The 243,793-nt window shown below is 37.4% G+C and overlaps 23 protein-coding genes and 1 long non-coding RNA gene across 44 annotated transcripts; 13 read left to right on the forward strand and 11 right to left on the reverse strand.

Annotated features, from left to right (window-relative positions):
* The first annotated feature begins 11,348 nt into the window (after positions 1–11,348).
* LOC134201392 (uncharacterized) lies at positions 11,349–17,266 on the forward strand. Its single transcript, XR_009976666.1, has 2 exons — positions 11,349–15,672; positions 15,979–17,266. It is a non-coding gene; the product is annotated as an uncharacterized LOC134201392 (long non-coding RNA).
* A 20,147-nt stretch (positions 17,267–37,413) lies between these two features.
* Positions 37,414–63,150, forward strand: LOC101747204 (transmembrane protein 245). 3 transcript variants are annotated; one of them, XM_062676071.1, is made up of 14 exons: positions 37,414–38,031; positions 38,966–39,112; positions 40,349–40,577; positions 40,797–41,370; positions 41,898–42,069; positions 42,485–42,652; positions 42,925–43,117; positions 44,617–44,801; positions 46,133–46,267; positions 48,263–48,359; positions 54,602–54,773; positions 55,449–55,628; positions 57,412–57,440; positions 59,570–63,150. In XM_062676071.1, exons 1-13 carry the CDS (start codon positions 37,669–37,671, stop codon positions 57,431–57,433), a joined length of 2,637 nt encoding a protein of 878 aa, XP_062532055.1. In that variant the 5' UTR covers positions 37,414–37,668; the 3' UTR covers positions 57,434–57,440; positions 59,570–63,150. The 3 variants fall into 3 exon arrangements, with proteins under 3 accessions (XP_062532055.1, XP_062532054.1, XP_021202593.1); XM_062676070.1 differs by lacking the exon at positions 57,412–57,440; XM_021346918.3 differs by lacking the exon at positions 59,570–63,150 and having other exon boundaries at positions 57,412–57,571.
* On the forward strand, positions 50,008–53,516 carry LOC101746938 (uncharacterized). The gene is made up of 2 exons (XM_004924543.5): positions 50,008–51,339; positions 52,025–53,516. Exons 1-2 carry the CDS (start codon positions 51,193–51,195, stop codon positions 53,477–53,479), a joined length of 1,602 nt encoding a protein of 533 aa, XP_004924600.1. The 5' UTR covers positions 50,008–51,192; the 3' UTR covers positions 53,480–53,516.
* A 1,081-nt stretch (positions 63,151–64,231) lies between the features above and the next one.
* On the reverse strand, positions 64,232–72,957 carry LOC101741798 (beta-mannosidase). Its single transcript, XM_004924512.5, has 12 exons — positions 72,728–72,957; positions 71,860–72,006; positions 71,164–71,312; positions 70,039–70,232; positions 68,717–68,975; positions 68,457–68,619; positions 68,085–68,210; positions 67,455–67,629; positions 66,065–66,638; positions 65,436–65,565; positions 64,944–65,332; positions 64,232–64,518 (listed from the first exon to the last, which is right to left on the reverse strand). Exons 1-12 carry the CDS (start codon positions 72,846–72,848, stop codon positions 64,279–64,281), a joined length of 2,667 nt encoding a protein of 888 aa, XP_004924569.1. The 5' UTR covers positions 72,849–72,957; the 3' UTR covers positions 64,232–64,278.
* Positions 72,958–75,280: 2,323 nt separating this feature from the next.
* LOC110385013 (uncharacterized) lies at positions 75,281–85,318 on the forward strand. 2 transcript variants are annotated; one of them, XM_038020369.2, is made up of 7 exons: positions 75,281–75,489; positions 76,255–76,431; positions 77,193–77,340; positions 78,351–78,494; positions 79,671–79,774; positions 82,649–82,758; positions 84,126–85,318. In XM_038020369.2, the coding sequence occupies exons 1-7, from the start codon at positions 75,414–75,416 to the stop codon at positions 84,975–84,977; spliced, it is 1,611 nt and encodes a 536-aa protein (XP_037876297.1). In that variant the 5' UTR covers positions 75,281–75,413; the 3' UTR covers positions 84,978–85,318. The 2 variants fall into 2 exon arrangements, with proteins under 2 accessions (XP_037876297.1, XP_062532057.1); XM_062676073.1 differs by having other exon boundaries at positions 75,282–75,367.
* LOC105841382 (kinesin-related protein 10) lies at positions 84,998–113,073 on the reverse strand. Its single transcript, XM_038020368.2, has 10 exons — positions 112,957–113,073; positions 112,761–112,839; positions 112,189–112,302; positions 109,050–109,237; positions 92,561–92,706; positions 91,884–92,058; positions 91,115–91,215; positions 89,469–89,576; positions 89,107–89,288; positions 84,998–87,728 (listed from the first exon to the last, which is right to left on the reverse strand). The coding sequence occupies exons 1-10, from the start codon at positions 113,001–113,003 to the stop codon at positions 85,515–85,517; spliced, it is 3,354 nt and encodes a 1,117-aa protein (XP_037876296.1). The 5' UTR covers positions 113,004–113,073; the 3' UTR covers positions 84,998–85,514.
* A 3,760-nt stretch (positions 113,074–116,833) lies between these two features.
* On the forward strand, positions 116,834–122,824 carry Ippi (isopentenyl-diphosphate delta isomerase). Of its 2 annotated transcripts, none has more exons than XM_012688928.3 (7): positions 116,834–117,016; positions 117,914–118,033; positions 118,813–118,998; positions 119,234–119,362; positions 119,863–120,038; positions 120,807–120,952; positions 122,754–122,824. In XM_012688928.3, exons 2-6 carry the CDS (start codon positions 117,914–117,916, stop codon positions 120,949–120,951), a joined length of 756 nt encoding a protein of 251 aa, XP_012544382.1. In that variant the 5' UTR covers positions 116,834–117,016; the 3' UTR covers position 120,952; positions 122,754–122,824.
* On the reverse strand, positions 122,816–127,961 carry LOC105841385 (rod outer segment membrane protein 1). Of its 6 annotated transcripts, XM_021346913.3 has the most exons (7): positions 127,641–127,961; positions 126,847–127,003; positions 125,582–125,756; positions 125,341–125,461; positions 124,892–124,999; positions 124,463–124,513; positions 122,816–123,910 (listed from the first exon to the last, which is right to left on the reverse strand). In XM_021346913.3, exons 1-6 carry the CDS (start codon positions 127,848–127,850, stop codon positions 124,466–124,468), a joined length of 819 nt encoding a protein of 272 aa, XP_021202588.1. In that variant the 5' UTR covers positions 127,851–127,961; the 3' UTR covers positions 122,816–123,910; positions 124,463–124,465. The 6 variants fall into 6 exon arrangements, with proteins under 6 accessions (XP_021202588.1, XP_062532063.1, XP_012544397.2 ...); XM_062676079.1 differs by lacking the exon at positions 124,463–124,513 and having other exon boundaries at positions 124,919–124,999; XM_012688943.4 differs by lacking the exon at positions 124,463–124,513.
* A 390-nt stretch (positions 127,962–128,351) lies between these two features.
* Positions 128,352–138,189, forward strand: LOC110384950 (uncharacterized). Of its 2 annotated transcripts, XM_038020353.2 has the most exons (11): positions 128,356–129,258; positions 129,453–129,631; positions 129,813–129,920; positions 130,034–130,167; positions 130,649–131,138; positions 131,724–131,891; positions 132,676–132,822; positions 133,301–133,459; positions 134,036–134,198; positions 137,395–137,534; positions 137,995–138,189. In XM_038020353.2, exons 2-11 carry the CDS (start codon positions 129,547–129,549, stop codon positions 138,132–138,134), a joined length of 1,734 nt encoding a protein of 577 aa, XP_037876281.1. In that variant the 5' UTR covers positions 128,356–129,258; positions 129,453–129,546; the 3' UTR covers positions 138,135–138,189. The 2 variants fall into 2 exon arrangements, with proteins under 2 accessions (XP_037876280.1, XP_037876281.1); XM_038020352.2 differs by having other exon boundaries at positions 128,352–129,631.
* A 5,214-nt stretch (positions 138,190–143,403) lies between these two features.
* On the reverse strand, positions 143,404–144,297 carry LOC134201453 (uncharacterized). Its single transcript, XM_062676221.1, has one exon. The coding sequence runs from the start codon at positions 144,295–144,297 to the stop codon at positions 143,404–143,406; it is 894 nt and encodes a 297-aa protein (XP_062532205.1).
* A 938-nt stretch (positions 144,298–145,235) lies between these two features.
* LOC101744012 (L-threonine ammonia-lyase) lies at positions 145,236–153,774 on the reverse strand. Its single transcript, XM_038020356.2, has 10 exons — positions 153,655–153,774; positions 153,444–153,554; positions 153,054–153,124; positions 152,661–152,948; positions 151,563–151,725; positions 151,132–151,287; positions 150,755–150,891; positions 149,311–149,410; positions 147,315–147,440; positions 145,236–146,055 (listed from the first exon to the last, which is right to left on the reverse strand). The coding sequence occupies exons 1-10, from the start codon at positions 153,667–153,669 to the stop codon at positions 145,906–145,908; spliced, it is 1,317 nt and encodes a 438-aa protein (XP_037876284.1). The 5' UTR covers positions 153,670–153,774; the 3' UTR covers positions 145,236–145,905.
* LOC101741242 (L-threonine ammonia-lyase) lies at positions 153,696–220,684 on the forward strand. 2 transcript variants are annotated; one of them, XM_062676077.1, is made up of 11 exons: positions 153,696–153,750; positions 207,964–208,032; positions 208,133–208,243; positions 211,268–211,338; positions 211,443–211,730; positions 212,625–212,787; positions 213,066–213,221; positions 213,473–213,609; positions 218,416–218,515; positions 219,059–219,184; positions 220,110–220,684. In XM_062676077.1, the coding sequence occupies exons 2-11, from the start codon at positions 208,018–208,020 to the stop codon at positions 220,257–220,259; spliced, it is 1,317 nt and encodes a 438-aa protein (XP_062532061.1). In that variant the 5' UTR covers positions 153,696–153,750; positions 207,964–208,017; the 3' UTR covers positions 220,260–220,684. The 2 variants fall into 2 exon arrangements, with proteins under 2 accessions (XP_062532061.1, XP_012544436.1); XM_012688982.3 differs by lacking the exon at positions 153,696–153,750 and adding an exon at positions 153,753–153,777 and having other exon boundaries at positions 207,913–208,032.
* LOC119630553 (uncharacterized) lies at positions 153,874–154,805 on the forward strand. The gene is made up of 2 exons (XM_038020357.2): positions 153,874–154,150; positions 154,611–154,805. The coding sequence occupies exons 1-2, from the start codon at positions 153,970–153,972 to the stop codon at positions 154,748–154,750; spliced, it is 321 nt and encodes a 106-aa protein (XP_037876285.1). The 5' UTR covers positions 153,874–153,969; the 3' UTR covers positions 154,751–154,805.
* On the forward strand, positions 157,569–160,291 carry RpS25 (ribosomal protein S25). Of its 2 annotated transcripts, XM_062675985.1 has the most exons (5): positions 157,569–157,596; positions 157,961–158,023; positions 158,235–158,327; positions 158,632–158,815; positions 160,171–160,291. In XM_062675985.1, the coding sequence occupies exons 2-5, from the start codon at positions 158,021–158,023 to the stop codon at positions 160,248–160,250; spliced, it is 360 nt and encodes a 119-aa protein (XP_062531969.1). In that variant the 5' UTR covers positions 157,569–157,596; positions 157,961–158,020; the 3' UTR covers positions 160,251–160,291.
* LOC101746658 (L-threonine ammonia-lyase) lies at positions 160,287–170,407 on the reverse strand. Its single transcript, XM_038020358.2, has 10 exons — positions 170,203–170,407; positions 170,015–170,119; positions 169,741–169,811; positions 166,906–167,038; positions 165,263–165,414; positions 163,834–163,996; positions 163,054–163,209; positions 162,174–162,310; positions 161,187–161,412; positions 160,287–160,554 (listed from the first exon to the last, which is right to left on the reverse strand). Exons 1-10 carry the CDS (start codon positions 170,203–170,205, stop codon positions 160,423–160,425), a joined length of 1,278 nt encoding a protein of 425 aa, XP_037876286.1. The 5' UTR covers positions 170,206–170,407; the 3' UTR covers positions 160,287–160,422.
* Positions 172,137–173,106, reverse strand: LOC732923 (DNA-directed RNA polymerase II polypeptide). Its single transcript, NM_001046923.1, is given in 1 exon segment — positions 172,137–173,106. A coding segment is annotated over 1 exon segment (828 nt). The 5' UTR covers positions 172,996–173,106; the 3' UTR covers positions 172,137–172,167.
* Positions 173,936–181,328, forward strand: LOC101741659 (L-threonine ammonia-lyase). Of its 2 annotated transcripts, XM_062676076.1 has the most exons (10): positions 174,253–174,434; positions 174,580–174,613; positions 174,845–174,958; positions 175,407–175,477; positions 175,929–176,216; positions 177,134–177,296; positions 178,055–178,210; positions 179,177–179,313; positions 180,333–180,558; positions 181,066–181,328. In XM_062676076.1, exons 2-10 carry the CDS (start codon positions 174,587–174,589, stop codon positions 181,213–181,215), a joined length of 1,332 nt encoding a protein of 443 aa, XP_062532060.1. In that variant the 5' UTR covers positions 174,253–174,434; positions 174,580–174,586; the 3' UTR covers positions 181,216–181,328. The 2 variants fall into 2 exon arrangements, with proteins under 2 accessions (XP_004924568.2, XP_062532060.1); XM_004924511.5 differs by having other exon boundaries at positions 173,936–174,613.
* Positions 183,448–198,003, forward strand: LOC101740961 (L-threonine ammonia-lyase). Its single transcript, XM_012688986.4, has 9 exons — positions 183,448–183,605; positions 184,703–184,816; positions 185,510–185,580; positions 186,147–186,434; positions 191,965–192,127; positions 193,028–193,183; positions 193,865–194,001; positions 194,656–194,881; positions 197,753–198,003. The coding sequence occupies exons 1-9, from the start codon at positions 183,597–183,599 to the stop codon at positions 197,927–197,929; spliced, it is 1,341 nt and encodes a 446-aa protein (XP_012544440.1). The 5' UTR covers positions 183,448–183,596; the 3' UTR covers positions 197,930–198,003.
* LOC101741102 (L-threonine ammonia-lyase) lies at positions 200,607–206,749 on the forward strand. 2 transcript variants are annotated; one of them, XM_004924507.4, is made up of 11 exons: positions 200,607–200,950; positions 201,958–202,077; positions 202,161–202,231; positions 203,053–203,149; positions 203,584–203,777; positions 203,868–204,030; positions 204,168–204,323; positions 204,400–204,542; positions 205,477–205,576; positions 205,649–205,780; positions 206,575–206,749. In XM_004924507.4, exons 1-11 carry the CDS (start codon positions 200,879–200,881, stop codon positions 206,722–206,724), a joined length of 1,398 nt encoding a protein of 465 aa, XP_004924564.2. In that variant the 5' UTR covers positions 200,607–200,878; the 3' UTR covers positions 206,725–206,749. The 2 variants fall into 2 exon arrangements, with proteins under 2 accessions (XP_004924564.2, XP_062532058.1); XM_062676074.1 differs by lacking the exon at positions 201,958–202,077.
* Positions 220,538–225,619, reverse strand: LOC101741518 (probable pterin-4-alpha-carbinolamine dehydratase). 2 transcript variants are annotated; one of them, XM_062676086.1, is made up of 4 exons: positions 225,484–225,619; positions 223,773–223,979; positions 223,436–223,645; positions 220,538–220,743 (listed from the first exon to the last, which is right to left on the reverse strand). In XM_062676086.1, exons 2-4 carry the CDS (start codon positions 223,947–223,949, stop codon positions 220,660–220,662), a joined length of 471 nt encoding a protein of 156 aa, XP_062532070.1. In that variant the 5' UTR covers positions 223,950–223,979; positions 225,484–225,619; the 3' UTR covers positions 220,538–220,659. The 2 variants fall into 2 exon arrangements, with proteins under 2 accessions (XP_062532070.1, XP_004924567.1); XM_004924510.3 differs by having other exon boundaries at positions 225,374–225,552.
* LOC101741381 (DNA repair protein XRCC3) lies at positions 224,330–224,863 on the reverse strand. The gene has a single exon (XM_004924509.5). It carries the CDS (start codon positions 224,861–224,863, stop codon positions 224,330–224,332), a length of 534 nt encoding a protein of 177 aa, XP_004924566.2.
* Positions 225,620–225,626: 7 nt separating the features above from the next.
* LOC101746517 (abscission/NoCut checkpoint regulator) lies at positions 225,627–232,317 on the forward strand. Of its 5 annotated transcripts, XM_062676084.1 has the most exons (9): positions 225,627–225,767; positions 226,485–226,541; positions 227,486–227,948; positions 228,621–228,854; positions 229,881–229,967; positions 230,369–230,436; positions 230,892–231,147; positions 231,499–231,750; positions 232,054–232,317. In XM_062676084.1, the coding sequence occupies exons 4-9, from the start codon at positions 228,795–228,797 to the stop codon at positions 232,255–232,257; spliced, it is 927 nt and encodes a 308-aa protein (XP_062532068.1). In that variant the 5' UTR covers positions 225,627–225,767; positions 226,485–226,541; positions 227,486–227,948; positions 228,621–228,794; the 3' UTR covers positions 232,258–232,317. The 5 variants fall into 5 exon arrangements, with proteins under 5 accessions (XP_062532068.1, XP_037876232.1, XP_037876233.1 ...); XM_038020304.2 differs by having other exon boundaries at positions 227,486–229,797; XM_038020305.2 differs by having other exon boundaries at positions 227,486–229,797; positions 230,895–231,147.
* On the reverse strand, positions 232,018–235,453 carry LOC101746380 (CCA tRNA nucleotidyltransferase 1, mitochondrial). 2 transcript variants are annotated; one of them, XM_038020301.2, is made up of 6 exons: positions 235,247–235,453; positions 234,899–235,098; positions 234,426–234,709; positions 233,278–233,598; positions 232,928–233,144; positions 232,018–232,629 (listed from the first exon to the last, which is right to left on the reverse strand). In XM_038020301.2, exons 1-6 carry the CDS (start codon positions 235,370–235,372, stop codon positions 232,311–232,313), a joined length of 1,467 nt encoding a protein of 488 aa, XP_037876229.1. In that variant the 5' UTR covers positions 235,373–235,453; the 3' UTR covers positions 232,018–232,310. The 2 variants fall into 2 exon arrangements, with proteins under 2 accessions (XP_037876229.1, XP_037876230.1); XM_038020302.2 differs by having other exon boundaries at positions 233,278–233,623; positions 234,544–234,709; positions 235,247–235,430.
* Positions 235,454–238,630: 3,177 nt separating this feature from the next.
* Positions 238,631–242,422, reverse strand: Srp54 (signal recognition particle 54 kDa protein-like). Its single transcript, NM_001098306.1, is given in 7 exon segments — positions 238,631–239,160; positions 239,237–239,498; positions 239,660–239,808; positions 240,431–240,581; positions 241,001–241,230; positions 241,787–241,963; positions 242,140–242,422. Coding segments are annotated over 7 exon segments (1,506 nt in total). The 5' UTR covers positions 242,218–242,422; the 3' UTR covers positions 238,631–238,701.
* Positions 242,423–243,793: the final 1,371 nt, after the last annotated feature.

Below are 243,793 nucleotides of genomic sequence, written 5' to 3' on the forward strand. Positions count from 1 at the left end.
AATGCGTTTCAGTTTGAAGGGTGAGGCAGCCGTTGTAACTATACTGAGACCTTCGAGGTGGGTGGCGGCATTTACGTAGTAGATATCTATAAGCTCCAGTAACCACTTAACACCAAGTGGGCTGTGAGCTCGTCCACACATGTAAGCAATAAAAAAATAAAAATTTACAAATATCGTGTTCTTTAACTTTTCGTATCTGGAGCAATTGATTCAAAAACAGCAGCATACCAGATGATTAACAATAAAAAAAAATAAAAAAACATAACGATGCCAAATTTATCTTAGCTACTTAGTTCGAGTGTTGCATAGATAATGAATTCGGATTAAGATTTAAATCCAAATGAACCAATTTTTGTGAGTAAATATTTATTTAATTCTTAAGGGCTCACGAATGCAAATAATAACAAAGTATTATATATAGCACAAAAACATCGTGTAATAATTGCTGTTGCCTCTTTGATGCCTCTTTCTAAAAAGCAACTTTACTTATGTTTTTATTTCGCACAAAATACCTACCAATTACAATTACATGTTGATTTCTAAATACTATTCGTCAATAAATATAATTATGTCACTAATCGTAAATACAATTACTGCATTCTAAAGAAAAAAAAACAATGTCTCGTATAGTTGAAATCAAAATTGAATCATTACTGGAATTTGCGAAGATTTAACTGTGACGCATCAAGTCTGATACAACCTTCTTTAATGACGAGCACAACGGGAAATTGAGGACACGCGAAGCAATAAACCAGTCAGCTAATGTCCGTAAATACCCGAAGGATGCTACTTTGTCTGAATATTCGAGCACATTTATCTAGATTGTTTTATACAACAGGCTGTGCTAAGTTTAGACAAAAACTTTTATTTACGACTAGCTGCTGACCCGGCAGACTTCGTAGTGCCTCAATCGATAAATAAAAGACCTAAACTTTTGTATAAAATAAACACAAAACAATCAAAAGGAATCCGTCCGACGGGGGGGACATTAAAAGGAAAAACAAAGTTGTTATTTTTATTTAATTCAGAGCATTTTCATATTTATCTACCTTATAAACCTTCTCTGGACTTCCACAAATAATTCAAGACTAAAATTAGCCAAATCGGTCCAGCCGTTCTCGAGTTTTAGCGAGACTAACGAACAGCAATTCATTTTTAGGGAGACAGATAGGCAGCGGTTTGGCTCCAGTAAACACTCACCATCAACTGGGCAATACTATTTATCTATCTACAAACGCAATAAAGGAAAAAAAATGTGAATAAATAAGTGAATGGTAGAACCTCACGTTCCACTTTAGATATCAGATTTGACTTGAGACGTGACGTTTCAATTTATATTGTAAAATAGCCGCCTCCCTCTTCGAACTGGAACGCACAACTGCTTCTCGACAGGTATAGGCAGGATGGTGGTTACTACCAGTGCGGGCTTACAAGCACTGCCCTCGACGGTGCGGACGAGCTCACAGCCCACCTGTTGGTGTAGGTGTTAAGTGGTTACTGGAGCTCATAGACATCCACAACGTAAATGCGCAAAAAAAATAAATGGTCTAATTTCGACCACTAGGCGACTACTAGTATTTGTTAAATATATGTTTCCTAAGAAAAACAAATTAATACGACTAATACACATATATACATACTAGTACCACGAGTATTATTTATTAGAGATCAAAATGTAACTCCTTCTCTATCTACTGATGATTGGGAAGTAAAAATACACCCACTACTTCCCAATCATCCATTCATTAAAGTACCTGTGCCTCACTTTAGTAAATAATTTAAAATAATTCTTTGTGGATATATATTACTATGGTTTCATTCATTCAATTGATTGAGTTATTAGGCTTTTTGAATTACTATATTAATTAATTTTCAATCGAGTCTAATTCATTCGAATATCAGTATCTCGTCGCAAAACATACACAATTACATCGAAACGCTACCTAGAATGAAAATAAATTATAAATGCCTTTTATTTTTTGTAACCACACGAAACGAGCGCTTCGAGTACTAATAAATTCTGAATTGTTGTAAATTAATAATAATTAGAGGTACCGCATTAGTCGAAATTCGACTATAATTAATTGGAATTGTATAATAAGTTTGTACACTATTATGATTGTATTTTATACTTCTATAATCAAAAATTTCGCCAAGGCTACACTATAAAAAATATATTAATAAAGACAAACAATATTTAATCTATTCTCAATTTGACCACAGACGTCAAGAACAAAAGTTTGACAATAAATAATAGTATGCATGCGTGTGTGCGTCAAATACATGGTATGTAGTGTGTGTAATGTTTTCTTTATTGATTTAATGTATCTTTAATGCATTATTTAAAAAAAATATTAGCATTGTGCACTTCTTCTCTATATTCTCTATAAGTGTAGAAAATTTCATACTCCTACGTCCGCGCAATTTTCGTAAAAAGGGATACAAAGTTTTTGCTTCACGTATTAATATATAGATAATTGAACTAAAAAACCGGATTCACCAAAACGAGGTCTTGATAGATTAATATATCGCTCAATTACAAATACATACATTTAAAACCTGTTTGTCAAGTGTCATTAATTGTCATCTTATTTAAATTACACAATAAATATTATTGTTAGTGTAAGGGGCATCCTTGGAGATGCATTTTTGATTTTCCTACAATACAATATTGTCTAGGGCAATAACAATCGTGTGACACTTTAATTGTTTCATGACTGCTTCGTTATAGAAATAGAAATGATCGTGTTAAACGCACGTGCGATCTCAGAAAACTCCATACCGCTATTAAAAAAACATATTCACATCCCACGGTATTGAATTACAATATAAGGATAACATTATTATGTAAGCGAGGAATTACCGTTCTAATGACGGGTCCAAGTTTGAATATGCATTATGTGCACAAACAACAAAACAGGAAAATCGTTTGTGTGAGCACAAATTAGCACATGCAAACGTACAGAATCCGTAATGCATCTTAAGGAAACATCTAGTTACACAAAACGATTCAAGACCAAATGAATAGTAATTTGGAAGACCTTATTAGGAACTTGCTAAAATTCGTCCAATTTTTCTTGTTATTTGGTGTCTGTCTCGTTTATACCTATAGTAGTAATAGTTTTTTTTTTATGATTGATGAATTACTGGTGGCCCGGAGGCCTTTCCAGTTTCACCAGGATTGGTGGGCGAGCAAAGGCTCAGCCAGGAGGGGTGGGATTTGCTAACAGCTACCCGAGCGCCTCCGAAGGAGACCTAACAGCTCAAGAGAACCTGCTTCGCGAATGAATCTACTACCGGATCGGAATCGCGACCCGCTGAGAAGATCCGGCGAGAAACTCAGCGAGCTGATTCATGGGTTAGGTTGCACGGCGAACTCTTTGTCGAGTTCGACGAGTACGGTTACCGGGGTCCCTAAGCCTGCTCCTAGTGTTAGAGCTGAGGGCGTCTAATGCAAAAATTATTGGATCTGATGGATCCGTAAGGACGTGTCTAGGGCGTCGACGGTGACAGTGGTTTATGTTAATGCAAATACAGCCCGCCTCATCATTAGCTCCTACCGACGTTCATTCAATAACAAATTAGCAATTTAATTAGCGAAGACTTCATTTGTGACGTACTATCACTTTTTTTTATAAATTAAACTTTACAGATGAATAGATATTAAAAGCTCAAGCGCTGCTCAAATAAACAGTCCCCTTTATTTTATTTTAAAAAGATATGTAATGCAGGTAAGAGCAGGTTGACGTGATAACGCCATCCAGCTCTTGTAAAAAAGTTACACACTCATATCCAAATTCAAAATGAGATCACTGCAAATATAATCATATATTATCTCATAATACAAAAATTCCCATCAAAATAATTGATTGATGTTAAGATGAAAAAAAAGGCGTTATGTTAATCTGAGTTTGAAAAAAATAATAGGATCGGTATTAACAGAGATTTTACAATACCCATACAAAAAATAAGAATTTAAATAATACTATAGTATGTTAATGAACTTCAATAGGATAAGCTGTTAAGTTTTCCCAATGTTACTAAACTAAACCTGTTCTGAGCGTATTAGGAAGTTTTGTGATGTAAGAGCAGCGCGCCGGAAAAAACGTATCATTTGATTCGCGATGAAATTAAAATTGACCAATGTTTATTTTTTAAACCAACGCCGATGTAAAAACAAGGTCACAGTCACGCATTTTTGCCGCGACGCTATCATGAATTTCCATTGCACCAAATATAATTAAAACTAGATAAATAAGTGAACTGAATGAATTATCATAGTAATAACACACAGTAGGCATACATAAAAATGTTGTAAAGCTTTGAGTCATTGAAGATATAAAGAATATTACCGATGACATTTCTGTTTGAAAAAAGCTCTACTTCAAGTGTGTTATTAATCTTTAATGTCGGTTTTGCTTACCTGTACGCTGGTAGTCTAAGAGGCGATTCCAGCTACGCCCAAGCGGGGAGGTGAGCTCACGGACTCAACCTGGGAGAATTTGCCAACACTAGCCCTAGCAAGAGCAGTGCTTCGCAGAATCTACCACTGGCGAGAAACTCAGTGTGCTGTGTCTATGAATAAGTGCCCTCATCGAACTCTTGTTAGGATAAGGATTTAATGGCGTGTCTTTAACATTAGGTATATTTTGTGTTGACTGGTGAAAAAGTTCGCGTTTGTAATGTTTAGTACCTACCGGAAAGCGTAGATATGACATCGTGAATCACGCTACCCACCTTGAGATGTGATGTCGAAATCTCGGTTGAACACTATAGCGACTTTCCCACATCTCATTACTGTTTCTCGTCAGAAATAGGAAGTGTACCCGCGGGGAATGGTAGCCACACTCACATACAATTCTCTCCTTTTTTTCGGGCAGAAGACCGAATCTCATAGGTGTCCGCGCCTAAGGGGGTACGCGGGGTATGTGAGACTGCCCGCCCAGGCGATGCCGCTGGTATTCCGGGATACCCTAGCCAGCAATTCGGGAAAAATGACGAATTAAAAAACGAATTCGAAATCAAGTTTTTATTATTATTGCTTAGATGGATGGACGAGCTCACAGTCCACCTGGTGTTAAGTGGTTACTGGAGCCTATAGACATCTACAACGTAAATGCACCATCCAGTATGAGATATAAGTTCTAAGATCTCAAGTATAGTAACAACGGCTGCCCCACCCTTCAAACCGAAACGCATTAATGCTTCACGGCAGAAATAGGCAAGGTGGTGGTACCTACCCGTGCGGACTCCCAAGAGGTCCTACCACCAGTGATTACGCAAATTATAATTTTGCGGGTTTGATTTGACATAAAATGATAGTATAAGAATGCGATTGAAAAACTCATATCCAACAAGAAAAGGACTAAGAGTATAGTGAACGAGCAAAGTAGTGTCTACATTCAAATGACTTCCATCCCGAGCCCTCAATTGTTTATGTATATTTGTAAACCAAGTGACACCAATACATAAAACTTGTAAATAAAATTTAAATGAAATGTTTTAATATTTGCATACGAAAGCATCACACGTGCCATTTGACGCAGGAATATAAATGAATAATTAATTCTCTGATATTCTAGAAAAACCCCCGCAAAGTTCACCTCAAGCAAGAAACATTATATAAACGGCCAATGACATTGTATTAATATCATTTGTCTTGTTACATTTTAACGAACAACATGTCGCCAATCAGTGTTTCTTTTGTTGCCATTTGCTTGGTACTCGTATCGGCAGTGGAGGGTCACAGTTTGAGAACTGGTTGGGCATCCAATAAAACATCAAACGACACCATTGTCCTCGAAAGAACTTCAACGGCGACAACTAAGGCACCCGTTTCAGTGGAATTGGAGGATCGGTTTCTGACATTGTCCGGCAATTGTCCCTCGGGACATGTTAGACGAGGAGGCTTCTGTTTCCCTGACGTGGACTACTAAATGTGAACCGACTGATTTGTTGTAAGATGTGTACTATGTGCTGTGGTTTAATTTAGATATTTTCTTTTAAATTTGTTTCCGTATTTGATATTGCGAAGAACGAGCAAAAGATATACATATAAATATCAATCAGTTTTTTGTAAATATATGAAGTTTATAAAGATAAGAAATTGAAGCTTTTAATTAATGTATATGAATATTTTTTTTATTGTGACATTTTTAAGATTTTTTTTTTTATTGTGGATATTTATATTTTTACTTATTGTATTACCTGTACAAAGTTTTTATTAATAATAATAATAAAACGTTGAAAACACAAATAGTTTAATTTTAATTTTTACCTTCACGCAGAACACATTTAACCATCTCCATAATGTTCAATATACATCGGTATTTCTTAACGTATTTTGTCTGTTTCAAAAGTTTGTAAAGAGTGAACATAATATTGACTGAATATTGTTACTTTTACTTACATTTAACTTACATTTCATTCAACAGTGAAATTTTTTACTATTATATTTTTGTCTAAAATAGACTGGGCACCATTGAACATTAAGTTGAAAATGGAAACCATGCACGCTTTGAGGCACACATAGGCGGATGGTCATAAATACCCATATGGGCTCAAATTACGATCTGCTATTTATTAGAGAAATGTTTACAATATCTTCTATCTATCTATCTATATATATAAAAATGAATTGCTGTTCGTTAGTCTCGCTAAAACTCGAGAACGGCTGGACCGATTTGGCTAATTTTCGTCTCGAATTATTTGTGGAAGTCCAGAGAAGGTTTAAAAGGTAGATAAATATGAAAATGCTCGGAATTAAATAAAAATAACAATTTTGTTTTCCCTTTGATGTGTCCTCCGTCGGACGGATTCCTTTTGTTTGTTTTAAGTTTACTTTATACAAAAGCTTAGGTCTTTTATTTATCGATTGAGGCGTTACGAAGTCTGCCGGGTCAGCTAGTAATCCAATATTTTTTTAACTTCAATGCTATATCGCGCGAATACAATGCCAATGTCATTAGGATCAACTTACTGTAAATTACGCGTAGTTTTACATAATGAAATATTTTAAGGGTTTCTGCTCTTTGCCGTTCGCTCATGAAGCCCTGAATACGATCTTAATTTAATAGCTAAGCTTACATAAATGTGAACTTCGTTATTTGATCAGTGTATATTATTAAGAGCCTAAATAAAAAAGATAATTTATGAAAGTGAATTGCTTCAATTAATTACCTATCATATAAAAGAACATTGACGGCGCTGTCACATTTATATAGCATTTAAAAGGCACTGAAAAAGAGCGTAGGTATTTCCGCCATGAGTAAATATATTTTGGAGGTTAAACACTTAAACTGCTCACGCTTTTGCGAGTTCTAGACTTGAATTCAAATAGTATTCAAACGATTAAAGCTTGCGTTTATTTTGTAATACATTTGACAATTTCATATGTACTACTTTCGCACTGGTATCTAGCATAGAATAATTTCAAGTTCACTGGTAGTAAGACATCTTGTGAGCTTGATAGATACCACCACTCTACCTATTTCTACTTCGAAGAGTAATGCGTTTCTGCTAACTGCGGGTTTGAATTTACGTTGTTGATAACTTACTTATACTATTACAACTTACTTATACTATTGGTTCCGATAACCCCCTAACAACAGGTGGGCCGTGTGCTCTTTCACCTATTTAAGCAATAACTAGATGACGACCGAGCGTTGCTCTGTTTTTTTTTTTTGATATCGCCATCTTGTTGCGTCTTTAAAGCAGTTAGTTGCCCTCAATTAAGAAAAATAGTATTATTATTCGCCAATAGATGTCGGAAAGATTTGATTATTGAAAACACGAATAAAACAACATTTTCTGAAAATAAATCGTACCTAGATCGATTTATCGCCCCCGAAATCCCTGTATACTAAGTTTTATGAAAATCGTTGGAGCCGTTTCCGAGATTCAGATTATATATTATATACAAGAATAGCTCGCTTAAAGGTATAAGATAAGATAAGATAAACAAGAATACGAGACTCCGAAAAAATCTATTCATTGCGGCAACGACAATATCAAGTTAAGCTTGTCTATGTCTAGCTTTCGATCAACACTCATTTATCTGGTTGGTCTCCTGAGCCCGTGCTTACCCACCTGTCCTGGTGAAAGTGGAAAGGCCTCCAGGTCACCAGCAATCCTACCTTCAAAATAAAAATGCCGGTCTACCATACGAAGACAAACATTTGATGGAAGATTTCCTCTTCAAAGCCATGTCTGTATATTGATAGCCCAACGCAATTTGAGCATGGTCGATTCATGAAAATAAGTGATTTCCTAATATTTCGCCAATGTTAAAACTTGTTGTAATGTTAAAATAGTCAGTGGTCGAGTTTTGTAAAATAATATCTTTCATCAACATTCTTTGATAATTCATTCACCACCCAGGCGGTTCGATTGTGGAATGCTCTGCCGGATACAGTGAGAAGTGCTCCAACTTTAAGCTGCTTTAAAAAAATGGCGAAGGAACATTACTTATCTGCTTAGTGTTGTTTGTTTGTACATATATGCTTTATCATTTCCATACTGTTGATTTATTATGTGTATGTAAGTATATTAGTTGGTAAGTATTTATATTGGTATATAAATCAAATAGCTATTTCATATTATATGTAAACGGTACATATCTATTTATTGTATGTATATATTTTCTTTAATAATGTATTGCCAATAGTGCACCGCAACGTACCTGCTATATCTTTATCTTTTCCAGAATTTCTGTGAATTAAACGGTCTGGAAAAGATCGCTTTTAGCAACAAGACCGTCTATTGTACAAATGTACCTGCTTGTTGACGGTTTTTTAATGTTAATTGTGTTCTGGTGTGCAAAAAAGTGTATTCTCTGTCTCTCTCTATCTTTACTCAAACGTCAAATGTTAAACATAGTGGTACACCCATCTATTTTTAATTAACGGTATTGCGATTTTATACTACATACACATATATGGCAATTTTTTAAGGTCCGGGACAGCCTGAATTTCTTGTAATACTTGAAGGCATAGTGTTTTGTAACGCTATGATTCACTGTCGAACGAAATAAATAACATACATATATATATAAAAGGCCGTCGCGTGGTTTCAAATATTACTCGTAGTATTTACCGTCAGTGGCACACGCGTCTTCCCTATACTAAAAAGATGGCTTCGTTTTACACCGGTGTATTAGTTCTGTGTGTCCTGTCTGTCATCGCAGAAAGCAGAGTTATTAGAACGAAGGAGTTCCCGTTACCACCTGAAGGGCTCTCTGTCGAGATCTCTGTTAGCAGTAAGTCAGCGAGTCATCCGTTCTCATCAGTGAAAATTGACATCGACCAGCAGTCCAAGAGAGTGATCGTGTCCGACGTTCGTAATCATTTGAAAAGACACAAAGGGCGGAAACACAAAACTACAACGGAAACAAGCATTTTAGAAAATCGTGGCGGCTTCCCGCAAGGCAATTGTCCAGATATGTGGGAGTGGAAGTCTGATATGTGTCTACCTATAGCCGACTACGACTAGCTGTTATTTAAGGGCCAGTGTTGATTAATTGTGAGACAGAACAGTATTATTAAGAAAATATGGTTTTATTTATTTACACTAAATTAAATTATGTCACGTTTGATAAATATTAAATTTGGTTTTATTTTTTTCTTACAAAACAATATTACATAATACTAAAATACCCGCCATTTTTGACAAGATTTTAAAATTTCTGCATGTCGAATGTGTCATATCTGCAATCCAGGCATAAAAATACACTAAGTAATTTAGATTAGCACGAAAGTAAAAAAAATGCGGAACTTTTTAATACTTATTTTTATTTAATTTTTATTTATACTACTTCACCAATAAAATTGTATGTTACTGTCACGCAATATTACATGAAATATTCGTAATCCCTCAATGTGACAAAACATTTACTTGCATTCCAACAGCAGTTAAATTTAAGATCCACCTAATAAAGAAATTGAGTTGGAATCCAACCTTTCCCCCGTGAAACAGTCAACGCCGAATATCTGGTGGCGATTAATCAGCCGGACCCAAAAAAGGCTTCAGCGGCCTCGAAAAACTAAATCTCTTCCAAAAGCACTGCTGTGGAAGGACTCGGTACCCCACCATGTGTATTTTCCCAAGAAAGCCTCATGAGGCCACGATTCTCAGCATTGAGGATTATCGATGCAAGGAAGAATAAAGACTCACACTCACATACAGTCACTGATGGCAGTGGGTACTACGTGCCTATAGTACGATCAGCGTGGCTATTGTTAATTTATACATTAAGAAACTATAAATATATATATTTATTTACGAAAACAGTTGAAAACCTCCATGTTAAGCAAACATCAGTCTTAAAGAACATCAAAATTCAAAACAATAATATATATGAATGTGACCACATAAAATAAAATGACGAATTCTGTGAAGATTTAAACATTATAAATCGGACCAGTCATGCGTTCCAGTTTGAAGTGTGAGGCAGCCATTGTACAATACTATATTATGTAGTTATGCAAATTGAGACTCAAACCCGTATCTCAAAGCATGCATTTTCCCCTCGAACATACGACAAGGAAGGCCTAGAGATAATTCTCTTGCTTTATTGTACAATAGTGAACAATCCCACGAGCCATCTGGTGTAAGTGGTGGGATTCATCCAGCGTGAGCCCCTCCACCCATTTAAATGGTCTGTCTCAATTTTACGACAATCACAGCTTTCAAACCAGAAAGCATTACTACTTTTACTGGTTGTAGGTCGTTTTGGGACCTGTCCTCATAGGTGCGACCACCCTACCAATTTTTCAAGTGAAGCATTTAGCAAATTTTGGAGTCGTCGTGGCCTAAAGGATAAGACGTCCGGTGCCTTCGTATCGAGCGATGCACCGGTGTTCGAATCCCGCAGGCGGATACCAATTTTTCTAATGAAATATGTACTTAACAAATGTTCACGATTGACTTCCACGGTGAAGGAATAACATCGTGCAATAAAAATCAAACCCGCAAAATTATAATTTGCGTAATTACTGGTGGTAGGACCTCTTGTGAGTCCGCACGGGTAGGTACCACCGCCCCGCCTATTTCTACCGTGAAGCAGTAATGCGTTTCGGTTTTAAGGGTGGGGCAGCCGCTGTGACTATACTGAGACCTTAGAGCTTATGTCTCAAGGTGGGTGGGCGGCATTTACGTCGTTGATGTCTAGAAGGTCTGGTAACCACTCAAGTGGGACGTGAATTTGTCCACACGTCTAACCAATAAAAAATAAATCGCTGTGTAAATAGTGAGAGAGCTATCTATCCATGCAAACTAATATTACCTGCCATCAGTATGTAATGAAAAATATAGTAAACATATATAAGGAAAATTAAAGGAAGAAGTTTCTCTAAATAAGTTTTGCTGTAATTAAAATAATTTATATAAAAGAATGAAAAAGCTTCTGGAAATGAAAATCAAACAGTTCGTTTTTTCATTTTTTATTACAAAAATAAAAATATTCATTTACATGTAAAAAACATTGAAATGAGAGTAATACAGAACTTCAAATAAATCAGGATTTAATTAATGTATAAATTAAAAATTAAATCTTCAATTTAAATAATTCTTAACAAAAACTCAAGAAATAGTCTGCTATTTTTTTACTCTTGATTGAATTTTACACTATTATATTAAAATTACAAATAAAATAATGGATTAAAACTTCATGTATTTCTATCACAGCACAAAATAACATCTTACAACAGCACAACGTAAATTATTTTAACCAATCAGTCAGTTCACATTTAGTAGTCCACGTCAGGAAAACAGAAGCCTCCTCGTCTAACATGTCCCGAGGGACAATTGCCGGACAATGTCAGAAACCGATTCTCCAATACCACTGAAACGGGTGCTTTAGTTGTCGCCGTTGAAGTTCTTTTGAAGGCCGTGGACGTTCTTTCGAAGAAGATGGCGTCGTTTGATATTTTATTGGATTCAAAATCAGTTCTCAAACTGCGACCCTCCACTGCCGATACCAGTACCAAGCAAATGGCAACAAAAGAAACACTGATCGGCGACATGTTGTTCGTTAAAATGCAACAACACAAGTGATATCATTAAAACCGTCTCCTACTTATATAATGTGTGTTACTCTAGATGAGCCGGTGTTGACCATTTGCGGGGTTTTTGTCTAGAGTAGCGAAGGGATCGCCGCGTAACAAATTATCCTGTAAGGATTATTCATTCATAATGTTATTACGTCAAATGGTACGTAGAACGGTTGATGTTCTCGTATGCGGAATTCCGAACATTTAATATTATTTCAATAAAATTTACAAGCTGTAGTTACACCGATACAATTATATCTTGTAAATTTCAGTATATTAAAAATTACGAATCAAAACTGATTACGCTCCAATGTACATATTGTGACTGAATTAATAATTAACAAATATTGTTTTATATGAAACTGCTAATTACGACTATGATTATTTTTATAAAATTTTTAACGTGATCTACATTGTTGATACTGTGGCCACGTACAGCTTAAGCATTACGGGACACCCTGTATAAGTATAAAAGCCGAATGGACTCACAAAAAAAGAGGAGAGAAGCGGCCGCCCCTGAAGAACGAAGAGAAGAAGGAAGACAGAAGAAGAAGAGATCAAGAGAGAAGAAAGAAACGAAGAAAGAAGTCGGTAACAACCAAAGAAAAATCAAGCCTGCCACTCACCAACCTGCAGCGCATCACCCCTGCCTCAATAGGCAGGGAATCACGAGGCCAGGCAGAGGGGCTTCCCCGAGGCCCATCCAGTGCCCCCATAAGGGGACGCGACGACCCGATAATAACACGCTATGTCATCAAGTAAATATGAAGCTTTAGTGCTAGTAGAGGAAGAACTATGTAGTTATTCACTAGTAGTTGAAAGAGGCTTAGATTACGTGGCCTTTATCTTCTAGTTATAAACGCAATTATCATTGGAGATCTTTTATCCTAAAAATCCCCATGAAATTGAGAATACTTCCTCATATCTTAAGATGAAGTGTTCTCTAAGCTCTAAGGAATTGCTTGAGGTGATCCCATCATCTCATTTTTACCATCACACCGCCCGCCACCGGAGTAGAGTTCATTCATACATCTGGAGCCACTGCGTTCATTCACAGTACGTTTCCAGAGATCTTTTTTGCCACGTACCATTCGGCTTTGGAATGAGCTGTCCTCTACGGTTTTTCCCGAGCGCTATGACATGTCTTTCTTCAAACGAGGCTTATGAGCAGTTCTTAATAGTAGGCAGCGGCTTGGCTCTGCCCCTGGCATTGCTGAAGTCCATGGGCGACGGTAACCGTTCACCCTCAGGTGGGCCGTATGCTCGTCTGCCTACAATGGCAATAAAAAAAGTGGATTAAACTAATGGTTTTTACAAGTTTCATTAACCATTTAATACTTTCTGACCTTGTCTCCACCATAAAGAATAAAATAAATAAGCGCTGCTTCAATTTTAATTTAATTCAACATTTAAAAATTGATTTTTTTCCAGCGTATTTTTTGTACTTACATAACAAATGTCCTTAATGTTCAAAAAACAAGTTTGAACATGACGGTATGAATCGTACCGGAAAATCTTAAAACTTAATAGGATTTTGGTATGACGTTTCAAATATATTTAAATTACGTATTTTTTCGCTGCTTTAATGGGTGGACGAGCTCACGGCCCACCTGGTGTTAAGTGGCTACTGGAGCCCATAGATATTAACAACTTAATTGTCGTGCAAAGACAACACGTGTTGTAATATCTTTGGGTTTCGGTAATCACATGAACCCAAATGAACCAGTGATCCGCAATCTACCTAATCCACGAAATAAAAAAAAGCACACTCTAAAATACTAAACGGAATTTCTTATACCATAATTAGACTAGAGGCTGAATCGGAAACAAGTTAGTAAAACGGGGTTGGTTGTTTGTGCTAGAATTATCTGAAAAATGCGACATCTTCTAAGTATTCCAAATCAACTGACTTTTAGCTCAATGAATCAAAGTAATTTGCGGACTTCACAATCTAATAAGCTATGAACCGTACGCTGCTAAAATAATAGATGTATATTTACTTCGATTATTTCAATGTTTTTGAATCTAATGAAATTTATGAACCCATTCACTCCTCTTGTTAACAATACTGAATCGACTATTTCCTTAATTATTTCTCAAAATACATTTTCCTTCCTTAACAACTTATCATCTCAAAAAAAAACACATCTGAGCAGCTTACGCATCTAATACATTAATTTTCATCGTAGCGCTATTTTGTTGTAATAACTAAAATGAATTTGCAATTTACATACTTCTTAAGGTAAATGAGATAGCTCCAATAAAATAGCAGTTTTTTTTGTCAAACGCATTTAAGCAGTGACGAGAGCCGCGCCGTTCGGAATTTCTACTTTAAGTTAGGATTTTGTAAGACTGTGATTCATTTGCCTAGAGAAACATATAAAGGTCGACGCGCTTAAGTTGCAAACACCATTCGTCGCGTTGCTTTGCCGTAACACACACGTCTTCGTAATAATCCAAAATGTCTTCGTTTAGCGTGTGTGTATTAGTTTTGTGTGTCTTGTGCGTCATCGCTGAAAGCAAAGTCATTAAAACCAAAGAGTTCTCGTTACCACCAGAAGGACTTACTGTTGAGATATCAATCAGAACTAAGTCGGCCAGCCACCCGATCTCAACTGTCAAAGTCGACATTGACGAGCAGTCTAAGAAAGTGACAGTGTCAAAAGTTCATCATCGATTGAAAGGACGCAAGGTGCGGAAACATAAAGCCAAAACGGAAGCAACAATATTAGAAAACCGGGGTGGTTTCCCGCAAGGCAATTGTCCAGATATGTGGGAGTGGAATTCGGGCATGTGTATACCCATAGCCGACTACGAATAACTGTGATTATATTGGAAGTATTGTGTAGAATTTGAGCCAGAACAGTATTATTTTAAGCAGTTATGTTATTTATTTATACTTAAATTAAACTTTGTTACGTTTGAAAAATATTTTTATTTTTATTTATTAAAAAACACATTCCTTTGCCAATCCACAGTGCAATTTTTATTAGAAATGCGAAGTCAAGTCTGCGTTTATGTCAGGCTGTCTGATACCTTTTCAAGACCAAGCGGCCTGATAAAAATTTAAATACAATAAAGTATCTTAAAAAACTATACGTTAATACGCTACATTTATGGGCGAAAAAAAATTGTTTTTCATTACCCGAAATTATTATGAATTACTACAAAAAAAGTTCTTTTAATTATTTCTACGACTTGCAAATCCGAAGAACATACTAAATTATATTATATTATTGTGCATATTTTCATTGTCATGAGCCGATCCAGGCGTACACACACATTTTGATGTCTATGGACTCTCATAAGCACTTTAGACCGGTCGAGCTCATTCACCAACTACGTAATAAAAAAATATATATATATGTATGTATGTATAAATATATACAGGATTCCTTAAACACTCTACATAAATGTCGCTACGTTCCCACCATCCATAGAACTCGGGCGTTGCCAATTAGAGAGCTATTTTATCCTACGTAAAGGTTGACATAATGTCACAACGAAAAAATGAAAGCAAAAGCCGCAAAAAGTAATAAAACATAATAGAATCTGGAAAATTATTTTGTTAATTGCTATCAAGGATCGTTGATGTTTGGAGTACTCTTACTCTTTTAAGAGTAATGTAAGTTACCAGTATTACTAGATACAAGAGATCTTTCAAACACTATTACTTTCCAAGCACTATTACTACTATTATTGACCTTATTTAAACGAATTTTGAACATAATTCCTAGGGGCAATCAGCGGTTTAGGCATATCTAGCCTGTTGTCAATGAGCTTATGCCAACAACAACTTTTTTTTCTTTCCTACCTAAGTTAAGAGCCTTGAGAGGCTATTTCAACGTAGCCTTAACTAGTAGCTGAGCTCACGGGGCTCTAACCTGACGACATCGCTAACAAGATCCCTAGCAAGAGCCGTGCTTCGCAGATTCTACCACCGGATCGGAAACGCGACCCACTGAGAAGATCCGGCGAGAAACTCAGCGGGCTGTGTCTGAGAGTTCTAACTAACATTCACGCAAACACATTATCAGATGAGGGGCAAGCACGTCTGCCTAGGAAGCACCCAAAATAAGCTAAGCTATGATCTTATAATTAAGATACCCCAATATGAATTTGATGTATTGGTGTTAGTATAATCAGTAGTTTAATAACAGTAATAAAATTCATTGATGAAGTTTTTTTTTTTATTAAATTGTTTCGATTTAAGCACTTATGCTTTTAAGTTTCATAATAACATTTAAACTAAGTTTCGGTAATTCAATTACTTCTCACTAATAATTTGTCGTCTTGTGACGCTCATATGAAAAATAAATTAACTAAAATAATCACCTTAAAAACTATATTTACAATTAAATAAAATAAAAATCACTTCACAATAATACTGCTTTGGCACACGATTTACGGTTTCAATTGAGCTATGATGAAATCAAACGAATGCTAATATTCGTCGTCTATAGGCACACACATGCCCATCGTGTCACTCCACTGGTAGCCATCTGGACAATTGCCTTGTGGAAACCCGTTCCGATCCTCCAGCTCGTATATCTCCGTCGGCGATGAAACTTCAACGCTCAGATCAGGTTGTCGCGTCTGGCGTTCTTTCTCGCTGTCCTGGACACTAGCCTCCATCACTTTCCTGCACAGCTTATCCGCGTCAATTTCCACCGCTAAGATCGGGTAATTGGGTGACTTAGTGCTGGCTGAACTCCCGATAGGCGGTTCTTTAGACGGTAACGGAACCTCCTTGGTTCTAATGACACTGCTTTTTGCGATGACGCACAAGATACATGAAAGTATAACACACGCGCTAGACGAAGACATATTTGACGGAAGATAAAAACGAAATATAATTATTTTGTAAGTGGAAACGTGTGTGCTACTGGCGATTTATCTGACGAATGATGCTATGGTGTCGGACGCAATGACCTTTATATGCTTCATCATCATACAGGTATAAGATTCGTAACATTGATGATTCACCCAATAATATTCAATGTCCTATGCCGCGTTAAAGCATCGACATTCCAACTTTTACTGGTTTTGTAATTCCCAGTTTAATAAAATTTTCTATTGCATAACATTGCAAACATCTTTTTAAGAAATTGTGTCATTTTTATATTTAAATGGTGTGATGTAATGTAATCAAATAACAAACTCTTCACAAATTAAAATGCTGTTAATAATGTCAGAAATAAATAAAACACTAAAATTAATTAACAGTCTTCTCGGACTATAAATAAGTAAGAAAATTTCTGTCTGTTTCTTTGACTCTATAGTGAATTGAAATTTGTGAATCATTCAGCACGTGTCGGGTTTTGTCCCGAAAAAGGCCCTTCGGAAATTAACGTCGTAGCTTTGTGCGGTTTGCCGCTTACACTGAGATAGATACCACTACTGCTTGTCATTGCAGTTTTTTTCCCCGTCAAGAAAGTAACAAATTTTGACAAATTGTTTTTATTTATTTATTACCCCTGTAGGCAGACGAGCACACGGCCCACCTGATGGTGAGTGGTTACCGTCGCCCACGGACTTCAGCAATGCCAGGGGCAGAGCCAAGCCGCTGCCTTTTCATATTATCATATAATATTCATTATAACATTATCATATTATAATTATTATTTTTTATTGCCATTGTAGACGGACGAGTATACGGCCCAACTGATTGTAAGTCTTTACCGTCGCCCATGAACTTCAGCAATGCCATGGGCCGAACCAAGCCGCTGCCTATCGTTAAGTACTCTCCGCAAGCCTCGTTTGAAGAAAGACATGTCATAGCGCTCGGGAAACACCGTGGAGGGAAGCTCATTCCAAAGCTGAATGGTACGTGGCAAAAAAGTTCTCTGGAAACGCACTGTGTATGAACGCAGTGGCTCTAGGTAGTATGGATGAGCTCTACTCCGGTGGCGCTTAGTGCGATGGTAAAAACGGAATGATGGAATAATCTCAAACAATTCCTTAGAGCACTCCCCATGGAACATACGGTACAAAATACACAGAGAAGCGAAGTCAACGGTTCCAACCGATCCGTGACGGCCCTCTTCTGTATTGAGTCAAATAGAATTTACCAAAAATTAACGGAATATTTGATCATATTCCTCAATTTTCCACTGATGTAAGCTGAATAATATTTATGCGTTTCGAATTAAAGAGTCGCACGGCTATGACAAATGATGAAGAAGTTTGAAACTAGAGTACCTACGTAGGTACATATAACTGGAGTATTAAAAAAACCGCTACGTCTGGACGTAATCAACCGTCAACGTCACTTCATGAATCGTCATCCGACTCTATGACTGAGCAATGAATCGTCGCATTTGTTTCGCTATGATACGATGACGGTCGCTTATAAACATACGGTTCAAGTAAAATGCTTTTTCAGCGTGCCCTTTTTGAATCAGGAATAAATCGCCGGATACCCGCTAAACCTACTGAAGACGCCTATTGCTCAACAACTCCCGACTTCCACAATAAAGGAATAAGTTTATGTAATTACTGGTAGGTCGTATAGTCACCCGCTCTGATAGGTACCAACAACTATTCTATTTCTACCCCCAAATGGTCAAGGGTTCCGCTTACAAGGGACATCCATTATCCAACACAATGAGCCTTCTAGTTCGTAGACCTTGTAGACCACCTAGTTACTAGGTGTAGCGTAAAATGGTCTTCCCATGTAAAACAATTTAAATTATCCACAACTTCACTCGGCTTTCTATGAGCTGTACGGTAATTAGTACTAACTTGCTTGTTGAATCAAATTATTATTAATAATATGCTTAATACGAGAACGGACTGACTAAAACAGAGCGCGTTGAAAACTGTGTCTAAATTATTGCTACCGCTGAGGTGACGCATGTCGTCGGCAAAATCAGGAGATTGGGCCTCGACGTGGCGCTCAGTAAATCCGAGGCCATGTGGTTCCACAGGCCACGGAGAGTACCACTTGTCGATGCCCATATCGTGGTTGGAGGCGTCCGTATCGGGGTCGGGGTGCAGTTGAAGTACCTCGGCCTCATTCTGGACAGTCGTTGGACCTTCCGTGCTCACTTTCAGAACCTGGTCCCTCGATTGTTGGGGGTGGCCGGCGCGTTAAGCCGGCTTCTGCCCAACGTCGGGGGCCTGACCAGGTGACGGGCCCTCTCTATACGGACCCCCGTGCCACCACCCGGTGCGATCAATGGCCCTGTACGGGTCGCCTGTGTAGGTCCAGTCCCTGGCCGCGGGGGTGGCGAAGCTGCTGCAACGGCCGCAACGCGCCATCGCGGTCAGGGTCATCCGTGGTTATCGCACCATCTCCTTTGAGGCGGCGTGTGTACTGGGTGGGACGCCGCCTTGGGTTCTGGAGGCGGAGGCATTCGCCGCTGACTATCAGTGGCGGGCTGACCTTCGCGCCCGGGGCGTGGCGCGTCCCAGCCCTAGTGCGGTCAGAGCGCGGAGGGCTCAATCTCGGCGGACCGTGCTGGAGTCATGGTCCAGACGGCTGGCTGATCCTTCGGCTGGTCGTAGGACCGTCCAATGCTCGGCGACGACGAGTCGTGGAAGGCGATGCTCGAAGGAGGCGGCGGAGCGCGTGAGAGACGCACAATCCCGCCGCCGTCGAGCGGGGGCCAGGGAGGCGGATCTCGCCCAAGCCCTGGCCCTCTAAGTGTTTCGGGTCACCCTCACATGTCGGTCTGGGGACCAGCGCGGTGGGCCTAAGAAGATGACGTGCAAGCTACTCTGCACGCGTTTTACGCAAGAGCATCCGGGAGATGGAAGGCCGGCTATCCTCGACCCACGCTGGTTCTGGTCCAGCGGGGTATTCCGTAGGATAGCTCACTCTAGGTTTTAGTCAGTTTGACTCTGACATGCTCCGCCCTCCATCCCCAGTGGAGGGCGGAAGTCCGGGTATTTCAGCCAGACCAAAAAAAAAAAAAAATTCATTCGTCATAAATGTCATGTCTGAATAATAGACTAGCCATGATTTCGTTTAAAAAATACCTTTACTAATTATTATATTAATTTAATAATAACTATAACTAATAATATTAATTATAGCTAAATATTAATTTAATCCTTATCAGGAATCCTACTGTTCGGGCTCAGGATAAAACATCTGTCGAACCCTGGCTTCAAGTTTCGATTGTTTAGAAACATTTTCAGAAAATAGGAATGTTAGATAATTGATGTAAGGCCAGAGCTGGGTCTTCCGATTAGATTGTTATGAAAACTCCAATCAAAAAATAGATTAATGGTCTATTAGTAATTAAAACTATAGCAAACATAACGAGTTCAAAAATGTCTCATTGACAATATTATTATCCTGCCCTTCTCCCAGTCACCTGGAGTCGGCGCAACATGTTTTCTCTTTCCACACTCTTCTATCATATACCATTTTTTCGCTCACTCCCTTCTTACCCATATGTGTTTCACACAATCCATCCATTTCCTGTTAGGTCTACCTCTTCCTCTATATCCTTCCACATTCACAGTTAACACTCTCTTACCAACCTCATTTTCATTTCGTCTCATCACATGCCCATACCATCCCAAACGCGCACTCCTCAGCTTCTCTGTCACAGGGGCCACTTTCAGACTTCCTCTAACATATTCATTCCGCATTCTATCCATTCTCGTTACTCCACAGATTCATCGCAACATTCGCATCTCTGCTGCATGCAATCGCCTTTCATCCGCCACTTTATACGCCACGACAATAATGGTCCTTTAATATTCAAATTGTTATTTGGAACATTCTTGTCAAAATATTGTTAATTGTTACGCCATCAACATTATATTTGAAAAAAGAAACTGAGACACAGACTTCCTTCACACTAATGATAATAATAACTTGCGTTAATTGCGTAAATACTATTTTGCATAAATAATTAATTATAGATTTTCCTTATTATTATTTTATTGAATATTGTAAGGTATTCCTTAAAATATTACAAAAACATTTCAAATCACAATAAAAGCAATTTATCTTCCATGATTAGTGACAATGCTACGATGAATCTTAATAATAGCGTTCAGTTGGCTGTGGGAGAGCAACCCCGCATCGCCAGATAGATAGATCATGAACTAACCCACTGAGCTTCTCACTGGATCTTCTCAGTGGGTCGCAATTGCGATTCGGTAGTAATTTTAGCGAAGTACTGCTCTTACTAGGGCTAGTGTTAGCAATTTTCTCAGATTGAGCCCGTAAGCTCAATCTCACTGGTCCGCGTGAAGTTGGAATAGCCTCTTAGGCAACCAACGTTTAGAAAGGAAAAAAAAACATGAACTCCACCCATGTACACTTAAATGAGGTTCATAGTACTGTGTGTATAAATAATTTCTGAAAACAAAGACAGGAACCATTACCGATGTCGCTGTCTTTGGCCAGTATCTTTGATTCAAACATCATTTAGAAATATCCAGGATGCGTTCGAAGGTGAACACCAATATACTGAAATGTTTTTGTGGTCAGGGTTTTAGTATTCAAAAATATATTTTTTAATTATTTCTCGGATAATTCTATAGATTTCAAATGCTATTTTTTTAGTAAGGACCAAGCAGTATAGTAGTTGTATAGGTCGAACATACCCGATCCTGCGGACCCAATGGTAAACAGTCGCCGTCACCCCAAACACGTTATTTCGGATCCTCCTGATCCACTATCAGACACAGCCCACTGAGTTTCTCGCCGGATCTTCTCAGTGGGTCTCGTTCCTGATCCAGTGTTAAATTCTACGAAGCACTGCTCTTGCTAGGGTCAGTGTTAGCAACACTTCCGGTTTGAGCCCTGTGCCCCTACTTGTTCAGTGAATCTAGTATGATCCCTCAAGGTCTACTAGAATATTAGGATAGGAGAAAAATTTATCCTTTATTTTTAAGTTTGTCAACTGAGATTATAATTATTGTTGTTTGCAATTTTAATTATTTTGATTGACACGTTCATATAGCGTCTAATACAAAAAAAAGCAAGCAGACATATTATGTTTATTAAACTTACTCTTAACAATATAAAATAGAAAATAAACGCTTTTTTACAATAAAATCATTTTTTTTTATTGCCCTTGTAGGCAGACGACAAAGGCAATAAAAAAAAAAAAAAAAAAAAAAACGAGCATACGGCCCACCTGATGGTGAGTGGTTACCGTCGCCCATGGACTTCAGCAATGCCAGGGGCAGAGCCAAGCCGCTGCCTACCGTTACATTTTCATTCATCAATCATTTTTTCTTACAATATTTTTAATTCAAATTTATAAAAAATATTTTCTATTTTTTAGTTAGATTTTCTATAAAAGCGTATTTTGTTAGTTTTTTTAAACTATTATATATTTTTAATTTTTTCGTTGAATTTCAATTTTTTCTTTTTTCTTTTTCTTTTTTTTTTAAATATTGAATTGTCATCGGTCCTTAATAAGTATACCAAATTTCGTCTGAAGCTAATAAAAGCGTATTAAAAATCAATTAAATCATTACCACGTGGCGGGCAAACAAAAAATCCATAAAGTTGTCCCGCAATAAAAAATAAATCCTATGCTACACATTATGAATAAAACTAATTTATACCTACAAGATATAACGATTCTCGGAAACCTACTTTTGCAAAACTCTGCGATGTTTACCTTAATATTATCGACAGCTTCGTATCCGACACAGTACATGTATAAATAGCCGATCACAATTAATTCTCGACGTCATTTGTCTTGCTGTGCTACGACAAACAACATGTCTCCGATCAGTGTCTGTTGTTTTGCTATGTGTTTGTTACTGGTTTCGGTAGTGGAGAGTCGCAGTTTGTTAGCTGGCTCTAAATCGTCAACAACCTCAAACAGGGCCGTATTGTTCGGGAAAAATTCGACAACACGACGCCCAAATGCTTCGACGAAGGTGCCCGGTGCAATTGCAAACCGATTTCTATTAAGTGCAGGCAATTGTCCCGAGGGACTCGTGAAGGTTGGAGATTTGTGCTTTCCGGACTATTAAGGGTGAATTTAATTTTGTGAATTTTTGACCTATTGTTAACGTGGATGGACTTCTTGGATGCTATTGATATTCGAAAAATCGTAAACAAAATTTTGTTATTTTATGTATTTCAATCAGAATTATTTGAGAATCGATTAAATGAAGCCGCAGTTCTGTTACTTTTTATTTATTTTAACTTGATTATTTGTTGAAATTGTTACAAAAATTATTTGTAAACCTTTTAGACAATATTTAAGCATATCTTTGACCTTTAAATTTATTTTATTGGAACTTTAATGTTGACATTAATTATTTTGTGGTGTATTTTGTAATAAACTGTAAATAAATATTGAAACACAAAACAGTTAAGTATCATTTTCTCTTCTGTTTGTCAGCTGATTTCCTTTTTTTTATTTACTACCTTTTGAAAATATTTGGAAGGGCCGATGTTATATTTGAAATACTAAAAATATGAATCTAAATCAAAATTATTCGAACATAATTGTTAGTTTGTTAAATTTGTAACACAGTAATAAATTATTAACAGTTTTAAGCGACCCACGCTTGGCATTACCTGCGTTCTAACTTATTTTGTCCTCGTTTGTATATGCATATAAACGCGTGCTACCGTTGTAGCCAGTCATGACAACCGGTTTGAGCCCCGTGAGCTCACCTACACGTCAAGGAGAAGCTGATATAGCCTTTCAAGGCTATCAGCATAGGTAGGAAAAAGAAAAAAGTAGCCTGTCAGGTACCTCAAGCACCGGTCACCGTCCTCGCCGAAACCGTCGCTTGCGACAAAGGGCTCGATGAGTAAATTAACCCATAGACACAGCCCACTGAGTTTCTCGCCGGATCTTTTCAGTGGGTCGCGTTTCCGATCCGGTGGTAGATTCTGTGAAGCAGTGTCTTGCTAGGGCCAGTGTTAGCAACACTCCCGGTTTGAGCCCCGTTAGCTCACCTACTAGCTCGGTGAATCTAGAATAACCCCTTGAGGTTACTAGAATAGGCAGGAAAAAAAGTCATTCTGAAGCCGCGCTAAATAGTTGCAGTAAAAGCTGAGTCCACGCTTATTTAAATAGCTGTATCTGGATGTTAGTCATTCAAGTTATTTATTAGTGACCGATTTATGATATCGGTAAGTACTTAATTTTTTCTGTGTCCAATCTCTATAGATTCTTGTAATTTATTAATTTATGGATAAATAATTCATTACAGCATTCCAATAGTCCCGTCAATCGTGACTTTGTTTTTTTGGTTGAAATACGCTCCGTGGATATCGTGGATATAACGTCCCGGAAACACTCTGTACCGTTTATTTGACAGCCTATGCCAAGAATCTGGAATATCCTCGTTGGATCCCAGGACTCTGCTTCAGAATCACCATTGTTTAAAGATACGTATAAGTATTTGATCATGGTGGTGGTACCTACCCCCGCGGACTCACAAGAGGTCCTACCACCAGTAATTACGCAAATTATAATTTTGCGGATTTGATTTTTATTACACGATGTTATTCCTTCACCGTGGAAGTCAATCGTGAACATTTGTTGAGTACGTATTTCATTAGATAAATTGGTGCCCGCCTGGGATTCGAACACCGGTGCATCGCTCAACACGAATGCATCGGACTTCTTATTCTTTAGGCCACGACGACTTTCTGGATTGAGAACCGGTAGAGGAAGCCAAGAAGATGACATGTACCTACGTTGCTCTACATGCGTCTGGTGCAAGCCAATCGGGTGACAGGTGAGCGCAATCGCGGACCCGTGATTCATGTTGATTCTATCCAGCGGGGTATCCACGATGTATGGGCTGGCGACGCCGTTTGGACGAGCAAGAGGTCGAACCGCCATACAGTAGGAGCAATGTTAGTTCCTGTTAGTAATGGTGCTACGACAGAAACTTTGCCTGGAATTCTAGCAACAACTGTACTGAATTACATTACAATCGGATAAATGGTATAGGAACGCATAGAGGATAACTGTACGTGCAAATATTTCATTTTATAGAACTGATTCTTCCTATTTGAATTGAGAATCGAGGCCTGTGAATGAGCAATGCCGCGACATACTTAAATATAACGGAAATTATTTAACATTGAATGTTGTTGTAACGTGATTTTTCTGCTACTTATATATTTTTTTTATTGCTTATATGGGTGGACGAGCTCACAGCCCGCCTGGTGTTAAGTGGTTACTGGATCCCATGAACATCTACAACGTAAGTGCGCCATCCACCTTGAGATATAAGTTCTAAGATCTCAGTATAGTTACAACGGCTGCCCCACCCGTCAAACCGAAATGCATTACTGCTTCACGGCAGAGATAGGCAGGGCGGTGGTACCTACCCGCGCGGACTCACAAGAGGTCCTACCACCAGTATCACAAGAGGTCCTATCAACAGTTAATTTAACTTTTTTTTATAAAAACCTTAGATATTGCGCTACTAAAATAACGACAAAATGTTGTTATTGTTGTTGCAGTAGCCATAGGGTACCCCACTGGTACACTTCTGGTGCTTTTAATCTCCACTGTCGTACACTTCTAACGTGATAATTAATGGCCATGGATCCATGATAAGGTGGTAATTTTTGCGTAACGTATCCGTCTACGTCTCCGACCGTCTCCCTCTATTCAATCGTCTATTTTTAGTTCTGTATAGGAAAACAGGAAATATTAAGCATCTCATTACTTGTACATTGGTGTTTTTAGATAGCATGATGAGAATTTCCATGCATTTTAAGTGCTTCTTAGCCAATACATGCCTGTCTTTGTGATTGTAGATAGATATTATATTAAGTTTGGACAACTTCGTATTTCACGTGAATCATGCCGATTGTTTGTTTTACGATATACCACTAATTAGGTTTTATTGCGGTTTATAGTGAGGCCAAAATCGGGACCGAAATTTATATCAGACTAGTCAAACTTGGCCCGCTTTACTGGCCGATCTTTGACTTTATATCGCTATCAAACTTCATAAGATCGATCACCCGCTAGACCAATCTGAAGATTACGTTTAACATTTCATGAAGTACTTAGTGAACACACACACAAACAGCTATTCCAAATTACTGGGATCTGTACACAATCTATCTACCATAAATGCATTATTTCAATTTCTACACGGTTGATTTTTTTTTGCTTTCAATCTGTTTCGATTAAGATGAATCATTCATAATAAAATATGATGTCATGAAACCGCATCAGTTTCGGTGGGCACTGTAATAAAATTTGATTTAGTAACTCGATTCCGCACAATTAATAATGACTGTTATCATTACACACGCCGTCTTCTGATTCTCTACTATGGCAGTCTATAAGATTTAGCCACGAATTGGCACCAAATCTAAAACCCGGATCGTACCAAAATCTACTTTCTATGAGTGGAGCATTTTTAACATCTCATAAGTTGAATTTTGGACTGACTCACAAGTTGTGAATCACAAAATCAATCTAATTTACGAGTCGTATCTTCACTGGTTCCACATCCGCCCGTGAATAGCACAACATACTCTAAGGAATAAGTTTAAAATATTAATTTTATTGTATGACGGCTTTTCTGGAACTTATGACTGCTTAGTGCCAAGCCGTGTAGACAGATCACACCACGCCCGTGTGAAATGAATTCAATATGATTTTTGCGCTGTCTTACAATATTAACTACCACTATTTACTGTTACTGGTGGTAGGCAATATTTACTTTACGTTACGTAATGTGTTTCCCTTTGGAAGGGGAGCAGCCGTTGTACTCCAAAAACTAAGAGCTCATGTCACAAGGTGGCAGAATTATGGTGGTTGATGTCTGTGGGCTTAAAGGGAGAAAGTTCTTGAAGCGGTAAACGGCGCGCGTAGATCCAGTAGCTTTCCTACACAATTAAGTGAAGAATTCATACACCGTCCAGGGTTTTTAACTGATGGGCTCAGAGGAATAATTGTTTTTTTTTTTATTGCTTAGATGGGTGGACGAGCTCACAGCCCACCTGGTGCGAAGTGGTTAATGGAGCCCATAGACATCTACAACGTAAATGCGCCGCCCACCTTGAGATATAAGTTGTAAGGTATCAGTATAGTTACAACGGCTGCCCCACCCTTCAAACCGAAACGCATTACTGCTTCACGGCAGAAACAAGCAGGGCGGTGGTACCTACCCGCGCGGACTCACAAGAGGTCCTACCACCAGTGATTACGCAAATTATAATTTGCGGGTTTGATTTTTATTACACGATGTTATTCCTTCACCGTGGAAGTCAATCGTGAACATTTGTTAAGTACATATTTCATTAGAAAAATTGGTACCCGCCTGCGAGATTCGAACACCGGTGCATCGCTCAACACGAATGCACCGGACGTCTTATCCTTTAGGCCACGACGACTTCAAATACTCCGTTATAGGTGACGGATGGGAGTGAGCTAAAATCTATTCGTCCCAACGAACGGGAACTAGAAGAGCGAAGGCGAAGTGAGAAGGCGGCACGACATGAGAACCCTCTTGTCGTAGCCGCTGGAAACTACATACCCGATCCTGTAGACCGAATGGTAAACAGTCGACGTCGCCCAAAACACGTCATTACGGATCCATTAACGGTGCTTTTAGGTACCACAAGCACCGGTCACCGTTCTCGTCAAACCCGTCGCTTGCGACCAAGGGCTCGACGAGCGAATTAACCCATAGCCCACTGAGTTTCTCGCCGGATCTTCACAGTGGGTCGCGTTTCCGATCCGGTGGTAGATTCTTACAAGCACTGCTCTTGCTAGGGTCACTGTTAGCATCACTCCGATTTAAGCCCCATGAGCTCACCTACTAGTTAAGGTTACGCTGAAATAGTCTCTCAAGGCTATCCGCTTAAGTAGGATAAAAAAACAAACAAAAAAAGAACTACCAATAATAATCGCCCGACATTATGTAGGCTTCATTGTCAAACCAAACATACTAGATTAAGCGCCTATAGCCTCTAAATTGCAATTTACTCTGCGAACCGCTTCGGACACACAGTCCACAGTAGCCAGCGAGTACAGCTGTAGGTCATCAGCGTAGGGGTGATCGGGTATGTATGAGCTAGGCAGTTACTGTTTGGTTCCTACTAAAAAAATAACATTTGAAATCTATGTAACTATCCAAGAAACTCAGTGGGTTAGTAAATGATCTATTTATCTGGCGATGAATGGCTACTGCCTGCTATTCCACTACCAATTGAACGCTATTTCTAAGACGCATCGTAGCATTGCCAATAATCAAAGATGGATGGAAGGTAATGGAGGTTATAGAAGGTATATTGCTTGTGTTCAGGCCAGTGCCTTCAATTCTTTTATAGCAATGTCAAAGATGCTAGCCTTCTAAGGCGCTAAGCATCACAGTATGTCTTTCATTCTGGTCGTTCCCTTAATGTTGAGGATCGTGACTGTATGTCAATATTCTCCACTCGGTCCGGTTCTGCGCCATACACAGTATGTACCTAAAAGAACTGAATGTACTTCGCTATCATTCAATCATTCACTACCCGCTCTTCAAGCACGCTGTACATCTCTCAATTTAAATAATATAAGAATAATATCAAGTGCTGGAGTTTTATTACCACAAGAAACTCCCTTATGTATCTCAAGCCGGTACAGCTTGTATTGTGATTTGAAAACTTATAACAATTTATGCAAAATACTATGTACTTAATCGATAAAAAATATTTATATATATTATTTAATACATTTGAGAGTACGAGCTAAAAAATTAGACCATCTGGCATCTCGGACTTCGGCGATGCGAGACTTTACGTCGCGTACGAGGCGTTCTTGGCTCTACGGAGCTCCCTAACATCGTCGGGCAATTTGAAGCGTGAAGGAAGTCCTCCGCTACAACTTGCTTTGATGACCTATCTAATTCCGTGGTGTCCTAGCGCTTTCCGTGATGTCCTAGCCCTATAAGGCTTTTTAAGGAAATAGAAAAAAGGTTAGTCGACATCACAGGAGCCGAAAGAGCTGGCAGCTACCTCAGACAAAATAATAGTCTAGCTATTCAAAGAGGGAAATATATTATATATTTTTATGTATACCTTTAGCAATAAATGTCTAGGTGATGTGTGACGTTACAATGTCTATGGCTTCAGCGGTATCCTCAGGGGACGGAGTAGAGTCCAGGCGGAATGGGAGCGATGGTGGATCAGATTCACCTAGGCTGACGCTCAGCGTGTGCCAATTCACCACAGTTCTCATGACGGGAACGGAATCGAGAGCGCGACCGAGCTTCATAACGACGAGACAGTAGTCTGAGTCTAATTCTGAAACTACCTACTTCGATCGAACGTAAGCGCGGAGTTGCGTTTTTTTTTTTTTTTTGTAATGCGATAATGCGAATGTAATGGGCCGGATAACAGACGGAGTTGCATTCGTGTTCGTGTACGGTAGCGGTTTAGCCCAGGCTGAGACCCTGAGCACCGGCGCCGGCGGCAGTTTTGGCGGGCGACGCGGCGATTTCTTTTTGGGGCTCAGAGGCATCCACGATAATTTGCGGGGTGACCCTGTGTAGGGCACAGGACGCAGCTAGGTAGTTCGGTTTTTTGATTTTTCGATCGCGAATACAAAAAGTCGTGGAGTGATCGTCCAAGCACTTGACGCATCGAGAACGCGCGTGACAATTACGGGAAGAGTGACCGTACAGCCGCCAATTGTGGCACTACCTCGAACTGCCTTTTTGTGGGGGGTTTCCACGGTGATTCCGGAAAGCCTATAGAACGTTTGGACGTTAAAAATTTGCTTACCCTCTGGGGTAAACTGGAGGGCGACGAGAACCATATTTTATGGCTCCTTCCCGCGTCCTGTGTGTATGCGTTGCACGGAGTTTACGGGTAAGCCTTATTCGAGTAGGTCGGTCTTGACGAATTAGGGATCTAACGCCTTGAGGATGCCATGTATGACTGCACGGAGCTATACGCTCCTTTCGAAGGTAGCTTGAGAAGGCCCTATGGTCGTCAAAAAAGTTATTCTTAATTACTGTCATTATGGAAGGCAATGATAATGATGAAGAGAAAAGCGTCGCACTGTAATTACGCAAATTATAATTTTGCGGGTTTCGTTTTTATTACACGATGTTATTCCTTGAACGTGGAAGTCAATCGTGAATATTTGCCGAGTACGTATTTCATTAGAAAAATTGGTTCCCGCCTGAGATTCGAACACCGGTGCATCGGTCCACTCGAATGCACCGGACGTCTTATCCGTTAGGCCACGACGTCTTCAGTTTTGATGCTGTTGAAAGTTCAATTTAATATAACTAACTGTAATCTTATTACGAATACAACTGTCATTAACACATTACAATGGATCTACGCCCTCAATTATTAATAAGTAAATGTTGTAAAAAACTGGAAAACTTAAGTATTATGGGAGTCTTATGATAACCAGGTCATAGGTTATATTACGAGTATACTTACTTAGTCTGGACATAAATACTGTTACAAAGGAAAACAAAAAAAATTCTATGGCAAATAACTTTTATTACTTTTACAGTGTGTTAGTTTAATACATATATAAAATAATTTAAAGTATAATAAGCTTATTCGAAGTGGCATGGTGGGTGGAATGACCAGTACGTCTCTTATAGGCTGCAAGCCCTAAGTCATCTTTTAAAATACGCGACATGGTTCTAGGTGCTATCTTCATCTCCCGAGATAAAATCTTTTGCTTTCGGACAGGATTTCTTCGAATTCTTTCCCTTACTGCTTTGACCACCTTTTTCGTACGAACACTTCGTGGACGGCCAGATCTTTTTCTGTTACAAACAGATGAGGTCTCATTGCACCTATTAATATCCCGGTACACAAACATTTTACTAATACCAAGCGTATGGAGAGTTTTAAAAATTGCATTTGGCTCAATACCTACTTTGTGTAATGCAATCACAGCGATTCGGTTCCCTTTATCACCCCACTCCATTTTAATATCGCAAAGTATTGTACAATGTATTGGCGCCAAAATGAGAAAACTCAATGAGCAATTATATAAAAATGACAGATTCCAAATTCAAATGTAATATATTTTGTTTATTTTTAATTGTAACAGTATTTATGGCCAGACTAAGTATATACCGTATAATAGTTATTTATAATTTAAATAAGTTGTACATGTTATAAATAATGCTCTTTCAACTACTTACTTTTCTTAAATTGTGGTTGAGCTTCAACCTTCTTTCCAAGTACGAATTCAAATGTTGTTTTAAGAATTCAAATCCAAGAATTCAAATGTTGTTTTAAGAATACATAATATTTAAATTTTAATATTTTAAACTTCAAAACGTGTATTATTTTTGTTGCAACATTATGCCTTTTCCAGATTATTTTTTTAATTTCCCTTTCACTTATCTTGTGAGTTTTCTTATTTGTGAGTCAAAGATCAAACTCAACCTAAAGAAAGACAAACGAACTTGGACGGAAGCTATAGCACAGAGAGCAGAGTTGGCGGCATATTCTGGAAACATGTCAGAGTTACATAAATCAGCAAAGCTGCAAAAGCAAAAAGCAATCAGCAAAAGAAATGCGCCTAAATACCACTGATTCGGCTCCTATGTTGATCAAAGGGAGGCACATCGAGCAGGTAGGAAGCTTTTGTTACCACGGCAGCATTGTGGACGATAGGCACCGAGGCAGACATGAAAGTCGTCGTGGCCTAAAGGATAAGACGTCCGGTGCAAAAAAAACTTCAAGTGTTTGTGAATAAGTCCCTGCGTCAGATTTTGAAAATCTTTTGGCCTGAGACGATCACTAACAAAGAGCTGTGGAGGATCACCAAGCAGACACCAATGGAGAAGGAGATCCTTACGTGGAAGTGGCATTGGGTTGGTCACATATTGAGAAAGCCCGACACCCATCTATCAAAGAGAGCACTGACCTGAAAAGTGTCTGGCAAAAGGTAGAGAGGCCGCTCCAGAACAACTTGGCGTAGCTCGGTGGAGCAGGAGCTAGATGTCTTGGGCATGACGTGAGAGGAGCTAGAACAGACTGCCCAAGACCGATGTAAATGGAAGGATTTGATTCAAACCCTACACCCCAGCAGTGGGTAATAGGAAAGAATGATGATGATCTCACTTATCTACAAAATTTTGTGAAAAAAAATACGAGCTCATGATCATTCACGAATTCAACTAAGAAGCCGATCAACTGAGCTATCAGCACATACTGTGATAAGGATAAAATATCGATCATATTATAATTTAATTTACCGGGCATTAAGCTAGCCATAATCGTAATTGTAGATTCAATTTTAATTATTTTAATCGCCACGTTATGCGTCTAATACCAAAAAAAAAGTATGACTCAAGAGAAAATTGTAGGGTCGATTATTCCGTGAAATATATTCTTTAAGCTAACCCGTATATAAATAAAAAGTAATTAAATCATTACCGCGTTACGGAAAAACAAAAAATCCTTAAAGTGGTCCCGGAATAAAAAATTAATCCTGTGCTACTAATTATGAATAAAATCTATATCTATACTAATCTATACTAATATTATAAAGAGGAAAGATTTGTTTGTTTGTTTGTTTCGAATAGGCTCCGAAACTACTGGACCGATTTGAAAAATTTTTTTTCCATTAGAAGCCGACATTGTCCCTGATGAACATAGGCTACTTTTTTTTTTTTTTGTTTCATGTGTATTTTAATGTTTCCGAAGCAAAGCGAGGGCGGGTCGCTAGTTAATTTATAAGATAAAATGATTCTCGGAATCCTACTTACGCAAAACTCTTCAATATCAACACTTTATCTTAATATTATCGACAGCTTCGTATCCTACACGGTACATGTATAAAAAACACATCACAATTCTCGGCGTCATTTATCTTGCTGTGATTTGCGACAAACAACATGTTCCCGATCAATGTATTTCGTTTTGCTATGATGTGCTTGTTACTGGTGTCGGTAGAGGAGAGTCGCAGTTTAATAGCTGGCTCTAAATCGTCAATAATCTCAAACACAGCTGCATTTTTCGGGAATAGTTCGACAGGGCGAGTCGAATATGTTCTAAGTTCAGGCAATTGCCCCGAGGGATCAATTATGGTTGGAGGTATGTGCATCCCAAAATACTAAAGGTAAATTTGTTGATGACTGACCTATTGTTAACGTAGATCAACTTCTTGGACTCTATTGATATTAAAAGAATCGTAAACTATATTTTGTTTGTTTTTGTATTTTAATCAGAATGATGTGGAAATCGATTACATATTTATGTATATGAAACCATAACTAATGTTCTGTTACTTTTTATTTATTTTTATATTATATGTTGGAATAGTTACAAATTTTATTTGTAAACCTTGTAAGGCAATAATTAAACGTATCTTTTTTATTTACATTTATTTAAGTGGACCTTTAAAGTTGACATAAATTATTGTATGATCTTTGTAATAAACTGTAAATAAATACTTAAACAGAAGACGGTTAAGTATCATTTTCTCCTCTGTTTGTCAACCGATTTCCTTTTTTTTATTCAGTACCTTTTGAAGATATTTGGAGGTGACAGAATTATATTTGAAATATTCGACAAAAAAACGTTGGCAGGTTTTATAGTACAACGGCTGTTGCACCCTTGAAAGGGAAACGCATTAGGTACTGCTTCACCGTAAAAGTTGATCGTGAATATTTGTTATGTAAAGAAAATTAAAAAAAAATATATCTGCCTCCGGGATTCGAACATGGACAATGTCGCACCGTTCAATATGAACGCACCGGATGACTTACCTTTTAGGCCATGCCGACTTAAAAAACACATAAACAGTAATATTTAACTGTAATGTGACGAAATCTGGCCACAAAAATAAACAACTTACTTCAATGACACAAATGTTCCTGGTTACCGGAATTAATCAAGCTAGCGTAGTTTAAAACAAGTTTTGACAGCAGTCAAAAACAGAAAGCGCACTCACTGAATGAGTAACTGACTCTGGTCATAACGACAGGGACCTATGCTGGTTTTTTTAGATCCATATAATATCTTCTACCTTCACAGATTTACATGACAATGTGTATAAATAAAAAAAAACGATTTATGCGATTTCTTTTAGTGGACTGTATTGACAGTCCGCATGGTACCACAATCCGGTCTATTTCAGCCTATGAAGTCTTTTTTTTGGGCTGGAACAATTGCATGTGTCACAGAGACCTTTCCTGCTTCACCACGACTTGTGGGAGAGCTCCACCGCTTAGAAGAGTGGGAGATGAGGAGATTTCCTATAACTGTCCGAGCGTCTCCCAAAACCTTGGAGCTTAAGGGCAGCTGCTTCGCATCTATTCGGATTACAACGTTAGGCATGCGTATGCTGTACATATTTAAATTTAAATCAATAATAAAAATGAGCTAGATGCCATAGGTGGATTTATTACATGGTACATGAACGGTAGGTAGCAACCGGCCTTAAATTTAATCGAGTTTTTAAATTCGATTGTGATATCATAGTAAATAATAGCTGATCTAACAACACAAGCCGATCCAAATAAAATAGTACCACTATTATTATTTAAGCGCAATTTGCAGCCCACACATTGTTGTCACCCCGCAAATATCGGAATATTTTAAGTATATTATTCGGAACTGTATAAACTGAACAACAATTATTATTTAATAGTTCCATTTACAAAATTAATTATGAAATTAATTTTATTATACCATTATAATGTCCTTTAGTCGTATTTCATTACATAATGCTGTTGAGATTTGACTAGTCACTCCCGTGATGAAATTTTTTTTAGCTCGATCTCCGAGTAAGCCATGGAAACTGCAAATCATTCCTCAAGAGAGGATATATTGGTGAAACGATAGGCGTCTGCGTGCCTTAAAAAAATGTAAAAATCATTCATTTAGGTATTTAATGTTTTTGCATGGTGAGGGTGGCCGTGCACAAGGGTTAATAAAAAGGAAGAATAATACATTATTTAAACACGTCAAACATTCATTAACTCAAGATGTTTATCATATAAGCCCGAACGAATCTCTCACTCAAAAGACTCGTGATTCGAATGTGACGCAAGCCCGTAACAGATTTTTGAATGTGAAAAATGACGAATGCGTTGAAGAGTAATAAAAATTTTTTTTTATATCTTTTTATTGCTAGATTGGTGGACGAGCTCACAGCCCACCTGGTGTTAAGTGGTTACTAGAGCCCATAGACATCTACGACGTAAATGCGCCACCCACCTTGAGATATAAGTTCTAAGATCTCAAGTATACCTAGTTACAACGGCTGCCCCATCCTTCAAACCGAAACGCATTACTGCTTCACGGTAGAAATAGGCAGGGCGGTGGTACCTACCTACCCGCACGGACTCACAAGAAGTCCTACCACCAGTAATTACGCAAATTATAATTTTGTGGTTTTCATTTTTATTACACGATGCTATTCCTTCACCGTGGAAGTCAATCGTGAACATTTGTTGAGTACGTATTTCATTAGAAAAATTGGTACCCGCCTGAGATTCGAACACCGGTGCATCGCTCAACACGAATGCACCGGACGTCTTATCCCTTAGGCGACGACGACTTCAACGGCTCTACTACGACGTTTTATAGCAGATCAACTTTGATCGGAATTTCAACTGTCCTGCTATTTTGTACCACGGACGCGATAAAAATCTCTTAATTTCGTTTTTTTTTTCTACCTATTCTACCTACGTCGAGGGGTTATACTAATTCACAGAGTAGATGAGTTCACGGGGCTCTAACCTGACGAAGGTAGGTACTTATTAACTCCATGCCTGACGACAATGTTCGTGCTAATCTATAGTCTAACGAAAACTTGGAGGGCTGTTTTTAATTTATCATATAAAGAAAAAAAATACAATTTATTGCATATCTTGCAAATGTCAAACACATTTCTTTTAAAATAACAACACCCTTTACTTTGGCTAATAGTCACCAGTATCAGTGACCAGCGATTAACAGCAATGTCGCATGATTAGCCGTCTCTGAAGTTTTTGTTACTGTAAACAACATACAAATGTCCGCCTTCTAACCTCTACGCATGTACTTGTATGGTCTTTCTAAGCATAACATTAAAAATTAAATATCAACAGTTTGAAAATGAACATGGAAAAAAAGCGTAATATACGTTTTTCTAAAACAATGTGTAATGAGTATGAAAAAAACTGTACTTCGAAATTTACAAGCCGGGGCTCAAGATAAATAAAACCTCTTCACCGAATTACTTATTAATCTATCTATCTTTCAGCCCACAGACATCCGCTTTTGGAAAATACCTCCCACGCCTCGCCATAACGCTCTGCACTGCCTGCATCCAGCGGATTCCCGTAATTTTGAAGAAGACGCCGGTCCACCTTGCGGGAAGCCTACCCACACTTCCTGTCCACCTTTACCTCATTAAAACTCAATTTATTTATTTCGTCAATCAAGGGTAGACTTCACTATTTTAATTTACTTTTTGGCTTTCTTGTGGTGATCCGTCCGTCGCTTCACTACGAAAATAGCTTTCTTCATGTCGTCTATGTCACGTAGGTATACTCGTTTCGACTATGTTTATAATGTTCCAGAACATTCAAGTGTTGTTCCAGTTGCTTCGATGTTTTTTTTTTATATTTTTCAGGTGACGTTACTCTTATCGGCATAACAATACAATAGCAGACTTTTGGCAAAAGCTTGAACCGCGACTCTTATAAATAGATGCAAGTTCCGAACAACAAAATTTGGACTGTGAGACTTCGAATAAATCGGTAGAAAATCTATATCATTTCCCGCCAAAACTTAGATTAAATCTTTTTCAGTTTAATTTATTAGACCATGGTGTTTAGATTCGATATTTGAAATCAGTTGATGTCTCAGTATCTCAGTGTCACATTTTGTATATGAGAGAGAGAGAGAGGAGGGCGCGGAGTAGAAAAAAATCTCTACTGCAGCTGCACGCGCTAATTGGAATTTGCTATTTTTACTATTCCTACTTGCGGTTAATGACAGATTGTAAATTCGGTTCCGTTATTCTTAAATTATTTCCTTCAAAAAGCTTAAATAATAAAACGGGCTTGAAAATGTTAACCTGATAAATCCTAAGAAAAATAAAAATCGAAATGACATAAAAAATAGATGATGCCATAAGCAAAATTATGTCTATGGGTACATTAACATAAAGTATAATAGTAAGTCTTTAATACTAGTAGAATAATAATAATAGTTATAGAAATTATCTAGTAATTATAATCTAATTATCAATCGTTGACTCATAATCGAAAAAGAATGACGACACATAATACATTACAATGACATTAAATTAAAACCCCTTTGCACCTCATTTTAGGAAGAAAACGATTAAGTTTCAATGATTCTATCTTTTTATGTCCCTTGTATAAGGATCAAAATCAAATAGCAAAAAAAATCGACAGAATAAATGAAACTGGTGTGTAGATCTAGCTGAAAGAAATGACAGAATGAAACTACTCATAACAATCGCTTTCGTCACTGTTACTCTTATGCATTTACTTATACAGCTATCCTGCTGTCAAGCTGTAAAACAGTACCACTATCTAGTTATTCGGGGCTCGGCGTACAATATACATCGCCAAAAATAAAATAAATGATCTCACTTATCCTCGGACTATGTACACCTTCGAAAACAATAATTTACCAACCTATGGCTTTCTTGTGATTTAATAATAGTAGTTTTCTACGGAATCTGCTGAGAGTAATAATACAGCCATGCAGCAGTCACCTTTTGAAAATATTTTCAATATCCTGGGTGGTATAACTGAAGGCAATGAAAAGCCTATGAAGCATGGGTTTTATAATGCTTTTGCCCTTTTCATACTCACAATATGTTGCGCCGCGGTATACGTTCTATTCCTAATACTAGAACCATTCTTCAAACCATTATTTTGGGCTCTATTAGTCGGTTCAATACTGCACCCTTTCAAATATAAAATTTCGAAGAAACTCAAGTCGTGGTTCGAAGATCTGGAGAAGTCTGACACGTCAGTGATAGTCGGTTTGATGGTGATCCCAATAAATGTTGTTAACTTCGCTTCAGACACAATTGGACAACAATTTAGAGAGCACTACAAGGTAAACTTAATGGGTTTTTTTTTAACTTAATTATGGCAATACCTGTTCTTGTTATCACATGATGTTCTATTTTATTTCTTTAGAATAATTGTCAGATAAGAAACTACATATAATTGACTCTTTAGGCATGAAAAAGATTTGTTCATTTTTGGTGGGCTGGGTACAAATAAGTGTAGTGAATTAAGTGAATCAGTGTAACTGAGCTTAATTGACTGAGGACTGGTTTCTACAACTCAAAGACCTTGTGCCTCTTCCTGTCTTGGTGGCAAATCCAGTCCTGGGACTGCAACTCCTCTAAGAAGTCAATGAATCCTCTAATGTGGTCAACAAACTTGGTTTACGAACTCATACTGCACTGGTATGCGGCCAACAATATTATCTGTCAGCATGTTGCTCAGCATTGAAGACTACCAATAATGCCAATAGCTTATAGATGGTTGTTAGAAGGACCGTGATCAGTTAGGACATCAACCACCATCCATTGCTATGCCCTTGTTTAAGATTTAAAAAATATCTTTCAGTGTACAGTAGAGTTGTACTACTGTTAATACTGAATATTAGATTATTGTTCAGTGATCTCTGAATTTCGGATTTAAAATTATAAAAAACTAGCTATACCCGTCTGCTTCGCTGGGCATTTAAAATTAACATTATTATTTCTCACCCCCACAAAGATTCTCATCATTAACGCCCCCGCAACTGGTGTCGGGAGTCCAACGCTGGTATAAATATTAGCCTATCCATTAAGTACTTGCATTTTCTACGTGGATACCAAGTCAATCGGATGCATGGTTCAGTAGTTATAACGGAACGCCGTAAAAACCACTGTAGATTTATATATTAGTATAGACTTAATATTATAAATTCTTTTGTTGTTATCAAAAAAATTAAATCATGTGACTAGTGAATTAAAAGCTATATTTTTCATTTTCAGACTGTAATTACGCTACTCTCTGCAATATTTGTGTTGCCATGGTTGTATGATTCTATACCACGAGGTTTATCCTGTCTATTCTGGCAGTTGATCAGTTTCATTAGCTTTTCCACCAAAATGCTAATAAGCATCTGCACCTCATATATTGTAAGTACAATCCCTAATAATGTAAAAAACTAAATGTCGCCTAACATAAACTGACTTTGACTCCTTTAACTGTAAGCAAAGACATCTGTTTTCATATTGTTGCTTGAGGGTAGGGCCTATTGTGAACACATTCTAATCTGCCACAAAGCAATAAAGCATTTATGCTTAATGAGTAGGACAATTAAATATTAGGATTGGGACATCAATTGAGGATATTGTGTGATTAAATTTGTGATGCTGATGAGCTCCTGTAACCACTTAACAACAGGAGAGCTATGAATTAATAAACACATAGTAGAAAAAACTTTTCTACTCACCTTTTCACTATCTGTATACAATTGTGAATATAAAATGAAGATTTTAAATGAATTGCAAATACATAAAAAAAATTGATGTTTGATTGTTTGTCCTCTGTGTATTCCTAAAACCATTCATTAGGAGGTAATTTTATTTTTGGGATGAAGAGATTACTGGTGGCCTAAGTTTTTACTATAGTAGAGTTATTTTGTCCGTGCAGTTTGGGCCATAAAAAATCGGAGCGAAGCGAGTATTTCGCTCTTTCTTCCACTCACGAGCCTTATGGACGGGAATAGTGATGCGCATTATTGTTGTCGATAAGCGTTATCGATAGTGTATTTAGTTTTGTCATTTTGTGGGTTAGTGATAAAAATTAAAGAAAGAATCACTAATCGAACACTTACGCCACATATCGCGGCAGCAAGTTAACGAGAACGGCAGAAATGAACACTTTGTAACTTTTCGGGATTTATTCTTATTTCAGTGAAAATTTTTAACACATTGTTGATAACAACACGTGCAAATATTATTTTGAATAAATTCTGCCGTTTTGATACAAAACAAAGGAGTAGCCATTGTGTCACTAAAGAAATTCAGAGAACGAATGCATAAAAACACATTACTCTTCGACATAATGTACTATAATTTCCAGGTAAGTACAAATGACTCTTAACATAACAATGTCTCACCACCCTTCGTATACCACCCCGCGCCGCCGTGTACCTGTCTTCGATGACTAATTTTTTTATAGATAATGGCGTTGCGCCCGCACAACATGCTCACCGCCCTAGCCGGGCTATGTTTTATGACCCAAACTGCATGGACAAAATAATTCTACTATAGTTAATCTAACTAGTAAATTATAAAAAATTAAATACACTGACTATTAATTAGTAACTGATATTTCCCAGTACAAATATAATACAATTATTTTCTCAGACTCTAACCATAGTTTTGGCCTACATTATCAGCGTTTACACATTATGGACACCACAAAGGGAGAACATGTTCCGAGTGACGTCACAACTACTTTGGCTCGTAATTACGAGCTTTATGGCTAGTTTAACGGGTTCCATCCAAGTGTACACATTCATTTTTCTCCAAATTATATGTATAACTGGCTTTATAATGGAAATTCTGGATGTTCACAAGAAAATCCTGTTAAAGGGTGAGCTATTACAAAACATACTGTGTATTCATGAACGTCTTCCATTAAAAAAATATTTAGTGCAACCAGTGGTACCAGTGGTACCAGTTAGTAATTACCCCAATTAAGTCAGCTGAGACTTACTACCAGCATTTGTTCTTCGTTCATTATGCGTGACTTTAACCTGATGTTTCAAGGTGAGCATTAAATGCATTTAAAATCATTGAATAAACATTCCAGATCCTGAAGCATCGATCATAATATCGATACACAGAGTTATAACAAACAGTCACAGAGAGAAAGAAACTAACACAGAAGACAGTAAATCTGATAGTGCGCAAATCTCTGCTAGCGAAACTGAAGGGACCCCGGATAAGGAGACCCCTTCTCCCGGTACACCAGAAACGTTACCCAAAAGCGGAAGCTGGACCAGCAATGAACCCAGCCAATGTCCTCCAAGACCACCGAAAATATTGTATAAAACGCGAACATTGTCCGCATTGCCACTGTCGGGTACAGGCAAAGTTAAACAAGAATATCGCTTCCTGCCATCAATTAAACACAAATCGCTCGATGATTATTACATGAAGAATAACTTCGACAATGACGAAGAAACAGCGTTGTATTTCAAATTGCTTTTCTTCGGTTTCCTCTGTATGTTGGTCTGGAAGAACATATGGTTACTGCCATTAGTTTTGGTGTTTTTAGTTATACACTTCATGAAGATTGGTTTGGATTATTTCGGAGTCTGGTTGTTCTTTGAAAACCAGTACAACAATGTGGCTTTGAAGATAAAAGCTTGGTGGAATAATAGGTAAATGCAACACATTTAATATAAATTTTCATGTTTAATTTTACGATATCCAAAATAGAACTATTTTGGAGGATATCTAACATATTTATATGAAACTGTGATGAGTAGTGTGCTTAGTGCGAGTTTTTTAAAGTTCTCGATAGCATAAAAGTTAACTTAAAGTTGTATGCAGTTGGAACAGCGCCCCTAGCGGCAAACTTTGGCAAACGTTCCAACTTCATACAAATCTGAGTTAACTTTTACGCTATCGATAACGTTAAAAAACTCGCACTAAACACACTGATCTATTACCATATTCCATATTATCATATTCATCAGATCTTCTACCACAATTACGTTATGAGACTAAGATAGCGAGATACTCTTCCTATGTCCTCGCCTTATATAGTTCCATAAACTATTCCTTGCAACTTGTCATTTGAGATCACTCATGGCCACCTGCCTACCAATATATTTTGACCAAAATCTGTAGACGCACAAAAATATATTTATATCCATTGATATCACAGAATGTTTTTTTTTTGTAGGGAGACTGCTCTAATACCAGCACATATACGTGGAGTCGGTAAAATGATGTCAATATGCAATACAAGCCTCAGAGATATGGCATATAGCTCTGTAGATACTGTGTCCAGTTGCATTGTAATCATTGGCTTGATACTATTTCTTACAGTAGCAACCATTTTTATTTGTATACAGGTAATTTATATTTTATAGATTGCTTTGTTGAAAATATGTTTTAGTAGTCAACAAAATTGTTTAAAATTTTTGGAGTCACTAATTAATGTTACTTAAGTACAATATAATTTGAAATAAGGAAAAACTAATTATACCGTATATCAAATAATATAAAAATAAGTTCATTTTACTGGTAGTAGGATTTATTGTACCCCCATGCGGGTAGGTACGAACATCCTGTCTATTTATGCCACTAAGTAGACATGCATGCCGTTTTGAAGGGTAAATAGCCGTTAAACAATACAATTAGGTCTCCGACCTCATCTCTCAAGGTGGGAAGCGAAATTCTCTTTGTGATATCTATAGGTTTGGGTAAAGACTATGCACGTGTGAGCAATAAAAAAATCAATTCATAATCTAATTTTTTCTATTGTAGATATACTCGGAAGCCATAGTTGTGGTACAACTAAGCGGTAGTCTTCTTAACAGTACGTATGTTCAGAATAGTGTATTGCATAACTATCTGCCCGAGGGATGGGAGGAGAAACTCGACTCTCTTATCGATGACGCGTATACGTACGGAAGGGAAGGAATATCGACAACCGTTAGTATTTTTTCGTAGATAATTGTAATCATTATATATTTTAGTTTTGTAAATCGATAATTTTTGCTATTAGTAGACTTACGATATTGCTTATAGAATGTTTTATTGATTTATTTATTTCCGAACCCTAATGATTAGTTTAATGCAAAATTATTGTATTATCTTTATCATTTGCTTCCGATTGGACAGATACAGAGACACGTAAGTTCAAACAAATATTTATAGTGTTGTATTTTTTTTAATTCGTATTGTCGATGTCGATAATTTTCCAGGTTAAAAACATCTTGAAGGAAGGCGATCCAGAGAAAGTATCACGCGTCGAACAACAAGTTTTGGAGATTTGGGATAGAGTTTATCAGAGTTGGGCGTCGGGACATTTCGCCACGGCGGTCGGGCCCCAAGTCGATAGTACCGCCATACAGGACTCGTGGGATAACTTCGTCAACAACGTATCCGACTCATCGAGTAAGTGTTTATATACCAGCTGTGTCACTAGAGCTGCTGGCGCCAGTAGCCGCACGCTCCTCCATAACAGTTTAATATTAATCTAAGCAATAAAAAAAAATCGTTTTTTTTTTTCTACATATTTATCAAACATAATACTAAATTAACACGTTGAACGCCAAATGAAAAATCGATTATATTCATTCAGGCCACGATGCTCACCGGTGAGCCTTATCTTACTGAACCGTTCGGGCGATGAGGGTCACCCGTGAGCCGCGTGAGGGTTCCAACGTAAACTCTTCCTACAAGCCACAGATTGCAGCTATCAAACAAAACGCGTATGATCTTCCGTGCAAAATATCGCATTTTATAAATTTTAGAATGAGAATCTCAAGTTGATAAAAATTACTGATTACCTGATTTTGGGTTGGCTCGAATGGTATACTATGGTACGCTAAGTCCACCGTTGGGTCGCAAAGCGTTCAAAGTGTTAAACTTTTTTTTATATATTGGATGAGAAATTGTCATAGTTACAAATCTCCAAACTTCCTCCTTCTTTGGAAACCCCTTACTTTGTGAACAAATACCCTTCAAATTGAACTGGGTAGAAAAAGACAAAAGCCCTTCCAAACCAGTATTAGATTTAGATTTACTAGGCGTAGCATGAATGCTATCCGTTTTATTAAATTAATATTTCGTAAACTCGCAACGTAATGCAAAATGAATTGACCATGTCCTCTAGTGACCATTAAAGATTTGAAAAGAACGTTTGAACAAGAAAACGAGTGAAAAACTATATTTTAGTAAATATAAGTGAAGTATGTATATATGAGTACTATACCTAAAAATGCTCTGTGAAAATAATTAATTCTTAACTAACACAATTCTAAATAACCCAAACTCGTAGTAAGTAATTCAGTGGCGTCAATATCCACCTTCCAGCACATCAGACCAGCTCAATCCTTTCAAATTATCAAAATAAACACAATTGTAAAAACGCCCATAGATTCATAATATAATAGAACAAGAGTGGTTTATTGATAGAAACACGTGTATAAAGCTCAAATTAATGTAAGTCCTAAGAAACTGCTGCGACCTTTGAATTTGAGGCACCCGTCATTAAAATTAAAATAATAGTTTAAAAAAACTAACATGGTAAACTAGCATGGCACCCCACGCTTTTTTTGCAATAGAATCATTTTTCTTACACTATTATTAATTCAAATTTATTAAAATTTATTTTCTATTTTTTAGTTGAATTTTCTATAAAAGCGTATTTTGTTAGTTTTTTTAAACTATTATTTATTTTTCATTTTTTAGTTGAATTTCAATTTTTTTTTTTTCAAATTTTTTTAATATTGAATTGTCATCGGTCCTTAATAAGTATACCACATTTCGAGTTAATCCGACGTTTTGAAGGGGGTCAAAATCATGTTCAAATATTCCGTTACAAAAATACATACATATACGTCTGAAGCTAATAAAAGCGTATTAAAAACCAATTTAATCTCGTTATTCAGGTTTGTTCGACTACTCCGGTGTAGTTTCGTGGTTACAAGCTAACGTGGGTACTCTGAGCGCTATAGCCAGTAGCATATGGGCGCCGCTGGCCAGCAATGTTTCGTTACTGGCCGGATCTTTGGGGGCATTTACGTCATTACTCCTCGGAGGAGGCAGCGCGATTATCAACATGTTCATAAATATGGTAAGTAAATAATTATGTGGATCGGATTTCAACGATTACACACAATAAGCACAATTTTTGAAAGGAAGGAAGGATATGAAGAGGTAGATCTAAGAAGAAATGGATGGATTGCGTGAAAGACGATATGTGTAAGAAATGGTATATGATAGAGGAGTACGGAAGGAGAAAACATTTTTTTTTGCTTTGATGGGTGGACGAGCTCACAGCCCACCTGGTGTTAAGTGGTTACTGGAGCCCATAGACATCTACAACGTAAATGCGCCACCCACCTTGAGATAAGATTTCTAAGGTCTCAGTAGAGTTACAACGGCTACGGGTTACAACGGGGCACAACGGGGCCCTTCAAATCGAAACGCATTACTGCCTCACGGCAAAAATAGGCGGGGTGGTGGTACCTACCCGTGCGGACTCATGCGTGGTCCTACCACCAGTAATGTTACGCCAACCCCAGGTGACTGGGGAAAGGGCAGGAGAATGAAACAGAAGTACAATTTTTATTCGACATTTAAATTAAAACAAAATAATGCAAAACAAATATAACGGCTTTGAACACCAATCATATCATTTGACGTCATATGTGGTTACCGTTTCGGAAGTCAGCATCATCATTATTATGTAATTTTCTTGACGCTTTTTTTTACCTCGAATGACGTCAGGTGCGTCACATAGAGTTTGCGCGGCCATTTTAAAAAAGAAGAATAATCAACGTCTCTGATATCACTAAAGACTTGAAAGTTCGTTCCTGATACTCAGTTCAGCAGATGACAGATGATGAGCTGGCTGGTAAAAGAATATTCAATTTTGTGATTTCATTAATTTGCAAAAAATTATATCTAATAAGTAAACAGTGATTAGAAGACATTATTCTTTTCCGCACAACGAATTTCCTTAATGATCAATCTTTTTTGTTATTATTCAATGGACAAATGAATTAACGATAAGGCCGCGCGCACACACACACACACGCACGCATATACGCATGCACGCATACACGTATACACACACTCATGCACGTACACACACACTTGTTACACACTTTTAAGCCTTGACTGTTGTTTACTTATATTTTATTTATATGTAATATTTTAATAAACACATTTTCTATTTTGATTTCCGAGTAATGAAATCATTTGCATTTCGTCTCAGGTGACGCTCAATAAAAAGCCAACATCCATAAGCTTAAGTTGATTCCAAGTGGTCATTGACTACGCCATTTAAATAAATTTTATAAATCGCCAACCCACAGTTAATGACAAAAAAAATCGACTACCGTAATTTTATCGTTATAACTATACTCGAAAAAGTCATAGTAAAGCTTTCTTATATTCCAGATAGTATTCTTCACGACACTGTTCTATCTGCTAGCGTCCAGTAACGCGCTCTACAAGCCAGTGGAAGTGATCACTCAGGTGCAGCCGAATTTCGGACCCCGTCTTGGCATTGCACTTTCTGTTGCTATCAACCAGGTAAACATTATTCCTAACGCTAGTCCAGAGACAGTCAGTCAGCGTGGTTGTCGGAGTGAATACCAGAGATATTGGTTCCGATAAGCACTTAATGCCGGGTGGGCCTTTTTTTTTCCTACCTAAGGTGATTGCCTCGAGAGGCTATTTCAGCGTAACCTTAACTAGTAGGTGAGGTCACGGGGCTCAAACCTGACGACTTTGCTAACACGAACGCTAGCAAGAGCCGTGCTTCGCAGAATCTGCCATCGGAAACGCGACCCACTGAGAAGATCCGGCGAGAAACTCAGTGGGCTGTGTCTGAGGGTTAATTCGCTCGTCGAGCCCTTCGTCGCAAGCGACGGGTTCGACGAGAACGATGACCGGTGCATAAGGTATCTAAAAGCACCGTTAATGGATCGGGAGGATCCGAAATGACGTGTTTTGGGCGACGTCGACTAGGATCGGGTATGTAGTTACCGGCGGCCATGATGAAAGATTTCTCGTGTCGTGCCGCTTTGTCAAAGTGGCATGGGTGGGCCGTAAGCTCACTAACCCATTTGTGATGTCGAAGTATTTTTGTTTGAATAACCTGCTCCACACTAATTACCATACCACTACAACTTATAGCTTCATAATATTCTCATAAACGGTAAGAATTCGTGTTCAAGAATTACGTAGTTAAAAGAAAGATTAGTATTTTGCTTTTTTTTGTTAATTGATAAAACTCGGGTCATGGGAGTTCAGTATTATCTCGCAAATAACACAAATAACGACTAAGTAAAAGTTATCTATTCACTGTAATCTCTCGGTATATAGAGTTCCATGAAAAAAAAACAAAAAAACGGTATCCACATAAGTAGACAACAATACAACCAAAACAAACATTATATTGATAACTAGCCATTGTTAAATAATTGTTAAATAGGATATCCTTCACACATCTGACAAATCCTCTGAGTCTAGATTCAAAAATATCAAGGTCACCTTGACATTTAGCCAAATCATTATACTGCCCGACCATTCTTACGATTGGATTACAGTATGATATATTATAATATTTGATTATATATATATTTATTATTTTATATATTTTATTATGATAATTAAATATGCATAATTAAGGATTATTCAAAAACTACCGGTCAGATCATGATAACGTTTAAATTGGCCCAATAATTATGCATAAAAAATACAGTTGAATTGAGTAACGCCTATCCATATATTAACACGTGAAGCAAAAACTTTGTACCCCTTTTTTACGAAAATTGCGCGGACGAAGGAGTATGTAATTTCCCACACTCATAGAGAATATAAAGAAGGAGTGCACAATGTTAATATTTTTTTAAAATAATGCATAAAAGATACAGATTAAATCAATAAAGAAAACATTACACACACTGCCATCTATTTGACACACACACACATATGTATATATGTGTATCTCTTTGATTATTGTCAAACTTTACTTAATGCTTAAAGTCTGTGGTCAAATTGAAAATAGGTTAATATTGTTTATCTTTAATATTATTTGTCTATATTGTAGTCTTTGCGAAATCTGTGATTATAGAAGTATAATAGTCTTTGACAAGTATAATAATGTTCAAACTTATAATTTTAATTAATTATAGTCGAATTTCGACTACTACGGGACTTATTTAAAGTATCGGTTAAAAATAAATAATTTTGACGAAATTTTGACTTCCAATCCCCCTTTTGCCCATAATTGAGAGACTATTTAACTTATTACACTCCTACTTTGGAAGTTGTGATGAAATAATGCTGTAGAAAATTTATTGTTTTTTTTTTTCACAACACCAATCAAAGAGTCAGCAGTTTTATGTTGTTTTAAAGTCGTAATTCGACTTGTCCTTCCAGTATCCAAAACACAGACAAAATCCTACTGCAGGACCCATTGAATTATCATATTTTAATAATACCAGTACGTTGCTTTAACCGAATCACATTCTCTGCTAGTAAACTATTATCTTTCTTTCCTATGGTAACCTTTAATTTCAGGTATTCAGGGCATCGTTCAAAATGGCGTTGTTCTATGGATTATGGACTTGGCTAGTGCACAATCTCTTCGGGGCTAAAGTGGTATATTTACCTTCAGGTGAGTGTCACAATAATAACCTTAAATAATTTGTTAAAAAAAGTTTAGAAGTCGTCGTGGCCTAAAGGATAAGACGTCCGGTGCATTCGTATCTAGCGATGCACCGGTGTTCGAATCCCGCAGGCGGGTACCAATTTTTCTAATGAAATACGTACTCAACAAATGTTTACGATTGACTTCCACGGTGAAGGAATAACATCGTGTAATAAAAATCAAACCCGCAAAATTATAATTTGCGTAATTACTGGTGGTAGGACCTCTTGTGAGTCCGGAGGGGTAGGTACCACCGCCCTGCCTATTTCTGCCGTGAAGCAGTAATGCGTTTCGGTTTGAAGGGTGGGGCAGCCGTTGTTACTATACTGAGACCTTAGAACTTATATCTCAAGGTTGGTGGTGCATTTATTTTGTAGATGTCTATGGGCTCCAGTAACCACACTTAACATCAGGTGGGCTGTGAGCTCGTCCACCCATAAAAAAAAAGATATATATTAATTTTACTCCGTCCTTTAAGACGGGCTAATCTTATAGTCAGACGAAGAATTCGTAATATTTAATTGAGAAAAACAATGGACTTAATTATGCGAGTCGTTGCAGCCATTCTGTGTAATTATAATTCATTAGTAACGATAAATGTTAGTGAATTCAATTTAAAAACTAAATTGTTATTATTTTTCTCCACCGATTCGTTCTTCCAGAACGCAAAGCAGTTTCGGTAACGGCTCGAATCAATTTATTGCCGACAAAATTACGTAAAATTTTAAACCGTATTCCAAACAAATAAGGTTCCGATGTCTAGACATAAGCGTTATCACGAATATTCAGCATATATGTACATATATACACATATGTGGTCTATAATTAAAATTTAGGTGGGCGCTTCGCTATCAGCCGTCATGACCTTTACGATGTAAATTGTACGCGATAGCAACGAGACTAATGTATTTATTCTGCAAATATTTGTCGAAGATTAAATACCTAATAATGTTTTGAAAGTTTCGACTGTTTGTAAATGCGCTAATCTCATGAATTTACTGATGGTAAGACGTACTGTGAGCCTGTATGGTTAGGTGCTGCCTATTTCTGTCGCGAAGCAATCATATATTCTGATTTGAAGGATTTTTCAGTCCTATACAATTAAAACTTATGTCTTGTAGTGTCTATGTCGATCTATACTAAAATTATTAATTTTATTACTACCATCATAAAATAGTTCACAGTAAAGTAAAGAAATATTTTTTTTATTGCTTAGATGTGTGGTCATCCATAGCTCACCTGGTGTTAAGTGGTTATTGGAGCCCATAGACATCTACAACGTAAATGCGCCACCCACCTTGAGATATAAGTTCTAAGGTCTCAAGTATAGTTACAACAGCTGCCCCGCCCTTCAAACCGAAACGCATTACTGCTTCACGGCAGAAATAGGCAGGGTGGTGGTACCTACCCGCGCGGACTCACAAGAGGTCCTATCACCAGTAAACCCATTCTTCCCATAGCTGAAGTGGCAACACTACACTATTTCAACATAAACGAAAATCGAAATTCATTTGCCAAACTAAGCAAGCATCCAATACACAACGTTTTAAAAAGTTATTTTAGTAAGCTAGCAATCTAAAGCAAAAACGACTCCTAGTCGGAATGCAAGATCGAACAACGCGTGTCAATCGACTTTTAACTGTTTGATATAGCATAAAAAATTCCAAAAATATATTTCATCGCTTAGGAATCACTAGTACGGCCTCCTTTTTTTTTAGTTGTCAAAAGTTTAGGCTAGATTTTAAATAACTGATGTCGTTGTCTACGACTATTATCATAAGTGACCGCCCAACAATCTAAATTCGGGCATATCCACTGTAATCTCAGGTTTTTAATTTATTACAAGATTATCATATTATTATTTTTTGGAAAAAAGTCTGTCCTTATTTGTATTGAAAAAACTTGGGTATTTCTATTATGTTGACTATTAACTTTTAACTGGCTCAAAGGTATCATTAGGAGGCCATAAAAATTTTCAAAAACAATTAACATTACCTCGTTAATAGTAGCCAAACACAAGAAATCAAGATATTTGACGAACGGAAGAAAAAACGGTACCTTTTTGTCTTAGCCTATTGATGTTATTGATATATAGACTAGCATGGCCGGTTATATTTTGCTATGATTGTCATATTGTTTCTCTATTTAAATCGGATTTTGTTCACAAGTTTTAATTGATTTGTGCTGAACCCCAATTATTTTCCCCAAATAGAATTCTGCTAAATCGACTCTGTCATTTCACAGATTAACGGAAAAAAAAAATTTTTATTTTTATTTTTGAGTCCTTTTTGTAAGCAGTGTAAAAAATATTCATTTAGTAAAAATATTTTTTTTTGACATCGCATACAAACCTTTTTTGTATTATATTTATTTGTATAGATTAATTTGGTATATCTTTATTGTTTCGTATTTGTATTTTAGTATCCATAACATAATCTACTAAAATATATATCATAAAATCCTAGTCTCTGGCTATATAACGAGTTTTATTTAACTTCGACATAAAAAAAACGTAACGCGACTTAGTATTGTAATAAAAATATTATAATACTAGATGCGCTTTCTAGTCAAATATATCTACTTAAGGTATGTGCCGATGGTCAACCAAAACGGTTGACAAAAAAAATCCATTTTTTCGACAGATGTAAAAATAAAAATAAAGTGATATTTATTCGAGCGTCCATTGCTTTTCTGTTCCGTACATCGACGCCTTATCTCGGTCATGATTTTTCGTTGTTATATTAAACTGCACGTGCTTCATTGCGAGCAACAATGAGACGTCGCAGTGCGCTCATATATAATGACGAACCTTAACATATTGTTAATGTACGCTCTCCTGATAAGTTCCGAAGGTGTTAGAATAAACTTCACGAGTTGCCAAAACGCTGGCTGGTCTTGTTTCGCAACAAAGGACATTGTTTACAGTTGTGCTAATGTCAAAAGTAATGTAAGTATTTTTGATTGTTCTTTTTTTTTTGTTATAATTGAATATACGTTTCGGGTGAAGTCAAATTGTAGACATTAATTAAACTAAACTTGTTTTAATGTGGATATTGATTACTTTCATTCTATATTTATTTCTAAAGCTAAGCTAGAAATGAGCGATTTAGAAATCATTACCGAGACTCATAGACATTTGCTTAAACTTTTCCAACCTTGTTTCGATAACTACATGCTATACCGTTATATTGTAATTCTCGAAATACTAAGGAATTAATAAGCGAGCATTATTTAATGCATTTAAAATACATACATCTGGACACCAATTTCCGCTCCTATGACGACCGGAATCATCTCGAACATCTCCTTAGGGGTCTATTTGTGGAAGATGCTATATAAAACACAAGTTAATACTAGGTTGTCGGTATGCAGCGACTTGGCTGTACCGTCATTGCTGTCATCCATAAATGACGATAACCACTCACCATCAGCTATGGGGTTGTAGGCTCGTCTACAAAGGTAATTTAAAAAAAAATTATTTTTAGTCTATCTAGCGATCCCAAATGATCCATCAAACGCTGAACCGTATAGAACCTGCTCTGTATACATAAATAATATATGTAAATAAACATTTAATTTGTTTTAAAGTCAATGAAGAAGATACTATTTTATAAACATACTATTTGTTCTAGGACTTCATAATACATCTAAAGGACTTTTACACGGATGATATAAAAAGTTTAACCGTGCAGAATTGTAAGGACGTCAAAGTGGTCCTCGACTGCCCTATATTACAGAAGGCATCTTCGCTTCAAAAGTTCAAAGTAAAAGACTGCGACAAACTCCAATTCATCTCCCTATCGAACAACTCCCCGGTTCAGACGCCGCCGGAAGTTACCATAGAGAACGTGAAGGAAGTGGTGTCTTTACCAAGGAAGTTCTTCAGATCACCGACCACTGCTAACGAAGTGAAATGCTCCGGTACCGCCTCCCTGAAAAGTATAAGTGTCGTCGATAGCTATATAAAATCAATAAACACAAGGGCCATTTACAACGTAACCGGAGTCAGTAGCGTTGAGTTCGTGAATGTGACTATCGGTGAGATTCAGAATCAAGGTATAGAGGCCATATTAGGGAACGAGGACACGTTGTTTTCGTTCGCCAACAACAAAATAGAAAGCTTGAGATATAAAGGCGTAGCTGTACAATGTACAAGTGCGTTCTTCACGGAGAACACATTTCGGGACGTCCTTAGTAATTCGTTGAATGTCACCGCGGACAATCTGAGTGTCGTTGGTAACAAATTCAAACAGGTCAACGGTCTGATACTGAAAGCTTCGAGCATAGAAATATCGAAAAACGAGTTCGGCACGCTCAAGAGCAACGCTTTCACGAACGTTAAGTGTTTAAGAAGAAATACCGGTAGAAGAGGTTTCACGTTCGCTCTGAATACTGTAGAAAACGTTGAACCACATTCGCTGGTCTTCGATTACGCTAGTTGCAAGACAGCCGGCGCCTCTGTTACGTATGAAAACAACAAAATCGATTGCAGATGCCGCGACATAGACTTCTTGGATGCTCCAACTGAACTCAACAGCTTAATTCTGGACTTGTCGTTTAACAACACGTGCTTATCGGCACCCTGTCTGCTTCCCGTCGAGATTGTCAAGCTGTTGTTGGAGAGGGGAATGTGCGATATAAATCTCGATCCTCAAATAATGTGCTTGTTGTACGGCGATAGGCATCTCGCGAACAACGAGTTGACGACAGACGAGGACGTCACCGAGCCCACGTCCACATTTTACATAATACGCCAGGCAGATCCCCTTGACGGCGGCGCTAGTTCGTTAACGGCTATAAACAAGGACGAACTCCTTAGGGACAGCCATTTCAACATAACGAATAGAACGTCTATTAGAGTCGTTTTCGATTCATCTAGAGACTTCGTTGAGACCTTGCGAGGCACGGATTCGTCTCGTAAAAAAACCACAGACAAAGTCAACGAGGAATACACGAACAGATGTGTCGGTCCTCAGTGCAGGAACAACGCGGTGCAGGACAAACAGAAGGCGCTTGATTTTTACAAATTCATTTATAGTCAGCTACGCCAGCCGAGGGCAAACGATAAGAAGAAGAAAAAGAGGTGATTGTATTTTGTTTTGCAATAAAAGAACATCGTAATCCTATCTTGTTTCATTTGACCTTTGACAAATTCCTTGTCGGATTGAAATATTCTACATCTAAAAACTGAAATTAATGTAAAATTAAACTAAATTTATGGTATTTATAGTTAGTCGAAACTTACCAGCTAGCACCGTGACTATATTCTTTACATGGTAATGCTTGATTGATTCACCGCAGACATAAGAAAAGTTATGTCATTAATCCGAGCGCATTTAGAACAGGCGCCTATTACTCGAAATAGAGATTAGGATGGCGGGTTGATAGGAAATTAAGGTCAGGGTTCTAGTGCCACAATTGGATGCCGGTTAGTATAAAGTTGAAAACTATACATTGATTTATCATCTATACTAATAATATAAAAAGGAAATATTTGTTTGTTTGTATTGAATAAGCTCCGAAACTACTGAACCGATAAGAAAAATTCTTTAACTGTTTCGAATCTACACTATTCCCGAGTGACATATGCTATATTAATAATCTTTTTTGAAAAAATTAGGGATCCTTACTAAAACGTAACTGCGAAAACTATTGATGATTGAATAAAATAATGTACTACGACTTTGTAGAAAACATTATTATTTACAAAAAGTGTCGCGACTGCATATTTCTAACTATTATAGTTGTGCCGCAATAAGTGTTCTTTTATTTTAAAAAATAACACAACGTCAAATATCGTTGAAACTTTTGTTAAAGACCCGAGCGGAGCCGGAGCGGGCCGCTAGTACACTAATATGTTGCAACAACTCAAGAAGAATTTATTTCAACGAATGGCTCTATGTCCCATGTCATAAGGCAATATACTTAGGGCGTGTAATACGAACTTAATAATGTATATAAATTATATATATTACAAATAAAGTTCTTGAGTGGCGACCGCGTACTGGAAGACGTAGCGTGGGTAGGCCTCCCACAAGATGGGCCGATGATCTATTGAGGTTCGCGGGGATCCGCTGGATGCAGGCAGCGCAGGCCCGGTCTTTGTGGCGAGGCTTGGGGGAGGCCTATGTCCAGCCGTGGACGTCCATGGGCTGATATGAAGAAGAAGAAGAAGATGTATATTACACAGTACATAATTGATATTTCAGTTCTAGCTGCAGTGCTAGGAGCTGCGCCGTTCCTAGGGCCATATTTGGCGGGTTTACCGGCAGCTCTTGATGTGTGGCTTCAGGGCAGACCCTTGGCGGCTGTGATGCTGCCCCTTGTTCAAGCCGCACCCATCGCATTTTTAGATGCGGCTGTTTACGCTGAGATTAAAGAGTGAGTTTTTTTTTAAATTCAATTTTTGATTGCGGCTTACACCTTTACAATGCATTTAATGTAAAGTCTCGTGATATTTTTTTATATTTTTTTTTGTTGCTTAGATGGGTGGACGAGCTCACAGCCCACCTGGTATTAAGTGGTTACTGGAGCCCATAGACATTAACAACGTAAATGCGCCATCCACCTTGAGATGTAAGTTCTAAGGTCTCAGTATAGTTACAACGGCTGCCCCACCCTTCAAACCGAAACGCATTACTGCTTCACGGCAGAAATAGGCAGGGCGGTGGTACCTACCCGTGCGGACTCATAAGAGGTCCTACCACCAGTAAGAATGAACATGAACCGGTGACCTACGCGGGCACTGAAGTAATTGTATGTCGATTTCTATTAGTAAACGCTTGGATTGCCTAACTTTGCTATCTTTTGTTTGTTAATCTATGTTTAGTCTTTTAGGTATCTCAGAAATACATTCATTCGCAGTATCTTCGGATTCGTCTTTCCTAGAGTATATTAGATATTCCAGCGCCTTAGCAAAAAGATCGGAGAGAAAAATCGACACAATTACTTCAGTGCGCCACTTAGGGCACCGATGACCTAAATGACAGTCAACATGGCTATACCTGTGGCTACCATTAAACTACAATATACTATGGCTTACCATTGAATTTCCAGTGGTGGACATCCCTACGTGACAGGTCTAGCTATAGCGGGCGGTATCTTCTATCTCGGTCCCGAAGGAGCTATACTAGGTCCCTTGTTACTATGCTGTCTTATGGTGGTCCTGAATTTATCGTCAGCATTCCTCCGAGACACGCCAACGGACGAGAGGGCCGCCTTACATTCTCGTGTCAGGTAAATCGGGTGTCAGTAAAGTCTAATCCAGACAGGAATAGACCTCCCCTAATCGGATGACGTAATACGTTTTACGTAACAGTTACAAGAACGTCAAAAGAATAATGTGCACTAGACGCTTAAATATATAATAACTTGTAAATATAAAATTTTGAAAGCATTTTTTTTTTAATTAGAATGCCGGACATTCACTATCTGGTTCATTATGATGTTAAAATATATTTCTATATACTTGGATGTCGAAGCCAACAAAGTTCTATCCTAATAGCGCGATTTGTGACACATTTTCGAAACATAATACTTAGATCTTTATAACCTTGAAAAAATGTTTTCAAAATTGGAATTATTATTTTCAAATTTCCCGCCAGAACACTCGGAATTGTCTTCACCGATATGACGTCACGATTGATGCAATTCTCGCATTCTCATAATCTCATTAAAACAAATACATACAATTATTGTTGTTAAAGTATAATAAGATTTGGATAAAAGTATTTTTTTGATTCAATTAATAAATTTAGAACAATCTGATAAACTTCAATGGTTGTTACCTTTGCTATTATTGCACTTTTTTATAAAGGCCATCAACGCGGAATTAGGTAATGTCTGGATCAGATTTTACGATAGATATTCAGTTTGGAAGTGATTGTTCGAATAATTTGTTATCATTTTTTTACCACATCAAAATAAACACTGCTATTATTAAGTATTAAGTTATTACCTAAGTCAAATATGTCTATAACATGTTTTTTTTCAAACCACGCCAAGCTTTTATTTAAGTATGTTTTTGAAACATCTTTAATTTATCAAACAGGCAAAGGCCTAACTCTCATACCTGTCTCTAATAATGTTATAAAATTATTTCGCCTTTAATTTTGCATTTCTTAATTATTTTGGCTTAGAATAGAATTCATTAGCATAGCAACATTTCAGATCATTATTGTTGATGAAACATTTTATTTAAGTAATGAATGAATCACAAAATCTAATTTAAGTAACAGTCAAAATGTATGTTAAGTTTTATGTTGAAATATATTAAATTGTGTATAGTAATTGTGATTTGAAAATCAAAAAGAACATTTTTTTAATGGATTTCACGTTTTCAAAATTAGCAGGCCTTCACGATATAAATAGTGAAATACACTTTGCAAAACGTATTAACTCAAAATTATTTCATGACAATTCGAGCATCTCCGTACATTACTGGTACTATAAATTACTATAAAACCGCTAAAGTACCAACAATAAGTACAAAGTTTCAATCAGATAAACTAGAGGTGAAAATAAGTCAAATATTATAATTCCCAGATTTCTCCTTTCAGATAAACCTTCCAGAACTTGTCAAAGATTAAACTATGCAACACGATCTTCCGCCTTAATCACAGAGTTGGTTAACTGGTGGTAGGACCTCGCGTGTGTCCGCACCGGTAGGTACCACCACCTATTTCTGCCGTGAAGCAGTAATGCGTTTCGGTTTGAAGGGTGGGACAGCCGTTGTGACTATACTGAAAACTTAGAACTCATATCTTAAGGTGAGTGGCGGCATTTACGTTGTAGATGTCTATGGGCTCCAGTAACCACTTAATACCAGGTGGGCTGTGAGCTCGTCCACCTATCTAAGCAATAAAATAAAAAGTTGAAATCCATTAAAATATGTTTTATCATTCATTCTTGTAGTTCTGCTAGTTTTTTTTTTATATATATAATTGCACAGAAAAATAAATGTAACCCTAGAATTGTGTTAACCTCTTTGATTTATTAACTAATGTCCTTTGTCATTTAGGTCATTATTCGGACGCTCTTAATCCTGAGGTGGGTATTTGATAATATTTTTCTGCACTGAATTTATGTTTTTATTGTTCTTAAACAGTACCTATTATAATATACAAATGCACTTTTTTTCTCTCTTAAAAATCAATTAAAAGGATATGATAAAAAATAAAGGTATTTTAACTTTTAATTCAATCTCTAGTTCTCCTAGATATTTAAAAGTTCAAGACATATGTCTGAAGTGTATTCAACGAGTAAACATTTATTCAATTAGCTTTTCATCTCTAGATTATTCTAGCATGCGGAAAATAAACCACCAGATATAAAATGGAAATTATTTTAGTTCGTTCAAGAAAAAAAAAATCACATGTACATAATTTAGAATATACGAGAATCGGTATAGAAAATTCAATGGCAGAGAAGCAGCTTAAAATGCCTTTGTAGAATTAGTTGGCTGCCGTACGCGGGCCTTATTCAAGAAGGCAATTTAAAAATTACCACTACTCTAGCAGATATGCATTGATAGCATGGTCGCATATTTCGATTGATAGAAAAAAAACTTTAACTTTCTATATATTAAATGGCAATTCACCATAGTTAAATACCTAATACTATCACGTTAATAACAAACGACTAACTCCGATGGTCATTTCGCGTGAAAATACATAGCACCACGCATGAAACCTTCCACTAAGCACTAATGCATCTTTTTTTCCAATTTGTGGCTCCCAAGCATCCGTAGTTGAAGTAAAAGTTAATTTATTAAATAGACAGCTAATGGAAATACTTGTTAAGTTGAGAAGAGATGTATTAAATCGGTTTAAAGGAAGGTTTGATTATTTCCTTATTTTATCTGTGCTTTAACTCAGACGCTTTTTCTAAATGTTATGTCGGCAAATTATTTATTCGAATTCGGGATTCAGCGCATCTCAAATGTTTAATTTATGTGTTTATATGTATGAATTTAACGTAATCCCACAAAACTCTCTTTGTCATTTAGGTTGTACCACAAACGTTCCTGCCAAAAGATCTAACTCTAATAATCCTATAACAATGCATTGATTTTTACTTGTAAATTTGGATTTGAATTGGATAACTCCACTCTACACTTTCTCTTGAAATTTTTGTAAATTAAAAACAAGATTAAGTTTTTCTCTTCCTTACTTGTAGGTACCCCCATTTTACACAATATTGAAATTAAATTCATAATTGAGAAAATTATCGTGACATCCGAAACTGTGACATAAAACTTAGTAATGCTACAAGTGCGTTGCAGTTATAGAGCCTTAATAAGTGAAACTGCTTCGCCCTTTTTTACGTAATTAAAGCTTCAAACTTATGTAACGCCACAGTCTAAAAAAAATACTCGATTATATACCAGTTAATTCACTGTTAAAGACTAGATAACAGTGAGAAATATAATTTAGTTAAAACATTGCTTTCTGCTTGTCATGTCATGTCATGTAAATTGACTGTCGTGTAGGTCACCGAAGCCCTACCTAGCATACTGAAGTAATTATATCGATTTCTGTCACTTAATTAACTAACCTAACTTTGCCTTCTTTTTGGTTTGTAATGTATGTGTTAGTCTTCTAGGACTTCGAAATAGACTCTTTCTCAGTATCCTCTAATTCCTCTTTCCCAGACTTCACTAGATACTCCGGGGCCTTAGTAACAGAAATCGACATAATGACGGTTACCTACATCATCCTACATGGCAGTCAAAGGGTTAAGCAAAAACGACCCAATGTAGGGAAGTATGTACTTGTGTGTTATGATTTGCTTTTCTCTCATTCTTTTTTTTTTTTTTTTATAACATCTAAGAGGCAAACGAGCAAGACGGGTCACCTGATGGTAAGTGATTCACCGCCGCCCACGGTCACCAGCGTTTACGCCAGTGCGTTGCCTACCCTTCAGATAAGAATATGCTCTTTTCTAGAATAACCCAATGTCAATTCCCTTCAAAACTAAGACAATTTTATGACGATTCAATGTTTACTCGAATCATGCTTGTTATTTTTGCATAAAAGTTGTGTTGGATTTTATTACTAAATTATAAATGTGATTTTATTACAAATTTATTGATTGGGTCTTTTTCGCATAATCCGCTTTTATTTATATTCATCGTATAGTTATTGTCATTAAAAAGAAATGGATGTGTCTCTTTCCAGATATGGTGCCTATATGTATTGAATTGCATGGGACAACTAACCAAAGGTCAATTGAAAACATTTTATTTTTAATTAAATTTAAATTATAAATTATTATTTAACATGAAAACATTTAGTAGACTTATATCGATTACTTACTAACGCCGCATGAAGCTATCCGTGAAATTAAATTGATATCTAAGTAAACAACCAACAGGTTTCGAATAAAGCTAGATACATTTTATTGAAAAATAAAATAAATTTATAAATTCACTTTATTAATTGATAACATAAAAGTAATTTGAAATCGAGATAGGAAATCAAGGTAGGTAAAAATCAAAAATCGATTTTTGCAGAAATTAAATACAATCCCAGTGGACCGCACTAGTATGCGCATCTAATGAATACATACATATTAAAATTTCAGTAAAATAGTTCTAAATTTAATAGAATGAACGAAACCAAATGTAGTCTGTTCTAGTTTTATTAAGAAGGAAATAAAGTATTATATTATCTGCTCTCTAAAAGTTCAAAGCATATTGCGCTTTAAAAAAACACAACAAAATAGTTGATTGCCTTTAAGATTTATCGTTAATGAGTTGAGATTTAAAGTAAAAAGTATCTTATATAGACATTTAAAACGATCCTTAACACCGATGCGAAGAAGTGTTCATATATTTTTTTAATAAATTCATCTTGTTTGCGGCACATTGTCCCAGTGGTTAACTGCGTGTCATTTTTCAGTTAGTCTTATGAATTAGTGAACACAAGCAAGTAGTGGCTCTGCTGAGTGAGCCCTAGCATTGCTGATGTCCATGGACGTCGGAGTTCACGCCGTATTGGTTTTCTGTGTCTGACATGGAAAACTCAATACATTTGCCACGCAAGAAAAAATAACGCTAAATTATGTATTCCATTAAAATTTGGTCGCTCGCGTCACAAGCCTTGGGCTTCGCTAATTATCTGCTCTATAATGTTAAATTGCATAAAGTGCACAAAAATATTAGCAAACTATTCTCTCGTCGAACAAATAGTGATAATTCAAAAACATTGAAGATCCAGTGTGTATACAGTATATTTTACTTAAAAAAAGAAACAATTCAATGCTTTAATTAATCCCTTAAACAAAAACTATAGCAGTAGAAGGTTTATTGATTTGTGAACAACGAACTTAATAGGTAGCTTAACAAGATAGGTAATTATTCACATTTTCAAAAGCACGGCGTCGTCTGATCCCGCCCCCTGCTAGCATCCCCCTCTAAGGCCCACGAGGGTTAACGATAGGGATGTGCGCGTTATCAATCCTATTTACCATAAAAAAAATATTTTAAACTAACACATTTTATCGATGAAATCGCCAACGTCTTCATTTACTGGACCGATTATTTTGCACTCAGCACAAATCCGACATACACTTTAACATGCACTTTAAGATTCTTTGGCGAATTTATTTTATTCAAATATTAATGATAACAAAATGTATTTACACGTAATAAACCTCCCAGATGATCGTTAGAAGACTGAATTTTGACTTGAAACTAAGTAATAAATATCTTCTATTCAATCAGTCAGCTGTGTCAGTCTATGCCTATATTCTCACTATACATTTCAGTATAAACAGTTTTGTAGTGTTTTATGTTTTAACTTCGCTGTCGTATCTAATAGATTTATTACCTTCATATATAATTTGAAAGACTAATCTTGTAAACAATTTTACATTGTTAGCAATGATTAAAGAGGTATTGTTCAGTTTTTGCCAGTGGTAGATATAATTGACACTACTTTTACGCTTCAATATAATTTCAATCTGAATATAGTTTGAATCATATACTTGAGGGAGTCCATATAGAGTCCCTTCTTTATTTCGCCGTAAAGTCGTGTTTTATGTAATTAATACCACAGTTGAGACAATAGAAATTTTAAAACAATTTTAAGTTATTATATTATAATAGTTATTAAATACATTACAAATTATTTTTTCGTTTTTAAATTTTCGGCGGTAAAAAAAAAGGTCCCGTCTCACAGACTATCTTCTTTTTTTTTCATCTCTCGTGCGTTCCGGCTTACGCATCATAAAAACGTGCGTTCTTAAACGCCAGATACTAAATCACATTTTGATATATTATTATAGAAGTTTTATAGGCCAGCCTAATGTGATGAGTAATATATAAATGGTGCTTTATTAATGTTTTTAAGTGTACGTTTTTAAATAATGATATTAAATATTTCAATTTGAAATTTATTCATTAATTTATGTTAATGATATTATTATCTGTTAATACTTTTTGATAAACGGTTGTTCGACGTTTTAAACGGAATCGCATATTCTTCCTACGCATAATGACCTCTCCGGTTTGGAATATCATCATAGAATTGTTCACTAAGGTAAGAAAGTTGTCGAATACTCAAAATCTTATATATTACGATGTTGATAAAAATAAGTATTTTACTCGAAAATTACATTCTTAAAACATAATTTTAAAGTTTTCCACAAAAAATCTAGAAGACATGCTATACTTCTGCTATTCATAACAAAAGCAATACCAAATAATAAAAATGTATCGATATTATAAAATAAAAAATCGTTTTTCTTTATATTTTTTATGTTGCATCTCTATGGAAATGAAGTGAGCATAGGTAAAACCGAAGTCTAAAAGGCAAAACAGTGCTTCCAATCCCTTACTACTTGGCATTAACACTTTATTAGTGGAATGTAAATTACTTAATAAACAACATGTCATTAAAATGACCTTTAAACGTAAATTTTGAATAAATCTGTATTTTGCACTTTAACGTTATTATTATGTCATTGTGAACGAATTATGAATTATCATTAAATTTTAAAATTTAGAAAACAGTTGACAATTGAAAATTAAACCTGTTTGAAAATTGAAAATGTAGAATCGCAAAAAACGATAGCTTATAAACAAAAAGAAAACAGAGAAGCTTATAATTTAATTTTGAACCCTACGCCATCGTTGAATACAAGTTTTTTTTAGAACCACGATTTGACAAATTATAACTTAATACAGTATTCTTTCTTTATTAAATTTTCTTGATCATCATTTGAAAATGATTCTTATAGCTATTGAAATAATAGCTTATATTAAAAAAAACTCGGTGTATGTAAGATGTGCTCCATTTTGGAAGGACATAAATTTAGATAAGTACTAAAGAAGTGATATATGATTCAAACAGTTGAGTCGAATTTTACTAAGAAATCCAAACTCTGTTCTCACCCAATATCTAATTGTCTCCAGCTTTGTGTGCTTGTCCGCGCAAACTATTTCATACTCTATCGTATTTTATGTAAGTAACTTTGGCCAAATACTTACCTACTGTTTTAATAAATACCTAACTTAGGAAATATGACTATTATATTACGCAAGATTTTTTTTCTTGTATTTTAAAATAAACAGCCCTTAGCAGTTGCTAAAGAATCGTCCAGATTTATTTAAGTTGTATAATTTGTATAAAAAGTATTATATTATAATTTATAATGTAATTATATTTATAATTAGTTTATTGCATTGCGAAACGCTAATATTATGTATTAACTGCATACCTAGTGTTGCTTTCTAATAAAAGTATTAATTTGCAAATTGTGTGTTTGATTGTGAAACCATTAGTTTAAATTATTGGCCACCCTGAATAAAAGCCCAGTCTCGAAATTAACTAACTAAATATAAGTTAAAGACCCCTTTTAGATGCCAATTACAGAAAAAACGAAGAAATCTAAAAGTAGTGGCGTTTTCCCAGCCCTCTGATTCAAGCCCACCAGATCAAAAGCACGACTCACTGACAAGATTCGGCGAGAAAATCAGTGTGTTGTATCTATGGACTAATTGGCACGTAGTAATCGACGATTTTGGCGAAAACGGTGCTTGAAGAGCCTAAAAGCACCGAGAGCGGATCCAGGGGATCCGACAAGAGAGTTGGGCGACGGAGAGTTTGTATTGCCCTGTCGCTCTGGTCGGATATGTAATTAGTGGCGGCTATGAAAAGAGGGTTATCGTGTCGCGCCGTTTCAGAGTATTCTTCTGATGAAATACATATTTAACACATGTATATAAAGTCGTCGTGGACAAAGGATAAGGCGTCCGGTGCATTCGTATCGAACGATGCGACCACGCCGATCTTCGAATCCCGCTGCTGGTTACCAATTTTACCATACCGAAATTCGTACTTAACAAATGTTCACAGAAGACGTCCACGATGAATGAATAAAATCGTTTAATAAGAATCAAACCGACAAAAATAGTAAAGTTCGTATTTATTAAACAATTGAAGAGTCTCGAGTCTCAACGTAAAGCAATCAGGTTTTTATGTCTATGGGCTCCGGTAATTATTTCACACCAGTTCGACCGTGTGAGCTCGTTCAGTCGTCTATGCGACAAATAAAAATTCAGCCCACGACAATTGCGGTGTAGATTGCAACTAATACACTGCGATTCTGTCATGCTCATCCACCTTACGACACATGAACCATACACTGTACAATCAATCGTACAATACGTCAATCAATCTCTGTGTAATCTGTGAAAATGATCCGTAAACGAAAGTAGTATGGTTCACGCATATCTTCATAAAAAAGTTTTTAAGCTATATTTTGATAATTGTTTTTTTTTATATAAAATTCAATTAAAATGTTTTTTTTAATTTTAATATCGAACACATAACAACTTTTCTTTACGCAAAACATTTAATTAACTTTTATAAGATTCATTTTGTCAATTCACGTAATATTGAAAAGTGATCGACTTTTCTAATTTCTGCGGTTTCATATTCGATTTACTTGTATACTTGACACGGATATAAGGCTGCGCTAATATAAAACCGTTGTCTTCAAAATGGCCGTCTACTGAAGCCGCTTCTAACCAGAGAAACAATACCACCGTATCAACCCTTATATCCACGTTGTACTCTGTTAGATTATCGACTCTTCTTTGTTTAACCTTTGTCACATGTATCTAAAAAAAATTGCAATAGAAATGTATGCACAGTTTAAAAAAAAAATGCATTAAAATCAATGTTAATGTTTTTTTTTTTCTAATTATATTTTTATCTCTGGGCCCACAAATATAGGTACCTATAACACATCGATAATATTACTGTCCACTTTAAGTTTCGTTGCTTAATACAACAGCTGCTGTATTCTTCAAACTGAACGTATAATTATTAATAACAAACAAACACAAACTAAAAGGCAAAGTAAATGTAGCCATTAAAAAAAATCAAAAGTGATTGGGTTTGCTTGTTATCGGCTATGAGCACCGCTGACCACAACATTAAATATTTATCCGGTTACAAAAATATTTCTATCGCGACAAGCGGCATTAAGTTCAACAATTCTTAAATAAAAGATGCTGGTATTTTAAAACGAATTTATACAAACCTGAATTCGAGGAACATTTAAACCTTTGACCGATTTCAGTGGCTTTGGAAAGATGTAATTATATGGGCTTGAGGCTACGCCATCCGACTTCAAGGAAAACCTCAAGAATATTTCATCAAGATTAGGTTCGTCCCAAAGATCGATCTCAATGTTTTGCTTCTTGGAACTCAGAGCTTCCGCTGCTGCATCGTAAGACTCGGTTTTGATAGGTACCAAACTAGACCAATTGAAGAACTCCACTGTAATTTTTGAGTCGAAAATCGGTACGAATCTGTCGTTTAAAAGATAAACATCAACATCCCCTGATAACAAAAGACGAGGGGATACTAAAACAGGCGCGAAAAACGTATTTGCGAAGTAATGCAGCATTTTCCATCGACCGCCGTGCTCTGGAACAAGAGAGAATAATTATTTGATAGATCAAGTATAGAATTATAATATAGTTTGAGTCCGAGTACACTTTTCCAGGGGACAATTTAAATGCATACAAACCAATGCCAGACCAAGACGGTGCCTGCCATACATCATTGAGTTGCCAATACAACGCGCCCATCGTGTACCAATCAGCCTGGCTTTGTCGATAATATTCTGTCTGAACTTTCAATGACATCGCTTGCGAAATCTAAAAAATAAAATTTCAGAAAATTACGGACTTCTTTAATTTATATTAATATTATAAAGCTGAAGTTTGTTTGTTTGAACGCGCTAATCTCAGGAACTAATGGTCCGATTTGAAAAATTCTTTCAGTGTTGGATAACCCATTTATTTAAGAAGGCTATATAACATGACGGTAAGGCTAATACAAGCAGAGCACCAATAAAGAATTTTTCAAAATAAGTATTTGTATAGCTCCTTAATATTCTATAATTCAAAAATATCTTCACTTTCTATGTAAATGAAGTGGGGGGTTAAATTTAGCGTTATGACAAAGTATCTATTCCACGCGGACAGAGTCGCGGGCAAAAGCTACTTACTTATAACATTGCAGATATTACTTTACTCATTCAAAAAAGATTTATAGTTACATAGGTCCGTTTATCATTAATGTAGCTATCTTAAATCGAGCCGTTATGGATATTCATGACTTAAATATGTTTACTTGCAATCCAAACAAAGTTACCTGACTATAAAACAAGAACTTTTCAAAATACTTTGTATCGTTTTTTTCCAACATCAAGCGCTTGTCCATTTGCTGCTCAATATACACATAACCGTTCGGATGGTGCTGCCTGTGTTTCAAGAATTCACTGTCCAGACTGAGGTCTTTGTGGTCTTTCGTGGCAGTCTTCAAAACAGCCAATGACGGCATCGATTGAAAACCATATTCTGAAGCAAATCTTGTAGCCGGATACACATTGTAATCCCAATTATCGATGATGTAGTTATAGTAGTGTGTGTCACCGTAATGGGGATCATACGGGTTTGTCGCTATATAACCTTCTTTCTCAGATTCTAAGCCGTTCGTGGGACTCGAAATCAGATATCGCCTATTGGGATCCAAAGCCTCGACAATCGGTTTAATCGTGTCAACGTATAACTTTATATAGTCCTGTTTGTATTTATTAAATTCTGAGGGCTTCGAGTACCAGTTTCCTCGCAGAGCAGCTTCGTTCTCGTTATTCCCGGACCATAACGCAATGGAAGGATGGTGCTGAAGATTTGTAACTGTTTGTTCTATTTCCGTTTTCACATTACTAAAAATTATTAAATGTTATATCGTCTCGGCCTTAAAGATAAGGCTATGCCGGTGCCCAAATCCCGCAGGCATGCGGAAATACGTACTTAAATCATGATCAAGACTTCATCATGAAGGAATAACAAATATTTATATAAATATGCTTCACTACTGGTGGTATATCGTATTGTAGGTCCGCACGAGTAGGTTTTTTTCTTATTGCCCTTGTAGGTAGACGAGCATACGGAACACCTGATGGTGAGTGGTTACCGTCGCCCATGGACTTCAGCAATGCCTGGGGCAGAGCCAAGCCGCTGTGGTCCTACCACCCAGCCTATTTCTGCCGCAACCTATCATGCGTTCCAGTTTGAAGGGTGGAACAAACAACACAATTGAGACTCTATTTCATATTTAGGTATATAACGGAAGGTTCGATGTCTAACCACCCAACATCAGGTGGGCGGCAAGGTCGTTCACCACTCTGTGTAATAAAAATTACACCTGAGATTTCATCTCCGATATCTCAAAAACTTGGTTATATCGGTGTTGATAGATATAGAAAATCCTTATAAAAAAAAAGAAAACATATACAAAGACAGCAACGACAAGAGGTGTCTTAAAAAAAAAAGTGAAAGAATGTCTGTTGGTTCGTGAAGTAAAAACAAAATAACAAAGCTGTGATTTCGATAAAAAAATCTAAAACACTCACGTAACTAATTCTAATTTATAAAAGTGTGTTAGTATATTATTTAGTAACTGCCTGCAGTCTGCGATTTAAAGATTGGACTCTGCTACCAAGAACTTTAAATTATATCAGGTTATTCAGTAATTTTACCTTAAAAATTCCGCATCGACAGGGTACATGGCGCAAGCAAACATGAAATCTTGCCACACCAATATACCGAGCTGGTCACATCTTGTATAGAAATAGTCCGATTCATAGATCCCTCCGCCCCACACGCGTAGCATCGCCGTGTGGATATCTCGAGCAGAAGTCAGCAAACTATCAACTGGAAGTTATCAACGCAATCTATTTAAGACAACTGCAAAATTTATGAAATATACTTTAAATATGTGTGAACATATACATATATCTATTTTGTTTTTCGATATTTCTTGCCGATTTCAAATAATATGAGAATATGTCATCGATGTAGTCGAAAGTAATTAGATGAGGGTTATCAAGGACAACCCAGAAACTACTGGTCAAATCTTGATAATATTCAAAAGGGACAACATAAGAAGCACCAACTTTCAAATAAAAATCTGTTCATCTAGAAAAAATATCTGAATTTAATAACTATAAAAACTACAGGCGAATTGATAAACTCCTCCTTTCTTTGAAGACGATTCAAAATCATACGCACAATATTTAAAAAAGTTTCGAAAAATTTATCATCGACACTAATACCTACTATTTTTCAAGTTTTTCCGCCGTTAATTCTTAAAAAATAAATTTTGTTACTTATTCGTTCATCGGAGCCCAATTCCGGTAATATGTTGGCTGGAATCCAGTTCGATCCTTTCATGAATAACGGATATCCGTTTACTTTAAAATAGAATGTCAATCCCTTTGCTGACGTGGAATTTCCTAAAAACATGTAAGAAATATTTATAATGTTTTTTTTTTAATAATAAGTACAAATAATATTTTCTTCGGTTTCCCTGAGTCGTAGACATAATTAAAACTACTTTTAAAGCTTAATTTAGTAGTTTCCGTGGCTATGGAGGAATGTGAACTACTCGAAACATCTAAAATAATATAAAGACAATAAAAAATGCGAAATTAAACCGTAAAAGTAATTATAAAATAAACATTGTAACTACTTTTCGTTACCTAGTTTTATTGAAGCATCTTCTTCAATCAACTCAATTGTCCTAAAGCCGATTAGTAGCTTTTTGTGTGAAATTTCCACGTCATGAGAGTTTGAGAGATACACGTTCAACTCGTACAGAGGTTGATCACCATAACCGTTTGGCCACCACATCCGGACTACGTTCTAAAATATTAGTTATAGTTTTATTATTTAAAAACACGCTTCCACCTACAGTAAAATACCACACCCTTCCTAATTTAATACAAATATATTTCATTACCTCACTTATTGTAATATTAAGCTCAACTTCAGCTGTTTTGTCTTCTTTCGTATTAATATCAACGTCTCCACCAAACACTAAGGTTTGCCCTCCTTCGACTTGTAGAGACGCACTAAAATACGCTTGGAGAATCTCATTACTCTTGGTAGATTCCAAATATGCCAACAATCTCAACTGCCAGTGGCTGTCAACCTTTTTTATGTGTGTAGTAACCGTTCGTAAGATTAAACTGTTATAAAACTCGATATACGCTGGTTTCCTGAAATGTAAGCAAATAAGGATGTTTTTTATTCATATTACTGTTATGGAACGAAGTTCCTTATGGGACGATGCGGAGGGGTACCCTAACCGGGAAAAACGTCCGTAACGTAAGATTTTTATTAGTAATGCACACAGTGTACGACTTAACTTTGTAATAACGTGCAAAAAATACCATATTTTTTATCATTCATTCACAACGATCTCAGAGCGTTCATTTGCGCAATAAACCAACTCTTATGCAAACAACAGTGAATGAAGTGTACCACAATAAGTTCGCACGTTACCGAATGACCGTGGGTTGTTGCGTTAAAATTAATATTTTTTTAATAAGGAACTTCGTTCCTATCCGGTGTCCCACGGCACGACACATCCTTTTTTCTCCACTTAATCTAATTCAACCGAAACATTGTAGCTAACAATGTTTTGTATATAAAGATTATTATTTTTTATGGCGTATGCGCATGATGATATAATTTTAATTGGCGAATGAAGCTGTTCGGGCCGTTTTTCGTGGTAAATACAACATTTAATTGATTTGTAAGTCATACTTTGCCCATTTTGAGATATGAGATCAAATTTTCAATGGTATCGATTTAATGGCGACTTTACCCTTAGAATACATATTATGAAATAGATTAAACTAGAGGTCCCGCAGTAGTGGAAATTCGACTATAATTAATTGGAATTGTAAGTTTGTACACTATTATGATTGTATTTTATACTTCTATAATCACAAATTTCGCCAAGACTACACTATAAAAAATGTTAACAAAGACAAACAATATTTAATCTCAATTTGACAACAGACGTCAAGAACAAAAGTTTGACAATAAATAGTATGCATGCGTGTGTGCGTCAAATACATGGTACGTAGTGTGTGTAATGTTTTCTTTATCGATTTAATGTATCTTTTATGCATTATTTAAAAAAAATATTAGTATTATGCACTTCTCTATATTCTCTATAAGTGTGGAAAATTTCATACTTCTCCGTCCGCGCAATTTTCGTAAAAAGGGATACAAAGTTATAAAGATACTAGTACGAGCTTGCAGTTCAATTACCAAATTCCAACGGACGGTAGAGCAGGTCCCCAGTCCCAAGAAAACGAAGCCTGCATCTTCCTCAGCTGATTAACGTGACATTCTCCATTATATACATCAGGGACACAGGCTGGTGCTGCGAAATGTTTCTGCGATCTGATATTTGCAGCTTCAATTGGCGACACAAAAGTAATTTTCAAAACATTTTCGCCTATCTAAAAAACGTTGTTGAGATTACATGACTTACTATGTCGTTTTGTAAATGTTACATATCTGGACATCACTGACAAGCCTTATCTAGTGACAAGATGTGAATTGATTCGTGGTCCGAATAACAAACGTGGCCTTTTGCACAACAAAACAGATAATGCGTGGCACTCAAGGAATTGTAAAAGAAAATCGTTTTTTATTTATTAATAGAGTATTAAAGATCCTAAAGACATTACACAGTAAATACCGCCTCATACACATGAAGCAATTCCTTGTTAAAGCTTCATAATTTCAGGAAAACTAAAACTGCATCCCCATTCAAAGAGGAATGCAAATTGGAAAAGCTATCTGTTTTTTATAGAATCTAAAAAAGACTGTCCACAAAACGCAATAACCATCGTCAAAAATAAAATCAGTCAAAAGAGATATTGTTATTTTAATAAGCGGTATTTTGCAAAACATGACGGCAGGCTCTATATGCAATTTCCATACGGCTCCAGGATCAATTAAATAGGTATGCCCCTTCAACGCCTCAAAAACGTATGCAGCTTTTAAAAAAGTGAGTGCAGCTGAGCCGCTACCCACTACTGAAGAGAGCTTTCAAAGCCTAAGCCTTAAAAAATCCGGCGATTCAGAATGCTCCGTAGAGACCACAACCTCCGTGCATTAAGAACCTGAGCATGCTATAACTAATCTGTTTTCATATCCAACATAAAAATCAAAATTTTAGCATTTAATATAAAAATGTTCTAAATCATAATGTTATGACGAATTTTGTAGCTATATACGTATCAGTGGCTTTCGCGGGTTTTATAAAGATTTTCCAACTTCTCATTTTAATGGATTATATCGCCAGATTTCGGTGGACAATTAAATTTATCTACCTTGTTGTGGAGGCCTCTACGCAATTTACAATAACTGGCTCTTAATAAATACCTGCATTTGTTCCTTGACATTAAACACGTATCTCACGAACATACTGCTCGTGCTACCAACTGGGGTATTGTTTATTTCCACGAACGCCACTGTATCAATACCATCGAACACCAAGTTAACTGCCTCCGTGCTCAAGTCTGCTGCGCTGACTGGAAAAACAGTCCTCTTGGATTATAATTAATTGTAATTACGTAAGTAATAAACGTATTTATAATTTTTGTAATCATCACAGCAGAATTTTAAAAATACCTTTTTAGTGATGGTACTATAGATTATGAGCCCGCACGGCTCCGTATCACGATTTGGCTAATTTCTGCCACAAAACAGTCATCGGTCCCGGTTTTAAAACGCGGTTAAGACGATTATACATTTCAGACTTAGACCTGTGTGTTTAGTGCGAGTTTTTAACTTTCTCGATATCGTAAAAGTTAACTTATATTTGTATGGAGTTGGAACGTTTACCTACTTTTGCCGCTAGGGGCGTTGTTCCAACTGCATACAAATTTGAGTTAACTTTTACGCTATCGAGAACGTTAAAATCTCGCACTAAGTGCACTGGTGGCTTGGCAAATTCGATAAGTTATCAGAGAGTATAAAACTAGGATTGGTAACAAAAGATATAGTAATCCTGAAAGATCAGTAAGTATTCTAAATTGCATGTGTTCTTTGATCCATGGCTTAACGATTTGATCCTACCGTTAAACTTCCCAGTATACGTCCATGTATCGTATGCCACCCATCTGCTGAGCACGTCATTGAAGCCATACAAGACATCTCCAATGATACCCGCTTTGTTGAGATCGGTATATACCCCACCCGGCACAGAGCCGCGGACTGCAATCGCTATAAATAAATAACAGATATATATGTACATATTTTAGTAAAACCTGGTATCTAAACTAAATGTAATTGTGACCGTAAATATGAAGATATACGTATAAATATTTTTAATACAACTTAAAATCAGCCGAATGTTCTTTTATCTTTTATGTTATTAGTTTATGGCTGACAAGAAAATTTCTATCATTCAATAATCAAGAGTTATCCTACTGACTAGCTGCTGAGTTTGACATTCGAAGATACAGCCGTAAATAATGGCTTTTTTTTTTTCAAAGTTCAATAATGTGTTTATTTCATTTTTTATTTAATATATTTTGTACACACAGCTGGTAGAAGAAACACGACAATAAGGATACAGAGTACAAGGGCACTACTTATTTCACTGTATATTTGCTGATTTTAAATCAGTTTTCATTGATATATTTTACTCGTGTATGGGTTTCAAAATAAAGAGAAAGAGAGAGAGAGAGAGAGGGAAGCAGAAGATATAAGATCAAATGTGTAATGTGTAAGTAACGTAAGTTTTAATCTCATCGGATGAATTGTTTTGGACAACTGTTTTAACCTTTGACCATTGCTATCAACAAATATCGATTCAATAAAAACATTTTAGATCTAGTTTAAATTACTGTTTGTGAAATATATACGCTGGAACTATTAAAATCTATGGCAAAGAAATAGGAAACAAAACACAACATACAAAAAAATATTCTTTAGGACTTACATCCATTCTTGTTGGTCAATTTCCAATGAGCAGCACTTAAATCTAACCGCACCGATGTAACATTATTGACGTAGAACAAAAAGACAAAAGCTTGCAACAAAACACACGTGTTCATTTTCATTTGTTCTCGGGACTACTGAATGTTGTATACCAACAATCAATGATCAGCATACAAAGCATCGTAGGAACACGATATCGGTCATACCACTTGAGGCAGATAATGTGACTTAAATGAGTAGTGCTGTATGTATCGATATCGTGGTAAACTATCGATTTTATTTTTACGAATACCTTTTTGTTAGCTAACTGATGTAAATGTGTATTTTAAATATACCTAATATAAGTATCAATATGTAGTTAACAGCAGTGCAGCTAAAATTTAATATTCAGGTATATGTAGGCTTCTTTCGGAATCTTATCAGATTCTAGGTTTTTTTTTATTTATTTTTTTATTGCTTAGATGTGTGGACGAGCTCACAGCCCACCTGGTGTTAAGTGGTTACTGGAGCCCATAGACATCTACAACGTAAATGCGCCACACACCTTGAGATATAGTTCTAAGGTCTCAATATAGTCACAACGGCTGCCCCACCCTTCAATCCGAAACGCATTACTACTTCACGGCAGAAATAGGCGGGGCGGTGGTACCTACCCGTGCGGACTCACAAGAGGTCCTACCACCAGTAAAAGAAGAAAAAGAAACATAGTAGTGCAGTCCAAAATACGAGACTACGTGACGCACTACTCTGTGCCACTGACCAACATAAGTAGCTACAGAGTACCAGAAAATGTCTTAGGCAGGCGCATCACAATGCCCATCAATGAGCGACTGATTAGCAAAAAGACGAGGCAGTCTCGAACCTTTAATTTTTTATATTCACACCTCCCGTTTTGTGGCTCCGTTTGACAAATAGGCTGTGAAATCGTTTTTCTATCTACAGTTTTGAAGAAATATACATATTTGTTGAGTATATTAGGAGGAATATTTTTGGATGATGATGACCTCTGTATTTATGTGAATTCAAAAAAGCAAGTTTTGCACTCATATTGCTCATGTTCATAAAATACTTTTAGGTAAACATTTTTATTGTTGGGGGCAAAAATATTCAGTAATAAAATACAGCCTTATTAAATTTAGAAAACAATGTTTTATCGATAGTTTTGTACAACACTATTCGTTTCCAGCTAATGGTCATTTAATTAGTACTGACCGTGAGACGTTGGTGAAAAACTGATGTCTTCTTGAGTTTCAATCTACCAAATTCTGTAATCTCCTTTACTTCTAGATATTTAGTCATTTCGTAATCTGAAAACAACACCCCCCGATTACTCTCTTTAGACAACCCATACCCTGGGCCAGGAAGGTCAAGTACCTGAGCGTTACCCTGGATGCATCGATGACATTCCGCATATAAAATCAGTCCGTGACCGTGCCGCGTTTATTCTCGGTAGACTCTACCCCATGATCTGTAAGCGGAGTAAAATGTCCCTTCGGAACAAAGTGACACTTTACAAAACTTGCATAAGGCCCGTCATGACTTACGCGAGTGTGGTGTTCGCTCACGCGGCCCGCACACACATAGACACCCTCCAATCTCTACAATCCCGCTTTTGCAGGTTAGCCGTCGGAGCTCCGTGGTTCGTGAGGAACGTTGACCTACACGACGACCTGGGCCTCGAATCTATCCAGAAATACATGAAGTCAGCGTCGGAACGGTATTTCGATAAGACTATGCGTCTTGATAATCGCCTTATCGTTGCCGCCGCTGACTACTCCCCGAATCCTGATCGCGCAGGAGCCAGTCACCGTCGACGCCCTAGACACGTCCTTACGGATCCATCAGATCCAATAACCTTTGCATTAGATGCCTTCAGCTCTAACACTAGGAGCAGGCTTAGGGACCTCGGTAGCCGTACTCGTCGAACTCGACAAAGAGTTCGCCGTGCAACCTAATCCATGAATCAGCTCGCTGAGTTTCTCGCCGGATCTTCTCAGCGGGTCGCGATTCCGATCCGGTAGTAGATTCATTCGCGAAGCAGCTACTCTTGAGCTGTTAGGTCTCCTTCGGAGGCGCTCGGGTAGCTGTTAGCAAATCCCACCCCTCCTGGCTGAGCCTTTGCTCGCCCACCTGTCCTGGTGAAACTGGAAAGGCCTCCGGGCCACCAGTAATCCTTCAATCATAAAAAAAAAAAAAACTGAAAACAGTATCACTGCAATAAGCTATAGCACTTTAATTAAAAATAAATACTAAAAATTGCTATTTAAAACTTTATTAAACGTTCGAGATTCGACTTTGTAAACTAGGGTTTGCTCTTGTAAATTGTAAAGCTAGAAACGAACCTAGCAACATTAATTGATCGTAAATTATTCGTTAATCATCAAGCATCTTACATTATAAATTTACAATGTATTCACCGGAACAAATCAGAACAATAAATGTAGGACAAACCGATCAGTGTATCTAAAAACAAATTATTTTGAAAGTAGGTCTTACAAAACTTTTTGTGATTCATACATGATTTTTTTTACTTGTCCACTGTCCAATACCTTTTGTCAATGCATGTCAAATTATATCGTGCCCGTATATATTCCCGCGAAAACTTTTGTTATTAATAATGAATTGCGTAAGGTCTGCGAAGGTAATTTATACATATTCGTTAATCTTAATCTAGTGTTCAGACAAACATGGAAAGAATAATACTATACGAAGAACTGAGGTTAATAGAGAGAAATGAATCTGAAATCAACGTAGTATGGAAAGGTTAAATTTTTATTTCGATTTTTAAATTTATTTTTATAACAACGAAACTATAGATTGAAATCGGAGTTTAACGCCAAATCATATTTTAAATGGTATTGTAATCAATTAGCGGCGAGATCTGTTTCTCGTGCTCCGGTTGACGCTTCTTCTTCTTCTTCTTTGTCGTTTCCTCATTACTGAGGGTCTTTTTTTTTATTGCTCAGATGGGTAGACGAGCTCACAGCCCACCAGGTGTTAATAAGTGGTTACCGGAGCCCATTGACATCTACAACGTAAATGCGCCACCCACCTTAGACCTTAGAACTTATATCTCAAAGTTCTAAGGTCTAAGTACGGCTACCCCACCCTTCAAACCGAAACGCATTACTGCTTCACGGCAGAAATAGGGGGGATGGTGGTACCTACCCGTGCGGACTCACAAGAGGTCCTACCACCGGTGGTCGTAACCACCTTGGTCCAGTTTTTGCACCAGCTTCCTCCAATGCTGCCTGCATTCGTCCTGCTTAATGGCGCCCGGGACGCTAGTGTTTGTGGCCTCCTTGACAATGTCCGTTCACCTGGTTGGCGATCTTCCTCGACTTCTCTTTCCTTCCACGTGACCTACATCTATTAATGTTTCCAAGTTTTCAGGAATTTGGCGGGCCACGTGTCCGAAGTACTTGAGGAGACGCTGCATACAGATTGTAGATAGTTGACGCTACCTACTTAAAATAAAGCCAACCCGATACCAGTTTAACATTTCATTGGTACAATTTTATTTTTTAGGTGCACAGATACTTTTATTTTTCTTGGCGTTCGTCTTCGGCTCGTTCTGTACATTCTGTTTCCACATGTTGATGTACTTGTTCGACGACAAATGCGTTCTCTTCCCTAAGCTGTTGTCTCTGTCATCAGTGCGTTATAGCTTAATTTCTGAATTTACACCAGCCGACATAGATGAACGTAAGTGTTAAAAAAAAAGTGTGGTGTCGTGGGACACCGGATAGGAACGAAGTTCTTTATTATTATAAATATTAATTTTAAGTTCTATTCGAGGTATAAAGAAAATAATTATTCGGGTATACATTTTTATGACGATATTTTTTTTTGTACGTTATTACAAAGTTAAGTCGTACACTGTGTGCATTACTAATAAAAATCTTACGTTACGGACGTTTTTTCCCGGTTAGGGTACCCCTCCGCATCGTCCCATAAGGAACTTCGTTCCAAAAAATTAATTAATTAAATTGTCTAAGCTGCGCGACCATGTGCATTACGTGCTTTTTTATTAGTAATCATGATTCCTAAATTAGATTGTACCAAAAAAACACGTTAGTATAAACCTCCATGCATTACAAGTAATTTAATACAAAAATCAGGTGGCGCGTGGAAAAAAAATCACAAAGAAAACCTTTAGACGCGTGTTAGGTAGGTTTGCATTGCGGAATCATTTAATTTAAACCTTTCAAAACAGCAAGTAATTATCATTAGTTACGTAAGTTGATATTATTTTCCCTTTAGATTAGCTGAGTTTTATTACAATAATTAAGAGACAAACATAATTGTGTAAGAAATCGCACTGTGCATTACGGGTCTGTCGAGTCAGTGAACCCTCAGTTCGCATAAAATCTCTTCATTTTCTAATCATCAAACCTAAACAATATTATAAAACAACTACTTTACGTACATACATATATCTATATACTTATAATTATTTTTAATAGATTTACCAGTGGATTTTGTAAGCACGCAATGGGTAGAGAAAAGTGCTTGCCATTTACCCACATATGTTCCGCTAGTTTCCGGAATATTCGGCTTAGTTTGGACCACCATGTTTTTGATGTGTTCTACTGGCAGCCGAACTCTGACTGGGTTAATACATTTTAATAAAATTTGTGATGTTAATACAAATACGTTTACTAATATGCAACCAACAACCAAATACAACATACAGTAAAAACATTAAGCAATAAAAGATCAGTGTGCTTAGTGCGAGTTTTTTAACGTTCTCTATAGCGTAAAAGTTAGCTCATATTTGTATGGAATGGGATCGTTTGCCTACGTTTGCCGCTAGGGGCGCTGTTCCAACTGCATACAAAATTGGGCTAACTTTTACGCTATCGAGAACGTTAAAAAACTCTCACTAAGCACACAGGTTTGAAGAGTGGGGCCGCCGTTTTGAAATATTCAAGATGAATGGTGTCATTGATATTATGATGTCTTGATTATTAGTAGATTCTTGAGTATTATGATCTTCTGTAACTATTCTACACCACATGGGCCATGACCTCGTTTACCGTAAAAAATGAAAATGGTTTATATATTTACTATCGCATAATAATCAAACCCTACAGACAGTTTAACGACTGTTTGTTATGATACATGCATAATTCCCTACCTATTTGCCCGTACGGGTATTTTAAATAATATTATATGTCTAGCAATCTAGCATAGTATGTAGCATTTAAAATGTCGATAGTTTTAGAGCACAAATTCCTGATATTGAAATTACCGACATACATATTTGACGAAAGTATTTTTATTTTTATTGGTTAGATGGGTGGACGAGCTCACAGCCCACCTGGTGTTAAGTGGTTACTGGAGCCCATAGACATCCACACGTAAATGCGCCACCCACCTTGAGATATAAGTTCTAAGGTCTCAAGTAAGTTACAACGGCTGCCCCACCCTTCAAACCGAAACGCATTACTGCTTCACGGCAGAAATAGGCAGGGTGGTGGTACCCACCCGCGCGGACTCACAAGAGGTCCTACCACCAGTAAAAAAAAATCTCTTGGTTTAAAATACACGAGTCATTAGCGAAAGCTGCTATTGTATTTTTATAGTTCAACCTTATACTCGTATAATAATATATTCAACAGTCTCCAGCGACCGTGGCGTGTTTTACTACCGGTGATTTTATTCTCATTGTCCATGGGAGGACTCTGCACTTACACATCGATTGTCACTCATTCGGGCCTAAAGGAACTTTGTGTCAAACTCGGCGAAATAACCGGCAGTCCCACGTATGTTATAACCCAATCATATTTATTACACTTTTTTTTTGTTTTTATCGCTAAGATGGATGGACGAGCTCACAGCCCACCTGGTGTTAAGTGGTTACTGGAGCCCAAAGACATCTACAACGTTAATGCGCCACCCACCTCGAGATATAAGTTCTAAGGTCTCAGCATAGTTACAACGGCTACCCCACCCTTCGAACCGAAACGCATTACTGCTTCACGGCGGAAATAGGCGGGGTGGTGGTACCCACCCGTGCGGACTCCCAAGAGGTCCTACCACCAGTGATAAAATATTTTATTACACTTTATTGTATTTTCATAATCGGGCTAATGGTTTTTGATTTGTAGGTCGGATGTACATCCAAGCAAATCACGCCATTGATAGTTTAATGATAATCTTACAATAACGACAACTTGAGAAAACCTGATAGACTGAAATATTATTTCAAGTACCTTTTTGGTCTTAAGAACGGAGAGCGTTCATATCACTGTGCCATAATTAAAAGGTGGATGTCACAATTGTATCGTAGAATTCTTGCCCCGCCCTTTAATCCGGAACACATGTTGGCTTCAGGGCAAAACTAAACCGAATATTGACACACAGGGTGTGTAAAATTTACCATTTTTAAAAGTAGCTGATGAAACCCAGTCTTTCTGCCTTGTGACTATCACCAATTGTATGAAAAACATCTAGCTCTATAAACTATTCGCGCGCTACCTTTCCTACTTTCATGATACTATGACAGAACTTGGCGTTGCTCGGTGAAGCAGGAGCTAGGGTTCATGGGCATGACGTGGGAGGAACTAGAACAGACTGCCCAAGACCGATGTAAATGGAAAAATTTGATTCGAGCCCTACACCCCAGCAGAGGGTAATAGGAAAGATTGATGATGATGATGATGACAGAAACATTCCGTGAAATGCCCACAACTGAGGCAAACATACAAACGTTCCTTATGATCATAATAATATGGAATTTTATAAGATTGAGGATATTTAGACTTTTTTTATTGCCCTTGTAGGCAGACGAGCATACGGCCCACCTGATGGTGAGTGGTTACCGTCGCCCATGGACTTCAACAATGCCAGGGATAGAGCCAAGCCGCTGCCTACCGCTTAATACACTCTACAAGCTTCGTTTGAAGAAGGGAACGTTCAATTCGTTTTGTTCTAAAAAGGTGTACTTATACAATAAACGTGGCGACATTAGCGTATGAACGTCGGATCCGTGGCGTGTATCAAGCAACGCAACTCACCATCGCTACAGCCTGGATGCATACAGGTAAATAGCCATCCATAGATACAGAGTTGGAGGAAAAACTTTTAAGGTTTTACTAGTGGTAGGAACTCTTGTGAGTCCGTACGGGTAGGTTCCACCACCCCGCCTATTTCTGCCGTGAAGCAGTAATGCGTTTCGGTTTGAAGGGTGGGGCAGCCGTTGTAACTATACTGAGACCTTAGAACTTATATCTCAAGGTGGGTGGCGCATTTACTTTGTAGATGTCTATGGGCTCGAGTAACCACTTAACACCAGGTGAGCTGTGAGCTCGTCCACCCATCTAAGCAATAAAAAAAATAAAAAAATGGTTCACATCAGTATATTACCCTAGTAGCCGGGTGCATTGGTAGCCCACACGGACCAGTATTACAATTATGTCTATGCCTGCCACGACGGAGCAGTTCGGCTTCCGGGAGGGCCGTTCGACCGTGGATGCAATACTTCGCGTGCGGGCCCTCTCGGACGAGGCTGTCTCACAGGGTGGGGTGGCGCTGGCGGTGTCTCTTGACATCGCCAACGCATTTAACACCCTGCCCTGGTCTGTGATAGGAGGGGCACTGGAGAGGCATGGGGTGCCCCTCTACCTCCGCCGGCTGGTTGGCTCCTATTTGAAGGCCAGGTCGGTCGAATGTACCGGGTACGGTGGGACCCTTCACCGTTTTCCGGTCGTGCGTGGTGTTCCGCAGGGGTCGGTTCTCGGACCCCTCTTGTGGAACATCGGGTACGACTGGGTGCTGAGGGGTGCCCTCCTCCCGGGTCTCCGCGTTATTTGTTACGCGGACGACACGTTGGTCGTGGCCCGGGGGGATGATTATAGAGAGTCTGCCCGTCTCGCCACAGCCGGAGTGGCCCTCGTCGTCGGGAGGATCAAGAGACTGGGCCTCGACGTGGCGCTCAGTAAATCCGAGGCCTTGTGGTTTCACGGGCCGCGGAGAGCGCCACCTGTCGACGCCCACATCGTGGTTGGGGGCGTCCGGATAGGGGTCGGGGTGCAGTTAAAGTACCTCGGCCTCGTGTTGGACGGCCGGTGGGCTTTTCGTGCTCACTTTGCGGAGCTGGTCCCTCGATTAATGAGGACAGCCGGTTCTTTGAACCGACTGCTCCCGAATATCGGGGGGCCGGATCAGGTTGTACGCCGCCTCTACGCTGGGGTGGTGCGATCGATGGCCCTGTACGGTGCGCCTGTATGGGCTGAGCCGCGCAATCGGGCTACTATGGCTCGGTTCCTGCGCCGGCCGCAGCGCACCGTTGCTATCAGGGTCATCCGTGGATATCGCACCGTCTCATTCGAGGCGGCGTGTGTGTTGGCGGGGACGCCGCCATGAGAGCTGGAGGCGGAGTCGCTCGCTATCGGTGGCGCAGTGAGCTTCGTGCTCTGGGCGTGGCGCGTCCCTCCAAAAGTGAGCTGCGGGCGCGGAAGGCCCATTCTCGGCGGTCCGTGCTCGAATCGTGGTCGAGGCGGTTGGCCAACCCCACGTGGGGTCTACGGACCGTCGAGGCGGTTTACCCGGTCTTTTATGACTGGGTGAATCGTGGCCGAGGACGCCTCACCTTCCGTCTGGTGCAGGTGCTGACTGGGCACGGATGCTTCGGAAAGTACCTGCACCGGATAGGAGCTGAGCCGACGACGAGGTGCCACCATTGTGGACACGACCTGGACACGGCGGAGCATACGCTCGCTGTCTGCCCCGCTTGGGAGGTGCAGCGCCGTGTCCTTGTCGCAAAGATAGGGCCAGACTTGTCGCTGCCTGGCGTCGTGGCGTCGGTGCTTGGCGGCGACGAGTCTTGGAAGGCTATGCTCGACTTCTGCGAGTGCACCATCTCGCAGAAGGAGGCGGCGGGGCGAGTGAGTCAAAGCTCTCCTCACTACGCAGAAACCCGCCGCCGCCGAGCAGGGGGTCGGGACCGGGGTCCCGTCCGTAACCCGGGCCCCTAAGAGCTTCGGGCTCCACCCGCTTTGTGCGGGGAGGAGCTTAGGCGTGGGGCAGCGTGGTAGGTCGCGTTCCCCCGACCGCTCCGGGGGAAGGTGTAGCGCGGCGCTATCAATCGGGCTCTTGGCCCGTCGACCGAGGGAACCGGCGGTCATGTTGCTGGCGGCCGCCGGTCCGGCGTCTGGGGGACGGCGGGATGGATGTAATGTGCTCTGCGTAAACCCTGTCCCGCCGTCTCAATAACTCCGACTGGGTTCCCACCCGGTCCGGGGTAGGGCGCCGGCTGTGAGCGGCAGGAGTTTTTAGTGAGGTTCGACTCCCACCACCTGCCGTGCGGGTGGGGATCCGGCGATTTTCTCCTGTGGAAAAAAAAAAAAAAAATGCCTGCCACGAAATGATCATATGTTCAGTTTTCAAGGGTGTAATATTTTTTATTTATTTATTTCCCTTGTGGCCAGACGAGCATACGGCCCACCTGATAGTGAGTGGTTACCATCGCCTATAGACTTCAGCAATGTCAGGGGCAGAGCCAAGCCGCTGCCATGAAGTGATCATATGTTCAGTTTTTAAGGGTGTGACATATTTTATTTATTTATTGCCCTTGTAGGCAGACGAGCATAAGGCCCACCTGATGGGCAGTGGTTACCGTCGCCTATGAACTTCAGCATTGCCAGAGGCAGAGCCAAGCCGCTGCCTACCTGTATTCAATTGGGACTTTGACTTCAAATACACAGCCTAGTAGCAGAAATAAGTGGTACTCAGATTTAACAGTAACTATAGGTCCGTGGTCAAATGTCTCAATTTTTTATCACTGACTCAGTCAAACTATTTTCATTGTAGGGTCATCTGTTCTGGTCTCGAAAGTACTCCCAAAATATATAATATTGAAAAACCCTCGCTTGAATATTTCGCATTAGCATTTGTTATTTTCTTAATATTCCTACAGCATGCTGGCTTCTATCTGCTTTTTTGGCCCTGACAAGAGTGCTCTTGGCCGTCGACTTCCAACTTGTGCGTGTCAAAGCAGAGCTCATTGGAAATATTGATAAGATGATGGTTAGATTCGTTTTTAACGTACTGTTAATCTCAATGACAGTCGACAAGCTAAAACGGAGTCACGATCCTCAGCAATGAGGGAGCGATGGAGAAGAAGAAGAATCTCAATGGTACTTTACATCTAGTCAAAGACTTATATCGAGGGGCGAAGGCTATTTGATTTAAACGAACATACGTGTAATACGCAACATTTATCTTTATAGTTCAAAATGCGTTTTGCGTAGTGCCTCAATCGATAAATAAAAAACCTAAACTTTTGTATAAAAAAACTTAAAACAAACAAAATGAATCGGTCGGACAGAGGACACATCAAAGGAAAACAAAATTGTTATATTTATTTAATTCCGAGCGTTTTCATATTTATCTAGCTTTTAAACCTTCTCTGGACTTCCACAAATAATTCAAGACCAAAATTAGCCAAATCGGTTCAGCCGTTCTCGAGTTTTAGCGAGACTAACGAACAGCAATTCATTTATATATATAGAGATTAGCGTCAATAGTTCAATGTTTTTAATTGATCTTCAATTAAGTTTACTTCATTCAATTTTTTTTTTATTGCTTAGATTGGTGGACGAGCAAACAGCCCACCTGGTGTAAAGTGGTTACCGGAGCCCATAGATATCTACAACGTAAATGCGCCACCCACCTTGAGATATAAGTTCTAAGGTCTCAGTATAGTTACAACGGCTACCCCACCCTTCAAACTTAAACGCATTACTGCTTTACGACAAAAATAGGCGGGGTGGTGGATAGCTCAAGAAGTTATTTTATTTTGATATTCTTTCCAAATTTTAAACTTTAAATGGCACTCCTGTAAAGTTGCAAAAATGTCCCTTAAACCAAGTAGCCTTTTACAGCTCGATATTATGCTCAGATTTGATCTCGCGTGAAGTACCTACTACTTACGTCTCTTGGACAGGCCAATAACGAAATACATCAATTTGTCTTGACATAGTAGAGTTCTGTTTGGATTGTCTATAATTCTAGTCTAATGCTTTGTTTGAAAGTATGAATCTACTGAGAAATTATGGTCCGATTTTTTATAAATACCCGCAATCAGAGAAGAGTTCATTCCTATTACTTGGAACCACAGCAACTATCCATAAAACAATCAAAGATAATTGTTTTCTTCTAACTCTGGAATTAACTTTCTTCCTCAGAACAGCATATGTATTTTTCAAACGAGGCTTGCATAGAGTTAGCTTAAAATTAGTTAGCTGTGATTAGCGACCTGGCTGTGCCTAAATAGCACTAACTATCAGGGCTGCCGTATTTATTAATATTAATATAATATTAAAATAATATTTTAAATACATAAAATACGCAGTCTGTCAGTCTGTCAGTATATGAGTCTTAATTTGTTTTAGGAAATGAATGAGAAACATGTTCGTACGGTATCTCCGGATTGTTGGGCCAACGATAAAAGCGAATACGATGCCTCCGAACGTCATATTTCTAGAAGCAGCACTAAAATCCATTTCAAAAACAATGACTTCAAGGTCGATGAAGATTCAATTCCTGACAGCACTAATGATTCTACAAACACAGAAAGGGATGTTATATACTTCGCGGCTCCCTACGATGTACTCACGTCGGAAATGTCCTTGGTACCGGCCGAAAAGAATAGGCTAGCCCTCCGTTCTGCGTATAAGACGGTCGCGAAAGACAAAAAATTCATTGTTAAAATTGTTTACGATCTCTTGGAGTCAATTGAATACCCTGAAATTATGTCCGGAGAAAGTGAAAGTACTTCTAGTCGTACTCCTGAAACGTACACCAAATCTGAAGATGACAGTGAACTAATAATACCAAGGCAATATGGACAGGAGAAGATAAACTTTGAAGCCTCTAAAAAACTCATCAAAGAAAAACGCGAACTGACAGAAATCGAACTATTCGAAGCCGAAAAAATTGCAAATGAAATCAAACAGAAGTTACAAGAGAAATTGAATCAGGGCATCATTAGTTTGCATACGTCCGAAAATACTTCTAAAGAAAAAGTCAGTCAAACTCTCTCAGAAACTCCGTCAAAAAATGACAAACCCTTAAAGTCAAGTCTTAAAAACGTTTGTCAACAAACTTGCAGGTCGACAAGAAAGAAAAAAACAAAAGTCCAAATATTTGATTCTGCATCTACAGAAAGTGACTCGACTCAGTCCTCTGATGTTCAGGAAGTTGATAAATCAACACAAACACACCCAAAAGAAAAACAAGATTAATGGGTAATTACCCATTAATCTTGTTTTTCTTTTGGGTGTGACATCTAATTAGAATTTCTACACAAAAATATGTAATAGTTATATATAATTATATTCATTAGACAAGTATATATTTGTATTTACAATTAATTATCTCGCTGGACAGACATCCTCTGCTGTGAAGAAAATATCGTGGAATCTCAGCACCCCCTACGGGCTCTAAACTGCTGATATCTATAACGCCAAAATCTAAGAAATAATATTATTTGTTCGTCCAATGATGTACACTAGACTATAATCACTGACACCTCACTGTTTTGTGACTTTTTTAAATAAATAAAACTTAATATTTTTAGAAAAAATTTAATCATATCACTAAAGTTCGTCAATAGCTGCTTAACAAAATAAATCAAAAGACAAACAGAAGAATATTATATTTAGCTATTTATTTTTTGTATAATTACGGAAGAGTTTATAACACCGAAATATTAACGGATGTCACATTTCGGATAAATTAAAATTGAAATAAATCAGTAGTAAGTAGTCTTCAATTTATAACTATTTGTGGGATACCAAAGAGCTGTCTGTATCTTCACTTTCGGATTTTATTACACTTTTTCTTATTTGTATTAAACGTTGCAAATATTCTGTTGGCGTCCCCAAAGAACTCTTCTTGAGACTATTCTCTTTCACCTTTTCAATATTAGATACGTAATCGTCATACTTGTTCGCGATACGTTCAAGCTTTTCGCATGACGCAAGAATGTTCTTTTCAATAGTTGGAAAGTCATATTTGCGACGTGAATTCAATTTGTGTTCAAGCATTTCATTCGTGTTTTCGAAAATCTTATAATCGTGGTAATTGTTTTTCAGCGAATGATAATCTTCAGTGCTGCGTTCTAATGCATTACCGATATATACTGGAGTCAGTTCGTTTTCAAGACACTTTTCTAAACGTGAAAGATCTTTATTATATAGAGATTTAGTAGTATTACATTTTGAAGGTCTATAAACAGGAACGTAATGACCTCTTGAACATCCCAGAGTTTTATTACTTTTCCATATGAATGAATCCGTTTCCATTTTGCTTGACCCTGTAGAATCTGATAGAGAAGTATCCTCGCGATGAACTGTATTATCAAAATCTGGATAACAACCCTCTCCTGAAGTGTAATTACTTTTATCCTCTACGTGTTCATGATCCAATTGATTCGCTTTAGTCGCCATTTTCATTGCATGATCTATATCGAAATCTTTGAATGAAACCGTTCTTTTGCAAGAATCCTTGACTTTTTCTGGAGATAGCATTATATTGTAAGGAAACATATTTTTGTTTCGTCCTAAAATTAAGTCTTTTATGTCGGACTTGTTTTGACACAAAGAACCGACTTTTACTCTTGGTAATGCGTGTTCGTCCGAATCTGAAAATTCATGTTCACAATATTGTGTTTCGGAGACATCTGAGGCTTCTAATGAAAGTGAATACGGGAAACTCGGTTGTCTACTATCGGTACCATCGACGCTTAAATGATTTTCAACGGCATCCATAGCGTCTGCAGTGTGATTCGTTAACAAATCAGGAGTTGATGCTTTGGGACTTACTTTACAATTGTCTGTTGCAGTGTTCGAATTTTCATCAGAGCTTTGCGAGTCTGAATCAACTGGATATGTTTGGGATATATTAATGCTTATAACTGGAGACACAGTAGCTTCTTCTGAAACGTTCCAAGTATTACTATTATTGACGTTTTTGGGACAACGTTTCTTACGTCTCGGAGGTGGTAAAACTTGAGTCTGTGTGCTGTTATCACATTTACCACAGATATCAGTCATCGTATAAGAATTTTTCGAGCTGTTTTTTTGAATTTCCGTTGACGTTGAGAAGTCACGGAATCGCATTGACCCAAACGCAGGCCCCACAGATTGCTCTTTACATCTAGGGGTCATGGCTATAGTTTCAGTAGCGACGTCACGATATAGCGAATAAGACTTCGATCTATCGACAATATATGAATCCAGATCAGCTTGAACATCGACTGCTTTATCCTTGACTCGTATCACAGAGACTCTAGTCTGTGTTGAAACAGGTATTCCAATCTTTCTTTTATTTCTGATAGCTTTTTGACTCAATTCTATTAAGCGTTGACGAGCATTTGTGCAAATTCTTAATTCACTCAAGGGCTCTACAATTTTTTTGTCAACTATAGATTCCATTTTATGTATAGCAGGTATCTCTTTCTTTTTAAGCTTAGAGTACAATCTCTCCGTTACTGCTGCGACAATTTCAGATCTTTGATTTTCATGAATAATGGAAGCATGCGGGACTTTGATTAGGTTGGTTTGTTCTTTGTTTGTATTTATTTGTATATCACTATGGCTGTTGACGATTTGAGCTATATTTTGTTCTTGATTACGATCAATTGTCTCATTTATAGGTAAAACTTCTTGAGAGCGATATTCTCTTCGTTTATGTCGTAGAGGTGGAACTACTTTCAAATCACATCCACTACTCGTTCGTTCTAAAGACGTCCCTAAGATTTTATCGACCTCTTTGTTAATTTCATTTGTGATCTTGTTCTTATCCTCTGCACCGATGAAATCCGAACTATCACTCAGAGCCAATGATGATGAGGACTCTTCATTGCGAGAATCGGATTTCCGATGCATGATATCCAAAAAAGCGCCTATTTTGTTCTCTGAACTCACCACTATTCTGTTCTTTTGTAATGTCCAGTGAATATCATCATAGCTTATCTTTCCAGTCTCTGGTACCTAAAACAGTAGATTCAGATTTATTTCACTCTTTTATGGTGTACATGCATGAATGTTTTTTCGCGGTTCGTTTAATTTACAATAGTTATCGTAGCCCATAGACATCACCAATTGAATACTGCAACCCACCTTGAGACATGAGGTCGAAGTATCAATTGTATTGTATAACGGCAGTCCCATCTTTCAAGCCAGCACCTGTGACCGATTGCGGCAAAAATAGGCAGTTTGGTGATACCTACTCATGCGGGCTTGTAATACGCCCTGTCACCAGTATAGGTCGATTGGCGATAGGTGTACACTGATATAATGCTCCGAGAACGCTGCTGCCCGTTCTCTAATGAATCCCCTAATCCCCTAAACATTAATCAGAATTCCCTAATCAGTTACCTTTTACGATACCCATGGGAATATGACGGGGCTATTAAAGGCACAACACAACGAAAACTAAGCTAATTTTCTTGAAAACTATTTTTTTTTTTTAGTAAAATAGTTTTTTCATAACTTCAGGCTCAGTGCGCAACAAAAATCCCAATATAAATGATGCTATCTCGAAATATGAGATCACCATCTCATTGTGAATAAGAATATTAACTTATAGAGGAATGGCGACGTCTAGTGAAGTGCACTACCACCCAAATGATGACCACGACCACTCTGCTAAGAGTGGAAACGACTGAGAAGAAATCTTATTGCATTTGAACGAGAGTTTCAAATCCTATGACTATAGTTACAGGTATTTAGTAAGACAGTCGTAATTGTTTCAAACGCGCAACTTGACAAACTGCTAGAAAAATCAATATCAAGGAACTTAACGTATTGACAAATGCTTGAGTCTCGCTACAACACCTCGTCACAACTCGTCAGTCTACCGAGCTATCTAATCCACTCGATGGAAGATCTGCCCTTTGTCGTTTCCCCCAAACATAAATAGGCAAGCTTGAACATTATCAATCGAAAAAAAAACAACAAATATATACTTGATCGCTCACATAACGTTTTTTTTTATGATTAAAAAATTACTGGTGGCCCGAAGGCCTTTCCAGTTTCACCAGGACAGGTGGGCGATCAAAGGCTCAGCCAGGAGGGGTGGGATTTGCTAACAAGTGCCCGAGCGCCTCCGAAGGAGACCAAACAAATCAAGAGCAATTGCTCGCGAAAGAATCCGCTACCGGATCGGAACCGCGACCCGCTGAGAAGATCCGACGAGAAACTCAGCGGGCTGGTGCATGGGTTAGGTTGCACGTCGACCTCTTTGTCGAGTTCGACGAGTTCGGTTACCGGGGTCCCTAAGCCTGTTCCTAGAGCTAAAGGCATCTAATGCAAAGGTTATTGCATCTGATGGATCCGTAAGGACGTGTCTAGGGCGTCGACGGCTTACATAACGTATATAGTCGTTGGCCAATTCAGCGATTAGTAGATTTAATTGCGCTTGTAGATCTGCTTTGGATGCAACAATGGTTCCGCTGAGTTGAGGGCTCGTTGACGGGAGCTGACGAGCTCGGGCCGCCCAACGGAGTGTAGAAGCCGACTCTCCGTAGCACGCTACACTCGGAGACACAGCTGAAACAAATACCACTTATGTGACGTCTATTTCATCAGAGAACTTGAAAGAAATTGTTAATTCAGTGAAGTTTTATTTGCTATGATTTTTTAATGTACATATCTGTAATAAATATATGGAATGTACTTATTGACTTATTATTGTAAAGCTAGTTAGTAATAAATTCTTTATTATCTTACTGGCTATAATAAAACTGCTGGCTCCACCCGTAAAACAGTCTTTCAACAGCCAAGTCAGCGCGGAGTCGCGATAGGGAACGAATTTTATTTTACCGAAACCGTTGGTAACTGAAATAGAAAAATTAGCCATTAATTAGACATTAAGCACTATCTTAATAGTTTATCGAAATTTGTCGTAAAAATCAACCCGGTTAAAGAACACATTTTCTTTCTCATCACTACCAAAAACCACATGCGAGGTAAATTGATAATGTATCAATATTTCCAAAAAATACATACAGACATAATTGATCTAGCAATGCACCGGTGCTCGAATCCCGCAGGCGGGTACTAATTTTTTTTATGAAATACGTACTTAACAAATGTTCACGATTGACTTCCACGGTGAAGGAATAACATCGTGTAATAAAAATCAAACCCGTAAAATTATAATTTGCGTAATTACTGGTGGTAGGATCTCTTGTGAGTCCGCGCGGGTAGGTACCACTGCCCTGCCTATTTCTGCCATGAAGCAGTAATGCGTTTCGGTTTGAAGGGCCGGGCAGCCGTTGTAACTATACTGAGACCTTAGAACTTATATCTCAAGGTGGGTGACGGATTTATGTTGTAGTTGTCTATGGGCTCCAGTAACCACTTAACACCAGATGGGTTTTAGCTCGTCCACCCATCCAGGCTATATCCAGGTTATAAAAAAAATTAAGATGTTTATTTCAGAAAAAATACTTTCCTTTTTCGAATGGCGTCTTGTCTCATATAACATAACACGGTTTCGCAAAACACGGGATTTCATTGGAATATATCTACCGTGTTATAGGAGGGTTACCTGGACTCACAATACAACGCATACTATAAGAAGGGAAATGCATACATATATTTCTTATGTGAAATAAGTCTCACATTAAATGAATGTTTCAGTTTTAAAGAAAGAAACATAAAACTTATATAAAAAACAAATTAGGTTCGAACTTGCGTATTTTCCAATAAACCAGAATCAAATTTAGTCAAAAGTTTAATGCTGTATTTACAGCGTGATAATATTCCTATTTATATTAGTTTAGCATTGTTTATTCTTTTAAATAGTTTCGTTGTGGCTAATAGGAGTTCACCAGTAGTTTTGTGACACCTGGAAAACCATTAATCTATGATTCTCATGCGATTATACGATCAACAGTCACGTGATACTGTTAACGTATTGTATGCCTTTGTGTAGAATATAATCAATATCTAATTAATCTTGCCGAACAAATTTTCTCAATCAGGTCGTCATCTTGCTGAAATGTAATAACAAAAATTACTTCTATTTCTGTAAAATATAGTTTCTTAATCGACTTCAACGGTAGGCCGCTGCCTATGTATTATGCTGGTATTACGCGGTAAGCAGCGCGGCAGCGGCTTGGCTCTGTCCCTGGCATTGCTGACGTCCATGGGCGACGGTAACCGCTACCATAAGGTGGGCCGTATGCTCGTCTGCCTACAACAGGCTATTAATATAAATGAAATACGAGGAGGTTTTTGATTGAGGCCGTACATTTTTAGTAGTTTTTTTTTTTGTTATGGCTAAAATCTACGCTGTCCAATCCAGTTGCGTCTTACTAGCATCAAAAACTACAATTGAGGCAAAAAATACTTGTGCATAGTTTCCTTACCTAACGCAGATATGACATTACTGAGCGCTACCAGAGACTTGTTTATATTGGCACCTTCCTTCTGTCTGCCACCACCGCACCCTTCCCAGCTCGCTTTCTCACTGTTTCGAAATAAAAACACCCTTCATTTGTTTCAGATTCGCCAAAAAACGTCGTTTTCATTTGATAATTTAAACGATTTCATCTTATAGACATTATGTGGCGCCATTTTGCTTCTATTACTAAGCACGGTTTACACAATCGCAGTCGAGGAGTTTTTTAACCTCAAACGCAGTAGAGACAGTAGTATCCCACTTACAGATGGTAGAGGTAAGGAGAACCGTCTTACATGGAAGGCAGTTTGAAAAAATAAAAAACTCATCAATATAGCACCAGCGTAGCAAGCAGCGTAGCTATGATAGGGATGTAGTAATTGTAAAAGGGGTGAAGTATGCTGAGCCACAAAAATTTAATATACTTTTTGCCCACCTATGCTAGTAACCTCGAGGGGCTAATAAATATCACCCTTAACACTAATTGGTCGCTTTTTGACCGACACGTTTTCATTTAGAGTATGCGCCTTACCTCTAACCTCCATGATACTCAAATTCTACAATTAACATGAAAAATATTTTCTCATCATTAAAAATTGTTAACAATCACTGTAGTTAATATTTAAATTTTGAAGCTTTTACTGTAAATTGTAAGTGAGTAAATGTTTATTAAAGATTTTCAAATTATTTCTAATCGATTTGCAACAAAGTATACTTTATTATTTTTTTAAGCTCACCTTCCAGCTAGATCAGCGAGATGCAAGGTGGCTCGTGACGTGGATAACGCCAACAACGCGTGGGACCGGGATGATGTAGGATTGCGTCTGGTCGCTGCTGTGTGTCTCCGGCGGCTTCCCTCGCGCACCAACGACAGAAGATCCTCTACATTTTTTACTGCTACTCGACGCAAATCTACCGTGGATAATAATAATACTACTCTTTATTACTGGTGGTAGGACCTCTTGTGAGTCCGCACGGGTAGATACCACCACCCTGCCTATTTCTGCCGTGAAGCAGTAATGCGTTTCGGTTTGAAGGGTGGGGCAGTCGTTGTAACTATACTGAGACCTTAGAACTCATATCTCAAGATTAGTGGCGGTATTTACGTTGTAGATGTCTATGGGCTCCGGTAACCACTTAACACCAGGTGGGCTGTGAGCTCGTCCAACCATTTAAGCAATAAATAAAAATCAAATTGTTATAGTTGAATGTATGTCATTTTGACACATAATACGAAAATAACAAAACAGCTTATGAAATCAAAATCAAACTTTGCAATTTATCACATTTTTATTAGCTTGTTAGGGTTGTCAACAAAAAGGACAGAAATTATTTATTTTAATTGTTCGTGTAAAAAAGAAAAAAAACTGTGTTAATTTGTTCGTTATGTTATTTACTTTGAAAATTTGATTACTTTGTACATAAGGTCCTTTAGTAGGATGTTCGCGAACACGTAGATCCTTGCGTGCGTTCCCTCTTCGCCTAGGCAGGGAGTGGCATACGGGTAATGCTTCCCCGACCAATAAATCGTGAACACGCTCGTTGTAAATCTCCAAGAAACTGCGGATAAATATTTAATTAACAAATTATTATTAGATTTTTTTTAAAGGCTACGGCGATGGAAAGTCTTGCAAATGGATTTTGACAGTGGGATTAGTCAAATCGGGTTCCCTACGAGCTCAAAAGACCCGATAGCAATTGCTCCGCATAGACTGAAAACCAATTAAATCCGTTTGGATTTCCGGTGACATAGTCAAGGTATATTTAAATAGAATAGTAGTCGTTTAAGTGGTTTAGTTGTGATTCTTAAAGCACCTATTCCGAAATCAAACTATATATGGTATCATCGGAAAACATGTTGGAATTCTACAGATTCTCCTCGACTATATTTTCTTGAAGAAAAATACCCCGTTGTTAATACGGGAACTGATGAACTACTAAAAATCATCAAAGCTATCAATTACTACCTACAATTTTTAATACTAATTCTATTAAAATTGCCACTGACAAAGACAGGCGTTAGTGTCGATGACTCCTATTACGAGTACAATACGGTTTGATCACGATCGTAAAATGATATCTCACTAATGTATTCTGCACTGCACGCAATGCATTAACACAATATCGGGGCGGTTCCACCGTCTCATGTGAGGCTGGACATAAACCAGTTTCAGACAACATCATCACATAATACGTAAATACTAAAATGATAATTACCTTAGCATTAATTAATCTTATACCTTTAAACGAGCAATTCTTGTATATATATATATGTATATAATCTAAATCTCATAAACGGCTTCAACGATTTTCATAAAATTTAGTATACTGGGGATTTCGGGGGCGATAATCGATCTAGCTACGATTTATTTTCAGAAAATGTTGTTTTATTCGTATTTTCAATAATCAACTTTATCGATAATCAACTTTATGACTCTTCCCGACATCTATTGGCGAATAATAATACAATTTTTACTGTTTTAAAGACACAACAAAATGGCGTTATAAAAAAAAACGATCAAATCTCGGTCATCATCTAGTAATAATAATTAATTATAACACAAGGTGAGTTGTGAGCTCGTCCACCCATCTAAGCAATAAAAAAAAGTAAATAAATACTGTTTTTCGTATATGTTAAGGTCATAAGTATATTATGTTGGGAATTTCGCATTGGGTACCAACACCATACACGACATACGTGGTCGATTCTTAAACTACTAGGTCTATCAGTGTGGTGGATGTATGAATTTACCAATATTAATTGCAAAAACGATTAATAATAATAATACAGTCATTTGACATAAATAAAAAGCACAAAGCATATGTAAAGGTATTTATTACTTTCGATAGAACATGAGTTAATTTTGCTTTTTAACCTTAGCATTGCCAGGGGAATAATCAAACATCTGCCTATCAAGAAAAACAAAAATAAACATGAGTTATCCTTCTTCAAACAAGTCTTGTGGAGAGTACTTAACAGTAGGCAGTGGCTTGGCTCTGCCCCTGGCATTGCTGAAGTCTATGGGCGATGTTAGCCACTCACCATCAGGTGGGCGGGCCGTATGCTCGTCTGCCTACAAGGGCAATTAAAAAAAGAAAAAAAAAAGCGTTACCTAGGTTATAGCGGTCTGATAATACCGAAAATTCTGGTGGTAGGACCTCTTGTGAGTCCGCGCGGGTAGGTACCACCCTGCCTATTTCTGCCGTGAAGCAGTAATGCGTTTCAGTTTGAAGGGCGGGGCAGCCGCTGTAACTATACTGAGACCTTAGAACTGATATCTCAAGGTGGGTGGCGCATTAACGTCGTAGACGTCTATGGGCTCCAGTAACAACTTAACACCGGGTGGTATGTGAGCTCGTCCACCCAACTAAGCAATAAATAAAAATAATTTTTTTTTTAACGCAGATGGGTTAGTACGTGACTAAATATATGATCATGGATGAGTATTCATGGTGATGATTGTAGATGAGCGTATTTCTGATCTACGGTGCGTGTTTAAACATCATCTTTTTGGAGTACAAGGGCTTCAAGTAGTAGAGATAAGTAGTGCTCCGATGTTGGAAAGGGCAGTGATATAAAATTGAGATTACGGGAATGAGCAAGTTCTGAACCCCCAAAATCCCCATACCCAATACCCGTGAATCGCAAACATTCAATTTATTTGACACACGAATTTCCACAGATAATGGATTCAGTAAATGTTTTCCAAATTCATGTGTTTATTGTATTCATGGGCTATTACGTTGTTGCGATTTCGACGCCCCAGCACGATATGTTCGGGTTGCAGTAAAAAAAAAACAAAAAAAGAAGATAACCTGAGACCAAGACTTTTATAAAACTTTCGCGATATATTTATTTATTTTAGGGTTCATTGTACTTTTGACACGATAGGTATCACTTAGATTGTCAGTCAACGTGACTTTTTGTCGTATCATATGTCAAATAAGACTATGCTGCTACTAAAATCACGTATCCACATTAGCAATTTCACTAATTTAATATTAAAACATCTCCGAGAATGACAACCACTATGAAGAAAAATCGTGTAATAAAAATTAAACCCGCGCAAAATGTAATTTTCGTGATAAATGCTGGTGGAGCGTATTATAAGCCAGTACGGATAAATAGCCCCTATTTATTTCTACCGCGAAAAAGTCGTCTGTTCTGAAACGGTTGAGACAGAGTTTATACTATTTATACAATTACGATTTAGACCTCATGTCTTATGTTGCGTGACGGCATTCACAATGTGTTGTCTATGAGCTCGTCAAAACGTCTATGCAATATAAATAATTATAACACAAACAATAAAAAGCAGGATGAATCATGTTTAAAGACAAAACAATAATTAAAGTTGTGTAAATTTCACGATTTCACGCGATAACATCCGTATAAAATTTCGAATGGAAACCATGGCGGTACCTGATTAACTTTCTGAATGTAACGATTCAAAATGTTGTTGAAAATAAATAAATTTTGAAAGTAACCGTATCGAGGGATTAGTCAATTGCGTCGGTTACCTGTTTCAAACTTTACAATGCTAGATAGTATTTTTTTTAGACTCGGTATTCGCGAGTCGCAGAAGTAATTAAAACTGCAGAGGTAGGCAGCGGCTTGGTTCTGCCCCTGACATTGCTGAAGTCCATGAGCGACGGTAACCACTCACCATCAGGTGGGCCGTATGCTCGTCTGCCTACAAGGGCAATATAAATATAAAAATAAAAACTGCTTTTACGATTTCATCGGACCGCCTAACCGTCGTTCGTGACCATGAATACTACAATATATTCCGTACTACCGCCCTGCCTATTTCTGCTGTGAAGCAGTAGTGCCTTTGTTTCACTTTGAAGGGTGGGGCAGCCGTTGTACCTATACTAAGACCTTGGAATGTATATCTCAAGGTGAGTGGCGCATTTACGTAGTAGATCTCTATATGGCTCCAGTAACCACTTAACACCAAGTGGGCTGTGAGCTCGTCCACCCATATAAGAAATAAATAAAAAAACGTCATAAATGCAATAAAACAAAGATAGTAAAGAACGCTAGATCGTACCATAAAAGTAGTTTTAATTAGCCCCAATGAGTTCTTTTTTTCTGAATTTTATCTCAAAGATGAAAGAAACAAGCTATCGAGCAAAACTATTGACTAACAAACGTAAAAAACAATAAACCGGAAAAAAGACAGTAAATTAATTATCTTTGGTTCTGATCCTTCAATAGGCAAGTATTCCGCGAGTTGAGAGGCAAGACAGTTCCGCGCAAGTCATATCCCATAAGTTTTATATTAAACTAGCCGTACTCACCCGCTTCGCTGGGCATTTAATGTTAACATTATTATTTATTGTCATTATTATTAGGGAGTCCAACACTCATAAATATTATTAGCCTATCCATTAAGTTATAACGGAACATCCGTAAAAACCACTGTAGATTTATATATTAGTATAGACGTATAAACACAGCAAGCCAACGATTTATAGATAAAATAATACATTTAATTTTGTATTTTTTTCAGTTTTTAATATATGTTTATTTTTTTGCTTAGATGGATGCTCAAGCTCACAGACCTCCTGATGTTAAGTGATTACCGGAGCCCGGCACGGCAGAAATAGGCAGGTTGGTGGTATTTGTTTAGTCCCAGTACCTATATACTTTTATACTATAAACATTAATTTTTTGAAACTACTAGTGCGCCATATTATTATTACTATGTCAGAAACCTGGAATGTTTATTACGTATTGAACTTCTCATGAATAAAATTGATAATTGCAAAAATTACAATAAATCCGTCAAACACAAAAGAAAAAGAAAAAAATACAATTTACATCATTAATATCAAAGTTAATATTAATATTAAATATTAGCTCACCGTTCTGGAATGTTCCAAAAAAAATCAATCAGACTTCTTCGATTAAAATGTCAACTACTACTTTTTCAACAACATAAGCATTTATGGACGGGAAACTACTGTCAACGGTCTCGCGAAACAAACTGACACAGAACGAAACCTTACAAATATACACCCGCTGATCGCACGCGACACCTCTATACATTATAAATCTGTTTACATAGGCTTTACTTAGTGAAACGTCCGTGGCATAATACTACTTTTCTTTACTCCTACTTACACTAGTAACCTTTTTTTTAAAAAAGCACTATCTATATTTATATTTTTTAAACGAGGGGATTGAGGGAAGAGGGATGAGAGGAGGAAGGAGAAAAGGGCAAACAAGTGTAAACAGCATCACTATTATTTTTTCTTCTTTCCTTTTTTTCTTTTTTCTTTTCTTCTTTATAATTTCTTCTTCATACTTGAAACGTGTATGTAACCTATTATTTGCATGAAATAAAAGGCTTATTATTATTATTTATACTAGTAACCTCGAGGGGTTATACTAGTTTCAGTGTGCTTAGTGCGAGTTTTTTAACGTTCTCGATAGCGTAAAAGTTAGCTCATATTTGTATGGAATGGGATCGTTTGCGTACGTCTGCCTTTAGGGGCGTTGTTCCAACTGCATACTAAATTGGCTTAACTTTTACGCTATCGAGAACGTTAAGAAACTCGCACTAAGTACAGGCGAGCTCACGGGCTCAACCTGGCGATTTTTCTAACACTAGCCTTACATGGGCAGTGCTTCGCTGAATCAACCAGTCGGTCGGAATAGCGACCGGACTAAGAAGATCTGAGAAACTCTGTGGGATGCATAATACTACATAAGCTACTTTGAAGTATACTCAGTTAAAATAAAACCATAAACAACAAATCAAATAGAAATATTATCAATGTAGTCGAAGTCAATCAAGCATTATTATAGATAACTCAAAAATTACCATCAGATCTTGTAAAAATTACCTACATGAGACCACAGGTTTAATACGGGTTTTCAAATAAAAAATCATGCTAAATTAATTCACCTGGAACATAATTCTGAGGCAGCAACACACATTAAAAAAACTCACTAGAATTGAGTGCCGCTTCTTTTTTTGACATCGGTTAACAAGTCTTTCTGACGATATAAATAGTAAGTAACATGTTTTTTTACACGTTCGCTACAATATTATCTACTATGTTTGCAATTACAATTTGCCTCTAATCTTAAGAACTATGAATGAGAACTAAGAAAATACTACTTAAAAGTTCCTTTGCTTCTGATTGGTTCCACTTGGTTTTTGTAATACTTCTGAATAAGAAAAAACTAAGAAAACATTCAAAAGTTTTTCATTCATGAAACGGTGTTAAAAACGGAACTTTAAACAAATTATTTCATTTGGGATTCCGCGCTTTGTATATCTATCGTCCGCTCGTCTCCCTCCCAATAGGAAAATCCCATTTTACCCTTTAATCTATGTATTTAGTTAATTCTTCTTTTAAAATCAAACCACAAATAGACCAAATGAGGTTAATGCACCTGAGCGCGAAACGTTATAAAACAATTTACTTCTTTTTCTTTCTGCTCTTTTCCTATATTATATGCGGTCGGCGTAGATTGTCCTCTTGTCATTCTGTATAGGTATTTGTCATGAATCCTACGACGAGCCACCTGTGTGACGTCAACCCTCTTTGGGCTATATCGCCAGTATTATGCCAGAAGCGTGCCATAAGGAGAGACTTGCCTGTTTTTTCTATTAGTGCGTCTTTGACTTAATCGATTTTTGATTCGATGATTTGCATTTCATTATTATAATTATTTACACTAAAATTTTGAGATTTAGATTTCATTTTTCTGTATTTCCAAAATACATGTCAAAAGTAAATTAATATAACATATACAATATTGAATATACATACATTTTTTTTTTTTTTTTTTTTTTTTTTTTTTATGATTGAAAGTTTACTGGTGGCCCGAAGGCCTTTCCAGTTTCACCAGGACAGGTGGGCGAGCAAAGGCTCAGCCAAGAGGGGTGGGATTTGCTAACAACCGCCCGAGCGCCTCCGAAGGAGACCTAACAACTCAAGAGCAATTGTTTCGCGAATGAATCTACTACCGGATCGGAATCGCGACCCGCTGAGAAGATCCGGCGAGAAACTCAGCGGGCTGATGCATGGGTTAGGTTGCACGTCGACCTCTTTGTCGAGTTCGACGAGTACGGTTACCGGGGTCCCTAAGCCTGCCCCTAGTATTAGAGCTGAAGGCATCTAATGCAAAGGTTATTGGATCTGATGGATCCGTAAGGACGTGTCTAGGGCGTCGACGGTGACTGGCTCCTGCATGATCAGGATTCGGGGAGTAGTCAGCGGCGGCAACGATAAGGCGATTATCATGACGCATAGCCTTATCGAAGTATCGTTCCGACGCTGACTTCATGTATTTCCGAATTGATTCGAGGCCCAGGTCGTCGTGTAGGTCAACGTTCCTCACGAACCACGGAGCCCCGACAGCTAACCTGCAAAAGCGGGATTGTAGGGATTGGAGGGTGTCTATGTGTGTGCGGGCCGCGTGAGCGAACACCACACTCGCGTAAGTCATGACGGGCCTTATGCAAGTTTTGTAAAGTGTCACCTTGTTCCGAAGGGACATTTTACTCCGCTTACAGATCATGGGGTAGAGTCTACCGAGAATAAACGCGGCACGGTCACGGACTGATTTTATATGCGGGCGGAATGTCATCGATGCATCCAGGGTAACGCCCAGGTACTTGACCTTCCTGGCCCAGGGTATGGGTTGTCTAAAGAGAGTCAAATCAAATCAAATCAAATCAAAAAATTTTTATTCAACATAAATGAAATTACATACTTGTTGAACGTCAAAAGAACTACCGCCAATTCACAAGAACTAGCCTCCGTCCTGAGAAGAATTGGCAAGAAACTCAGCGGGCATGTCTTTTTTTTTACATATAAAATTATTATTTATTTATTTTTTAATATTATTATTTTTTTAAATATGAATTTTTTACACTGAGTATTATAACGTAACAATTACTACAATATTGAAATGCCTGGAGCGAGCAACTCATTCCCACTTTGTGCAATCTTCTAGATAATCATTGACTTTATAGTAAGCTTTATTGCACAGATGTTCTTTAATAGTTTTCTTAAACCTATGTATATGTAGGTTCTGAACATCATGTGGGATTTTGTTGTACAGGCGCACAGACAAACACCCGAATGAATTTCGTATCTTATGTAACCTACTCATCGGCACAACAAGCTTGTGTTTGTTCCTAGTATTTCTATTATGTATGTCCGACTGTTTAGGAAACTCCTCAATATGTTTACGAACATACATCAAATTTTCAAAAATGTACTGGGATGGCATAGTGAGAACTTTAATTTCTTTAAATTTCTCCCTCAGGGATTCCCTTGAGTGCATGTTATAAATAGCACGTATAGCTCTTTTCTGCAGAATAAATATCATTTCTACATCGGCCGCATTGCCCCATAGCAAAATGCCATAGGACATGACACTGTGGAAGTAACTAAAGTAAACTAAACGAGCCGTGTCCGCGTTTGTTAACATTCTAATTTTTTTTACTGCGTATGCTGCAGAGCTGAGCTTACTCGCCAATTTATGAATATGAGGTCCCCACTGCAGTTTGGAGTCCACTGTTATACCAAGAAATACGGTTGACTCAACAAGCTCCAATGATTCCTCAGAAACAATTACATCACTATCCACTTGTCTCACATTTAAAGATGGTTTAATACATTTTAAAGTAAATTTAATACATTTAGTTTTCTTACTATTCAATAATAGGTTATTGATACGGAACCAATGAACCACACACGAAATCGCATCATTCACTTCGTCATAGACTTGTAGTTGTCGTTTAATTTTAAATAATAAAGATGTATCATCTGCGAATAATACGACCTCGTGTCGGGACTCAATAAAACTAGGTAAATCGTTTATATATATTAGAAATAAAAAAGGACCCAAAATGGAACCCTGAGGTACACCCATTTTCAACAAGGTGCCTGAAGATCTATTACCTTTCACATCTACTGTTTGTATCCGTCCTGATAAATAGGAAGTAATAAGTTCCAATGCACCATCCCTAATACCATAGTGATGTAGTTTCCTCACCAATGTTTCATGTTCAACACAGTCAAATGCTTTGGATAAGTCACAGAAAATTCCAAGACAATCATGCGATTCCTCCCAAGATTTAAAAATATTTTTGACTAGATAAGCACCTGCATCAGTTGTAGAGCGACCCCTGGTAAACCCGAATTGTTTATTATGAAGCAGGTTATTTGAATTAAAATGTTCTAAAAGTTGGGTCAAAATAATTTTTTCAAAAATTTTACTCAACGTAGGGAGTACTGAAATAGGTCTATAGTTAGAGGGGTCATCAGTACTACCAGATTTAAAAAGAGGAATCACATTACTATGTTTCATTAAGTCAGGAAATACACCACACCTAATACAGTCATTAAAAATACTAACAAGATGAGGAGCAATAATGTCTATTACAGACTTCAAAATCTTTACTGATATTCCCCACAAGTCAGCTGTATTTTTTACATTAAGGCTATTAAAACTTTTTATTATACTGCTTGAATTAATTTCCTTAAATTTAAAAATTTCATTACATTTGTTGGCATGTTTATGCAATAATATTTCAGCTGCTGTGGGGGATGAATTTAGAGAAGTGGTAGTTGAAACTGGAATGTCAGAGAAAAACTTTTCAAAAGCATTAGCCACATCTTCATGACTAGTTACCAATTTATCATCTATTTTTAATGAGAATTCTTGGTGGCTATTTCTGACTTTTCCACTTTCTCTACCAATGATGTTCCAAGTCATCTTTATCTTGTCAGGGGCATTTTTTATTAAATCACTTAAATGTAAAGATTTTGCCGCTAAACAAACTTTTCTAAATAGTTTTGAATAGTTCCTGACATATTGATGAAATGTTTCATCATTATTATAAGCTTTTTCAGAGTACAGATCATATAACTTTTTTCTACTCTTGTACACTCCGGTGGTGGCCCACTCGCTGAACACTGTTTTGTTTTTTAATGTTACAGTTTTAGGAATAAATATATCAGTAAAGACCAAATTAATTCTCTGAAACATATTCTGGTATGACAAATTTGGGTTTTTGTTATAAATAATTTCTGAATGTTCTTGCTTAATATTATTTCTAAACTTCTCAATTCGTTTTTTATTAATAGGAACAATCACAAGAGTATTTTTATCTTTAGGATTCATATTAGATTCAAAAGACAGAAATTGTCCACTATGGTCTGATGTTAACTGATTAATAATTTTTTTGTTAGTCGGTGTTACATTTGTAAATATGTTATCTAAACATGTTGCCGATGTGGTCGTTGTCCTAGTAGGCTCTAAAAATAAGTTTGGGAGGTTATATGACTTTAACAGTGTTCTGAATCTAATAGTGGTATTTGTGTTTTCTAAAAGATTAATATTAAAATCACCACATACCAAAATTTGTTTATTAGAGACAGAAAGCTTTAGCAATACATTTTCCAAAATATTTTCAAAAGAATCATATAACGCATCAGGAGGTCTGTAGACGCAGACAACGATGAGGTGCTCAAGCTCAACACAGGAAATTTCAATAATTCTCTCAACAGAGAGGGCCACTACATCCTTTCGTTCCTTACATTTCAAACATTTACTAACGAGAATCAGTGAGCCACCGCGAATAGCGTTCTCTCTGCAGAAGGAACTTGACAACTGGTGATCATTAAAATTAAACAATAATTCATAGTTTCTAAACCAGTGCTCAGTGACACAGAATACATTAATATTATGCATATTTAAAAACATTTCAATTTCTAGCTCTTTACCCATCATCCCTTGTAAATTTTGATGCACCAAATTGAATATGTTAATAATTGAAACGTTAACGTCTTTTGATGGGTATAATCTAGTTGGTGTATTAATTGATTTGTAATTGCAAGAGTGTGACTCCTTTGTCTTACTAATTAATTTAAATTGGAAGCAGATTCCAAAGTCTTATAACATGTCATATCTTTTTCCTGCTCAATAGAAGCAGGTATTTTTTTAGCTAAATTTATAGCTAGGAAATTGTGTATAAAATAGTGTAGCGATGTTGCTACTTGTCTAAAATTTTTATTCGTTAATTTAAATATTTCATTTTTTGATGTCCTTAAATATCTAAATTTTATTAAATTATTTAAGTCTATTAATTTAAATGCATATTTTTTGGATGTCAAGATGCAGTTATTATTGTCAAAAGCATTATAAATTGCATTATTAATATTAAATCTAATTTTATTTTCTGTCGGCAAGTCCTGCAAGTAAGGAAAGGTGAACATAATAATTTTTTTAATATTTAACATATTAACTTGTTCAACATAATGCAAAATTTGTTTTTGGTTAACGTTTTCTCTCCTCCCTAACATAATTATTATGACTGTGTTTAGACAATGTGTGGTATTTAAAATCTTATCAAATATTTGTGCTGGATTAGCACCTGGCATACAGTAATTAATCACATGTTGTCCAAAACAAAGGTCATGTAATGCCACACCCATTTGTTTCCCCAGCTCATCACTAAAAATTTTTATTTTAATTTTGTCTTCTCTAGAAACTTGTGAAGATGCAGTAGTAGGTAGACAGATAGGTGCTGCCCTCATAATATCATTGCTTTGAGACTCTAGCACTGAAAGAATAGACACATTATGTTTTTGAATTTCAACATGTGGTAGCTCCTGACAACCCGATGCAGAGCATTTACATTCAGCGTACTGCATTGTCAAAGAGTCAAAACGCTGTTGATTATAATTACAAGTATCAATTAAATTGTCCATTGCCAACACATGCTCACTAATGTCCCTCTGTGCTAGTTCATAGTTTAATGTAATGTTCTCTAAACTTGACTTTAAATTGTTTATTTGTGTAGATAAACATTCTATTTCTTCCATGTGTTTGTGATGAATTTGTTGACTCTGTTCAGTCAATACAGCTACCTGGTGTGAAAGTGAAGTTCTCTGCTTGCAAATGAACTTGATGTATTCCTGAGACTTGTAATTCCTCAATTTCCGTTGAGTCTTATATATTAATTTATTAATTTTAACATATTTCCTAAGTTTATTTTTACTTAAAACTAACTGGGAGCGCTCTGAGGTCTCTGCATCACTACCAGTCAGATCAATAGTAGTTATGTCAAAATTCAAGGCAGTATCTACAGCAACCAAAGAGGGTTCGCTCTGAACCAGTTCCGAATATAAGCTCTGAGGCTGCTGTTCCTTAAGTTTACATAACTCTGACCGCAAGTCAGAAATACAATCATCAGCCTCAGCCAATTTATGTCTCAACTCTGCAGTGATTTTCAATGAATCACAAAATTCATCACTGCATTGAGAAAAGGTGTTAATCGTATCCTGCAACTTCTGATTGATCTCAAGAGCTTCACTGTGTTCAATGAAGAGCTGAGACAATTGTTTTTTAAGGTCAGTATTCTTAGAGATGACTGACAGCATCTCTTCTTCATTTTGTTCACTTTCTTGTAAAAGTATATCATATTTTTCGCGAATATTTTTTAATTGTTCTAAAGCAATACGAAGCTGTTCATCAACCTGACGAGATTTGATGCTGCGAGTCATCATTTTAAAATAAATTACAATAAAATATGTAAAGAAAATTTACGAAGTTGCCGGTCAGATTACCCTCAAATTACAAAATATTACACACTCACCAAGCAAAATTACAATTAAATAACGTTTTAAAGCACTATTTATAATTTTACTTATTTATACACCTTTAACACTACTTTGATATGTTTTAATGATATTATGAAGTGTTAGTTTATTTTTAATTAATTTATTTACGGGAGCAGAGAAATCGAACCGAACACAACCGAACCTACCGACCAAAAAAATTTGCCTTTCCAGTTGGAAAAATACAACAACTACTACTACTGACATTTGACAAGTACTTCGAATACAAGTACTTCGAGTCAAGTAATCGGGGGTGTGAGATTCCTCCTCCTAATCCGGGAGGAAATCCGTGTGGAGCTTCCCCTCTGAAATAGCACCGCAGTACTTTTCGCTGGGTTGATGTCTATGCGCCATTTTCGGAACCACTGTCCTAGGGCTAGGGCTGCGCTCTGAAGCTTCTTCGCGATTAGGGACTTATTTCTACTAGAATAGTAAACAGTCGTGTCGTCGGCGAATAAAGCTAAATGGGTCGGCGGCGACCGGGGAATATCGTTGACGAATAAGCTAAATAGGAGGGGTGAGAGGACAGAGCCTTGCGGGACTCCAGCTGTGAGAGGTCGTGGGGAGGAGCGGGTTCCCTCGACTCGATATCGAAAAGAGCGGTTCGACAAGAAGTCCCGTATGATGAGCACGAGACTATCCGGCACGCCCATGTTGAATAGTTTGAAAATCAAACCATTGTGCCAGACTTTGTCGAACGCTTTTGCGACGTCGAAGAAGAGAGCTCCCGTGTATAACGGTTTTGGTCGATTAAGCCCCACAAGAATGTGCTCCGTGAGGCGGTGCACCTGTTGAACGCATGAGTGATTTGTACGGAATCCGAATTGTTCATCGATAAGAATGCCCTTGGATGAGACGAAGTTTCTGAGGCGTTTGTAGAGCAGACGCTCATACAGTTTGCCTAGAGACATGAGGAGGCTAATCGGGCGGTAGCTCGTCGGATGATTTTTTGGTTTACCGGGTTTATGTATGCCGATAACGTCCGCTTCTTTCCACACCGCGGGAAAGATACAGTTCGCCATAGCGGCATTGAAAATAGATGCCAACATCACGATGAGTTGGACGGGTAGAAGTTTAATAACGCGGTTGGATATACCGTCGGAACCGGGAGCCTTGCGAGGACGTAGGTCTTTGATCAAGTCTTTAACTTCCATCGGGGTGACGGGTGGTAACGCATCAGAGGGTGGCAAGGAGGCTCTGCGTTCTACCTCACTGTCTACTAATTCTACATGAACAGGGTCCACGGATTGAGTGCTGGGCGTGCACTGGGTTTGCAATGTATCGGCCAGCAGCTCTGCTTTTTCGTCATCATCGAACGCCGCGAGTCGGCCTGAGGGGCCTACGAGGGGGGGCATAGTTACTACCGTATCCGATTTGAGAGTACGAGCTAAGCGGTAGTAAGACCTTTGAGAGGGCGCGAGTCCTTCTAAGAAATCAGACCATCTGGCATCTCGGACTTCGGTGATGCGAGACTTTACGTCGCGTTGTAGGGCACGCATTCGAATACGATTTTCCGCGGTAGGATACCTATCGTACGCACGGATCGAGGCGTTCTTAGCTCTAAGGAGTTCCCTAATATCGTCGGGCAATTTGAAGCGGTGAAGGAAGTCCTCCGCTACAACTTGCTTCGATGACCTATCTAATGTCGAGGTGATGTGTGACGTTACGATGTCTATGGCTTCAGCGGTATCCTGAGGAGACGGGATAGAGTCCGGACTAAACGGAAGCGATGGTGGATCAGATTCAGCCAGGCTGATGCCCAGCGTGTGCCAATCCACCACAGTCCTCGTGACGGGAACGGAATCGGGAGCGCGACCGAGCTTCATAACGACGGGACGGTGGTCTGAATCTAACTCTGAAACTACTTCGATCGAGTGTAAGCGCAGAGTTACGTTTTTTAATAACGCTATGTCGAGTATATCCGGGCGATGCGCGATATTTAGCGGGTAGTGAGTCGGGGTTAGCGGAGCGACGATATCGAAGGCGAGATCATCGACTAACGCGTCAAGCCGCCTGCCATTCGGGGTTGTGGTGTGTGAGTTCCACCTGATGTGTTTACAATTTAGGTCGCCCGCCAGAATGACAGAGCTCCCCATACCGAGCAGCGCCTCGATATCACTGCTTAGAACGATCTTATCCGGTGGAAGATAAACGGACGCGATAACGATCGGCGCGTGTCCCGTCAGTGAGATTCGGCACACTGATGCTTCGATATTAGCGAGCGCGGGAGGATCGAGCGGGACGCAATGCAGGGCTCTTCTATAGTAAATGACGGTACCACCACCACGGGCAGAGAGCCTGTCGTTCCTGACCATGTTATAGTTCGCGATTTTAGGGTCACGGCGCGCGGGCTTAAGTAAGGTCTCCTGCACTAAAAAGATATCAATTTGGTGGTCACGCAAAAAGTCAGAAACCTGATCACGTTGATTTGCGAGACCGTAAGCGTTAAAAAATCCTATCGTTACGGATAGGGGCTTTATTCTACTTATATACGCCATTGATTACCGGCGGAGTGAGGGGAGGACGTACGTATTTAATGACGCGTATACGTCGGCGTATTCCTGCACAACGGCGATAAAGTGTTGTGCAGTGGAGGCAGCGCGAATGGCGTCGCCCAAAGCGTTAACGCGCTCAAAGTTGATCGACTGAAAGAAGTCGATCGCTAAAGCGAGATTGTCGGACGCGGTCGGAGGGCAAGTCGCGGGAGAGGGACGAGTCGCGGGGGCGGGACGAATCGCGGAGGAGGGAGTTGTAGCCGTGTTCGTGTACGGCAGCGGTTTTGCCCAGGCCGAGACACTGGGCACCGCCGCCGGAACGAACGCTGGCTTAGCCTGCGACGCAGAGGGTGCCGAGGCTTTGATGTCTGGGCCGGAAGCTCGGAGGCGGTTTTGGCGGGCGACGCGGCGATTTATTTTAGGGGCTCGGGGGCAACCACGGTAATTCGCGGGGTGACCCTGTGTTCGACACAGGACGCAGCTAGGCGGTTCCGTCGCGGTTTTTTGGTCGCGAGCGCAGAGGGCCGTGGCGTGATCGCCCAAACACTTAACACATCGGGGGCGCGCGTGACAGTTACGGGAAGAGTGCCCGTACAATTGACAGTTATGGCACTGGCTAGGAGTGCCTTTTTTATGGGGGGCTTCGACAGCGATACCAGAGAGCCTACAGACGGTCTGTGTGTTAAAGATTTTCTTACCCTCGGGGGTAGGCTGGAGAGCGACTAGAACCATATTATATGGCTCCCTACCGCGACCGGTGTGCATACGGTGCACAGAATTCACTGGTAGGCCTTGTTCTAACAGGTCGGCTTTTACGAGCTCTACATCTAAATATACATACATATATGTATTTAATAACTAGTTACAATAAAGTTAATACATTCAAGAATTAAATCAGTCAGAAAACGTTTTCTAAATATTGATTTAACGTCATCCGAACATAGCATTAAACGCAGTACCCTTTTATTATCAAACATTAACCTTTCATATAGGAGTTTCCAATGCAATCGATGTTAGATAAAGCTGAATTCACAAGCAATGTGTTTAACACCCCAGGGTTCGCGTGTCACTACAACCTTGAGGTTACTCTTTACAAGCATTCAAACTTAATCGAATACAACCCCTAATATATTATCAGACAGTGGAAATAACGGGAAAAAGTTTGAAATAGAAATAAGTCCCTCGAAATGTGGTACGTGGATTTCTATATGACGGAATCCGTGGAAATAATTGACAAAATACTAACCTTTTTTTTTTTGTTTAACCTATTCCCTCACAGCTCATCTATGTTTGTGAATGTCGCCAATCTCCTTGAGGCCTGAGGTCGAAATTTTAGATCGCATTCTGTACCAGCTCTATCAGTAGTTACGGCGAAAATGGCCAAGACTGTACGTCACATTTCGCTTACTACAAGTAATAACATTTGCTTAGCGGGTTTTATTTGTATGACAACTAGGTCAGTTTTGTCATAGAAAGTTTTTACTGGTAGTAAGTAGTAGAGCATCGTATGAGTCCGCGCGGGTAGGTACCACCGCCCTGCCTATTTCTGCCGTGAAGCAGTAATGCGTTTCGGTTTGAAGGGTGGGGCAGCCGTTGCAACTATACTGAGACCTTAGAACTTATATCTCAAGGTGGGTGGCGCATTTACGCTGTAGATGTCTACGGGCTCTATAACCGCTTAACACCAGGTGGGCTGTGAGTTCGTCCGCATATCTAAGCAATAAAAAAATTATAAAAAATAAAACTAGGTACCTGACTGTAATATCAAACGGTACTCTGTTGGCCAATGCTCTGCAAATCCTCGGCACCAGTCCCGGCTGAGCTTCGGTTCCCATCATGGTGTGGGTTTTGCCGGTGGCACTCTGACCGTACGCGAGCACGCATGCCGAATATCCTCGATAGACACTGTTCAGTACTTCACAACCGATTGTTTCGAATACCTGATATTATAAGAAATCGTAAATTATGATAAGAATATGTAGGGCTTTGCATTCGCATCGAGAACATTCGAAGGCGTGATTTGACTATAACTATACTAACTATATATGATTATACCGGTGGTAGGACCTCTTGTGAGTCCGCGCGGGTAGGTACAACCACCCTGCCTATTTCTTCCGTGAAGCAGTAACGCGTTTCAGTTTGAAAGGTGAGGCAGCCGTTGTAACTATACTTGAAACCTTAGAACTTATGTAGGCAGCGGCTTGGCTCTGCCCTTGGCATTGCTGAAGTCCATGAGCGACGGTAACCACTCATCATCAGGTGGGCCGTATGCTCGTCTGCCTACAAAGGCAATAAAAAAAAAAAAAAAGAAAAAAAAAAAAAAAAAGAAGAAGCTTATATCTCAAATTGGGTGGCGTATTTACGTTGTGGATGTCTATGGGCTCCAGTAAGCACTTAACACCAGGTGGGCTTTGAGCTCGTCCACCCATCTAAGCAATAAAAAAAATAAAGTGAATGATAAAATCGTTGCTGATATAAAACGCATTTTTTCCCCCTACCTAATCGTTGGTAGCCTAAGGGGCTATTCCAACCTTGCGCGGACCGGTAAGTGAGCTCACGGGCTCAACCTAAGAGAATTGCTAACACTAGCCCTAGCAAGAGCAGTGCTTCGCTGAATCTACTACTGGATCGGAATCGCGACACACTGAGAAGATCCGGCGAGAAACTCAGTGAGTTTAAAACGCATATAAACTATTTTTCTAAAAATTAAAACATTAACTAAATTGATTTACTGAGCTTAAATACTTGTGATTTTCGTGAGATCATAATTCGTGAGCCCGCAATAAAATGCGAAGCTAGCTAACAACACTCTCCCGCATTCACCCGAGGCCATTGACCTCGCGAGTTAGTTTATTTTAAAATGCGTTACTGGAAAAAATAGGTAAGCTTTTAAATATGTGGACGAACTCACAAGCCAGGTTAAACACCAGGTTTAAATGGTGAATGCCCCCATCTTGAAACATGAGGTCCAAGTCTCAAATACAGTATTGTGCCGTGGCTGTCTTACCCTTCAAACCGAAGCATATGGCAGCTTGGCGCTAGAAATAGGCAAGATTGTGGTACTCACTGGTGTAAATGGTGAATTCCCCCATCTTGAAACATGAGGTCCAAGTCTCAAATACAGTATTGTGCCGTGGCTGTCTTACCCTTCAAACCGGAGCATATGACAGCTTGGCGCTAGAAACGAACAAGAGTGTGGTACCCACTGGTGCGGAATCACATTACGCTTTACACTAGCAGATGACAGTTTGCGATCACAATATCAGAGAAAGCCAAACGTTTGCTTTTTCTGTACGGGTTGAAATCGAGATACTTGGTGTAAATGGATGCTCGAAGGGCTCGACGAGTAAATTAGCCCATAGACACAGCCCACTGAGTGTCTTGCCGGATCTTTTTTTTTTTTTATTGCCCTTGTAGGCAGACGAGCATACGGCCCACCTGATGGTGAGTGGTTACCGTCGCCCATGGACTTCAGCAATGCCAGGGGCAGAGCCAAGCCGCTGCCTACCGTTTAATACTCTCCACAAGCCTCGTTTGAAGAAGGACATGTCATAGCGCTCGGGAAACATCGTGGAGGGGAGCTCATTCCATAGCCGGATGGTACGTGGCAAAAAAGACCTCTGGAAACGCACTGTGGATGACCGCAGTGGCTCCAGGTAGTATGGATGAACTCTACTCCGGTGGCGGGCGGTGCGATGGTAAAAACGAGATGCCGGTATCATCTCGAACAATTCCTCAGAGCACTCCCCATGGAACATACGGTCTTCTCAGTGGGTCGCGTTTCCGATCCGGTAGTAGATTCTGCGAAGCACTGCTCTTGTTAGGGCCAGTGCTAGCAAAACTTACGGTTTGAGCACCGTGAGGTCACCTACTAGTTAAGGTTAACGCTGAAATAGCCTCTCAAGGCTAACAGCATAGGTAGGAAAAAAAGTAAGATCCTGTGGCGGGTAGCCATCATACAACGTAAGATAATTGACAGATGCCTGAATCTCGCTTACGACATTTTCAAGATAAGCTTGCATATATACAAGTTCCGAACAACAACATTCGGACCGTCGGTCTACCGAGTGGGCGATATTGCTACGTTGTATGATGGCTACCCGCCACAATCCTAATAAGAGCTTACGAGACTCAAGAAATCCTAACACTTGAAATTTGAATAGTAAGATTTACACGAAAGCATTTTTAATATAGACAGGCTCTGGTGAAATAATTACAAAATAACTAAGTACCTAGACAGTAAACAAATTCGGACTTTGAATGTGAAAGCGTTGAGTCTGAGGAGAGTGTGCCGGAAGAAGATGAAAACGTAAAAAATGACAATATAAAAAAATAAATTTTCATTTACTAAGCAAAGCATTGAGGAGGGCGTATGAAGGAACAAAAATCCAGACACAAATAACTATTCTATTATTAATATTTTATATCGTTACTCGGAGTCCATATTTCGTGAATCTCCGTCGTAGAATGTAAAATGTTGGTCCGTTGACGGGTCAATATATTTTTACACCTATTTTTAGCCCATTATTACGTCCTTTCATAATTACATCTAACACCATAATATACGAATATAGTTAGTTAAACTATCAATTGTTGCGATTTGATAAAAAAAATTAAAGGCTTAACGTTTTGCGATTAAAAAATTACATTATGAAATTAGTAAACATGCTCTTAGAATGCGGTATTCGTTATTTAGATCACAAATCTCGTGAGCAATGGTCTTCTGAGAGAACTAGTGCATGGTCATCCGAATTAAATACCTATCTATACCTGCAAAGGTTAAAATCGATACGTCAAGCTTATACAATTTCTAGCAAAATTCCAGCTCCTTCCCTGTTCAGTTTCATATATCGATTAACGTAATTATAATTCGGATAATAACTATTCTCACCTTGTCCTGCGAGGCGTATGTTAATTGATTTGGCGAGCAGGCGCTATCGAATGTGTAATCAGCTTGGTATCTGCGCACCCGCTCACGACTGTCGCCAGCTCCTGATACGCTCACCTTTAAAAATGAGTGTTTATTATCTGTTAAACGAATGCTGAAGCTAACCAGCTATTGTGTTGTCTATTACCCCATAGTGTTGCAAGTAACAACCAGTAGGATTGAAATCGTGTCTTGTTACCTCATATTATGGTGTTTAGTCTTATTCTCACGGACTTAGAAACTCTGGGTCTTCGGAAGAACTTTGTGTTGCGCATAGTAAGTTTCATGGTAATGCATTACCTTCGCATCAGTAACGCCCCACAGAAACAAGGAACCACTTTATTCATCCACAATACTTTTTAAGCGAACATGTTTCCGGTGTACGCAAAAATAGCTATAAAGGGTAAATAGCAGATTGATTGTGTTCCTGGCGCTGTTAAACTCCGTGAGCCACATTGACCAACCACAATTAAATGATCCCTAAGCTTACGAAGGTAAATAAAAGTTAACAACAATGCACGACAGAGTAAACATACCTTCAAATTAGTAATGGTTACCGTTTTACTGTCCAACACATTCACAACACGTACACGCTCCTTTTCTGATTTCAATTCCCTAAAACGAATCACAAAAATAACTACCAATTTTTTTTTATTTTCGTCTCACTCACAATAAATGCTTATATCAAACTTCGACAAAGTCGACCGACTTTCGATAACTAAATCAACTCACTTATCGGTAAAAGGTCTAACTCTTATAGCTAAACGAACGTTTGACATCTCTACCGCATTTATTATTAATTTAAAAATCAGACTTGAAAGCTCACGCTAGACAAGTAAATACGTGAATGAACTCCAAATTTCGTTCACTGGAAAAAGCTATTTTCGTCTTTCAAAATACTTCCTGCAGTTAATGCATACGAAATAGTATAAATAGAATATACAGGAGATATGGGACACTGAGATGGCTCAACTTCGTCGTTTAAAATTAAATATTCGACTAACTCTTTCTGAGCAGTTAAACTAATTTTACAAGTAACAGCTGAGGACTACGACGAGTTAATATTTCGATTAAATATAAATGTCTACTAAGTACATTTTTTTTTATTGCTCTTGTAGGCAGACGAGCATACGGCCCACCTGATGGTGAGTGGTTACCGTCGCCAATGGACTTCAGCAATGCCAGGGGCAGAGCCAAGCCGCTGCCTACCGCGAACATGACATTTTAAACATGACACAGAATGAGAAAACGGAAAAAATAGACAGAAACGAGTTTCTTTATTTGTTATATACATATTAGGTCTTTACAAACTAAAATGCCGCTTAGTATACAGAAAGATAAAGAATTTTTTTAGAAATATTTTTAATTTCTATTAATCAAAATATGCCCCCATAGTATAAACGCATCGCAGCCGTAATTTTTCAATGCCCTTCTTGAAGAAGACAGGTGTGCGGAAGCCAACAAACTCTTCAAAGGCATTTTGTGCTGCCTCCCGGGTATTGAACTTTTCCCTGCCAAGAAGCTGTCCAAACTTTGAAAAGAGCAGAAGTCTGTCGTGTAAGGTCTGGTGCGTACAATGGATGACAGAAAACACCCTATCATAGCTCTTGTAGCTTGGAAAGAGTCTGTTGTGCCGTATAAGGTTGAAGGCTGTCGTTGTAGGAGCAATGGGTGCCCAAGCAGGAGTAGTGATTACCCAAGGTTAACTAGATATTCGTACTAAATCGTTCGATTTGTAGTGAAAAATTGATATTCGTTTTTTTTTTCATTTAACATATTTATTGAATCAAAATATTTACCATTATTATCTATACATTGCTGCCATCTAAGGGGAAGGTCATTTATGCCTTTGCGATAGAACTCTGGTGATCTAGATTCTACAAACTGTGTGAAAGCAATTTGCACTGCCTTCTGGGCAGAAAACTTTTTATCACGGAGAAAATTGTTCAAATCACGAAAAAAGTGTTAGTCCGTTGGAGCAAGGTGTGGCGTATAAGGAGGGCGACGAATGGTTTATAATTGCAGTTCCTGTAGAGCTAAAACGGTTTCCCATGCTGTATGACGACTCGCGTTAATTTTTTTTTTATTGCTTTGATGTGTGGACGAGCTCACAGCCCACCTGGTGTTAAGTGGTTACTGGAGCCCATAGACATCTACAACGTAAATGCGCCACACACCTTGAGATATAGTTCTAAGGTCTCAGTATAGTCACAACGGCTGCCCCATCCTTCAAACCGAAACGCATTACTGCTTCACGGCAGAAATAGGCGGGACGGTGGTACCTACCCGTGCGGAGTCCGCAAGAGGTCCTACCACCAGTAATTACGCAAATTATAATTTTGCGGGTTTGATTTTTATTGCACGATGTTATTCCTTCACCGTGGAAGTTAATCGTGAACATTTGTTGAGTACGTATTTCATTAGAAAAATTGGTACCCGCCAGCGAGATTCGAACACCAGTGCATCGCTCGATACGAATGCACCGGACGTCTTATCCTTTAGGCCACGACGACTTCGACTTCATGTAGCAATAATGGTGAAGGTCGATTCATGAGTCATTTTTGCTATCATTGTTCGGAGTTCGGCACAGTAGACATCTGCCTTATTGCTTGACCAGGTCGGAAAAAGCTATAGTGATTATCACCATGCTGAGACCACCAAGCAGTTACCATTACCTTTTTATTGGTAAGTTTTGCTTTAGGACACTATTGGGGCGTTTAATCTGGGGTCAGCCATTGCATTTTTCGCTTACGGCTATCGTAAAGAATCCACTTTTCATCACATGTCACAATTCGATCCAATATTCCTTCATTTCTGTATCGATTCAACGAGGCAACACAAGTTTCAACACGCGTTTCTTTATGCTGATCATGATTTGGATGAGGCACCCACCCATTTTTCATATATTTTTATTTTATTGATTTAACGCAAATGAGTCAATATTGTTGGTAAGGTAACGTTAAACCATACCGCTAATTTCTGGGTAGTTTGGCTCAGATCGGCTTCCACCATCTCTTTCAATTCATTGTTATTCACATGTGTACGCGGTTTTCCACGTGGTTCGTTCTTCAAACCGAAATTTCCATCACGAAATCGTTTAAACTAAAATCGCACGGTGCGTTCATTAGCACTACTCTTTCCAAACGCAACATTGATATTGCGAGCTGTTTCTGCAGCATTAGTTCAGCGTCGGAACTCATATTAAAAAATCATATGCATTTTCGAAGTAGGTATCCATCTTTCTTGTTTATGCTGAATAAAAAACACGTGTGGCACTCGGGGACTGCCGCGGTAAAGCTATTGTATAGTATGTATCAACTCATGCAATTATAATTAGACAATAATAATTTAATATAAATCAAAAATAAAATAAGATCACGATAAATTTATATAAAATTAACTGTCCCCTTCACACTCATAAGCTAGACCGCGCGAGAGAGAGATGGACAGACTTTTCATGATGCGCATGCAGTGCGACGTCACGCCGCGCGCTTATTCACAAACACTACACAAACGCAACGTGAGAATGTATTAAACGCGAGCTACATGGTAGGTGGAGTGAGGGGTGTTAGGCTCTAATTTCGTTACGGAATTTCTTGATTCGGTCGCCACGCTCAAAGCCCGTAATAAAAGCTAAGCAATAGCTTAAAAACAACTGAATGTCTTTAATCGAATTTTGCACATTTTTTAAAAGAAGAACCTCATAGCCATTTGAAAAAAGTTTCACTTAAAAATCTCAAACCATGAAGGTCTATATCAATTCGAACTAATATACCTATTACAATAGAACAGCAATTTCATAATTTAGCCCTATTATATATATGTATGTATATATATAAGACCGAGCTGTATCGTATGACACTTGAGTCGACTATTATCAAAGGCGGCAATCTGACTTTTGGACAATGATTGGTAAATCAGAAAAACGAATTATTGACTTTGTATTCCATTGGCAGTCACAAAACTCTTCGGAACGACATCTTAGATAAATAACAGGTTAACTATTAACCTTTATTTAATGCAGGTTTTGAACCATATTCTTTGAAGGAGACGATTATATTCAAATAAATCTGTATTGACATATCAATAAAAAAAATTTGTCCAAATGTACAGATTGCCACCTTTGATAATAGACGACTCACTTCTATCTTTCCAGTTGGAAAAATAAAAATACTACTACTGTGTAATAAGCTGTAAGCTGTGTAAGAATTTTTGGCGGGAACGCGAGGAGTAAAGTTGTGTGATTTGTTTTATTTTGTCTATTTAGTGTTTCTTTAAGTTTAAATGCATAATAGCGGTGGTTTATTAACTGTTTAATATCTGTGAAAGTGCACAAACGTGGAAAAATACAACAAAGCTGTTAAACATAACTTCTCGGGATCCTCCAAAAAGTCCACTGAAAAAATCTCAGTAAATTACCACGATTTTACTGAGATTATAATATTTCAGCCTATATCATCTCATATCATCTCATTTTATTTCATTTCATTTCCATATTTCATATTAATCAGTTCATTTCACTTCATATTATCAGTTTTCAATTAAATGATTTATATATACAGGATAAGGCGGTATGGTACAACACTTTTGCCTTTCTAGTTGGAAAATTAGAACTACTACTACTATAAGCTGTCATAGCTGTCAAACGTCACTGATTATACTAAAAAAACATCGAAACTTTTCATTATCTAAAAAGTGAAACTCTTAACTGAACGAAGATCTCGGGATACATTGTTATTTATATTATATTGTAATGTAAAAGTGTAATTCAGTAAAATTCATACATACGAAAGTAAGTACATTTGTGCAAAATCAGGCAATGATCATTCTATGCATTGCTAGAAACATTTGTGACCCGGTTTATCGTCGCGTCGTGTAAATTAATCTCAATATCTTCATCTCCAATTTTGTACTCAATAATTAAATATATGTTTGTAATTTCATTTTGATTGTGAACATCAAGACGAATAAAATGGAAATGTAAAAATGTTGATAAATTTGAAACTATTAAAAGCTCTTAAGGTAAATTAAAAATACAGCTAAACCATTAGTAAGTTTGTAGTCTCAAGTATAAATTAGTTTTAGTATGAATAAATCATCACTTTCATCTATTTGATGTATGTAATATTCAGAATGATTTTAAGTAGTTGATGGAACTCATGTGTTATCTTGAGACATGAGGTATTAAAAAAAATTAAGTATTATAATGGCTGTCTCTACCCTTCAAAGTGGAACAAATGATTGCTTAAGAGCTGTTAATGCCAAGGTGGTCGTACCCACCGATATGAGCTTACATTACGTCCTACTAGTTAACAAGATCAGATTAAATCAGAAATATCAACGTTGCACAAAACCTACTTCTAATCTTACAATATTTTAATACTTTTCTTTGTTTATAACAAACTAATACTAAATTTATCTTAATTTGCATTGTAACTTCTACTTGCATTAAATTAATCTTCAACTTGGCATGTTGTCAACTATTCTACATGTTCCTGTGATAATTATACACAATTCGAGATTAGCTTTATTTAAATTCATGTGTCAAAGGTTCACAAGTGATACTCACAATGGGATCTTGTTTTGAATTCAAATGCAAATCTGATTCTACTTTCAAAAATATAATACATTATATGAACAAATTTACGTCAACAAACTTGTAACATTTTAAATTCTCACTCTATTCAAGATGTTGGTCAGAAAGCTAACAAGATCACTGTGGAGCACCCTAAGAGTCGAGAAAAGATTTTTGGCTTCAGAACCTGTGAAACCTGCTACTCTAGATAAGGATGGTCTGGAATTAGCCCAGGTGAGATAACTGCATGTCTAATTAATGTTGATAATAATAATAAAAAAAACAATTAATTATTAATTAAACAAGTTCTAATAAATCAGTACTAAAACTTAGTAAATACTTACTACTGCTACTACGTACTAGTTAACTATGCCTTAATGCATCAATTAACTTAATGATTAAAGTAATTACGAAGTATAGTAAAAAAAATTGTATTCCGTTTTTATTTCAAACATACATATTTAAAAGTCAGGATATGACCAGATAATAGAACAAGCTGTTTTTATTAATATTTCAAGACATTTATGTTTTGTAGCCTGTACATTATTTGCATATCTACGCTTGAAAGGCAAACGTGACTAAGCGACAATGCGTGAACATTACAGTAGATTAATTTAAAGTTGAAATACCTGAAAACAAAATTTATTTTAACGAATCTAGCTGTAGTAGAATCTAGCTCGTAGCTGTAGGATTGAAATAATTTTAATAGATTTAGAAATTATTATTTTTTGCGCATTGCATATGGTTATTGCCTATCATTTATGTACAAAGCAGTTATTGTCGCTTAGTCACGTTTGCCTTTCAAGCGTCGATATGAATTTAGCTACATATTTTGCACTTGGTAATGAATGGTCACAGCTGCTCATGGACATTAACAATGCCAACATCTTTCACCTACAGCTGATAATGTCGTAAAACAGCATTTAAAGATAATATCTCATTACGCTTAACACTGAAGAGAAAATAGTTCCTCAATCAAACAACAAGGAAATACAGTATTATTATCCTTTCAGGCAGAAGCTTTAGATAAAGATATTTGCCTGCTAGTTGATGAAAAGGACAACTTCATAGGAACGGCTACAAAGAGAGAATGTCATAAAGTAGGACCTGATGGTGATGTGCTACTCCATAGAGCATTCAGTGTTTTCCTCTTCAACAAGAGAGGTGATATGTTCCTTCAGAGGAGATCAAGCCAAAAAGTAAATTGTTGCAGTATTATGTAGAACTTTACTAATGACAATAAATAACTATGTTATCATATTTTATAACTCGAGATCTCCACTAATTATATGTGTATTATTGAATATATTTAAAATATCTTTTCCCACATTAAAAGTAATTCAATGTGAATCCATTCTATCCATTTCATAATGTTCAACTTTAAAATATTCTTAAATACAATTAATTCCATTCTCAATCAACAAAATGAATCAGGTAACATATCCCGATTACTACACAAATGCTTGCTGCAGCCATCCACTGTACATAGATGAGAAGCCCGAGGAAATCATAACGGCAGCCAGACGTAGGATGAACCATGAACTGGGAATCCCACTAGATCAGGTAATTAATCATAAAGTATTCTAAGAAGAGATGTCTGGAAAATTCACAAACCATTTTAATAGATAATCCAGAAGTACAAACATAAATGAATATTCCTATTCCAAGCCCTGAGCGCTCATTAATAAAGTAACCAAATTATTGTTGGTAACTAGGTAAGCCTGCCTGAGTAGCTACTCTATCAAAATACGATTGAAACCTCATGTCTTAAGACGTCCACTTCGTAATTACTGTGAACTACAGTAACCCTAATAAAAAAAGGAAAGTCAGTTTGTGAATTTTCTTTTAACAGTTAGTTAAAATTGAAGTTGACACTTAATAATCAAGGATAGAATTTATCGCATTTTCAATTCATTAGTCTACTTTCAGGCAATTGAGCAGAACAATTGCCCTACACTTCGGCACTTAGAATCTTTTGTGTCATTTATGACAGTTGACACTGTCAATCCTGCTTTGAGAAATTATAAGTACCTATTACGTAACCTTTTAATTTCATTTCCAAGTTGGACCCGGAACTGTTTACGTTCATGACCCGCGTGCACTATCACGACCCGGGTGATGGAGTGTGGGGCGAACACGAGATCGACCACATACTGTTCTTCCAAAGCGACGTTAAGGTCAAGCCGAACTCGGACGAGATCTCGGAGTATTGTTTCGTGCCCAAAGCAGAGTTTAATTCGTGAGTATAACGTTTCGTACACTTTAATTAGTAACTTCTTAATTCCCCAAAATTAAGACTACCTGCCTATATGAAACACATTAATGTTTTTTTTATATCTGTAATGCTATTTGAAAGATATATATAATACTTTTAGTTTAATCCTGTAAAATATAGCCTTGAATAGCGTCGACTAATAAAATGAAAAGAAATTCTAAAGTTATAAACGGTTTTTTTGCATTTAATGCCAAGTACAGTGTGCTTAGTGCGAGTTTTTTAACGTTCTCGATAGCGTAAAAGTTAACTCAATTTTATATGCAGTTGAAAAAGCGCCCCTAGCGGCAAACGTCGATAAATGTTCCAACTTCATACAAATCTGAGTTAGCTTTTAAGCTATCGTGAACGTTAAAAAACGCGCACTAAGCACACAGATCTCATGATACTCGTCACGCCAAGCCTTTAATCATACAAATTCACGTATTAAACAATAACCGATTTTTTTTTCCGTCTACCTTCTTTCTTTTTATAAAAATCGCTACATAGTATAAAACGCTTTCTCTGTCCCTATATCCCTATGTATGCTTAAATCTTTAAAACTGCGCAACGGATTTTGATGCGGTTTTTTTTAATAGATAGAGTGATTGAAGAGGACGGTTTATATGTATAATAAAATCCATTAAATAGTGGAGAAATCAATAATAAATTACAGTTTCCGAAGCGAAGCGAGGGCGGGTCGCTAGTTTATAAATAAATTGACTTGTCTAGATTGTAAGCTGATGTTAATTACAGGTTCCTTCCAACCTTGGAGGGTCCGATAACGCCGTGGTTCAACATGATCCGCCGCCACCGATTGAAACTCTGGTGGGACAACTTGCACCGCATCAAAGAGCTCGCCGAACCGGAGAAAATACAAAAATTTGTTGATAAAAAATAACGTAAGTCTAAAGTAAAAATTATGAGTGTAACAATGGTAGGTAAGTCGGACACGTGGGTGCCGAGGAATATGAAAAATAGGTTTTCAACTGAACACATGAATTTAGTGTTTTATAAAGTCTTTGTTTCCTCCTTCGAAACTGGACTTTTTTCTCAATAATACTTAAACCCTTTGACTGCCATATAGATCACCGGTGCCCTCCGCAGAGAGCTGAAGTAACTATGTCGATTTCTGTTACTAATGCTCCTGGATTGCCTAAATTTGCCTTCTTTTGTTTTTAATGTATGTTTTTGTCTTTTAGGTCTCTTAGATTAATTCTCAGTATCTTCGTATTAGTCTTTCCCAGAACTACTAGATACTCCGATGCCTTAGTAACAGAAATCGACATAAATACCTTAGTGCGCCACGTAGGGAACTAGTGACTTACACAGCAGTCAAAGCGTTAAGAACCTAACAAATGTGTTTTCTGAATGTCTGACAACGGAAAAAATATGTGTGGTTTTTGTATATTCAGAAAGTTCTGGAATACTTTTCAAAAATGTCAAACAGACTTCATTACGTGTTCTAGTATCGGTCTATAGGGAAATGAGTTGATTTCAATAATTATATTATGTTTGGAAGGAAAACGACACGTCGACACCCGCGTTTCCTACTAAGAGTAATAAGTAATATAGATTTTGTATCAGTGTTTTAGCAAGTGTACCCTTTTAAAACAAAATCTAATTTAACACCAATGTACGGGTCCATTCTATATGAGTAGACAAGGTATGTCATGTGACCGGGAGGAAAAAGGTTTATGAAATGAAAAAAAAACGATATTTTCGGCAGGCAGCGGTTTGGCTCTGCCCTTGGCATTGCTGAAGTCCATGGGCTTTTTTTTTCATTATTACCGTAGATTGGAGGTAATCGGGACCCTTTCCAAATCCAATACAAAATTTTAAATGTTTTTCTTAGGGTAATACCAATAAAATTGAATTTAAAATGGTTCCGAAGACTTAATTTTTGATATACGATGCGTTATTATACATAGTTCATTACAAAATATACACAAAAAATGAAAAAACTAGCTTGACCCGATTCACCTTGGCTTTGGGGTGAATTAGGTTACGTATGGGGACAATAGAGTTTTTCGATAGGGCTGGCACTATTTAGTTGTTAGTTGTTGTACCTAACTTTACGTAATTAACTTTTTTAGTTGTACTTGTCGTAATTAAATTTAATATCTTTAATAAATTACGAAACTTTGATGACTAAATTAATCTATTACTAAATAAAACTAATTTCCAGTTCAACAAAGTTAGATCTAACAACTCAACAAAAGTATTGTGACATCCCAGATTTGTCCCTATTCTAACTCTAGTCTCTATTCCCCCCGATCTACGGTACTTCTAGTTATGTTACACCACTATTTAGGTATAATACATTGTCACATGTATACATAAATAGTATGTTAGAAAAAGAAATGCTGTGGTTGGATCATATAATATAGTTGTTTTTTCAACCGTGAGGACTGCATCCTTGATATTTGCAAACACTGACACAAAACCTCGTTTGGGATGGATAGTCTGCAGCTGCCCAGAGGCCTTTCCGGTTTCACCAACCTGTCTCGTTTTCTATTAATTATTTATCTTATATATAGTCTTGTAAACTCTGCATTTATTTACTTTGAATATTATATTATAGCGAATATTGACTATGTGTTTCTGAGTTTTGTTATATTCAATACAAAATAATTCATGTAAACTATTTATAAATAAATTGTTATTCATTGTAATGCTAAATTATTTCCTATTATTTTATAGGTGAAGACCATCCACATTAACGACTAAGTTATTGAGAGTCTGGGTGCTTAATAAAACTAATATTTAACGCAGTTTTTTTTTAAATTATATTATATATAATAATTAGTATTTATTTCCAAAACAACTGGTACATATCGAGGGGTGGAAGGCTGTTTGGTTTAAGCGACACTTTTGAAACTTTACAAGAGAACCATTTCAAGGTTTTTTTTAATTTGGAGAGAAAATACCATAACAAAAAAAAAACTTAATAGAAGTTCAATTAAAAACATCGAATTGTTGATGCTAATACCAAATAGAACGGACCTTTAATTACAAAGATAAATTAAATTTATGTAATTAAATAAATGTAATTAAAATTAACCAAACAGCCTTTTACCCCTCGATTCTATCACTTTTTTTCGAAATCGTTACCCATGCCATTATAACTAGGGCATTGTAGGGATTGACGAGCGAACGTTCTTGAAAATAATTGTTGATACGAATTGGACACGGTTCGGCAAAGTTCGTTTTTTTTTTTTCAGTTAAAATATTAGAATACAATTATCGGTTAACACAATTTTTTTTTTATTGCTTATGCTGGTGTACGAGCTCACGGCCCAAGTGTTAAGTGGTTACCGGAGCCCATAAACATCTACAACTCATATGCCGCTTTTTTTTTATGCCAACATATAACTAACTATACTTGAGACCTTAGAACCTATATCTCAAGGTGGGTGGCGCATTTACGTTGCAGATGTCTATGGGCTCCAGTAACCACTTAACACCAGGTGGGCTGTGAGCTCGTCCACCGATCTAAGTCTTAAAAATTAAAAAAATATACCTAACTTCATATATAAGTTCTAAGGTCTCAGTATAGTAAATATTTCGAAATACGACACACATTATTCACATATAGGCTTCAGCATTTCATCGGAGCTGTTCTCAGATTTTGAGGACTGTATCAGTTTCCTCGTAGTGCTATACGACGTGATCCACTGCAAAGTACGCGCTTGCCGAGGCTTCCTCTTACGGAACAACTTTCTTTTGACCGATAACTTAGGCAGCTTAGTGTCAGTGGTCGAACGGAGCAAGTAAGCTTGGCACGTGATTTTGTTACCGACGTGCAATCCGTTTCTGTACGCGGTGTGAAGATAACGAACCGCTATCACTTGTAAAATCTGAATGATAGTTAAAAAAGAATTTATCCAGTTCAATTTACCATCAATATATAATATAATAATTGTTTTGAAAACAGTTATTCGGTAAGAATGTAAAACAAGTAAAAAGTTTAGAGGATCTTCTATACTAATATTATAAAGAGGAAAGATTTGTTTGTTTGTTTGTTTCGAATAGGCTCCGAAACTACTGGACCGATTTGAAAAATTATTTTTCCATTAGAAGCCGACATTGTCCCTAATGAACATAGGCTACTTTTTTTAATTTTTTTTTTATTTTTTTTTTTTTGTTTCATCTGTGTTTTAATGTTTCCGAAGCGAAGCGAGGGCGGGTCGCTAGTATTTAATAACAATATTCCCGACAACTTCTTTAATAGTTTAGTACTAACGTAGTCACTCCCGATCTTCTGTCTGATCGACATTGAAAAAACAGCTGTCTCGTCCTTATTTTTTTGACAAATTTAGACAGGACGATAATACCGAACCATGCGAGCACGCTACATGTCTTACCCGTTTTAATTTACTGGTGATAAGGTATAATTTACTAAAACGTACTAATTACTCGCACTCTCTCTGCAGTTCCTCTTTCTGCAGCGATGCATTCAACTGTGAATTATTAACATATAGCCTCAATCTTCCCAAAAAATATATATATTATGTACTTAACAAAAACTTACAAATTCTATTTAATGTTTTTTTTTATTGCTTACATGGGTGGACGAGCTCACAGCCCACCTGGTGTTAAGTGGTTACTGGAGCCCATAGACATCTACAACGTAAATGCGTCACCCATCTTGTGATATAAGTTCTAAGGTCTCAAGTATGGTTACAACGGCTGCCCTACCCTTCAAACCGAAACGCATTACTGCTCCACGGCAGGAATAGACATAGCACGTCCATTACAAACGAAAAAATACGTAGCAAATAATTCAACTTCAAACTAATATAATGTGTTAAAATATAAATCTCGACTACATAAATTACCATTGCCATAATTATAAGTGACATTACGGCGTTGAATCTCCAGGACACGGACATCATTTCGCTAATTAATTTTTCTTCACAACCAGCTTGCCATATAGTTAGTTGTTTCTAGAAAATAGATCCAGATTATGTTAAAATCAATTTACACACTATGTGGGCTAAATTTTGTACCTACATTCTTTTCAAAATAGACTGAAAAGTAGATACACGATATTCGTTTGCCGCTAGGGGCGCTGTTCCAACTTTATACTGAATTAACTTTTACGCGATTGAGAAGTTAAAAAACTCACATTAGGCACACTCAATGCATTTCATTACTCGTAAAATGCGTAACCACCACATAATAATATGTGGATACTGCATCCGTAATATCTGATCAAAGCTAGCAGTGCCAACTCAAGATAAACGCTAAAAGAAGAAAATTTCAATAATAAGAAATACCTACGTACTTTGGGATTATATTTATAAATGGTACCCTCTTGCATCACCCCATGATGAATACAAGGATACAATTCATCCGTCGAACAACAACTATACGGTACGTTATCCGCAATAAATTTATGATTAATGCTGAAATATGTATAAAAATTACAATCACAAGAAAATCATGCAACAACATATTATTTTAACAGAGTACCCTTTTCTTTAAAATTGAATTTTAGATTTTGTAATGAAAATACATTCGCTAACATTTTATTTCGTTCCGTGTTTTCCTCATTCATAAACCAAGGGATATAAAACCATTCTTGATAGTTTACACGGCCGCAGCAATGGAAGCGAGTTTGTAGACGATCAATGGCGACTTTGGAAGGTAGATGACTTGAATACCTAAACATTGCTTTCGTTATCCCTCCCTTGATTTTAGCTGTAATTATTTATGAAATAAATTATCATTTACTTACACAAAAAGCAATGGTCTTATACACTAACGCTAGTTTAATTAATAAAATAATCCCCGTCCGATTTCCTTTAGCTGCAGAGGAAAAAAACAAGTGTGAGTGAATGTTGTGATGATAATTAATAACATGTTCCTTATATGACCCATCTGTTGGATTTGATGTAGCTGGATTTAATCAGGGCTTCCAACAGAGAAGCCTGATCAGTTACCCGCCGACAGCCGATCCTGTGTGCTTAGTGCGAGTTCCTTAACGTTCTCGATAGCGTAAAAGTTAAGCCAATTTTGTATGCAGTTGGAACAGCGCCCCTAGCGGCAAACGTACGCACAGGATCCCATTCCATACAAATATGAGCTAACTTTTACGCTATCGAGAACGTTAAAAAACTCGCACTAAGCACACTCGTTCTCGACGGGGTATGGTAGCGAGGAAAGGAGCGTCTCACCTCGGCCACGCGTACTTCTATGAAGTTGTCTCATGTCTCGAAATTCGGGCACGGGTGCTGAGCTACAGGGGTTTTAGTCAGGTCGATTCCAAATACAACGGTTCACGACCTCATATAAATTAAAAATAAAAAGTTCGACTACCTAAAAAACATAAATAAAACAGCTTTTACGGTTTATTCCTGTATTTTTAATGGGTTTATATTATTTCAGACTGTCCGAAATCTTTGGTTTTCTTGGTCTCACAGACGACAACGCGACGGTCGTAAAATAATCAAACAACATCAAAAAAGACCAGTTTAAACCGTAAAAGTAGTTTTAAATATAAGAAAGCCTGTTTTACGTAATTTTATTACTAATAAACTTGAAGAATTTATTTTAAATAAATAAAAATGAAATTAAATAAACTTATTAGGTAAATTGTGTTTCCATCGGTCCTTGACAAGTGTGCCATAATACCTATAATTTAATCCGGCATTTTAAAGTGGATGTTAATCACGTTCAAACATTCCGTTACATGCATTCGTACACGTGTTTATACATACATACAAAGTGAATCAAAAAGAATAACAGAAATTCTATCATGTTACTTAAGTGTTTTAATTTGATTAATTACCTCTGATTATGGTTGATTGTAGACCAGAGTAAAAAATGATAGCAAGAAATAAAATAACCATGATAATAAGCGCCCAAACATAATAAAACAATCCGTTTACGACATTGTATTCTTTTTTCGATAGTCCAGCTTTGAACAGCTGATATAAGCCATACAACTGCAGCAAGATTGCTTAAGTTATAATGTGAAATACAAGAAGTTAAGCTTAGTATATGATACTTTGGATAGCCGGATATCTTATTGAACGAAATAGTTTTATTTTTCGATAAATAGTATTAGTGTTTTATAAGGAAATGAAGAATCATGCAAATGAATCTTTATTAAAAATGTTTTTATTTTATTGCTTAGATACATACATCTACAACGTAAATGCCGCCACCCACATTGAGATATGAGTTCTGAGGTCTCGATTGTAACAGTACAACGCCTGTCCCGCCTTTCAAACCGGAACGCATTACTGCTTCACAGCAGAAAAAGGCAGGGAGGTGGTACCTACCCGTGAGGACTCGCAAGACGTCCTACCACCACTAATTAAGCAAATTATAATTTAGCGGGTTTGATTTTTATTTCACAATGCTATTCCTTCACCTTGGAAATCAGTCGTAACCATTTGTTAAGTAAGTACATATTCCATGAGAAAAATTTATACCCACCTGCTGCTCTAACTTCTAAATGTAAAAGCTCTAAGTTCATTTATCACACTGGTTTTAATGACAAGAGATTCTTGAATTTTCTATGCAGAAATTTCAAACCAAAATTATAGTAGTAAATTTTTACATCCTTAATTACTATACCTCTATAACGACAGCCATTATAGATCCGCATCCTATAATAACTGGAATGGCATTACCATCTGGCCAACAAATAAGGTCTAATAAAGTACCTTCTTCGCTTCTAATGCTTTCTGAAGTATTGACAAGCCAAATTAGGTAAAATATTACTATAGGCATACAAGCCATGAGGAACAATCTTAGATTATTAAATGATGACCATGTTAAATACATTTTCGATGTGAATTATAAAAATTTACTTCTAGCGTAATGTTCGTCTTTTTGATTAATGTTATTATGACTTGATTCAAATCTTTTAAGACTATTTTATGGTCTCCAAGCCGTTGACAGTTACATTGACAAAGCGAATGAATGAAGTCCACAAACTGTTCGCAGAGATCTGTGAATTTATAACTAAATTAAAGCAAACCAAGAGTATTGTTCAATTAAGTTTAGTCCCATTTTTATTAAGTTTCAAATTGTTTATTTTCCTTTGCCACTTCTTTTGTTTGCTTTTTAATATTAAACACTAAATCTTCCATCGACAAATAAAATGTCTACTTCCCTAAGTAGGAAGTAGCTTTTCAACATTCCAAATTATTAAAAAACTTCATCGAATGTTAAACCTTGACGAAACTTATTCAAAATAAAATGTATGATTTAATTCTTGTGCATTTCAAGTTCGAAAACGAAAACCTAATATTTTGACATTTGACAGGTGATAAACTACAAGTTCACACTTCACAGTTCACAACAATACCTACCGTACTGATATGAAGAATTCCATTGTGTTAAAATATTTTTATAATTAAACGAAAAAATGTGTATCACAACATTGTAATCAATTCAAATTTGTAGTTGTTATATTTTTTTTCTTTGTTCATTTAAAGATTAATTTATTCGTAATATGATAAATAAACTGCAATTCAAACTATGGGTGCTGAGGTTCTGTTTGAAAATAGTGTATCCAAAGTTCAATTTCTACACATTCCTCGTATTCCTAACAATAAAACATAGAATTTGGTATGAAAGAAGATTACGTGGTGCTAAAATAATGGATCACTTTACTATTAAAAGCGTACCAGCGCACATCGTGCAATCACTTGTGAAAAATAATTTGGATAATAATCCAGCTGTCGTTTTAAACAAATGCATTGTTATCTCTAAAGAACAGTATATACAGTTGGCTAGTGAGAACTTGTTTTACGTAGACAGAGGTGTTCTTTGGCTTTCTTTAAAATTGAGCACAAACTATAAAAACAAGCACAAACGTAAAAAACAGCACAACACCAAAGAACATTTACATAAATTTGCTTTTATGACTTCTGAAATACACAAAAAGTTATGGGCCGATAGAACAGCAGATGATATTGAGAACATTAGAATAGTCCCTGTTGTTGGATCTAAATTGCTCAAACCTGACATTGGTTTTGTGACAGAAAATGAATTACACAACATGTCCTCATGTTTTGGATTGAATGATTTTAATGATATTGAAATAACTTTTCACCCTGTACCTTCATTATTATGCTCACCAAAAATTGCCATTACTGCTGAAGTTAGCTTACTTTTGAATGATTATGATTTAGACAATGATTTCACCAAGGAGGTTCTAACTAACCATTTTGAAATTCCAAGACTGGTCAGTATTAATGATGTGTTTAGCATTGAACTAACACCAACAATGACAACCAAATATCATTGTAAATATTTAGATCTGGTAGAGTCTACTGGAAAACTTTATTTTAAATGTACAAAGCTAACAAGTGATTTAGAAATAGATGGAAACCCCACAACCAGTAATAACAAAGTAATTAAACCATATTTTATTGTCAGACGTGTGACCCAACTAACTTTAGGAGAGAATATTCATGCAACAAAGCCACAAGATAAATATTTCAAGCCACAAGGATTTGATGATAATTTACACATGCTAGAACTCTGCCCAACTGGCTTAAAGCATATTTTTAATCAAATTCAAGAAACCATTTCACCATTTTTAAATGAAGATTTAAGTACGTAATTTTAATACTATTACCCAACTTATAAACCTAACTAATATCTTGCTATCAATTAAAAATGTATAGTACTTATTTAAAGAATAATGTTAAAAAGAATTTGTTTTGTTTTTATGTGCTTTATGGTTCTGCCTTAGAAAGAAAAAGATTAATTGTGACAGTTTCTATTTCTTTTCAGGTGACCTCTCATTGTTTTTATCGAGTCCGATTATACCAATGTTAGCCTTAACCGGCTGCTTGGGGTCTGGAAGACACTTAGCTGTAAAAACATTAGCAAAATTTAATGGTTTGTGTTTGAATACAATACTGGAAGCTACAAGACTAAAGTGATGTGTTCTATGTTACGTTTTTATACTGTTTTAAATGTAATAGAAAATAAAAAAAATGTCGACATTTCAGGAATTAATTGCCTCTCTATTGATTGCAATGCATTACAAAGCTCAACAGCTAAGCAGACTGAAAGTAAAATTAATGCAACCATACAAAAGGCAAAGGCTGCGGCACCTGTCATTGTGTTACTAGATAATTTTGAGGTACTAAATAACAATACATTTAGTATAATTTTACGTAAACTATTATCTGAAATAACTGAACTGTGAACAATATTTTAAGTCAGTCTCTTAAATAATCTAGTAATTAATTTGTTTACAGTCTTACCTATTTTGTGTGGTCAAACACAATAGATTGATTATTCAACTTCTGCATTTGCAAGAAAGCTAACATTGTTCCCTAGACGTAAAACTTTGATGGAAAACTGTAATATCTAGTAAATATTGAAATAATGTAAAAAGATGTTCGAGAAATTTTCATTTAACAATTAGTCTTAACAAGCCTATTTTTGTGTGTTAAGTATTCTTAAGTAAAATTCTATATTTCAATGTATGTCAAAACTTTTTAAGAATACGCATTTTGTAGAATATTCTGAAAAAAGGCTGATTAACTTCCTAAAATAATCAGGTAATGGATATTATGTTGAACTATTACTAAAGTGTTAATATGTATTGTAATTTCTAGGTATTTGCAATAGATGCAGAAAACAATGAGGACTGTAGAGTGATTGAATACTTTATGAACACAATCACTGATTTATATCAGAACTACACAAAGCACCCTATCATATTCATTGCTGTGACGAAAGATATAGAATTTAAACCGAACATAAGTAGGCTGTTTCTAGAAAAGTTTCACATACCGAAATTGAATCTTAGACAGAGATATGAGATGCTAGACTGGTTTTCCAACGTAATGAGACTAAATATAGATGGTGCAGAGCATGTGAAAGCAAATGAGTTATTAGTAAAACAAACACCAGTGAATGTAAATAGTCAGAATGTTTTACAAAGGGTGGCAGCGAAGACTGAAACGTTTTTGTATGGCGATTTGGACACATTAGTGCACTTCGCGACTAGAGAGTCGTATTTGAGGCAGCACAATAATTATAATCAACTACCGCCCGATCCTGACTTGCGGTTAATAAAGGAAGAAGATTTTAACTCGGCTTTAGGTAAGCTGCGAAGTGCAGGGTTCGCAGGTTTTAATAAAATGCACATCTTAGTTGCACAATGCTATATTTCAGACTGACTTACTAATAACTTACACACTACAAAGCAATACAAGAGGTTTCGTGTTATATGTTAATGTTACTAATCGTTAAGCTTTGGAATGAGCTCCCCTCCATGGTGTTTCCCGACACTATGACATGTTCTTTTTCAAAAGAGGCCTGTGGAGAGTACTGTACGATTGACAGCGGCTTGGCTCTGCCCCTGGCATTGCTGAGGTCCGTGGACGACGGTAACAATTCACCATAAGGTGACCGTATGCTAGTCCGCCTACAAGGCCAATGAAAAAAAAGCTTGCTTGTGAAAACATTTTAAAATGATTTTAGAATTACAAACCTCACTAACAATTGACTAAATCAGAACATACAAACCCTTAATCCATCAAATATTTGTATGAAGTGCCAACCCTAATTCATATTTTTACGAATGTAAAAAATGAGAAAAATTAATAAGATTTCGGTTCGACATCCTGAAAAACATTTAGATAATATTACTTACTTAGATGAATAAATTTTTTTGGATGTTTTCAGAATCAATAAGAAAGCTACAAAGTCAACATTTGGACGCGCCGAAAATACCCAAAGTGTACTGGGATGATATCGGAGGGTTGGAGAAACTAAAAAAGGAATTACTTAAGACAATACAGCTTCCTATTAAATACCCACACTTGTTCAAAAACGCGAGCCTCAAAAGATCAGGTAATGCTTAAGATCGTCGTTACTTTTATGTAATCGGCAAATCTCACATTGGTACCTCTAGGAAAGGATTATGCATAAAAACATTAGATTTATTTATTAGGATACAGAAATAATTAATAAATATATTGATGTAAATAAAATAATACATTTATATATATTTCAAAAGCTGTTATGAGCAATCTCAATGAAATCCTTAATCTTATAACACGAAAGAAGAAAACTAAATCTAATGATTCTAACATTTTGTCAGGAACAACTTCTGCACACCTATCACAACCCATGATACATCGATGTAAAGTGATATCTGTGCATTCGTGTTCGATTTAAGACCCTAAATGACGTCACACGTAATGAAAGTAAATATTTTTTATGACGACAATTATTAGTGAAGTATTAATTTTAAAAAAATATGAGTGCAAGTACCTAACTAAATTTGCATGGGGCATCCCAGATGACGTCACATTTTTCGAAAGTGCACCCTGTGTGCTTAGTGCGAATTTTGTAACGTTCTCGCGTGTAACAGCGCCCTAGCGGCAAACATAGGCAAACGTTCCAACTCGATACAAATTTGAGTTAACTTTTACGCTATCGAGAACGTTCCAAAACTCGCACTAAGCACACCGTTTAACATAAAAAATTATCTACGTACATATTAAGTATAAATACGTATAATAATAGAAATGACATTTTGGTTATCTTCAGTAATTTAAAATGTTTTTGTAAGATTTCCCTCTCAGCTTATTTAGAAATTTGATACTAGCGGTGTATACGTATCTCTTTATAGGCATACTGTTGTACGGGCCTCCAGGTTGTGGGAAAACGTTAGTAGCTAAAGCAGTAAGCACGGAGTTGAATGTGAGCTTTCTCAGTGTCAAAGGTCCCGAGCTACTAAATATGTACATCGGTCAGTCCGAAGAGAATGTTAGAAAAGGTTTGTAACCTCTTTAGTACACTTCATCTATGTAAATAGCTTGCTCTTTCTATTGACGGTTTTTATTACCTTAACATGTATCTATCTATACTAGCGGTCTCGCAGTAGTCGAAATTCGACTATAATTAATTGAAATTATAAGTTTGAACCATATTATAGTTGTCAAGGACAATAGTATGTACTATAGTATTATACTTCTTTTTTACTTTTTTTCTGGTGGTAGGACCTCTTGTGAGTCCGCCCGGGTAGGTACCACCACCCTGCCTATTTCTGCCGTGAAGCAGTAATGCGTTTCGGTTTGAAGGGTGGGTCAGCCGTTGTAACTATACTTGAGACCTTAGAACTTATATCTCAAGGTGAGTGGCGCATTTACTTTGTGGATTACGTCTATGGGCTCCAGTAACCACTTAACACCAGGTGGGCTGTGAACTCGTCCCATCCCATCTAAGCAATAAAAAAAAACTATCTCCTTGAACAGTCTTCGAGTCTGCACGCGCATCGTCTCCGTGCATAATATTCGTGGACGAGCTGGACGCGCTGGCGCCGCGCCGCGGGGCCGCCGGGGACTCCGCCGGCGCCAGCGACCGCGTCGTCAGCCAACTGCTCGCTGAACTCGACGGGGTCAATACCTCGGGAGGTACGCTGCATGTCTTTTCTTTTGGCCCATGAAAATCGCCAGATCTGTAAAATCCCTTTATGGTTTTAAAATCCTTCACTGGTAATATTCTGCGCAATCTGAAGGCTAGGATTGCTCTATTAAAAACCTACTTATACATACATGTCCTACGATATAAACCGAGAGCTCGCCAGTTTAAATAATGGCTTTAAAAAAAATGAAAGCGGACCCAACGCAACCAAGACAAGGGGAGACAGGGGTCGCACTGTGATGCGCTAAACATAAAATAAAAATTTTAGTAGCCACCAAAAAGGTTTGAATGTACCTTTTTTAATGCACCCAATGATTTAAACATGCTCACTCAGTTGTCATTCCGATCACCATCCAACCTGAGACGAAGTGTCATTTCAATTTCAATCTCATTTGTATAATGGCTGTCCCGCCGTTCGAATCGGAATGCATTCTGCTTAGTCACCGGAATTGAAAGAGTTGTACCTATCCCTGCTGGCCTAAAATAAGCTCTTACGCCAGTGTACTCACGGCTTAGTTTCCTGTGGAAACGTAATGCTCTCACTTATAATTGGAATTCCGTTCTAGATGAAGACACGTCCAGCTTCGTGTTCATAATGGGCGCAACGAACCGGCCCGATTTACTCGAACAATCTCTGCTGCGGCCCGGTAGACTCGATAAGCTCGTCTACGTGGGGCCCTACTGTGGGACGCGAGAGAAGACATCAGTGCTCGAAGCGCTTTGTCGGAAGTGAGATATATTCACTAACAATTAATCGTACTTAAACACCACATGACCATGAGCCCAGATGAATTTTAATTAACTAGTGGCCCCCTAGTACTTAGTCGAAATTCGACTATAATTAATTGAAATTATAACTTTGTACACTATTATGATTCTATTTTCAAAAACTATTCATTATACTTCCATAGTCACAAATTTCGTCAAGACTACACTATAGAAAAATATTAATAAAGGCAAACAATATTTAATCTATTCTCAATTTGACAACAGACGTCAAGAACAAAAGTTTGACAGTAAATAAATAGTATGCATGCGTGTGTGCGTCAAATACATTATAGTGTGTGTAATGTTTTTTTTATACATTTAATGTATTTTTTAGCCATAATTTAAAAAAATATTAGCATTGTGCACTCCTTCTCTATATTCTTTATAAGTGTGGGAAATTTCATAATCCTCCGTCCGCGCAATTTTCGTAAAAAGGGATACAAAGTTTTTCCTTCGCGTATTAATATATAGATTCTATTAGTTTTCGAATCAAATAATAACCCGTACATTCATTCGCTTTGAGCTTATATGTGCGCAAACCCGATCTCTTCAACCGACTGCTAATATGCAGGGCCGCGTTACCCTTGTGTGCGAAGTGCACATAAGCCCCAAGGCAATAAGGGCACCGCCTCCGAAATTATTTATGTTACACTTTCACAACCAAATATTCTTTGTAGTGGAGTATCGTTATGTAAACAGTTACAAAACATATAAGTTTCCCAAAATTTACGTCAACACAATAAGTCAAAATTAACAAATAATAATAAAAAATACATTGAAACATGAAGATTCGTAAAAATATGGGGCGCTTCTTGGGTTTCACACACAGGCGCTGCGAGGGTCTACGTGAGCCTGCTACATAGGCGGCACTGACAATTTCGGGAATTAACGAAGTGACACAACATTACTATTTAAAAATGTATTTATTGCTTTTCGAAGTATTCTCCGCGAAATTTGACACATTTTTCCATACGATGGAACCAATCATTGAAGCAACCATTCCATTCGGAAGTTGGGGTCTCCAAAATGGCCGTTTTGTAGGCGTCCACAGCTTCTTCAGGTGATGAAAATCTCTGTCCACGCAATTTATTCTTTATTTTAGGAAAAGTATAGAAATCATTAGGGCTTAGGTCGGGGCTGTACGGCGGATGGTCTAATAATTCTATGTTTTCTTGCTCTAAAAACTCTTTTGTTCTGTGCGCGGTGTGAGAACTCGCATTGTCGTGATGGAGGATGATGCGGCGGTTGCAGTTCTCTTTACGGAGTTCAGAAACGACCTGTGGCAAACAAATGCTAGCATACCATTCTGCATTAACCGTTCTTTGTCCCTCAAGAGGAATAGTCGTAACATGACCGGTTTTGGAGACAAACGTGGCCACCATTTTTTTTGCAACACTTCGTGAACGAACAATTTTTGTTGGCTTTAACTCATTTTCGAACACCCAAACTCGTGACTGGTTTTTTGTTTCGGGTTCGTACGCGTATATCCAGGATTCGTCACCTGATACAATGTTGTATACAGCATTTGAGGATCCTGCGTGGAATCTTTCGAGAGTTCTGACGCACCAAGTAACGCGAGCCGCTTTTTGCTCTTCACAGAGCGAATGCGGTATCCATCGGGAAAACAACTTTTTTACACCTAATTGTTCATGCAAGATTATTTATATTTGAGTCGTCTATTATCAAAGGTGGCAATCTGTACATTTGGACAAAAAATTTTTATTGATATGTCAATACAGATTTATTTGAATATAATCGTCTCCTTCAAAGAATACGGTTCAAAACCTGCATTAAATAAAGGTTAATAGTTAACCTGTTATTTATCTAAGATGTCGTTCCGAAGAGTTTTGTGACTGCCAATGGAATACAAAGTCAATAATTCGTTTTTCTGATTTACCAGTCATTGTCCAAAAGTCAGATTGCCGCCTTTGATAATAGTCGACTCATTTGACTCATGCCAATGTCTAAAGTTGCCTGAATTTCGCGATATGTCACATGTCGATCTTCCTCAATCAGCTTACGCACAGCATCAACGTTTTCTTGGGTGACTGCAGTTTTTGGACGACCTTGACGGGGATCATCACTGAGCTTGACACGTCCACGTTGAAACTCAGCAAACCAGCGATAAATTGTGGTTTGGATGGGGCTTCATCACCAAATGCAGAAATCATCCGGTCAACACACTGTTTTTGTGTTAAACCACTTCGAAAGTCATAATAAATCATCGCTCTTGAATTTTCTAGAGTCAATTCCATTTTCTCAACGACTAAACAAGTTTGACAAAACCTTGTGACAAGACCGAGAATCTTTTTTTAAATAAATAAATGGTATTCGATTTTTAAAACCAAGGAGTTTTCAATTAAAAAGATTTTAATATGACAGGAACAGTGGAAATATTCCATTCCCGATACTTTTAGTGCAGCCCTCGTAATATGTACTATGTCGCAAAATGGCGGACATCTTTTGACATAGTGGGCGTCTAGTGGGTAGTCGTGCAATGAGATTGCGTAGCACAAAACGGTATGACAGTTCGAGACGTCTTCACTCTTCCTAAGTCAGGCGACGAATGTGCTGCGATTCAACACGAACGATGACACGTTTTTTGTTGGGTTTTTTTTATTGCATTGAGCTCAAGGCCCACCACAACGTAAATGCCGCCATCCACCTTGAGATATGAGTTCTAAGATCTCAGTATATTTACAACGGCTACCTCACCCTTAAAACCGAAACGCATTACTGCTTCACGACAGAAATCTTCCCGTGCGGACCCACAAGAGATCCTACCACCAGTAATACAATTCGTATGTCAATCGAGATACGAATGGTCGAGTTAATCAACTAGTCAAAATTAAGAGACAAATCATTCGCAAAATATTTAACAAGAATAGTTTTTTTTTATTTTCTACTGTTGACGTTTTTAATTTTCAAGACAGTTTGTAAAGACCTTGTTTTAAAATTTATTTGTTTATTGACTTTATGGGGTAGGCCACTTTTCGTTCCTAACCACGTCGATTTTTCGAAGACAAACACTTCATATATCGAGGTTCCCTTCTACTCTTCATTGGACATAACCGGCAATACAATATTAATTAACAAAAGACTCATTAGGAACCACAAATTATTATGCACATACGTACAAGGCTCACTCTACTTTCAGGTACAAACTAAGACCTGAAGTAAATTTGGAAGCCGTCGCAGAGGCACTACCCGACAAGTGCACCGGCGCTGACTTACTGCAGGTTGTCTCTACTGCACGGTCAGCGGCCGTGAGAGCACTCGTTGCTAAGCTACACAATGGTACGAACTAAATAAGTATTAATTTTTTTATTCAAAAGAAAATTCAAGAATTAACTAATTAAATTATTTTTTAACAAAAGTATGACATCTATTCCACCAATAATCATAACCCAAACTAAGACTTATTAAATGACACTAACAGTATTTTATGTTAAAAGAGTATCAGAAACTCGAATCAAAAGAATAGGTAACATTAATATCATAAAATTTCAATTTTATTTCTCACTCATTATGGTAGAGGTGTCATGATTGAAAAGGTTAGATTTAGTGTATTTAGGCGATACTCTATTTTTAAAGATAGAGACTCACTATAAATTGTATAATTGTACAATAAATTAAAACTTAAACCATTTAAAACCGTTCTACCTTCTTAAATGATTTTAACAATATAGCCAATACCTACAATACCTAAATATATAATATGAATTCATAAATAATGTATATTATTAATTATTTTCAGGAACGTTAAAGGAAAGCGAACTGAGTCCCGACTCCATCGTTATAGGGGTAACTGAACTATGGGAGGGCGTTGTATCATTCCGGCCCTCGGTCACAGACGATGAACTGTCGCATTACGAAGCGATGGAGTCACAAATGTAAAATAAACAGTTTTCTAGTCTACTGGTCTTGTTATTAATATATGTATTTTGTTTTATTTTTGCGTTTTTGTTCTCTTATTGGGCGTTATCTTTATTGCGTGTGGTGGGCGCCTAAGAATACCCCCAACCCAAACTTAGCTCATGGGTGTCGTAGAAGGCGACTAAGAGCCAAAGCCAGACCAAAGCATGATGCAAGCAATATGGGCACAAATCAAAGGACACGCCACTCGAAACAGTACCCGTCCTCCTTTTACGGCAAACAAGATGTTAGATATAGTGAAATATACATGTGCCGAAGTAAGCGTAGAACACTGGGAAAAAATTGTGAGAAGAACCAAAAACATTATAGCGTTGGATTGGGAAATTCATGCGGCATTCGATAATATAGAAGTACAGAAACTTATAATAAATTTTGGGGAGAGCTCATCGAATGATAGTGACGATTTATCAGATTTTGATTAAAATAAATAATATAATTACTATAATTAATTATATAATCAACATAATATAATTACATCTTATAATGAAAAGTAATATCTAATATATAAAATTCTCGTGTCACAGTTTTCGATGCCATACTCCTCCGAAATGGCTTGACCGATTTTGATGAATTTTTTTGTGCTTATCCGGTATCTATGAGAATCGGCCAACATCTATTTTTCATACCCCTAAATGTTAGGGGTAGTCCACCCCTAAATTTTTTTTTTTATTTTTTAGACAAAATTTTTAATTTCTATTTTTTTATGATACAGCATACAAAAATACATACAACCCTAAATTTTCATCCCTCTACGATCAACCCTTATTTTTTATTTGCTAATTAAAAACTAAATTTTTTTGCAAGAATTTTGTTTTTATTTTGTCATGACTTAGTATAAAAAAATCCATATTACTCTGAAATTTTCACCCCTCCACGATCAACCCCTATATTTTATTTGTTAATTATAAATTTTAAATTTTTTGGCAAGATTTTATTTTTTATTTTGTCATGACTTAAAATTAAAAAAATATATATTACTCTCAATTTTCACTCTTATACGATCAACCCCTATTTTTCCATCCCGATTTTTATTTTTTATTTTCTATGCACAGATCCGCAATAAGGTTGCAAGATGGCAATCAAATATTATAATTGTAGTATGATAAATTCTTATTCAGAGTTTATAATTTCAAGTTCCTTTAATTATGATTTTTTTTTAATTCAATTTGATTTCCTGCCCTCGCCGGTCGACTACTGATCAACTATCAAATGATCAGTTATCCCCGCCAGGTGTCACCACTCATCCAGCAAACATCACGTAGTAGGGATGAGGACGAAGCCGGTCTCCTGTCTTACTCAGTATACATTTTTTCAGCCATGTTTCTTTGGTTTTATTTGTGTATCAATAGTATGTTCAGTAGGTCTGAGAATCGGCTACTATCTATATTTCATACCCCTAAGTGATAAGGGTTGTTCACCCCAAACATTTTTTTTTTATAATTTTTTTTTTGGTTATAATGAGGTATAGTCCCCAGCACGTAACTTGGCAAGAGTCGCTAGATGCGCAGAAGTCATTTTTTAGGTCTCTTTGGTTGTCAAGCGGGACGCGGGGAAAGACGTAGCACCGTTCCGAGCGCACGATTGGTGAGTCAGTCGACTCTCCCCTCCCGCACCGCGTCCACGTTCCGTTCGCTCCCGGTTACACATGTGCCTACTAAAGTTGTAGGAAGTTTGTTTATATTGAGTTTTTGTTACGAGTTGTTACTATTATTTTAAATTTAGTTTTTGTTACGAGTGTTATTGTTTTAAATTTGTTTGCAATGCCAGGACCAAATACCAATGACCATAATTATAGTCGATTCGGTCACTGAGCATTTTATTATTTACGCCAGTGACGACAGCGACTCTTCGTTATGTCGACGATGAGGAGCCAACTCCTTCCACCAGCTCAGGTCCTACCATAAATTTAATCCAAGGGGTAGCACTATTAGAAAATGATAGTGACGACGGCGACATATTTTTTAATATTAAGTATATTTTGTTAAATAAACTTTTTAACTTTTAATTGTATTTTATTTATAACACCTAATACACTTCACGAATTCCTCTCTTTTCTTTAACTTTCTTCTAAACACACAGGCTTAAAAATAAATTATGGCAAATAAAAAATTTAATAAAATAACATTAACATAATAATATATTATATGCGGGCAATAAAAGTGACCATTTTTTGTTGCAATGTACACTATGCGCGACATTACCCCCACTGCACCAAAACCTTGCCAACTTACGTGCCGCTTACTATATTATGTGGTTGAATGAGGTTTTTGAGAATTTTATATATTAGACTAGAATTTCCCTAGAAATCTTATTTAAGGCAACACAACGTTTGCCGGGTCAGCTAGTTAGTTAATAAATTTGTACAAAACTATCCGCCAATAGTTTAGTTTCTTACACTTTGAAAAAAAAAATAGCGGGTCTATTATCGTGTGTTACGTTTATCAATAGCTCCATGCCTATCCATTTGTCCGACTCTCCTGTGACCTTATACGTGCGTAAGCGTCATATTTTTATTAATTTACTGTTAAAAACGTTCGTTCAAGTTTCCACAGGAGCTGTCATCGAGAAGATAAAGAAATGGAAATAGTATAGTCACTCTTAAGGCCGTGCACAAGTCTTCATAGGATAAATCTTTTCTAAATTTTTCTTTAATACTTATTATCTAATTTTATAATTGTGATTTTAAATTACGGTAATACTCTTAAATACTTTTACTGGTGGTAGGACCTCTTGTGAGTCCGCACGAGTAGGTACCACCGCCCTGCCTATTTCCGCCGTGAAGCAGTAATGCGTTTCTGTTTGAAGGGTGGGGCAGCCGTTGTAACTATACTGAGACCTTAGAACTTGTGTCTCAAGTTGTGTGCTGCATTTACGTTGTAGATGTCTATGGGCTCCAGTAACCAATTAACACCAGGTGGGCTGAGGTCGCCCACTCATCATAACATAAAAAAAATCTTCAATAACCGGTCATCGTTCTCGTCGAACCCGTCGCTTGCGACGAAGGGCTCGACGAGTAAATTAACCCTCAGACACAGCCCACTGAGTTTCTCGCCGGATCTTCTCAGTGGGTCGCGTTTTCGATCCGGTGGTAGATTCTGCGAAGCACGGCTCTTGCTAGGGTTCGTGTTAGCAACGTCATCAGACTTGAACCCCGTGAGCTCACCTACTAGTTAAGGCGACGCTGATATAGCCTCTCAAGTCTATCAGCTTAGGTAGGAATAAAAAAATAAAAAAAACTTCAATAAAAGTAATAGAACAAGTTTTTTTTTTGTTCTTACTCAATAATTCAATAATAACTCACTCATTAATAGTATAAAACCTAACCAAACAAGCTTCTACATCAAATCACATAAATAGAAAGTGAACAAAGGAAAAGAAGAAAGATTTATAAATTTAAGTTTACAAGCAAAACATACATATATGTAACCACCTATGTATATGTCAGCGTTAAGCCAGGATTTACACACATAAGTTCTTTTACAATGAAAATACAATACAATTCTATAAAACTTTAACATTACTATTGTTTACAACAAAAAGCCACGCCTGAGTTATTCAGTGGTTTTTACACAATTAGCCATTTTGTGTTGGTTATAGCAACTACAACTTCTTTTATACAAACAAATGTAATTACTGCGAAACAATTCACAAAACATAGCTTAATATTCAAAATACATATTTTAGTGATTTTACATGACTCACATTTAATTTATTTTACATGAATTACTTTTAAGTAATATTAACTAACATTGTTATTATCCAGCCTAATAATAGATGGCGCCAACAACATCATTGCATAACAATTACAATACTTAATTAAATTATTAGTACTGTTAATTATAATATAAATTATTATTAATATTTATGCTTTATTCATATTTAATCATTTATACAGTCATTTGTGTTTTTAAACAATAATATAAACATTAAACATCTTCTGAACATTTTCACATCAAAACAGTGTCTGCTAATTATTAAATATGGTAGAATAACAGTTTTGTTGCTAATAATAAATAATCTGGTTGGAAAATTCAAAGCAACAGAGACGCCATAGAAAAGGAATTTCAGTTCAAAAATTTTAATGAAGCTTTTGGATTCATGACCAGGGTCGCGCTGCTAGCTGAGAAAATGGATCATCATCCTGAGTGGTTCAATGTATACAACAAGTTGCAAGTACGTTCGAAATGTTTAACTAAATCGTTATTTCCACGTACTCTTGGTACATACTAGGCTTATTTTTATATTTCGAAGCGAGTGTTAATCATCTCAAAAAATAAAAACTGATACTAATAACCTAGGAAAGGGGAATAAAATGCAAATAATACTCAAAACATGGATGAACTTAATCAAAGCATACCTAGTTGCACTTCATATACACTATATTACTGTGAATAAACTATACACCATTTTAAAATAATAACGAGCATGTATTCTGCTTCCGGTTCCTAATCATACATACTTGACTAAAAACCCAACGTGAAGTGTTAACGTGAATTATTTAAGCCTAAAAACAAGAAAAATCCGTTTAAGTTTAATAATGACAATCTCTAACAGAAAATCAACATAAAATATTATCATCTAAATGGAAAAATCCCAATTTGTAATTATAGTTTTGTTGAAAAATAAACATACCTAGTAAATTGATATTATCTATTAAGGACGAGAAAAATCTGATTATTTTATAAGTCTGCTAAAGTTTACGAAAAACCGTTCTATATTGAGATTTATCAGATTTTATGTTGCACATACCTAACTGCTATCGTAAACTTCAGATAGAAAATATTTTTGGCTGACTCAGTGATGGTGTAGTTAGCACCTCGGACTGTTGCGCCGGGAGTCGTGGATTGGATTCCCCCACCGGGCAAACATTCGTGTGATGAACAAGTTTGTTTGCCCTTTGTCTGGGTCATTATTATTGTTTTGTGTATATATAAAGGTTTTTCAACAAGGACGGGTCGATGTTGAAATTAAATAAAACAAGCTGTATGTGAGATATTAAAGAATTTATTTATTTATTTGAATGGCCCAATTATGCCATTATTTATGAGATATGACATCGGCTAAATGTCCACTGCGGCTTAGAACGGTGGCACGAATCCGAGAGGTCAAATTTTTTATTACTCTACTGCATAGATCCGGCTGAATTTTAGCGATGGCTTGCGTTATGTTTTCTTTTAAGGGCATCGGTTGATTGCGGATTATTGGCATAGACCTGCGACTTGAGAAAACCTCACAAGAAAAGGTCTAGCGGGGTCAAATCGCATGATCTCGGTGGCCAATTCACGTCACCTCTGCGAGAGATAATCCTACTCTCGAACCGTTCATGCAGAATAGCCACTGTGTCGCTCGCTGTGTGGCACGCAGCGCCGTCTTGTTGGAACCACGTGTTATCCACATCCATATTGTTCAATTCAGGCCAAAAGAAACTGTTAATCATTGATCTGCAGCGCTCGCCGTTGACAGTAATGCCCTCGCCATCATCGTTTTCGAAGAAGTACGGACCGATGACGCCGCTGGCCCAAAATTCGCACCAAACAGTAACTTTTTGTGGATGTATTACCACCTGGTGAACCTCATGTGGGTTGTGGTCCTCCCATATACGGCAATTTTGCTTATTAACAAAACCATTCATCCAAAAGTGCGCTTCGTCGCTAAAGATGATTTTTCGGCCAAAATCGGGGTCCTCTTCCAAACGTTCTGTAGCCCAGTCAGCGAACAAACGGCGTTGTCTATGGTCATTCACTTTAAGCTCCTGGGTCAGTTGGGTCTTGTACGGGTGTAGGCTTAAGTCCTGATGCAAAATTCGCCAACTTAAAGTCTGCGAAAGGCCGAGTTCTTGTGCACGGCGAGAAATCGACTGCCTCGGAGTCTCCTGCATACTCTCACGGACAGCAGCGATATTCTCGGCCGATCTGGCGTTCCTTTGACGTAAGAGTGTTGGTTGGTTGTTTACCGAACCAGTCGTCTCGAATTTGGTCACCAAACGTTGGAGAGTCGACTTTGAAGGGCCACCGCGTCTGCCGTAAAATAGACGTAATGCGCGCAACGTTTGTACTAATGAACACTCATTTTGATAATAAAATTTTATCATCTGGACGTGCTGCTCAATCGTGTAACTTGCCATGGTGATTTGGCATCAGTAACAGAAGAATTAACAGCGCATCTGACAGATGCCACCAAAACAACATGGCCGCCACAAACTGTCAACATCGACCTGCCCTATTTGAAAGACCCTTTATATTTAAACGTGTATACGTATGCATGTCGGTCTTCGGTAACACAAAGAATCCCAGAAAATCCGTGACCGTGCGCGATTAGTTCCCAGTTATTGTTATTATTAATTCTGAATTGATTTGGGGGAAAATGGTCGTTCCATTCCGTGCGGGCCTATAATTTAACTTACCTATTACTTGGGTTAGAAATTAGAGATCCGTGTAGGAAAATAAAATGGTGTACAGCTACTACGGTGTAAAATAAGGAAACTTCTCAATTCCTTAGTGGTGCCAAGGGCGGATCCAGGGGGTGGGTCATGGGGGTCATGACCCCCCCCTGAGCTGGTTCCAGGACCTAGGTGGACCACATATTGAACATAATGATTTTAGGACCACGGTTATGGAATTAAATAATCTGCCTCATTCCGGGCGTGATAGTGCTTCTCTGGATGTCTTCAAGAGAAGATGACAATATGTACGTGTTTATGTACAAGTTATTATGTGTTAAGTTTTTCAAGTGTACAATAAAGAATAAATATTTTTAAGTGCAGTATTTACGTACATTAATAAAATACCTATTTTTAACTTGTATCTATTGTTATCAAAATTAAATTATAAGTTCTTGACTTGACCATGACTATGTGACCCCCTCCTGGCACCAAAGTTGGATCCGCCCTTGAGTGGTGCTAGGACCTCTTGTGAGTCCGCGCGGGTGGGTACCACCACCCTGCCTGTTTCTGCCGTGAAGCAGTAATGCGTTTCGGTTTGAAGGGTGGGGCAGCCGTTTTAATTATACTTGAGACCTTAGAACTTATATCTCAAGGTGGGTGGCGCATTTACGTTGTGGGTGTTTATGGGCTCCAGTAACCACTTGGGTTACTGGAGTAACCACCAGTAAACACCAGTTGGGCTGTGAGCTCATTCACCAATCAAAGCAAGAAAAAAAAGCAACGTGCTCTACAAGTGATGTAAATACTATGTATGTACATTTGTTGTGTTATTAAAATGCCTGTAATGCATGTCTTGTTTTAGGTGACACTTTCTTCACATGACGTAAATGGATTGAGCAAAAGGGATATCAAAATGGCCAGTTTTATGGATAAAAATTATAATTAAAACATTTTTTTTTTGTATTATACAGTGGTGTGATAATATTTATTAAAGAGTTAAAATGTAATTTGGATAAAAGCGTTGTTGTAATGTTTAAAAAAATTAATAAAAATGTTTTCTTTATGCAGATTACATTTAATTTTACTTCATTAAAATAGTCCCATGGAGAAACGTGATATACATAAATTATGTCCAAGTTTAATGTATTTGTTAAGGCTAATCGTTACATAATGTATAATTTACACAAATGAAACTAAAATATCAAAATTACCGTTAACCTTTGTTGTTATCAGATGAATATTGAATTTATTACATCCGAAATGAAAACAATGCGATAATAAAAATATGAGTAATTGTTAAAAGAAAAAGATAGTTATTGAAAATAATAAAATTTGTTTAGAATCTCAGCTTTACGTAGCGACTCGACCGTAGCACGGGCACATTCTTTTGTCATTAAAAGGTTCAGTCTCGAACTCGGAGGAGTAAGGATACGCCCTCTCTATTATCCTTTTCAGTTCTAAGGCATGTTCTAGATTTCTAGTTTCACAAACTAATTTGATCTGTAAATGTGAATGAAATAAAACATATATTCCAATAAACCTTCAGCGACCTCAAGCTTAAATCATCTCTTGTGTTTGTAAGTCGTCCTGGAAATATGAGTGGAAATCGTACGGTCATTTGGCCCCATACTAAGACACCCTGTACTGTGGGAACGGGAGATTGGTACCTATACATATTTATTATAATAATATACGTTTAAATATATGTTTATTGCATAACGTAAATGGCGCCACCGAGACACTTAAGACACGAATCAACTTGAGATACGAGGAAACGAACTGCTAATTTGCTAAAAAAATATTGCTCAGATAAAACTACATTATGGCTGGCTATCCCAACTTTCAAACAGGAATGCAAGACTGATTTGCAGTAGAAAAGGACAGGGCAGTGCTTAAAATGGGATTAACGCATTTGCGCAATTACTGGTGATAGGACCTCTTTTGAGTGTGACCTATTTGTGCCGTGAAGCAGTAATGCGTTTCGATTTGAAGGGTGGGGCAGCCGTTGTAACTATACTTGAGACCTTAGAACTTATATCTCAGGGTGCGTGGCGCATTTACGTTGTGGATGTCTATGGGCTCCAGTAACCACTTAACACCAGGTGGGCTGTGAGCTCGTCCAACCATAGGATTAAAAAAAAATTATGTGGCGGGTTTCAGTGTTTTTTTTTTTTTTTTTTTTATTGCTTAGATGGATGGACGAGCTCACAGCCCACCTGATGTTAAGTGGTTACTGGAGCCCATAGACATCTACAACGTAAATGCGCCACCCACCTCGAGATATAAGTTCTAAGGTCTCAGTATAGTTACAACGGCTACCCCACCCTTCGAACCGAAACGCATTACTGCTTCACGGCGGAAATAGGCGGGGTGGTGGTACCTACCCGTGCAGACTCCCAAGAGGTCCTACCACCAGTAAAGGCCAGTAAGTGTTAGGCATCATTGACATAGAAATTTACTCTCAAGCGCTAGATGAATATACGTGCATCTTAAATCCAGGTTTTACATTTAGTGTAAATGTTTAGAGGGCTGATAGAGAGATAGAGATACATTTTATTTATTGTTTGATTCTAAATACCATTGTTCAAAAATTTGTTTATGTAACTTTAAGAGTTCTACAATCTCGATATATACCTAAATTTTCCACCTAAATTTATATATAACCTTATTGCCAATAGTTTCTGCGTAAAATTATCGGACACATGGAAGATAAAAGGGTTACTTCATTAATTTGGATACGGAACCCTAAATATAAATACCTCGATGGTATAGTCGCTGCCTTCCACCCAAATTCGATCTTGGAACTGATGAACCACGTTATACCCTCCGTTGGCTATTAGCGATAGCAATTGACTGTAAGCTTTTGGATCATCTTTAACGCCAACCTGTGACAGCAAGACATCTGACAGAAATGACAATGCAAAACTACTTTTTTAAAAGTTATTGATGGTATCAAATATCTCAAAATTATACAAAATAATAATTTATTTCATAGCTGATGGCTTTCCGTTTAAGCCTTCAATAATGCTTAGTACCTGTCGCAATGGTGACACAAGGTCATAAGCACAAACCAGTATATAATAATAATAATAATAATAAGCCTTTATTGCTGTTAAAAAATTTACAATGCTTATATCTAAATATTATATATATATATTTTAATGCTAGGAAACAGCTTGTCTCTCGACATAGGCCTCCTCTAATGTTTTCCACAAGGTCCTGTCCTTTGACTTTCTCAGCCACTCTCCGCCAGCTATTCTTTTGAAATCATCTTCCCATCTTTGATTTTTTCTGCCTTTACTTCTATGGCCATCTCTTGGGTACCATTCCGTTACATTCTTTGTCCACTTTTCTTGTGTCTCTCTTAACATATGTCCTGCCCATCTCCACTTTTGCATTTTATGTACCTTTTCGACGCTTTTTAATTTTGTTATATTTTTTACGTATGTTAGTCTAATTTTATCTTTTCTCTTAATTCCAGTGATACTTCTTTCTATATTGTTCTGACATATGTTTATTTTATTTAATTGTTTTTTTGTCAATGCCCATGTCTGGCATCCATAGATCAGGCATGGTAGAATGCACGTATTGTATACTTTTCGTTTGTCTTTCATAGGCATATCTTTATTTTTCATTATTTCACTGAGGGACCAGTATCTCTTCCAAGTATTGGCTATTCTCCGATCGATCTCTTTTTGCATAGTGTCACTTGGCGATATTAACTGCCCCAGGTAAACATACTCTTCTACATATTCGATTTTTTCATTGTTAACGGTGATATTATAGGTCTTCGTAGAATTGATCATAATTTTGGTCTTAGCGGTATTCATCGATAGCCCTGCTTTTGCACTTTGATCTGACAGTTCTTGTAGCATATGCTGCAGTTTTTCCGGGCATTCAGAAAAGAGGACCAGATCGTCCGCAAATCTTAAATGGTTGAGATTTTCACCGTTTATGTTAATGCCATTTTTTTCCCAATTTATATGCCGGAATATGTTCTCCAAAACAGCTGTAAATAGCTTAGGCGATATAGGGTCTCCTTGACGAACCCCTCGTTCTATTGGGAATTGTCTACCAGTTTTTTCAAGCCGCACTTGTGCTACACTTCCACAATATATGTTTTGAAGAATTTTTATGAATTTGGCCTCCACTCCTTGACTCTGTAGTGCTTGCCAAATAAATGAATGTTCTAGAGAATCGAAGGCTTTATTAAAATCAACGAATCCTATATAAAAGGATTTATTGTATTCTTTGTATTTTTGTATGATTTGTCTTACAACGTGTATGTGATCTATCGTTGAAAATTTGCTTCTAAAGCCGGCTTGTTCCTTTGGTTGGTTTTCATCAAGTGTAGTTGTAATTCGCGAGAGTATAATTTTAGAAAATACTTTATACACAAACCAGTATAACCATATTATATTTGGGCGTCCAAGTTGAAAACCAATTGGAACAATTGACGTTTTTTAAAACTGTGTCAATTAATTCTAGTTTTGTAAGTCTGTTTAAGCTATCGATGCTACGTTAGCGACGTGTTTTTGTTCATGATCTCTGTCTAGTACTCTAAGTAACAATAGTTAATTGATCGAAGTTTAAAGCCTATGTTTGAGACAGAGTGTAATAATTTTTGACACCTTTAATGCCTAGATTCGCTTCATATTCATTTAATATTTAAAATTTTATACCATTCAATATGTAACTCTACAGAAGAAGACATGAATTTTTATAGGAACTGCTATAGTAAATTTTAAGTCTTACGCTAAATCTGACTAGCCTTCCAATTACAGATAGTCCTCTTTGTAAGGACCGTATCAGAGAAGTGTAATCAATATTGCCCCCGCTGAGAATGGCGACCACACTGAAAATATTGAAAAAAGTGTACGATTATCTTGTATTTCCTTTTAAAATTAGCATTAACACATTGGCCATGATAAATCACTTATTTAGTAATTATTAAAATAATTTCCATATGAGATTTTCTTTGGATTCTGCGAGTCGTTGATAGAATTAAAACTGTTTTAAAGAATATAATCTCTATAATATATAATTCGACGCTTGAAAGGCAAACGTGACTAAGCGACAATAACTGCTTTGTACCTACATAAATGATAGGCAATAACAATATTCGATGCGCAAAAATATATATATTTCTAGGTCTATTAAAATCATTTCAATCTTACAGCTAGATTCGTTAAAATATTTTATAATTTTTTTCAGGTATTTCAACTTTAAATTAATCTACTGTCGTTTCACGTTTGCCTTTCAAGCGTCGATATACTCGTAAAGAATTTAATCTTGCGTTTTTTATTGTCATTATTTTATCTCGGACGTTTCGAATAATTTCCAGTTTTTGAGGTCACGTATGACCCTGTATTACTGTAATAGATCCGAGGTTAAATCGTCAAAAGTAATTTGAAAATTTCCATTTTGGTTCCTTTTTCGATAATTTTGCGAATATAAAATCGAAAAATAGTTCGTATAGGTAGGTCAAGGGCGGATCCAGCTTTGGCACCAGGAGGGGGTCACATAGTCAAATTTAGATGCGTTCGTTCTCAAACGTATGCCATTATACAAAGTAATTATATTATATTAAATTAATTAAATATTAAAGGTATGTAGTTACATAAAATCTGTATGGTGACAAAATATATAAATAAAATCATTATATTCAATTAGTGGTCCACCTAAGTCCTGGAACCAGCTCAGGGGGTGGTCATGACCCCCATGACCCCCCCCCTGGATCCGCCATTGAGGTAGGTATAATGTTATTCGTGGCTTTGTTTGTTCACGTTTTGTTAGTTCGAACGTATGCGATTACGTTGTAACTTCGCTAATATATTTTGTAATTTGTGGTTCTCAAACATCCTAAACGAGCTTGTGTATGTCATCAGCTATACATTGTCAGAATTTCTATATATATAAAAATGAATTGCTGTTCGTTAGTCTCGCTAAAACTCGAGAACGGCTGAACAGATTCGGCTAATTTTGGTCTTGAATTATTTGTGGAAGTCCAGAGAAGGTTTAAAAGGTAGATAAATATGAAAATGCTCGGTATTAAATAAAAATAACAATTTTGTATTTCCTTTGATGTGTCCCTCGTCGGACGGATTTATTTTGAGGAACTACGAAGTCTGCCGGGTCAGTTAGTTTATTAATATAATATACAATTTAACCAATCGATTAGATATAAGTAGGTACTAACTACTTTGTTTTGAGCTCAGGAACGAGATTCCCAAGAATCGCAGCGAGCGGACAAGCTCCTGCTCCTTCTATTACAAATCTTTCTTTCTCAATTAAATGCAGAATTGATCGAGCTATCCAGTCCTGGTTTACCAATAGCTTAAATGCAAAAAAAAAAAACGTTATTAAAACAGCGTTTTGATAGACGAGGTCAGTGCACTTGATGTTCAGCCCTAGGTCATCGCACATAGGATACCATAAGCTAATAACAAAAATAATAATAGTGATCTTACCGTATGAGCTCATAAACCTCAACACAGTTATATTTTGCAAGAATTTTACTGATCAGGCATATAGTTTTTTTTTAAGTTAACACAATTCTGAACCTTATTGACCTACCATTTTGTCTACCAGAGTTTTTGCAGTATGGAATGCATTGACACCGACATTTGGCACAGATATTGCATCTGCCATATTATCTTGCATTGGCACTTGTATCGGCTTGTCCATTTCCAAAGATTTAAAGAAAGCCGGTATGTTTTCTGATTGCACTCCCTACGGATTTTATTGTGTTAATCATTTATAAGCAATAACTCAAATGTCATCATAAAAGACTTGGTTATAATAGTCATTTCAAAGTTAAAGTGAATTTTATACACACTATTATTTAACGGGCTCTTACGATTATTTTTATAGTTCACGATTTCTCGATATTTTGATGTCCTAGAAATGTGACAATTGTGGTAAGGCCCCATTAAACCACAGCGTGCCAAAGCCACAAAAGCTTAAAAGAATCATGTGAATTTGTAAATAACTGAGAATTAACTAACATAAACTAGGCAATTTGGTTTAATATGTTTGATAACGGCGGCAACTGCCGCGATCAGACCACCGCTGCCGACTGGAACAATAACTGCTTCAACAAGCGGAATTTGTTCCAAAATTTCCAGTGCTAATGTACCGTAACCCATAAGGATGTGAGGATGGTCGCGTCTATGAAATAATAAACAAATAATACAATTAATTGTACAGAGAATATAAATGTATAGTTAATTAATATTATAAAGCTGAAGAGTATGTTTGTTTGAATGCGCTAATCTCAGGAACTATTGGTCAGATTTAAAAAAAAATTCAGTGTTAGTTACTCCATTCATTGAGGAAGGCTATAACATCACGGTAAGACCAATACAAGTGGAGCACCAATGAAGAATGTTTCAAAATAGGGGTTTAAATGGCTCCTTAATACTGTATAATACAAAAATATTTTCACTTTCTACGTAAATGAAGGGGGGGTAAAATTTTGCGTTATGCCAAAGTAACTATTCCACGCGGACGGAGTTGTGGGCAAAAGTAGTTAATATAACTTATTTGGGATCAACAAATAATTAGACGTTAGATCTTCTACAAAACCAAATCCTTAATACAAATAGTGACAGAAACTACGAGTATTAGGTAAGTAGTAGGTACACAGGGCGTATTTGAATCGTTTTCGAAGCCGAAAAGTAAATAATCTACTGGTCGGAGATATCGCCGATCTGTTACTATACTTACTGAAATCATTTTGGTTTTACTAAAATTAGGTATATTCAGAGTGTCTGTCAATAAAGTCGAAGAAATTGGCAATCGCTCGTTCGCCACAAATTGGCTCGCCTTCCACGACCGCAAATTCTGGACGCGTAAAATGTTGACCCTCTTTAGGGAATAAAATTACAGTTATTTCTGAATACTCGAATTCATAAAATAATTGCTATTTTAGCATATGTTAAACAAATCCATTTTAGTGGACGCAAGACAAGTTAGTAGCACCAGATAGCCTGCTGATATAGGTACTTAAAACTTCTCTAACAGTTTTCTTCGCCATTATCATGCTAGAATCTTAATCACGAAATAGTTTAGAGGTTGTCTAAAAAAATGTAAAATTGTTTTACGCGTTAATATACGTAAGTCCTTTATCTTTCGCCAACGATCTCGCAAATCTTTGAGATTCCGTCAAGTTGCTTCCTTCTAGGATAACTTTTGCGCCGAGACTGTAACAGTTTTGCAGTTTACATATGGGAATTGTCACAGGCACCACGACAATCACTGGAATGCCGAGCTTGGCGCCGTAGTGACATATACCAATGGCGTCATTGCCTATTGAAGCTATCACGACGCCGATCTTCTTTTTATCTAATGGTAACAGTTGCAAAACGTTTAGTGAACCCCTCTCTTTAAAACTGAAATAAAATGGTTTTTTTTTGTTAACGAGATCAAAAATGGTAAATAATTCAAATTAAGTTCGAAAACATAGTATATATGTGTAACACTAATTGATTAGGTACCTTCCCGTTATCTGCATTGACTCAATCTTGTAATATAATTTCATAGTAAATTCACGTTGGTGATGAGATGGCTGAAAAAAGTCAAAAAAAGCTATGAAAAATAAATGTAGGTATGTGTTTGTAGTTTTACGAGTATAATCTTTCTAGAAACTACTTTAATATCATTTCTATGCACATATATATATTTAAATAGTTCCAGTTTGGTCTATGGGACATTCGTAACATAAGATAAATAAGGTACAATATTTAATATGTTTACCAATAGGCCCCGAAGCATTTAACACTAGTAGGGCCGTGATTTGCTAACTATGCAAAAAATAATAATGGATATTCAACTTTATTCCTTGAGCTTGTGAACTAAATTAGCCTTTAAATAGTCAAGGCACTTACCATACATGGGGTTTTTGTAATAAACGGACTTAAACGTTCCAATGCATCTTTTACTTCATCATATTTGATTGGTCTAGGATTCTCCGGGTCACAGAATTCATCAAAATCTTCCTGATTGTGTATTAGGATGGAAACAATCAGGTATATAATGTTGAAAATAGGATTAACGTATTATTATGTATGTAAGACAAATAAAGGTACATATACTCACGTGCCGGCGAGACATAACGATACTGGTCAAAGGGTGAGGAAATCAATCTGTAGGATTTTGTTAAAACATGAAATTTTTTTTCGTAATAAAAATCTAATGTAACATTACAATGACGTTTACCTTGTAAACAATTTAAACATTGTGGTTTGTCGCTAATGACAATACCTTTTATGTATAGAAAGAAGATTATTACGGGATCTCTGCATAAAATACTTCGCAGAGAGACGCACATTCAACGATGCGATTATATCGCTGTTCAAATCCCGGCACGGGAATTTTTTTCTAATCAAATACGTTCTTACCTCGAGCTCACGAATGACTTATGCACATACGTACAAGGCTCACTCTACTTTCAGGTACAAACTAAGACCTGAAGTAAATTTGGAAGCCGTCGCAGAGGCACTACCCGACAAGTGCACCGGCGCTGACTTACTGCAGGTTGTCTCTACTGCACGGTCAGCGGCCGTGAGAGCACTCGTTGCTAAGCTACACAATGGTACGAACTAAATAAGTATTAATTTTTTTATTCAAAAGAAAATTCAAGAATTAACTAATTAAATTATTTTTTAACAAAAGTATGACATCTATTCCACCAATAATCATAACCCAAACTAAGACTTATTAAATGACACTAACAGTATTTTATGTTAAAAGAGTATCAGAAACTCGAATCAAAAGAATAGGTAACATTAATATCATAAAATTTCAATTTTATTTCTCACTCATTATGGTAGAGGTGTCATGATTGAAAAGGTTAGATTTAGTGTATTTAGGCGATACTCTATTTTTAAAGATAGAGACTCACTATAAATTGTATAATTGTACAATAAATTAAAACTTAAACCATTTAAAACCGTTCTACCTTCTTAAATGATTTTAACAATATAGCCAATACCTACAATACCTAAATATATAATATGAATTCATAAATAATGTATATTATTAATTATTTTCAGGAACGTTAAAGGAAAGCGAACTGAGTCCCGACTCCATCGTTATAGGGGTAAGTGAACTATGGGAGGGCGTTGTATCATTCCGGCCCTCGGTCACAGACGATGAACTGTCGCATTACGAAGCGATGGAGTCACAAATGTAAAATAAACAGTTTTCTAGTCTACTGGTCTTGTTATTAATATATGTATTTTGTTTTATTTTTGCGTTTTTGTTCTCTTATTGGGCGTTATCTTTATTGCGTGTGGTGGGCGCCTAAGAATACCCCCAACCCAAACTTAGCTCATGGGTGTCGTAGAAGGCGACTAAGAGCCAAAGCCAGACCAAAGCATGATGCAAGCAATATGGGCACAAATCAAAGGACACGCCACTCGAAACAGTACCCGTCCTCCTTTTACGGCAAACAAGATGTTAGATATAGTGAAATATACATGTGCCGAAGTAAGCGTAGAACACTGGGAAAAAATTGTGAGAAGAACCAAAAACATTATAGCGTTGGATTGGGAAATTCATGCGGCATTCGATAATATAGAAGTACAGAAACTTATAATAAATTTTGGGGAGAGCTCATCGAATGATAGTGACGATTTATCAGATTTTGATTAAAATAAATAATATAATTACTATAATTAATTATATAATCAACATAATATAATTACATCTTATAATGAAAAGTAATATTAGTTAATAAATTTGTACAAAACTATCCGCCAATAGTTTAGTTTCTTACACTTTGAAAAAAAAAATAGCGGGTCTATTATCGTGTGTTACGTTTATCAATAGCTCCATGCCTATCCATTTGTCCGACTCTCCTGTGACCTTATACGTGCGTAAGCGTCATATTTTTATTAATTTACTGTTAAAAACGTTCGTTCAAGTTTCCACAGGAGCTGTCATCGAGAAGATAAAGAAATGGAAATAGTATAGTCACTCTTAAGGCCGTGCACAAGTCTTCATAGGATAAATCTTTTCTAAATTTTTCTTTAATACTTATTATCTAATTTTATAATTGTGATTTTAAATTACGGTAATACTCTTAAATACTTTTACTGGTGGTAGGACCTCTTGTGAGTCCGCACGAGTAGGTACCACCGCCCTGCCTATTTCCGCCGTGAAGCAGTAATGCGTTTCTGTTTGAAGGGTGGGGCAGCCGTTGTAACTATACTGAGACCTTAGAACTTGTGTCTCAAGTTGTGTGCTGCATTTACGTTGTAGATGTCTATGGGCTCCAGTAACCAATTAACACCAGGTGGGCTGAGGTCGCCCACTCATCATAACATAAAAAAAATCTTCAATAACCGGTCATCGTTCTCGTCGAACCCGTCGCTTGCGACGAAGGGCTCGACGAGTAAATTAACCCTCAGACACAGCCCACTGAGTTTCTCGCCGGATCTTCTCAGTGGGTCGCGTTTTCGATCCGGTGGTAGATTCTGCGAAGCACGGCTCTTGCTAGGGTTCGTGTTAGCAACGTCATCAGACTTGAACCCCGTGAGCTCACCTACTAGTTAAGGCGACGCTGATATAGCCTCTCAAGTCTATCAGCTTAGGTAGGAATAAAAAAATAAAAAAAACTTCAATAAAAGTAATAGAACAAGTTTTTTTTTTGTTCTTACTCAATAATTCAATAATAACTCACTCATTAATAGTATAAAACCTAACCAAACAAGCTTCTACATCAAATCACATAAATAGAAAGTGAACAAAGGAAAAGAAGAAAGATTTATAAATTTAAGTTTACAAGCAAAACATACATATATGTAACCACCTATGTATATGTCAGCGTTAAGCCAGGATTTACACACATAAGTTCTTTTACAATGAAAATACAATACAATTCTATAAAACTTTAACATTACTATTGTTTACAACAAAAAGCCACGCCTGAGTTATTCAGTGGTTTTTACACAATTAGCCATTTTGTGTTGGTTATAGCAACTACAACTTCTTTTATACAAACAAATGTAATTACTGCGAAACAATTCACAAAACATAGCTTAATATTCAAAATACATATTTTAGTGATTTTACATGACTCACATTTAATTTATTTTACATGAATTACTTTTAAGTAATATTAACTAACATTGTTATTATCCAGCCTAATAATAGATGGCGCCAACAACATCATTGCATAACAATTACAATACTTAATTAAATTATTAGTACTGTTAATTATAATATAAATTATTATTAATATTTATGCTTTATTCATATTTAATCATTTATACAGTCATTTGTGTTTTTAAACAATAATATAAACATTAAACATCTTCTGAACATTTTCACATCAAAACAGTGTCTGCTAATTATTAAATATGGTAGAATAACAGTTTTGTTGCTAATAATAAATAAATATTAACATAGAATAAACTAAACTATATATTATTATGTTAATTATTGCCAACAGTGGCGTTTGCGCCCATATATACATATAAATACATTTTAACATACTAATGCCTCGTTTCGGCTTGTTATAGGTACCCATTAAGGGACACCTCTTCTATTATTCTTCATTTACCATTTTTTAAGAATATAATATATATAATATTTAATAACCTCCATAATATAATGTATATATAATATTTAAAAACCTCCAAAGCTCCACAGATATTTAACAAACAAGTCTAGTTCAAATTGTAATCCTTAAGCGTGTCCAAAATTCACAGGTACTTTCTAGTGGTATTAGTGGTAGTTTTCCAATTACAGCACAAGAGCGCATTATGCGGCATAATGCTCAACTAAGCTTCAGCACAATTCGGCATTGTGCGTCACTGAGTCACATTATGCTCTGTAATTGGAAAACTACCATTAAGTACATACAGGTAGTTTTTACAGTAGAATTATGCTGAAGCCTAACTAAGCTAAGCATAATGCGCTCTTGTGCTGTAATTGGAAAACTACCAGTGGTAATTAATTTTAGCGAATAGGCTATTCTATGTGTAAAATTCAAAGAGGCTAAAGGTACAACTTCTCTTTTTAGTCTGTGCAAAAGTAACAAACGCTACCTGTTTGGACTTTTTGGCGGGAACGCGAGGAGTGAAGTTGTGTGATTTATTTTATTTTGTCTATTTCGTGTTTTTTCAGGTTTAAATGTGTAATAACGGTGGTTTATTAACTGTTTAATATCTGTGAAAGTGCACAAATGTGGGAAAATGAAACAAAGTTGCTGGACGTAACTTCTCTCTCGGGTTCCTCCAAAAAGTCCACTGAAAAAATCTCAGTAGATGACCACCATTTTACTGCGATTATATTTCATCCCATATCAACTCATTTCATTTCACTCCATTTTATCATTTTTCATAAAAATAAGAAAATAAATTAAAATAAGACATGACTTAAAGGTCTTAGTTACCAGGTCATAAATCCATTAAAAATGCTACCTGTTTATTGTCTATAGTTTCTTTCCAATTCAAAGATGGTGAGTGGCTTGTACAATTTAATTAATTTTATTAAAATAACACGAAGTTAATCTTCTTATGATTAATATCCAAAGCTAAACTTGTGCATAACTTAGTAATGCGTCGTTATTTATCAATGCATCTTAATCAGTGTATTCGAAAGTGTTTACGATGAATTTACCATGAGACCTCGTGGCGACATTGTTATCGTGATGATATTTGTGCTTTTAGCCGCCCAAGAAGGACGCGAAGGCTTCGGCCAAACAGCCTCAAAAAACACAGAAGAAGAAGGAAGGATCCGGTGGCGGCAAAGCCAAGAAGAAGGTAAATATTGGAAAGTCACTGAAGTGAGGTTATCTCGAATGTGTTAAATTAAAATTTAACAAGTCACCATAAATTTACTACAAATTACCATTACTTAGTTTTAAATTGTTGATATCTATGTGTAGATAGAATTTGAAGCTACATCTTTTAAATAAATTAACAACGGTGCCATGTGATTACACATAATAAAACTTGAAATATGTGAGAGTACAAACTGATATATTGAGTCTGATGGCAATAATTCTAAATCTTCCTGAAAATAAATAATTTACAAAAACGCTAATATTGAGTTAATAATTTGCAGAAGTGGTCCAAAGGAAAAGTTCGTGACAAGTTGAACAACCAGGTGTTGTTTGATAAACCCACATATGAGAAACTGTACAAGGAAGTCCCACAGTACAAGCTAATCACACCTGCTGTCGTATCTGAAAGGTTAAAGGTCCGAGGTTCCCTGGCGAGAAGAGCACTCATCGAACTTAGGGAAAAAGGTTAGCTATCGGTGAATTGTTTTAAATTGAAGAATATATAATATATAATTAATATCGTGTAGCCTTGATATTCGACTAATGGCGTAACTTGCTACCGAAATAACAGCAATTTAAATTGAACATGCTTTATGATTAAGTGGCAGTTTAACGGAACGAAAAAGCGAAGACAAGTGCTACTACTAAAGATTAACCTAAACTACAAATATCTTATATATAAAAAACTACACAACTGGCACTTCATTAATGTAGATGGCCAGACTAGCCGTTCATTGGTCACATGGTGTATTGTGGTCCCTGATGCAAATATACAACAAATTATGAATTATATTTGATGTTGGACTCGATTCTTTTATAATACAGTAGTCTTATGTTTTAAAATGAAATGTAATAACACTTCAAGTAAAAACAGAGACTGTATAGTCCCATCACTAAATTTACAATTTGTTGTAGGTTGTAATAGATGAAATGTGTTTTTATGTTTATATGATGAAGTAGAAACATTGCAAAGTTGGCTTGACATTTCAAGGAATTGTTTTATAACAATATGGTCAACAGAAAGTGTTTTTTCAACACATCCATTAATATTCCATATATACAATTTAGTACTGTTTCACTAGATGGTTACAAAAATAGATACGTCATGTGATATCAAAATATGTCATGCCATAGTCATCCATGATAAATGTACTACATGCTCTTAATAGTCTTAAAATAGTTTCCCGCTTCTTTAAGAGTATTGCTTTGGTTATTTGATTGAAACAATCCCTATATATGAAGATATTTTTCAGCAGAATATTGACAGGATTCTAACAGTTATCATATTAATTTGTAATTAAAACTACTTTTACCGTTTTGTTCTATTACTTTTTATCTTGCAAAGTTTTGAATGCATTACAGTTTTAGGCAGTGTTAGGCTGTCAGTAAAAGTGATTTTAATTAGAGAGTTACAGCTCAGAAACGCAAAGAAAATGCTTTATAAAAGATTATTGCAACCTCTAAATAATGCTCGTCAATAAATAATAATACTATAAGAAGAAACAAACATATTTTTTCAAGAAATTCATAAAATTCATAATTACAAAACAATTATTCATTCTTCCTTCAATGTTCGAATTTGAAGATCAAGAGATATAGTATTTAATGACACTGCTATAATCTACCCAATGAAATTCAAGCAATACACATACAATCGACAAAAACATTTAGATTTTTCGACTAAATATGATGAATCATTTAACTGGATAAACCATGACAGCATTAAAACTGATATATTGAGACTGATCACAACTGTAACGATGAATTAGTTTGTAACTTTAATCTGACTTTTTATTAATCTGTAATTATTTCATGTGCAGGTCTCATCAAACAGGTAGTCCAACACCATGGGCAGGTGATCTACACGCGTGCGACCAAGGGCGATGATCCAGTCGCATAAACTATGATATAAGTTAAAAAAATAAAAACAAAAAAAGACAATTTCATTCTTTTATTCTGTTTTAAGACTTTGTGTAGGTTTCACATTTTTACTAAAAAATTTCATGAACCACAAGACATTAGGTACCTATTTGAAAATATTAAAAAAAGTTTTGTTAAAACATTAACATCAATTATCGCACAGCAATTTTGTATTTGTCATCGAGATCAATGACAGCAAATCTAGCAGACGGATAAAGATCACGCAAACGATCCTTTAATTTATTGGCATGTTCCTCGTTGGCAGTCTCTACCACAACATTCACCTGTAAAATGCGGAATAGCCGTGATTCCTCAGAAGATCGTACAAATCGTGCCCAATTTTTTTTTTTTCACTAGGTACCAAAATGCACTGAGTGTGCATGACTTACGACCTTATCGCCTAAATAGTGATGAATACTTACCGAAACCCTTGACGCCAACAAATCAATCATAGCTAACGTTCATGAGCGACGATAACCAGTAACCATCAAGTGAGCCGTATGCTCGTTGGCTTACAACGGAAATAAATCACTTCAATCAACATTTTTGTAGTTTCGAGTTAAGCAGATCGAAATTTCAACTATAAGCATTGACAATAAGATTAAAATTCATTTAATACATTACATTTGTCATTTATTAAAAGAATGTCGGAAAAAAAAGTAGATAAGAAAATCGGTGGCACAGAAAATTAAATGTCTATATAAACGGATATGTACCTATGTACAGAAATAAATGTTTGAGATTAAGTTGATAATTTTAATGGGCAAATCGTTACCCATCTTGAGCCTTTTTATGTCTATTAAAAAAAAATTTATTTGACAGTAACTATTTTACAGTTCGTTAAATATGGTTAAATTTAAAAAAATCTCATTTAGTGCGACATTTCGATTCTATATTCTACAATCAAAATTCTTACCCAAGTAGAGCCAACATCGCTGTGCACCCACATTTGCTCAGTAACAAGACTCTTCAGAACGGCATTCTCATTTGCGATCGTTTTAGCCAGGTGTTCCAGTCCCGATCGATGGTCGGGCACGGCAACCGCAAACCGAAGGAGTCTACCGCTAGCACCGAGCCCACGTTGTATAGAACGAGACAGGCGACCCGAGTCTACGTTTCCACTGCTCAGCACACATACCGCCCTTGATGCAAATCCATTTTTATTAATTAAGAAAGATGTGTGGTGTCGTGGGACACCGAACAGGAACGAAGTTCCTTATTATAAAAATATTAATTTTAAGTTCTATTCGAGGTATAAAGAAAATAAAACTGGAGGTTTCGCAACAATCCACGGTCATTCGGTAACGTGCGAACTTATTGTGGTACACTTCATTCGCGGTTGTTTGCATAAGAGTTAGTGTATTGCGCAAACGAACGCTCTGAGATCGTGGTCAACGAATGATAAAAAATTATGTTATATTTTGTACGTTATTACAAAGTTAAGTCGTACACGCATTACTAATAAAAATCTTACGTTACGGACGTTTTTTCCGGTTAGTGTACCCCTCCCCATCGTCCCATAAAGAACTTCGTTCCAAAAAAAAACCTTATTCTATCTTACTATGAAATAAAAGAGTTAAATCTCATTTCTGTATTTTTCTGTGAAACGAAAATATTTTATAAGCAAAATTAAAATGCTCATAACTGAGGCTATCAGCGCAAAAGTGGCCTAACCCACAATTTTTCGTGCTTATATATTGCAATTAACTGAAAACATAATAAAATTTGATCCAAAACCTGTCTATCCCTGGTTTCACCCATAGATCGTAGATGGTTTCGAAAACATTGTTTTTGGGCGTATATGTTTTTGGACCTACGAAGCAGTGTAAAAGTAAATTCAAATTTCATTATCTATGGTCAGCTTAGGCCATCTTTGCGTTGACGGCCTCAACTATACGCTTACCGTTTTCCACGGAGCTCTGGTACTAAACCTTGCATGACAGCTGCTACAGCACAGACTCCAGCGCAGTCCGTTACAAGCCGTTCCCGTTCTAATACTGATATCATAGCACGGGCGATATATGACTCTTCAACTACCAACTGAAACATTTCAATATATCCAAGGTGATTTAGAGATATTAGTCTGTCTCCAGACTTTTACAGATAACTTATAACTATACAGGAAGTCTAATAAATTGAACTTAAAACTCCTTATCGAAAAAAACAGATCACATTCTATTTTTACTGTCAGGAAGTTAACACGACCAAGTAACACAATTTCATTTCATTATGTTTTTGTACCTAATTAATACGAGCCAAATTATACGCATATTAATATATTTTATGAAAGCTAAGCAGATAAGTCAATTACATCAAAGAAGTATAGCATCTCAAATGCATATAAGTACTCAAGGATTTTTATTATATTGCTGTAGATGGGCAATGTTAAGATTTATTGAGCATGTTGAACGGTTAATTCATAAACATCACGTACCTCCTGGTACTGGTAGTAGGGCGTATAGTGTAACAGCAGACTCGCGATTTAGTACTTTGTACTGTAGTAGTACTGCTTTAGATTTTACTGTGATACAGTGGCAGGTGGACAATCCCTGCGACCTCTACATAGCAGGTAGCTAAACAAGCGAACAACAAAAGCCACTGGCGTCACGACCAGACAACCATAAATGTTACTGAATGCATATCTTTTTAAAAGTTAGTGCACTATCGCTTCAACGTACGCGCCATTTTTTACGAGACAATGATTTTACTAATGACATTAGAACTCGACCAGGAACATATTAAGTCAAACTAATTCGCTATCGGAGAGTAATAAGACAAATCACCATTCTATCAAGTCGTCCTTTAATAGTAGCAAAAGTATTGTCTCCAACTCTAGAAGCGTTGAGTCCCTCTGCAAGATTCGAGACGATCGGCACGGAGACTGGTTTACCAGCCTGAAGTGCCTTCATCATCTTTGGCACTTTTGCACATTCAGCACCCTAGAAAATATCATAATAAAAATTCGAGAACAAAAACTTTCTACATAATATTACCCCAAAAATTTATTTTTTACCATGTTTTTGCATGGCACAATTTTAAATACGTGTCGGATTGTTCAGAAGTTTTTGCAGGACGAAACATCAGACGAAATTAAAACTGAAAATGAACTCCACTTGCCTTAGGCCCATGGTTTTCAGTTTTTACCGAAATTCATAAAAATTAGTAAATAAAAACTTTGTACATAATAATAGTTTTATAATAATAATACGTTCATAATAATATTAACAATAGTGGATACAAATTTAATGACATGCAGTTTAAAATAAAGTAACCCTCAAAAACCGTTACTATTAAATCCAAGCGATTGTTTAAGCTGTAATTAATTGTGATTTATAACATTTTCGTTTGTTTATTTAGGTATTTATACTCTGTGCCCAAAACAAAAAAAAAATAATCGACTGAAGTTGATGTCATGCGCACCGCACTCTCTTCTAATCGACCGTAGTAGAATTCTCTTACCTATTAAAGCATCTTTATGAAATCTATTATACTTACACAATACGGTATAAAAATATATATACGAACAGCATACTTATTTACTGATTAATAAAGGAATAAGTTACGTAGATCAAACACGAGCATTTTAGTCTCTTGCATGAAACAAGTAATGCTGCGAGCAAAGCGCCGCTGGCGACCGGAACAATTACTGCATCTGTCTCTGGCAATTGCGTGATGATCTCGATGCCGACTGTGCCCAACCCAGCCATCACCAAAGGGTCGTCGGCGCTAAAGCAGATTAGAGAGATTTAAGCCATATGTGAATTTTGAAAAAGGTCCTAGTTATAAAAGTAAAAAAATCCTGGGCAAGTTTTCCATTGTTATAATGGTTTTTTTTCCTACCTATGCTGATAGCCTTAAGATGCTATTTCAGCTTCGCCCTAACATGTAGGTGAGCTCACGGGGCTCGAACCTGACGACGTTGCTATCACTAACCCTAGCAAGAGCCGTGCTTCGCAGAATCTACCACTGGATCGGAAACGCGACCCACTGAGAAGACCCGACGAGAAACTCGGTGGGCTGTGTCTGTGGGTTAATTTACTCGTTGAGCCCTTCGTCGCAAGCGATGGGTTCAACGAAAATGATGACCGGTGCTTAAGGTAGGTACCTAAAATCACCGTTAGTGGATCGGGAGGATCCGAAATGACATGTTGTTGTTATGAAATACTCACTCGTAAAATTTTGCACTTTTAAAAATGAATAGAGAATGATTTACGTTATCATACTTAATAGCTGGCGGTCAAAATTCGATCAAAATGGTTGGTGATAGATAAATTTTTCATTATGCCTTTATACACTAGTGATCGAAAGCAATTGTAAGAAAAAAAAAGATGTGTGGTGTCGTGGGACACCGGATAGGAACGAAGTTCCCAATTATAAAAATATTAATTTAAAGTTCTATTCGAGGTATGAAGAAAGAGAGAGAGAGACAGAGAGAGAGAGACAGACAGACAGACAGACAGAGAAACATGCGACGCCGCACAGCTTACAATAGCTTACTATAGCAAAAAGTGTCGTGACAACTTTTCGTAAGAATTTATAGCAAAAAGTGTCGTGACAACTTTTCGTAAGAATTTTTTCCGTCTAGCCCCCTTTCACAACGCGCGATAAGGAACTTCGTTCCAAAAGTATAACCATACTATGCATGCTAATATAAATATATGTATTAGTAGTATTAACGCACAATTTAATACGATCTCAGCAGAAATCGCTACAACCGGCCGTAATGCCCGTAATATCACTAAATATCTAAGTCCTTATTATTTAAATTTATTTTTAAATGACTGATTATAGACAATTTAAAGTAGCTAAATTATTATCTGAGAAACATCGTCTCGAAGACCGAATAATACGGAAGATATTACAATGTATATACGTGTGTATAATATATGTATGTGTATGTATATAATGTATAATTTTATAAATGTATATATGTGTGCATAATGTGTATATAATGAATAGAACAGTTCAATCAACCAAAATATTTCGTCAAACCTCAATAGGATTTGTCTACTTTCACGTTGTACTTTTTTGGCGTAAGCTAGAGCGTCGTCATAACTGGTCCCGTACAGAACAACATCCGCTCCTAATTCGGTACAACGATGAGCCAGGGCAGGAGAGGTGCGATCGGGAAGAACAACAGTTACCTACATAAACATTAATAGATTCATTAATTCATTAATTCAGACGTCGTCGTGGCCTAACTGATAAGACGTCCGGTGCATTCGTGTTGAGCGATGCACCGGTGTTCGAATCTCAGGCGGGTACCAATTTTTCTAATGAAATACGTACTTAACAAACGGTCACGATTGACTTCCACGGTGAAGGAATAGCATCGTGTAATAAAAATGAAACCCGCAAAATTATAATTTGCGTAATAATTCCTGGTGGTAGGACCTCTCGTGAGTCCGTGCGGGTGGGTACCACCACCCTGCCTATTTCTGCCGTGAAGGCGGTAATGCGTTTCGGTTTGAAGGGTGGGGTAGCCGTTGTAACTATACTTAAGACATTAGAACTTATATCTCAAAGTGGGTGGCGCACTTACGTTGTGGTTGTCTATGGGCTCGAGTAACCACTTAACACCAGGTGGGCTGTGAGCTCGTCCACCCATCTAAGCAATAAAAATAAATTACATTAAATTAAAGACTAATTAATCCATTTTATTTTTTATTGATTGCATGAAACAGACAGACGGTCATTGCTCGAAGTATTGAAAGATAACCTTTGACAAAATGACCAATGTTCTATTAAGAGTTTTAATCTAATGTTACCGATACCTGTTTCATATTAATTTCCGATTATAAATAGTTTTCTAGGCTACATAGTTTCAGCACCACGGAACATTTACATGTTAAATCAAATGCTATCTGTCGCTGGGTTGCTACACTTATCATTGTTATACCCATTTTTGGACTAGTGTCCACTGGGCACTCGCTACTACTACAGGGGTCACCAATTAGTTTCGCTCGGGGTCAATTTTATACGAAATAATGAATAATTTTATACGAGACGAAATAATTAACGTGGTCCGCATAACATTTAATAAAAAAATATTTATTATACAAATATAATTACGGATATAAATTTTTTTTTCTTTCAGATCAATGACAAATATGAATTAGGTATATTTTTGTTGTGGACTATCTCCTTCATATTTGAAGTGCAAACTCCAAAATTAAATTTAATCCTGGAGATGTTCATATGTATTATCCTCAATGAAGTTCATCTTCGAAAATGCTGCTTCACAAATATATGTTGACCCAAACAAAGTAAGAAGTTACAAAGTTATTTTTTGTAGTTATGAATATTTATTATCACACACAAATTATCTGTATGTTTCTGTGTTCTCGCGGTCCGCACGAAAACGGACCGCGGTCCGGAAGCGAACCGCGATCCGCCGATTGGTGACCCCTGCACTAATGCCTAAGCAGCGAAATTTAGTGTGTGCGCTATTTAATATTTTTAAATCGCTAAAAATATTTTTCCCTTACCCAAGACTGTTTAAGTATGATCCGATTGAAAATTCTCTAAAATAAATAGTTAATAAAATAAAATTTCATATCTTAATCTTAATTTTTGATTTTACAATTTACACTGTAATATAACTTATTATATTACAATTTTTTTCTTTTTTTTACCGGGATGCCGAAGAAACTTGCATGGTAAGCAGCGCCCAATGCCATGTTTCCTTGTGATGGTACTATTATTCCTCTGTCCATTATTTTTTCACCGTACGCCACAAGAGCGTTACGCATACCGCGTTCAGCACAACTTTTCATGAAAAAAAAAGAGTACACGCTGGGCTTAAAGGACGGAATCTTCTCATAAAAACAAAACAATACCTCCTCATTATGAAGTAGAATAAGTATTAAATTAATATTAACGCAAAAAATGAAGTAGGTAACAAGGGCGGATCCAGCTTTGTTGCCAGGAGGGGGTCACATAGTCATGGTCAAGTCAAGAACTTTTAATTTAATTTTGATAACAATAGATACAAGTAAAAAGTAGGTATTTTATTATAAGCACATTAAAGGTATAAGCACATTAAAGGTATAAAGAAGTTTTAGTTTTTTAACTTAGAACTATGTTATGATATGTTGAAGTTTAGTCGTTCCGATTCCGATTGAGGTTAGGATTCAATTTGAGGTTAGGCCTAGCTAGACGTTACGTAGTCGACAAGCGCGCGCGAGTGTGGCGCGGTAAAATTCAAATTTTCGATGCGTTCGTTCCCAAACATTTGCCATCATACAAAGTTATTATATTATATTAAATTAATTAAGGAGCAATATAAGGAGCAACAATATACCTAGTCTTGCCATAAATACTGAAACAAAGGAAAAAAAAAATCTATTGCAAATAACATTTATTACTTTTACAGTGTGTTAGTTTAATACATAAATATAAAACAATTTAAAGTATAAAAAGCTTATTCGAAGTGGTCTCCATTGGCTGCAATACAGTCCTTTAAACGTTGAGGCCAGTTATCAATAGAAGCACGCACTCTTTCTATGGGAAAATTTTTCACTGCTAATCGTGCGGATTGTTTTAGGGACTCCAAATTATCATGGCGTTTAGAGCAAGCCGTACTCTCTAAAACTGACCATAAATCATAATCCAGCGGATTAAGATCGGGACTAGACGACGGCCAGTCTTCAGCTCTGATGTAGTCCGAAACGTTCGTTTCCAACCAAGACTGCGTAGACCGAGCTTTATGACCTGGCGCCGAGTCTTGCTGGAAGGACCATTCTTGATTATTGAACATGGTGTTGTTAAGGGGCTTCACTACCTTCTCAAGAATGGTATCTTGATACACTTGTGCCGATGTTTTGATACCTTTTTCACAAAAGTATGGCTCAGTCACTCCTTCATAGCTAATACCCCACCAAACCATCACTGAAGTCGGATAGTGCCCACGTTGCACTCCGCGACTAATTGGGAAGCTTCCTTAGAGCTTTGAGCATAAATACGGTCATTTTGTTTGTTAAAATGTTGCTTAATTGTAAAAAAATTCTCATCCGTAAACAAAATTTTTCTATGACCTCCCTTTGCGTACCGTTGCAGTAGTTGTTTCGATTTTACCACCCTATTCTCTTTTAAACTATCAGTTTAGAAATGACCACTAGGTCTCTTAAAGGCTGCAAGTCTTAAGTCATATTTTAAAATACGCGACATGGTTCTAGGTGGGGATCTCGCCCAAGCCCTGGCCTTCTAAGTGTTTCGGGTCCCCCTCATATGTCGGTCTGGGGACCGGCGAGGGGGACCTAAGAAGACGTCGTGCAAGCTGCTCTGCACGCGTTTTACGCAAGAGCATCCGGGTGATGGAAGGCCGGCTATCCTCGACCCACGCTGGTTCTGACCCAGCGGGGTATTCCATAGGATAGCTCACTCTAACCGGCGCCATCTAGGCGGGCTCCGGATAGCCTGCCGACCGAGAGGGCTGGTGGTCGTGGCGCCGACGACCGCCAGTCCGGCGTCCCGAGGGGGAGGGTGATGGGAGAGATGTGCTCCGCACTAAACACTTCACTTTCCCCCCTTTGCCTTTTCATGAGTTCTGTTCTCATGTGAGGTTTGGACGTTGGTTGTTGAGCGACAGGAGGTTTTAGTCGGTTCGACTCCGACATGCTCCGCCCGCCGTCCCCAGTGGAGGGCGGAAGTCCGGCGATTTCCTCCTGACCAAAAAAAAAAAAAAAGGTGCTATCTTCATCTCCCGAGATAAAATCTTTTGCTTTCGGACAGGATTTCTTCGAATTCTTTCCCTTACTGCTTTGACCACCTTTTTCGTACGAACACTACGTGGACGGCTAGATATTTTTCTGGCACAAACAGAGGAGGTCATTGTATCTATTAATAGCCGGGTACACAAACATTTTACTAATACCAAGCGTATGGAGAGTTTTAAAAATTGCATTTGGCTCCATACCTACTTTGCGTAATGCAATCACAGCGATTCGCTTTTCTTTATCACCCCACTCCATTTTAATATCGCAAAATATTGTACAATGTATTGGCGCCAAAATGAGAAAACTCAATGAGCAATCATATAAAAATGATAGATTCCAAATTCAAATGTAATATTTTGTTTATTTTTAATTGTAACAGTATTTATGGCCAGACTAAGTATTGTGTCCTTAAATCATTATGTTCAATATGTGGTCCACCTAGGTCCTGGAACCAGCTCAGGGGGGGGTCATGACCCCATGACCCCCCCCCTGGATCCGCCCTTGGTAGGTAACCAAAAATCAATTAAATATAATGAGTTCCAACATCGACGAACCCCATTAAAATCACATCAACGTTATGCATTCAAAAATCGGTTGGTTTAGTGCTGTACGTTCACTTCATCGTATTTTCTATGCAAAATAGTTTGCATTCGTATAAAAAACACTACAGCAAACTGTCAGCAGTATTCTTCTCAGTACATAACAATAATAAAAAATGGGTGTGATTTTTCTAAAATAATTTCGTGTTTGTACCTGCCAGTGTACTGAAGGTTTTCACATTTTAAATATATGTTGTAATCCATATGTTTACTGAGTTTTGCTTCCTGTAATAGTAAAAGAACGTAGAAAAGATTTGTATTTAAGGGTAAATAAGTAATTTAAATTAGCATCTTCAGTTGTAGTAGCTCCCGGGTAATTACCCGTATAATAACCAGACAGACCCTGGTTATGATTGTCTGACACTGACCGAGTAAAATTTGAAAATTGAAACGGTAAATTTAAAAACTGCCGTTTTTTCAATACTAACACATAGCGGAGTGTGTATTATCCCACTTTCAATTCTTTCGACTGCTTGTTTGATTTCATTGAAAGACAGCACATGGGGACGTTCACAGTCAATTCTATCATCAACCTAAAAAAATTGTTTCGTCCTTATTAAATTTTCAATCCATTGTTTTACTTTACCACATTTACTTAACTAAAAACCAAAGCTACCATTTTAAACGATTATTTACAACTTTTAAATTTGGCCTCAAAGTGAGTAATTAAATTAATATGTAATCGGTGTTATTTAATTATTTCATAGAAGCACGATTTTTTTTTCATTTCCGATAGACTTCAAAGTGACGTTTGTATGATTTCAGATCTGGCCAAAGAGCGTCTACGTAATTTTATGCTAGATGAGAACTGAAACCAAAGCTTTCGCAAGCAAACTACTTTTATTTAAGCCTTTTTTATTATCTTCTGAGATTATTTATTGGAAGAGGGTATTACAATATATTATTTCATTAGATTACTATAATAAATGACATATAGGGCGTGAAAGGAGTAGTCTACCTGTCACTACGATCCACATAGACCTATCGAGTAGAACTCAACACCACGGAGAGGACATCCGTGCTCTTCTAAAGGGTTCGCACTCTCAGCACCATGGATAGTATCTCGTCCCGATTTAGGCGCGGTAGCTCCACTATCAGTCTTCGGCCAGCCCAAACCGTGGGCCTAAAAGGTCAAGTACTAAAGCGTCAACGTCGGGATGACATTCCGTCTCCACATCAGGATAGTACGCGGCCGAGTCGCGTTACTACTCGGTCGACTCTTCCCCATGATTTGAAACCGAAGTAAATTGGCCCTTCGTAACTAGCATATCTTGACATGACCTATGCATGGTATTGTTCGCTCACGCGGCCCACGCATAAATTGTCTCCAGGTCATCCCCGTTTCTGCAGGATAGCCGTCGGAGCACAGTGGTATGTGAGGAATGTTGATCTTCACGACGCCCTAATACAGAAACGATACGTAAGTATCTTAAGAACACGTCAGAACGTTGCTTTGAAAAAGCGGCGCGACACAATAGCCCTCATCGCGGTGGTTGCCAATTACATATCCACCCAGTCGATGGGGCAACGCCTCGTGAGCTCACCTACCAGTCTATGACCAACTAGTCCCTTAGGCAGCGAATAATTATGGGGAAAAAAATGTGGCCAACGAGTGATATTAGAGACCAATCCATATATATTCTGAAAATTTGGATTAATTTTACAATTTTTTTTAAATATAATGTTGTATCAAACTTTTTGCTAACATCATATTATAAGCTTACTAAATTAAATAACATGCATTCTGCAAATAAGTTGATAAATACAATTATTAATCTTCATATTTCTCAATCTTTTTAAATTTGTTGAAGAACCCAATACTTATATTATTCAACACGCTAGGCAGCATCTTGGCTTTGCCCCTGGCATTGCTGAAGTCCATGGGAGACGGTAACCACTCACCATCAGGTGGGCCGTATGCTGGTCTGTCTACAAGGGCAATTAAAAAATATACATCTAATGAATATTTTGAATTGTTTTTTGCAGTAAGATCACATCACTAATTGTTCTAAACAACAGAATAATACTGCTGTGTATAAAGTGACAAATGTTTTAATTGATTATGTATACATAATAATAAAACAATATTGGTTCTAAGTTTCTATACTTTTATGAAAGTTTAACTACTTAAATTAATATGTACAATGAATTAAACAGAAATTATTGTAACATTAATTTTTTTGTCCATATCTATGTATCAGAAAGTAAAATTTCCTTTTTTATTTAGTAGCTACTGAGTATCTTCTTAGGCAAAAAGCTGCAGATTATTATTAAATCATATGTTTCTTGTGATTACAAGGCCGTAGTATTAATTTGTGTTTAAAGTTGTATTCATGTTGTGCAAGTTGTGTATAAACCTCTTAATTGCATTCCACAAGTATTACTAGTTTTTGATGTGAAACAGAAACATTCACTTTAGTATGATTTTTTCTCAAAAAGACTGCAGACTGAAATACTGTGTATAACATTCTAAGCTTTTGAAAAATGAAGGCTTATACACACCATAAGGTAAAATGTAAACTTAAATTACAAAAACATTTATTATCTAATTAAATTTATTGTAATATTAGATTTTATGAAATCAATTAATTGCTAAGGCATCATTTTGTGCCTCTTGCGCTAACTGCACTTGAAGATTCAGTAATTTGTTTTTCAGTACAACTATTCCCATTAATACAATATTCTCTGGTTTAAGAGCTCCTGATGATTCTACATTATAAAAGAATTTGTTTGGTTTCGCTTCCCAGTTGAAGTCCGCCTCATACTGATCTTCATTAAGTTCAGTGTGCTCGCTTTTGGGCCATTCATCTGGTTTTGGATATAACGTATGTCTCATTATATTATCAGGGTCATATTCAAAGGACACACCAGCAGTTGGATTCCATTTTGCATGCTCTTTCCCAAAACCTTTTTTTGCATATGCCCGAAGCTTCAATTCCTGACCCTTGCGTAACTTAATGATCAATATTTCATCTGCTTCACCATAATCGGCCTGGTCTTCATCTCTATGTCGTGATGTAACAGGGACAACTCTAGGATCGCTCGATTTCAAATCAGCAGTTGTTACATGTCTTGTTTGTTCATCTGTGCATTTTACGTCTAATGTAAATTCGACACTGCATTCGGAACAAAAATCAACACACATGCAATCACGCGAGTACCTGATTTTGTCTACAACGTCGTCTGATATGAGCGGAATGAGACCGATGCGGTGTGCTAAGAATTCATCGCTCAAAACGGTGGAATTAGCTTCTAACTGTACCCAATCGATGGCCATTGTTGGTGTTTCAGCGATAAATACGCGTCTCATACTGTTTGCTACGCTTAATTCGGTATCTTCCACAACGAATTTTACATTTTCATCAGATAGTTCTGTTATGTGAACAGAGGGTTGATTTGCGTAAGGCATTTTCTGTTTCTTAAATCTAATTTAATGAATTAGGTTTCTTTTTAATGAAACTAACACCATCTAATATATAACAAAATAAATAACGAATAACACTTCCAAACAATCAACTTGTTAGCCAAATTCTAACCTCTGTGCTTGTCACATATTTTTTGTTTCATTTACTACACAGACAAAGGGAACGAAGCTCATACAACCAATTTTTTTGTAATAAAGATGTTTAACCTTGCTGGTGAATGAATGTAAAATGGAACTAAGCTAACCTTATGTATCATCATCATCAACTTATAGTAGTTCAACGCTGAAAATAGGCCTCTCCAATTGCCGAGCACGATCTTCAGCTTCTCTCACTCATTCTTGCCAGCCTTATGTATGTGTTGAATGAACTGAAATGATGTATATAACGTTTCGGTAAAATGCTGGAAATTAACTAAGAGCTCAATGGAGTTTTTGGAAGAAGCCAGTAGACCTGTAGTCGTCGTGGCCTAAAGGATAAACGTCCGGTACATTCGTATCTAGCGATGCAACGGTGTCCGAGTTCCGCAGGCGGGTACCAATTTTTCTAATGAAATACGTACTTGACATATTACATCGTGTAATAAAAGTCAAACCCGCAAAATTATAGTGTGAGTCCGGACGGGTAGGTACCACCACCCTGCCTATCTCTGCCGTGAAGCAGTAATGCGTTTCAGTTTGAAGGGTGGGGCAACCGTTGTAACTATACGGAGACCTTAGAACTTATATCTCAAGGTGGGTGGTGCATTTACGTTTTAGATGTCTATGGGCTTCAGTAACCACTTAACACCAGGTGGGCTGTGAGCTCGTCCACACATCTAGGCAACAAAAAAACCAAAGATGCCACATCCTGCGGTTAACTTTAATTTTCCCACTCTTTTCATCAATTAATTTCGGTAATTAAAATATGACTATAACGAGACTTCTTGTAGTTGTGGCTATGTAAATAAAGGACAACTAGGTTATCTTCGACATAAGCTATGTGCAGTGGCGTAACGATCTAAACTCGCGTGGAAACTCCCCTTTTTTCCTTTTTATTTACGAATTAACATTTATTATAGTACATTGGTACTAAATTAAAAATATATTTTTTAGAAATCAATTATAAAAAAAAAATCAGCAATTTTTTGTTTTGCGGACCATTTGGCGCCCCTTTGTGAATAGCGCCCGGGGCATGATCCCCCCTTGCCCCCCCTCGCTACGCCACTGGCTATCTCTATAAACCAAATCACTAAAATATATTCATATGTATTAATATTCACTAGAATATTATTAATTACGCAGTAAATAATGATTGTCGAGTTAACGTACTCCGTTGTTCCTTATCATTTCCAATTATAAACAACATTCAGTTAATAAATCTGTAGCTTGGCACTTGTGTTGCCAAATTAACTGTTACAAAATATATTTTAATTGGAACTATACTTGTACTGTAACTATACTTGAGGCCTTAGAACTTGTATCTCAAGGTGGGAGGCGCATTTACGTTGTGGATGTCTATGGGCTCCAGTAACCACTTAACACCAGGTGGGCTGTGAGCTCGTCCACCTATCTAAGCAATAAAAAAAAAAGTTTTTAAATGGAGCGTTACAAGTGTGAGCCCTCGGTGAGTAATATTATCTAATTATTTCCCAACGATACGTATTGAATGTTTCTATTGCAGTGCAGTATTTCACCTATTGACCTTTGACCCTATTTCTCATAAGTACCCGATGGACGATAAGGCGGTAAAACTCCTCATTCCTCGGTAAATGGCCGAGGGATCCACAGGTCAAAGACTGTGCTTTAAGAATTATGATTATAACATACAAACAATAAAGTGAACATGGTGTTCCAGACGATCGAGTTTGATCCTATGTGCGATAAGGAGAATCCTCAGAGAATATCCTTCGAAGATGTCTCTGCAGCAGCTTTCAGAATACAAAGTGAGATAATTAAAACGCCGTGCGTGGTAAGGAAATTTTTCGATTCCGTTGTCATTGTGTGCTTTTAAGTCATGCTTATTTTACTAAGAAATTTATAGAAAGAGCGCACAATTATAATTGCTTGGTGTGTGTACACTTTAGTGTGATATATATTGTCTACTAGCTGACCTGGCAGACTTCGTTGTGCCTCAATCGATAAATAAAAGACCTAAACTTTTGTATAAAATAAACTTAAAACAAACAAAAGGAATCCATACGACGGGGGGGACATCAAAGGAAAAACAAAATTGTTATTTTTATTTAATTCCGAGTATTTTCATATTTATTACCTTTTAAACCTTCTCAGGACTTCTACAAATAATTCAAGACCAAAATTAGCCAAATCGGTCCAGCGGTTCTCGAGTTTTAGCGAGACTAACGAACAGCAATTCATTTATATATATATTGTCTGGTAAATTGTTAGTATTCTTACAGAAATCTCACATGTCCTCCATATTCGGGATGGATATCTATCTGAAAAATGACTTTCTGCAGCACACAGGAAGGTAGGATCAATTTATACGTCAATTTAGTAGTTTAGTGATCTCGAAAAGAGCTTTTAGCATACATGTTTCTTGGCCAGAGCTGAAAATTTTATTTTAATCTATTGTATCTATACTAATATATAAATTTGCAGTGGTTTTTACGGATGTTCCGTTATAACTACTGAACCATGCATACGATTAACTTGAAACTTTGTATCCATGTAGAAAATACATGTACTTAATAGATAGGCTTATATTTATATGAGTGTTGGACTCCCTAATAATAATGACAATAAATAATAATGTTAATATTAAATGCCCAGCGAAGCGGGCGAGTACGTCTAGTTTCAAATATTTATAAAATATATAGATAATATATACTAAATAATATATAAATACTTACCTTTGTTATGTTTCTGCGTAATGCAACTATATAGATCCAACTATAATTTTGTTATACGAATTTTCGTAGTTTCAAAGAACGTGGAGCGCGCAACGCCCTAATCCTACTTCCTGAGGAGGCTAAAACTCGGGGCGTCATCTCGGCCTCACTCGGGAATCACTCGCAGGCCCTAAGCTACCACGCGCATAAACTGAATATACCCACCACTGTGGTTATGCCCAATGTCGCTCCAATTATGAAAATCCAGAAATGTCAGTCTTATGGTGCAAACGTCATCGTTCACGGACACGACATGAAGGAGGCCAAGTATCACGCTATGTCCTTGGCTAAGGAAAAGAACCTTACTTATATCAATGGGTAAGATTCGGTTTTCAGTTACTGTAGTAATTTTTAGGTGTAAATGTGAAATCGATGGTTAGTTTCTTGTTAATTTCCTGGTTAACTCATCTCATAGTCCCGATATTAACTTTGTACCGGATCCCGTAGACGAAGTATCCTAAGAGCCAGTAAGTAATTTCCTGCTTACGTGGGTTAAATAATCATAAGGTATAGTTTCAAAATGTTAAGTTGAGATAATAAGCCTAATGGATAAAGAGGACACGTCACGTCTTTATTCCACATTAAGTAGAAGAAGTAAGTCGACATTGTGTTAAGCAGATATCGGTGTCTATTAACGACAAATCAAAGGACGTCATCTTGAAACATGAAGACGAAGTCCAGTTTCATTTGTCTAATGCCACTGAAATAACGACCACATCTGCCCTTACGTCATTTTCGATCCTCCCGATCCACTAACGGTGCTTTTAGGTACCTCAAGCACCCATCAACAACAGGTCGGCAACCCATCGCTTGCGACGAAGGGCTCGGCGAGTAAATTAACCCACAGACACAACCCACTGAGTTTCTTGCCGGATCTTCTCAGTGGGTCGCGTTTCCAATCCGATGGTAGATTCTGCGAAGCACTGCTCTTGCTAGGGTTAGTATTATTAACGTCGTCAGGTTTGAGCCCCGTGAGCTCACCTACTTGTTAGATTATGCTGACATAGCCTCTCAAGGCGATCAGCTTAGGTAGGCTTACAAAAAACTGCCCTTCAAACCATAGTGTACACCTATAAGTTGACGCTAAAACATAACATTGGTAAAGATCACATTGAAATCACCAAACATAGATAGAAACCAGCAAGTACTCGAATTCACTGAATACAATACGGATTTTTAATGTAACCTATGACCATTATTATTTTGCGATAAATAAATAAGCATCGTTGTATCAGGTATGACCACCCTCATATAATGGCCGGTCAGGGTACCGTTGGCCTCGAGATCCTCGAACAGGTACCAGACGTAGACGCGGTGCTGGTACCAGTCGGTGGAGGTGGACTGTTGGCGGGTGTCGCTACAGCCATAAAACACCTGAAATCACGAGTATTGATTTATGTAAGTAAGAAAAGTACAATTATTTGTAAAAATACAATCTCGTATCTCGTATGTTGTATCACTCTTGTCAGAGCGGTCGTGGTCGTCATCCAGCATCATTGCTGTTGGCAGATGTTATGCACCTCACCAGCAATCGCCACTCCTCCCGGTTTGTGGTGAGCCTGGTGCACTCATACAAACAGCCACCAACTGCCGACTTGATCTGGTCGGTCCATCGCATGGGCACCCTTCCACGCGGTCTGGTGCCTTCTACTTTGCCCTGAACGACAAGGCGCTCTATGGAGTCATTTCTTCGCCGGGAGACATGTCCAAAAAAATAAATTGCACACAGGTTGACTTTCTGCATTTACTCCGTATCCGGAAAGTCATTAGTTTTTTATTTATTTATTGCATACCTAAATGTGTGGACGAGCTCACAGCCCACCAGGTGTTAAGTGGTTACCGGAGCCCATAGAAATCTAAAACGTAAATGCCGCCACCCACCTTGAGATATGAGTTCTAAGGTCTCAGTATAGTTATAACGGCTGCTCCGCCCTTCAAACCGAAACGCATTACTGCTCCGCGGCAGAAATAAGCAGGGTGGTAGTACCCATGCGGACTCACAAGAGGTACCACTACCACCAGTATACACTTTCATTAATCGATTAAAACCAAAGATCCCGTATAATAATGTAGTCCGTTATTTTACTAATGATTGAGAGGCTTCAGAGACTTAATTTTATTAATAGCATGAGGCTTTTTATTATATTTTTCGACAGGGTGTAGAAACCGAGAAATGTCCTAGCATGAAGGAAGCCATGAGTCATGAGGAACCAGTGAGTGTTGACATCAAGTCGACCCTGGCCGACGGTCTTGCAGTACCTACAGTCGGCTATAATGCTTTTCGAACAATCAAATCAATAGTCGACAAAATGGTAACAAGCGCTTGTATATTTTTACTAAAAAAAACATTATTTTCGTGATAGAGATACCTCCTCTAAAGCTCTTTGTTTATTTAGGAGAAAGATTAATAATTTTGCTTTATTTTTAATTAATATTTTATAATTTGTGTCGTGTGGATAATACAATTGTAAATGAAAACACCACCGTGTGTTGATGTTTTAAATTCACACTCCAAGAATCATTCAAGTGTATTGACTAATTTAGACCCAGGATTCTTCGATCAACAATACCACAGGATTACAATTAACTTAGATTTAATTCAAAGAGTTCCGAGGAGATCATTTGACGATTGATCATTTCTACGACAATTATTATATAGTTTATACACTTATATAATTTAACTTATTTTACATCTGCATTGGAAAAAGAAGAAATATTATGGTTTATTATAAGTATTTAATATTATAATACAAATTTGATTGGAATGGAGATTGAAACAGCGCCCCTACGTTTGCCGCTAACTTTTACGCGATCGAAAAGCTAAAAAACTCGCACTAAGCACACTGTGAAGTTTCTTCACATCAAAGAACGAAACTACTGTAACCACTTACGCTTTTTACGGTCTCGCACGGGTGTGTGCTAACAAACCGCGTAATTCTGCCGCGAGGCATCATACCTTCCGCTTTAAGCCGTTATACGACACAATTCAAAGGACGACCTCATGTCTCAAGGTTTTAACAGTCTGATGTTTGTAGGCACCGGTTGCTATTTACTAACAGCTGAAGTGAAGTGAAAAACTAATCTAAGCTACAAAAATTTATGTAATTTACCTTGAATGTCAGAGAATGAATGGAGATAAGTAATCACTAAAATTAAGTAGTGTTTGACGAATTCCTGATATCATTAATTGTATGTGTTTATATTACTGTTTGGTATTTGAGCTGTATAAAAACAAAGGACCATTCGTATAGTAGTCGATTATTTTGTTTGAACGATAGATAACGGTTAACGAAGATTGGTTGGCGCGCGCCATACTACGGCTGGTTGAACAAGAGAAATACGTGGTGGAAGGCGGAGGAGCTGTAGGCGTGGCTGCTATCATAGCTGGACTTGTACCCGAGCTGTGTGGAAAGAAGTAAGAATTTTCTCGGAAATCTATATAGCAATCTTCTATTTATATTTTCTCAATTGACTTCGAAATGGCTGGACCGATTACAATGATATTATCAGGAAATCAAAAATTGGCCAGTAAAGTTTGCTAGCAACATATGAAACTGTATTTTGTTATTGATATATTATGGTAACAAAGTTTATCGTAGTATCCGTTCGCTTTGAAAGCGAGAGCGTGGCGAAAATTACAATTACCTTGGTGAATCAAAGACAAGGATTACGATTTCTTTTTTTTGGTTCAACAAAATTAAATACATAATTTTTTTTAGTTGCAGTAATTGATTTTTTTTTATTTACCGCCAATTCAGATTTTGCTTCTTCCAATCAATTATAAATGTATCATTAAAACTTATCATTGTTTCTTATTTATATTTATCATCGTTGCATCTATAACACACAAAACTTAGAACGCGGGACCGTGAGTTTCATCTGCCAATCTTTGTCAAATGAAAGAAGAGAATTTTAAATTTATGTCTTCTTCGGTTTTTCTGAGTAATAAACATAATTAAAACTACATACAGTTTTTCTTGCGTAACCAAAAAACCTATAAGGCATTTGATACGTCAGAAACAATATATAAATATAGACGACAATAAAAAGCGCTCGATTCAACCTTTAAATTTAGTTATTATATAATTATAATTTTTTTTAAATGTACAATTTTACTTCCTTCATAGATAATTAAGATCACTTACGCGAGATATATATAAATAGCACAATTTTTATTACACAATAATTGACACGTTCATACGTTCCGGGTTGAATGGACTGCCGTTGTCCCAAAGCAATCGAGATAATCTTTTTTATTTATTAATTAGTTCAAATAATTGTTACCCATGATAACTACTCTTGATATTTTATATTCAGAACGTAATTGGAATTGAAATTGATGATAAACGAAAAACTAAATTATTTTGACGCGATATATATCATTTACTGTGCTCACACTTTGTAATTCAATTCCATATTAATTTTATTTTACAGAGTTGTATGCATCCTATCCGGGGGCAACATAGATACGACAATCCTGGGACGGTGTTTAGAGCGAGGTCTGGCGGCGGAGAAGCGTCTGGTCAAGTTCAAAGTGACAGTCAGTGATAGACCTGGTGGTATTGCTGAACTGTGCAAATTGATATCATCCATCGGAGTATCAATAAAGGACATCATGCAGGAGAGAGCTTGGGTGCAGGGAGACATCTTTAGCGTCCGAGTGAGTGCTTGTATAGGCTGGAATATTGGTAGTAGTCGGTATCTACGTTAAAAAAACCTTTTATCAAGTCAAAGTTCGACGATAATATTTGACTCGTTTTTTTATTGCTCAGTACTATAACCCAAGATCTATAGGGCCAGTGGTACCTAAATCACTAAACGTAATCGATGGTTTTCGAGTGTGTAATGAGAGAATAGATATGTATTTTATTATCTATGGAGAATACCCAAGAATAGAATCTTATGTTGACATTAATAAAAAGTCAGTTGTCATAATATAGGAAGCGAATTACGCAAAGGCACCTAGGACTTTTGATAGATTAAACACGCAACCCACCTTGAAACTTGAGACCGAAGAATCTATTCAAAATAAAAAATCAAATTAAATTCAATACTCTACTATCCAACAGCAGCTTCTTTTTTATCCAATTTTGAAACTATGTGATCCTTACTTACTTCCTATGCAAAATTATGTCGACATAACACATTATTACGGTTTATATCACAGGTAAAAGTAGTCTGCGAGACTCGTGGTCCGGAACACATGGACGAGCTACGCAATAAGATATCGAACTCCTACCGCGAGTGGGACTTCGCCGGAGAATTCGTTGGGCGCAGAGGAAGCGTAGATTCATTGCTCGATGATATATCACATTGAATGTAATAAAGCACAACAATTATACTTTTATATTCCATAAAACAATAAAACATAACTGTTATAACACTGCTATATCCAATAAAATGATAAAAAACGACTATTACACGGATAAATTACCTGTTTTTGTTTTTTTCGCGGCAACCTCAGACTACCTTAGGGGTGACCTTACGCAAAATTGGCGCGTAATATTAAAACACCGATTGTTTTTCAAATTTGTTATGGAATCTGTTTATATAAAACTTACGTTGTTGCAATCGCAACGAAATATGATTACAGATTTTATATACTAATTAAAATTGAAATTAAGAGAAGTGATTTTTTCCGCTTTATTCTGCAAAATCAAAAATAACTTAAACTTCCCAATGACAGGACAATAGGACAGGTTAAAATATTTCCTTTATTCACAAAAAACTAGATAATCGTGCTTTTGATACCATCATTTAGTTATAAGTTAATATTATAATTAAATGTAATATCAAAATTTGACAACCTGCATACCGGAGATGCTTCAATTATTAAAATAAACATGCTCTCAACTTTATTATTAACATAATTTGAATTGGTAGATAAGAAAACATAATTGCCTAAGGAACATAAGCTTATCGAACTCACATAATTTATTGTTACTTGGTAACACAAAATACATAAGAAAAGTTTCAAAACAAGGCAGTTTAGTATGCGGCAAGCGGCCCGATGTTGCCTAAACTCAGGTTTTATTTATTTATTTATTGTATAGGTGGTTGGATGAGCTCACAGCCCACTTGGTTTTAAGTGGTTATCGGAGCCCATAGACATCTACAACGTAAATGCGCCACCCACCTTGAGATATAAGTTCTAAGGTCTCAGTATAGTTTTTACAACGGCTGCCCAACCCTTCAAACCGAATTACTGTTTCACGGCAGAAATAGGCAGGGTACCTACCTACCTGTACGGACTCACAAGAGGTCCAACTACCAGTAAATCAGTCAGGTTGCAAGGTCAACTGGTATCGCTACAACGTTTATTTTCACTCACATCAATGTCGTGCCATCACATTGAATTGAAACCCTCTTATCTTTTTTTGTTTTTCTTATTGCCCTTGTAGGCAGGCGAGCATACGGCCCACCTGATGGTGAGTGGTTACCGTCGCCCATGGACTTCAGCAATGCCAGGGGCAGAGCCAAGCCGCTGCCTACCGTTTAATACTCTCCACAAGCCTCGTTTGAAGAAGGACATGTCATAGCGCTCGGGAAACACCGTGGAGGGGAGCTCATTCCATAGCCACCTTCGTGGCCACCTCGAATTACATTGTCAATGCAGGCAACGGGGAAAGGCAAAGCCGCCGAAGTCTCAAAATTGTGCTATCGGATTCCAGTGGCCACTCTCGGTGCTTTTTGATATTCCGACCGGTCACCTTTCTCGTTGTAGAATTCAACTTACGACTACACCTATAGACACAATCCACTAAGTTTCTCGTCGAGCCTTCTCAGTGGCACGCGATTCAGATCCGGTAGTAAATTCAGCAAGGTACCTACTGCGCTTGCTAGCTCTTCCAGGCTGAGCCTCGTAAGCTCACCTACCAAACCTAATGGTAGGCAACGGCTCTGCTCTGCCCCTGGCATTACTAACGTCCATGAGCGATGATAACTTACCATCAGGTGGGCCGTATGCTCGTCTGCCACAAAGGCAACAAAAAAATAAAAATAAAAACCGCGCGTAGCTGAAATAGCCTGTTAGATTACAAGCAATTAGGTAGTAGAAAATAAGGTAATCATAAACATAAGAGTCCAAAATATACAGGCGACACGACATCCAGGAAAATGCTACTAATATTGGACGTACCACTATAATAACTGATTATTTAGATTCCTGTGTTACTTAGACTTACTTTTTTAAATCGTTTATTTTTTAATTTATTGTAATTTCAAATGAAAACAAAGTTCGTTAATGAAATAGTATTTTTGTTTAATTGTCGAGACCCGATCTCGCATTTCTTATTTCTAATCATTCGGATTCAAATTTTCGCGGTAACTGACTACTAATGATTTTGATTTATTTATTGTACTATATTTACTAATGCGTATATTTATTGTACGTTCTATTACAAATCTTTGGCCACCAAAATCGATAATAAAGTCACAACCGTTTAAAAGCGTCTTTGAAAGCCTACTTGAATAAAAACATTTTGATTTTGAATACTTTTTAAAGCAGTAAAAACTTTTTTCTTTCAGTTACATTATAAAATAGTAAAAAGTTTTCACTACAGATTCAATGTCATCATAACAATGAGTTTCCTATAATATTATTTTTACAATATCTAAATTAGTTTTCTAAATGTATTTATTAAATTTTTAAAACATGTTTTTATAATGAAAATTTACAGTTAAAACTTGCAAATCAAAATGAGTGTCGTAAGTTGAATCATTTTCCTTTCACATAGAGTAACTAAACGACATTTCTTGTTTAAAATTAATTATATATTCTATCGATTTTTTTCCTACCTAAGTTGAAGGTTTAGAGAGACCATATCAGCGTAACCTTAACTAGTAGGTGAGCTCACGGTGCTCAAACCTGACGATATTCTATCCTTTTTGCTTGTCCTGTATTGTTTTTTTGGATGCTAATGTCGAAATGAAGCCAGTACACTGTTAGTCAATTCAAAATTCTATGACTAATATATGTACACTCATTGAGTTCTCTGATTACGATTTCGTATTAGAATGATTATTCGTGAGCTTAAGTCGACAGCGTTACGTTAGCATAAGCTCGTCAGTGTCGAAGTGAAAACTTTATGCCTATGAGCCTATGAGCCCTATGGTAACAAGAGAGCTCGGTAATTCGGAACAACGTGAAATTGAACTGAATCTTCTTGACTGTATCTTCTTTGCCTCTACCTAAATTGCATCGGATGTCATATACTTAATAGGTAAGTGGTAAGTTTCGTGTGGAGGGCCTGGTGCGCGGAGCATAAATTTCTTACAACGGGATAAGATAGTACTTTTATCTCTGTTAAGAGTTTGCGAGTTTCATGCAAAATTCATACAAAATGTCCTATGGATTCGTTTCAAATACTAAAAAAAAATATATTTACTAACAATCACGCCACGTTAACTGGTCCCGTGATAAGCTCGTAAAGAACTTGTGTTACAGGTATAACGGATATAAATGTAAGATTTTTATTATACACATACATATATTTAATAGACATCCATAACCCTGGAAAAGACATTTATATTTATCATACAAATATCTTCCCTTGGCGGGATTCGAACCCGCGACACCCTTGTGTAGTGACCATGTCACTTACCACTACACCAGACGGCCGTTAATAATATATCTAAAATGAATATTTAGCGATTAGAATTTATTTTAGTAATCAAAGAACTTCAGCAACATCTTTGCGCTACCCCGATGACATAATGATATACTTTATACATAATATGTGCAAAGCGAAACCATATTTGCGAAACGATTATTCACAGAAACTGTAGCATTTTTAATTTTACAGGATATTGAATTTGATGAAAACTGTGATCCAAATAATCCACGCAAAATAAAATATGATGACATATTGGCAGCTTCAAGACGAATTGTCGGGGCAGTAGTTCGTACACCGTGCACCGTATGTTATTATTAATATCAACAAATTATGCTTCTTAAGTGCGTAACGTAACGAGAGATATGGATATCATAAAGTGAATGCCGTCCGTGCCCAGCTTGAGACATGAAGTGAAAATCACAAGTCCAATTAGATAATAAAGCTACTCTACCGTTCAAACCAGAATATAGAACATTTTGTGATAGAAATGACTCTTCTTTTTCTCCACCTTATCCCACTAGGTGGGGTCGGCACAGCTAATTTTTCTCTTCCATTCTCTTCTATCAGCCGTCATCTCAACACTCACTCCTCTCCCTCTCATATCGTCATTCACACACTCCATCCATGTCTTCTTCGGTCGACCTCTTCCACCTCTACCTTGCACTACCATTTCCATACATCTCCTAGTCACATGCATCTTCTCTCTACGCATCACATGTCCATACCACGCTAACCGTGTGATAGAAATGACTATGATAAGATATTCTTCTCGGCCTTTACAATACACCCTACCCCTAGTAAACGTTTAAATGGTAAAATCTAAATGGAAACCCATGAGAAGCACCAGCTTTAAAAAGACGAACCATCAAAATCGTCTTTAAAAAAATTGCCGTCGAATTGATAACCTCGTTCTATTTTAAGTCGGTTAAAAATAGTAAGCAATTGTCTTAAGTGTGGTATAACACCATAATATATTCATTCACGACTTATTCACAGCGCGCTCACATGTCAGAGAGACTGGGAATGGATATTTATTTCAAACAGGAATTTTTACAGTATACTGGAAGGTAAATTTAATTTATGGACACTAAAAAAAAACTATAATAATTATTCAATGCAACTGTCAAAGAGGCTTAAGATAGTTCACAACTTAAATTATAAAAGAATATAACTTTGATACAGGCGGATGGAAAATAAGAATAGACATATGAAGGGCCGCTCGATCGTCATCCAGTTTTTTTTATTTCGTAGACGGGTGAACAGTCCACCTTTTTTCTGCCGCGAGGTATCGCGTTTCGGTTCTAAAGGTGGAATAGGCCTCATTTATCAAGGTGGGTGGCGGCAGCCCCGTTGTTACACGTATGGGCTCCGTAACTACTTAAAAGATGGGCATAACCTTGTTCGTAAACAACGATATAAAAATAATACTATTTAAAAAGGATCAAGTACGATGACGTGGGAATCTTTTTAGCTACCGATTACAATAATAACCACCTATTGTGAAATTATTATTCAAAATACCCTTTTGCGGGTTGGCCAGTTAAATCATTCAATGTCGGATATTAAGTTACCAGTGTTGTTAGAAGATCGATTAGACAACAAACGCGAGAACTCTATTCTTTAATTCCCACAGTTTCAAAGAACGTGGAGTCCGAAATGCGCTGATATCGTTGAGTGACGAACAAAAGAAAAATGGTGTTATAGCAGCGTCTACTGGAAATCATGGTGCAGCATTAAGCTATCACTCCACCCAACTAGGGATACCGTGCATAGTGGTCGTACCTATTCATACCGCTCTCAACAAAGTTAACAAATGCGAACAGCTCGGAGCGAAAGTTTTCAAGCACGGAATAGACATGTCAGCGGCCAAATTACACGCAATGAGTTTAGGGAAGGAAAAGAAAATGATTTACATTAACGGGTAAGTAGTATTACAATTAAGATTTTTTTATTATATCTATATATTAATACTTTTTATACGTGAAGCATAAACTTTGTATCCCTTTTTACGAAAATTGCGCCAACGGAGGAGTATGAAATTTTCCACACTTATAGAGAATAATATAGAGAAGAAGTGCACAATACTAATATTTTTTTAAATAATGCATAAAAGATACATTAAATCAATAAAGAAAACATTACACACACTACATACTGTCAAATTGAGATTAAATATTGTTTGTCTTTGTTAATATTTTTTATAGTGTAGTTTTGGCGAAATTTGTGAGTATAGAAGTATAAAATACAATCATAATAGTGTACAAACTTACAATTCCAATTAATTATAGTCGAATTTCGACTACTGCGGGACCACTAGATAATGTCTAATAGACAAGCAAACAGTCGAAATTTAAATAACATTGAATGCCCGTCCTATGCCTCGAATCGGACTTATGACTGAAATGTAATAGGCGGGAAAATTACACGTTCTAACGCACGCGAAGACAATGATTAATTATTTGATTGTAATAAACACAGGATATGTGGTTTCTTTTTTCCTGAGATTATTACTCTTACTGTTTTATCTCACATTTTTCGTGTTCATGAAAACTTCAAAATATCTTTTACCTGCGACTTAGATCGTGTTAATGTAAAAAGAACAATACCATAGCTTGGAAATTGTAGCTACTTTTCGGATGCAAGGTGCGTATATTCTTTTCGGCATCCCTGACAATTTATGCAACATTTCATTTGGATTGCTTGAGTAGTTAAAACGTGAGAGTGTAACAAACCAACAAACTCACTCTTCCCCTATTATATTTATTACACGTAGTATGGTTAATGTGTATTTGTTTACCCGTAAATGCAAAATCTTCTTCTTTTTCTGCACCTCATCCCACTAGGTGGGGTCGCCACAGCTAATTTTTCTCTTCCATTCTCTTTTATCAGCCGTCATCTCAACACTCACTCCTCTCTCTCTCATATCGTCATTCACACACTCTATCCATGTCTTCTTTGGTCGACCTCTTCCCCCTCTACCTTGCACTAACATTTCTATAAATCTCCTAGTCACATGTATCTTGTCTCTACGCATCACATGTCCGTACCACGCTAACCGTCCACTCTTTAATTTGTTGCAAATAAACTTTTTTTCCCTACCTACGACTGGCTTTTTTTCCCTACCTTCGACTGGCTTTTTTCCCTACCTATTCGGTAGTAGCCTAAGAATTAGGATAGAATAAAAAACGCTCGGGTGTGTAGGTGAGCTGATGAGGATCATCTTGAGAGTTTGCTAATATTGGCCCTAGCAAGAGCGGTACTTCGCAGAATCTACCAACGGATCGGAATCGCGACTCACTGAGAAAATCCCCCGCGACTCGTCCCTCCCCCGCGACCTGCCCTCCGACCGCGTCCGACAATCTCGCTCTAGCGATCGACTTTTTTCAGTCGATCAACTTTGATCGCGTTAATGCTTTGGGCGACGCCATTCGCGCCGCCTCCACTGCACAACACTTCATCGCCGTTGTGCAAGAATACGCTGACGTATACGCGTCGTTAAATACGTACGTCCTCCCCTCACTCCGCCGGTAATCAATGGCGTACATAAGTAGAATCAAGCCCCTATCCGTAACGATAGGATTTTTTAACGCTTACGGTCTCGCAAATCAACGTGATCAGGTTTGTGATTTTTTGCGTGACCATCAAATTGACATCTTTTTGGTGCAGGAGACCCTGCTTAAGCCCGCGCGCCGCGACCCTAAAATCGCGAACTATAACATGGTTAGGAACGACAGGCTCACTGCTCGTGGTGGTGGTACCGTCATTTACTATAGAAGAGCCCTGCATTGCGTCCCACTCGACCCCCCCGCGCTTTCTAACATCGAAGCATCAGTATGCCGAATCTCACTGACTGGACACGCGCCGATCGTTATCGCGTCCGTTTATCTTCCACCGGATAAAATTGTTCTAAGTAGTGATATTGAGGCGCTGCTCGGCATGGAAAGCTCTGTCATTCTGGCGGGTGACCTAAATTGTAAACACGTCAGGTGGAACTCTCACACCTCAACCCCTAATGGCAGGCGCCTCGACGCGTTAGTCGATGATCTCGGCTTCGATATCGTCGCTCCGCTGACCCCGACTCACTACCCGCTAAATATCTCGCATCGCCCGGATATACTCGACATAGCGTTATTAACAAACGTAACTCTGCGCTTACATTCGATCGAAGTAGTTTCAGAGTTAGATTCAGACCACCGTCCCGTCGTTATGAAGCTCGGTCGCGCTCCCGATTCCGTTCCCGTCATGAGGACTGTGGTGGATTGGCACACGCTGGACATCAGCCTGGCTGAATCTGATCCACCATCGCTTCCGTTTAGTCCGGACTCTATCCCGTCTCCTCAGGATACCGCTGAAGCCATAGACATCGTAACGTCACACATCACCTCGACATTAGATAGGTCATCGAAGCAAGTTGTAGCGGAGGACTTCCTTCACCGCTTCAAATTGTCCGACGATATTAGGGAACTCCTTAGAGCTAAGAACGCCTCGATCCGTGCGTACGATAGGTATCCTACCGCGGAAAATCGTATTCGAATGCGTGCCCTACAACGCGACGTAAAGTCTCGCATCACCGAAGTCCGAGATGCCAGATGGTCTGATTTCTTAGAAGGACTCGCGCCCTCTCAAAGGTCTTACTACCGCTTAGCTCGTACTCTCAAATCGGATACGGTAGTAACTATGCCCCCCCTCGTAGGCCCCTCAGGCCGACTCGCGGCGTTCGATGATGACGAAAAAGCAGAGCTGCTGGCCGATACATTGCAAGCCCAGTGCATGCCCAGCATTCAATCCGCGGACCCTGTTCATGTAGAATTAGTAGACAGTGAGGTAGAACGCAGAGCCTCCTTGCCACCCTTGCACGCGTTACCGCCCGTCACCTCAATGGAAGTTAAAGACCTGATCAAAGACCTACGTCCTCGCAAGGCTCCCGGTTCCGACGGTATATCTAACCGCGTTATTAAACTTTTACCCGTCCAACTCATCGTGATGTTGGCATCTATTTTCAATGCCGCTATGGCTAACTGTATCTTTCCCACGGTGTGGAAAGAAGCGGACGTTATCGGCATACACAAACCCGGTAAACCAAAAAATAATCCGACGAGTTACCGCCCGATTAGCCTTCTCATGTCTCTAGGCAAACTGTATGAGCGTCTGCTCTACAAACGCCTCAGAGACTTCGTCTCATCCAAGGGCATTCTCATCGATGAACAATTCGGATTCCGTGCAAATCACTCATGCGTACAACAGGTGCACCGCCTCACGGAGCACATTCTTGTGGGACTTAATCGACCAAAACCGTTATACACGGGAGCTCTCTTCTTCGACGTCGCAAAAGCGTTCGACAAAGTCTGGCACAACGGTTTGATTTTCAAACTATTCAACATGGGCGTGCCGGATAGTCTCGTGCTCATCATACGGGACTTCTTGTCGAACCGCTCTTTTCGATATCGAGTAGAGGGAACCCGCTCCTCCCCGCGACCACTCACGGCTGGAGTGCCGCAAGGCTCCGTTCTCTCACCGCTCCTATTTAGTTTATTTATTAATGATATTCCCCGGTCGCCGCCGACCCAGCTAGCCTTATTCGCTGACGACACAACCGTTTACTACTCAAGTAGAAACAAGTCCCTAATCGCGAGTAAACTCCAGAGCGCAGCGTTAGCCCTCGGACAGTGGTTCCGAAAATGGCGCATAGACATCAACCCGGCGAAAAGCACAGCAGTGTTATTTCAAAGGGGAAACTCACCGCTTATTTCCTCCCGCATTAGGAGGAGAAATATCACTCCCCCGATCACCCTCTTCAGCCAACCTATACCCTGGGTCAGGAAGGTTAAGTACCTGGGAGTCACCCTGGATGCATCCATGACATTCCGCCCACACATAAAAACAGTCCGCGACCGTGCCGCATTCATTCTCGGCAGACTCTATCCCATGATCTGTAAGCGGAGTAAAATGTCCCTTCGGAACAAGGTGACACTTTACAAAACTTGCATAAGGCCCATCATGACTTACGCGAGTGTGGTGTTCGCTCACGCGGCCCGCACACACATAGACACCCTCCAATCCCTACAATCCCGCTTTTGCAGGTTAGCCGTCGGGGCTCCGTGGTTCGTGAGGAACGTTGACCTACACGACGACCTGGGCCTTGAATCAATCCAGAAATACATGAAGTCAGCGTCGGAACGGTACTTCGATAAGGCTATGCGTCATGATAATCGCCTTATCGTTGCCGCCACTGACTACTCACCGAATCCTGATCATGCAGGAGCCAGTCACCGTCGACGCCCTAGACACGTCCTTACGGATCCATCAGATCCAATAACCTCTGCATTAGATGCCTTCAGCTCTAATACTAGGAGCAGGCTTAGGGACCCCAGTAACCGTACTCGTCGAACTCGACAAAGAGGTCGACGTGCAACCTAGCCCATGCATCAGCCCGCTGAGTTTCTCGCCGGATCTTCTCAGCGGGTCGCGATTCCGATCCGGAAGTAGATTCATACGCGAAGCAATTGCTCTTGAGTTGTTAGGTCTCCTTCGGAGGCGCTCGGGCAGCTGTTAGCAAATCCCACCCCTCCTGGCTGAGCCTTTGCTCGCCCACCTGTCCTGGTGAAACTGGAAAGGCCTTCGGGCCACCAGTAATCTCTCAAACAAAAAAAAAAAAAAAAAAAATCACAGAAAATCTGGCGAGAAACTTTTTGGGTTGTGTTTATGGGCTAGTTAGCTCGTCAAACCCTCCGTTGTGATTGGCGTGTTCGGTTAGAGTAATCAGTGCTTGAAGAGCCTAAAAGCACCAAGAGCGTATCCGGGGGATCCGACAAGACATGCTTCGGGCGACGGCGACCGTTGTGTTGTCCTGCCACTTGGATCAGAGATGTAATTACCGCCATGGCTCATGGCCACGATAATAGGGTCGATACGACTGAACATCTGGCGATGAATATTGTATGCGAGTTCTTTGACTGTAAACACGACCTAGATAAAAAAAAATGATGTTCTTCTAATATTATATTGTTTTTTGCTCTATAATCGACTGTATTAACTGTAAATAAATATTATATAATGTACAATAATATTTATATAGACGGCATTCACTTTATGATATCCAAATCTCTCGTTACGTTACTTTTTTTTTTTATTGCTTAGATGGGTGGACGAACTCACAGCCCACCTGGTGTTAAGTGGTTACTGGAGCCCATAGACATCTACAACGTAAATGCGCCACCCACCTTGAGATATAAGTTCTAGGGTTTCAAGTATAGTTACAACGGCTGCCCCACCCTTCAAACCGAAACGCATTACGGCTTCACGGCAGAAATAGGCAGGGTGGTGGTACCCGTACGGAATCACAAGAGGTCATACCATCAGTAAAAAAAAAAAAAAATAAAAAAAATGTTATCATTACATCTAATTGACAATAAGTGGCTTCATTATTTATCGAATCTTTTTAACGCGTACAGCTATGATCATCCCGATGTATTAGCTGGACAGGGATCTATCGGTATAGAGATAATTGAGCAATTACCGAATGTTGATGCAGTTTTGATACCCGTCGGTGGTGGAAGCCTATTAACTGGAATTGGGATCTCCGTAAAACATCTTAAGCCAGACACTGAAATATATGTAAGAAATAATTTAATATTAGATTTTATAAATGAGTTAGTCTTGTAAGTATTTAGATGTTTTACTTTTGAGTATATAAATACCATAAATGTGAAGTTTAAATTTTGACAATAACGACTAGCAATTAAAATCTAATTGATTTAATACCTTTTCCATAAAGGAGCGAATAGAAAGGTAAACTTAATTCATACAAAGTGGAATTCATTCAAAGTTTCAATGTGATGGTTATAACAAAATTTAAAGTACTTACACTATGTTCCAATATCTTAATCAGTAATGAATCGGAAAAGTTTGGATTTAGAAACATTCATCCGACAAATTAACATGAAATCTAATATGAACGTTTTTGTTCTAAACATTAATAATAAGCGACATAGTTATTACTAAATTCAACTTTTGGATTGGTAAAAGGAAGCATCAAGCTTGTATTTGGATGAATCACATATTTATACCGAAGTTTCTTTATAATTTTTTTCCTGAATGATAGTAATATGAACTATTTATTTCCACTGGTGGTAGGACCTCTTGTGAGTCCGCACGGGTAGGTACCACCACCCCGCCTATTTCTGCCGTGAAGCCCTAATGCGTTTCGGTTTGAAGGGTGGGGTAGCCGTTGTAACTACACTGAGACCTTAGAACTTATATCTCAAGGTGAGTGGCGCATTTACGTTGTAGATGTCTATGGGCTCCAGTAACCACTTAACACCAGGTGAGCTGTGAGCTCGTCCACCAATCTAAGCAATAAAAAAATAAAAAATATGTATTACCTATCTTATAATATATTATGCGGTAAACTGCTGCAAAAATGCTGTCTTCCTTTATGCTTTTGAAACCAAACCCTAGTTATATTTACTATTAGGCTTTTCGCCGTGCCTATTGAAATTATTTCATTGATTGCAGGGTGTTGAAACAGATAAAACTTGTAGCATGGTAGAATCTCTTAGAAAAAACGAGCGGATTCATTTAGACATCGATTCGACTATCGCTGAGGGTCTGGCTGTAAACGTGGTCGGAACAAACACATTCTACAATATCAAAGGTCTTGTAGACAAAATAGTAAGTACATTTAAAAGTTATGTTTAGGAGCAGCTTTATATCAAATATCTATTTTGTTCTGATTCTGTTCTTTACGTACATTAGTGTATATTTATCGCTTACATTTTTTTTATTTGTTCATACGAAGAAACAGTGAAACAATTTTGATAAAATTTTAAAAGTTCCTACTAAATTTGGTTAATATTTTGTCAGCCTCAATGCTGGAGGCAAAGAGATTACATGTAATGAAGCAGTGTTTTTTTTTTAAATACGTGTAACTTATCATTGAAAGAATCCACAAATACATCTATAAACACGGCACTTCTTCGGTATGGCAATCCGCATCTTGTGATGCCATGTTGCCAGTGTCTAATTTTTACATAATATTATTTTAAACAAAATCTGATATGGAATGAAATAAGATGAAGTTGATTTAAATGAGATTGTCAACAATTGGAATGAAATTAATTATAATAAATGAAACGAAATTAGATAAAATGAAATAGTCTCAGTAAATTGGTGAAAATTTATTGTGACTTCAGTGAACTTTTTAGAAAACTTGTGCACTTGTGCACTTTCATAGATGCTAAACCTTTAATAAGCCTCCATTATTACACGTTTTTACACCACTTCGCCTTTTGCGTGACTTGTTACCTTAATGAGATATTTAAAAGTCTTCAATTGTCACGTTTGCATCTGTAGGTGGTTGTAAAGGAAGATTGGGTGGCTCGGGCCATCATGCATATAGTAGAAGAGGAGAGATTTGTCGTGGAAGGTGCCGGCGCTGTGGCCGTTGCCGCCATTATGGCGGGATTGTTCCCCAATCTTAAAGGAAAGAAGTAATATATTTTAACTGTCAATGAAGTAAAAAAAAAAATCGAAGCCACGTTTTTTTGTTGTTGCTAATGTGGGTGGACGAGCTCTCAGCCCACCTGGTGTTAAGGGGTTACTGGAGCCCATAGACATCTACAACGTAAATGCGCCACCCACCTTGACATATAAGTTCTAAGGTCTGAAGTATAGTTACAACGACTGCCCTACCCTTCAAACCGAAACGCATTACTCCTTCACGGCAGAAATAGGCAGGGTGGTGGTACCTACCCGCGTGGACTCACAAGAGGTCCTACCACCAGTAAAGCGTGTATGTTTTTATACCAGCTTGCACTGACTAAAGTTTTTCACGCAACCGTCATAGCGTTGCTATTACTCTCGGTGTTTTTAGGCATACCAAGCACCGGTCACCGGTCACATCGAATTAGACGAAGAGTTCAACATGCAACTTAATCCACAGACAGAACCTACTGAGTTTCTCGCCTGGCTTTCACAGCGAATCGCGATCCCAACCCGGTGGTAGATTTAGCGAAGCCCTATTCTTGCCAGGGCAGAAACATTCTAACAAGCAATGTATCTCAGCTTCATCAGCAGTCATCACTAACTTTACGCATACTTTTTAAAGAAATTTACTAATTTTAAATAATTTTGGTCTGTTTTAGAGTCGTTTGCATAATCTCTGGAGGTAATATTGATGTTACGATTCTGGCCCGCGCGTTGGAACGCGGTATGGCCGCCGAAGGTCGGTTGGTAAAATTTAAAGTGACGGTCCACGACCGCCCTGGGGGCATGGCGGAACTATGCACACTCCTAACTAATTCAGGAATCACAATACGAGACTGCGTCCCCGAACGAGCCTGGGTCAAGGGCGATGTGTTTAGTGCCCAGGTACGTTTCTCTTGAGAGGTTTTTGCGTTAAAGTGCAAACTTGTATCTGATTAACTTGACTAATATATAAATAATTTCGTATTAAATGTATGAATAGTTTTACATATTCTATGATCAGGATATTCTGTTCCTTAAATCAATAAATTAATCTGTTAATTTTATTTATCCTCAAAAGGATTCTTCTTCTTCTCTTCGGCGCAGCTAATTTTCCATTCTCCTCTATCAGCCGTCATCTCAACACTCACCCCTCTATCTCTCATATCGTCATTCACACGCCCCCCCCCCCATGTCTTCTTCGGTCGACCTCTTCCCGTCTAACTTGCACTACCATTTCCATACATCTCCTAGTCACATGCATCTTCTCTCTACACATCACATCTCCATGCCACGCTAACCATCCTCTCTTTAATTTGTTAATTACCGGGGCTACTTTCACATTTCCTCTGATATACTCATTCCTTACAAGGGCGGATCCAGGGGGGGGGTCATGGGGGTCATGACCCCCCCCTGAGCTGGTTCCAGGACCTAGGTGGACCACATATTGAACATAATGATTTTAGGACACAATATATTGTTGCTCCTTAATTAATTTAATATATTAAAATAAATTTTGTATGATGGCAAATGTTTGGGAACGAACGCATCGAAAATTTGAATTTTACCGCGCAACACTCGCGCGCGCTTGTCGACTACGTAACGTCAAGCTAGGCCTAACCTCAAATTGAATCCTAACCTCAATCGGAATCGGAACGCCTAAACTTCAACATATTATCATAACATAGTTCTAAGTTAAAAAACTAAAATTTCTTTGTAGCTTTAATGTGCTTATAAGTGTACCTTTATTAGTATTCTTACTCTCACAGCTAGAGTCCCGCAAGGCTCTGTCCTCTCACCCCTCTTATTTAGCTTATTCGTTAACGATATTCCCCGGTCGCCGCCGACCCATTTAGCTTTATTCGCCGACGACACGACTGTTTACTATTCCAGTAGAAATAAGTCCATAATCGCGAAGAAGCTTCAGAGCGCAGCCCTAGCACTAGGACAGTGGTTCCGAAAATGGCGCATAGACATCAACCTAGCGAAAAGTACTGCGGTGCTATTTCAGAGGATTAGGAGGAGGAATCTCACACCCCCGATTACTCTCTTTAGACAACCCATACCCTGGGCCAGGAAGGTCAAGTACCTGGGCGTTACCCTGGATGCATCGATGACATTCCGCCCGCATATAAAATCAGTCCGTGACCGTGCCGCGTTTATTCTCGGTAGACTCTACCCCATGATCTGTAAGCGGAGTAAAATGTCCCTTCGGAACAAGGTGACACTTTACAAAACTTGCATAAGGCCCGTCATGACTTACGCGAGTGTGGTGTTCGCTCACGCGGCCCGCACACACATAGACACCCTCCAATCTCTACAATCCCGCTTTTGCAGGTTAGCCGTCGGAGCTCCGTGGTTCGTGAGGAACGTTGACCTACACGACGACCTGGGCCTCGAATCTATCCAGAAATACATGAAGTCAGCGTCGGAACGGTACTTCGATAAGCTATGCGTCATGATAATCGCCTTATCGTTGCCGCCGCTGACTACTCCCCGAATCCTGATCACGCAGGAGCCAGTCACCGTCGACGCCCTAGACACGTCCTTACGGATCCATCAAATCCAATAACCTTTGCATTAGACGCCTTCAGCTCTAACACTAGGAGCAGGCTTAGGGACCTCGGTAACCGTACTCGTCGCACTCGACAAAGAGTTCGCCGTGCAACCTAACCCATGAATCAGCTCGCTGAGTTTCTCGCCGGATCTTCTCAGCGGGTCGCGATTCCGATCCGGTAGTAGATTCATTCGCGAAGCAGCAACTCTTGAGCTGTTAGGTCTCCTTCGGAGGCGCTCGGGTAGCTGTTAGCAAATCCCAACCCTCCTGGCTGAGCCTTTGCTCGCCAATCTGTCCTGGTGAAACTGGAAAGGCCTCCGGGCCACGAGTAAGCCATCAATCATAAAAAAAAAGAGTATTCTTAAAAATTGTTACTGTAAATTCATTAATTACAAGAAATGGTAAGTAATCAGTTTCTCATTATCCCAGTGTGTGTGTTTTAACTTAAATGTTATTGTTGTTAATGCTTATAAATTACCTCATAGGTAGATATGTAGGTACCTACTTACTGAAAGAGTCCTGCGTGACTAATGTACCGACTTATATATATTTTTTTGACGAGAGAGATTGAAGAGCATAAGGTTACTAACTCAACCTAATAAAATCTTAGATAAATTCCCACAATGAAATCAAGTGTATCGTCGTGACCACATTTATTTTAATGCTTTTAAAAATAAAAGCTTTTAAATTTATTATGTGTTAAGTTTTTTCAAGTGTACAATAAAGAATAAATATTTTGAAGTACAGTACTTACGTACAATAAGAAAATACCTACTTTTTACTTGTATCTATTGTTATCAAATAAAATTATCAGTTCTTGACTTGACTATGACCCCCTCCTGGCACCAAAGCTGGATCCGCCCTTGATTCCTTATCTTGTTCAATCTTGTTACTTCACACATCCATCCATCTCAACGTTCGCATCTTTGCCGCATGCACTCCTCTATCATGCTTTACTTTCGTCGCCCAGCATTCAGATCCATATAGCACGACAGGTCTAATGATCGTTTTGTAAATTTTTACCTTGAGCTAAAGGGGCATTCTACGATCGCATGCTGTTGCAGAGATCTGTCACCATTTCACCCAGCCAGCGTTTATTCGGATTAATTTAAAAAAGGATCATAATCCTCATAAGATCAAATTTATAATTGCTTTATTTTAAACAGGACTATATCTCCCCATACGATTTTAACGACCTCACCTATTACATTTGATTTTAGGTCAAGGTAATTGCCGAAACTAGAGGCTGGGAACATACGAAAGAATTGATAGAACAAATTAAGAAACATTACAAAGATTATTTCTTCCAAGAAATATGCGACCGGCCCGACAGGCCTTCGGTCGGAACTCGACGTGGGCCCTGTTTAGCACCGAATCCTGTTTGTATGCAAAAATAAGCGTTTAACCAACAATAACTTTTTTTATTTAACACAGCATTTATTAAATTAAAATGATTTTATTTATTTTATAATTCGTGTTTATTTTATTGGCTCCCGAAAAACATCCGTTAATGTGTGTGTTAATAAAGACGTGTACACTGTACATTTTTTACAAAGATTCGAATCACGTAGGTGGGTACTAATATTTCAAGGAATATACGTAGCTGACACGTTCAGAAACGACTTTCCCTGTAAAAGGAATAACATCGTTTAGAATAGTTTAGATCATATCCACTTAAATAACAGGAAAGTATCGTCGTCGAAAACTAAGATAACATTAAAAATTCAAATATTATTCATCCTGGTGATCCTTGTTAGGATATTATGACAAGGTAACAAAATTGTTGTTTTCTCATCGGTTCTTGAAACTTATGATATTTTAGGTTAATTGGAAATCCTGAATTTGGTTGGTAAATTGTATTAAAATATTTCGTCCCATAGATATGTGGCGATTTGTACTTACATATATACGTACACTGGCAGCCCTTAGTGTATTGTTTAAAACTTATTGCATTACCTATTTAATAAACTTCATATATCTTGCAGCTGTTTGTGGGAACGCGATGAGCAAAGTTGTGTCAATTATTTCGTTAAATTTTGTATGTCTTCAAGTTTAAATGTATAATAACAACTTAACATCTTTGAAACAACAACCATTTTACTGAGACTATTTTATCCCATCTCATCTCGTTTCATTCAATTTCATCTCAAATGATTAGTCTCAAATTAATCTACTTCACCTTATTTCATAATATCATTTTTCATATAGCTGAATATTATTTCAGAATAGTAGCAGAGTATTTAATAATTGGAGATTTTTATAAGTTCAACACTGGCAACAATGGCAACTCATATGCCAAATGCCAAACATAAAGAAAAAAAAAAGTGTGTGTGTCCGCTCCGACGCACGACTGGAGTTTACTGGATATAAAAAATTAAACGAAACAATACGAGAAATAGTTCTATATTACGACAACACGATACACTACAGATTATTAACAAATTAACGAGACACAAAACAAACGACTAACAAATATATGAAAATACAATAATGAGAGAAACGCGCGATCAGTACGAGGCTTTGTGGCGGACTGCCGGCGCAGCAGCCCGGCGTCACCTGCGATAACGCGGCCGCGCGTTGGCTCCTGATTGGCGCGCGCACGCATCACGCAATCAGGAGCCAATCAGGCGCATAACGCATTTCGTGTGACATGCTAGTACGATTTTGGTCCCCATAATTTTCATACCCCGGGCCTATATATGTAAATCGATTCTAAAGGAGTAAACTCCAAAAAATCACTCAGCTTATGGTGACACAGAAAGCCCGCCAAAAACGAAAACGTAAAATTGTACTCCGAATGCGACGAAGGGCTCGACAAGTAAATTCACCCACAGGCACAGCCCACTGAGTTTCTCACCGGATCTCCTCAGTGGGTCGCGCTTCCGATCCGCTGGTAAATTCTGCGAAGCACTGCTCTTGCTAGGGTTCGTGTTAGCAACGTCGTCAGGTTTGAGCCCCGTGAGCTCACCTACTAGATAAGGTTACGCTGAAATAGCCTCTAAAGGCTATCAGCTTAGATAGAAAAAAAAACATATTATAGCTTATTTATAATACTATTTATTTACTTCAAATATAGAACAGCATAAATATTTGGATGCGCTGTTAAATTGAAGATCGACACGAACCCAAAAATAAATAAATACAGGTCCAGCTAATAAATACATATAAAAAACTTCCGTTTTCGTTAGAAGTAGCTTTAGAATGAGTTAGCCCTTAAGCCAATAATAATACCTACTAATTTCACGGACATACTTTAAACATGAGATATACGAGGTGAACATGTCTAAAACAAAGAAGCATAAAAAAGTTGGAATCCCTCTTCGGCTCCTCAGCGAAGAAGGCGGGGTGGGCGACGTTGGCACGATGCTCCCGTTAATCTCCCGTAGGGACTGTTGGGTACTGGGTGCGGGGGCGCCCGGTGCTCTGCTGTCGGTTCCGTGGTGAGGCGGCGCAAGGTGGCTCCTATGCGCCACTCACGGTGTCTCCCGAGACGACGTCCTGCGGGATCTTCCCGGGGATTGGATCCCGTCCTATTGTCAGGACGGGTACCGGCGACGGCGAGCCTGCGGCGCGAATTGTGCGGTACCGTAGGTTTCGTGGAGTCGGAGTGGTGGAGCTCGATGGGGTTTAGTCGATAGTCGGTTTAACGGGGCGGATCCTGCGTGGTAGACGCCGCGCAGTGCCTCGCGCGCCTTTCTCAAGGCGTAATCTCCCGGTAGGAATCGGAAGAAGAGAAGGAGTTTGGTCTTCCTCTTCTCCCTCTTCTTCTCTGGAGGCGCCGGAGTCCGACATAACCCGGTCTATTACCCCTCTCGACCGGGTATCCGTAAATGGATTCCCCAGCGTTAAAAAAAAAAAAAAAAGTATAGCGTACCAAAGCTTGAAGTTGAATGGCTAGTACAAAACAACTGTTTACCATTTTAAAGATTAACTCTTACTCTAATTCTCTTATTCTTCTGTTTACTGTTCTTTGTGCATTATAATTAAACTCATTGTACGATGTACCTTCACCGTTCCAAAGACAATGCCAATGCCAATAATAATTGTGCATTGATTTTGTGACATTAATAATAACAACAAAGAGGACATAAACAATAATCACGCACGTTTGAACAGCTGTAAAAATAAAATAGTAACAAAAAAAATGTAATTATACCTAAATTATATTAAAATAGCCACTCTCTTTGCACCGAAATGACGTGAAATATTGAAAACAATAATTAACGACTGAATATAAATCACAATAAAATACATTGGAATAGTTTTCATGTATTATTTGTGTAATTGGAGAAATATTCTTTGGATAACGTTAAAGAAATATTATATTCAATAACAAATACAATACAATGTCTACATTAGGCGAGTCACCAGCAGTTCTTGCTAAACGCAAACATGTTAAAAACAATATTTGGTGTCCGGTTAGTATTATCACAGCCTTTGAGTGCATCTCTTTGTTTTTGTAAAGAACTGTTTTTCAGGGTAGCCATTTCTTCGGAAAACTCGGAAATTGCTTGAAAATACTATTATTATTCGGTGACTTCCGGGTAACTGGTGGTAGGAAGTGTTCTGAGTCCGCACGAGTATATACCACCACCCTCGTCATGATAATCACCTTATCGTTGCCGCCGCTGACTACTTCCCGAATCCTGATCACGCAGGAGCCAGTCACCGTCGACGCCCTAGACACGTCCTTACGGATCCATCAGATCCAATAAATTTACACTAGACGCCTTCAGCTCTAACACTAGGAGCAGGCTTAGGGACCCCGGTAAGCGTACTCATAGAACTCGACAAAGAGTTCGACATGCAACCTAAGCCATGCATCAGCCCGCTGAGTTTCTCGCTGGATCTTCTCAGCGGGTCGCAGTTCCGATCCGGTAGTAGATTCATTCGCGAAGCAGCTGCTCTTGAATTGTTAGGTCTCTTTCGAAAGCGCTCGGACAACTGCTAGCAAATCCAACCCCTCCTGGCTGAGCCTTTTGCTCACCTGTTCTGGTGAAACTGGAAAGGCCTCTGGGCCACCAGTAAAACTTCAATCATAAAAAAAACAAAAGAAACCACCACCTTACCCATTTCTGGCGTGAGGTATTAATGCGTTTCGGTTTGAAGAGTGGGACAACTGTTATACTGTTAAAACTGTGATCTTAGAACCGTTGTCCCAAGGTCGGTGGCGGAATTTATGTTGTAGATATCTATGAGCTCCCGTAACCACTTAACACAAGGGGGACCATGAGCTCGTCCACCGATCTAAAAAATAAATATATACATAAAACATTGATAAAAGTATTAAGAGAAACCGGCCATGTACGTGTCGTACTGGACACAATAAAGGGTCACTTATTTGGGATGGAACTCCACGATTCAGTTCAACTTGAAATAGTCATATGTAAAAGGAATGAAAATAAAAATAAAAAACGATTTTCAGAAAACAAACGTTGAGGACGACCCGTGGTGTGATCCTGACAATCCAAAGATGATAAGTTACAAAGATACGGTTAAAGCCACATCGGTTATCAAAGAACACATCGCCAAAACTCCTCTAAATGTATTTATTTCATTTGTTTCGATAAACCCGAATACTCACTGTTCCGTAATTTATGTTTATTCAATAATTTTGTTCTTTTTTAGAGATCTAAATGCTGCGTTCAGTTTAATATGGAATTGTATTACAAATTCGAAACCGTTCATCGTACGGGAAGGTCATAATTTTTTCTATGAATTATTTTAAGAACATTGTGACATACTTACATTAGGCGATATTAGTTGATAGAGACATAAGACTCCAGCGAACTGGAGCTACTACTGCTTTTTACACGTTCCCACTGATTTGGGTCGGTCATCTAGATTCGCTGATTCTAGAACCATACCGTTTCCACGGTCAGTTGACAACAGAAAATGTCGGTTTCAAAATATTTATAAACCGAATACAAAGCACAACATACCTACATAAAGAAATTGTGTAATATCTCCCTCTTTCGCCCACTGAGTTTCTCGTCGGATCTTCTCAGTGGGTCGCGTGTCCGATCCGGTGGTGGATTCTGCGAAGCACTGCTCTGGCTAGGGCCAGTGTTAGCAACATTCCCGGTTTGAGTCCCGTGAGCTCACACACGTCAAGGAGCAGCTGAAATAGCCTCTTAAGGCTATCAGCATAGGTAGGAGGAAGAAAAAAAAAGCTTAACTGTCTCTCTTTCTCTCTCTCTTTCGCTCTCTCTATTCTATATCTCAAATAACTAGAGAAACGGGTAGTATTTCAATTGCTGTAAATTCTTGTCAGCCCATGGACGTCTACTGCTGGACATAGGCCTCCCCCAAGCGACGCCACAAAGACCGGTCCTGCGCTGCCTGCATCCAGTGGCCTGTAAATTAGAAATTTATAAAAAATTGTATTTGGGGACGATGCCACCTAGAGATTGAAGTTTTAATTGTAATCTATAACGAATGTTAAATTACTTCTTATTTGACAGAAATAAGAAAATCAACACACTTCCACCGTAAACTAAAAATATAATAAATCCGACAGCTTTCTCGAGCGTGCGGCCTTGTATTCATTGTCGATGTTGGATGACGAACAGCGTGCTGCAGGAGTCATAACTGCTTCTCTTGGAAACTGGGGTTTGGTTCGAAATGCTTCACAATATCATTATTCTTACCGCTACTTTTTATCGGCGAAGGTGTGCGACAACTGAGACACCCCTCACCCGATCGGTACTAGGCTGAATTTCGCTTAATTATATTAATACAAGGTGTTAAATACAAACGTACAAGAAAAACGAGAATAACTGGCAACGCTGGTGAAACCCTAAATAATAGTAGGTACCAACCGTCTAAAGCAAAACAACATGGACATTTCAATGAAGAGTCGAATTCTGAATAATATTTATTTATTTCTCTCTTAAAGGTATGGTACAAATACAAAATAACGTTTTATTTTGTTAGCCTTTGAAAGAGCTGAAGTCTGTGCTAGATGCAAATAACTGTATTACTGATCTCCAAGCTCCTTGCTTCCTAGGTTAGATTTAATGAAGTTATTTTTTTCATATTCTGGTTTCAGGCTCTAGCCTATCATGGTCAACGTCTTAATGTTCCTGTCACTGTTGTAATTCCATATACTGATAAATGCAAAGTGATATTAAGATACCAAAACTACGGAGCTAACATCATACAGCACGGAAAAGATCTTTCCGAAGCCATAAGAAAAGCATTTATCATAAAATCCGAAAGACAAAACTTGACTTACATAAATGGGTAAACTATTGCATACGCTAATTGAGTTTATAAAAAAAGGAAATTAAAAAAATATATTTGAATACCTATAAATTTTATAATATTTAACAGTTACGACCATCCTCATGTGATAGCGGCCTCCGGTTCGATCGCGTTGGAAATTTTAGAGCAGCTCCCGCAAACCGATGTTGTTCTTGTGCCTGTCGGTGGAGGAGGGTTGATTGCTGGCATAGCAACGGTCGCCAAGAAATTGAAGCCGGAAATAAAGATTTATGTACGCTTATAATTATTCTAAATTTTAAACTTTTATTTCCATATACTTAAAACACGAACGAAAGACTTTTGATTTCGAAATAAACAACCCAGTTGCTACTAGATGATCTAAATCATAATATCTAAAATACTTTAAAGGGAATCGAACCGAAGAAATGCTGCAGCTTCTTCAAAGCCATGGAGAATGACAATCCGTTTCAAACTGTGGTTGGAGCAACAGTCGCTGAACTGCTTGCAGTACCGAAGGCAGGTTTCAACGCTTTTTACACAGCGAGGTCACTTATAGACAAAATGGTATATCGCTCAATAAATTGTCTGTGCTTTATATTATGCAAGCAAGTACACGCAATAATCAATAAATCACTTAAAGGTTTTAGTCGAGGACAATTGGATTTCTAGAGCAATTTTACATTTAACTGAAGAAGAGAAAATGGTCACGGAGGGTGCGGGTGCGACTGCTTTAAGCGCTTTCTTTGCTACTCCCATTATTTTACCAGAACTCAAAGGGAAAACGTCAGTATCAATAGCATTCATATCATTATTTAATAACGTGTAAATTGAAACAAAATAATCACGCTTAAGCCCGACTAATCCAGACAGAGAGAAAGAGAGTAAAGTTATAAATGGCGTCCTTTGGCTAAATGACTAATTGGTTGACTAAATGGTTGCCTAATTGGCTAATTGGTGGAAAAACTATTTGGTTAAAGCGAAATTTCGCTTAATACGTGACATTTATCTTTATAATTAAGGGCCCGTTTATTTGGTATTCGTAATAACAATTCGATGTTTTTAATTGATCTTCAATTAAGTTTACCTCACTCAAATAGGTGAACTAGAGTGTTAAGATATTTTTTCCAAATTTTAAACTTTAAATGGCTCTCCTGTAAACTTGCAAAAATGTCACTTAAACCTCGATATATATATTATTATATTCTGAATTTTCGGTCGACGAATAACGGTACCTGTTCCACATTCTTATCAACATTCATCATTTATCATAATCGATTACTCTTGGCAGAGCAGTCGTGGTCATGTGGAATTCTTGTTTATTAAAGTCTTGACAGATGTTTTCCATAGTTTGCGAACTGAGGCTTGGCGCACGCAGTTATCAACAAAAGTTTTGAAAATAATCAATATAACAAAATAATCAGAAATAAATCGACGCTATAGTAATGCCAAAATGAGTTTATTTGTAAGTTTTAGTTTTAGAAGCTGAGGATAGCTCGAGATAGCTGCTAGGGGTTGAATTAGAAAGAGTAACCAGTTTTTGCGCCATAATGTGACGATGCAAAAAAATTAGCATCCATAAATTTAGAACATATTTAATTATTATAGAATAACAAGTATAAGACGGATTAAATTGGCACACCTAAATTGTCATTAATACTAAAAATACACTTATTTATTCGGTGTTTTAATTAAATAAATGTATTTTTCTGTTTTCCAGTGTGGTTTGTGTTGTTTCGGGAGGTAATACTGACTATTTCACCTTATGCCGAAACATTGAGCGAGCAAAGGCCATCGAAGGTCGTCTTATTAAAATGAGGGTAAGAACTAAAACGCTCAGTAATTTAAGTTTCGCGATGAATGTCTCATATTTATTAATTTTTTTAATACAGTTCACTCTTTCTGGCAACCAGCTTACGGAGCAAAGAGTAAAGATTCTACGGATTATTGCCAAGACAAGTTGTAATATTCTTCAATGTCGGTGTGAAGAAGCTCTACTAGAAGAAAGCTTTCGGAAAATCTACGTAATACGCATTGAAATTTAAGCATTATCTTTATTGTTATGAAGAGCTCACGGCCTACCTGATGTTAGCCCAAGACATCACGGCATGAATGCCGCCGCCTTTGTGACATTGGATTAAAGTCTCAATTGCATTGGAGCACCAAGTATCTACTTAGCCTTTCAACCAGAATCCGGGATTGTTCCGCGGTCAAGTGTCATTCATGTGTAAAAGACGATTGTGCCGACATACCGACCTATACCAACATACATAGCAGTGCGGTTCCCGGCTCAGAATTGGATCAATCCATATCTTCCAGTGGTTGTCGTAAAAGGCGACTAAAAGTATTTTTCTGGCTACCGTCTTATACCAACGATAGATTTGCCAAGGAGAATCGACGACGGGTAAGCGGCCGGTCGTAAGGCTCTTGTCAAATTCCTATGCGGTATGATATGATGACCTGAATAGAAAAGAGGACACGCTGCGTCGACCCCCACATGTCACATATCTGTTAACACCAGGTGGGCTGTGAGATCGTCCACCCATTTAAGCAATAAAAAAAAAAACAAAAAAAAAACATTGTGTGCGATAAGGGCAAGAAAAAGAAGACGTCAAAACTAAGCTAGCAATATTTAGAAAATATTTAGTTATTTTCGAATAAATTTGTTTGATTTATCGAGATAGCGACTTTCTTTCATCATCAGTCTACAGGCATCCACTACTACACGAGGTTCACCCGAATAACCTAAAGATAATTCTATTCTCTACCTGTGCCGGAGAAGATTCTATTCTCCTTTAATCTTATTTATTCTTTTTAGCTAACACTTATCTGTGAGACGGCGAGTCACGAACACGCCTGTGTTGTTAAACGTATCATGGACAGTATGTTTCTTGATTACAAGTTTTCCGAAGATCCTTATAACCCGATACAAAGCTGCGTTTGCTTCCCGAACCCTATGCTTTATTGAATCATTAAAGATATTCGAACGATAACTGTTTTTTTGTGTTGACTTTAATGGTTAGATAGTCTCGACGTTCAGATATCAAAATATGATTACTATCTCACACCAAATTTAGATTTCTTTATAACACACACAGTCGTCTTATTCGTTGAAGACTTCGCGGCAAAATACGAATGGTACCGGGCTACCACCAGCACGTAGTTCAGTCCTTGAAACCGTAAATAATATAACTGGTATCGACAATTATATATTTATTTCTTTTTATTTATCACAATTCATGCACATTATCGTAAATTAGTGGACTTAATGCTTAAGGTATTATTTACCAGTCGACGAAGGGTGATACAGAAAAGAACTTAGTAGGTGCATTGTTTAAATAACTAAAGGAAATTTATAGTGCCGTCGAGTATTCTAACAAACTTCAAAATAAAAAAAAGTGTGTGTGTCCGCTCCGACGCACGACTGGAGTTTACTGGATATAAAAAATTAAACGAAACAATACGAGAAATAGTTCTATATTACGACAACACGATACACTACAGATTATTAACAAATTAACGAGACACAAAACAAACGACTAACAAATATATGAAAATACAATAATGAGAGAAACGCGCGATCAGTACGAGGCTTTGTGGCGGACTGCCGGCGCAGCAGCCCGGCGTCACCTGCGATAACGCATTTCGTGTGACATGCGCAATCAGGCGCATAACGCATTTCGTGTGACATGCTAGTACGATTTTGGTCCCCATAATTTTCATACCCCGGGCCTATATATGTAAATCGATTCTAAAGGAGTAAACTCCAATAAAAAATTAGAAACTTTTTTTATTTATTACGTAGATTGGTGATCAATATCTGGTCCTTGATTAGTGGTTACCGATGCCTTGAGATGCATATCTCAATTATAAAGTGATTACCTACGTAAATTTTAATTCCTGCGAGTTTGGTTTTTATTACACGATTTTATTATTATTATTCAAAGTTGAAGTCATTCGTGAGCTCGAGGTAAGAACGTATTTGATTAGAAAAAAAATTCCCATGCCTACGGGATTTGAACAGCGATATAATCGCATCGTTGAATGTGCGTCTCTCTGCGAAGTATTTTATGCAGAGATCCCGTAATAATCTTCTTTCTATACATAAAAGGTATTGTCATTAGCGACAAACCACAATGTTTAAATTGTTTACAAGGTAAACGTCATTGTAATGTTACATTAGATTTTTATTACGAAAAAAAATTTCATGTTTTAACAAAATCCTACAGATTGATTTCCTCACCCTTTGACCAGTATCGTTATGTCTCGCCGGCACGTGAGTATATGTACCTTTATTTGTCCTACATACATAATAATACGTTAATCCTATTTTCAACATTATATACCTGATTATTTCCATCCTAATACACAATCAGGAAGATTTTGATGAATTCTGTGACCCGGAGAATCCTAGACCAATTAAATATGACGAAGTAAAAGATGCATTGGAACGTTTAAGTCCGTTTATTACAAAAACCCCATGTATGGTAAGTTCCTTGACTATTTAAAGGCTAATTTAGTTCACAAGCTCCAGAAATAAAATTGAATATCCATTATTATTTTTTGCATAGTTAGCAAATCACGGCCCTACTAGTGTTAAATGCTTCGGAGCCTAATGGTAAACATATTAAATATTGTACCTAATTTATCTTATCTTACGAATGTCCCATAGGCCAAACTGGAACTATATAAATATATATATAACTAGTCAGGTCATAAGTATTGTCACACAGTAAAAACTTTTCTTTTAGAATGCTGGCCACAAAAAAGTTTATTGAATTCGAATTTCGAATTGTTCATGAAAATAAAAATGTATGCTTTTAGAATTTTTACTCATTTTTAAATATGAAGTGGACGCTTAAAGAAGACCGTGTTGCAGTTATTGCGTTGCATCGTTGCGGTTATGCGCCAATTCAAATTTTTTTAACATACTGAAAAATTTGAATATAACCAAAAGATTCGTTTATCGTACCATCAAACGATACAATGAAGACTCTAGTGTAGATTACAGGTCAAGAAGTGGTCGCCCTCGGTCTGTTAGGACTCCAGCAGTGATAAAAGCTGTGAAGGCGCGAATTCAAAGAAATCCCAAACGTAAGCAGAAACTGTTGGCCCTTCAGATGGGGTTAAGCAGAACCACGGTGAAAAGGGTGTTAAATGAAGACTTAGGGCTTCGGGCATATCGAAGAAAAACAGGACATCGTTTGAATGCTCGTCTAATGGACCTGAGACTGAAGAGATGCCGCGTTTTGTTGAAGTTGAAGCGGTACACGGGAAAAAAATATCGGGAAATTCTTTTTTCGGATGAAAAAATTTTTACCGTAGAAGAGAGCTATAACAAACAAAATGATAAGGTGTACGCACACAGTAGTGAAGAAGCGAGCAACCGTATTCCGCGTGTCCAACGAGGTCATTTCCCATCCTCGCTCATGGTATGGTTGGGAGTTTCTTATTGGGGCTTAACAGAGGTACATTTTTGTGAGAAAGGTGTAAAAACGAATGCAGTTGTGTATCACAATACAGTTCTGACGAACCTTGTGGAACCTGTTTCTCATACCATGTTAAATAACAGGCACTGGGTATTCCAACAAGATTCGGCGCCAGCTCATAGAGCGAAGAGCACACAAGACTGGCTGGCGGCGCGTGAAATCGACTTCATCCGGCACGAACACGGAATAGATAAATAAGGTTGGAATGGTAATGTAGGCGGGGCAAGCGTGCCACTGTTATGATCGAACAAACATAACTCGACCGATTCTTTCATTCACCGCGTTTAGTGCGCTTCGGAATACTTGGGCGAACAGATCTCCGCTTTATAGTGCCGTGTTGTGCAATTATAACTTGTAAAACAAAAAATCAGACCTCAAGTATAGAGCGAGGAGGTATATCTTTCGATCGGTAAGTCGAAATTACCATTTAATTACAATATGATTTGTCTAAAACATAAAAATATACTGAGCATTATGAAATTCCAAACATTAACAATATTATTGCAGCAAGTTATAAATAGCATACATTGCGCGATGTGTACTCGCCCAATGAACGCAATGACCAAGTCAGCTTCCAATGTACTACATGCATTGCGTTCTCTACACTTCAATCTTTGAAATTTCGGCCTTTGCCCTGATTGGCCGTGGTGCACGGCGCTAGTTTGTCGATAGTGAGGTGACCATGTGGTGAAATAAAATCATCGACAGAATTCTCGACTATATTTACATTTGACATGGATAATTTTTGCATTATTTTATATTTAATTAATGATGCCTAGTATATTCTTAGTGAGACGTATTTTGATTAAAATAAATATGTATTATTATTATTGAATTATTATCATTGAATTAAAGTGAAGGTATAATATAAAGGGACATGTAGACCTCTCATTTACGGGTATTTACTATATTGTCTAAGACGTATTAAAATCTAAGTAAAATGCCATTTGACTTATGCAGTAAATAAAAAAATTTAGGTTTCCTAAAGAACCTAACGCCAGGGAACAATGGATTGACGTGACAGGTAGAGGAAACTGGAGACAAAGACGAGTACTATTTGCTCTAAACATTTTACTGAAAATGATTTTACCATAAAAAAAATCAGAATACACTTAGTTCTGAAAAATTCATTCGCAATTAAAAGCAAGCGCCAACTGCTTAACAAATACGTTTTATTCCAGCGACAGTGACTATTTGTAATTAATAAAAGTAAAATAGTTTTTTTTTTTCAATATTTATTTCATGTTTCATTTTCTCCATTCATTCATCAGATAATTTATCGATAAAGAATATCGATTTTATCAAGCACTAGCGTGTATGAACATTTTTATTGCCTTTTTGCGTGTGTGAGTGTGTATGCCTACGGGTGTTTTGTGCTAGTTTGCGAACGAATATCTGTCCTGAGATTTATGTGTGGGTGTTTTTGTTGTGTGCGAAATACTTGTAATCACAGTGTGTGTATGTGTAGAAATTAAAATAGTGGGGATGAAGCGGCGACACTGGTTCTAATACAAAATTAGAGCAAAGGCCTTTCCAACCTTATTTATCTATTCCGTGGGCACGAAGACTGGCCCTCCTCCAGTCCAGATTTGAATCCGTTAGATTACAAGATATGGCAACACTTGGAGGAAAAGGCGTGCTCAAAGCGTCATCCCAATTTGGAGTCACTCAAGACATCCTTGATTAAGGCAGCCGCCGATATTGACATGGACCTCGTTCTTGCTGCGATAGACGACTGGCCGCGCAGATTGAAGGCCTGTATTCAAAATCACAGAGGTCATTTTGAATAAACTTTAGTGTCATAAGAATCTATGTTTTGTTAAGTTCATTTTGGTATATGAATGGTTACATAATGAATAAACTTGTTTCAATTATTTTACATTAAACATGTGACAGAATTTATGACCCGACTAGGTATGTGCATAGAAATGATATTAAAGTAGTTTCTAGAAAGATTATACTCGTAAAACTACAAACACATACCTACATTTATTTTTCATAGCTTTTTTTGACTTTTTTCAGCCATCTCATCACCAACGTGAATTTACTATGAAATTATATTACAAGATTGAGTCAATGCAGATAACTGGAAGGTACCTACTCAATTAGTGCTACACATAGATTCTACATTTTCGAACTTAATTTGAAATATTTACCATTTTTGATCTCGTTAACAAAAAAAAACATTTTATTTCAGTTTTAAAGAGAGAGGTTCACTAAACGTTTTGCAACTGTTACCATTAGATAAAAAGAAGATCGGCGTCGTGATAGCTTCAATAGGCAATGACGCCATTGGTATATGTCACTACGGCGCCAAGCTCGGCATTCCAGTGATTGTCGTGGTGCCTGTGACAATTCCCATATGTAAACTGCAAAACTGTTACAGTCTCGGCGCAAAAGTTATCCTAGAAGGAAGCAACTTGACGGAATCTCAAAGATTTGCGAGATCGTTGGCGAAAGATAAAGGACTTACGTATATTAACGCGTAAAACAATTTTACATTTTTTTAGACAACCTCTAAACTATTTCGTGATTAAGATTCTAGCATGATAATGGCAAAGAAAACTGTTAGAGAAGTTATAAGTACCTATATCAGCAGGCTATCTGGTGCTACTAACTTGTTTTGCGTCCAATAAAATGGATTTGCTTAACATATGCTAAAATAGCAATTATTTTATGAATTCGAGTATTCAGAAATAACTGTAATTTTTTTCCCTAATGGGGGTGAACATTTTACGCGTCCAGAATTTGCGGTCGTGGAAGGCGAGCCAATTTGTGGCGAACGAGCGATTGCCAATTTCTTCGACTTTATTGACAGACACGTTGAATATACCTAATTTTAGTAAAACCAAAATGATTTCTACTTAGTAATAGATTTATGTCTCCGACCAGTAGATTATTTACTTTTCGGCTTCGAAAACGATTCAAATACGCCCTGTGTAGGTATCTACTACTTACCTAATACTCGTAGTTTCTGTCACTATTTGTATTAAGGATATTTGTATTAAGGAGCTTTTGCCCACAACTCCGTCCGCGTGGAATAGTTACTTTGGCATAACGCAAAATTTTACCCCCACTTCATTTACGTAGAAAGTGAAAATATTTTTGAACTATAGAATGTTAAGGAGCCATTTAAACCCCTATTTTGAAACATTCTTTATTGGTGCTCCACTTGTATTGGTCTTACCGTGATGTTATATAGCCTATAGCCTTCCTCAATAAATGGACTATCTAACACTGAAACAATTTTCAAATCGGACCAATACTTCCTGAGATTAGCGCGTTCAAACAAACAAACTCTTCAGCTTTATAATATGAAGTATAGATACATTTATATTCTCTGTACAATTAATTGTATTATTTGTTTATTATTTCATAGACGCGATCATCCTCACATCCTAATGGGTTACGGTACATTAGCACTGGAAATTTTGGAACAAATTCCGCTTGTTGAAGCAGTTATTGTTCCAGTCGGCAGCGGTGGTCTGATCGCGGCAGTTGCCGCCGTTATCAAACATATTAAACCAAATTGCCTTGTTTATGTTAGTTAATCCTCAGTTATTTACAAATCCACATGATTCTTTTAAGCTTTTGTGGCTTTGGCACACTGTGGTTTAATGGGGCCTTACCGCAATTGTCACATTTCAAGGTCATCAGAATATCGAGAAATCGTGAACTATAAAAGTAATCGTAAGAGCCCGTTAAATAATAGTGTGTATAAAATTCACTTTAACTTTGAAATGACTAGTAAAACCAAATCTTTTACGATCATATTAGAGTAATTGATATACCTAAATGATTAACACAATAAAATCCGTAGGGAGTGCAATCAGAAAACATACCGACTTTCTTTAAATCTTTGGAAATGGACAAGCCGATACAAGTGCCAATGCAAGATAATATGGCAGATGCAATATCTGTGCCAAATGTCGGTGTCAATGCATTCCATACTGCAAAAACTCTGGTAGACAAAATGGTAGGTCAATAAGGTTCAGAATTGTGTTAACTTAAAAAAAACTATATGCCTGATTAGTAAAATTCTTGCTAAATTTAACTGTGTACTGATGTTGAGGTTTATGAGCTCGTACGGTCAGATCACTATTCTTATTTTTGTTATTACCTTATGGTGGTATCCTATGTACGATGACCTAGTGCTGAACATCAAGTGCACTAAGCTTGTCTATCAAAAGGCCGTTGTGATAACGTTTTTTTTTTTTTGCATTTAAGCTATTGGTAAACCAGGACTGGATAGCTCGATCAATTCTGCATTTAATTGAGAAAGAAAGATTTGTAATAGAAGGAGCAGGAGCTTGTCCGCTCGCTGCGATTCTTGGGAATCTCGTTCCTGAGCTCAAAACGAAGTAGTTAGTACCTACTTATATCTAATCGGCTGGTTAAATTGTATATTATATTAATAAACTAGCTGACCCGGCAGAGTTCGTAGTGCCTCAATCGATAAATAAAAGACCTAAACTTTTGTATAAAATAAACTTAAAACAAACAAAATAAATCCGTCCGACGAGGGACACATCAAAGGAAATACAAAATTGTTATTTTTATTTAATACCGAACATTTTCATATTTATCTACCTTTTAAACCTTCTCTGGACTTCCACAAATAATTCAAGACCAAAATTAGCCGAATCTGTTCAGCCGTTCTCGAGTTTTAGCGAGACTAACGAACAGCAATTCATTTTTATATATATAGAAATTCTGACAACGTATAGCTGATGACATACACAAGCTCGTTTAGGATGTTTGAGAACCACAAATTATATATTAGCGAAGTTACAACGTAATCGCATACGTTCGAACTAACAAAACGTGAACAAACGTCGGGGGTCGATTGCTTCCCGCTTCCGTAGGTTTAACCCGCGATTCCCTACAAGTGACCCCTGGGTGGTGCTAAACGGGAGCCGAAAACATAATCGGTGGTAGGACTAGTCCGACTGGCTGGCGACCACCCTCCAACTAGAGTCCGCCGCCAAATAGCCTAGCTGTGTTCCGGTGTGTGGGTTGGAGAGCCAGTTTTATTCCTTTCCTTTCCTCTTCCTTGTTGGGGGTGAATCTTGATGACACCTGGAACATGCGGATCTGACGTGCGCGCGAGCTTGCGGGACGTGATTGTTTGACAGGGGTATAGGGAGACCCAGTGAAACGGTGTTCGCCGCCGCCCGCCGGTCAGTAGGGGACCTGAACCCGGGTGTCACTACTAAACTCCGCCCCGGGAAGCTGTCCCGCCAACCGGTGCGAAATCCTGTCGTGCGGTCGTCGTGCCGGACTCGGAGACCGGAGTGGATCCCGGCGATCGTACGCAGGGTGGACTGGGGGCCCTTCCATGCCCTGCGTCGGACTCTCACGGAACCCGTAATCGACCGCACACTATGTTCCGCGCTTTATTCAGGTGTTGTCATGTTTTCACTCCGAACATCCTACCTCACCTTATCCCACTCTCCAAAAAACAAAATGAAAATAAGAAAAAGAAAAAGGGCTATATCGGCGATCCCCTATTCCACATTTAATGTGGATTTCAGCAATGTCAGGGGCCTACATAGCAACCTTGACGCCGTACACCACCACCTTGAGACGGCGCAGCCTGCCCTACTGTTTCTGACGGAGACACAGATATCTGCTCCGGATGATACCTCTTACCTTGAATACCCCGGCTACGTATTGGAGCACAACTTCCTGCGTAAAGCCGGGGTGTGTGTATTCGTCCGGGCTGATGTTTGTTGTCGCCGTCTACGAGGCCTCGAACAACGGGACCTGTCCCTCTTGTGGCTGCGCGTAGATCACGTGGGCCGTAGCCGAATCTACGCGTGCCTGTACAGGTCCCACAGCAGTGATGCAGGTGCAGCTCTGATAGAGCATATGCAAGAGGGGACTAACCGCGTGCTTGAGCAGTACCCATCTGCGGAGGTGGTGGTTCTTGGAGATTTTAACGCTCACCACCAAGAGTGGTTGGGGTCCAGAACCACTGACCTCCCGGGTCGGACTGCCTACGATTTCGCCTTGGCCTACGGCTTCTCCCAGCTGGTGACACAGCCCACCCGTGTCCCAGATATCGAGGGGCACGAGCCTTCTCTGTTGGACCTTCTGCTGACCACGGATCCGGCCGGATACAGTGTGGTGGTCGACGCTCCGCTTGGATCGTCCGATCACTGCCTTATCCGTGCTGCCGTACCACTCTCTCGTCCTGGTCGTCGAACGACGACCGGGTATCGAAGAGTTTGGCGGTATATGTCAGCAGATTGGGATGGATTGCGTGAATTTTACGCATCCTACCCATGGGGGCGGTTCTGCTTTTCCTCTGCTGATCCTGACGTCTGTGCGGACCGTCTTAAAGACGTGGTGCTCCAGGGGATGGAATTGTTTGTTCCCTCTTCTGAAGTGCCCGTTGGGGGTCGCAGCAGACCCTGGTATAACAATGCCAGCAGGGATGCTGCACACCTCAAGCGGTCCGCATACGTGGCATGGGATGATGCCAGGAGGCGTCGGGATCCTAACATCTCAGAGGAAAGGCGGAAATATAACGCCGCCTCCAGGTCCTACAAGAAGGTAATTGCCAAGGCGAAGTCGGAGCACGTTGCTAGAGTTGGCGAGCGACTAAAGAGCTATCCCTCTGGGAGCCGTGCTTTTTGGTCGCTCGCCAAAGCTGCAGAAGGAAACTTTTGCAGGTCTAGTCTCCCACCACTGCGCAAGTCCGATGACACTCTGGCCCACAGTGCGAAAGAGAAGGCTGACCTTCTGGTCAAACTCTTCGCCTCGAACTCGACTGTGGACGACAGGGGTGCCACACCACCGAACATCCCCCGGTGTGATAGCTCCCTGCCGGAAATCTGCTTCACACAGTGTGCAGTCAGGCGGGAGCTCCGACTCCTGGACGTCCATAAGTCGAGTGGGCCAGACGGCATCCCCGCAGTGGTTCTGAAAAAGTGCGCCCCTGAGCTGACGCCTGCGCTAACGCGTTTGTATCGCCTCTCTTATTGCACTAACAGGGTTCCGTCTTCATGGAAGACCGCCCACGTCCACCCTATCCCCAAGAAGGGTGACCGGTCGGACCCATCGAGCTATAGGCCTATCGCGATAACTTCCTTGCTTTCCAAGGTGATGGAGCGAATAATAAACACACAACTCCTGAAGTATCTTGAAGATCGCCAGCTGATCAGTGACCGACAGTACGGTTTCCGTCACGGTCGTTCAGCTGGCGATCTTCTTGTATACCTTACTCACAGGTGGGCTGAAGCCTTGGAGAGCAAGGGCGAGGCTCTTGCTGTGAGCCTTGATATCGCGAAGGCCTTCGACAGGGTCTGGCATAGGGCGCTTCTGTCGAAGCTACCATCTTACGGAATCCCCGAGGGTCTCTGCAAGTGGATCGCTAGCTTTCTGGATGGGTGGAGCATCACGGTCGTTGTAGACGGTGATTGTTCTGATACCATGACCATTAATGCTGGCGTTCCACAAGGTTCGGTGCTCTCCCCCACGCTTTTCATCCTGTATATCAATGACATGCTGTCTATTGATGGCATGCATTGCTATGCGGATGACAGCACGGGGGATGCGCGATATATCGGCCATCAGAGTCTTTCTCGGAGCGTGGTGCAAGAGAGACGATCAAAACTTGTGTCTGAAGTGGAGAACTCTCTGGGGCGAGTCTCCGAGTGGGGTGAATCGAACTTAGTTCAATTCAACCCGTTGAAGACACAAGTTTGCGCGTTCACTGCGAAGAAGGACCCCTTTGTCATGGCGCCGCAATTCCAAGGAGTATCCCTGCAACCTTCCGCGAGCATCGGGATACTTGGGGTCGACATTTCGAGTGATGTCCAATTTCGGAGTCATTTGGAAGGCAAAGCCAAGTTGGCGTCCAAAATGCTGGGAGTCCTCAACAGAGCGAAGCGGTATTTCACGCCTGGACAAAGACTTTTGCTTTATAAAGCACAAGTCCGGCCTCGCGTGGAGTACTGTTCCCATCTCTGGGCCGGGGCTCCCAAATACCAGCTTCTTCCATTTGACTCCATACAGAGGAGGGCCGTTCGAATCGTCGATAATCCCATTCTCGCGGATCGTTTGGAACCTTTGGGTCTGCGGAGGGACTTCGGTTCCCTCTGTATTTTGTACCGAATGTTCCATGGGGAGTGCTCTGAGGAATTGTTCGAGATGATACCGGCATCTCGTTTTTACCATCGCACCGCCCGCCACCGGAGTAGAGTTCATCCATACTACCTGGAGCCACTGCGGGCATCGACAGTGCGTTTCCAGAGGTCTTTTCTGCCACGTACCATCCGGCTATGGAATGAGCTCCCCTCCACGGTGTTTCCCGAGCGCTATGACATGTCCTTCTTTAAAAGAGGCTTGTGGAGAGTATTAAGCGATAGGCAGCGGCTTGGCTCTGCCCCTGGCATTGCTGAAGTCCATGGGCGACGGTAACCACTCACCATCAGGTGGGCCGTATGCTCGTCTGCCTACAAGGGCAATAAAAAAAAAAAAAAAAAAAAAAACAAAGCCACGAATAACATTATACCTACCTATACGAACTATTTTTCGATTTTATATTCGCAAAATTATCGAAAAAGGAACCAAAATTGAAATTTTTATAATTACTTTTGACGATTTAACCTCGGATCTATTACAGTAATACAGGGTCATACGTGACCTCAAAAACTGGAAATTATTCGAAACGTCCGAGATAAAATAATGACAATAAAAAACGCAAGATTAAATTCTTTACGAGTATATCGACGCTTGAAAGGCAAACGTGACTATGCTATAATGCGTGAACTTTACAGTAGACTAATTTAAAGTTGAAATACCTGAAAAAAATTATAAAATATTTTAACGAATCTAGCTGTAGGATTGAAATGATTTTAATAGACCTAGAAATATATATATTTTTGCGCATCGAATATTGTTATTGCCTATCATTTATGTAGGTACAAAGCAGTTATTGTCGCTTAGTCAAGTTTGCCTTTCAAGCGTCGAATTATGTATTATTAAGATTATATTCTTTAAAACAGTTTTAATTCTATCAACGACTCGCAGAATCCAAAGAAAATCTAATATGGAAATTATTTTAATAATTACTAAATAAGTGATTTATCATGGCCAATGTGTTAATGCTAATTTTAAAAGGGAATACAAGATAATCGTACACTTTTTTTTCAATATTACAGTGTGGTCGCCATTCTCAGCGGGGGCAATATTGATTACACTTCTCTGATACGGTCCTTACAAAGAGGACTATCTGTAATTGGAAGGCTAGTCAGATTTAGCGTAAGACTTAAATTTTACTATAACAGTTCCTATAAAAAGTCATGTGTTCTGTAGTTACATATTGAATGGTATAAAAATTTAAATGTTAAAATGGATATTAAGCGAATCTAAGCACTAAGGGTGTCAAAAATGATTACACTCTGTCTCAAACATAGGCTTTAAACTTCGATCAATTAACTATTGTTACTTAGAGTACTAGACAGAGATCATGAACAAAAACACGTCGCTAACGTAGCATCGATAGCTTAAACAGACTTACAAAACTAGAATGAATTGACACAGTTTTAAAAAACGTCATTGTTCGAATTTATTTTCAACTTGGACACCCAAATATAATATGGTTATACTGGTTTGTGCTTATGACCTTGTGTCACCATTGCGACAGGTACCTACTAAGCATTATTGAAGGCTTAAACGGAAAGCCATCAGCTATGAAATAAATAATTATTTTGTATACTTTTGAGATCTTTGATACCATCAATAACTGCCTTTTAAAAAAGTAGTTTTGCATTGTCATTTCTGTCAGATGTCTTGCTGTCACAGGTTGGCGTTAAAGATGATCCAAAAGCTTACAGTCAATTGCTATCTCTAATAGCCAACGGAGGGTATAACGTGGTTCATCAGTTCCAAGATCGAATTTGGGTGGAAGGCAGCGACTATACCATCGAGGTATTTATATTTACGGTTCCGTATCCAAATTAATGAAGTAACCCTTTTATCTTCCACGTGTCCGATAATTTTATGCAGAAACCATTGCCAATAAGGTTATATACAAATTTAGGTGGAAATTTTAGGTAGATATATATCGAGATTGTAGAACTCTTAAAGTTACATAAACAAATTTTTGAACTACGGTATTTAGAATCAAACAATAAATAAAATGTATCTCTATCTCTCTATCAGCCCTCTAAACATTTACACTAAATGTAAAACCTGGATTTAAGATGCACGTATATTCATCTAGCGCTTGAGAATAAATTTCTATGTCAATGATGCCTAACACTGAAACCCGCCACATCATTTTTTTTTAATCCTTATATGGTCGCACGAGCTCACAGCCCACCTGGTGTTAAGTGGTTACTGGAGCCCATAGACGTCCACAACGCAAATGCGCCACGCAACTGCTTCACGGCAGAAATAGGTCACACTCAAAAGAGGTCCTACCACCAGTACCTAATTGCGCAAATGCGTTAATCCTATTTTAAGCACTGCCCTGTCCTTTTCTACTGCAAATCAGTCCTGCATTCCGGTTTGAAAGTTGGGATAGCCAGCCATAATGTAGCTTTATCTGAGCAATATTTTTTTTAGCAAATTAGCAGTTCGTTTCCTCGTATCTCAAGTTGATTCGTGTCTTAAGTGTCTCGGTAGCGGCATTTACGTTATGCAATAAACATATATTTAAACTTATAAATAATAAATATGTATAGGTACCAATCTCCCGTTCCCACAGTACAGGGTGTCTTAGTATGGTGCCAAATGACCGTACGATTTCCACCCATATTTCCAGGACGACTAACAAACACAAGAGATGATTTAAGCTTGAGGTCGCTGAAGGTTTATTGGAATATATGTTTTATTTCATTCACATTTACAGATCAAATTAGTTTGTGAAACTAGAAATCTTGAACATGCCTTAGAACTGAAAAGGATAATAGAGAGGGCGTATCCTTACTCCTCCGAGTTCGAGACTGAACCTTTTAATGACAAAAGAATGTGCCCGTGCTACGGTCGAGTCGCTACGTAAAGCTGAGATTCTAAACAAATTTTATTATTTTCAATAACTATCTTTTTCTTTTAACAATTACTCATATTTTTATTATCGCATTGTTTTCATTTCGGATGTAATAAATTCAATATTCATCTGATAACAACAGAGGTTAACAGTAATTTTGATATTTTAGTTTCATTTGTGTAAATTATACAATAAGTAACAATTAGCCTTAACAAATACATTAAACTTGGACATAATTTATGTATATCACGTTTCTCCATGGGATTATTTTAATGAAGTAAAATTCAATGTAATCTGCATAATGAAAACATTTTTATTAATTTTTTAAACATTACAACAACGCTTTTATCCAAATCACATGTTTATCTCTTTAATAAATATTATCACACCATTGTATACCAAAAAAAAATGTTTAATTATAATTTTTATCCATAAAACTGGCCATTTTGATATCCCTTTTGCTCAATCCATTTACGTCATGTGAAGAAAGTGTCACCTAAAACAAGACATGCATTACAGGCATTTTAATAACACAACAAATGTACATTACATAGTATTTACATCACTTCTAGGGCACGTTGCTTTTTTTTCTTGCTTTGATTGGTGGACGAGCTCACAGCCCACCTGGTGTTTACTGGTGGTTTATGGGCTCCAGTAACCCAAGTGGTTACTGGAGCCCATAAACACCCACAACGTAAATGCGCCACCCACCTTGAGATATAAGTTCTAAGGTCTCAAGTATAATTACAACGGCTGCTCTACCCTTCAAACCGAAACGCATTACTGCTTCACGGCAGAAACAGGCAGGGTGGTGGTACCCACCCGCGCGGACTCACAAGAGGTCCTAGCACCACTAAGTAATTGAGAAGTTTCCTTATTTTACACCGTAAGTAGTAGCTGTACACCATTTTATTTTCCTACACGGATCTCTAATTTCTAACCCAAGTAATAGGTAAGTTAAATTATAGGCCCGCACAGAATGGAACGACCATTTTCCCCCAAATCAATTCAGAATTAATAATAACAATAACTGGGAACTAATCGCGCACGGTCACGGATTTCCTGGGATTCTCTGCATTACCGAAGACCGACATGCATACGTATACACGTTTAAATATAAAGGGTCTTTCAAATAGGGCGGGTCGATGTTGACAGTTTGTGACGGCCATGTTGTTTTGGTGGCATCTGTCACATGCGCTGTTATTTCTTCAGTTACTAATGCCAAATCACCATAGCAAGTTACACGATTGAGCAGCACGTCCAGATGATAAAATTTTATTATCAAAATGAGTGTTCATTAGTGCAAACGCGCATTACGTCCATTTTACGGCAGACGCGGTGGCCCTTCAAAGTCGAATCTCCAACGTTTGGTGACCAAATTCGAGACGACTGGTTCGGTAAACAACCAACCAACACCCTTACGTCAAAGGAACGCCAAATCGGCCGAGAACATCGCTGCTGTCCGTGAGAATGTGCAGGAGACTCCGAGGCAGTCGATTTCTCGCCGTGCATAAGAACTCAGCCTTTCGCAGACTTCAAGTTGGCGAATTTTGCATCAGGACTTAAGCCTACACCCGTACAATACCCAACTGACCCAGGAGCTTAAAGTGAATGACCATAGACAACGCTGTTTGTTCGCTGACTGGGCTACAGAACGTTTGGAAGAGGACCCCGATTTTGGCCAAAAAATCATTTTTAGCGACGAAGCGCACTTTTAGATGAATGGTTTTGTTAATAAGCAAAATTGCCGTATATGGGAGGACCACAACCCACATGAGGGTCGCGAGGTGGTAATGCATAGACAAAAAATTACTGTTTGGTGCGGATTTTGGGCCAGCGGCGTCATCAGTCCGTACTTCTTCGAAAACGATGATGATGAAGCGAGGGCATTACTGTCAACGGCGAGCGCTACAGATCAATGATTAACAATTTCTTTTGGCCTGAATTGAACAATATGGACGTGGATAACATGTGGTTCCAACAAGACGGCGCTACGCGCCATACAGCGAGCGACATAATGGACATTCTGCATGAACGGTTCGAGGGTAGGATCATCTCTCGCAAAAGTGACCTGAATTGGCCACCAAGATCATGCGATTTGACCTCGCTAGACTTTTCTTGTGAGGTTTTCTCAAGTCGCAGGTCTATACCAATAATCCGCAATCAACCGATGCCCTAAAAGTCAACATAACGCAAGCCATCGCTCAAATTCAGCCGGATCTATGCAGTAGAGTAATAAAAAATTGGACCTCTCGGATCCGTGCCACCGTTCGAAGCCGCAGTGGACATTTAACCGATGTCATATTTCATAAATAATGGCATAATTGGGCCATTCAAATAAATAAATTCTTTAATATCTCACATATGTTTTATTTCATTTCAACATCGACCCGTCCTTGTTGAGAGACCCTTTATATATACATAAATCAATAATAATGACCCAGACAAAGGGCAAACAAACTTGTTCATCACACGAATGTTTGCCCGGTGGGGGAATCCAATCCACGACTCTCAACGTAACAGTCCGAGGTGCTACTGCTACTACACCATCACTGAGTCAGCCAAAAAGTTTACGATATCTGACGTCTATCTGAAGTTTACGATAGCAGTTAGGTATGTGCAACATAAAATCTGATAGATCTCAATGTAGATGGTTAATAACAGGAAAATACGGTTTTTTGTAAACTTTAGCAGACTTATAAAATAATCAGATTTTTCTCGTCCTTAATAGATAATATCAATTTACTAGGTAATTTTTATTTCTCAACAAAACTATAATTACAAATATTTTATGTTGATTTTCTATTAGAGATTAAGTAATTATTAAACTTAAACGGATTTTTCATGTTTTTAGGTTGTTTAAATCATTCACGTTAACACTTCACGTTGTTAGTAAAGTATGTATGATTAGGAACCGGAAGCAGAATACATGCTCACAGTAATATAGTGTATATCAAGAGCAACTAGGTATGCTTTGATTAAGTTCATCCATGTTTTGAGTATTATTTGCATTTTATTCCCCTTTCCTAGGTTATAAGCATCAGTTTTTATTTTTTGAGATACCTACCTACTTGTTAATAATTAAATGCGCTTAATGAGATTAACATTCGCTTCGAAATATAAAAATAAGCCTAGTATGTACCAAGAGTACGTGGAAATAACGATTTAATTAAACATTTCGAACGTACTTGCAACTTGTTGTATACATTGAACCACTCAGGATGATGATCCATTTTCTCAGCTAGCAGCGCGACCCTGGTCATGAATCCAAAAGCTTCATTAAAATTTTTGAACTGAAATTCCTTTTCTATTGCGTCTCTGTTGCTCTGAATTTTCCAACCAGATTCCAGTAGAGGTTTGAGCTCAGTTGTGCGCTCCTCTTGATTAAGTTTATCAGCCTGCATGAAACATAAAAAAAGATTGATTAAACATTAATTCAACGGTAATGTTTAGTATAATATTTACTAAAACTAATACAGTACAGAATTATTGCATCACTGACTAACGATAACGTTAATTCATTACCATTTTCCTTTTACTCGGTGATGTCGAGGACACACTGGCGTAACGGACGGCGGCAAGGCTGCGATTGATCGCGACGGTCCGCGCCGGTCGGACCGGCCTCGCGGGGTGAAAGTGTATCGCTATCGAACGTGCACTTAACAAATACCCATTCGCAAACGTCATAGTTGTCTTATTCATTTAAGGAAATTTATGTTAATTCTTTTCGTCCTAAAATTTAAGATATTATATTTAACTGTAACAACTGTAATTAATTTGTTCATAGAACACAATAGTATTTGTGTGTATGTGTATGTACATATTTGTCTCCAATGAAAAAATGGCTTGCTTGTTTAGTATAAAAAAAAAATTATAATAAACTTAAGTGTAATTTACTATTGATAGAATTTGAAGGATAGGATATATAGATTTTAGAATAGACATTAGAAGAAAATCAGGCATATCTAAAAAACTGTTTTTTAACAACCATATCTACATAGATATTAATTATGGGATAAGGCAGAAAAAAATCATAAAACGTTTTTATGTTTCTTTATTTTTTATATGTTATTACAATAATTTTAATCTATACTTTGAATACCATTTGATGTTATTGTAAACAGAGTTGAAGAATTTGCCAAATCTGGGGCAAAGACAACAGAAATCTCTCTAGCGAATAATTTATTTTGACCACCAGAATCACTTTTACAAACACCACTATCATCAATAATAACTGACTGGGTGGTTTTGCTAATTTTTAATCTCGTAGAAACCATATTAGACCAAGCAAGACCAAGTGCAGGATGAATAGAATCTGAGTCAGCAAACGATGCTGTAACTTGATTTATGCAGACAATAGCTATATTATACTGCTGGGCTAAGGTGATCAGCATAATGGCTAGTTCTCGGAGTTCTCCAGCTCTCTGCACATAGTCAGTACTCTCCACTCTAAATGGAGCAGCGATAGAATCAATTACAATGAGAGAAACAATATTTTGTTGCAGCAATTTAGGAAGCTGCATTCTAATACAAAATTGTAAATCTTTTGCTTCTGAAATGTGTTCAACAAAAACATTTTTACCATAGTCTTGATCTCTGCTCTTTATAGAATTCATTATTTGATTAAATCTTTTAGCTGGAAACAAATCCTCAGTGCAAATGTATACAGAACATTTAGATAAATTATGTATTGAGGTATAAAGGACTAGTTGAGTTTTTCCTGAACCACTTTCACCAAATATCTCATTGATTGTTCCCGTACGAAACCCACCACCTAATATATCATCTATTTTAGAACAGCCCGTACTTATTTTACAATTTTTCACAAGTAATTCACGGCATGTAAAACTTTTAGCACTGATATGATCTGATACAATATTTTTTACAAATTGGATGTCTTTGCTATGCATTCTCGTGAGTCTTTTTATATCCAAAATTGATAATATCATTATTTCTTTAGTACTAGATATTCCAGCTCTATCAATAGCTTCAAACAAGTTTAATGGCAAAATTCTTTTTAAATACATGTTTTTTTTAAAGTGTCGGTATTATATGAATTAAAACAAAACGCAATATTATAAAACTCAAGGAAACAATTAGCCTTTAAATATTCATTATAAACTGACCAGCTGAGTTATTAAACGCAAATCAAATCACAAATCACATGTGTAGGTATATTTAGTAATATTTACAAAACAACACATGGAGAAATAACATTAATTAAAGTGCCACCAACTTATCTGTGCTGTGAAGTGACAAAAATAGAAACTACGGTCGCCATGTTGAAATGTCATTCGACATTCGACTGTCAGTGTCTACTACTTTCAAGTGCTCCGTGTGTTTTATTGTGGTTTTATTGCGATACTTCTGAATTTTATGCGTTAAATATGCCGAAAGCTATAAAAAGTGATGCCCGGAGTATTATGCTAAAGGTGAAATCATTTTTTGAAGAAGAAGCTGGGCTGCAGGCTCCTATCATTCCGTTTAATCAAGTATGCAAACGGATTTCGGCTACAACAGGTTAGTGCTGTCAGTTTATACTATATAAATTACCCAAAATGATAATAGGGATGGAGACAAATATGAGGAGTGAACATTTTTTTACATAATAAGATAAAACATTCTTGTACAAGAGGGGTGTAGCAACCTACAGGCCCATTGTTTTAGACATGTTTTATGGAGGGTAAAATTTCCTCAAATTCCGTGAAATCCAAAAGTAGGTGTTGGACGGTTAAATTTGAGGGGACTGGGTTCTGCAGGTTGAGCGGATATTTAAAAACTGCTTCATGGTTAATATAATTATATTGAAAATACTTTGTACATTATTACACCATTACAATATTTTATTTGTATAAAACTCTAAGATGTTGCTCTGACCGTGTCTTGATGAGAATTCATTGTCTTCACTGAAGAGAAGACAATTGTTTGTTATAAACATTTAAATACGTATTCCAATATTCGAAATCTGAAACCTTACATGTGTCAAGTGTTGCCTGCCATTGCTTACATATTCAAGCACCAACAGTAGGATATCAATAATATATTAAATCAGTTGTTACTATTTTAAAATAGTTACTCTGTTATTGTTCTTTCTGTTCACTTCTGTTCACTCTGTTATCATAAAAAAATTTGATAACGACGCTCTATCCACAGTCGCCACTCAGCTCTTACAAATATATGATTACAATGAATTTATTTCTCTACCACACAAGTTTAATCACAAAACATTTGTTACAGGTGTAACAGTTGTAAAGTTCTGATGGAGCCTAATGAAGTATCGGCTTGGAGAGCGAGGTACTTGCGTGAAGTGTATAAAAATAATAAATCACCCAACCCCTGGCCTCTGATTTATTTAGATGAAACTTATATTCACTCTTCATATACATCTGGCAAATGTTGATAAGGAGAGGGTGTAGAAGGAGTATTAGAGCCTGTATCAAAAGGTCAAAGATATATTATTGTTAATGAGGAAGGAGATGCAGGATTTCTTAAAAATGCACTCGCAGTATTTAAATCAAATACAAAAAGCGGTGACTGGCACGATGACATGAATATTGCCAATTTCAAAAAATGGGTGTTTGAAAGCCATCAATTATTGTAATGGGTAATGCTCCTTATCACCGTGTTTGCGTGAATAAAGTCCAAATTCAAACGCTTTAAAAAAAGATATTATGCAGTTATGGCTTAGGCAAAATAAAATCGAGTATGGAGAAAATTTAACTAAACCCCAGGTGTTAGAAATAATTAAAAGAAACAAACCTGAGCCCATATACGATTTACTCCCCTATCACTATGACCTTAATCCAATTGAATTAATATGGCGCACAATGAAAAGAAACGTGGCCAGCGTAAATATTGATCACAAAAATGATGAGATCTCTCGCTTGGTAATAGAAGCATTTGAAGTTATTTCAGTTCATGAGTGGAAACAGCATTGTCAGCATTTTCGTAGGCTAGGAGAGTATTTGAAACAGGACTCGTATTTAGATGAACCTTTTATAATAAATGTGACAAGTGACAGTGCAACTGAGAGTGATTCTGATAGTGATGAGTGCGGCATGGAAATTGAAGGAGTATGGCCTCTCAACCAGGATGATGTTGCACATTCTTCAAAAACTGTGTTTGACCACAATTATTGCAAACGTGATTTTCAATAAATCGTAAAAATCATTTTTTTTCTTCTTTTACTTACATCTCCTAACTAGGCTAACCACTTTTTTTTTTTTTTTTTCGGATAGAGGGCCGAACCTCCTACGAGGTCCCCGCGCAAAAGGGGCGCGCGGGGTATGTGAGACTCAACGATCTGCATGGTGTTGTGAGCAGACCGCGGGCCCAAGGATTTTAGAGCCCACCCACTAAACGACTCCTCTGCACTCTTACACCCGACGTCCGATCCCCTCCGAGGTCAGAACCCGGATGAGGTAGGGGGGCTACCGCGGTCAACACTACAACCAGACGGCGCGACTCACTCCAAGGACGCCCAGCCGACGGAGCCTTCGAGGCGAATCGAAGGCTCTGAAACATCGGCCGTCTCGGTACGGCAGCCCGTCGGGCCGCCCAGACGGTGCCGCTGGTGTTACAACGGCTACCCACTGAAGTAGGAAACCTATGGAAATGAAACGTCAACAAAAAATTCGTGCCACTGTGACGTCATCTGGCCACAAAACATGGCGGCTTTAGTGCTGCCCAGAAAATTTTAATGTTAGTAGGTTTTATCGATAAACGTTCTTGGCTCATTTTATTTTAAATATTGTTGAGTGAATGTATTTGTAGAATTTATACTTTAATAGGAAGTAAGTATATTGTTATGTGCAAAGATGATGTGATTTAGATATTATGTGAAATCTAAGACGAGTTCGTGCTTCAAATTTGCCAAGTAAACGATATGACGATTTTTAAAATTTGCTACACTGATTTTATAAAGTTGTCGTTTGCCGCAAAACATAAAGATATGGCGTAGTACAGTACCATCTGCCCATTTCTAGCATGCTGAATGTTATCGTATTTTGAGTACGTGTTTTTCTTAGACTATTACAATCTATTTTAATTGTTTTGCTGATTCTAAAGTCCGTAACACACTACCGCAGCGCACCTCAAGGAAGGTACGCCGCACCATTTGAATCACTCTCACTTGAGAGTGATTCAAATTTTAAACTTATCAAGGGACCGCCTGATAAAAAAAACACCTACAGAACATTTATTCGTTAATAAAATTACAAACATTCCTTGTGACTTCCTCTCTAAAATCACTTAATTATTAAATATTTAACGAGTTGACAATAGTGTTATAAAACTATTTTATTTAAATAGTTCCAACGACTTTCTTGAGATCCTATAAAATATGATTTAATTATTATTTTTGTATGTTTTAAGCATGATAAAATAAGAAATTTTATATAAGCAATCATATTAAATCGATATCAAAGTCAATAAATAATGTACAACCCAAAACATACGGCCGAACTGACGTGACAATGACATTTGGCGCGCTAAACATGGCGGATTTTCGGCCTCATTAGACGGAGACGGAGACATTTACGTATATTCATGTTTCATTTTATGTACGCACTGAAATTCTGTTATATTGTTTTCCTGCGAGTTAAAGTGGTGAGTAAGAACGAGATAGATATATGTTTATGTATGTGCCTTCAAAATGGGTGCTATTTATATAAGCAATTGTACGTATAGAACAATATGTCGTGTCCCTACTATATAGGTCTATGCGGTTACCCCACCCTTCGAACCGAAACGCATTACTGCTTCACGGCGGAAATAGGCGGGGTGGTGGTACCTACCCGTGCGGACTCCCAAGGGGTCCTACCACCAGTGATTACGCAAATTATAATTTTGCGGGTTTGATTTTTATTACACGATGTTATTCCTTCACCGTGGAAGTCAATCGTGAACATCTGTTGAGTACGTATTTCATTAGAAAAATTGGTACCCGCCTGCGGGATTCGAACACCAGTGCATCGGTAACTAAAGCGGGATTCGAACACCAGTGCATCGGGCCTAAAGTGTTTACACACGAATGCACCGGAAGTCTTATCCTTTAGGCCACGACGACTTCAAATTTCTAGATGGGTCTTTTAACAAGAATCTTTGAAGAATCTAAACGATTGAAACTCTTAACCTCCTTGTCAAAAGGCTATCGCAGTAGATTGACACATAACGTTATATATATTACAGACAGAATCCCTATGTCACATAGCAGTTTTTTTTCCTATGAATGTGGTGTTATAATTTATTGTGTTTTTACGAATCTAAATAATATAACTAAAAATGTTTACTTTCCCGTCTTTAATGCGCATTGGAATTAATAGCAACACTAAAACGACGATTCACAGATAAGTTGGTGAATGGTGACACTTCATAGATTATACACATAGTGACACTTGGTGACACTGTACTTTGGTATATATACATAGGTTTTGTAGCAGGTACTTATTTTGGTACCTAAATTTGTGATTACGAGGCGGAGAGTCTTACAGTAATTTATGTAATGGCGTGTAATACTTGTGCGAAACCTTTCAATTTACTGCGGAAAGAAGTAAGACATATTTTGAACAATGCATTGCTATGTATAACACTTTTTTGGAAATGAAAATCTAAATTATAACAATATTTTTCCAGAAGGGATGTCCAGGTTGTGGATTTAGTTATTGTTCAAAATGTCTTGACCACAAAATGTTTTTGGAGAAACTGAATGCTGAAGCAAAGGTCATTAGGAGTTTTTATTTTTAAAATTTTGTTTGTCTCCATTGGTAAGCTAAGTATTAAAACCAAACTAATGCAAACAAATTTTATTCATTCAATTTATAACCCAATGACTCATATTGTAACAATAGTAGTGTCAATTGCATTGGTGTAATGACTGACTAATTAAATCTGGGTGTGCAACATGACAATAGAGGAGTGTGCACTTCACTTGATGTTTAAAAGTGTTATCACTAGTAAACTTTAAAACCTTATTTTAATTATCTATCAAAGGGGTCCAATATATTGTAAAGATAGTACTTCACTCTCTCTAAAGGATTCCATTGTAATTTGTGATGAATAGGTTTAATAAACAGTTAAAGCTTTAAATCGTTATTAATATATTATTATTATTATTATTTTAGGTATGTGTACAATGTAAAAAAAAATCTAATTATGATAAAAAAATAGAGCCTCCATCTGCTTACTTCAAGTAAGTATAAAAAAATCTTAATGTGAATACATTATCTAAAACCATAGGTTTTGATCCAAAAACTGTAGTGTGCAATTGAAAGAATTCAGTTCAAGAAAAATTTGCCATTTTGCCATTTTGTACAGGGAATACTTTAATCAAAATCATATAATATATTTTTCTATTGCAAATTCTGTATTGCCACAGAACAATGCAAAATAGGTACAAATGATGTGATAACAGCAGTATGTTAATACTCAGAGAGGTCTACTAACTGTCAAGCCCTGGCCTTTCAGGTCAACTAAAGAAAACGATGGTACTTTCTTTTCTAATTGTTTTTTAGCAAGTTACCATCACTCTTAGACACCAGCAATGCAAATATGTTCATATTATTACTATGATTTAATTGTTTTAGCCTTTCTAGGGAACCTATGTACTGCATTGCAAATTAATTGACCAATTACAATTTTTTTCAGAAGATTAGCTACTGTTCAACCACCAGATCCAAATGATAGCAATACAAACTATGCTGGAGCAAGTTCAAAAGACAATGAGATTTTAAAACGATTACAGAACCTAAAGCAAGAACAAGTTCACAAGAAAGTTTCCACAGATGACGAGATTGCTCAGAGGCTTAAAAATATAAAAGGTGACCTTCCATCAGCAAGTGTCAGTGAAATTGAAGCACGACTGGCTAATTTAAGAGGTGTACCTGTACAATCACATTGTAAGGTATGTTACTTATGCTGTAAAATATAATTTTGTTTTTAACCTTGGGAATACGAAAGTAGCCAAAATTTTTATATGGTATGCAACATATTCTAAGTTAGTATACACAAACACCATCATTAAATATAAATAAACCTCATTTTTCTGTGGGGAAGTTACTTCCTAATAACTCAAGAAAGTCTAGATCTAACATTTGGTATCTTCTGATTAATATAAAAGAAACAGAAAATTACTATTAAGATCTAAAACTCAGTAACAATTTTTAAAATCACAAATACTTTAACACTTTCGTGTTATGCTTGATATAAATACTAAGAAAAGTATTCTGCTTTAAGAATATTGTATAAATTCCAGCCCATATTACCCACTCCAGATTTAAGAACGGAACAGGAGCAGGCAGATGATTTGATGAAACAGTATTTGGAGCAAGTTAATATAGACACAAAATATAAAGATGATTTTAATGATATAATAGACAGTATTGAATCTAGAGTGCAAAAATTGAAATCATCAAGTACCGAGATATCAGAAGATAAAAGTAAATTATTGTCAAATAATAATACAGAATTAGATGAAGAAGAAACAGTGAATAAAATAATTGAAAAGGTAATTATGATTAGGATGGAGGTTTACTTCTAGGTACTCTGCAGGTCAACTACACCATAAGCGGGTAAATAACCATAAGCCATCTCTTTACACAGATAGCAATATTATCATTTTCTTATAATATTCAAAGTATTTATTTGGGCTATTTTTCTCTCTGCCTTTAATTTCTTAAGTGCACTATCAGGCTCATCATACTATTTCATCTGCTGCAATATTATAAAGTATCTATTTCCAGACCCTAACTCATTTATAAATGAAACACTACCATAAGAAAAAAATTTATTATTCATCATTATTTTTCAGATAAAGGCTGATCCTTCACTTGATGAAACAGTAGATTCACCTACAAAAAATGATGAGTTGCCTTTTTGTGAGATATGTAATGAAGATGCAGTATTGCGGTGTTTGGGATGTCGATATTTGTTTTGTAAGCTTTGCTTCATGGAACACAAAGATGATGATGATGGCTGTGATAGATACGAAAATTATCAACCTCCAACAAATTAAATAATTCTATAAAAGATTTAATATAAAGTTAAAATAAATAAATTTTAAATATTTTATTTATTTCTTTCGATTTTTTTTTCTTCAAATTCTTCAATAATGTTAGGTAAATAAGACATTAAGTCTTTTTCTGTCATTTTATATTCACTATCAATCCATGCATCCCGGAGTTTATTAATTATTCGGCCATACATTTTCCCAACTGGTACTCCACATTCTTTAAGGGTTTTTCCAGAGACAGGGAAACGAGGGATTTCCCAGTTGTCAAGTCTTTTTAAGAGTTCTTCATCTCCTCTATACTTTAAAACTTCTCGCACATATTCTATGGCTACTTTTTGCTTCATTGACGTATTTAATATTAATGATTCATAGGGTCTGAAATATTAATTCTTGTTATTAGTAATTAAATCAATGATACATTTACATACATACACAACATTAACCTTAACAGTAAAAACTTTTTTCATTTAATAATGAACTACCTGAACCAAAATAAGTAGGCCACCATACTTTAGTTTTTGTTCATCTATTATTTCACACGTTAATGAGAAGTCGTAAGTCTATTTATTGTTGAAGATGAGCTCAAAGTCCATCTCGTTTTTACTGTAGCCCACCTTGAAACAGTTTATATTATACATATATTTTTTTATTTTGTTTAAATAGCAAAACTTACTTCATGGGTCTATCAGAAACTTTGTCATCTCTATGTTCTACCAGAAAGTAAAGCAAATCTCTTTCCAATTTCGAGAATTTCATTCTGCTATGCAAGACTGTGACTTCGTCTAAATCTTTAACTAGAGCAGCAAGATAACTGAGTGGACTCAAATTAAGATGATGGGCTCTTTTTAATAACATATCCAGTTCTTGCACATTAGGAGATAATGGGAAACCTGAAAATTTTATAACTAAAATAATTGTTCCAATTACATATTTATACACAAACAAAGTTTCAAACTCCAGCTAAGAAATTGGACAAAACTCAACAGTATCTGATATAATAAATGAATAACTATAACATCTTACCCATGTACTCTCCTACACCTACATTGAGCATAGTCTTCAACAAATTTCCAGCAAAGTTTCCTTGCAAAATTTTTTTAAGTTCACCCCATATTCTTTCACCTGATATATTTTCCAAGCCATGAACATTATTTTTAAGTACTCTTAGTGTCTCTTCCTCATGATTGTCTGGTTTTAGTGCTATTCTTCCATAAAATCGGAAATAACGCATAATTCTCAAGTAATCTTCTTTGACTCTAACATCAGGATCTCCAACAAATGCAACTCTTCTCTTTTGTAAATCTTCATATCCATAAAAGTAATCGTAAACAGATCCATCAAACCCTGTAACAAATAAATGTAGACTGACCTGTAATGAATACAATATGAAAAACTTGTATATAGCCTCTGGTAAGACTATTGAGTTAATCAATGTTTTGGAGGATAAGTAGTTTACTTGCAACTAACTTTTAATTTTTAAATGTAAATCACACTAGTTTATTGGTGTACAGTAAAACCTGCACGGGAGGGTAGGTACCACTATTCTGCCTAATTTTCTCTTAAAATTCATGTCTACATTGTGATGTCTATTGGTTCTGGTAGCCTTCTAACAAAAAGTGGACATCTAATAAATTTTTAACATCATCTTTAAAAATATTTGCTACTTTTTGAAGTAATCAAGACTGGCCAGTTCCTTCAGAGAATTGGGGGATATGCCTGAGAGAATCCAATCTGTAGATTTACAGTCCCTTAATTATGTGTATGGCAACTCGTGAACTCAAAAATGACACTGAAGTAATTCAAAGAGTGAAGAAAAAAGGGGTGATTAATTGTTTAGCTGTTAACTGCTTGCTCATTTTAATATAAAATTAGTAATGTGATAATACAGCATTAAGGAGCAGTGAGTTATCTCCAGGAGCTATCACATTTCAGTCAGTTATGTTCTGTTTGTTACCATACCATATTTGTTTAGCAGACATGAATGTTCTTGTCATAATTGTCAATGATTTGTAGTTTAACAAGGAAAGTTTATATTTCATTATTATTATTTTTAATGAAGAGATCCCACAACTTTGTTTTTATTTTTTAGGTTGATGGTATTTTTTTTTTACTACTTTACATATTATTAACTAAAAAATCTATTATATTTAAAAAAAAAAAATTTAAATCACCTAAAAACATAGAATTTATAGTAAGGTCTCTTCTGTTAGCATCAAGTTTCCAATCTTTAGTGAATTGAACATCTGCAAAACGTCCATCGGTAACCATATCAATCCTTAAGGTGGTTACCTCAAAATTCTCCTTGTCGTTAATTCGAGCAGTGATAGTTCCATGCCTCTCTCCATTAACGTTTATCATTCTTACTTCTTCCGCAGTGAACATTTCTTTCATTTCTTCAGGAGTTGCTGTTGTGGCAAAATCAAGATCTTTTGGTGTAAGTCCCATTAAAAGATCTCTAAAATAAATTATTGTTACTAAATGACTTTTCATTTTATATTACATACAAATGGAACTATTACTGTAAGCAATCCAATTAGTAAATCTCTTTCTAATATTTTACTTACCTACATGAACTAAAAATTTTGTAAAAATTGTCAAGTGATATTGTTTTTCTTAAAATAAATAACATGTTGGGAAACTGTACCTTACAGCACCACCAGCTATTCTAATTTCATGTTTATATTTGTCAAAAATTTTTTTTAGGTCTATAACTTCTTCTGTAAATATACTTTTAAACTCTGGCGAATCCACTTTAATAACAATAGGATTTTCCCGACACTTTAAATTTAAGTCCATCTTTGATCGAAACCTTCTTCGACTTGGATCAGTAACACTGCATGTCCCCTGAAAATATCAAGAATGTATATACCTATTATTTTCATCTTATTGCTGTTAGCTTATCGTTTTTATTAGCTTTATTTCATATATTTGAAAAAATTAAAACAAAATTTTGAGGTTGGTAGCAAATTATATGCAAGAATTTTGTAATCACCCTGAGCTGGAAGAATTGTCCGACTCCTAAGATTCTTTTGCATGCACTTAACATAACAAAAAAGAAATTACAAATCAAAGTGGCTAAATTGTTGTATATCTCACGTAAATCTTTGAAATTTTTCATAGTAGGTAGTAATTTTAGTTGTCAAATTAGGTGGACACTTCGTGACATAATTAAATGTCATCTAAAAAATTAGGTGTATTATCTATGCTAAGAAATATTGTCGCGATCTCTTTAACTGAAACAGTACATACCTGTCTAAAGTTTTTATGTTGTTTTTAATTTTTAGGGTTCTGCTTTTCAATGGAAAAAAGGCTCTCTCTATGTGTCCTATCCTTAGATGGTTTGTCTCAAAAATTGTTAGGATTAAATTTCATTTAACCCCAAAAGCAATTTATGAAAAATGTTTGCTTAAATTTCTTTAAACTATAACCTACAGAACACTGTTCAGTTCATATGGTATCTGAGTCGTCTATTATCAAAGGTGGCAATCTGTGCATTTGGACAAAAATTTTTTATTGATATGTCAATACAGATTTATTTGAATATAATCGTCTCCTTCAAAGAATACGGTTCAAAACCTGCATTATATAAAGGTTAATAGTTAACCTGTTATTTATCTAAGATGTCGTTCCGAAGAGTTTTGTGACTGCCAATGGAATACAAAGTCAATAATTCGTTTTTCTGATTTACCAATCATTGTCCAAAAGTCAGATTGCCGCCTTTGATAATAGTCGACTCATCTAATACATTTAGGTAGTTTACTTTACATATTAATTGAACTGTCATTGGATTTGATATAAATCGGTAAGGTACCTTAGATAATATACTTTATCAGAAACTACAGCAACCAGTTTTTAAAGGGAAGAAAGAACTATTGTAAGGTATTTTGATTAGCCCTTTCTTTTTCTCTACCTAATCGTTGGTAACCTAAGGGGCTATTCCACCTCCTACTACCTACGATTTGGTAGGTGAGTTCACTTAACCTGAGAGAATTTGCTAACACTAGCCCTAGCAAGAGCAGAACTTCACAGATTCTACCACTGGATAGGAATCGCGACCCTCTGAGAAGATCTGGCGAGAAACGTTGTCGGTTGTGTCTATGGGTTAGTTCGCTCGCAGAACTCTTAGTCGTAATCGACGAGTTCGACGACGACTGGTGCTTGAGTGGTCTAAAAGCACCAAAAATGGATCCGAAGTATCCGACAATACATGTTTCGTGGGACGGCACTAGTGTTTTCAATAATCATATACGGAGCAGAGACATGGACTATAAAGAAAGATGACTGCAATCAGATTGATGCCTTCGAAATGCAGTGCTAGAGGAGGATGTTGGGTATTCCCTGGACCGCACACCGCACCAATGTATCCATCCTAGCTCAGCTCAAGATCCAGACTAGACTCTCCACCATTTACCTGCGAAGGATTCTTGAATACTTTGGCCACACTGCAAGGAAAGACAGTGACCATTTGGAGAAATTTGTGGTCACTGGAAAGGTCGAGGGCAAGCGACCAAAAGGCAGGAACCCGACCCGTTGGACGGACCAGATTCGTGCAGCCCTTGATACCACAGTACACGATGCTCTGCACTCAGCTGCAGATAGGAACAGATGGCGGTGCATTATAAAAAATCAAACTGTTTCAAGGCCATGGACGGACGGACGGAGGAGAGGGACGGCTACTTTACGTGGCCTGGTCTTCTGGATGTGGTAAGTAATTAGTACCGACCGGCGATTAAAATGTTATCGTGCCGCGCCCCTTCGTCGAAGTTGCGTTTTGACACTACCTTAAGATACGTATTAGTTCTAAACTTAGATCTTTTTTTTTATTGCTTAGATGGGTGGACGAGCTCACAGCCCACCTGGTGTTAAGTGGTTACTGGATCCCATAGACATACACAACGTAAATGCGCCACCCACCTTGAGATATAAGTTCTAAGGTCTCAGGTAAGTCCCGCTCTTCGGAATTGGGAACCTTATTCGGCGGCATTATTTGATGACGGTTTAGTCGGTAAAGTCAGTGAAACACAAATCCTTCATGTAGGCACAATAATTTCATATATCACTTAACAGCCCCACGTTGGGCGCCATTTTTAACACTAAAAGTCCGACTGGCGGGGCTTTTGTGAGTTTTTGTGAATTCGGTGTTCCGTGCTGTTTGCGAAGAAGATATGAAAATTATGTTACCACTGATTTGTATTAGGTTTTAATATCAAAGCGACACAATAACTAAATTAATACAAAAATACAAAATGATTTGAGAACCGTACAGGTAAACTAAGACTGACAATATTTTGGCGGTCGACGTCGCGCGCGCCGAGGGCGCGTGTGTTCTCGCTCCGAGAACTTGTCTCAGCGGTGGGTAAGGCGGCGGCGGGGGCGGTATCGCACGTTCGGATATTTGGTTCCGTTCCGATATTTAATATACGCGACGGAATTCGTATTCCATAACTACTCGTACATATTTTTATAGTTTCCAAATTGATGAAAATAATACCAACACAGTGAAAACAATATGTACACTAGGTAGTCAAATAACTGAGTTTTAAAAATATAATTCCATTCTTTTTAAATAAAATTCATTTAACTCAGAATTTATGACCAAGAAAAAACATTACAGAAAATTGTCCGATTACTGGGAATACATAATAAATTCACAAACTCGGTATAACGTCATAGTGTGTAAATTCTAAAATTAGGTTTACTGTACATAGATTGCGGTAAGGAAGGAACTTCGGCTTTTTGATCTTCTGAGTTTGGTTTTTATTATTTTAGGCAAATGAGCTTACGGCCCACGTAATGGTGAGTGGTTACCGTCGCCCATGGACTTCAGCAATGCCAGGGGCAGAGCTAAGCCGCTGTCTACAGTTACGTTGCGGCATCAATGGGTCTCAAATAATGAGCTCCTTTACTCATTTATATAACTATAAAGGGTCAACAGACGAACTTCTTAAATGTATAATACCCAGTGAGGCTACAAGTGGAGCCTTCTATCATCATCCATGACACTATTTAATGCTCACTAATTTTCTTACTATTTACCTCTTTTTTTTTCTATTTAATTTTTAAGGGTTTCAATAATGTATTAAAAAGGAAAAAGTCCATATACTGATGGTAATAAGGTAATGAGCCGATGGGTAGATTATTTGCTTATCCATACAATTGAATACGAGAAGACATCCCCGATATTTATAATAATCGACTTGAACGCCTCCTTTTTTCAATGTGCTAATTAGTTTCTTACCATGCAGTCTCATTGTGCCTTACCTACCACGTAAGGCTTATATATAGTCCATGGCTCTGATTATATATAACTATTATCGTGCCCATTGCACTAAATAACTTTCATATATGTAACTATAAATGTATTATTAAACAATAGTTTATTTGTCATAGTTTTATTGGTATTTAAAACACTAAAAGATTACATCAGTTCTTACGATTGCCTTAATGTCATTTGCCACCCATTAACCCACCCATTCCACTTGAGCCCTGTTGTAGCTGTCGCATCATATTGTGTAAACCTGACATACCACCCATTTGTTGTAGGAGGCGAGGATCCATCATCTTTGCCATTTGTTGGTTCAATTTAACCATTTGTGTTTGATTAACATTCTTAGCCATATCTCCTCCTTTGAACAATCCTTTAATTCCACCCATTTTTTTAACGACAGCCGCAAATTTTGTGTATTGTGCAATTAAGTCTTTAACATCTCGTTCTGTGACACCTGCTCCCTGTGCAACTCTTGTGATACGTGTCGGTTGTTTAGAAAACAACTTGGCGCCGTCTCTATTATCCAGCTCACCTTCATTCATAGAGTCCATAATTGTCATAAGGAGTTTTAATTTGGCCATTGACTCTTGTTCACTTCCTTTTGACATAAGATCTTGTGAAAATCCAGGAATCATTCCCTAAAACAACAAAACATACAATACTACTTCTATCTTTAGGTGGCATAGAAGAATTGTTTCAGTGAAAAAATTATACCATTATTTGTGAGAAAGGCCCCATCTTCATTATATTTTGAAATTGTTCATACATCGCTCTGAGAGTAAACTGTCCATGTTTAAGTTTTTCTAGTAGCTCATCATTGTCATCGAGTTTGAGTTCATTAACTTTATCTAAGAGACCTTCAATGTCTCCCATGCCAAGGAGTTTCTTTATAAACGGTTTTGTTTTGAAAGGCTCTAAGTCATCAATATGTTCTCCAGTACCAATGAATATGATAGGACTTTGTGTAGCTGCAACACTATAATATTAAGGAAAAAAGAGATTCACAGTATAAGATTACACATTACACATATATTTAAAATTTTAATTTGGTTAAAATTTTAAAGTAAATAGCATTCTACAATAGCTATTTTACTTTTATCCAAAAAAATTATGTGAATAAGAAGTTGAGTGACTTACGCCGAAAGTGCACCTCCTCCTTTTGCATGTCCATCTAACTTTGTAATGATAACAGAACCAATATCAACTTTGTCTTTGAAAGCCCTGGCTTGAGCTTCACAAGCTTGACCAATTGTTGCATCCATCACAAAAATTATGTTGTCTGGTTTCTAAAATAATCAATACAATAATGTAATCCATTTAGAAAAATATTAATAATGAAACATAAAAGTTATAATCGCCACATTGCTCTAATTTTAATGATCTGGACTACTGTAACCCTTATAAACAATAAATATAGATTTTCTTATGTTCAAGCTAACTTATTACACCTCAATTTAACAACAATTAATATCTATTTTTTATTAGTGTAGATTTGTAGGTCAAGCCCAGATTTGGTTTTAAGTATTTACTGAGCCCATAAACATTACTATATAATGTGAAATCAACCCAGCAATTGTAGCAATTCTTTGAAATAAAACTATTTACAAAATATATATAAAATAAATAAAATGTACTCTTGTAAATCACATTCTTTTGTTTTTAAAGACTATTTAAGTAGTAAGTGTAGTAAGTACTTTGAAGAAAGAAAATTGGACACCCCTTTAGTTTCATAGTGGTCAATAAAATTAGCAACTGAATAACAACCAACATTAATTTTCCATATATAGATTTCACAGTTTTCATGTGTGTTTTGTTTGTTTTTGTCAAACATACTTCATGAGCAAATACAGGGTGTTGAATTAAATTGTTTGTAATATTATTATATATATATAATATGTTATAGCTTACAATAGCTGTAGCAACTGCCAACATCTCTTCAAAAAGCGACTCTTCTTGCTTATGACGACCACTAGTATCCACAATAATCATTTCAAAACCTTGCTTCTTGAACATATCCACTCCAGTTGTTGCTATTACTACTGGATCCACCTCTGTGTAGCTGAAATTAACATTTATATGCTGAATTATTTACTTAGTTATACATAATCTTATTATTAAATTGTTGATAGAAAAGGGTGGCGAGATTATAATCCTACCAAACACTCTATCCCATACACAAAGATCTATTGGGACTACCCCAAAGTATTAAATATCATTATGCAGGCCTACATCTAGTATAAACTGTTTTTCTCAGACAGACATTCTTCAGGTCAGAGACTTAGGTTGAGGATGGACTCTTTTACCAAGAATGTCAATTTTATGTTAAAGTAGTAATAAAGATCTCAATATGGACTGCAGATGACTGCATCAGTTTGAAGTAGTAGGTAGTAGAATGAACTCTGCTCTGATGGTGGGAGATAAAGATGGTTAAATAGAGATAAGAGGATTATTTCACAAACCCACCACATATATACATACCTTCCATAAAACGGAATTCTGGCTTTAGTACAATTCTGTTTGACTTGATCATAAGCACCAGCTCTGAATGTGTCAGCACATACCAAACATGATTTCCAATTCTTACGTAGGTAATGATATGCAAGTTTTGTACATGTTGTGGTCTTTCCAGATCCTTGTAATCCCACAAACATTATTACATTAGGCTTCCCTTTGACGGGCTGGTATGGTTTAACCCCGGGATCTACAAGCTTTAATTTGAATTAATAGTTAATTACCTGTATGTGTCTGCTTTGAGAGAACAGAGGACTTACTACTAAATATATTTTATTAGCGGTTGCCTAGGAGGAAAATTTATTCTTGAGTAATTAATCTATATTGTGCATACACATAAAAAAGTAATTGAATAATTGTGAATAAGACTTATTTACAATTAATGACAATGATAAGTGAACAGTAACTATTGCTAGTTAAAATTTTAGTAACAATGTTTATCACTACTATACACAATTAAAAAAAAGGTATAGAGGATAGAGTAGGATAGTCTCTCCACAAGATGCAAGTATAACTAGTAGTAGCTAGAATTTGAAAAAAATACAGTTCCTACAAGTCCTACCACTAAATATGCGCTTTGTAAAAATATATAATAAGTATAAAAATTTGTCACCATTTCTCTATTTTATATTATAATAATGTTTATGTTTATGCTAAAAATTATCAGCTAATTGCTTAAATATCTAAGTAATAGCTTAACTTAAGTACAACACCAATCTGTTGTGATAATTATACAAACTATAAAAAGTTTACCTTGACTAGTTCTTTGAAAACCGCAGACTGAATCATCCTTCGCTTATTAAGTCCACCAGCCATTTCATCAAAATCAATGACAGCGCGAACATTTTCTCTTAAGTTTTTTACAAGGCGGATATTTACATCTGCTTCCAATAATGCAGCACATATCTGCTTCAGCATAGAATTCAATACCTGCAAATGAGGATACAAATTTTAACAGTGTACCTTTATTTCCATTTAACAATTGATTGTCTTTTATTCGAGTAATGTGGATTAAGCAACAGTTTATATGCTCAAATTGTTCTGTTGTATTAACTGTATAAAGAGCACAACTCTGTCATATTTACAAGGTTTATATTCTGTCTTACCTCTTCATTTATAATAGTAGCCCTGCTCAACGACTGCAAAGCAGTGGTTATTTTACGCCCTAAATCTGCTAAAACCATTTTGGTTTAAGTTTTAGGCTATCAAAAGGAATTATTTTTGCCAGCTGTTGACACTTTTAACTTGCAAATAATTATAAATATTTATAAGAAAACATAGTAGTTTTTTTCGTACATCTTAATAATTATTGTAAGCAAGCACAAAAAAAAATCAGTTTATTTGAGCTTTGCGGTAGGCAATAAAATTTAAAATTCCAAGTTCATTTTTCTTGTACGATTTCACTATTTGACGCAAGGCTTACACGTTTGTTGTAACTATATAAGATTGCCATAACAAAATTCATCTTTTTCACTATGGACTATGGCTACTAGGCTGCACTAAAAGTTTCGGGAATGGAATATTTCCACTGTTCCTGTCATATTAAAATCTTTTTAATTGAAAACTCCTTGGTTTTAAAAATCGAATACCATTTATTTATTTAAAAAAAGATTCTCGGTCTTGTCACGAGGTTTTGTCAAACTTGTTTCCTCCTCCTCGAGTCGTGTTCCTCATGTCTGAGGGTCGTGACCACCATCACCCATGAGCTTCAATCTTAAGATCTTTTTCAAACTTGTTTAGTCTTTGAGAAAATGGAATTGACTCGAGAAAATTCAAGAGGGATGTATTATTATGACTTTCGAAGTGGTTTAACACAAAAACAGTGTGTTGACCGGATGACTTCTGCATTTGGTGATGAAGCCCCATCCAAAACCACAATTTATCGCTGGTTTGCTGAGTTTCAACGTGGACGTGTCAAGCTCAGCGATGATCCCCGTCAAGGTCGTCCAAAAACTGCAGTCACCTAAGAAAACGTTGATGTTGTGCGTAAGCTGATTGAGGAAGATCGACATGTGACATACCGCGAAATTCAGGCAACTATAGACATTGGCATGAGTCAAATACAAATAATCTTGCATGCACAAATAGGTGTAAAAAAGTTGTTTTCCCGATGGATACCGCATTCGCTCTGTGAAGAGCAAAAAGCGGCTCGCGTTACTTGGTGCGTCAGAACTCTCGAAAGATTCCACGCAGGATCCTCAAATGCTGTATACAACATAGTATCAGGTGACGAATCCTGAATATACGCGTACGAACCCGAAACAAAAAACCAGTCACGAGTTTGAGTGTTCGAAAATGAGTTAAAGCCAACAAAAATTGTTCGTTCACGGAGTGTTGCAAAAAAAATGGTGCCCACGTTTGTCTCCAAAACCGGCCATGTTACGACTATTCCTCTTGAAGGACAAAGACCGGTTAATGCAGAGTGGTATGCTAGCATTTGTTTGTCACAGGTCGTTTCTGAACTCCGTAAAGAGAACTGCAACCGCCGCATCATCCTCCATCACGACAATGCGAGTTCTCACACCGCGCACAGAACAAAAGAGTTTTCAGAGCAAGAAAACATAAAATTATTAGACCATCCGCCATACAGCCCCGACCTAAGCCCTAATGATTTCTATACTTTCCCTAAAATAAAGAATAAATTGCGTGGACAGAGATTCTCATCACCTGAAGAAGCTGTGGACGCCTACAAAACGGCCATTTTGGAGACCCCAACTTCCGAATGGAATGGTTGCTTCAATGATTGGTTCCATCGTATGG

Source organism: Bombyx mori, chromosome 25, assembly GCF_030269925.1.
Source record: "Bombyx mori chromosome 25, ASM3026992v2".
In the NCBI taxonomy this organism is placed as follows: Eukaryota; Metazoa; Arthropoda; class Insecta; order Lepidoptera; family Bombycidae; genus Bombyx; species Bombyx mori.

Excerpts from the sequence above, each read along its gene's own strand:
- LOC101747204 (XM_062676071.1), top strand. The coding sequence starts at position 37,669 with ATGCAGCAGTCACCTTTTGAAAATATTTTCAATATCCTGGGTGGTATA. Across the intron at positions 42,653-42,924 it reads GGGAAGGAATATCGACAACC|GTTAAAAACATCTTGAAGGA; the intron begins GTTAGTATTTTT and ends ATAATTTTCCAG. Across the intron at positions 46,268-48,262 it reads TTTCTGTTGCTATCAACCAG|GTATTCAGGGCATCGTTCAA; the intron begins GTAAACATTATT and ends CTTTAATTTCAG.
- LOC101746938 (XM_004924543.5), top strand. The coding sequence starts at position 51,193 with ATGACGAACCTTAACATATTGTTAATGTACGCTCTCCTGATAAGTTCC. Across the intron at positions 51,340-52,024 it reads GTGCTAATGTCAAAAGTAAT|GACTTCATAATACATCTAAA; the intron begins GTAAGTATTTTT and ends TATTTGTTCTAG.
- LOC101741798 (XM_004924512.5), bottom strand. The coding sequence starts at position 72,848 with ATGAAAATGAACACGTGTGTTTTGTTGCAAGCTTTTGTCTTTTTGTTC. Across the intron at positions 68,211-68,456 it reads AGATGCTTCAATAAAACTAG|GAAATTCCACGTCAGCAAAG; the intron begins GTAACGAAAAGT and ends ACATGTTTTTAG. Across the intron at positions 67,630-68,084 it reads GGGCTCCGATGAACGAATAA|TTGATAGTTTGCTGACTTCT; the intron begins GTAACAAAATTT and ends GATAACTTCCAG.
- LOC110385013 (XM_062676073.1), top strand. The coding sequence starts at position 75,289 with ATGTCAAATTATATCGTGCCCGTATATATTCCCGCGAAAACTTTTGTT. Across the intron at positions 77,341-78,350 it reads GGCAGCCGAACTCTGACTGG|TCTCCAGCGACCGTGGCGTG; the intron begins GTTAATACATTT and ends TATATTCAACAG. Across the intron at positions 82,759-84,125 it reads GAAATATTGATAAGATGATG|GAAATGAATGAGAAACATGT; the intron begins GTTAGATTCGTT and ends AATTTGTTTTAG.
- LOC105841382 (XM_038020368.2), bottom strand. The coding sequence starts at position 113,003 with ATGTCAAACGTTCGTTTAGCTATAAGAGTTAGACCTTTTACCGATAA. Across the intron at positions 92,059-92,560 it reads TAAAGGACCTTATGTACAAA|ATTTGCGTCGAGTAGCAGTA; the intron begins GTAATCAAATTT and ends TATCCACGGTAG. Across the intron at positions 89,577-91,114 it reads TAATGTCATATCTGCGTTAG|TTACCAACGGTTTCGGTAAA; the intron begins GTAAGGAAACTA and ends TTTCTATTTCAG.
- Ippi (XM_012688928.3), top strand. The coding sequence starts at position 117,914 with ATGTTGGTCAGAAAGCTAACAAGATCACTGTGGAGCACCCTAAGAGTC. Across the intron at positions 118,999-119,233 it reads AGAGGAGATCAAGCCAAAAA|GTAACATATCCCGATTACTA; the intron begins GTAAATTGTTGC and ends AAAATGAATCAG. Across the intron at positions 120,039-120,806 it reads CCCAAAGCAGAGTTTAATTC|GTTCCTTCCAACCTTGGAGG; the intron begins GTGAGTATAACG and ends TGTTAATTACAG.
- LOC105841385 (XM_012688943.4), bottom strand. The coding sequence starts at position 127,850 with ATGTATTTAACATGGTCATCATTTAATAATCTAAGATTGTTCCTCATG. Across the intron at positions 125,757-126,846 it reads ACAATCAACCATAATCAGAG|CTAAAATCAAGGGAGGGATA; the intron begins GTAATTAATCAA and ends AAATAATTACAG. Across the intron at positions 125,000-125,340 it reads TTTATAAATATAATCCCAAA|AAACAACTAACTATATGGCA; the intron begins GTACGTAGGTAT and ends TCTATTTTCTAG.
- LOC110384950 (XM_038020352.2), top strand. The coding sequence starts at position 128,524 with ATGATAAATAAACTGCAATTCAAACTATGGGTGCTGAGGTTCTGTTTG. Across the intron at positions 131,139-131,723 it reads AGATTTTAACTCGGCTTTAG|AATCAATAAGAAAGCTACAA; the intron begins GTAAGCTGCGAA and ends GGATGTTTTCAG. Across the intron at positions 131,892-132,675 it reads CGCGAGCCTCAAAAGATCAG|GCATACTGTTGTACGGGCCT; the intron begins GTAATGCTTAAG and ends ATCTCTTTATAG.
- LOC134201453 (XM_062676221.1), bottom strand. The coding sequence starts at position 144,297 with ATGGCAAGTTACACGATTGAGCAGCACGTCCAGATGATAAAATTTTAT.
- LOC101744012 (XM_038020356.2), bottom strand. Across the intron at positions 149,411-150,754 it reads CCTGAGCTCAAAACAAAGTA|TGTGGTCGCCATTCTCAGCG; the intron begins GTTAGTACCTAC and ends CAATATTTTCAG. Across the intron at positions 146,056-147,314 it reads GCAGCGACTATACCATCGAG|ATCAAATTAGTTTGTGAAAC; the intron begins GTATTTATATTT and ends TCACATTTACAG.
- LOC119630553 (XM_038020357.2), top strand. The coding sequence starts at position 153,970 with ATGACTTATGCACATACGTACAAGGCTCACTCTACTTTCAGGTACAAA. Across the intron at positions 154,151-154,610 it reads CGTTGCTAAGCTACACAATG|GAACGTTAAAGGAAAGCGAA; the intron begins GTACGAACTAAA and ends AATTATTTTCAG.
- RpS25 (XM_062675985.1), top strand. Across the intron at positions 158,328-158,631 it reads GCGGCAAAGCCAAGAAGAAG|AAGTGGTCCAAAGGAAAAGT; the intron begins GTAAATATTGGA and ends AATAATTTGCAG. Across the intron at positions 158,816-160,170 it reads CATCGAACTTAGGGAAAAAG|GTCTCATCAAACAGGTAGTC; the intron begins GTTAGCTATCGG and ends TTTCATGTGCAG.
- LOC101746658 (XM_038020358.2), bottom strand. Across the intron at positions 161,413-162,173 it reads CCAGAGCTCCGTGGAAAACG|GGCGGTATGTGTGCTGAGCA; the intron begins GTAAGCGTATAG and ends ATTTGCATCAAG. Across the intron at positions 160,555-161,186 it reads GCGATGTTGGCTCTACTTGG|GTGAATGTTGTGGTAGAGAC; the intron begins GTAAGAATTTTG and ends CGCATTTTACAG.
- LOC101741659 (XM_004924511.5), top strand. The coding sequence starts at position 174,587 with ATGGAGCGTTACAAGTGTGAGCCCTCG. Across the intron at positions 174,959-175,406 it reads TAATTAAAACGCCGTGCGTG|AAATCTCACATGTCCTCCAT; the intron begins GTAAGGAAATTT and ends GTATTCTTACAG. Across the intron at positions 179,314-180,332 it reads CCCGAGCTGTGTGGAAAGAA|AGTTGTATGCATCCTATCCG; the intron begins GTAAGAATTTTC and ends TTTATTTTACAG.
- LOC101740961 (XM_012688986.4), top strand. Across the intron at positions 194,002-194,655 it reads CCCAATCTTAAAGGAAAGAA|AGTCGTTTGCATAATCTCTG; the intron begins GTAATATATTTT and ends GGTCTGTTTTAG. Across the intron at positions 194,882-197,752 it reads GCGATGTGTTTAGTGCCCAG|GTCAAGGTAATTGCCGAAAC; the intron begins GTACGTTTCTCT and ends ATTTGATTTTAG.
- LOC101741102 (XM_004924507.4), top strand. The coding sequence starts at position 200,879 with ATGTCTACATTAGGCGAGTCACCAGCAGTTCTTGCTAAACGCAAACAT. Across the intron at positions 202,078-202,160 it reads TCGCCAAAACTCCTCTAAAT|AGATCTAAATGCTGCGTTCA; the intron begins GTATTTATTTCA and ends GTTCTTTTTTAG. Across the intron at positions 204,031-204,167 it reads AGCCGGAAATAAAGATTTAT|GGAATCGAACCGAAGAAATG; the intron begins GTACGCTTATAA and ends AATACTTTAAAG.
- LOC101741242 (XM_062676077.1), top strand. Across the intron at positions 208,244-211,267 it reads TTACAAAAACCCCATGTATG|CCATCTCATCACCAACGTGA; the intron begins GTAAGTTCCTTG and ends GACTTTTTTCAG. Across the intron at positions 212,788-213,065 it reads AACCAAATTGCCTTGTTTAT|GGAGTGCAATCAGAAAACAT; the intron begins GTTAGTTAATCC and ends TAAAATCCGTAG.
- LOC101741518 (XM_062676086.1), bottom strand. The coding sequence starts at position 223,949 with ATGAATAAGACAACTATGACGTTTGCGAATGGGTATTTGTTAAGTGCA. Across the intron at positions 223,646-223,772 it reads CACCGAGTAAAAGGAAAATG|GCTGATAAACTTAATCAAGA; the intron begins GTAATGAATTAA and ends TGTTTCATGCAG. Across the intron at positions 220,744-223,435 it reads ATGTATACAACAAGTTGCAA|GTGACACTTTCTTCACATGA; the intron begins GTACGTTCGAAA and ends GTCTTGTTTTAG.
- LOC101741381 (XM_004924509.5), bottom strand. The coding sequence starts at position 224,863 with ATGAATTCTATAAAGAGCAGAGATCAAGACTATGGTAAAAATGTTTTT.
- LOC101746517 (XM_062676082.1), top strand. The coding sequence starts at position 228,795 with ATGTTTCATTTTATGTACGCACTGAAATTCTGTTATATTGTTTTCCTG. Across the intron at positions 229,968-230,368 it reads AACTGAATGCTGAAGCAAAG|GTATGTGTACAATGTAAAAA; the intron begins GTCATTAGGAGT and ends TTATTATTTTAG. Across the intron at positions 231,751-232,053 it reads TGAATAAAATAATTGAAAAG|ATAAAGGCTGATCCTTCACT; the intron begins GTAATTATGATT and ends ATTATTTTTCAG.
- LOC101746380 (XM_038020301.2), bottom strand. The coding sequence starts at position 235,372 with ATGAAAAATTTCAAAGATTTACGTGAGATATACAACAATTTAGCCACT. Across the intron at positions 235,099-235,246 it reads GACAATTCTTCCAGCTCAGG|GGGACATGCAGTGTTACTGA; the intron begins GTGATTACAAAA and ends TGATATTTTCAG. Across the intron at positions 232,630-232,927 it reads GTTTCTGATAGACCCATGAA|ACCCTATGAATCATTAATAT; the intron begins GTAAGTTTTGCT and ends TTAATATTTCAG.